We start from the raw sequence: 272,731 nt of genomic DNA on the forward strand, positions 1-272,731 counted from the left end.
TTTCTGCAAATTTCCAAATTGCATGTCTGACTCGGAGTTGCGTTGGATTGCACCAATTAGGGAGTTGGAAAATCCAACAGTCCGAGCTGAATGGAACACAGTAGGCTACTAGATTTTATGTGCCGCCTCTTTGTACCCGTTCAGAATCAGATTAGCGGGAGATAAAGATGTGATTAGCCAGCGACTGCTACTCGCTAAGCAAGCGGAGCGTCATATTCTCTCCGTCCCCCATCTGGTGAGCAGCAGAGCTCATAAATCAAGCTCAGTCCGGGCGCTGACAGAATCCTCTTCAAGGACAGCTGTGCCTTTGAGTCTCGAGCCCGATGTGGAGTCCGATCCCCTACAGGCTAATTAACCACCACTTAAGAGCACGGGGCGAAGAGGCTTTGACGTAAAGCAGCGGCGCGCGACTTAACGCGCTGCGGCCACTGCGCTGCTTTATGCAACCGTTCGCAATGACCTGCATGAGCGCTGACCGTTCAGTTTGCAATGTTAATGCTGTATATACTCTAATACGATTATGTTCTCCCTGAATATGTGCTTCATTATTGCATTCCAGCCAGCAATAACCCCGGAATAAAGCCGAAACCTATTTAAAGTCCAATTTAAAGTCTGAGGGGCCACTATGCTGTTATTAATGAATGCTGAAGACTGTGCATTTCGTACTCTGTGCACTGATGAAAGATATTGCATACTGCTTAGTATAAGTAGGCTACACAGTGGCCACAAAAAGTATTGGGATGCTTAAATGACACTTAAAAATATCTGGTTGACTTTGCATTAGAAATTATAAAACAACAGAGACAGTGTTGGAAATTAAAATTTAAAAATATTTGAACACTTTCTGGTTGTAAATTAACACTGTTATCATTGAGATATTATTAGGGGTTTTGTTAATATTTTAAGTGAGTTTTTATTTTATATTTTCTGTTGTCATTTTAAAGTTGTAGTATTTTTTGTGTTTTTGTATATATATATATATATATATATATATATATATATATATATATATATATATATATATATATATATATATATATATATATAGTTTTAGTTATTTTAGTACATCAAGTTAAAAAATGAAAACATTAATATTTTTTTATATTTTATTTCAGGTAATGATTTTTTATGGTTTTAGTTGAATATAATATGCCTGTTTAAAAAAAAATAAACTACAGATGTGGACATCATTCATCTGCTAAAAAATATTTTGACTGCAAAAATGGCTTAGAAAAGTGAGAAATCTAATACTTTGACATGACGGCATTTAAATGACTTTTAAGTGTCGAAATACTTTTTCTGTCCCTGTATGTGGTTTGATTTCAAGCACAAAAGCAGGTGATTTTTCAGATTTTTCTCGTCTCTTAAACTTTTTATCCTGCTGTCAGTCCGCTTTCGTCCGCTTCACGCTTTTCTTATCATACTCACGTTAGCATTGCCCTCGAGGTCCACCGATCATCTCTGTGTACACGTATTCTCCTCAAATATAAGTAAACAAAAGAAAAAAAAGTATGAAATGTCGTTGCAATTCTCGGTGTGGGTATAACGCATGTAAATGTCTGTTTTGAGTGGAGTTTCTATGGATGTGTGATTATCGTGATGGAGCGCTGCTGGTGTCGGGATCATTTCCCCTCGTGATTCACATTCAGAGGGGACTGAGATAGAGGTCTGGCGTGGAGGACGGGTCGGACAGGGGCTGATTGAAAGCTTTCTGTGATCTCAATGCCGGATAATAAGGAAACCTGTTTCTGCCACAAAATTAGAAAAAAAAAAGTGTAACTTTTTTTCATCTCAAAATTCTGACTTTTACTATATGTAATCTCAGAATGGTCAGACTTCTCAATATTGCTGGTTATCTCACAATTCAGTTTTTTTTTTCTCAGAATTGCAAGTATATACAGTGCCCTCCAAAATTATTGAAACAGTAAAGACAAAATTGCTCTGTTGGCTGTGGAGTCAAGACATTTACAAATATGATTAAAAGATGAATATGAGACAAAACTACAGAATGTCACCTTTTATTATTGGGTGATTCAACACATAGATGTTTTACCAGCTAAGAAGTTCAGCACTTTTAGAGTTCATCCCTCTATCTGATGTGAGCATAAGTATTGGAACAGTTGCCTCACAGGTCTTTCTAAGTGATCAGCTGTGTCCTGTTGCATTAATTCTTCAGATATTAAAAGCAGGGAATGTGTCGTATCAGTTATATCTATTACTTCTGCATTCTGAATCTTGCATTCGATGATGACACACACAAACCAGGATGAAGATGAGGGAGCTGACTTTGAGAGAAAAGCAAGCAATTTGGATGCTAAAAGAAAAGAGGAAGTCAGTTAGAGCTCTAGCAAAAACAAAGGGCATGGAGAAATCAAGAGTTTGGAAACCACCAGCGACACCAGCAACCAACAACGACCTGATCAGCTGAGAAAACAACAGTAGTTGATGACAGACAAATCATAAAAGCTGTGAAAATGAACCCTAAAAGACGTGTCTGTAAAATCCCAAAAAACTTGCAGAAAGCTGGGGTGATGCTCTGACAATCTACTGCCCTCAGGAGACTTTGACACAGAATTACAGATGCTACACAGCAAGATACAAACCTCTGATCAGCTCCAAAAATAGAAAGTCAAGATTAGAGTTTGCAGAAAAGCACAAAGGTGAGCCAGAAGAGTTTTGGGACTGTGTTTATGGACCGATGAGACAAAGATGAACCTTTATCTAAGTGATGGGAAAGCAAAAATGTGGAGATAAAAAGGGAACTGCAAATGATCCCAAGTATACAGCCTCATCTGTAAAGCATGGTGGAGGTGGTGTCATGGCATGGGCATGCATGGCTGTCTCTGGAACAGGCCCTCTCAACTTTACTGATGACTTAATCTTTTACATCTGCCTTATGTTCAACTGTCCCAATACTTATGCTCACATCAATGAGTGGGATGAACTCTAAAAGTGTAAAACATGTATGTGTTGAAACGGCTAATAATAAATTGTGACATTCTGTAGTTTTGTCTCATATTCATCTTTTAATCACATTTGCAAATGTCTTGACTCCACAGCCAACAGAGCAATTTTGTCTTTACTGTTTCAATACTTATGGAGGGGACTGTATATCAGAATTCTGTGTTTATATCTTGCAATTCTCAATTTACATCTCAAAATCTTTTTCTTTTCTTTTTTTTTTGCCACAGATTAAAAAATAAAAAGTAATTGAAATTTTAAATCCTACAATTTGGACAATCTTGTGATTCTAAAATTACACACAAGGTTTTTCTCCGCCATTAAATAAAAAAAAATAAAGGTAATTGTGTTTTTTTTTCTTAAAATTGTGAGTTTATATCTAAAAATATATATATATAAACTGTCAAAAGACACATTTACCTTTTACATTCTCTTATATTTTGTGGTGGAAACAAGACCTTGGCTGTGTCTGAAAGCTAGAAAATGCTCTACAAAAGCAAAGTAGAAAGCAATAAGGCACATAAAAACTAGGTGTTTGTCTAAGACAGAAACTAGCTGTGAAAAATATTTTAATTAAATCACAAACTTAAATAAAACTCTGCCCAACAAACCCTGCTTGTAAATGCATTTTCTGTCCAGTTCCCAAACACTGTGTTTACTAACGGCTTACTTATAGTTGTCTGTGCATATTAAACCGAGATGGAAGGAAGTAGTTTAACAGTTCACCTTCAAATATGTGCTTGATTATCTCTATAACTCCTTCAGGTTTGTTCTAGATCATTGCACAAGATGTCATAGTGCTTTTGTTTGCGGTTTACTTTGACTTTAGAGGTACTATCTTATATAACTCAGTGACTGAACAGTAAAAATCATAACGTTTTTCAAATGCTGCTCATGTCTGCCAATATAAAAGTGGATTTATTGCAGATTAGAAGTCAGTACTGCACAGTGTTGACTAACTATCATTGATCATAGTGTTAATTAACAGTAAAAGTTGAGACAGTAAAGCTGCTTTATCCAGTTGGCCACTAGATGGCAGTACTAAATCACTCTGCATGATGCTTTTAGTGGTTTTATGTACATTTATTTAATTCACATTTATTTAATTTTCTTTGTTCATATATATTTTTTATATTAAGATAGAATTTGCTTATTGGCTAGGTTGAGATATTTGTTCACTAGCATTTTCCCTGTTAAATAAGTGGTTTATACCTGGTTTATTTGGTATACCAACCTGACCAAGCTGGTTGACCTGGTGGTTTACCAACCTGAGCAGTTGATAAGTTATCTTAACCTGTCTAAAACCAGCCTGACATGAGGAAACCAGCCACTTTAGGCAAGTTTATGCAGTTGCTTTCAGTATTGCATGTGTTTTTGTTTGTTGCATTAGCCCTTAATAACTGAAATATGTACAGAGCTTTTAAAAACTGAATGTCAGTTTCTATTGATACTGTGTATCTGGAGACAACATTTTGAGACAATTTGCATGTAGAAGTAGACAGTAGAATGATATATAGTCCAATTATTAGTAGTCATATACTGTAAATTGTATGAAAAGAATATAAATTGTGAGAATATAAGCTTGTTATCGGTACTGTGTATCACTAATGTCGCAAGATTGTTCTCATTACAAATTCAGCAGAAATGTAAAACCGCTTCAGGCCAGAAACAAATGTACACAAAGACGTGCAGACATGAATGTTTGGTGTTACTGAGATACTTAGCTAAACGTCAACACTTTACTTCACTTTCTGGATAATATTGCCTCACCATTAAAGAGAAAAATAACCGCAGAGAACGTCGTGCTGTGTCTTGCACCATAGACACTGCATTTTAAAGACAGCGTATCTGTCCTCGACCGTTGTGGCATCTTGCTGTTTTTCAGCATTTAAGCAATCTTGTGCATTTTGAACTCTTGCTATTAAAATATGTAAGTTTTTAAAAAAGTGTCTTTAGAGCCCTTATAGAGAGGGTTTTGAGTCAAAGGAGCCAAAAACCGGCTAAAGATACACTCATAAAATATTTAGGCCTAAATTTCAGATTTATGTATTTGAATTGCATATAGCTGGTTTATATATTTATCAGCAATAAATCTAATGTGTTTTTTTCATACATTTGAACTAATTTAATATTGCTTGTTCCACAGCTACAGCTATATTTTAACCATGTTCATACTTTTTACCTGAATAAATTTATTTTCACAATAAACATAATTCTAAAAAACTTTGCATTTTGAAAATATGATCCTTTGAGTAAAATTAAATGTATGCAAATAATTATTAATAAATCATTAAAAAAAAATGTGTTACTTGAAATAAATGTTAACTAAACTAAAATTAGAAAATTAAAGTGAAAAAAAAATGAGTTTGTAAAAAATTTGAAAATTAAAATATAAAAAAAATTCAGCTAGTTGCCAAGACAGCATTTCTGAAAAACTGAACTAAAACGGTACCAAAAATTTGTTATATATATATATATATATATATATATATATATATATATATATATATATAAACCTACTAAATTACTAAAATGTTAAGCAAAATTAAAATGATTTTTTTTTTCAAAATATTAATAAAATCTCACATTTATATTTAAATTATACTAAAGTACCACTGGGAATAGTTTGTAATAAATTATGCCATTTTGATGCCCTTTTTAAAATAAATCTGACCTGCTTCGTTCATGTATGTTTGACAAATATGCATCACATTAAGTTAATCAGTTTGTTATGTGAAACTGCAATCCAAATGCATGGAAGTTTCATATGCAATTCAGATGCATAAATATTAAATTTAGGCCTATTTTTTGAGTGCAGTTATGATGCATGCATAACAATATTTAATGCATGTAGTATAGACAGACAGACAGACAGACAGACAGACAGACAGACAGACAGACAGACAGACAGACAGATAGATAGATAGATAGATAGATAGATAGATAGATAGATAGATAGATAGATAGATAGATAGATAGATAGATAGATAGATAGATAGATAGATAGATAGATAGATAGATAGATAGATAGATAGATAGATAGATAGATAGATATTGTTGTCCTGGTTCACAGTATATCCATCTGAGGGATTTACAAGAAACAGATGGTTTTATGTCAATCATTTGCACGTTTGAATAAGAATTCCCTAATTACTAATGTGCATAATTAGGACTAATTAAGTTGTCAGAACAGCAGAAGACATAAGAGGGCCAGTTCCTCAGAAAGCAGCAGGTGATGGAGCCACCGCGGCGCATTTCAATCGCTTTATTCCGACTCTCGGCCAATGTCAACAACACATGCTGTTTCTGCGCAGATTGGGACGTCACTTTCGGCTGCTTTCTGAAGGACTTTGTGGCCTTTCCAGCCAAAATCACCCCGATCCCAGCGTCCTCCAGACCTCCACCTCAGTATCTCTGTAATATAGCCGTTTGTTTGTGTGTGTGTGTGTGTGTGTGTGTGAATGTGTGTATGTCTGTACATTCTCCGGCCTTCTTACGGCAGGCATGATGGGTCGTGATTCTGTTTCAGACAAATGGATTTTATCCCCCTTATAACTGTCTTTGAGAAATCAATGACGCAACTGAAGAACAGCGGAAAATAACAGAACGTTGTCTTCCACAATGACGCATTCTGTGCTGTGATGTAACGTTTCTTTGAACGTCATTTGTTTTACAGTTCTCCCCGTCCTTTGTTTATAGGTGTGTGTAAATTTTTTTAATCCACAAAAAGGAGAAAAAAAGTCAAGAATTTAAATGGAAGGAGAAAAATAAAGCAAATTTTGTTTTTAACATAACGCTGCTGTGAGTTGCTGTTTTCTTTGGTGTGTTGCCGATCTGGGTTATTTTAAGGTCTCTGTTGCAGCTGTAGTTTCCTCCAACACACAAGATGCACATCACACGGAGTTTGTGCTAGTTGACCACACACATGAGTCAGAATTTACTCATGCTCACACTTTCTTCTGTGGAAGACAGCAAAGTTTAAAATAATAAATAAAATAAAAAAATTATCAACTTTTCCATTGCTTTAATCAAAATAATTTACTACTAATTTTGGTCTGCTGATTCCCAAAGTAGTGTCTGTTTTGCTCAAGCACTGCACACGTTTTTCAAAAAATAAAAAATAAACATTTGTTGCATTTTTGTTCTGGACAGCCATCGACAGACAGTGTGGTGAAGAAGTCATATAATCAGCAGAAAAACACCACAAAGACGGTTTGAATTGTGGTCAGCGGCAGAGGAAAATGCAAGCATTGCAATATTTTCTGCTACATCTGTGGGTGTTTTACTAAATTCAAACAGAATTTTTGGGAAACTGAAATTTTATAAATAATTTTGGGGAAAAAATATTTTTGACATTAAATGGTGTATTTCCCACTCCTTTGCACATTGTAAGTTTAATGATAAATTAAAACTTTTAACTTATTTTGATAAGTGCATTAAATCATTTTTCTTGATATTTTAGAACTCAGCATTAGGTTTTCTCTCTCTCTCTCAAGATGCAGGCCTGTGTGATGCTTAAACATTTAATTTTTAAGTTGAAGTTGGTGGAATTGTTTATGATAACAGTAAATCGAGACTGTCACATTCCTACAAATGCCCTAAAACCACCTTAAAGTAGTGTGCACTATATTTCAAGTCTTTTGATACGTTAGCTTTATGTTAAGGCATTATTCACAGATCAATCATCTTTTATGGTGCTTTTTTGTCATTTTTGGAGCCTCATCATCTTTTATTGTGTGCAAATGTTAGAGATTCTGCTAAACCTGTCATTCTGTAGAAGAGAGAAAGTCATACAGGTTTGGAACAGATGAAGACTATTTCTATATTGCTTTAAATATTACGTGTCATTTACACACCATAGCAGCAACAAGTTCGTCAGTGTTTTAAAAGCATCCCAAAGTTTGCATCGTCTAGCCATCAGTCTACCAATGACTGACTTAGAGCTGTGAGAAAGTGTCTTGGCATTCAATAATGACACTTCATCTATTTTTGGAATGTTATTTTAGCAAGTGATTCTTCGAAAGAGAATTTCAAATTAGTTTCACAGTCCATGCTTTTTTTTTAATCTCTTCCTCAAAGTGCAGGGTTGTGGCTTTATTTGTATTGTTCACATCCTTTGATATCATCTTTATTTGTCTTGCAAGCCGTCGCGGGGAATAGCCAATTATGTTCAAAGGCCTTGACCTTTTAATGTTCACAACATTTAATTCAGAATATTTGGTGGAATGCATTTTATCAACTTTATTCAAAAGCATGAGTAATTTAGATTTGGGTCAACAGTGTCAAATAGTCCAATAAAAATGCAGCTTTCAGTCAGACTTTATGGTTTAAAAGTCAGCTTTTATATTACAATTAACTTGAATCAAATCAAATGTTTTTTTGTACTTTGGTTAAGGTCTCTTGGCCTGAACTACATGATGGCATCATGTATATTTGAAATCCCACACACATGAAGTTTTCTCTGCAGAGACACATACAGCATGTTGATTGAACAGTGACACAATTCATCGTGCTTTTAATGATTGTGAATTCATGAAAATCCACCATGCCTCTCCAGCCTTGAGTCGTATTTACAGCCACACTTCATTTGTTAGAAGAAAAGGATGCTGGCATTTTCTAGTTGCATTCATTTGACTAAAACATCGGGGGAATGGTTCATTAGAGAAAACAGACCTGATTCTTTGACATTTTACATGTTGTGCTGTTTGTGGTTTTCTGAGGTAGGAAGCGTCAAGGCCGAACACCTGAACTTGGCTGAGCATGTGACTAGTGAAGAATTAAGACATTTTCATCAAACAAGAAAAATAATTACATAAAACTTTACGTTAAAATCCCAAACCGGGATTCACGAGTTGATTAAATATTGAAATAAAACAAATAATAACCCATTTATTATTTATATTTAAGTGAATAATTATATACACATAATAAGTATTTGAAATTGTAATAATGAACAATAATAATTTAATATAAATTAATAAATCATTTTAAAATAAAAACACTACAAATAAAACATTTTATTTAAATAGTTAATAATTAATTTAATATATATATAATTTAATAATTATATATTATTAACAATAATTTGCTAACATTAAACTATAAATAAAAAATAATACAATTAATAATAAATTATAATAAATAATTTGAAAATAAAAGCAATCCTAATAAAACACTTTATTTGGATTGTTAATAATCCATATAATAATAAACAATTCATTTAATATTCATATTTAATACTTATAATTAAAATTAATAATAAATAATCATTTTTTTTTTAAGAGAACAACAATCCAAATAAAACACCTATTTGGATTGTTAATAATCCATATAAAAATGGATTTATTACTTATAATTAATACATATAGTAATAATAATTAATAATATATAACTAATAATTATATACATATAATAATTACAATTAATAATAATTAATAAATAATTTTAATAATAAGTAATTTACAAATTAGCACAATCCAAATAAAACACTTTATTTGGATTATTAATAATCCATATATCATTTAATCATAATAATAATAATTAATTTGTTTACTGGCCCATCATGTGACAGTTGCCTAATATCAGACAACCGTGGACATGCAAATGTGTTGTTAAATTACTGAAAAATGTACTTTAAAATTCAGGGGTTATTCACATAATTATTGTAGGTCAAAGGGGTTCAGCTGACAAAACCAAGTTTGTGAATCCCTGATCTAACACCAGACATCTTCATTGGTTACTAAGAGTTAAACGCGCTGTGTATGTGCCTGGTGTAGACAGATTCTTTGTCCCAGTAGTCATAATGAATGTATTGACAGGATACCATAAATGTGTTGTGCACAAACAGGAAGGCTGAACCTCAAAGAGACCACCATCAGAAATAAAAGCCACTAATTTGCTTTTAGTTCTCTATTTTGACAGAAACTGAAACTCAGCCTGGAATAATCCAGACTGACTCAAGAAGAGAAGTGAAACGACAGATATAAAATACTGAGCTGAATCTTCCTGAATGGACGTGACGCTAATCTTATTTCTACATTCAGCTGATTTAGCAAAACCAACAGTGCTTCCGCAAGACTCATTTACCATCAGGTCAGTGGTGTTTTGTGTGTGTGTTTGACATTATCCAGCTGTAGGTGTGTGTCCTGTGTCATATCCTTCATTTGACACTTTCCACTGATCTCACTAGTGCAAAAAGCCCCTCAAACAGAAAGGATCAGTATCCATTTATTGATTCTTTTATTGTCAAAGCGCTCAATTAAAATGCTATCTGAGCATTTGAGTTTTGCTATATCCATTTTAGGAAGAATTAATTTCCATTTCTTTGATTCATTTCTTCAAAGTCAGGTTAATTCATATTGTATTACAGCGTCAAACAAATGCTTTTAGGTGTATTCTTTTAGAGGCTGTGAGGTCTGCACCTACGCTGATGTTCAGACGTTTGACTTTCAGTACGATTTTTTGCTTTTGGAAGAAGATTCTTATGTTGGCCAAAGCAGAAAATAGTCAAAATATGTGAAATATTATTACAATTAAAAAAAACTGTTCTGTTTGAATATTTTGTCAAATGTAATTTATTTTTGTGAAAAAATTCTGCATTTTCAAGAAACATTTCTAATTATTGTCAATGTCAAAAACAGTTTTGCTGCTTAAATTTAAAATAGTTAAAAATTGTGAAATATTATTACAATTTTAAATAATTGTTTTGTGTTTGAATATATGCTCAAATGTAATTTATTGCTGTGATCAAAGCTGAATTTTCAGCATCATTACTCATTCAGAAATCATTCTAATATGCTGATTTGCTGCTGTTTATTTCTATTAATTTGATGAAAGCATTCATTTAAAATAGAGAACTTTTGTAACATGATATATGTCTTTACTGCCATTTTTGATCACTTTAATGTATTCAGATTTAATGCATGCAAAATCGTAGTGATCCTAAACTTTTGAAAGATGTTAACATAAGTTTGATTCTGCATTTATTTCATATCAGAATGATTTTCATGTGAACTTATCTCATTAAAGCAATGTTGTAATTATGAGATTTTTCTTTAAACTTGCTGAGGGGGGTCTGTTAATTAGAAAATTACAGCAAATTGGTACAGACAGTGAAGGTTGTATACATTTTCTTTTGTGCAGGGTTTGTACGCTTTCCCATCATTCTCTGTGGCTGCAGGAGAATGATAAAATACCCAGATGAAGCATCAATTACAATCCTAATGCGCATCCTTTGCTCTTCATTATATCGCTCTGGTGCTAAAAGCTTCCCGTGTTTGTCAGGAAGTGAAAGAAATTGCCCAACGTGTCCATTTTATTCCAAACAAAATCACTTGAACGCACATCACGCTGTAATTACGATTTCCCAACATCCCTGGAGACTTGATTGTGAGGGAAAATCTGCAAAATCAATTTAAATATGGTACAATGGATCTAAAAGCACTGCTCTAGCTGAAAGCATCATCAAATTAGCCAACGATATTTAATCAGCAGTTACGTAAGCAGCGGAGGATGCTCAGCTTCTGCAGTTTTTCCCACTGTGAATGCGTTAGTGTTTATCTTTGGCTTGTTCCAGCTGACCCTCCAGAGCCCATCTTCTCCTACAAGTTCCCACTAATCCAAACACAGCTGAGAGGAGCCTGCTGTGTGTCATCCACCAACAAAAGACTCCACCGGACGTCTCATTGCTTACCGAGGTCTGTCAGTGGACAGGATGGCAATTCCCAGATCCACACAGAAAGAGTTTGACCCTAATTACACAACTGCATGTCACCGCCACTGTCACAGGAAATGTGTTTAAAGAAACAGCTCACCCAAAAAAGAAAATCTGCTGAAAAGCACTCACCTTGAGGCCATCTGAGATGTAGATGAGTTTGTTTCGTCATCAGATTTGGAGAGATGCAGCATTTCATCACTTGCTCACCAATGCATCCTATGCAGTGAATGGGTGCCGTCAGAATGAGAGTCCAAAAAGCTGATAAAAATATCACAATAATCCACAAGCAATCCACACAGCTCCAGTCCATCAGTGAACATCTTGAGAAGACAAAAGCTACATGTTTTGAGGAAACAAATCCATTATTAAGACATTTTTAACTTTAAACCCTTGCTTCTGGCTAAAATATGAGTCCATAACAATGCTTCCTCCAGTGAAAATTCTGTTTTCTCTCACATCAAAATCCAGCCACATATTTGTTTAGAGCTATTTTAGACTGTTTTCACTTGTAAACAGTGCATATTTCTCTCCTGAGTTAGACCAGACGACTTTTTCACTGGAGGAAGCAATATTAATGAAGTACTACTGAAGCAGAGCGGGATGTACAAGCCTGTTTCTCTCCCACTGATTGGACCGTATTTGAAGCTGCTGCCACCGATCTGGACGAGCTCACAGAGACTGTAACATCATATATCAGTTTCTGTGAGGATATGTGCATTCTTACCAAGACTCATCTAACTTACAACAACAACAAACCATGGTTCACTGCAAAACTCAGACAGCTCCGTCAGGCCAAAGAAGATGCTTACAGAAAGGGGGATAAAGTCTTGTATAAACAGGCCAAATACACACTGGAAAATGAGATCAGAGGCAAAGATGAATTGTTCTGGCAAGCTAAGGAACAAATTGTCTTCCAGTGATTCTGCTTCAGTGTGGAAAGGTATGAAAGACATCACCAGTTACAAGACACCATCCCCCAGAATCAACAACTGGCAGACGACCTGAACGAGTTCCACTGCAGGTTTGAAAAAACACCATTCACACCTCCTGCAACCCCCTCCTGCAACCCACCTCCAGCAACCCCCCTCTCCCCCACACCTGCACTGCAGATAAGTGAAGACGACGTGCGCCAGGTCTTCAGTAAGAACAAAGAAGGAAAGCACCAGGCCCAGACCGTGTGTCACTAGCCTGCCTAAAAATCTGTGCTGATCAGCTGCCCCCCCTCTTCACACAGATCTTCAACAGATCACTGGAGCTGTGCGAAGTCCCCTCCTGCTTCAAACGCTCCACCATCATCTCCGTCCCAAAAAAACCCAAGATTACTGGACTTAATGACTACAGACCTGTGGCTCTAACATCTGTGGCCATGAAAGTATTTGAAAGACTGGTTTTGGCTTATCTGAAGGCCTCCACTGGACCCCCTGCAGTTTGCCTACAGAGCAAACAGGTCTGTGGATGATGCTGTCAACATGGGACTGCACTTCATCCTGCAGCATCTGGACAGACCAGGGACTTATGTGAGGATCCTGTTTGTAGACTTCAGCTCCGCTTTTAACACCATCATCCCTTCACAAAGAGTTGGACACCCTTCAGAATAAACTGGCACAGCTCTCCGTCCCCACCTCCGTCTGTCAGTGGATCACCAGCTTCCTGACAGACAGGCAACAGCTAGTGAGGCTGGGAAATTTCTCATCCAGCACCCGCACCATCAGCACTGGAGCTCCTCAGGGCTGCGTTCTCTCTCCACTGCTCTTCTCCCTCTACACCAATGACTGCACATCTAAAGACCCCTCTGTCAAGCTCCTGAAGATTGCAGATGACACCACACTGATCGGCCTCATCTAGGACGGTGACAAGTCTGCTTGTGCTAAAACATTGGCCACATTTAAATCTATTTAGCTGTGCATTTGTTGAATGAGCACTGTGCTACGTCCAAACTGATTGCACTGTATTTTATGTAATAATTTTCTATTCTTAACTGTTTTAAATTTATTTTAAATAAATTTCTATATCATTTTAAAATTCCTTGTTTTTATTATAATTTTTTTAATGACTATTTCACTTTCTTTTATGTAAAGCACTTTGAATTACCACTGTGTATGAAATGTGCTATATAAATAAACTTGCCTTGCCTACAGACAGGAGGTTAAGGAGCTGGCTGTCTGGTGCAGTCTTAACAACCTGGAGCTTAACACGCTCAAAACTGGGGAGATGATCGTGGACTTCAGGAGACACCCCCCTGCTCTCCCCCCACTCACCATCATGAACAGCACTGTGACTGCAGTGGAGTCATTCAGATTCCTGGGGACCACAATTTCTCATTGTGAAAAAGGCCCAGCAGAGGTTGTATTTCCTTCACCAGCTGAGGAAGTTCAACCTGCCACAGGAGCTGCTGAAACAGTTCCACTCTGCCATCATTGAATCCGTCTTCTGCACATCAATAACTGTCTGGTTTAGCTCAGCTACCAAATCTGACCTCAGAAGCAGTGGCGTGCACAAGATGTGGGGGGGCTCGAGCCGGTGGGAAGCGTGCAATCTGTGATCGCGTGCAGTTGCTGACGCTGCTAAAGCGTGCAATCGCTTTCTTATGAGCGCTCTTTTATCGGTTTCACTTTTGCTTTCGAAATCGATCTCGTTCAGCAAGGAGGGGAGAGGATGGAAAGTGGGGGGCACAGTAACTTGTCCTTGGCGCTGGCCCTGACTTGCGGTCCGGTCTGTGCGATATGAACAATATCGTGGACGTTAAAATCAGTACCGAGTATGCAGTTTGTGTAGGGCACCAACTCCCGGGGGGGTGGGCACAATCCCAGAAAAACAAAACCAAAAAAAAACGTGACGCGCCATTCCCGCATCCTCGACCGCTCACACCTCATGTTTGCGGCTGAATGCAGATGATCATAATTGATGGACAACTATGCTCCGGCGCCAAGAAAAGAAAAAAAAAGATGAAAACGAAGCCCGCACGTTACTTTCAGGTAGGTGTAGGATATCGGAGACCAAATCAGACAAAGTTAAGATTCGATCAGAACATCGAAACATGAGAAGCTGAAATTCCACACAGAGGCCCAAGAAAACAGGACAACGTCGTAAATCAGATTCCTAGCTCCAACTAGTCTGAAGCAAGCAAACTAACCAGCAAGCCTCTTTCACAGAACAGCTTACAACCTTGAGACAAAAGAACACTTATTGATAATTCCAATTCAGGAAGGAGACTGTCAAATTTGGGGCAAATAATCAAGACTGATGGTCAAAGAGATGGCCATCACGTGTTCCACGATTGAATTCACGAGCTTCCTTAGACTGACTTCTCCCCCACATAGAAGACAGACCAAACAGAAATTCCTTTGTCTAAAGAACATGCCTTCATTTTTCATAGAACTACACAAAGACTTTCTTTTTCATATGCACATAAAATCATCCTAAAAGGACATTTCTATGCAGAACCCCATATTATGTTTGTAACCCACATATTAGACTATCGTGTTTTAATCAAATATTATGTATGTCTTTTTAATCATTATCGAATAGTTGAAGGATTCATATGCGTGTTTGGTATGTATGAGTTTGAAAAATCATGCTTTAAATGTTTCTTCCAATCAATTCTTTGTCAAATGCATCATAGTCTTGTTATAGAAATCATGTTCAAAAGTATACTTTGCAAGAACCTGTAAAGTTCAGACCTCTGACTGAACGGATAACATGTTGATTTATTGATTGGTTGGAGGAACAGAGCAACACCCCAAGCAAGGACAGTATCTAATTGGTCAAGACGTCCAGATGGGACGGTCTGAAAGCCGAGTTTAAAAACTCTTGGTCCTCTTAGTCTGTCTTCTCTCTCCTCTTCTTCTCTTTTGCCACCGCGTTTTGACGCTGCTCTTTGAGCGTGCTCTGGCCCACGTGCCAGCTGCTACCACAATGAGAAGAAAACCCACCTAGTCTCGTTATATCCTTTTATTATTTTACTTTAATTTCTTTTCTTTTCCGTTGTGAGTTTCGTGTACTCAGTTAAGTTTGCCACCACTCCTCGTCTCCGAGTTCAACTCGAGTTTGTGACCGCCTCAAAACTTCTACCAGCCACAACTCCATTGGCTTCCCAAGACGTCACTTCAACGACTACTGAACTCTCAACCAATCAGCCACCTCGGGGAACCTCCTTTCCTGCAACAACGACAAAAGGGATTCCCTTAGCAAAGCAAGCAAGTACCTCCAAGTTCTAACTGAATCGGTGAAGTTAATACCAATTTTAGCCTCATTGAGAAACTCAAAGCGAGGGTTAAATAAGTCATTGATGGTTGTTAAGATCTATGCAATTGCACATATTGCTGTAAACTTGGGATATCATATTTCCATTCTCTTAAACTCATCCTTTCCTCACTTTCTCTCTTTCTGCAACGTGTGAATGTGTGAATGCTTGTGTTCATGTGTTAGATTAGTTTATGTCTTAGGTTTATATAAATAAAATCTTATTTATATTGAAAAGAGAAGTATCTTGTGTTTTGTGCTTACAAGTTAATGTCTTAATCTGCCGATCTTGTTACTGTGCTATTTAATAGTGTTTTCACTATATTTTGGATTTTAATATCCAGTGCACAGTTGATGTTATATGGCTTGGTCAATGAATCGCTGCCGCCTCAGTGATCAGCCGTGAAACAGTGATTCTGTTCAAATCCCCTATAAAATCATAAATGATTCCCTTTGAGCTAAATTAAACTATTTGCTTTAAATTGCATATTAATATTACGCTTTTTATTACGTTACATAGGCTACATTCATAATCAAAGAAGTATTAAGATAATATATTTATATTTGTGTGGTTATAAACACAGACCTAAGCCAACAACAGCCTTTAAAATGACTAAAAATCCATCTCATGAACACTTGACATTAAATGTGGAACACACAAAACTGTTACATTATTTATTCACCACACATACTTATTTTTTCATTTCAAATTTGTACATATCAGACATAATTGTCTATATTATATATTGTGTTTTTGCTATTTTGTACATTGCCTATTTGTATATTCTTTTATTATCTGTGTCCTCTCCTGTCGCTTTCATTCTGTTGCACTGTGGAGCTTCTGTCACTACAAATTCCTCGAATGTGTAAACATACCTGGCCAATAAAGCTCATTCTGATTCTGATTATGGAAAATGGGCTCATTTTTTAGCTGGTAACAACATCTTAATGATGGATTTGTTTCTTACAAACATGCAGCTTTTCACTTCACAAGATGTTAACTAATGGACTGTAAAAAAAAAAAAAAAAAAAGTTGAGCCAATTTACAATTTTAAGGGAACCAGTTTGAGCAGATCTCTCAACTTATTTTTGTAGGAGATTCTCAACTTTCTGTTGTATAAACTTGTATAAAACAACAAGTTGAGAAAACTCAAAAATCTGCTGATGCTGGTTGCATTAAAATTTTAAATTGGCTCAACTTTTTTTTTACAGTGTGGAGAGGTGTGGATTACTTGTGGATGATTGTGATGTTTTTATCAGCTGTTTGGACTCTCATTCTGACGGCACCCATTCACTGCAGAGGATCAATTGATGAGCAAGTGATGTAATGCTACATTTCTACAAATCTGATGAAGAAACAAATTCATCTACATCCCAGATGATTTCAGGGTGAGTACATTTTCAACAAATTTTCATTTTTGGCCGAACTGTTCCTTTAAGGGGTTTAATCCCAGACAGCAACCAGTGTCGTTCCAGATCCGGCCCACATGGATTTCACACAGGCCAGATGTGGGCCAACACTATGTTGCTGTCTGGGATTTACATGCTGTATGGTGGATGAGCATTATGAGTTATTTCTGGTCTAACCTGAGATGACTCATAAAAACTTATTGTTCCAGGCATATGGATATTAAGTCACCTTTTACTATAATTCATCTCTTCAGCTCCTGAAAGTCCTTCACACACTCAGACCTTGAGTTTTTTTAGAAGCAAAACCCACTGAAGTGACTGGATGCTTGAGTCATTTCCAGGCTGAGTGTATTTATTACTGCAGGTGGGCAGGTAATGGTGGAGATGGTAGTTGTGAGAAATGGAATGGAAATTTATTTGATGTATAGCGGTTAGATCCTGAAATAAATTTGACAACATTATCAATCTTGTGCGGTGCAGAAACGTTAAAGAATATTAGATGTCTTAAACAGAACTGGTGTAAATGAGATCCCAGATAGGTTCGGTAAAATCAAATGCTCATATGCAGATAACATTTGATGTGTCTGTGAAATTAGACTTTTTATAATTTCACATTTTACACACTCATGCATTAATGTTCTGGAGTTGGATTCACAATTCTCATTAATAAAATTAACTGTAATACCAGATGCAGTATTTAATATTCATTAGTTAAGGCAACCCAAAAAAAATGCATAAAATATCTTTGTATACCTTTGGGGATTTATGACAAGTTTATGTTATTTATAATGATGTTTAAGATCTTTTTTTTTTCTGTTAGAAAATAATAATTAAAAAAAGTGGGATTTGATAAGAATTGTATTAAGAAAATTTTGTGAATTCAAGTCCTGATGTATAATAATAATAATAGTAAAATATTTAATAATAAAAGAAGAAATAATAATAAAAGATTTAATTAGAATTTTCTTGAGAATGATCTGTGAATACAGTATTGTACCTGGAGTAAAATAAAATAAAATAAAATAAAATAAAATAAAATAAAATAAAATAAAATAAAATAAAATAAAATAAAATAAAATAAAATAAAATAAAATAAAATAAAATAAAATAAAATAAAATAAAATAAAATTAAATAAAATTAAATTAAATTAATGAATTAACAGAAGGATTTAATAAAAAAATATTAATAATCACTGGATTTGCCAAAGTTTGTCAGGCTCAAATATATAAAATACTAGATGCTCAAAATTTGTTCTCAAACTATGAGTATATTCCACTTTGATCAGTATTTATGTCCATAATGTGATAAGTACTGATTATTCCACAGACAGATTATTCCACAGACATATTTCCATTGTTTTGTATGAATATCTGTTCATGGAGACTGACATATTCTGAATGAATTGGCCCAAATAATCTCTAATATGGGCCAGAATTTATGCCGGCAGTCAAACGTCTGGCTTTTGTGAAACTAGCTGAAGTGAAATGAGAGGAAATACACCAGGTCACTTCTGTATATGTGGCGAGTCAAACATCCTTCCACCTCGCTCTTTAATATTACAGAATTCGCCTCCAAACTGGAGCAATAACTGTTTATATCAACATGTTTCCTGAACGATGCTCTATAAGAAACTAAGCCAAACATTCGAGTGTTTTCCCGTCTCCACATGAGCTTCTGGATCTGTATGTACACTCCTGCCCAGCTGTCAAAGACAATAACCCTTTGCAAATATTTGTCACGTTTATAACAGAGACTCGAGATTAGTGGTTAATAGTTATTACGGACCTAGAGGAAATATGCCATAAACATTTTATGACAGCCTAGGATGAAGAAAAACACCACCAGATGATTTAACCATTTGGCACAGTCTTGCTGTAATATTATAATACAGTTAATATTTTATTAAATGACGCAATATGTACAATAATAACACAATCACATTTTCATTATTTACATATATAAATAATGCATTTAAAGGTGGAGTTTGTGCTACTAGTGACAAAACTGCCAAAATAAGGTTAAAGGTTTCAAACACACAGGGAAACAATGTCCTGAAAGTGCCAAAAATTCAATTGATCTATTAACATTATTTTTGCCGTTTTGATGTTAAAAAAATTAGTTTTCAAACAACTTTCACAAAACACTCAGGATGCAATGTTTTCAATATTTTTCACACACACACATACACTTAAAAATATTTCAAGTTTTTATGGTTCAATTATTTAATAATTTGTTTAATGTATTAATGTTTTATTACAATAACTACAAAAAATCTATTAAATTAATAAATTATAATATTATTTTTTAAATATGTGAATACATTTTCTTGAATTGAAATAAAATATAATTTTAAATGCTTTTGAAAAAAAAAAAATATATATATATATATATATATATATATATATATATATATATATATAAAATGTAAAATATATATATTTTTGTTTGTATTTGACATAATATTTATTTATTTATTTAGGCCACATGGGTCTTAACATTTCAGGGGAATCAATCTATATAATTGGCTTACTTATTTTAACAGTATTTTAACATCAAAATAATGGCACACTTCATCTTTAAATCAATAAGGAATTACTATACAGGGCTCATTTTCTTCATTTCTTTCACCATTAACTGCTGTGTTGCAGGTTTTGCTATTTCCTGGACACTTGAAATGAAGAAGTGTCTATCGTGCATCCTCCATCAAACACGTACACAAACCATCAGAAAACCAAACTGTCAGATTCCAGATAAGCATCAGCCTTTAGAAGTGAAAACCTTTCAAATATTTACGTGACGAGCTTGAGAGCGGCGCTTCTGTTGACCTTCATACGGCCGACGGCTGTGGCTCGTTTATCCCAGTGATAAATGTACTCATACTGCTGTCGGTTTATATTCAATAAAGTGAATGATGACAAGTTTGTTGTAAAGATGAGCTCACACTATGGATGAATAAACACACAATACAAAAGGAAGTTTATCCTCTGTTTGCCGACACTTAATTCGGTCTCTATGTACACAGGTTTGGTTGCAGTGTTTTCTTACTACAGTTGTGTTGTTTTGGCATTCTTTGTCGCCTCCGTCTTCCAAGGAAGTGGAGTAAAGTTTACCATGCTGTAATTGTGTACAGAAAATAATTGCACGGCCGTTCCCTGGCCTAAATGAAAAACCCCTGGTCAAAGTGCGTTCATGATCTCCTGTGGCTTCGGGAGACTGTTTTTCTCAGTTTCAGGAGGCTCCTTCCTGGAGCTCCATAGGATTTGTGGGCACCAACATCTACCCCACATGCCACTCATCATCGCCCCAAGTGTGTTTCTAACAGCCGCAGAGGTGAAGTAAAAAATAATCGGGTCCAAACAAGCATTGAACGTGCTGAGAAGAAGAGCTTTGTCTCTCCAAGCAGGGCTTGACTCGGTTATGAAGCCGACCACATGGGAGGCGTTGTAGGGTCCAAAACAGAGCACAAAAACCAACAACGTTCCCAAAGCCAATCCAATTGCCCTCAGCCTTCTCCTCCGGCCGATGTTTGGCAGCTTCGAAAGGATGCGGATGAAGTTTATATAGCAGAAGCAGCAAATAAGTAAGGGAACGCAGAAGAGGACAATGCATAACTCCAAGCGTACGGGCAAGAGGATCTTGAGTTGAGCATCGGTGAACCCCTCGTAGCAGATGTTCCTGGATGGCGGGATCATCCCGGATGGGTCGTAGTAGGGCACGATGTAGACGATGCTGAGATGGAGGATGGAAAGCACCCAAATGAAGATGCTGGCGAACACGGCGTAGATGGGTCTTCTCCACAGGGAGTGCTGGATTGGAAACGCCACGCCGAGATAGCGCTCCACGCTCACCGCGGTCAAGAAGAAGGTGCTGTTGTAGATGGTCATGTAGAAGACAAAACCAGACAGCGGACATAGAAAATAGTGGATATTCCATTCCATATTATTGGCCACTTCTTGCATCTTAAAGGGGAGGAAGATGAGAAAGAGCAAGTCTGAGATGATCAGGTTAAGGAGGAGGATGTCGATGGGTGCTGGCTTTCTCCAGACCTTGCGGCTGAGCGTGTAAAAGGCCAAGACGTTGGCCGGGAAGCCGGTGATGAAGGTGACGATGTAGACGGTGAGGCACAGATAATAATCACAGTCTTGCATGGTTGCTGTGTTCCATACAGGCCACAGGAGAAAGAGGCCTCAGCAGAGCTGGTCGTTTCAGTCCTGGAAATTTGATGCAGTGTTAAAACCATGAAAAAAGTCAGTAATATAGATCAAGGGTGTCCAATCCTGCTCCGAGAGGACCGGACGTTGTGCAGAGTTTGCTCCCCCAACACACTTGCCTGGAAGTTTCTAGCAATCCTAAAGATTCTTAGTCACGAATTTAAATTTAAAATCAAAACCATGTTTTCTTTTGGATTAAATGACTTCTGATTAAATTTGGAAACGGTTAAACTAACATTAGACTCTTTGATAGTTAGTTTGCTAGTTTTTACTTTAGATGGCTATTCGTATCTAGCAACCATTGACCATTTTCTCCCAAGTGTGCCCGAGCATCAGATGTTTCATCTGCGACATCTTTTCTTATTTTCATTAATACTTTTTGAGAATCCCTTACGCTTGCTTTGAAGAAAACCGACCAATATTTAAATCTCTAAATAGAACAAAACCGACTAATACTAAAGTGTCTTAAAAGAACAAGACAACCAATATTTAAATCTGTCCATAGAACAAAACTCACCAATTTTTAAATATATTAATAGAACAAAACTAACCAATGTTGAAATCTCTTAATGGAACAAAACTGACCAATATTTAAATCTCTCAATAGGACAAAAACAACCAATATTTAAAATCTCTCTATGAAAAAAGAAATCTGACCAATATTTAAATCTCTTAATGAAACAAAAACACTAATATTTAAATATCAAAAACCGACCAACCTTAAATCACTTATTTGGCTTCTTGAATGCTCAGAAGTGTTCCTGACCACTGCAGCACAGATATGTGCTAGACAACACTATAAATACAATATAGCTAGATCTAAACTCTGGAGGATCACTTAATTATTTTATACTGTCGTCATTTTATACTGTCTTATCACCCAGCCTTAAAACTTGCATTATGGTAAAGCACTAAGGAATTATAGACATCTCACTACGATTTTCTGTAAAGCTGCTTTGACACGATGCACTACAAATAAATTTGACTCGACCTTGGCTAGAAGGTTCAGGAGTGTTTATTAAGGATTACAGTGGACCTATAGGAGCAAGATCGGACACCCTTGACGTAGATCAAACAGAGCTCACTGTGATGGTATACAAACTGTAAAACAATAACTAAACTCTATAAAACTACTGTATATTATGACCAGGCCTGGAATCTGCGCCCACAGAAAACTCTGCCAAAGATCAACACATCCCCAACTCCTTGCATAAATATTTAGGCGAATATGGTGATTTAAAAGTATAAAACTCTTGGCTCCGTTCAACATGTTTTACTGTTTAAATTGCATTGCATTGTGCAGAATTCCTAAAGATTATCTTCCAAATTAAGCACAGAACAGCCTGATGATGACACATCGTGACCAGAATTAGCAGTTATTACAGGAATACGTCTAAAGGAAGAATTTAAACGCTTTATGAAGAAGGAAAAACAGAGTTACGCAAGCATCAAAAAGTGACAATAACGCAATAAGGGAACTCTTTTACAACTCTGGTACGCTTGAAACCATCCCTGCACTAATGTTGAGACAAAAAGGTGAACTCACCGCAAAGCACATGGACCTCTCGGCTGTGCTTCTGTATTGACTCTCTCTTGTTTTTCAATAGAGACTAGGGTCTATCTGCTGACAACTTCCGCACCAACTGTTTGCTTTCCATTTTCAATATTGAACAATGATAAGGGAAAATTAATAAATGTGGACTGGATCCAACCTGGCGTGCTCCTCGTGCACAGTCTCTGGCCCTGTATGTGTAAGCAAGTCTATGCCGTCTTATCGGGATTTATACTCCTTCAGAGTGTGTGGGAGATGTGTTTAAAGATGATGGGTGTGTGCTTGCATATGTGAGTGTGACTGGGAGGGCAATGAATCAGTCTGGTTTCTCCTTCACTTAAACACTCGGCATCAAGGCTATAACCTCTCAAAGTGAACCATGTGACTGCATTTACAATCCCAAAACATTGAAAGTGAATTTAAAAAGAGGATAAGACTGGGAATAATGCTGTATTTCATCCAGAATTTGATGTTTTGGATGTCCTGCTTGAAGTCTCTGACTTTAAAGTTGGAATGGCAACACTCTTAGAAATAATGGTTCCTTATTGGTTCCACAAAGAACCTTTAGAATCCTTCCTTATAGTGGAAAAAGGATTCTTTACATTCTTAAAAATAAAGGTTCTAAAAGGAGGTTGCCAAAGAAGAACCATTTTTGGATCCTCAAAGAACAATTTTTTAAGTATTCTTAATTTTTTAAGTAATTTTTTCAAAGTTTCCATGATTTTAAAGTACCTTCACGGGGCCTTCAATGCCAATAAATATCCTTTGTTTTTAAGAGTGTAGATTATTAAAATGTGAAAAAGGTTATGTTCACTGAGGTTCTTTGGGGAACCAAAAATGGATCCTCTACCCCTTTTTTGGAGCCTAAGAGTGTACCGTTAAGTCATTTTTATGTATACAGCGTGTTTCACAATACATGTTGCTTCAAATCACCAATACAAACTTTGCAGATGTCCGATTGTCAACAAAGACATTTCCTAGCAACCGAACTGTGGCGGATAAACGATGCTGTTCAATGCAAGCATTTATTCTACAGGTGTACGATTATCACCTGAGGATCATTTACAGTGTTTTTACAATCCTGCCTCTGCACACGTTTGCTAAACTGCTTTTATTATCACCAGCTTTGATGGATTGGTCTATTTTATTTGCTTGAAAGAGAACATCTATCATGCGCTATGTCAGTCTCTGTTTGCATGATGTCATGCTTTGCCATCTTGGCCAAATCAGCATTTTATGCAAGTTCAGTTGCACTTTTCCAAGTCAGAATCTGGAAATCTCGACATTCCAGGTTGAATGTAATACATTCCTTCGGGTCTATTCTTCATTCAGTAGATAAAATCACGGAAAATCCCTGACGTTCAGCAGAGAGCCCCCCAAAAAGTAGGAAATTCATCCCTTTCACAATGACGTGCAATACATTTTACTACACATGATTTGAATGCCGTTTCATAGCTAAAAGTTTGATTGTGCAATGACTGATTCATCTGTATCGGGAAAAAAAACTCACTAGTTCCTTCATTTATTATTAGCTATACTGGGACGAAATGAGCAAAACTGAGTCAGCAAACTTGTAATAGCTAATAGCTCATTCCAGCTGGTCAAATCATAGATAGAAAAGAGATGACCATGAGCATAACATCATCATCCATCCATCCCGAAAAAAGCAATAAAGTCATCAAAAGCATTTGATTAGACACATAAATGTTGTCTTTCTCATTATGTGAATTCCCCACTAAACATCCAGTAATAAAATATTAAAACCTCAAAAGCCTGAAACACATGTATTGCTAAAACAAATCAATGTCTGTATAATCTTAAATAGTCAAAAGACTTACTAAAACAGGATTTGTTCTTTTGTAAACGTACCTTTGTAAACTCCGAGGCGACACGGGCTGTTGCCTCCACAGGTCACATACGTACTCCACATTTTGGCCGGTTTCATGGGACTGTGCCTGCTCTCCGTCCACTCGGCCCTCTCACTGAAAATTAATTGTGACCAACTTTTTCCGAGCTGCTCCTTGTGCTTTACTCTGTCGCCCCCTCTCACATTGGTTCCTACGTGTCTGCACCATAGAAAAAGTGTTTCACCAATCAAATGCATGCCAAAAAACAGAGAGAGATGGATGATTATTTCACCATGCAGCACAGATCAAGTTAATCACATATTAAGAAAACTAGTGTTGTCATCATAGAGAGACGAGGAATGTTTCATAATGAAGGAGGCCCGCTAAAGCCTACTGACTGTGAATTATAGCAACGGCCCTGCACAGACCTAATATACATCTGCTGACAATGACATATACAGTGAGCCGCTGAGTGACAGTCTCTTTTGTATTTATAGATTAAGATGCATGATTTTGTAGTTCATCATTTATTTTCTAGTAAGGAAGCGGGACATAAATATTGCTGCAGGTTTAGCATGATTTAAGGTCACGCATATGCGTGTCTAACAATGCCGTGAATCATTCTGGAATGATGTAAACATAGCATGCATGGATTTCTAAAACAAAACGTTTATTTAAATGATATCAGATTTAATACATCTGCTCAGACTTTGTATGCATGTTTAAACAAAATGGCTCAACTGTTAGAAGAGTTTAACTGTTTTTAAACTTGAGGTTTTGGTTAAAGGTGCTATAAGAATTTTCTTATGGAAGAGCATCCAGAAACCAAATCGATGTCAGTGATGTAACATTAGCTGATCACAGGCCTTTGAGGTGCTTTCTGCCTGTCAGTCATGTTCAGGTTTGCTCACGTCTTTGGAGGGTAGAATTTGGATGGTTTAAGTCTGTCAGAAGTCAGAATCTGGCTAAGATTGCTTATAGCACCTTTAATATACCCACAAATACAACACAAAATGGGTTACATGAATACAGATCACTCAATACTCATGCATTATATTTGTACAATAAAAAAAAAAAAATCATATTATTTTTTGCATATTTTTATTTAGTATAAATAAAGCCGTTTTTTTAAACATGAGAAAAAGTGCTTAGACTGTGGCTCCAAATAAGCTTATCTTATCTGCTCTTGGATAAAATTAACAACAATTGAACGATTACATATTTACATCCAAAAAACTTTAATATAAATTTAGACATGAAACGTATTTAATAAAAGAACTCATTTGAATGCAAATAAAGGGTAAAAAATTAACCTTATTACATGAAAAATAATCAATCAAATTTTAAAGAATAAAAGCAATATACAAGGGCAATATATTAGCAGAAGTACTTAAATGATATAGTACGTCAGGAGAAAAGTGAATAAAATGTATTTATGCAGTGAAGTTTATGAAGTAGCAGAAGTGATTTACAAAAGAGAAATGTAAAAACATTCAGTTGGTTTGCAATCTGCTTGTTTGAGTGGCCCAAACGGGCAGGATATAACATTGGATCAACCAATGGTGTGAATTTGAGGAAGTGTGAAATGTCATTATTTTATTTGGTGCCGCTAGTGCTGCACAAATGACACCCTTCACATTGAATGCCCAGTTCAAACACAGCAAAAGCTCCCTGAAGGTGCATTTACCTGATAATGATACGGATCCTGACAGAAAACACTCAATAAACCTGCTTGAGCATTTTCCATTAGGATCAATATCAGACGTGCCCGCTTTAGGCTGCTTCACCAGGAAGACGACCAAGGTCAAATAGCTTTACCAGAAAGTCTAAGTTGAGGGCATGCAGAACCCCAATAGATGCAAAAGTAATATTATAATATAAGTTATAGCATGCATTAGTTGGGTTCCAGAAGTAAAAACTCATTCATTTTCTCCATAGAAAAACTGATTTAGAATGATAACTTATAAACCTTTCAAGACAGAACTACTGTGAGATTTAGAGGTTGTTAATCGATGCTATATGTTTTTGTTGAAGCCATCCATTTACTTAATTTTAAAATAACTGTTTAACAGCTGAATTTTGGCAAAAAACTATAGTACCCATGCATGATGCTGTACAGAAAATTCCACCAATCAGTGAGTCACAGTGAGCAAATCTCATTGAAATTTGCAGGGAACGGCAACTCCCATGAAACACTGCAAATGACGTAATGAAGACTCACTATGCTATCAAAATAATAAATAATAATTCTGCATACATATACATATATATATATATATATATATATATATATATATATATATATATATTGTAAAAAAAATTCAATATATTGTTTCAACATTAAATTAATAGTTTTATATTTCTCCATGTTAAATTCGATTATGTAATTCACAATGCTTCATGGTAGTTCTCCCTCTATAAAGTATAAATTATGTTTCAAATTAAAGTTTGTAATGCTAATTACCCTCATTGCTGGTTGGTTTCATCCACAGTTTATAGTGCCTTAACAGACTTTTTTTAAATCCCTATGGGAAAATGAATGGGAAAAATACTGGAACCACTATAATAATGGTGGTCCATCATACAGGTCCATTAAGCTGCGCATCAGAATTACGTTCATTTGCTTTGGACTGATCAGTATGTGCAGTCTGAAGAAAACACCGAAAAATACTGGCCCACACGGTGCTCTTCTCAGATTGAGTCACGTTTCGCAGGTCAATCGAATCAAACTCTACGTTGCATCTTGTGATGTTACAGAGAGCTGTCGGTCGTGCTCTGAGTTTTCTCCTCTGTATTCGAACAGTTCAAGAGAGGACAATAGAGAGCCGAGCGGCAGCAGAGCATGAGCAGCCGCCTTGACAGCTCCTGGAAGACATTCTTGAAAGTTCCTCTAAGCGCTGAAGAAGAGAAGTAGAATATGAATGGATCGAGGCACGCGTTAAACGTGCTGGTGAGCAGCGCATACACTCGCCAGTCAGGGCTGTAGTTGCCTACATATCCAACCACGTGTGAGATGTTATAAGGCATGAAGCAGATAATGAAGACCAGAAGCGTGCCCAATGCCATCCCGATGGCTCTATACCGCTTCTTGGCGTTGATGTTGGGCAGATTGGAGAGGATGTGGATGAATTTGATGTAGCAGAAGCAGCAGATGAGGAACGGCATGAAAAAGAGCACCGCGAAAAGCTCCAGGCGAACCGGAAGAAGGATCTTGAGCTGTTCGGTGCTGAATTCATCATAACAGGTGTTACGTTTGGATGGATCGGTGAAGTTGGGGTTGAAATAGTTGTGGTATTGCATGATGTAGACGATACTGCAGTGCGCCATTGAAACCACCCAGAATATGACGCTGGCTATCAATGCATTTCTGGGTTTGCGTTTGAGCTTGTATTTAATGGGGAAAGCCACACCCAGGTAGCGCTCCACGCTGATGGCCGTCAGGTGGAAGGTGCTGTTGTAGATGGTGGAGTAGAAGATGAATCCCGACAGCGGACAGATGAAGTAAGGCAGCGTCCATTTCATGTTGGCCGCCTCCACCATGCGAAACGGCAGGAAAAAGAGGAAGATCAGGTCAGAGATGGTTAAACTGAGTAACAGCACGTCTATCGGGGTGGAGCGCTGGCGGACCTTCTTCAAGAAGGTGTAGAAAGCCAAGATGTTGGCAGGAATGCCTGTGATCAGTGTGAATCCATAGACCGCTAACACCAGGTTACTCAGAGCCACCGTCCACACCATCGTCAATGTAGATGTCAATGATGCAAACCTGTAAAAGAAAAAAGGTTTAATTCAAGATAGTCAAAATAACACTATAAGAGAACCTGTGCATTTGAACTGTGTATAACTGTTATAAAGAACCTTTTAAGGTTCCATAGATGTTAAAGGTTCTTCATGGAACCATAGCTGCCACTAAAGAACCTTTATTTATGAAAGATCAAAGTAAAAAAAATAGCCATACTTATGAATGATTCTGGTGTGTGAAGCATTATATTTCCTATTAAAATTCACTGAATTGCATTCTGACACAAATTAATACATAGTTGCAATTTGAGAGCTGACTGACAAGTGACAACATAAACACCTTTCCCTCATATTGCACTTATTTTCAGGAGAAAATGTTATACGGCAAGTCTAGATTGTGGTAAAATATTGTTTTTGAAGAGGCAAGATTTTTTTGTTTACCTATCTGGTAAGTGTGAGCAACATAAGCTTTAGGGCAGTTAAAAAATTAGGTCATTTATTAATGCCAATAAAAATGCAGCACAAAATATATGAGTCTGACTAAACTACACAGAGTTGTACGTGACACATTCAGGATGCAGTATGTCTGGGTGAGGGGTCAAATTCTAACTAGGTAACGCAGCACAGGAAATGCATCAAGGAAGCTTTCGAAATAGAGATGTTTCTAATAAATGATTCTGAAAACACTCGGAGTAGTGAGGAATGAGGTTCTTATGTTATCATCTGTCAATAAATTAGCATTATAGAGTACATTTTTGGTGAGTATCTTTTTTCAAACCAGAAAAATATCAGATAAATTTCAAACAGTAATTCATTGGATATACATAATCAAACTAAAACATTTACATTAGGGCTGCATAATATGTTGGAAAAAAAAAGCCAAAATAAATCTTGTTTTAACGTCTGAATTGAGATGTAAATATTAATATTGTAATTTTACAGTTTTACTAAAAATGATACAAATAATTAGTTTATTTTAATAAAATATAACTGTTATTGAATACTGAATGTTTTATCATTTTATTTTTTTATTATTAGTATTGTTACAATATATTTCTATATTTTAATCTAATAATAATCACAATAAAATCTGATTAATCTAGGGGGAAAAAAAGATTTTTAAAGATATTAAATTTTTTTTTCAATTTTGTTCAAATTGTGTTTAATTTATAGTTGCTGAAAGAGGTCTGATTAGTGAAGAATATACTGTGAATAGAGTCGATACTATAGAATATATTGTGAATTTTCACAAGTTTTTCTGTTCAGCATTAAAGGATGGTTCGCATTCAGAAAAAGTCTTGAGTAAAAATTCTTATTTAACTTTTTTCTTATTATTTTTGAAGATGCACTCCCCAACAAAAGCATTCTAGAATGATTAATTATTTCTAAATATAGCAATTCAAGTCTTGTATATATATCCAACTGTGTTTTTGCACATGGATGCTTATTTCTAGATTTCTCTAAATCTAACCTGACCACTTTAATCTGAAGTTCATAGTGGTTTTTTATGATCTGTCAGGTACTAGGGGCCTTTTTAGGGATGTTTTCAGCTCCTTTAAGACCCCTCTGGGACCTCTTACTCTAGATATGAGTTAACAAAAATATTTCTGTTAAATAAACTTCCAAAGTATCATATACCATTTTAAAGCTGGTGAAGGAATGACACACTACAATCATGAACAAAACAAAATGAAAGAAGCAGAATGATATCATACCTTAAGCAAGTCAGTCCACTACCACAGACTCAGAAGTGACAATGTGGCTGTCTCTCACATAATGCTTCTTATAATGAGGTCATTGTGACACACAAACCTATAAAGGCACAACAGGAAAGAAGCAGTCCTTACTTCCTGTTTTACTCCAAACATGTGGGAAGTTGTGGCCTAATGGTTAGAGATTCGGACTCGTAATCCAAAGGTTGTGGGTTTGAGTCTCGGGCCGGCAGGGATTGGGGGGGTGAATGTCCAGTGCTCTCTCCACCCTCAATACCACGACTGAGGTGCCCTTGAGCAAGGCACCAAACCCCCAATGGCTGCCCACTGCTCCAGGTGTGTGTTCATGGTGTGCGTGTGTGTTCACTGCTGTGTGTGTGTGTGTGTGTGTGCACTATGGATGGGTTAAATGCAGAGCACGAATTCTGAGTATGGGTCACCATACTTGGCAGTATGTCACTTCACTTAAGATGTGTAATCATTAAATACACACATACATAATAATAATGTATTATAGTAATGTGCACACAAATTAATAATAATAAAATATATTATATATTTATACAATATAATATTATCATATTTAATTTACAAATATTTCACAGCTGAAAATGTATTCAATTTACATGTATTTATGTCATACATTTATATACATAATAATAATATTTCACTCAAAACACAGCTGAAAATTAATTCAGCTGCATTTATTTATTTCACACATTTATACACACGCACGCAATAATAATTATAATAATAATACATATTCATTTATATATATTTATTTCAGTCAAGACCAAGCTGACATTTCAAACATTATTTATGCACACAATAACAATATAATATATAAATATTACATTGATATATATATTTCACTTACTCCCTCTAGAAAATCAATTCATCTGAAATGTATTTATTTCACAAGAATCTGTTTTCTGTTGTTTTGAATGTTGTTATGCAGTTGCTAAGGTTTTTTTGGGTGGCTGTTTACTGGAAAAATAAACAAGTATCTATATTATAAATCAAAGTTTCATATTACAGAGACAGTATTACTTATTTGATAATCTATGTTAATAATGTTGTATTGTAGGCTATTATTATACACAAAATGCAGTCTCTACTGTAAGGAGAAAGCGTTTGAGACGTGACGGGACACACATTTCCTCTTTTGCTAAACTCAAGATTGGACAATAGAGGGCAACTCGGGATTCTGCAATACTGTACAATGAAACATTTCACACTTTCGATATATCTGACTCGTATTTTCACTTCTAACTGGGTGTTGTTTTAAGATAAATGTGTTTACATTCATGTTTAGAAATTTTTTTTTCAGACTTCCTAGAAATTATGGCTTAATTGTGTTTAGCCTGACAGATGAGAGAAATGACTCTAACCAAAGGCAAATTCAAGCACAAGTTCAAGAAATAGTTTGACAGGTCATCATTTACTCACCTTGATGTTGTTCCAAACCCATAAAACGTTTCTTCTTCTGTGTAAAACCAAAGTTAGGCCGAATGTTTACACTCCTCCGTACTGTGAAAGTAAATGAGGACCGAAGCTGTGGAGTATTAACACCATAAATGAACCATAAAACTAGCTCATATGACTCGTGCTCTACATTCAACTTATGAAATGAAAATGAAAATGCTGTCATCAATTACTCATCCTCATGTCGTTCCAAACCCGTAAGACCTATGTTCATTTTAGGAACACAAATTAAAATCCGAGAGCTCTCTGACCCTCCATAGACAGCAATGGTATTACCACGATCAAGGCCCAGAAACTTATTTCCCCATACAACATAACTACAAACACAGTTTGAAATAAAACTACTGAACTACCTTTAGCCATAGTCAACTAGGTTTTCATTGCACGAGAAAGAGAATGTCTTCAAAATTTCTCCTTTTGTGTTCTACAGAAGAAAAATAAATCAATCACACAGGTTTAAAATGTCAAAATTTTCATTACAGGATGAACCAACCCTGCAAAAGCCCACAGAACTACTCTAACAGTGTCTGAATTTGTGACGAGACACCCGGCAGGAGCCCTTCATGTCACGCTGACAAGCAAAAGCCACTGAGATCCTCTTCAGAAACGAAGGTGAAGGTGAGAGGAAGTTAAATGTGACAGACTCATCACGTCACAATGAATCGCTGCCTGCCGTTTAATCAGAGACTGTGGCAATCAGCACCACCTTCTCTGACATTTCAGCAGATACGGTCTGTCCCGCGTGCTGAAAGATGAATCTATGTGATAATTAGACTGCCCTGTTCTGCATCTCGCCCTGTAATTACCCAGAAATCTGCTGCGTGTGTGAGTCTGTGAACGAGCAGGACAATGTTTATCAAAACACAGATGAATGCCATTTACCTGAACATCGCGTGGACTACTGATTGATCCGATGATTGTGCATCAGCAAAATCTCATTAAGATCAGGACATCACCAATACTGAGCGACCTAGCCTATTAAAATTAGTGCTTTCCTGTAGCTCAAATAGTAGAGCATGGCGCTAGCAACGCCAAGGTCATGGGTTCAATTCCCAGGGAAAGCAAGAGCTGATCAAATGTAAAAACTGTAACTTGAATGCAATGTAAGTCGCTTTTGATAAAAGTGTCTGCTAAATGCATAAATGTAAATGTAGCCTACTGATGTAAATAAGCGCTTTGTACAACTAAAGACAGAATAAAAATCTGCTATTACTTTGCTCAAAATAAGGACCAACAAACAGTTTAGGGGACCAAACAACCGTTTGTTGAAGTGCCCTTCTGCGTCATCATCCCGTCATTATGGAAAGAATCAGAGCAAAGAATCATGGGGGCCCGAAGTGTCCATCAGCTTCGAAATCCTTCATTCCGAAGGGCCCTTTGAAGTGGCCCGTTTTTAGCACCTTGGTTTGGAACGACCCTTCAATATGGCGGCAATTATTGTTTTCCCAGTGAATCGTTCCTCTTTGAGGTTATCGTTTTATCTCTATAGCTGTAGTGTTAACTCTGCTTTTCTTTGAAATTAAATGTTAAACTATCATAACAGTTACTGACCTTGAAGTAAACGGATCTTTACAATTAAAAATGACAAAAAAAATCCATGGTGTCTGTTCACACCAAGAGCGATAATATAAAGATAATTATAAGAATAGCTACATTGCCCTCCACACCAAGGCACAATAACACTCTGTTTACTATAACAGCATTTACAATACTGCACCACCCAAAACACCCTAGCACCACTACATGTTAACAAACACTCATAACACCATAGCAACTGCTTAGCAACACCTTAGCAACCACTCAGAACGGTCCTAGCAACACAACCGCAACACCTTGTTATAAATATTTGTCTAATAAACACTTAACAGTTGTCAATCAATAAACCACCCCAGCATATTGACGGTACATTTTGCTAGGGGAAGCACCACTCTTAGAAACTTCACCTAATGTTTCCTTAGTTCTTTCCATTTACTTAAAACAAAACCGTTATTTCCTTCATCTGGTGATGAGTAGATAACACACTGAGCATTTAAACAGAGCTGAGCACATAGTGTTATCACACTTATACTGCTGCAATGAGACATGTTTGTGGTTTTAACATAAAAAAAAAATATTTTAAAATCTCTATTGGTCTGAATACAGGTTTGCAGACTTTCAAAATGTATCTGATCTGTGTGGTTAATTTAAAGTGTTTTTTTCCCCACAATGACTCATATATAGCACCATCTTATGGCCTTGTTTAATATAAAAAAGAGAAAAAAAACTGTAAATAAATAAATGATTTAAAATATGATTAAAAAATAAATAAATGCACATTTTGATTAAAATAAATAAAAAATATATTACAATAAATAAACAATTATAGAAACAATTAAAAAAATATTTCCACAATATTTTACGTTTTTAATATAAAATTTTCACAGTAATTGGGTCTTTATATTTGAAAATGTATAGCTGTGGCTGATTATAAGGACATTTTTGTTTCATTTTGAATAATTCTGTACTATATTGAGTCACCTACCAGGTAAGACCATGTACATTTGCTCTTAAAGGTATAGTTCACCTAAAAATATAAATTCTGTCAAGATTTACTCGCCTTCATGTCTTTCCAAATATATGACCTTCTATCTTCTATGGAACACAAAATATATTTTAACAACATCCAGACAACAGTTTCCAAGTATAGACTAAAACAGAGATTTTTAAATCTTTGTGTTGTACAGAACAATGAAATCAAATAAGTTTAAGTGTTAAATTTAGCATTTTATTACATCTAAAGTGAAATGCATTTAAATGAACTGCATGTCTCCAGTTTCCAGATGATGCATATGCTGGCAGAGTCACTCCTGGAATTTGATGTGTGATGTGTGTTTGAGGAAGCATTCAAGTTTAATATTGCCTTTTTATCTGTATCGTGCAGGGGAGAATTTTATCATGATCTTTATTTTTATGCCTCTGGAACATATAAAAGCCAATGAAAAATTATCAGAAAGTGTCCAACTTTACCTGAATTCCCCCTGTATCACGCAACAGGAAAGTGTGTGTTGTTTCAGACGCCTCTGCCACAGGAGAGATAGAGAAGCTCTTTATAGATGCTGTCGCAAGGCTAAAAAGAGATGCAGCTTTTGCTGAAGTAGAAGTAGGGCAGAGAAGACAAACTCACGTTTCAAGTTGACAGCATTGCTCAGAATAATACAGTAGCAGCAATAAGTAGATGGGATGTTTATGGCCGTTACCTAGTAAACTTGCAGGGTGTGATGGCAATGCACTGAAGAATGCAAACTCCCATGCAATGCAATGCACAAAAAAGCATTTAAGCAAAGCTGTACAATCTTTGAACTTGTTTATTTAAAGAATGCACATCTATTTGTTAGCATTTCCGTTCATCTTAATGGCAGTGGCTTGACTAGCAAATGCAGAGTTGTAAGAACGCAACGTGCATCCTGCCATCTTTGCTTATGGAAAAACATACCTGTTTGAGCCAATCATTTGAGCAGTAAATGCAACTGCGCCACATGCAGCTCAACCGTCCTCCTACCTGCACTAAAAAAGTAGACACAGACACAGTGTAGTTTCCAGGTGAATAACAAAACTGTGACATTCAAGTGTAATAATAGACAGAGAGATAATAAATTCTGATAACTGAGTTAGGAAACAAGATGCAACTGTTCAAAATCTGCTACAGTGACACCAAGTATTCAGATTATATGTGATAAATTAGATTAATTATTAGCCATTGTAAACAGAACTGATAAAATGGATAAAATAAATGACTCAAAATCCAACCTGTACCGCCAAATGTTGTACCAGGAACAGGAAGTGACAGCACAGGAACAGGTTTGTGTTGGTCTGTCTAAAAAGATGGCAGGTTAAGAACAAGCAGTGCATATCAAGTGCTGTGTAGAAAATAAACAGCATTCATGCATAATGGGTGAGTAGTTCAGGACGGAGGAATAAAGTGCGGATGGATAATTTGTATGAGATTTTTTATTAAAATATTAGTAGCAAAGAAAATTTGTTTTACAAAGTCGTTGTTTGATTACATGTATATTTATAGCATTGCTGTTAGTGAAAGCCGTGTATTAGTTCAAATGTTAGATGTACAGTTCAGATGCAATTGCTTTTTGCACTGTCATTTGTTCACTCAAGCTCTTCATTTCGTTTCATTTGGCTGCTGCAAAGATTGAGGTAAAATTGTCACGCAATCATGCTTGATTTTTATTCTGGAACCATTTCTATGCTGCTCTTCTTCTGTCTAGCCATAAAGCATTAGGTCATGGTGGTGCATCGGAATTATAATAATTGGCTTTGGATGGAATGATATGCATTGATGATGCAAATTCTGGCAGATCAATCGGTGCAGAGACTGGCTTGAAATGTTAGCGGATGCTGTCATCAGAGCTCTGCGTTCGTTCGTCTGGTTTCCCACAGTTAAATAAAGGGCAGCAGAGAGCTGAGCGGCAGCGAGGAAAGAGCAAATGCCTCGCCAGCCCCTGCAACACCTTCCTGAAAGTCCCTCTGAGTGCGGAAGAAGAGAAGTAGAATATGAAAGGGTCGAGACATGCATTCAACGTGCTGGTGAGTAAAGCATGTTGTCTCCATTCAGAGCTGTGGCCAGTTACGAATCCGTCCACGTGTGAGATGTTGAAGGGCATGAAACAGATAACGAAGACTAGAAGTGTGCCCAACGCCATCCCAATGGCTCTATACCGCTTCTTGACGTTGACATTGGATAGTCGGGAAAGTATGCGGATGCACTGGATGTAGCAGAAGCAGCAGATGAGGAAAGGGATGCAGAAGAAGACAACAGAAAGCTCCAGTCGAAACGGCAGGAGGATCTTGAGTTGTTCATCAGTGAATTCTTCATAACAGGTGTTACGTTTGGATGGATCAGTGATGTTGGGGTTTAAATAGTTGTGGTATTGCATGACGTAGACGATACTGCAGTGCGCCATTGAAACCACCCAGAATATGATGCTGGCTATCAATGCATTTTGGGGTTTGCGTTTGAGCTTGTATTTAATGGGGAAAGCCACACCCAGGTAGCGCTCCACGCTGATGGCCGTCAGGTGAAGGACGCTGTTGGCGATGACCGAGTAGAAGATGAATCCTGACAGCGGACAGATGAAGTAAGGCAGCGTCCATTTCATGTTGGCCGCCTCCACCATGCGAAACGGCAGGAAAAAGAGGAAGATCAGGTCAGAGATGGTTAAACTGAATAACAGCACGTCTATCGGGGTGGAGCGCTGGCGGATCTTCTGCAAGAAGGTGTAGAAAGCCAAGATGTTGGCGGGAAGGCCTGTGATCAGTGTGAATCCATAGACCGCTAACACCAGGTTACTCAGAGCCACCGTCCACGCCATCGTCACTAGATGCAGTGAACGCTCTGCAAGGAAAGAGAGAAAATGAGAAAATGCAAGTTTTTAATGTCAAATTTCATGCTGTTTACTATAGAAGTCAATTTCCTGCAAATAAAAAAAAAATGCTTTGAATATGAGATAACATAAGATTCAAAAGTCAAAAAATCTATTTGATTTGTGAAAGAGATAAAAAGTCACATTTTTGACATACTAAGTTGTAATTATGAGATAAAAGTCATTACGATAAAAGTTGAAGTTATGACCTAAAATGTCACAAGTATGAAATAAAAAGTAAATTATAATGGAAAAAGTCAAAATAATGACATACTAAGTCATGAGATATATTGACATAAGTAAATTGTAAGATAAAAAATAACAAATTTGATTGAGAGTTCAAAGAAATGTCATAAAAACATAAAAAGTCAATTATGAGATAAAAAGGTAGAATTCTGAAATACAAAATTATGAGATGTCATAATTGTGACATGTCACTTATGAGACAATCTCGAAATGATGACTTCCTACAGTAAGTCAAAATTATGAAAAAAGTCAGAATTATGAGAAGAAAAACACAAAATGGTGACATAAATTGATGTCACAATTATGAGATTAAGTCATAATTATGACAAAAGTCATGAGATAAAAAGCTGAAATTTTGTGAGTCATAATATGACAATCAAAATGTTTGATATAATGTAATTAGTCATGCTATAATAATTAATACTTAGAGGCCCAGTTTCACAGACGGGGCTTAGCTTAAACCAGGACTAGGCCACAGTTAAATTAAGATATTTAAGCAGCTTTTATAAAAAATGCCTAAGAAGAAAACGTGACGTGTGCATCTTGAGACAGAACAATGGAACTGGCATATTTTAAGATATTTTCAGTTGAGACAGCTCAGACATGCATTTTAGTCTGGGACTAGCCTTAAACCATGTCTGTGAAACCGGAGGAGAATGTCATAATTTCAATATATAACTTAGGTTAATTTAATCTTTTTATGTAATAATTATGATTTACCAAAGGATGGCCTTTTTTTTCTCTCTGGGCATCCATAGCTTACATCTTACAGGTGTGTTAACTGATTTCAGAGTATTCTTTCTTGACGTTGATGATTTCTGATCATTTTGCACTGATATCTGCCAGGTCTGGTCATTTTAAATGTGGTGGTGGCACACAAAATACTCATTGCAAACCTTACAAACAAATGTTTGGTAAAGATATGTTACTCATCTGAGCTAAATGCGAGTCAATATCTGATGGCTCTCAAGCAAGAGCAATACATGCAATACTCCAGAATTCAAAGTGTCTCATTTAGATGTGTGTTTAACTGATGCATGTTGAAGTTCTGTCAACCCTTGTCTCTTATGAAAGAAAACAAAAACATCATTTATACACAACAGGAAGTTGATAATCAACTCAATACTAAAAACTGGCAAGCAATGGTTTTACCGTCTTTAGCATCAGTGAAATATTGTTTGACGAGGAGTTATTCTCATTAATGTCATTTTCCTCTCAGGCACTGGTATCTAATCCAGTATCTTGACCACACAATGGAGCTTTAGGGTAGTAAAGAGTCATATTACTGAAAAGTAGGTCACTTATTAATGGCAATACAACAGTTCAATACAGATGGGACTGACTAAACCAAACAATTGTGTTAAATATGCATCTACTGTATCCTTGGAATAATAAAAAAAGAATGCAGTATGTCTAGAATAGGCTTAGATCAATTCTAAATATATGGTATTGAATCTCAGGAAATGCATGTAGAAACTTGTCACAGGATCAGGTGTTATTACTGAGAAAAAAAATCATTCCGCAATGCACATGCAGAGGTCAGAATGCATGATTAGGTTTTACTTTTTTCAGACCGTTAGGGTATATGCAACAACCGAGTCATCCTTTTGATAGAGTACTTACAATTACTACAAGCTACTAAAAAAATATTAATACTCAAAATAAATTTATACAATACAAATTCAGCTGTACCTATACGGTCTATGTGTGTATATATGAATGCGAGATGTGAAACTAGTTAAAGGGAAATTCCAGCAATGCAAGCGATAATGTAAAAAAAAAAAAACACTTCTCAAAACTTAAATAAATGTATGGCAGAATTATATATATATATATATATATATATATATATATGCATGCAGTGTTAACTACCAACATCTATGTTTCAGAACAATTTCATTATTAGGTATGTAAATGTACAAATATATTTAATTAATGTTTCACTCTTGCAAAAAATTCAAAATAATTTTAGCATTTCATGCTTAGTTTCTTTTTTCTGTTAATATTAAAATGCATATTATCTCGTATGAGGAACCCATATTTATATATTTGATTTTAGGAATATATAATTATTTAAATTTAAATGTTTACTCTGTTGCTTATAGATCAGAGAAAATTTTCTGATCAAAACTGAAACAGGTTTAAAGCATTAGTCTTCAAAGAAATCATCACTATCAGAAAAAATAAAAAATAGTAGTAGCAAAATATTGTATACCTTAATAAATCCGTCCGCACCACAGAATCAGAAGTGATAATGACACTCCTCGAGTCTTTTTCTCATTATGTCACTTTGACACATGCTGCACCTACGATGACAAAACAGGAAAGCAGCGAGACATTTTTCATTTACTGAAGGAAGTCAATTTATTTCCCCAACAGCAAGGAACACCTTTTTGTACAATGCATGTGTATAAACACATGCACACTGAACTGATATTAATTTAATCTGTGCTTGCAATTAAGTCAAAGAGGGAAGTTTCTTCTTCTACGAATTCAGTAGTGCTCCATTACTTCAGTTGCAAATTGGTGTCTAACTTTGAGAAATCTAGTATTAAATATGTAATGAAGAACAAAGCGATGCAAATTAGGAGAATTTATTTGTAAAAAAAACTCCAAAGTACATGACATACACCATCTGACCAAACAGTTGCTTTTCATCATATTTTTTGCTAGGCCTGTCAACAACCTATTTTACTTAAACTCATTAGCATTTTCCACATCATTAACATAAAAATTAAAGAGCTTAATTAATTACGCGTCCGTTAGGTGGGTCTCCTTCATACTCAAATGTGCAATCCATCCACAAAAGCACCGTAGCGGATCGCACTAATTGAGCGGCGCTACAAGAAGCATCTGTGAGCAGAAAGCTGAATAAATAGTTGTGAGAGGACAAACAGCGGCAGTCCATTATTTATCATTTAGTAGTTCAGCTCTGCCTGCCATCCTAATTCATTTGGATTTTGTTCAAGTCTTCCTGTCTGTGGAAAAACACTGCATTGTGTTTTATTTTCAGACACTTGAGCGCAAGAAAATCCCAGAGCAGCATTGTTCCGACGGATGAAATTCACACTGTGTCCTGTCCAACAGCCGCGGCTTTCACATGCCTACGTGACAGCTGTGCAGGAGAAACAAAAAGATCAGTCTTTTTATCAATAATGCTGTCTCTCTGACAAAATACAAAGATTTGTACGGCACAATAAGCCGAGGGCCGGAGGAATGGCTGAGCGTTTGTTTATTTCCACCAGAGAGACATTGTGCTTTGTAAGTTTTTCGCAGTGCGAATGGTGTCGAGGCCGACGAGCGCTGCACTTTCTCAACAACTGGGTCTGTCGACCTGCTGGAGAGGAGGAGGAGAAAAGAAAGAACAAACTGCTTCATTTGATATAAATCATGTTGTCTAAAGGCCCTTTCACATTACTCGAGTTGACCAATGAACTGAACTCGGCATCTGCGACAGCGCTGGCCCAGATTAAAGTTCAATTTCAACCCCTTCGCTGACATTTTTTTTTATGATTTTGAAAGCCAGTGATTATCAGACGATTTGCGTGACGTATAAAAAGTATGCATGTCCAACTCTGCATTCAAGTTAATCATTCAGAATAAAAGAAACTCAATTTTGTGCATTTATATTTACCTTATTTTCAGTTTTTTTAAATAAATATTTCTGTATTTATTTATATATTTTTAACACTCTCACATCCTTGTTTCACATCTTTGTACTGCTTGTTTGCCATTTTCCATGTATCTTGTAGCTGTAATTTTGAGAGTCAAGTCAAACTGAAAATCTGAATAGAAAATTATTTGGTAACACTTTACAATAAGGTTTCATTTATTGTACATTATACAGCTTTTACCAATCTTACTGTTATCTTAGTCAACACGTTTAAAATCAAAAGCTGTATCTGGTAACATTAGTTAATGCACTAATATGAACAAACAATTATCTATTTTTAACATAAATGCTGTAAAAACAGTCATTGTCAGCTAATGCATTAACTAATGTTATCAATTGACCTAATTTAAAACACCAAGAGCATCCAGAGACAATAAAACTTTGTGAACTGTATTTTTTTCTTTCTGCAATGAAACAATCACCACATATTATCTTCTATACGTTCAAATACTGTATGTGTTTTTTACCATATACATTGCCCATTTTCATACCTAGCAACTTTGTAAAATTGCTTTTCTGTGATGCTGTCTGCAGTGCGTGTCACATGGAAGTCTTGATGAGAGATATGAAAGAGCCTTAACATATTTGCATATCGACTGATTTGGAAATGGTGAAACACAAATAGCGTGAGTTAGTTTTACATTAGCCTGCTGCTGAGCTGACCATGCGGCATTCTAATAATCATAAATATACACTCTTAACCATAAAAGCTAAAGGGTGTTTTCACAGTAATGTGTAAAGTGTCAAACTCAGGTCCTGGAGGGCCGGAGCCCTGCAGAGTTTAGATGCAACCCTAATTAAACACACCTGATTCAGTTAATCAAGTCCTTCAGGCTTATTTGAAAACTACGTGATTTGTGTGTTGGAGCAGGGTTGGAACAAAACTCTGCAGGGCTGCGGCCCTCCAAGAACTGAGTTTGACACCCCTGCCACAGAGGAACCATTTCAGGCCAGCTATATTGAATTTTATGTGAACATCTTGGATTTGACGTCTCAAACTACTGACTAAGGAGGCAGCTCACTGGGTTTTGGAACAAAGCGTCACTAAAGCATGGATATAAATATTGCATTATAAAAAATTTCCACCCAATTCAACTACTCCCATCCATCAATTAACATCTTGTGAAGCCAAGATTTTTTTTTTTTACTTCAAACCATTGCTTCCAGCAAAAATACAAGTCCTCTATCCATAATATTGCTTTCTCCAATGAAAAAGTGGTCTGGTCTGAATCAGGAGAGAAATCTGCACAGATCAAGCACCGTTTACAAGCCAAAACAGTTTAAAACAGCTCTAAACAAATATGTTGGTGGATTCTGATGTGAGAGACAACAGGGAATTGACTTTTTGTCTGAAGGAAGCGTTATTATGGACTAATGTTTTAGCCCGGAGCAACAGTTTAAAGTTAAAACATCTTGATGGATTTGTTTCTTACAAACATGCAGCTTTTCACTTTTCAATATGTTAATTGCTGGACTGGTGTGGTGTGGATTACTTGTGGATTATTGTGATGTTTTTATCAGCTGTTTGGACTCTCATTCTGACAGCACCCATTCACTGCAGAGGATCCATTGATGAGCAAGTGATATAATACTAAGATATAATGATATAATGATTTCTCCAAATCATGAAGAAAAACTCATTTACCTTGGATAGACTGAGGGTGAGGACATTTTCATTTTTAGGTGAACTATTCTTTTCAATTCTTAAATCTAATCAAATTGGCTGCAGAAGACATTTCAACTCATTTAAAAAATCTTCTCTAGTTGAAATTTGTATAACTTAAAAATTAAGTTGAAATTTCTTCAGCAACAAAATCTGTTGTGGAGAATGCATTTCACTCCTTTAAAGTAGTGTCAGGTTACGTACCTGTCGCATTTGGGTTGGGTGTGCATGCATGGGATGCACTCCCGGCATTCGCTGAGGGCTTGTATGCAACGCTCGAATCTGCCTGTGCACGTTTGGAGATCTGTGTCTACGTGGCAGGTTCACAGGCTGGATAGTTTGTGGCTGCTTCATGCGTTCAAGTGGAAGTTTCTGGAACTCGTCCGGCCGCAGCACCGGAGGTGGAGTAGGAGGCATCTGGCCTGTTTTGTTGAGCTGCTGGACAGGTTGAGAAGGTCCAGGGTTCTGCAAGGCAGCTTGAGTCTGCTGGATCCGGTTGGTTAAAGTGTTATCGGTCTGGGTGGTGTGATGGCATAGTGCAGCCTCAGTAAGAGGAATGGATGGCTGAGGCACGGTCTGATTTGGTCTGGTACCTGTTTGTGTTTGAGGTATGGCCGTTCCCCTTGGTAGACCAATGGGGATTGGATTCTGACCTGGAGAGGTTTGGGTTTGAGGTATTGCCGTCTGGATTTGAGATTGGATTTGCGGTTGTGTGCTTAGTTCTGTTGGATCGATGGTCTTTGCACATTTGGGTGCATTTGAGAGTGATTGAGCACAGTTGGTCTCTGGAGGTCTCTTCTTTGGGGAGAAGGAGCAGCTTGGGTCAACCTTCCCAAAGGTTGAGTTTCCTGGGATCTCTGAGCAGAACGATCCCTCTGTGCATCTCGTTGTGGCCAATCTGAAGATCCACTGTTTTCTGAACTATAGACTTCAGGGTTGGGATATGCCGGCGTTCCCTGCAAACAGTCCCAAGGCATCTGTTGGAGGTGTGTTCTGGAGTCATTGAACTGGTTGTTGTTCTGAACAGGGATTGAATGTTGAGTTCGCTCTTCTGCTGATGATCTTGAGTCGGCAGTTTGACGTTTGCATTGGTTTGATTGGTAGGGTGAGAGTATCCAGTCTGAATGATGCCGTTGAGTTGGCGAGAACCATTTGTCGAAGCATTATTGAGCATTGTTTGTGTCTGATTACTCAAACTCAAAGGGTCAGAGTTCAGCAAGCCATTCTGAGATTGATTTTGATGGTTGGCGTTAGTATGTTGACTTTCTCTATGGTCTGCATGTTGCTGGACCATCTGATTTGTTTCTGGAGGGTATGTGTTCAAGTTGACATGCACCATTTGAGGTTGTGAACTATTAAACTGGTCATGGCAAGGTGTTGAGGTTTACATGAACTGTAGGCGTAAGTGCACCAGGCTGAGAATTGGCCGTTTGTATGAGAATATTGGGATTGTGTTGGACAGGATGTGGGAACGATCTCTGAGGGTCATTGTTTGGATATGAATTGTTTTGATGTCCATTGTCTGGGACCGTGCTGAAGTTGTGTTGGAATACATCAGTGTTCAATGGGCATTATTATGGAGTGGGTTGGAGTTGCTGAGCATGTTTTGTGAGATTGTGTTGATGTTCCCATTGTTGCTGGGAATGGCTGAGAAGTTTTGTGGTTGTGAGTTGTGTAATGTGGGATCAGGGTGGTTTCCATTGACAAAGGCTCTGTTTGCAATCTGCAGAGAGCATGTGAAAAGATGTGTTATTATAAACTGAAAGAGATGTTAAGGCTGGGGCATCATCATGTACTTTGCAATGATTGCAAGGCGCTTTTATGTGGCTATTACATTTTCTAAAAGCAATTAGACTGGTTTTGTAATTCTTTTCTTGCAAAAAGCGAGTATGAGAGTGTCAGTATAAAGATGTTTTAATAGCATCTTACAGTAAGTATTCACTGATGTGAATAAGTTCAGAAACTGTCCATTTTAATGAATCAATTCAGAACTTGATGATTCGTTTACGTCATCTGTAAAAATGTTCATCTTATCTCTGTGTGCCATTGTTTATTGTAAGCAAATGTTGCTAATTATTACTTTGTATTGATATATTGGTTCATCCAAAAGAAAAATGAAATGGTACTGAAAACAGTAAAATAGTACTGAAAAAATATGAATATATTCAATGTATAATGTATAAAAATTATTATTATTATTATTGCAATGAATATACATTTAATATATTATATAATGCACATGATATATTTTTCCAAACAACATTTGAATAAAAGTTTAATTTACTTCTAATCATCATCAGTACTAGTAATAAAATTTATTATATTACTTAAAATATTGTCCAGCCTTCAGAGATATTATTCTACATTACACAACATGTATAAAATCTAACTTAATTTGCTTATTTTTTCTCATTTTCTTTTTAGACTATTGTTTTACTATTTTTTTTTAAATGATACTTTTTTAAACAACAACTTTTTAATAATTTTTTACAGATAACTTTTAACAATAATAATAATAATAAATCTTTTTATTTTTACAAAAAAATAACTATTATTATCATCATTACAAATAAATAATATATTTACATACAAATAAAAAATATATATATTTAAAAAAATATTTAGATTTTTTTTTTGCTTTAATGTCCATCTCTAAGAGGCATTACTCTGTATTACACAGAATACAATAATAGAAGGTGGCGCCATCTTACTGTCATTCCTTCATTCTGGTTTGTCTTCTGAAGTCCAACAGTATCTCTGAGTCTCCGATCAACTGCAGATATGAACATATAATCATGTCAGACCTTTTACCATCATAAAACAAAACAATAAACTGAAGCATTTAGGAGGGACCTACCGTTTCTTTGCCGCAGAAGCAAAATAATTACAATGATAATTATGATGAGTGCAACAACACAGGCAACAACAATCCCTGCTACAGTGCCTCCGCTGAGACAAGTACCTGTAAACATGATTTTTATATTTTACATTTGATGAATTAGATGAACAAGCGCTACTAATATCAGCAGACAGAAATGGAGCCAGGGCATAAAGGCCAAAGAAAAAACACATCACAGAAACATCAATAATGGAGCCAGCAAACAGAAGAAAGTATCCTGCAAAGGGAAATCATTGTAGGCGGATGAAAATTATGACTTCTTCTAGAGAAGTGACACATGAATTTATCAATTCTGTGGTTGTTTACTCCCTCTCCGGTCAAGAAAATGAATGTCAGACCGAAGAATGAACTGACAGATGCATCCGTCACCCAAGTGCCACAGAGAGCCATTAACTCACCCACAACGGCCAGGTCTATCTGCTGCTTCGATGTCCCTCCTGTGATGTCATTCCGTGCAATGCAGGCATAACGGCCACTCTGATTGGTGGAGAAGATCTGTAGACTCAGCACGCCACTCCCTGATTGGCCGCCGGTCACCAGCTGGTCGTTAAGTTCCCATGAGAAGGAGGCAGGAGGTAGAGAGGCAGACGTACAGGTGAGACGAACCATCTGTCCGACCGTAGCATCTCCACCGCCAACACACTCGCTTGTGGTCTTAGTCAACTGGGGGGCATCTGGACCATCTGAGGAACCAACTAAATTATCAAATAAAAATGCTTAATGACAATTTACAGGAACCTAAAAGGCTTGTCATACTGTAAAGTTGTAATAAGTTATAATAATAATAACAATTTGTAAAAAAAAAATTATTAAATGAAATTAATTAAAAATTGTAAAAAAAAATATATATATATATATATAATAAAAATAATTATAATCATTATAATATAATACAAATACTTAAAATTATTTGTAAAAAAATAATAATAATAAAATAAAATAAAATAGCCTATTGGGATTTTTTTTTTTTTTGTTATATTGTTCAGCCATTGTCCAATCTTGTATCAAGGTATGATTAATGCATCCTTTTGGTTCATTATATTCTTTTTAATTGATTTGTTTTGGACACCAAACAAAAGATTAGATATTTACAACGCATGAATAAGTCTGATATCAATGCAAAGTTTATTTGTATAGCGTATTTTACAATAAATATTGTTTCAATGCAGCTTTACAGAAATATTAATTATTATTAACAGTAATATTAAGAATAAAATATTATTAATGATAATAATAATACTCATCATTGTTATTAATAATGACAATATTTCTACAACAAAAATGTAAAATATTTAGATATTTAGGTTACATTATACAGAACAATCTACATTCAGAACACAATAGGAGAAGGTGGTGCCATCTTACTGTCTATTTTTGACAATCCAATAATTTTAATAATTATGCTTTATTTATAGTGCAAAAAGTGCTTCACATTATGAATCACTTGAGTTCAAAACAAAACACTCAATACAATAAAACTAAATTACCAAACAGAATTGGAAAAACAGTCTTTGGTTTCCTCCATCTGCCACTGGCTGGACTATTGGTTGAGCCACTGTTGTCATGTCCCTCATACAGATTGCAATTAGTCACTCGTGGAGCGGAAATTAATCCAAAATATGTCTTGTATGTTATTGTTATGTTTGTTCAGCAAACCAGAACATTACAAGCTCTTTAGTCATTTAGTTTTTCATGTCATGTGTCTCTGAACGCATGCTGCTGTCATAAAACATGCTCTTATTCGACAAACTGCAAGAAATCTTCACACAAGGTTGACGTGCAAAGAATATAAACTTGAGGTTTTATTAATGAAATTAAACTCAGTATGTTTCCAAAGGGGCTTATTAATAACTTAAAATTACTTAAAATATGCCAAAGCAAGCAGTACAATAAGCTAAAACAGCTAAAAATAAACTTAAAAATTATTATTTAATAATAATATAATTATTATTATATTATATAATAATATTATTTTAATAATTATTATTTATTTATTTTCCACAGTCGTGAAAACCTGCTATTTTAGTATAATTGCAATATTATTATAGTGTTTATTAATATTTTATTTGCTGTTTGTATTTTTAGTTTAGTATTTTTGTCATTTTTCTTTCTTTTTTTTTAATAATATGTCTATATATTTTTTTTTTCTATAGTTTTATATCTACCTATCTATCTAATAAATATATATAGAGAGAGAGAGAGAGAGAGAGCGTTTTTATATTTGTATTTCTGTTTTTATTTAAGCAAGGAACATTATTTTTAATGATTTAACTTTAGTTTACTATAATAAACCCGACCTTGACATATAAGGGATTTTTAGTGGAATATGAGGGAATATTTTGGTGCGATTAAGAAAATAAATAAAACTAATTAAATAAATAAAAATAACATGATTTTTCAATAATTTGTGTACTTTTTTAGTTATGTCCAACTACTTTGCTGGCTAGAATTTGAAGAGAAATTGCAATTTGTGAGTGAAAAAAACTACTTTGTTGTGTAAGTCGTGTAAATTCGTTGGTCATAAAGAGTGAGAACTGTGAAAAGTATTCAGTTCTTGAAACTTCTGGAATAATGGATTTTTAATTATGATTTAATTCAGGTATTTTAATATATAATTCATGTAAACAACAATTTGAAAGCAAGAACTCAGATTAGAGAAATCTGCCAAAAGGTGACTAGTTTCTGCAAGTTTCTGCAGCAATGACTGACATGGAATGAATTGTTATTGACTCACAGTAGATGCTGAGGGTGGCCTTGGCGGTTTGCTGATGGTGCATGTGTATTCTCCTGCATCATCTCTCCTGACCTGCTTGACGAGCAGAGATCCAGCTCTGATAATAATGCGGCTGTCAGAAGACAGAGCAGCGCCTCCTTTACCCCAACCACACTGACCTCTGAACCTGCAGACCAGCTGCAACTCAGAGACACATTCCCACCTTCCAGCGGCAGAGATGGCAGAGACAAACTCACTCCGTTCACTGCATCTGAAGAAAGAGAACAAAGACAGGGTGAGCAGAATATACAAAGAATACGTTTATTATTAACCTGCTTGTTGTGTTGGGCTCAGTCAATTTTCTTACTGCTTGAAACACTTGCTAAACTTTTTTTTTTTTTGACTTTTTTTTTTTCTTCAAATTGACCCTTCTGTCTTTTCTATTTTTGCATAAATCTTTAGTGTTTTTGGCAAATTGCATAGAAACCAATGCACGTCTATTTGACCTGCAACACAAAAGCTGTCCTTCATTGTGGACATATGCAGCATCGTTTGATCGTACTAAACACCTTGAGCTGCGCTGAACGGGTGTTCACACCGAGTCCAGTGGTAGGCGAGGGTTTGACCGAGGCGCTGTAGTTTCCAGAATCACGGATCTGGCTGTTGGTGATTTTGAGCTGAGTGGCGGTGACAGAGATCCTGTACTGCGGGACAGATATTACGACAGGGCTCCCGTTCGCCCACATGGCCAGTGTAGTCGCTGCACTATCGGTCCATCCGATGAGGGACACATCAGACACCGTCTGTACTGTGAAGACGGCATCTTTCCCTGATGCCACCAACACCGGTGTCTTCTCGAACTGAACTGGAACGGGATCACAACGACCAAAGGTAAACCTATGGAGAGTCGCATGTAAAGAAAATTAAAGCTGCTTCAGTTATTTATTTAGTTACATCATATTTCAAAATGGATTTGCATTAGATAACAGCAACAAAAATATCAAAGCAAGTGCTATTTGATGCTGTTCAAATACTGCATCTTTTCTTCTTTATATTTGCTCAGTGACTTACACAGTATATTGAAACACCATTTAAAACCACACAATACAAACACAAAGAAAAAAAGTTTAAATGTGAATGCATCTGAATGAGAGAAATGAATGTTGCATTCACATGGTGTCACAATGCTCTTGGAGCAAGGAGTTGTGAAGAACATAAAATAATCCTTTTATTGAAGATCCTATGGGTACATGGAGCAGGGTGAAGACAAACAATACCGGACATAAGACACAGAGAAACACAAGGCTTAATCAAATGAGGAAGAACTGAAACAGGTGAGGAATAATCAAACATAGACGGAGACTAATGAACTAATGATGACACCAAACGAGGACAGGAACAGGAAGACCAAATAAGGTCATGCGGAACCAAGAGGGAGGAAAAACACAGGACGCAGAGACACAAGGGTGTAGCGTGAAGAGACACGCAAATGAGGCAAATAAAAGAGCTTCAAATAGCGCTTCAAACTAAACAGGAATGCTGTAAAAACGGTAGAAGTGGATGTGTCTACGCACTTAACCTTAAAATTACATCTTGCATCTATCTGGTTTATTTTTTTTATTCTTCGGCATGGGTTTTGAACACAATAAGGTGTTGGTCATTATATAACAACTTACTTGTTATATGAAAATGGCATTTGTACTAATACCTCTAGTTTACACATACAGGTCAAAATTATTATTTGTTCATTTATTTATGTTTGCATGTTATCTATAGCATGTTGCATTTGTTTAGGCTTATGTTTTATATTTAGGAAGAATGTCATGTAGACGTCTATTTGATATTTGCTTTTTCATCTTAAAGATGTATCTTTTTTAGGTTTGTAGATGTATTTTTCTTACATTTCCATTTTGAATGCACATAAAACTGCTTTTTCAAAATGTTTATCAGGTACAAAATGATTATTTAGGTAAACTTGTCATATTCAAATGTATTTTAAGTGACAAAAGTGCTCTACGAATAAAGCACTGTTGCTTTTATCTCATTTGGACATGCGACTGTAAAGTTCACCTGTGTGTGTCTTCTATCTGACGATCTTGACAGGTTGAGGAGGCAAAACTTAGTGGGAAAACCACAACAGGATGCAGCAGAATGTTCATGTCAGTCTGGAGGGCCTGAGCAAAACATTTAATTAGTTTCCAGATGTTTAATTCTATCACATATTAAAGCATATAAATCATAATAAGAGCCATTCTGTCAAATTAAAAGAGATACATCAATCACTGCCTCATATGGGGATGCATATTATCAACGAGCTGCTGTATAATTCAGCCTACGAACGTTTTAATCAAAGATTGTACTCAAATGAGAAATTGAATCTGTTATATACTAGGCAGTCTGCTTTTGGTTTTCATTTTAGCGTCTTTAAAGCAATGTTTGGTTTCGGCAGCTGGACGAACACTTCCTGATTTACTTGTCTGACGCCTCACCTCACAACAACTGAGAAAGAACCAAATGAATGCTTTTGTACAAAAGTAATGTAGAAATAAACACGATCGTTGTTTCACCTTGATGGATTTACAAAAAGTTACTTCATTAATACAGACAAATAATTACCCTTGAGTCTTATGTTTACGTCCTGCCATAGCAAACCATGCCTAATTTTAAAATATCTCTGCAGTTTGGAGCGTGTCAATTATGGTTGGTGGGCATTATTGAACATGAGTCGCATTAGAAAAGTGCATCCAGTCAGTTTCGCCTGACTGAAACTATCAGTAGATGAGTTCATCAGAAGCTGTCTAATGATGGCTAATTTATCAGGTGTCATGGGGTCGTGGATGCTGGTGAAGTATCACTCTGAGTGAGTCTGCAGTTATTAGATCAAATACTAGTTCAACTATAAAAACTGGCTTGGGCAAGCTGATATGTGACATTATTTTAAAGTCGAGTCTAAGCTCTGTTTCTATTCTTTTGCTGGCTATATGGGAATTATGTCAGTACATAAAATATAAATAAACAATGGGGAAATTTTTTTATTTAAATATTAAAAAGTATTTTCAAAAATCACTTATAAATTTACATATTGTATAAATAACTACAGTCTATACTTTTTAGGAGCCCTAATTAAAAAAAAATAAACGATGCAAAAATATCAAAATAAAAAAATTGGTAACACTTTACAATAATGTCACAATAGTTAATTAAATTGAACTAACTGAAATGAATTTGTTACAGTATTTATTCATCTTCATTAATGTTTAATACTATAAATACAACTGTTCATTGTTATTTAAAGTCATCACTGGTCCATTAAATATTATTAACAGATACAACTTTCGACTTTAATAATTAATTAGTAAATGTTGAAATGAACTAAGATTAATAAATGCTTTAGAATTATTTTCATTGCTAGTTAACTAATATATAACTAATACATATCTAATGTTAAGATAAGTCTAATCTCTGTTTCTTTTATTTTTTTATCATTTTGTCCACAAACAAATCTATTAAAATTGTTCAAATAAAATTTGGAAATTGTAGCAATACCGAAAATACATCAAAGTAAACCATGTTTAAATGCTGTTTAAATATTAAAATGCATCAGACTTACGGCTTTTGAACTTACATTAAAACAATTACCGTTTTTTTAGAAACTAATTATAAAATAAAATAATATAGAAATAAACATGATCGCTGTTTAACCCCCGATTGATTTACAAAAAGATCTTTAATTTATTATCAGTCTTGTCCACAAAACATAAATCTGTAACAAATATATATATATATATATGGAAATTATATCCGTACAGAAAGTATATTAATGTAAATAAAATGCTATTTAAATATTATGTTGCATTTACTTTTGAATAAAAATTAATTTTACCTATTACATAAAAAAAAAACTTTTAATTAGGAGCGCAACAGGAAATAAATAAGCTGTTTTCATGCTTTTAAGTTTGTTAGTAAATGTTTTACCTCTTAAAACTACTCCAAATCACATTTAAAAAATTGTATTACAATTATTGTACATGCATTTTTCATTATAAGTGGTAAAAACATAAAAGAAATAGTTACCAATCAGTTGTCAGTCAGTTTATGCCTAGTGGCAACTCACATGCCAACCCTTCATGTAAGTTAAAACAGCGGTTCCCAAACCTGGGGACCCCCAACCACTGCACATTGTCCCTCATAGGACACACTCAGTTCAAGTCTCGCAGACTCAGTCAGGTGTGTTAAATGAGAGTAGTTGGGGTACCCAGGACAAGTTTGAGAGCCACTGAGTTAAAATACTAATTACAGTCTGTATGGGACTGATTGCAGTTGGAGTTGTAACAGGAATAGCACTTGTTGCAGGGTAAGACCTCTACTCTCTTCTACTGACTCATTAAAGATCTGTTTTAGGGCAGGATTGTGTATTCACTATTGATGCATGAATATTCTAATCATTTAAATGCGCTTTTTATTTTGCTGCGAGTATGCATTTAGATTAGTTTCACGATTCTTCCTTTTCTCAGGAAGATTGTAGACTCCAGCACAAATGATAATAGAGTGAATCATTTTGAAACTCTTTTAGTGCCCCATGTGTAATCATGCACAAATGTTCCCCGTGTAGCTTTTTTAATTCATTACATTTTCTTTCTGCAAATGTATTTGCATAAATGAAAATAAATATTGAATAATCAAATATCAAATTAATTTAATCAAATAACACTGAAAGGCTGAAAAATATATTCAAGATAATCTTTTTAGCTATATAGCCCTAGTCTGTTTGTTTAAAGTCTTTTTCACATAACCTTTTTATTTCAGGCCAATTTTCCTGAAGATGTACAGAAATCACCATAGTCCTCCCTACTAAGTCTACATTGAAGATTTTATTTATTTACATGTTGATGTACCTGTAAACATTTTATTTTGATAATTTAGTGGTTATTTTACTCATATTAGATCACTGTGATTGCCCCCCCCCCCCTTCTTTTAACTGTTATTAGAAGTGCATCACATGAAAAACTGTCATACCGGCTGAGATTTGTGTTTACTGTTGCTTTACTTGAAAATTGTTCACACATGTTGTGGCTCTTGATATAAGCAGCTCTCACACAGTTTTCAGCTCCAGGTTTAAATGGAAAATGTTTACTATTTTCACGAGGTCAACTTTTTCAGTCGTTTCTCTGCAGTTTTTCTGTTCGGTCCGATTTGGTCATTCTTGTTGAGATTATTGTTTTGTTGTGTTTATTGTAAAGAATTGATTTGCTGTCTACCTCCTTTGTTCTTATTAATCTGCTGTTGGTGTTTCTGCTGTTTGCATTTGTGTTTAAGTTCATTCAGAGACTAAAAGAGTCTGAACGGGTCTTGAGTGTGTATGGAAGATCTGCTTGTTTGAACAGAGAATAGTGGCTTTACTCCACAGGAAAGGGAAAAAGGAAACGGCTCAGTTTGCAAACACGGTGACGCCTAAAGACCTTTAATTTGGTGAACTGAGCACACAAGTTCACAGAAAACACCAGTCCTGCAGAGACACTAAAGCATGTTTACTGAGGGCGCTTCGCTCTAGTGCTTTTATAGGACAGGAGTTTTGGATACAAGCATCTCTTTCGGGAATTTATTTCGAGGTGAGTTATGAAAAGCATCCAGTAATCTCACTCATAAAGGGAATGTGTCTGAACTTTGGTCGCATGTAATGCATGAAGAGCATCAGTCTTGCAGCTGTTTTTTCTAGGTGACATGGAACCACGGCTACAGCGATTGGTCAGGACTGTCCTGCTTCTGCACATCTGCTGTGAGTTATTCTGCGTGTCTTTGTATGATTATGTGGAATGTATTTCATGGCTCTCTGGAATACTTGATTCTGATTGGCCACTTGCAGTATTCTGCAGCCAAAGTGTATTTTTTGTATTATTTCTTAGTTAAATGCTGTTTTTGAACATTCTGTTCATCAAAGAATCCAGAGATATGTATCACTGTTTCCACAAAAATATTAAGCAGCACAGCTTTATTCAAAACTTATCATAATAGAAATTATTCTTGCACAGCAAATGACAAATTTGCATAGGCCTAATGCCTCTGATATTTAGATTAGCAGTCAAATTATTCTTTTTTTTTTTTTTAACATTTACATTTCTTGGCAAGAATAAACAGTCTACAGTTTAATTAACTATATTGTTTAATTAAACGTTTACTTTTTATTAAACATTGGTATTTTTTTTCTACTTCAAATAAATGCATTTAATCACTGTTTCCACAAAAATATAAATTATTGTTACTATTAATTATATTAAATTTATAAATAACTATATTTATTTATTTTTAAATGTACAATTATTGGCAGTCTAGATAGAGCCTGTTACATTAGATTAATTAATTACATTATTTAAATAATACAATATTTGTTATTTTGAACTTTCTATTCATTAAACAATCCAGAAAAAATATCAGTTTCCACAAAAAAAAAAAAAAACAAAGTCATAATAATAATAAAAATAATTATACAGTACAGCTTTATACATAATAATAATACTTAAAAAAAAAAAAAAATCTCGGCAACCATTAACAGTCTACAATTAGATTAATGAGCTATATTATTTGAATAGTTATTTATAAATGTGTAACATTTTTTTAATGTTGGTGTCTTTATTTTTTTACGGCAGGGCTCTGGAGCGGCCAGTGTTTGTCCGTCCGCTTCACAAGCCAGCAGTCGCTGTATGTAAGCAAAGGTCAGGATCTGATCCTACAGGCACAAATCGAGCTGCTGGATGGTGAACATGTTGTTAAAGTGACATGGGACCACGTTGCAATGACATCTGGGACAAGTTCAACGTTGGCTGAGTTTCCTCGTAAAGTCTCAGATGGGAGAATATCACTGGAACAACAGGGAGCCACACTGAAGATCAGAAATTATCAAGCAGCAGACGCCGGCGTCTACACGGTCACGGTTACAGACCAGTCAGGACAGAGACAATCTGCACAGCGAACCGTTCAAGAGTATCGTAAGATCAGCTAAAGCCTTGAATTCATTTCACATGCGCTGTACTGATATTCCTCAAACGTTCTGCTAAAAAATTTCTGCACTTAAAGGAATGGTTCACCCAAAAATGAACATTTCCTGAACACTGACCCACCCTCAGGCCTTCCAAGATGTAGATGAGTTTGTTTCTTCTTCTTCAGATTTGGAGAAATGTAGCATTGCATCAGTATCTCAGCAATAGATGCTCTGCAGTGAATGGGTGCCGTCAGAATGAGAGTCCAAACAACTGATAAAAACATCACAATAATCCACACCACTCCAGTCCATCAATAATTTATGAAGCAAAAAGTTGCACAAATCCATTGTTAAGATGTTTTACCTTAAAACCATTGCTTCCAGCTAAAATATGAGTCCATAATAACGCTTCCTCCAGTGAAAATGTAATGTTGTCTGAATCAGGAGAGAAATCTACACAGATCAAGCACCATTTATGAGTCAAAACAGTTCAAAATAGCTCTAAACAAATTTGTTGGTGGATATTGATGTGAGCGACAACAGGATATGGACTTTTCCACTGGAGTAAACGTTATTATGGATTATGGACTCATATCTTGACCAGAAGCCTGATTGAAGTTAAACATCTTAATGATGGATTTGTTTAAGATTTTGTCTTCTCAAGACATTAATTGCTGAACTGGATTGGTGTGGATTACTTGTGGATTATTGTGATGTTTTTATCAGTTGTTTGGACTCTCATTCTGACGGCACCCATTCACTGCAGAGGATCCATTGCTCAGCAAGTGAAGGAATGCTACATTTCTACAAATCTGATGAAGAAACAAACTCATCTATATCTACTCCATTTAAACACTCAGGTGTGCTATTTTGGTTTTTTATACCATTGTTAACCCTAGAATGGTTGAGTGATTCACATCTAACGTATAGTTAAAGAGGACCTATTATGCAAAAAGATGTAACCAACAAATTCATATAACTGTCATTTCTTAAATAAAGCAAGTCAATTAATTAGAGAGAGAGAGAGAGACAGACAGAGTGAGAGAGTATTACAGTAAAATTCAGTATGGTGAGAAAAATACACTCCATAATAGCAGTGACCCATTTCTGTCTTCATTGTGTCCTTGTGCATTTCTCCAGTAATTGGAGGTGGTCCTCACTGCAGAACACAAGATCCAGATCCAACTCCTCCCACCTTACATATACCTAAACCTACCCGTCTCCACCCCCTGATCCCTAAACCCACCCATCTCTACCCCCTGGATCTTTGTTCTGCAGTGAGGGGCTACTGAGTAATTGAGCTTTGTGTGTGTGTCAGTGGCGGTACATCACGTGGCGGTGATGGTGAATGTGTCTCACTCGGTTCTTCACTGTATGGAGGCGTGGGGAACTGAACCCAGTTTCACTTGGCTGCATGAGAACGTGGTCGTGACGGAGAAAGTGGGTCGTGTTTCGGCAGATGGGACGTCTTTGTACGTCTCTGGCACCTTCTGCGGACACTTCACCTGCGTGGTGAGCAATAAACTGGGACACAGTTCAGCCACATACACCGCAGGTACATGAAGGACAGGAACATTACTTTTCATGAGGCTTAGAGCATGAACGAGCTGAGATGTTGATGACAGTATGATGACTGTGTGTGTTTCAGAGGCATGTGAAAGCACAAACGGGAGCACGACTGCTGTCGTTGTGTGTCTGCTGCTGATACTGACGCTCGTAGCTGCATGTCTGGCCTTTATACTGTGGAGGTGCGTTTAAACAAGTCCCCATCTTTATTCATATTTTTATTTTTTCATTTTAAATTTGAATTTTTGGATTTGTTTTGTCATTTTAATTGTTTTCCCTTTTTATATGTCTATATAGTTTTTATTAATTTGGTAACACTTTACAATCAGGTTACATTTGTTAACATTAGTTAACTACATTTGTTAAACTAACAAGGAAAAATACTTCTAAAACATTTATTAATCTTAATGTTGATTCTATTAATGTTAGTTAATGAACTTGAGCTAACATGAACAGTTGTATTTTATTAACTAACATTAATAAAGAAAAATGAAAATGAGAATTTTTTCATATTTAATTGTTTTATTTCAAGTAATGGAGGTCTTTTTGTTTTAGCTAACTATTACTTTAGTTATTTTAGTGCATCATGTTAAACTAAATGAAAATGAGAAGTGTTGGCGAATACCGGAAACACGGATAACTTTTAATATTTTATTTAAATTGATGTTGTGTTTCCACTGTAAATGCTTTATTGGAACTGCAAAAATAACCTGGGCAACAAATCCAAATGTTTAAAACATACGAGCACAGTTCAGATGAATGATAAAGTTTACCCTCTTTAACTTTGTTGTTCTGCTGTTTTGTTCATCTGCTTCTCCCATTTGCTCTTTGACTATCAATGTATATAGACTACTACAATATATGCTGATAAACTGAACATTCACTTCAGAGATACAATGTGAGATGACTGGAAGCTCTGAATGATTTCCCATTGAACTGCAGCTCAAACTGCAATATAGTGAATTAAGTCACAAACTCAATCATGATGCACAATGTTTTCATCACTGGTTACCGCACCTGAATATCTTCCTAAATGTGTGTTAATGTTATCTAAACATCATACTTTTTTCACTTATTTCAGTTAATGTAAAAAAAAAACAACAACTAACAAGTTAAGCCATGTAAACATGTAAACATGACTGAAGACGCGAAAAGCGCAGAAATAGACAAACGATTCAACTGAGTGAGTCATTTACGCTCGAACCACTCTGATTGATTCACACTTGTGATCTGGATCATTCAGTTCAAGTCATTCACTACATATATTTAAAAAAAGAACAAAAAAGCTTGTAATGATTTAAAAATCCCATAGGGATGAGTGAAATGGAGCTTTTCGAAACTCTGAATCAGATAAAACATTGCGTCTCAAAATGATTCACTGTTCTGAAACCCTCCAATCGGATCACGTATCACAAATCAGATTAGGACTTTGAAGCGGGTTTGCTAATAATTTCATGAACTGAATGATTCGCAATCCCAATCTGAAATGATGGTTCGTGAATCATTATCGAATCGTGAATTAAACTACACATTTAACACAACTTGATTTTTTTGCACAAGAAAATGGATTGGTTTCTTGGTTTATTCTAGTCTATTTTCTCCTAAATTTGCCGTTTTGTCCACTGCAGGAAACACAGGCATGGATATAACAGAAGGGAGAGACTGAGAGAGCCGTATGAAGAGCCTCTGTGAGCTGATCTCAGGACAGTTTTACTGCATTACTGTGACACTGACGAGAGCTGATGGACTGCCAGGCGCTTGAAGCTTTCAGCACACATTTTTTTCCCTTTATTGATCAATATATTATAAACTTTTGGTATGGTATTAGACTTCCTGGAAAGATATTTATGCATATTTATTTAACCAAGTTAGCCTAGCATCATCTGGGGCCTGTACCATGATGGTAGATGAACAAATTCAGAGTTACAGGATTAGTTTCGAGTTGACAAAACCTTGGCTTTGTTGGTACCATGATGCTGATCATCAACTTTCTCTTTCAACTCAGGCTTTGATGCTGGGTTTGTGGAGCACGTGCACATGAATGTGTGACATCACTGGAGAACAGCCAATCACGAGCCTTGGTTAAAGGTTTTGCTAAAGGTTAAAGGATTGAAGAATGAATTTAAATGAATTTTTTCACTGTACATTTTTCATTTACAATGAAAAAAATTGTTCAATTGTTCAAGTGAAACTTGCTAAGTTTATATAGTTGGAAATATACAGCAACAGAGACTCAAATGTAAGGTCATGTAGTCATTTTTAAAGCGTTATCTATTGATTATACAGCTTATTTATATTACATACGATTTGTATTAACATTCATTTAAAAGAAATTATTTGTAATAACTGTTAAACTAAAAATGCTTGTGTGTAATGGATTAATAATAATATAAATCATATCAAATAACTCTAAGTAATTATCCTATCATTAAAGCCAGACATTTTTTAGTACTAGTGACCTTTAATTTGGAGCAAGACAAACTGGGGGAGTGACTTTTTTTGTGTCAGACATGCGTCACTTTGCTCACATCTGATTGGTCCAATTTTAGTTTGAGATCTCTAACCCAGATCATAATCTTCCCCGGAGCAGGTTAGCCGTGGAGTCCAAGTTACTATGGCAACGAACGCAGCTAAAAGCCAAGCCACTTTCATGGAACCTAAAACCCAGGATTGGTGCAAACTAAACTGAAACTTACCTGGCTAACCAGCTAAACCGGCTTCATGGAACAGGCCCCAGGAGGATTAGTTAATGCAGTCCTTTCTGAAATACTTGATTCTGATTGGTCAGTTGTGACATTCTGACTTTAATATGACAGCCACTAAACAACTAATGTTTCATTGTCCCATATCAATAAATTGACATTTGACTAATTGAGTAATTTTGTGAGGTTTCTTTTTCTTTTTTATAATCTGCTCCAATTGATAGGTCTTTAATTTATTTGGGAAGAAGCCATCATGATCAAGGACACTACACATCATCTACACTTATAACAATTTCTTAATTTTCTGCCCCAATTTTGGCCCACATTTTAGATTAATCCGCCCCTAAATGTCTCGTATAACAATGACTGGTCACTTTATGTCAATTAGACTAAGTTTCCAGTTTTGACCACATTAATACAATTAATTTTATTCCAGAATAAATGAAAACTAAACAGAAATAAAAAATAATATCCACCCTTAAACAGCTCAACAGTGACTGATCACTTTGTCAATTAGACATATATAAATTCACACATTTATTAATTCAAAAATAAGGCTAAATAAAAATATTTTAGAAAAATTAGAAAAGCATTACTTTCATAATGCATTATATAAAGGCTTTGAGTGAAATGTTAGAAATGCTCCTTTGGCATCTAACTCATAAATGGAAGTGATAAAATTACTAAAACAAAAACATTATGTATTTATATATAATTTCATCTCGGATTTCATAAATCTGAAATATAAAATAACTATTAGATTACAATTTATTTTTGAAAAATTAGAAAAGCATAAAAAAAGTTGCCAGTTTTGACCACAATAACCTGTAATGCGGACTAGACTTCATGCCACAAGTCTTTTAACCTTGCTATTTCATTACAGATGACAAGTGTGTGAGTTCTTCTGGACAGTAATCAGTCTAAACTCCATCAGCATGACATTAGCATAATGAGCTCTTTTGTATTCCATAATTACGAAGTCAACATTCGGCATGTTCACAAATGGGCAAGACGTGATTTTAGATCTGTGTTCTCTAACATACCCTCATTCCTGCTCTTTAATAATCGGCTTTCATCTCATCTCTTGTTCTGGTCCTGTATCCGCCGTGTCACTACTATACACTTTATGTTCTTCAGATGGAAAGCTGTCGTACATTCACGCTCTTTTCTCAGCGCACAATAGCTTATTGCCAACAAGAAGAGCATAAAATGTCAGAGTCCCGGAGGAGCGTTAATCTGCTTTGATATTCTTCCAGAGACGAAAGAGCAAAGTTTGCATTCAGCCAATTATCGGTATAGAATCGGATACAGAAATCACCCAAGTTCAGCCTGATGTGGCTTTCGTGATGCGCTGAGGTCAGGTGAGATGAGATGAGACGAGAGTATCACGATTCATCACAGCACACATTACAGGCCTTAAAGGGACACTGGCAAAAAATGAAGTCTCTGGGTCACTTTATCCATCAGTGACAGGACTTTAATATCGGCTGCTAAAGTTCAGACTATTACTGAGTGATTTATACAGCATCTCATATTTCATAATAGTTTGATTTGTGTGGTCTTGTCAACTTAAACTATTAAATAAAGCTGAAATCAAATAAAATATTGGAAAACCTAAATGCAAATCGAGTAACACTTACAATGCCTTTATGCAATGAAAACATCATGTGTTTTCATTATTGTAACCAAAGTTAAAATGCATTAACTATTTGCATCTGAAACTGGTTGTTTGTCATGTTTTAATGCATTGTACTTTATAAATGTGTTAATGAAAAGAGTTGCAGTTATTCATGAGATCATATTATACATTGCATACCTTATTATAAGGTGCATTACAAGACAAAATCCATGCATTTTAAATACTTTCATAATGCATTATATAGAAAGGCTTTGAGTAAATTGTTAGAAATGTTGCGTTGGCATTAACTCAATAAGTTGAAGTGATAAAATTACTAAAATAAAAACTTAAATTAATGAACTGAATGAATAAGCCATTTCTATCTCTCATCATCTATAACTGCAACAGCATTTTAATATCTGCTGCTGAAGTTCAGACTATTATCTTGTGTGATTTACTGCATGCATCATTTCATCTCAATCTTTAATAAATTAGAAATATTAGATTACAATTTGAAAACAAAGAAAAAAATTTGAAATAGCGGCTTGTCAACTAACTCAAATACAATAAGATGTAGTGCTAAAATTACTAAAAATATAAACATTTATATACTACAAATAGAGCTGCAATAAAATTTAAATATTACAAGAAAATGTGATTGTTTCTAATTAGAAAAAAAAACAATCTCAGAACAAGTTGCATAGGCAACAAACTCAAAACAAGTTAAAGTGCTAAAATGACTAAAATTAAAATAAAAACAAAGCTGAATAGAAATATGCAATTAAAAAAAATGACAAAAACAAAATTACAAAAATTTTATGAAAGAAACGAATTAAAATAAATTCAGTATATATATATATATATATATATATATATATATATATATATATATATATATATATATTTAAAAGATGTCAAATAAATAATAGTAAGAGAACACTGGTTATTATATGCACTGATTTACTAAATTCTCTGTATTCCACTGTGCAATGCCCTTGACCCTGACCTTACAGTTTTCATTTAATGTATCATTATCCATTCATTATTTGATGCAGCCGAAAGATAAAATGTCAGAACACAAAATTGGATAGAATATGAAGAAAATAATTAATTTAAAAAACTGGGCGACATTTTTTTTTTTTGTTAACTTTTGTTGCAGTTTGCGCAAAAAAGAAAAGTAGAATGTAGTGTGTACTATGCAGTATGCAGTGAGCTAGTCCTCTAATCTGAACACGGCCATTCTTTGACCAGACAGCCAAGAGTGGAGACATTTTACACTCAATAACATTAAGAAACAAATGCAAAAATGTCCTTTAAGTCTAATATTAATAGTGGACATCAAGAAATGCTTGTTAACTGTTTCTTTTGGCCCATTCTGTAGATGTAGAAGAGGTGGTACATCCACATACATTACATCCAAACCATGACACAAAATCAATGCCGTGATTCAATCGGCAGTGCAACGGACAAAACGAACAGAGCCAATAAACGCCAGGTCTGTGTTTCAAAAGCAAAGCTTTTTATTGCAAGTATTAGTGAAAGATACACTCCAAACTGAAGCAAAGCAACACTAAAAGGCCATTGATCTACAAAGAGAGTATTATTAAACAAAGAAAGACATTTCAAAGGAAAAGAAGCATCCCTTGGTACATTAGAGAGACTCTTTGCGAACACGGAGAGAGAGAGAGATGGGAGGACAGAGCCACGGAGATCGCAATGGCTCAACTTTGGCTCTTTCGTTAAGCATGGACGAGCGCGCGATGGAAGCCGCCGCACCGCCGCCGTCCTCTGGTACCAAGAGACGGCCGACGTGAGCGACGGAAACGGAGGATGGACAGACTCGCCGTACGTTTGCATCGGATGGTTCACAGTCCGTTTTTGGAATGCTGGAGCTTTGCGTTGCAGTAAACCGTTTTGTAAACATTTTTAGGAATCGACTCAAATCGGTCGGCGATTTGGGTGCAACTTCGTCCGGCGCTCGATGCCTCTGTCCTCCTGGAAAACGACAACATGACCGTTTGAAATACAGACAGCGGCCTCGTCTCCGAATCTCCAAGCGTCTCGCGACAGTTAGTGGTTTAAAAGAGAACCGAAATGCCGCACAGGGAGTTAGTTAGTATGCTTCTCTACGCACGACGAAGGCCTTTTGACAGACGTCTCAAGTCGAATCGGAAAAAAAACAAGAGTACAGTTAAGGCTGAGGCTCATATATTTTTATATATATATATTATATCTGAGTGGAATGGGACCCTCTCTGGCACGAAGACAATTGAACTCAAGCAAATGATGAAGGACAAATACCATGATCTGCTTCTCGACTCCATTTGTAAAGCACCGGACACATCCTTCCAGGGAAAAAACGTGTATGGCTAAGAGTTTAGCAGCTCTGGATGAAAACGATCAGCTTTTTATCTCTTCTTTTTGGAATAACAAAGTCAGTGTGGTTCTCCGTCCCGTAACGAGATGAGATGCGACGAGCCTCTTCGCTGGAGAGATGGACCGTCTCGACAGACAACTAGTCAAAGGTCAAGGAGGAAGTGACGTCATTGAACACTTCAGCCCACTCTGTGGTTGTGCTTGTGTGTGTGTATGCGTGTGTGTGTGTGTGAGAGAGAGAGAGGATGTCGAGGGCATCCGTTCGACACCCAACCCCCAAACTGGCCCCCCCCCGTAACTCTGCGGAGACTCCAGCCGCGTAAGCACTCCCTCAATAAATACACCATTAAATATTTCCCATATATATTTCCAATATATTAAAAGAAAAAAACAAAACAAACAAAACATTTAAATAGGACAACAAAATAAAAGTTGGCTCAATAAAAGAAGATAAAAAGATATGTGTTATGATTTAAAAACAACTTTTTTTTCTCTTACAATTAGACTTCTTAATCTAAAATTTTTAAGGATATTGTTGTCAGGCATTAGTCAAGCATTATACTGTAATCAAAGTAATATCTGGGCGAATCTCAAAAAAACATCCACCTCCAAGAACAAATAAGAAATTATATTTTGCATGAGGAAAATGAAGCCTGTTTTAACAACCAATATTTTTAGGGCATTATTTTCAAGACAATTAATCACATTTTTCCTAAAATTGAGCGTAATGTTATAATAATTTTTTGCATGAGAATTTAGAGAGGGGGAATGCATTTAATTGTCTTTATTTTCATGATACTTAAGCACAGTTTTTTTGTTTCTCAATAGTGATAGAATGATATCGACCAATAAGCATGAAGGAAAAGCAATGCAACAAATACAGTATAATTGTGATGCATAAATATATATCCATTTCAATATTAGAATAATTTTTTCACATTATAATAATGAGAATTTGGAGAGGGGGAATGTGTTAAATTGTCATAAAAATAGTCCCAAAAAGGCTTTATTTTCTTCATGCAAAATATAATAACTAATTTCTGTCGTTTTGTTGGAGTGTAGTACAACTAGAAATTATATTTTGCACAAGAAAAATGAAGCCTATTTTAACAACCAGTATTTTATTTATTTTTTCCAACAATTAACACATTTCCTCCCAGTTTTGAGCTATTTTGTACTTCCCAATGGCGATAGAATGACATTTACTGTATTATAAAAATGATCAATTGAGCATAAATGAAAAGTAACGCAACTAATATTAATACATAATATTTTTTGCATTACAATAATGAGAATTTTTTTGGGGGGTGGGGGGGGGTGCATTTCAATGTCACAATGCAAAATAAATAAAAAATAATCCAGTTCTTAACTTTCTTGCTTAATTTTCATTATGCAAAATATAACGCGTCTAGTGATGTTGGTGTGAAATGTGAACACGTTCTTTGGTGAGATTCACCCATTTGCAGTTTCTTTCACTAATAACATATGCAGCATACCAAGGTAAGTGAGGTGCAGTGTTTTGAGATCTCTCGTCGAGGTATATCCTCCTGGACCAACGGGCACCCATGTGACAAAATACAGGTCACCGGAGGGTCAAAACACATACTGTACGTGTATAGGTTTCTATGGGCCATTGCACATTGAGAGGGATCGATCAGCCAATGCAACACAAACAATAACATTTTTAAGCAGCCATAGTGAAGCCTGAAAAAGACGTCACCGGGGCCCTGTGTAAACCTTCGAAACGCGATTAACCTTCCCTCAGCAAAGATTTCAAGCACTAGAGAAATCTGGAGTACATGAAAAAAGGGGCTTATGGGCGGGGGGGGTTGGGAGCAAAGCACTGTGACTTTGTTTCCTTGTTTGGGTGGCAGTCTTTAAAGTGCTGTGCTAGGCTTTCCTGTCCAGGGTCAGGCCGTGTCATATGAGTGTCCGCTCTGCCCTATCTAAAGATAGCACTTTCACCTATATGAACGCTTCCATTGCATTGGTCCGGACTCCTAATACAGTATCTCAACCGTTTGCTCGTATACTTGGCATATATCGTCGTCATTATAATATCTGAATATACAAAGAGGCACCGTTACGAGCCTACCGATCGAGATAAAAACGTGTGTGTGTGTGTGTGTGTGTTTGCATGTGTGCAACACCTTCTTCAAGGTAAGAGTAAGACTAATATGCTCTTTGATTTCTCACTTTAGTCTCAGATTATTCAGCACCATCATGAGGAAAGGCACTTTCTATGAACTTTGAACTCGTGTTACGTTTTAGATCCTAAAAGAAGACCCTCCCAAAAGCTCTAAAATAAAAGATGAGACGAGAGGAGAGGAGAGGAGAAAATACATAGACTCTTTTGCTTCTAGCTTTCTGAATAACGGAAGCCACGTCAGGCAATGAACTCAATAAGTGTGCTACGAACCTACAACATCTGCTACCACAGTTACTGGCAAATACAAGACAAACACTCTTTGCAATCTTCGGTTAAAATGTACTGAGGCAAAACGAGTAGCAGCTTTAAAGGAATCGTTGGGCCAAAAATGAAAATTGCGTAATGGTTTTCTCACCCTCATGTTGTTTTTTGCAAAAAGCTGTTGACTTGTGCAACAAAAATGGACTGATTTTTACTACCAAGCTCCAAAATGAATCTACATCCCAAGCCATAACTTAACTTTAATATCCACAGATATCAGTTCATTTTGTTGCATGGAAAACAGCAGCTCGCATAGTTTTTTTTAAACTCACTAAAATCTCTTCAGCAGCAAAAAAAAAGTCATGCAACTTTGAGATAACTGTGGAAGTGAGTAGAAATGACAATTCATGATCATTTATAGCCAAACTATTCCTTTAAAGAGGCATTTCTTGCCAAAATAAGAGGCAAGGGTTAGTAAAATATATATATTTGAAGTTAAAACTACACAAAAATAAAATTGCATGACACCTCATCAAGATTGCTTCTGAAACTGACAGCTGTTTGGCATCCACACACAGACGGTTTTACTTCCAAGGCTCTGAAGCACTGATAAACCGTTTTATTCGGGAAGGTCAAATAAAAAAAGGTCACAATTTCAATAGCTGCTGTATCGATGCTCACTTAAACCACTTCTGATGGGCATAAAACATTCAAATTCGTTTCATTCGATTATTTGTAATTTAGAATTTATTTGATTGCATAAACTGCATTCTGGATTTTAAAGGGACTGAAATTGTAATTAAAAAAAACAAATTATGCATTAAAACCTTCCACTTTCTAGTGCTTCGTGCAATTGACCGTAATAGTTTTCGGACTGGCTACAGTGCTGTACCTTTCTATGCAATAAAATCAAATGCAAATCTATCAAACAAACAAACATACAAAACAACCAAATGTCAGTCCCGATGAGAAATTTCTCCTCAAGAGAGAAAAACATGCAACCAGCACCATTTATGCATCCCATGTTCCATCTTACACATTAAGTCTCTGACAATTGCTGATGCCGCCACGGGCCGCACCTAATAGCACCATGCATTACGCATTATTTAGTGCAGATTATCACCTTTAAACAGCGGGACATGCTTCAGATGGCACCCGACGCTCACTGCACCCTTCAAGTAAAATGCTATACTGACCCCTAGTGGCCCTCCAGTGAACGAGCACGAATCAGGTGCTGCCAGAGCTTCTCCTTGAACATGTGGCCCAGTCGGTCCCTGAAGCATGAACCCGCCGCCGGTCAGACTCGAACAAGTACAACAGCAGCGAAATCCTTTGAAACAGGCAGGGCAGTGAAAATCGAGACGTTGAAACCGTGAGATTTGTTTTTTAAGGCCGTACAGTCAAACGTGGTCGCAACTGTGCCCTTGGTTAGACTAAATGAGGTGCGCTTGTTCCGCTTCTGACCTCCCAACATCATGCATTTCTAGCAGGCACTTGTTAACACACGACAGTCAATCGTCAGGAAACGCTGCTGTACTTTCACCAAACATAAACTATAAAAGTGCCAAACATGCACACCTCCATCTTAAAAAACCAACCGCAATGTCCATCGCGCGCTTTCGGATGCCCCCCCCCCCCCCCCAATCGCACACAGAGTCTTTGCACAGGAGGTATTCTCATCCTGCTAATGGATTATTGCACTAAACTATCTATGATCGGTCACATAACACGGACTATGGTTTTTAAATGGAGACAAAGTGCAGGAGGGAAGCGAACAAGACAAATCTGCTAGGAGCTGCGTTTCATCGAGACAAATAAATATTGGAAGGAATTCGGGTGTTAAAAACAAGAAAAAGCATCAAAACATGATCACTTTGCGTTGTAGTACATGAAAGCTAGAGCGTAAATTTGCTTTAAAAAATCCAACGGTCAGCCTTCTGCCCCCCGGCGGGGTATGTCATAAAGGACTTTACGCTCGGCAATGGCACTTCTCTAACAATAAAAGCTTGTTTTTCTGTTTTAAACACTAACGCACAATTGGTTCTTCACGACTGACACTTTAACACGTAGTTAAGTCACCATTGGCTACAAAAATAATTGAGAACGGGAGGAAAGTACATTGCTAGTGTGAGCGCCTCAATCCGCAGGCGCTCCCCGAAACTTCCTTTCTTCCGGACTCAGTCTTTCCATTCGCTTCCATTCCAATCTCATTTGGGGGGGGGGGGGGGGGGGGGGCAATGAGGGGCAAAAGTGCTGTTAGACAACGTTGAGGTACAAGGCGTGACAGGCAGGGAAAGTAATTAAACGTTACGTCTACATACAGGAAGAGGAGTGGGGACATAGATGGGCTTCCCTTTTGGTTTGGGTTTTGGAGGGGATATGACAGAACGGCCTCAGTTGGCTGGTTTAATATTGCATAATAGTGCTGAGGTCCACGTGTGGAATTAAAGCAGGCCTTCCTCATCTTGCTGCACAGTGTCGGGGCGGGCCGCGCTTCCATCGCCACAGGGATCGACCCACAGGGACGCACAGGCTTCTGGGATGTGTGACGGCGTGTGTATGCGGTTGTCGGGTTTGTGTGCGTGACTAGTCGAACGTGGGATGGATGTGAGCTGGCTTAGGCAAAGTACATGGTCCTCAGGGTGTCGTGGTGAATCTGCACAGCTTTGGCCAGAGCCTGGGGATCCCGGCCGTTACTCTGTCCGGAGACGTGGCTTCCCTCAGCACTGAGAGAGACAAGAGCGAGCAGGGTTATTAGAGTTTCCTACACCCACAAAAAAACATTTTCCTTACTTAATCAAATCTATTTTTTTTTTTTTATGACATGTAAAAAAAAATAAAAAATATTTACAAATATATTTTTAGTTAGTTGCCAAGGCAACATTTCTCATTTTTATTTAGTTTTTTTTTATCATTTTTTTGTGAAAACTATAATTTTATCTCAATGATAAAATAACACTGCAAGGAGATTGCATTACAGAAACCTTAAGCGATCACAGAACACAACACAAAATGATCAAAATGTAGATTTTTTTCCGATCTGGCATAATTTGCAATTTAGGACAAAAAAAATTGCAAAATTTATAATACTGAAAAAATGGCTTTTTGATTTTACTAAATGTTTTAAGGCAAGTGGTTACATATAATTGAAGTTATCTTCATTTTAAACTAGGGTTATTAGAGTTAACTAAAATTGAAATTAAAACCATAAAAAAACTATTTCATTACTTGAAGAAAAATAAACATAAACTGAAATATAACAAAAACGTTATTTCAGCTAGTTGACCAGACCTGCAACATTTCATTTTAATTTAGTTTAGCTTAACATACTAAAATAACTAATACTGAAATACAAATTAATAAAAGCGATAGACATAAAAACACTAAACTACTAAAAATTACTAAAACTTTAGAACTGAATGAAAACAGTTGAAAATATAAAACTAACTGATTCAAAATATTTTAAAATATCTTTTTTTTTTATTAATTATTAGATTGTAGTCTTAATAATAAATGTTGTTATTTCATCAACTATATTGAGTAGATTCCAGTATATTCAATTCAATTAACAATGGTAACCACAAAACGTGAACATAACTCTTTTCAAACATAACTGAACATTAAACATTAACAGGTCTTTTCCTTCACCCAAAAAGACAAAAAATAACACTTAATTTCAACATTTACTCTCCTGATCCTGCAATATGCAAAGCATGCTGGGAGTTAACAACTTGTGGTCTAATTCACCTAACAATACCAACTTTTCTTTTTTTTTAGCTATATCCCCAGTAACAGTACCATTCTAGGACAATGCACCAGATTTGGGTCTTGGCACACACACCTGTCGTGTTCTTTGTCCACCAAGTGGTACCGCGCACGGAAGGCCACCAGGTGGGCGTAGTAGGCTGGCGCAGGGATGGAGACGGAGCGGGTACAGCGCACATACGTGTGGCACAACTGGTAAGTTAGCAGCTGGAACTCATCAGCAGTGAAGCAGTTGTCGTCCCACAGGACATGGTAGTGGGAGGGTCGGCTAGTGCCCTGAGGAGAGGAAGACAAAGAAAAGAGGAAGAGGAGTCAAACTCACACCGAATGCTCAAGGTACGCTTTCAAAAACATCTTGTACAATACTGTAGCTTGATCAGACTGACAGGGCTGTCGCATTAGGATGGTTTTTTGTGACTATCAAAAAAAGAAATTATATTTAGCAAAAACAATATATATATATTTTTTGCATTGTAACATTTTCTCTCACAATTCAGATTTGTTTTCTTGTAATTCTGAGAAAAACTGTGAGATATAAACTCACAACTCTGAAAATACAAATCCCAGTAGTGAGACATTTACAAAAAAGTCAAGTTTGTTTCTGCCACAAATACTGAGTTTGTCACAATTCTGAGAACAAAGTCTGAAATGTGAAATTAAAAAAGCTTCCATTCATTTAAACTTTTTTCTCTCTCTAAAATTCCTATTATAATGCGTCAAGAGATTTTTCTTTTGAGTTTTTTGGAGTAATTTTGTGTCATTCACCCATTATACTCAAGACTGGATGCCTGTACTGGATTACATGAATGATTCACGCTGCTAAATCCAAATCTGCGTGCAAAATCATTTGTCGAGTGAACAAGGAGGCATTTTACACACAACTCCAGACCAGCGGGCAGCTTAAAAGGCAGGAGGAAGAGACATTTCGGGCCATGAAAATGTGTTTGTCTGTACCTGTATTCCAGCATGACTGCAGAGGTAAAAGTCAAACTCGTAGGGGTGTGTGATATCCGTGTCGACTGTCGTACCAGCAGGAATGTTTCCGCTGCGACCCACCTGTGGAGGAAATAAACAGAGTCATTTAAAGAATGCAATCAATGCCAAAATGATGTTTTCAAAAAAGGTGCAACCTTTAGGTTTGCCTCATAGTCTGAAAACACTTCAACAGATGACATTCCAGAGTTTTTAATAAACTCTCCTTAATCTGACCTAGGTATTCTGTTTACTGCAATTTATAACTTACTCGGGATGGGTATTTTAGATCGAGTACCTTGAGCACTCGACAGATAAACTGCAACAGGTGTTGATAAAACCACTGTATTAACAGTGTATTAAAATTAAAGTTTTAAAATAGCTTTTTATAAAGCATTTTCAGACACTACTATATGCTCTTCTACTTGTATAAAACCAGTAGTGTCATGATTAACTAATAGTTTTTGTTAACTGAAATAGTGTTGAAATATAATAACATAAATATTAGATTGAAAATCACGCATAAAAATAACAACATTAACAACTAAAATATAAACTTCAACTTGTTTTATTTCAGCTAATTGCCAAGGCAACATTTCTCTTTTTCATTCAGTTTAAAATAAACTAAAAATGAAAAAAACTATACATATTTAAAACAAAAACACTTTAACCAAAATGAAAATTAAATAAGAACATATAAAAAACTAAAATTGATTCTAAATATTAATAAATACTATAATAGTCTCTCAATGATACTAAAAAAAAAAGCCCTGAAAAAAATTAAATAGTAAAAATGACAAAAGCACACAAAAGACTTTACCACAACTAAAGTTAATGAAAACTGAACAAATAAAAATAAATGCCAATTCAAAATATTAATAAATACTACATAAATAATACTAAAATATCACTAGTAAGTAGAAATCCTGTGTGTCAGCACTTATTGAGGTCCCTTTTTGGCACACTTGTGTATACAGCAGCTGTTAGGGGCTTTAGCATTCAGTGTCATGCATTCTTCATTGTTTTCACGACTGATACTTCCTGTCACTTCTGTGAACTCGTGTACTATGCATCTGAAGTCTCACAATCATAAGCCTTCTTTCATCATAATTTTAGATTAATCTGACTCCCCAGAGGCCCTTGAACAGGCCGCAGGAGCGTCAGGTGGCACACTCACCCTCTCGTTGCGATCGGCACAGAAGAGGCGCGTGTGGTGGCGTTTCTGCACCACTATGTATGTGATGCCGGGCTGGTAATCCTTCTCCAGACTGATACAGGCCTCTCGAATGGCCAGCAGCTCATAATACAACACCTATGAGCAGAAACAGGATCAAGTTTTATTTTTAAGTTAACCGGAAATGATTCTCTTTGTGATAAACCACTATATACCTGTCTAAACTGGCCCTCAGACACACCGTCCCTGTAGAAGATGATTCTGGTGGGTTTGTAGCGAGTGGACTTGTAGAACTGAATGAGTAACTCTCGCACCATAGAGGCCAAGTCCTGAATCACTTCCTGTCTGGGCCGCTGGACGCGCACAGTAGCGCAGTACCTGCTGGGATGAGCGTCCATACTGCCCACCACCTATACACACATGCAGGAAGGTACATTTTATAGTCATGATGTTAGTTAATGTTATAATATATAGTCAAACCAAAAAATTTTCAGACACCAGATATAATTCTGGTTCAATAATGCTGCAGCTAGATTTCTAACTGGAGTCTGCAAACATCAACATGTTACTCCTATTTTAATAGCACTAAATCTGTTGCCAGTATGTCATACATTTGATTTCAAAATATTGATGTTTGTTTTTAAATCTTTAAATGGTCTTGCAGCCTCCTACCAATCTGAACACATCAGGCAGGTGACTACGGTCCACAAACAGTTACTCTCTAGCTCAGCCTCGAAGAGGGCATCGTGCGTTTGCTGTTTGTTGAACCTAGGCTCTGGAATAGCCTTCCCTTTTATGGGAGATCCCTGTCCTCTGTACATGAGTTTAAATCGAAGTTAAAGTCTCATCTTCTGGCCTGAGCAACTCTTAATTATGTTTTATTCTCATTATGTCTCATTGCTTGCTTTCTTTATTATCTTGTATGTTAGTTTTATACTCTGTGAAGCACAGTGGTCAACTCCTGTTGTGTTTATTTGTGTTATATAAATAACTGAAATTAACTTTTTTTTTTTTTTACTAGTGGGTGCAGGACACTATAGTTCATTTATGCAAGTAAGGATAGCAAAATAAAGTAAACTGTGATATATTATACCCAAAAAAATCTTAATACAATGGACTACCAGTAAAATTGAGAAAAAAAAATTGGGACCAAAATTATGTTTTGCTAAAGTGTTTTTTCTTTAATTGCTAATGCAAACTTTTTCCACCACAGACAGAACATAATTAAGCATTGCTTGCTAATTGGGTGAGCTATATTGGTATCATCTAATTGTGTTCTTAAATTTACCAGCTGACAGCTATTCAACCGAACTCATTACATACCTTTCTATCAAAGTTATCTGACATTATCAAGATCAATTTGTTCTGAGGTCTTGTCATATTTAATGACCATTTTCCAAACTATAGCAAATAAACTGTGATAATGTGAGAAATGTTGAAGGTGTTGAAATTTTGGTTTGACTGTACATAATGTATCTGTTATATCATTCAGCTCTAAGCGACACTGACCGCTGCAATGGAGGGTTTCTTCCCGTCTCCTGCAGGTGGATGCGTCACATCTGCCCCCAGAAAGATGACTGGCTGCTGAAACACTGACGGCCTGAGAAACAGCACACACACAAACACACTACATTAGTTAAGAGTTCATGAGCCATATTTAACAACATCACAAACCGGCTATAAGCAATGTTGTATAATACTGTGTAGGATAGTGTCTACAAATCAGCTTTGTCTGTAAATAATATAGTCAATAAATCAGGGTTTCCCAAAAGGAGGGTTTATGAATGAACTGCAGGGATTTATCAAATAGAAAGTAAAATGAAACCAGTGCTACACCAAAATAAAAGCTAGAAGATTTGAATTGTTAAAATATTGAGGGTTTGAATATTTGAAAGTTTTAACTTGTAGTCTAAAATTAAATTATAAACATTTTCAACTAATATGCTACATTCTTTATTTTTAAAGAGTTAAAGTTAGTACTATACTATCTAATAATAATAACAACAACCAGTATTTTGCTAAAATAAAAGCTAAATGATTTGTAATGTTAGGATTGAGGGGTTTAATATTTGAAAGTTAAGTATTTAAGACAAATAGTAGCATTGTAACTTGTCAAATAAAATGATCATCATCAAATATTCATTTTGTTTTTTTAACAGTAACAGCTTACATTCCTTTACCGAGATAAAGCTACAACAACAATAATAATTCCACGATAGATAGATAGATAGATAGATAGATAGATAGATAGATAGATAGATAGATAGATAGATAGATAGATAGATAGATAGATAGATAGATAGATAGATAGATAGATAGATAGATAGATAGATAGAGAGAGAGAGAGAGGATTTGAAATGTTAAAAGCTTAAGAGTTTTAACATTTCAAATAATTTAAGACATAAATACTAGTATTTTACCTTGTATTAAAATACCAATAGCAAAATAGAATTCTCAGATTTTTTACTTTATTAGCCTATATTTCTGTCTTCGTTTTTTTAATTAAAGATACTATATAACAACAACTAGTATTTCACCAAAATAAAGGTTAGAGGATTTGAAAGGTGTAGTCTAAAATATTGTAATTATCAAATATTCTTTTTTTATTTTACAATACAAACTGTAATTTCCAACAGTAATCACTTATATTTTTGTCTTCATTTTTATAGTTAAAACTACCATTTAATAATAATAATAATAATAATAATAATAAACAACTTCTTCTGGCCAAGTCATTCATCTCTATATAATATTAAAACAAAAACGTAAATGCAATACTTATCTGTTTACTTGTATGTCTTTTAATCAATAAATGACATCAGAGAACTGTCATGCAAATGTGATAAATTATTGAAATATTAAACTTCAATCAAATATTTGCTTGAAGTCCCACTGAGGTTTTATGTCAAAAAAGTTTGAGAATGCATGCAATAAATGATAATGATTATTGTTATCAGCTGCCTGTTTAAAAACGAACAGAAGAGCAGATCCGTTTATGTTCTGTCAAAGTAAGGCTGAAAATGCAGTTACAAACCGTTGATGCGGCACCAGGATGTTGTTGATGCCGCCGAGTTTGACGTTGATTTTGAGGCAGAGGTTGGAGAGCGTCTGCGGCGAGGTTTTCACCACGTTCTTCACCTGAACACACTGAGTGGCCATTCCTAGAAGAGTGTCTCCCACACGCTTCACCTCCGCTGCACAGATCAAACATGTGTTCATTAGTCTGAGGGTGTTTGCAGGAGGCCGGCTCTGTGTGGGCCGTTCTTACCGTAGACGGGTGTTTTTCCAGGCAGGATGACGATGATGAGCTGCAGTCCGGAGTAGGTGTTCTTCAGGTGTCTGAACATGGGCTCCACGCTGTCAGCTCCCTGTGCGTACTTACAGAAACACGGCTGACCCTGGATCGGCATCCCAGCGTCCTTTGAGATCTTACGCAGCTGGTCCGTGAAACCCCTGTGAGGAGAAACATCTAAGTTAGAGGTGTGCGATATGACTATTTTTGATCGTGGACGATAAAAACGTCTCCACGATCTGCTTTTGAAGAAATATCGTAGTATCGTGCTACAGCGCAAATACAGTTCTGGCGCCTCCGTCTCTATATACTGTACAACACGACATACAGCAGTAGAGTTACTCTGACAGGACACTGCACTTATTCGCGATCGCAAAAGTACATTATTTGCACACAAGCCTTGCTGGTTAAATGTTTGATTCGTGCGCTGGTCTGACGTGCTCTTTTTCTGAGCGCATATACACCTGAAGCACGCACTAAAAAGCCTGTCTAACAGCGCCTGATTACTCAACTAACTTATTTTTTATGCTAATACTGTCAAAACACACACGGTTTACATACAGACTCAGTTGGTTATCTCTAAAATGAAAGTAAATAGTTAAGAGAGAAACGGATGCATGCCTGTATATTAGATGCGTGCAGGTCTTAAAGGGACAGGACACTAAACATGCTGTCGACTGTCATTAAAGGGATAGTTCACCCTAAAATGTAATTTCTGTCATTATTTACTCACTCACATGTTGTCCCAAACCTCTATTAATTTCTTGTGCTGAACCCAAAAGAAGATATTTTGAAGAATGAGGGTAACCAAACAGTTGCTGGTCTACATTGACTTTGATAGCAGGAAAGAAAATCCTATGGAAGTCACTGAGGACCAGCAACTGTTTGGTTTTCCACCTTCTTCAAAATAGCATTTATGTTCAGCAGCAGAAAGAAACTCATTCAGGTTTAAAACAACTTTTGAGTAAATGATGGTATAAAAATAAAACATTATGACAGAATTGACAGACAGATGACAGAATATTTATTTGTGGGGGAACTATTAATTTAACGTTAATAAAACAACAAACGCAAAGAGAAAAATCACTCACTATTCTTGACTGAAAAACGTTAATACAGTTGCTTTAGGAATCAGTCTATCTAGTGTTTTATTTTTATACTTGTTCATTCAATTTCTTTGAATGCTCTGCTAAATACACCTATTGTACCTGAAAATAAAGCACTGTTTGTTTTATTTGTATATTATGTGTATTTGTAATGTGTATCTTTGTTCTTATTTATTAATAAGAAAGATAAAATAATGACAAAGATTTTTATCTTCGCCCACTTTGGCCTAAATATCTGCCATGTCTTTTTTGTTTGTTTTTTGTTACCTTAAAAGGCTTTGTATTTCTAGTTTGGCTGTAATGCTCAGACAACTTGTAAAACCAAAATAGTAAAACCAACATGACAAAGAATCGTGATAAAAGCGTGATAATTCAAGAAAAAAGAAATTGTGATATTATATTTTTTCCATATCGCCCACCCCTAATCTAAGTGTTGAATGTACTGCACTGATGATAAACCCAAAACCACAATACTGCTTAGTGCAATTATCAAATCATCAAGACTGCGATTTAATTCATAAGTATATGCACTGCGTGTTTTAGAGTGAAGCACTGCTTTGTGTTCATACCTCCTTGTGGTTTTGCATCAAAATATAAAAGAATTTAATTAAAATAAAATTACAATATAAAAATTATATAATTTTTCTGAATGCTCCTTTTTTATTTTACAGTTAAGTATTGTAATTTATTTATTTCGTATTTTTACTTATTTAGTGTATCTTTGAAATAGTTTTTTTCTTAAATGTATTTTATTATTATTATTATTTATTGTGACGAGTGGGGCAGGGCCGGTGCGGTTTAATGATAATGAGCGACACCTGCGCCACTCACCGTCTCGAGTCCCACGGAGGAGCTCCGGGAGGATAAGAGGAGGAGTGACCACAGCGCACCAGGCCTAGACTTTATTTTGTGTTTTGTGTGCGGCGAGGGACTGCCACTTTACTTTTGTTTTGTGTTTGTCTATTTTGATTATTCAATTATTTGAATGTTCACCGGTTCCCACCTCCTACTTCCCATATCTACGAACTGTGTTACATTTATAATATCATTATATTAGTTTTCTTATACACTCAACTTATTTATTGTACAGTGAAATATTACAATAGTAACATTTTTTTTAGTAATTTAATATATATATTTAGTATTTTTACTTTTTTTTTTTTACTAATTTTAAATACATGTTCATATTGTCTTATTTATATTATTATATATAGCATTATTGTTATTATTATTCTATTAAAACATATTATCCTTATTTTAATTCTTGATTTATTTTACAGTGAAATACAGTATTACAATAGCAACATTTCTTATTTTTATTTAGTAATTTCTAATTATTCAGTATATTTCAAAAAATTATTATTATTATATTTTCTTAAGTAAATTTTTTATTTTACAGTGAACTATTACAATAGTAACATTTCCTATTTTGTTTTAAATTTCATTAAGTAATTTTATTACAAAAGTAATGCGTTTTAATTTTTTTTATTATTTTGCTATTAATACTACTACTACTACTGATAATAATAATAATAATAATAATATAAGTATTATTTTATAGCCATGCTGATATTTATATATTTATTTTATGAAATTTTGGCCAAATTATGCAGCCCTGCAAACAAACAAACAGTAACAAACCTGGAACCGCATTTTAAAATCACAATCGCAATTTATTAGAAAAATTGCAATCAGATTTTCCCTTTTATCCAGGAAGCAAGCCAGCATTGACAGTCAGTATGCTGTGGCGTCTTACTTGAGGATCTCTTCTCTGCACTGTCTCTGTGTGGCGAAGCAGGCGATGGCCCACATCTTGATCTCCACGCCGGTGTGGAACTGTTTCCCTCTCATGTCCCAAACTCCATGGCTGGGTGTGGCTACAGTGCGGTTCTGTAACGACAGCTCACGGTTGATCTGCTGCACAGGACGTGTGAGAGCACAAACACAACAGCATACATCTAAAACTGCCTCTGACACTGAACATGAGAGGAACTCATGAAACTGCCTAGTGACTGAACTCAAAGAACATTTCACAAAACAAGCCTGCATATAGGGAAGATCTGAGACAATTATAACACACATAAACATCATGATCATAAGCTAGCATGATAGCTAGATTTCAAATTATTATTTTTTTTTATTAAATACTTGTGCTCACAATTACGTAAACATCAATTTTATATATTATATGCACCACATATTTATATCATTATACATGAACACTTATAACAATATTTATAACAATTTTGTGAAGATCACTCATATACTGCACCTAAAGATTTGTAGACGGTTATTAAAATAACAAAATTGTAAATTCTAATAAATTACATTTATAGCTCAGGAAAGGTTCACTGAAACAGTAAAAACTGCAAAAACAAAAACACACACACACACACACACACACACATACATATATATATATATATATATATATAACAAAAAAAATCAAAATGTTACAAAAAAACTATAATATATGTTTTTATTATAATATAAATATATTTATAAATATAATAACTAAAATAACACTGATGTCTATAATATAGAATAAATAAAAGAATTATAATAACATACTTTCATATAAAAATAGAGTAAAAAACAGATACATAATAAAAGAAATGACGTTGTATTGATATGCCTTTATCTGACAGAGTAGTTGGTGCTTGCAACACCAAGATCATGGGTTTGATTCCAATGATCTCGGTTTTTATGGGTAAGCAGCATAAACCTATAAAACGTATACCTTTGATGCAATACTTTGGATGCTCAATGCATCACTTTAAATACAACCTGAAAGTGTTACAACTGCCTCTACCCACTGTTACAGCATGGGTTACCATAGCCTCCCATATCCTGTCATTTAAAAGCATGTAAATATAAAAAACTAAAAATCACACAAAACCACAATTCAATCTCAGACTATACAGAAAGCCTTAAGGTCTCTGCACACTGAGTCCGAAAGTTTCGCATGCGTTTTTTCGCATTCGCAATCTTAAAAATTCGTCACGCACAGAGACCTTGCACACTGAGTCCGATGCGTTTTAATTAATCCGTTGAGAAAAAATTCGCAAAACTATACAAAATGTCTTTAAGTAGTGAGGATGATTTTGTTGTCCTCTCTCTTTTTAAAAAAAGAAAAAGGAAATATTGGGTCCATCCAATCCTTAGATTGCGCAGAGAGGAAGGAGAGTTCCACCTCCTTATCAAAGAGCTGCGGGATTATCCCGAGAGATTCAAAGTTTATTTCCGGATGTCAGTGCCTCTGTTTGATACTTTGCAAGCGATACTGAATCCACATAATAAAAAGACCATCAATTTCCGTGAACCAATTTATCCTGAACAGAGACTGTCTGAGGTATGGATACACCAACAGACACACACACACACACACACACAGAACTGCGGCATCGGAAAGGTGCGCGCCAGGCATAAAAAAATAGGCTACAGCAGTTCTTTATATTCTGTATCTTTGTATTCCGCAATTTGTTTGTCATAAAGTGCGCTGTGCTGCAAGACGAAGTGTATTAATTTGTCTGACAGTATTTTGGATTTTGGCTTTCGCTTGTATGGTGGCTCTGAATGGTCAAAACACCTTCTCAAAGCATCTCAAAATGCTTTATACGGATGCGAAAAACGCAAAAAATCGAACCCGATCCGAATTTTTTTTTGACGGACGAAAATTTCGGAGGCAGTGTGCAAACGTGATTGACAAAACGTGAGGTCGTATTTATTTTTCAACGTGCGAAAATTTCGGACGAAAAATTCGGACTCAGTGTGCAATGGCCTTTACTCTAAGAAAATATACATTCTTTCATTTTTAAATGGTGCATATAAGTAACTAGAGAAAAATCGCTGCAAGCTGGTTTATTTAGGGGGTTATTTCACACACAGCAGCGGTTAGGAGCTGTTAGTTCCTCCTGGAGAGGGCTGTTCATTCATTCAGACAGACAGACACAGAGAGATGTGGGTGATTGAAAGGAAGGGTACCATAAAGTGCTCTGTGCTCACCCTGCCCCCGTACTGCAGCATGGGCGCAGGCAACACGCGCCCCGTCACGTGGGCCATCTCGTCTCGCACCTTAAACTGGAACTCCTGCACAAACGGGTCTGCTTCATAGTTAGCACTGCGCACCTGCAAACACACACACAAACACCTGCTGACACATTCTGCAAGAACAGGAGACAGTGGTCAAGCTGACAATCAATGAAAATGAGATTTCTCTAGCTAACATGATTTCATTTGCTCTAAATATTTAGTTTTAATACACAGTGCACTCTTTTTTTAATGCATCTAAATAAAACAAAACAGATGCAACTTCTTTTGAACTTCATCATTCACTGTTAACAGTAATTAGTTCAAATTCCTAAACCAATTTCTAAAGTAGTAACAACAGTAAAACACATGCTTACCTTTCCAGGTACCAATAAATAGGCTTATAATTAGCTAAAGAGTTAACTAAAACTAATAAAATCAACTAATACAAGTTTTTGTTTGATTTAAATGAAGCTGAAATTGAATAAAATATTATTTAAATGTTATTATTAAATTATTAAAAAAATAATTAAATTAAATATTAGATTAAAAGCTTAAAATAAATGTTATCTTGGCAACTAAAACAAAAGTTAAGTACTAAAACTGAAATAAATTGTAAATATAAATTATAATAAAATGACAAAAGGAAATATACATATAGTATTAATAGTACTACATATTAGTAAAAAAAAAAAATACAACAAAAAAAAAACTTACTAAAACTGAAATGAAAACAGAAAAAATAAAGGCTGATTAAAAAATATTAATACATACTATAACCTATAATGTTACACTACTAATATTGAAATAATTCTAATAGTCCTAAAATTAATCAGTTTTAACTTACAAATATTTAAAATCAATAAAACTACTGATATGTTAACACTTTAACTTTGCACTGCAGTCCTAATAACAGGTAAAACTGTGGGTTTTATTAGCCAGAATTCAGATGATATGAGACTGAAATGAAAAAGCTCTCCTGAGACTGACTGAAGACGCAGGATGTTTCATGCTACAAGCTGAAGATATCCCAGCTCAGATCCTGCTGTACTTCACAGTGTAAAAATACTCTCATTGTGGTATTTTTAGCTCCGTCTCAAAGCGAGACTTTTTTGTTTTGGTACATTTCATTGGCCTCGTCAGATGCTTTCCACCCACGCTGCCTCTCCACTCCTGTTTGGAGATTCTACATCTAAACGAAAAACCAGCCATAGCAACACTGATTGAGCGCCTGATTGGCTGTCATTTTAATAAGGTATAAAAGCAGCAGGGCTTCAGTCACAAGTTATCAGCTCAGAGCTGACGGCTGGAAGAGTGTAAATCTGCAGGGAATGGAGTAAAGAGTTCACAAAGTGCCCTTATGGAGAGATTGCAGCTAATCAGCTCACAATAAAGTCACGGCTGACCTCCATTAACACAAAGAGCAACCTCAACTCATTCAGATGGACAGCAGGACCATGAGAGGAGAGGTTTAAACATAGATTGTGTGGATATGAATTATTATGCAACTGAATTACGTGCGTATGACTATAGATATGAATGCCACTCACCAGTCTGCTGATCTCCTCCTGTCTGTCTGGTGCTGATCGCGCTGTGGCTTTGATCATGGTGGAGGTTTGATTATCTGTCAGTTTCTTGATGCACCGCTGCCCTGCTACAATATTGCACACCTACGAGAACAGCAGCAAGTAAATTAGGTTTAATATAGTTAACTAATAATATTCAAATAAAACTTCATTTATTTCAGCTAGTGTGCCAAGGCAACATTTATAAAAATAAAAAAAAATTATATTAAAATAACAAAAACTAAATAAACTAAAGCTAATTAAAAACAACAAATAGAAATGCATACAACTAAATTACTAAAACTTCTACTAAAATTAAAAACTGAAAATATACAGACAAAATCTAATTCAACATTAACTAGATCTATTGACATTAGCTAAAACTAAGGCCATAAAAATATTACTTGAAATATTTTTACATTTATTTTATTTCAGCTAGTTGCAAGGCAACATTCTCATTTTCATTTAGTTTAACTTGAAGTACTAAAATAACTAAAACTAATAAAAAAATACAAATGACAAAAACAAACACTACTAAAAACTAAACTAAAAATATAAAAATAAAACCTAATTCAAAACATTAACAAAAATGACAAATGTTGTTTTGTAAACTTCTTATTTCCATTTACAATAACTTTAAATACTAAAATAAAGTAAATAAGCTAAAACTAATAAATAAAAATAAACCTATAAAAATGACAAACAGAAATACACACAAAAATGACTAACAAAAAAAAAAAAAAAAACATTAACTAAAATAAAAAATAAAAACGGTAAATATATATTAAAAAAATATAATTCAAAATATTAACAAAAACAATAACAGTCGTTAACTTAATTCCTAAAAAAACATTAACCAAAATAAAGCAAAAAAAAAAAAGAAAAAGAAACATTATATTTCAGCTTGTTGCAAAGGTAACGCTTCTCATTTTGATGCGTGGATTGCAGGACTGACCTCCAGGGGCAGGTAGGTGTGTTTCTGCTCCTGGCCCACCTGTAGGCAGGGCAGGTGGGGGTATTTGAGCTGCAGACTGTACTTCTCTCTGAAATACTGAGCTACTGTTCGTTCTACAGTTTGGCCGTTCTCCAACTGCAATGGGAACCTGGAAGGAATCATGAAACATGACTGAACTACAAACCACCACTAGAGGCCATCAAAGAGCAGAGCTAAACCGCTTCCTTCTGTTTTGAATGCATGCTAGTATACTACTCTCACCATTTCTGCAGTATGTAGTATGCATACTGGGTAAAGTATGTAAATATCCTGCATGCAACACAACGAGGTCATGTGACAATGCAACATACTACAGCTACAGTACATAATGCATTGTTTCACATACTACATTTTGTATAGTTATGAAAAAATTATTGTACAACAGTACTAAGCAGTTTTATTGTAAAGAAGAGTAAAAATTTAATTTTAAATAAAACAGATTTAATTTTAATTTATTTAAATAAATAAATAATATTCTGAATATATAAGTAGTTAGTATACAATTCAGAACATATTCTTATTATTTACTAACAAAAATGACTAAAATGAAATTAAAAAATAAGATAATTCAAAATACATATAAATACTATATATACTATTATAGATTATAAACTATAATTGTATATAAATAACACTAAAAAAAGCATAGTCTATTAGTCCCCAAATGAATTCATTTTAAATCAATAAAACGTTTCATATGTTAAGACTTTAACATTTGCAGTTTTAATAATTAGTAAAAACTGTGGCTAATTGGCCAGAATTCAGATTATGAGACTTTTAAAACCCTGAAATGAAGAAACATACAGGATGTTTGTCAGAATGAACGAATAAATTAATAAAATGAACGGATATAAAATATGAAATAAATACATAGTATTCGGAATATACCATTCAGAATGTATATAGTACACTATTCAGAACATTGTTTTATAGGTGCACTTTAATTATTAACCCAAACACAAAAGTTTCAGGTTAAAATCATTGCAGAAACTAGATAGATAACTTTTTAATCTGAAAACAAATCAAGCCAAAAATCATATTCAAGCAATGTGACTTTGCCCTCTGCAATCAATACGATGTATCATCATAACACGCTTCACTTCCTCTGATGGTTTGACTCACGTTTGGTGGCTGGCGGGGCGGCGGGTCACATTGCAGACCCGGTACTTCCTCCGCATGGTTCCGCAGTGTGTCACCTCCACCTTCAGACCTGCACACAAAACAGCCAATGAGAACGAGCCAAACACGCGTGCATAAACACAGATGAACACACAAGCACACATACCTTTGATTTCTTTGGTGAATTTGACTCGGTGGGAGTCTGTGAGGGGGCGAGGCTGCTCATCGATGTTGTGGATGTCCAGTACCTCACACATGAACTGAATAACTGGCTGTGCTTTGTAGAAAGCCGTGGCTGACACTGCAAGACAGAAGAGATGAAAACTGATTAAAACAGTCAAAATTATCATTGAAAATATACTATGACTTTTAATACCTCCTCTGCAATAAGAAAAAAAAACATTTATTAGTGGTGTAGCATCGTGATTTTGCACAGGCAAGAACTACACACATTTTCTTTCAGGATATCTGCAGAGCTTTGAAAATGTAAGACGTTTTAAGACCTTTTTTTAGGAATTCAAAACTGTTTAAATTATAAATAAATAGTGTTCTGAATATACCATTCAGAAAGTAGTTCAAATTTTCAAAAAGGTTTTTAAAGCTTTTCAATTGGTTTATGTGCCGATATATATATATAGAAATTACAGGTTGACCGATATTGGATATTGCTGATATTGTGATAATATGTTTAAAGAAAGACAATGAAAAGATTGTGCTGATATTAATAAACTCATTGAACTTTTTAATAAAACGTTAAATAATGTTTTTAGTCTTTCTTTCCTGTGATGGGCAGCACAGAGAAAAGCTACACGATTTTATGTTAAATTCGATGCCTGACCCAGTATATTGTGTAAACAAAATACCAAATATTTCTCCCCAAAAATAAAATAAATAAAGTATTTATGCATGATGCAGGACTTTTAATTATAAACAAGCCTAAAATGACTGGGACTCATTCCAAAAAAAATCAGGGAGATAAAATATCTTCAACATTACAATATAAAAACCATAAAGTAAACATTGTCATAATCTTCCCCCATTTAAAAAGTTGCATAGAAAAACTTTAGGGGCGCAATGAAAACTCAAAATTATTTTAATAGACTGCAAAAAGTATACTAGGTTTTTAAATATTTATACTTCAAACTGCAAGTAAAAAAATAATGTAATTATTTATAAGCCTAAATTAAACTGTATAAATTACATAGACTTTTTGTTGTAAGACTTATGACCTTACATTTTATTGAAAATGATATTTCAAGATTTTAATGATATTTTCAAGACTGTACCTGTAATGTAAAATATAAAAATCAACATAAAACAAAGATGCAAAGCGGATCAACACATGACTGCCCACTTTTACAAGTTAATGTTGCTTGCTGGGTGTTATACAGCTGTAGGTTATATTTATCTTTTACTCCCCTTTTCTAATTGGACTTTACAAAACTTTTATCATGCTGAAATATCTGGAGCAATCTAGATGTCGCTCTTTATTAGTCCTGTGAGAAAACATCTACACAAATGTTGACGTGAACTCAAAGCCAATGTGTTCGCGCTCTTTCTGAGCCCATTCACTCCATTATAAGTGTTACAATGAGCCAGTGAAAGGAGAGGCGATTTCAGACGGTTGGACTCTTCCCTGCCCTTTAGTGGGGAGGGGAAGGAGCAGCCGATGCAACCAATTGAATTGTGGGAGTCTGAGAGAGCGGGAAAACACACAGACAGAGGGACACTGGTGAACTTGGTCAGAGAGAGAGAGAGAGACTCATTTAACGCCCCCCTTCAATCAAACAAACCCCCACCCGCCACCTTTCAGCCCTTCATCTCCCCAGCAACAGCGTGAGCGGTTCCCACACTCTGTGCTAACACGCATGCTAAACTCAAACAGTGCACACCATCAATGTTGAGCATCATCTTCCACATGGCCGGCCGAACAGACTGGTGGAAGCCGAACCAGACCTCTCTGCCTCCACCCAGAGGATGGTCGTAGCCCTCCGGGGCAGAGAAGAACGAGCGGCCCACGGGTGTGTACCTGGGAGAAACAACACAGACAGCAAAATGGGGTTTAAAATGCTGTATTTTATCAGGGATTCAGTATCACCCAAGTATCACTCAAGTATGCAGGTTTTTGTTGCAGTGAAGCTGTTTCACTTAGAAATACACTACTTCAAAAGAAAGCTATATTGCTGCCCCAGGCTGCATTTATTTGATCAAAAATACAATGACGTCAAGCAACCACTAAAACCACCAATCGAAAAGCTATGTCTGAGAAAACTCAACAGTTGGCATTAAATCAAAACTGAAAACTAAAAAAAAATTACTGAAAAAACAAAAAACATGAAAACTAAATCTAAAATAAAAGAAAAACACTTATTTTCTTAATGCATATTACTATGAAAGGATTACTGGTGCATTTATTTATTACATATTTTGCATTGTAATCTTTAATCAAAATTTCAAAACTTGCTCTTCTTGTGATTTGTTCACTCGACGTCTATGCAGTATGCAGGTTTTTGCTGTAGTGAAGCCAATAGACAACAGACAGCTGTTTCACTCAGAAAAACACTACTTCAAAAGAAGGCTCTTATGCGGCCTAAAACTGCATTTATTTGATCAAAAATTTTTAAATATTATCAGTTTAAAACAACTGTTTTCTATGTGAATATATAGTAAGATGTAATTTATATCTGTGATGCAAAGCTGAATTTTCAGCATCATTACTCCAGTCTTCTGGTGACAGAAATCATTCTAATATGCTGATTTGCTACTAAAGAAACATTTCTGATTACTAATAATATTGAAAACAGTTGTGCTGCTTCATATTTTTGTGGAAACTGTGATACATTTCATTTTTTAGGATTATTTGATGAATAGAAAGTTTAAAAGAACAGCATTTATCTGAAGTAGAACCTTTCGTGACATTATAAATGTCACTACTGACCAGTTTTATGCTGAAAATAACTATTAGGCTAATCTCATAAAAAAATAATAAAAATCATACTGAACTTTCCTCCACTTCATGCCGACTTTAAGCATGATTTGTTTCAACAAGCCACTTGCTTGCATATTTCGATATGCAATGCTCTAGTCTAAAATGTGTGCTTAAATAGTTCTGGGGTCCCTGTATATATATATATATATATATATATATATATATATATATATATATAATCCCATGTCAGCAACTTAGGCTATTTTCATGGCAAAAACTATTCAAAAGATACAAGTGTAACAAATGCAATAAAACCAGCAAACAAACAAACAAAAGTTAGGTGTTCCTGTATAACTATAAAAATATATTATCTGAGCTATAAATGCAGGAGAGTCAGGGTCACCAGCTGATGTTTATCTGGGACTCACTTCATGGAGGGTAGATGGCGTAGCACCACGTCCACAGCGTGAACTGGGTTGGTGCTGATTGGCTTGTCCAGCTCCAGCGGCTCTGGCATACTGCGACCGGTTAGTACCTCGTGCAACAGGTGCCAGCTCACCAGGGACACAAATTTAATACTGACTTTAAAGGGTCGGTCTTTACCCCCCTCCCCTGGCAGCGTAACGTCCAGATCCACCTGTGGACACACAACAAGAAGTAGTTCAACAATACACCAAATCGGGCCTGATATTACCTAATTTGATGATGCAGAGTTCAATTATATATTATATACATGTATCAGTTTTAATACCCTTCTTAAAATATCTAAGCAGTCAAATCAAAAGTTTCAGCAAAGGAGAGGAAAAAAGGTGAAAATCAGGATTTGGCATAGAATAATGCCTTCAGAATCATTCACAAGACTTCTACACTTCACAAATGGCTGTTGAAAGCAAAAATAATATGAAATGCACCATATTTTGGGCGAAAGTGTGACATGCTCAAGCAAAACACACTATTTTTGGAATAAGCAGCACAAAATAAGAACAAGTATTGGACTTCATTCAGCAAATATTCAACAAGGCGGTGTTATTATTAACTAAAACTAAAGTTATATAAAAAAGTTTTTATTGATTAAAATTAACAGTAAGAAAGTTCTCATTTTCATTTAGTTTAACTTTAGTTCAATATCTAACATAACTAAAAATGTATCAAAACTACAGGCATTAAAAAAGTAATAAAATGTAATAAAAGTGACAACAAAACACATCAAAATTACCAAAACATTAAAATGGAAACCATAATATAAAAACAAAATCTAATCCAAAATGTTAATAAAAAAATAAATACTATAGCAGTATATTAATAATGCTAAATCTCATCCAAGGAAACTACAAATGTCAATCATTTTAACAACAAAGAAAAAAAAAATTATATATATATATATATATACACATAGTTTATACATTACATACAGTAATGGTTGCGTCAACAGGAAATATCAATCATTTTAACTAATATATATGCAATTTTGGTGACAATATGCAATTGAGGAACTTTGTGAATATGTTTTATTTGTGCAATTTTTCTACAGAATGTGTCACTGGATGACAATTTGTGCACCTACAATGTATCCTAGGTGGGTGTCTCACTATTGTTTGAGTTCGCTTACCCCCGCAGGCGCCACAGGCAATGGGTTGGCGGTGTAGAGGCTTTTCTTCCCATCATAAACTGGCCTTCGATCCCCAAAGATGGTGACTTTAAAGTGCTGCACCATGGAGTCCACAACCTCCCTGAAGAGACAGCACTCATCAGGAGGAGTCTAAAGAAGTCGGTCATAAGCTTTGAACAATTCTCCCACACAGCCTACCTGTTCACGCGGCGTGGACACTTCTCAGGCTTGATGTCCACCTCATACAGGTAGACGTCCATCTTGGGGATCTCCACCTGGAAGCAGTTGGCCAGCAGCTTGATGGGTTTCCCCACGGTGCCATAGCCGGGCCTCCGTGGCACGGAGAACAGGGCCTGGGCCCCAACGGCTCCTGAGAGGGACAGAGCAACAAAATGTTACATACTCTTGCATTTGCACCAAACAGTAACATCACTGGCGAGGCGAGGTTCAAAACAACAACAGCGCAAAATGAAACTAGATGGTTCAAAGCCAAATCACTCCCACTACATAATGAATGAGTGCCTGATGCAACACACATTCAGCTGACGGACATCCCGTTTCTATTTTTGTTGCACTGCTACTTCAACCTGCCTTTTATTTATAAATATCAATGGTGTGAATTGACTAATGCTATTTTTTATATTAAATATTTAAATATTAAAATAATTGTATTTCTTACATATTTAAAGAAAAATACATTTAATAATATTAATAATTTAAATAATAATAAAAAATATTAATAATAAAATTAAATATTCTGAAATTACATTTAATTTTAAAGTAAAGGTCATTGCACACTGAGTCCCAAATTATTCCCCAGTCTTTCCCTGTCGCGTGTCACGTAACTGTGTAATCGCAGCCTGGACCGTTTTCACATATCGAGATATCATCGCAAATGCAATTAATCGCTCAGCCCTACACTGTAAAAAAAAAAAAGTTGAGCCAACTTAAAATATTAAGGCAACCAGCTTCAGCAGATTTTGGAGTACTCTCAACTTCTTGTTTTAAGTTTATACAACAAAAAGTTGAGAATCTCCTACAAAAAATAAGTTGTGAGAACTCAAAAATCTGCAAAAAGCTGGTTGCCTTAACATTTTAAGTTGGCTCAACATTTTTTTTTTTTTTTTTTTTTTACAGTGTAGTGAGCCTTAACTTCTCAAAACAATGAATAAGACCTGTAAAAAAAAAGGCAGTGTCAGTTCTCAAGTCAGTGCCAGTTGGCTAGGTCTGAAGAGGCTGTGTGCATATGGCAAAGACAAAGCCATTGCTCTGAACAGACGGCTGGTGCCTACAGAGAGATGCTGAAAATTTAATACCAACTTCATGACCGAGTTTGACAGTGATTGCAGTTAATGATTCCCTGACTGTGAGACGCCCAGGGCACACTAGCAGATTCATGGCAGACAACTTCCACTCGTGGGCCTTGTGAGAAGAAAAACATTAGCGTTCAGCAACTTTGTGGAGGAGGACGAGGACAGAAAACACAATAAACTGAAGTGATGGTGATGCTCAATGAATCAAATGTTGCCACCCTCAGAAATGGGATTTCTTGCCCATAAGTCACTTCAGTCCATGTACAAGAGTTGCATTAAAGTAAACCTCATGTCCCACACAGTTACATCTGGCCACACATGCTTCTGTTTTTAGTGGACATGTCTCATCGCTCACATTCAGTAATGGGCAGAGGCTAGATTGGCCTGGGATTTCAATACTAAATCAATACCTTGATACAAACAGACATATATCATCGCTTATGGTGTTAAATGTAGCATTCAATCTCTTGCTCAGCAATGGATGCTCTGCAGTGAATGGGTGCCGTCAGAATGAGTCCAAACAGCTGATAAAAACATCACAATAATCCACACCACTCCAGTCCATCAGTTAACATCTTGTGAAGCCAAAAGCTGTACGTTTGTAAGAAAGAAATCCATCAATAATTAATTTTAAACCATCACTTCTGGACAAAAATATAGTCCATAACCCACAATATTTCTTTATGATGTAAAGCTAAATTTCTCCAAATCTGACTCATCTACATCTTGGATGGGCAAGTAAATTTTCAGAAAATTTTCATTTCTGGGTGAATTATTCCTTTAGTTAGAATGCATTTCCAACTATATTCTCAAAATTACAGAACATAAACATAATATATTGTAAGGCAAGAGAATAATGATGATTCATATTAGATAGATAGATGGATAGGGTGCAAAGCTTCTCAGTTTAAAAAAAAAAAAAAAAAAAAAAAAAAAAAAAAAAAAAAAATCGAACCGTAGAGTTCTCCACACACAAGGACAGCGGTTCAGCTTAAATCTGTCAATGCATCAGTGATATGGTTAACATGTAAACAAACAGGGTTCACACAAAAATGATGTCAAAATGCCCGTCTTGGTAAGTATCCTAAAAGACATAGCCAGCTGAACGTACTGTATCAGTGCACCGCAGGGCTCGAAATTGTGACCATCTTGGTCTCATATGCTCCCAAAATGTAATCTGTGCAACAACAAAATATATTTGGGAGCATTTGTGCAAGTGCAAATAATTGTTGTGGTGCGACCAGAGCCGGCGCCAGGTCACCTCCGTCGGGGGGGCATTTAAATTTCTAGGGGGGGCACAAATCACGCAGTCACGATGTCTGCGATTTACTGCACAGTATGTGCCTGCTGTGAGCTGAAACAATGACCGGTCCACCATTCTATCTAATGCGTATTTTAGATTGGTTATATTAGCCAATCACTCCCTTCACTACCGGTTTTGTTTTATTCAGCCGATGTCTCTTCTGGACTTGCACAAACTGCATTGAAACCATTTTCCAAAATGTCATTTGTGAGGAAATATTACCAAGTCTGTAAACGGCCATCAACAGAAGCCAGAGACACTGAAGACACAAATAGAAGAAAATACTGCAGCAGTCAGAACAAGCTCACTGTTCACTATGCATGAAATATAGAAAGGAAAACCTAAATATTGAATTGGGAGTGGGGGTCTATATGAATGTATTTCTGAGGGGAACTGACTGTCTTGAGAAAAGTTTCAATGACCTTCTTCTCATCTTGCCTCTGTATATTGCATGTATAAAAGACAAAGCTCTACAGCGCTGCTTTGTTTACAGCGGTAACCAAGAAAACACCAAAAGGTTGTTCCATAAGCGCCACCTGCTGTCAGAGAGTGAATTTGCATTTTCATTCAGCCCAAACGCTGTTTGTTTCCTGCAGATGATTTAGCATAAATTCACAAAGCTAAAGTCAGGCGATTCGGTTTTTGCTTCAGATTTTGAAATAATACATTATAATTTTCATCTGAAACGGCTCATGTATGCAGCATCTTTGTTTGGATCATGATTAAAATGTTGTGGTTGTCTCCAATTTTAAATGGCTACAGATAAAGCATGTAATAGAGCAAATAAGCATCTTGTTCACGTACTCATATTTTCATTTTTTCTTGTCTCTTGCTTAAAAAAAAAAAAAAAGAAAAAAAAAAAATGAAAACTTTTTTTTTTTTTCTCGCTTCTAAAACATCAAATCAGAATTGGCCATGAAAGATCAATGCATCACTAACAAGAAATGCCGGGCCAAGTGTGTGGCAAAGAATTCAGGATCAGGTTCAGTTGTTGAAGCTTTTAATCATCAGGATGTTGCCAGCCCTTCAACTCAGTTGGCAGTTGTGATGCTCCTTAATATTCAGTGGGTGCTCCTAACTTCTTGAAGTTGGGAGCTCCAGTGCTACCAAGTAAAAAAGTTCATTTCGAGCCCTGCACTGGATCAGTGCTAGGGCTGGGTATCGATTCAGATGTCCCGACTCGATTTTGATTCACAAGCTCTCGATTCGATTCTCGGTCATTTGATTACATTCAGTGAATATAGTTTTAATACAAATGCTATTGATATTTCTAAAAAATTAACAGTAAACATCCGTTTACAAATGGTGAACTAATAAAAAAAGAAATTAAGAGCCACAGGCTTGTATTTTAAACCTATTCTTTTTTTTTTTAATAGGGTCCTATTTTTAAATAATAATAGGGTCCAATAAATATTTTTCTGGTAATCAGATGAAGGCATAAAAACATTAATTCAATTTATCCTAATCAAATGAAAATTAAACCCTTTTATTTTTTGGCAAACAAAGTGCTGCACAACATAGGTTTACTGTTAAAATTAAAAAAAGAAAACAAATGCGATTATTCCTTTAAAAAAAAAAAAATTATGAATATTTATTATTAGTAGCAGCACTCGTTACATTGAGTCTAAATAGTAATATATTTCTGACACCGTTTCTTCACGTTAAAAAGCTCAATTTTATTTTGACGGGTTGCCGTGAAGAACTTGCAGCTGCTGTGTATGTGATATGATAGTAGTTTTCTCAAATTAAACTGTAAAATGCTAATGAAATGACTCTCAGAGCAGCTGGAGATTATATTCGTATGTTAATATCATCATATATATGCGTGATGTCAAATGCTTCCACAGATTTGTAGTATTACTATAGAATTTTACCACATATTGCTTTGTTCTTGGTTCTTTTCAACACCTTCTCCCTAAAAAAAAAACCACTCTTTATTTTATTTGTATCTTCACTCTATTGTATTTATTTGTGCTGTTGCTTGTAGTTAGATAGCTTATTCTTATTTTCTTTATTTTATTTGACAGTATAGTTTTTTCCCTAAACATAGCACATACCGAACCGTACCGAAACGTGACTCTAAAACCCTGATACAAACCGAACCGTAAGTTGGACTGTTCCACCCATAATAAATGGATAGATAGAAAAGATTTTCATTAACTGATAGAAAAATAATTCATATATAAATTAATATAAACATTTACAATTGAAAAAATATATATATAAAACTTCAAAAGTAAACTTTGTTTTTTATATGTACAGAATATTATGAAATTAAAAAGAAAAAAAAATTAGAGTAATAAAGGCTACAAAATAAAAATAACAATAAAAAATAAGCAATAAAACTTAATGAGTAAGAGGGAATAAAAAAAAACAGCAATAAAAACTCAAAATTCAAAGTTATAATAAGCATATATTTACACTGTGTTTGCTTAAACGGTCCAACATGTTCTGGTTCAACCACTGGTGTAAGTTTGGAGCAGAACCACCTTTTTGTCCAAACAATGGCAGTTTTTGGTAAACCATCATTAATTTTGCAATTGCATTTGATACTAGCAGAAATGAAATGCTTCACCTTTAAGATGACAACCCGATGTGTCAAAACACAAGCTGTCTGGCTTCTACAGCACCGGCTAACAAGATTCTCATAACGAGATGACAGAAGTTTACTGAAGGTTCAGTCCAGCGTTACCCAAACAGCCAGAGACCTGTCTGAGCTAAACGAATGTCAGGCTGAGAGTGATTCATCCCGTTTGAATTGAAGTGATTCATAACCGCTGCTGAAGAGGCCAGTCTTCAAAGCCGAAGAGCACAGAGTCACGGTTAAAAAAAAAGCAAGAAAAACAAGAATCATTCAGAGAACCTGGCGAGGGTCAGACTGAATCATTAGCTGCTGTGTTTAATAGAGCGCAACCGCCGGCTTCCAGGAGTTAAAACCTAATAGAGAAATAGATTTTTAGCGAAAACTTATAAACCCTTCAAGACAAACCTAACGTGAAGAGGCTGTGCGACAAAATAATCATTATTCATCTGGCTTTATGGGATCTGTCATTTTTATTTTCATCAAAACTAAATATATATTATACAGAACAGTTTTTCTTTTTTAGAAATTAAATGTTTATTCAGCAAGGACATATTATATTGATCAAAATTGACAGTAAAGACATTTACAACGTTAAAAAAATATTTAGTTTCAAATATTGCTGTTCTTTTGAACTTTTTATTCATAAGAAAGAATCCTGAAAAAGGTATCATGGTCTCCACAAAAATATGAAGCAGTAATTCTATTTACTTAAAAAAAAAAAAAAAAAAAAGAGTTAAAAACAAAGAATAAGAATAAAAACGGATTTAAAATGTTAAAAAGAATAAGAGAGGAAGATTGAGTGCAAATTAAATATTTTAATGATTTCTCAAGGATCATAAATGTAATTACAAATAATCATACATTACAACCAGAATAAATATAAATATAAATATAAATATATATATATATATATATATATATATATATATATATATATATATATATATATATATATCTATCTATCTATCTATCTATCTATCTATCTATCTATCTATCTATCTATCTATCTATCTATCTATCTATCTATCTATCTATCTATCTATCTATCTATCTATATAAAATAAATCTTGGCGAGAAGAAGGGACTTCTTTCAATTTTTGTTTTAAATCTTACCCAAAGTTCAATAAGCCAACACAATAATTAATAACTAACTAAAAAAAAATGATGTATTCCAAAAACATTTTATTTGAAAAGTAATCATATTGTGAAGGTTTATATTGCACCTTTGCTTATGATTAAATTTCATAATTGTCTAACAAACCTGAATGGTGTATTACAACTATTGTTGGTTCTTTGATAAATTGCTTTGTTCCTTTTTTATAAGTTGCTTTGGATCGTTCTAAATACTAAAACATAAATAACTGAAAAAGCTTTGATTTAGGCTATGAAAGAAAAAATAACTTTTTAGCTTTGAATCAAAAGTGATTCGTCTCAGACCTGGTTGGTACGAGTGCCCATAAAAAACAAATAGGAAAAATACTTCCAGAAGCAAGTCAGCTACAAAAGTGAGCGCTTGCTGTTGCATGGCTGCTCTGTCAGGAAGTTGAATCTCTTTTTTACCTGGTGGGCCTCTTACAGCAGACACAGGCCAGTCTGAGAGACCCCAGCCTTTCACACGCAGCCAGATGAACAGGGGGGTCTGAAACTCCAGACGACTGCGTCTTTGTCATGGAAATCTCCCTGCCTCACGCAGACCGATAACGATTGGATTTTATGCCGAACACAGACCCGTGGATGTCTGCGCACACTCTGCCGGACACATTTGGATTCAGACCCAGGCTTGAGGGAGTGATGGGGATCTTGGGAAATTTGTGAGTCGTGCTCGGAGGGGGTGGAAGAGGAGGCAGCGAGGCCAGAGGACACCTCTTTTCATCCTCCGCACATGCAACCACACACTGTACTCTACGAATGAGTCATTACACCACACTTCCTTGACTCTGGTCTCAGGGCAGAGCTTACTTTCCCACCGCCGCCCACTCGCAAGCAAACGTGCAGCGTGCACTCGCTCACTCACTACAGCGTCATCTCTGTTGAGAGGGAAACGTAGCCAAGCGCCAAGGCCACGCAGATAAAGGAGGGAGAGAAAGCAAGAATGAAATGCGCAGAGATCAGAACAGGCCTGTTGTAAGAAATCATCACTCATATCAGCTTTTGTGCACACTGGACGTCAAACGCAGCAGTATTCTGATACGAACACACCAGTCTAGAACCGACTCAAGAAATCAATGTTCCTTGTGAACTATTAACTTCATAATAATAAATCCTAAATATTTTACACTTTCCATAATAACAAAAGATCAACATTTAATACAATATTTATATTACAAAATTTATATGACAATAAAATTCTCATTTTTTATTTCAATGCAAGGGTATTATAGTACACTACATATAGTATATCTATTCTGCCATGTGCCTTATGCCACTTTATCTATCTCTTTTTTATTTTTCTACAATGTCCTCAGACTGATAAGCTCCTCTTGCACATATACATATATATACACACACACACTCTATACACCTATATCTGCACAGTTTTGGTTTATTTAACTGGTTTGCACTGCCATGTGCCTTATGCCACTTTATCCATCCCTCTCTTTATTTTTCTACAATGTCCTCATTTGTATATCTGCACATCAACACACGCTAAGTTTTTTTTCGCACTACCCCATCTCCACCCCAATTATTTGTGCCGTTTCGTTCTGTGACAGCACATATAGGACAATTTTGAATGTAATATGACTGTTTATTTGTTGTAATATTGACATATTAATTGACTGTAATATGTCTTTGTGTTGGCGTTCTGACAGGCACATATCGTTGTTTCAATGTTTCTGTCTCCCTGCAGCATGGTTACAATTATTCTTTAATTTAATATTCATCAACCCTACTTTGTAACTGTTACCTTCATGTTACTGTTATTTTTGGCCAGAGATTTGGCTGAATTTTGAATGTGCTTTATTAACAGTTTAAATAAAAAAGCTGAATTGTGAGTTTGTGTAACTGAATTTTTAAAGGTCAATACTGCTTAGAAGTGAAAAGAAAACAAACAAATCCGAAAAATCCGAAAGGGCTAAAAAAAAAAAAAAACGGAATTTGAAAAAAAAATTAAACGGAATTTGAGAAAAAATAAAATGGATTTCATAGGGCCCTATGAGAGTAACGCAATTTCAATTCTCTGTATGTATGTGCCGTACATGTAGAAGAATTGACAATAAAGCAGACTTGACTAGTAGTAATATTTCTTCATGTTAACAACAATAATAATAAATACACTTGCACTGTAAAATAAGTTAATCTCATAATTATATAAGTTAATTTTAATATGAATATTACATTAATTCTAATAATTGTTAAATATACTTAGCAACACAGATTTTTAAAATTAACAATAATAATCATCATCATCAATTTGTTGATAAGACCACCAATTTGAATAATTAATTAATTATTTTTACTATTATTATTATTATCATCATCATTATTATTATTGCATTCAAATAGTTTGGCTTGGTCACTGAAATGGGGTTGAAGCTCTTGCTTTTTCTCTGAAAGTGCACCTGATTGAAGCATTTAACTTTAAAATGTACAAAATGTTAAACATTTTTAATGTTACATTTGTTTTTATTTACAATTCTGCATGTTTAGCTTTCCTGTAGCTCAAATAGTAGAGCATGGCGCTAGCAACGCCAAGATCATGGGTTCGATTCCCAGGGAAAGCAAGAGCTGATAAAATGTAGAAACTGTAACTTGAATTGTAAGTCGCTTTGGATAAAAGCGTCTGCTAAATGCATAAATGTAAATGTTTACTTGAGCACTTGATACATACTCAGATCTCCAATAACACAATATCAGCCTAACCTACGTATTTGCCTACATATCACTAGTCACGGTTAGAGGTCACTATGTTCTGAAAACATCAGTACGTCGGAAATTGCTCAGTAATTTCAACATCCTGTCATCAAAATGCCTGTAAAAATTGGGCAGACAGTCTTCTTTTGGCATGCTACGAACCCACAACGCTTGATTTATTTGTATGCCTACAAAGAAGACAAAAACACCTGATAAAAAAAAAGCCCACAACATCATAAGTGTGGAGAAAGCTGCCTGGGAGAGGTGGGCCGTGGAATGATTAGATTACTCCAATCTCTGCTCCTTACTGCTGCCAAAAGCATCGCCGTCCTCAGGTGACCCATAAACAGGGACTAAAGTGGGCAAGAAGCGAGCACGTGGTGACCATGGAGACAGTCATTATGGCATCAGATGCAGCCTGTAATTTTAGGAGGACAACGATAAACCAAGAAATAAACGAAAAATATATTAATATCCCCAAAAGGTGAGTGTGATTAAGAGCAATTCATCATTCAGCTGAGCTGCTCTGGTGCAGGCGGTTCCTCTGAATCATTAATGCAAGAGCTCATTCACACTGAGCTGCAAGCTCCTACAGCAACATCAGCGGCTGGCTGTTTGCACAGTAACACCGCGTCTACGCTAGAAACGACCGGCGGCACTGGAAGCACATCATATCTACAACAAATAACCAGATGAATCAGCTGTGAGCTCAGGGCTAAAATTCAGCATCAGTAAAATCCAAAAAAAATTAAATAAACTGACAAGGCTTTCTGCACAAATATTCAATGGCACTACTACTAAATCTCTAGCTTTTAATCGAGGCTAATTTTAAAATAAATATTAATATTAAATTAGTGGTGTCAAAATTTACGTGTTAACGCCGGAGATTATTTCAGATTAAGGCGTTAAAAATATTTAATGCATTTCATTCACAACTGCTGCCTCTGTCACTTTTTTCTTGAAAAGGATTGCGCTTATTTACATGCAGAACGTCTTTATGACCGCATCAAACGGGAGACGTTTGAGACGCACGCTCTAACGTCGCCTCTGCACCAGGCACGAGTCAAACGAGCGTGGAAAAGATACTGTGCTCGTAGCGCGCTCTCTTCAAATACACACACACAAAGGTGCCGGAGCGCACTGTAGCCTGTATCATTTCATATGAAACAGCAAAAGAAACTACGTGCATGCAATATCACAGTTATGCCATCAGTTAAGGCATGAAGTTACCAAAAAGATGATTAAAGTTGCCTTAAAACTGTGTGCATGCATGCAATATGTTATATATGCGTCACATTTAAGAACTTCTCTGAAATAGTTTTAAAAACTGTCCTGAGGCACCCCAGCACTGTCTCCCTCATCTAAAACACCTGATTCAATTCGTCCGCTCATTAGTAGAGACTTTAAGACCTGAAGTGGATCAGAAAAGGTAAAGAGATATGTGAGACCATAAGATGCGTGTCAGATCCGCGTCACGCTCAGCAGCAGCAGCTTTTAAAGCAATAACAGGCAAATAAGCTAATAACCAGCTGCTGTGATGTTCTTTGATGAAAGAAAACTATAACTTTTATAGCTTTAAGGGGTTCATCTATATTTAATTTAGAATTTAGTGTTTGGTAACTATTCATTTTCTGTATGTTTCTGCTGAAGGGCACAGGTAGGTAAATTTGTAATTTATTATAAAGGGTTTGTGTGAAGATTGTTTTAAGTCCACTTAAATTAGAAGTTAAGTCTAATAAATGTTAAAATTGATAGCCCTAAATTATACTGTAATGCTGTATTACTGTATTCAGGGGAAAAAAATATTTTATAGAGACATCAGTAGTATTGATATCAGTAATGCTGGCCTTCAATCATAAAAAAAATGGCATTAAAGAAATATTAAAAATATACTGTCTGTTTGTACATTTGAAGATTGAATGTGAAATTATTGCAATATAACAGTATATTTAAAAACTTTAATGCTAGATGGGATTAATCGCGATTAATTTTAGAAAAATGTGCGATTAAAAACCCCCAGAATTAATCGATTGACAGCACTATATTAAATATTATATTAATTAAATAAATATTACAAATCTGACTGATATTGGCTGATCACGGTGTTAAAACATTGTGACAAAAGAGCAGTTAACTACAACTATAAAAGATTTAAATACTATGAAATAAATATATTAAATATTAAAAAAGCCACAATAAAAATAAAGCTATATAGAAATATTTTAAAAACTACAGGGAAAAAAGCCACAAAACTATTACTAAAACTAAAATTAAAACCGAAAATATAAAAAAAAATTAAAACTAAAGTAAGTTTGAAGTACTAAAGTTACTAAAAGCTAATATATTAAAGAATATATTAAGAAAATATTAAAGAAAGAAATAAAGAGAGCAACTACATGAAATAAGTTTAAGTACTAAAATTACTAAAAGTAGAAGTGAAATGAAAATAAATGAACACTGAAAAATCACAAAAATAAAATAAAATAAAAATCACAGCACATAAAATTTGTAAAACTTAAATCAAAATACAAATCTGAAAATATATTTAAAAAACAAATGAAAATTAAATGTTGCCTATAACTAACTGAACTAAACTAACTTTAGTGCTAAAATTACTAAAAGTAAAACTTAAAGAATGAGCTTTAAACGAAATCATTATAGAAATACAGGTATATCTAAAAAAATTAGAATATCATGAAAAACATTTTTTTTTGTAACACAAAAAGTGAAACTTCCATATATATTTTACATTCATAACATGTAAAGTAAGACATTTCAAAAGTTTTGTTTTAATTTTGATGATTAGAGCTTACATCATGAAAGTCAAAATCCAGTATCTCAATATATTAGAATATTTATATTTGAGATTCATTAAAAAAACAACTCTACAGTATCTCTTGTTCTTTGAAACCACAATAATGGAGAAGACTGCTGACTAGGCAATGATCCAGAAGACGAACATTGACGCCCTCCACAAAGAGGGTAAGTCCCAGAGGGTCATTACTGAAAGCTGTGGCTGTTTACAGAGTGCTGTATCAAAGCATATTAAATGCAAAGTTGACTGGAAGGAAGAATTTGGGTAGGAAAAGGTGCACAAGCAACAGGGATGACTGCAAGCTTGAGAATACTGTCAAGCAAAGCTGATTCAAACACTTGTGAGAGCTTCACAAGGAGTGGACTGAAGCTGGAGTCAGTGCATCAAGAGTCTCCACGCTCAGACGTCTTCAGGAAAAGGACTACCAAGCCACTTCTGAACCAGAGACAACGTCAGAAGCATCTTACCTGGGCTGTGGAGAAAAAGAACTGGACTGTTGCTCAGTGTGGTCCAAAGTCCTCTTTTCAGATTAAAGTAAATTTTGCATTTCATTTGGAAATCAATGTCTGGAGTCTGGAGGAAGAGTGGAGAGACACAGAATCCAAGCTGTGCCCCAAACAAAAAAAACTTTTGAAATGTCTTACTTTTACATGTAATGAATTAAAATATGAAAGTTTCACTTTTTGAAATAAGTTACCAAAAAAAAATGCAGTTTTTCACGATATTCAATTTTTTTTAGATGTACCTGTATATTAAGAAACTATAAAAAAATAATACTAAAACAGCACACCCTAAGCATGAGAAATTTGAACTGTTTTGCTTTGATAAAAAAAAAAAAAAAAAAAAAAAAAACACGTTGAAAAGGTTGCCAGGAGAAATTCACAACTATCTACACTAACTGCTGACCAGCCAATCTGGTCAGTTTCCAGACATCCAGGGATAAATGCAGTACTGTATTCTGAGCTCTCTACCTCTCTAGCAAACTACAGCAAACACACACACACACACACACACACACACAATACAGCTGTTGTGAGTCTAATCCACAGAGGCTTGGGTTGTGGGAACGGGCCGAGAGCTCAGCAGTACGACACAATGGCGTCAGTCACGGCACCGGGGTCAGATGCACTGAGTGACAGAACAGCATGGGAAGTTGGAGCGTGTGTGTACAGTTGGCAAACCAGCCGACACAGTAACTCAGGTTGCAGGCATCAAACAGCTCCTGCTAAGGTAAAGATGTAACCTTTAAACGATACAGTAATCCGGAGATTAGGACATGGAGATAAGAGCGAAAGCAATGGCCAGTTTTCTGTCTGAACTGCACAGCTGTAGGGCTAGGCCCTACCACTAAAACAATTATTAAATATTATTCTCATTATCTGCTCTGAAAAGGCTTGAATGTTGATTTATGTGATTGTTTTCAATCAACATTTTGGCCAATTCTAGTTCTAGAAAGAAATAAGGTTAATTCAGATTCTGATCTCTCTTTTTAAGATGCCAGATTCTTTTAGTAAAGTTGGAAAAAATGCTATGCTTACTGCATTAACAAATAATGAGATCATTTAAGATTTCAAGAAACAGATACAACAAATCAGAAATAAATGCAATACAATCCCTCCAATTCAAAAAGACTTTCACTGTCTCTTATAGATGGCATAAAAGTCTAAGACAGTCGTGGCCTAATGGATAGAGGGTTGGACTTTTAACCTGAAGGTCGTGGGTTCGAGTCTCAGGTCCGGCAGGGATTGTAGGTGGAGGGAGTGAATAACCAACACTCTCTCCACCCTCAATGCCACGACTGAGGTGAGACCCTTGAGCAAGGCACTGAGCCCCCGGGCGCCGCAGCATTGGCTGCCCACTGCTCCGGGTGTATGTTCACTACTGTGAGTACACTTGGATGGGTTAAATGCAGAGCACAAATTCAGAGTATGGGTCACCATACTTGGCCACACACCACTTCCCTTTCCCTAAAAACACCAAGTTAAATGTGTTATATATTTCAATCAGTTGTATAAAATACCTCAGATTACTCAAAATGTGCATCTTTAACTACACATGGTTATGGACCTATGGTTTCTGTGAGGTAGAAAATGCAGACACAGTCCTGTCATAAAAAATAGATTTTACAGTGAAATGTTACAGAATTTGGCAAATCTTGGAATAAAAAAGGATTCATTTTGTTGTTAAGAAATGTTTATTTTCATATCATTATTACAAAATATTGATTAAACTGGTAAAGTTATATTAATTAATTTGAATTCTAGCACCATTATTGATGATAAATTTTAATTAAATCATAAAATGCAGAATTCAGAAAAATGACAGCAAACACAGAATTTCAGGGGGAAAATTATTTAATAAACCCTAATATTATTGTTAGAATTTGTAAGTTATTGAAGTTTGATCAATTCTACCAACTGAAGTTTGAAAAAGATAAAGATTCTTTTTTACAATTTTGACAATAAATTATTCTCATGTAAATAGATATTAAACTTTTTTGGGAGAGAATAAAATACAATAAACAAACAATAAAGATATAAACTCACAATTGCAAGAAAGTAAGTCAGATTCTGAGTTCATATCTCTCAATTCAGGAAAAAAACGAATCGTGCCATATAAACTTATAAGTTAATAACCTATAGAGTTATAAGAGTTAAAAAGTGACAATTTTTAACCCTTCAAACAAGCTTCAATAGATTGTGTTTTTTTTTAATTATTCAAATTAATTCAATTCCAAATTTTATTTAATGTGGAAAACAGAATTTGTTATGAAATAAAACTTCATAAAAACATTGTAATACAAAATATCAGTTAAAAAAAAAAAACACTGAGCATTAAGTAATATAAAGCAGTAACAGCAAATCATTTTAAAAACAAATATGATGAAAGCAATAACCTGCAGTTTAGTAAGACAGTCAAATTAATTCAGTAACCACTCCAACTATTTTAAAATTGTTTTTGATTCACTTAAAATAACTAACTCAATAGAATGAGCAGCTACAATAAGACCACTGTGGATGCTGGCAAAGCAGGGGTGTTGGGGTTCTGAAGGGACAGACGCTGGCCAATATTTGCCAAGGGACACGGCAGAGGAAAACAGCCTGAACCCTGACCACACCAAGAGTGCTTCTGATGAAATCCATTCTGGGTTGTGATTCCACCACAGCGAGGTGAAAGGCACTCTGTGTAGTTAACAGGCTTAATTTGCTACAAGCACAGCGAGAAACAGACACATTTTCAAGCAGAAAAGCAGCAATTAAGCAAAGGTATCTGAGACTCAGAGGTCTAGCCTAGGTCAAGCTTCGTCCCTTTCTCTCCTCTTATGGTATAAACTCCCTCCTCAGAGCCTCTTTGCCTTCCCCCAGCTAACCTTCAAAGAAAAAAAAGGCCCTAAAGGCCATAGAGGGCCCCATGCACACAGAGAGATCGCTACGCCTCCATACGTAACTGCCATGAAAACATTCCCCAGGCCGACAACCCACTCCAGAGGGCCCTAAAACCTCTTCTTCACCCATCTTTTTCTACTTAATTTATTGCCTGCACACTTTCAAGCTGCATATCCACCCGTGATGCTGAACACAATGCATCACAGTGTCTCAGCAGTGAAAATGAAAGGGATCACATTCTTGGGCTATGATGGGTCATAGTGACTGTGCAGTGCACGTGGTGATGAACAGGTCTGGCCAATATAAAACAATGCAATATCATGACATGAGCATTCAATGATTGCTTTTTAATTGGCTATAGGTCTCTTAAAAATTAGAGATGCACGGATTATTTTAAGGGCACACTAATATGCAGCAATATTTAAAAGCATAAGCAGAATAATAAATACATTTTGGTAATTCACTGTTCTATTTATGCTTTTTGACACAATAACAAAATCATTAATCAGTTCTGAAGATAAACAGCTTGCTTAACGAGACTAAAACTGCACTGAATAACAAAAGTCAAATTTTTATTGCAAGAAACCCATTTGAATAAGTTACTTTTAAAAACTGATAACCAGTGTTAATTTAAGGGAAAACTGTTCAAAATGATTTTTTTTATAGTTTTTATAGACTTTATACTGTGTTTTTAAATAACTGCAATAAGCACTTGCAATTTGGTTGAAATTATGCTTCAAAAATCACCCTTTTAAGCCATTTAAGAGCAAATACATATTGACGTTGACAGACAGTGCTGGTGGCCCCAAAACTATTTCACCGTCACACTGGGCCCCCCAAAAAACCTTCACTATTGGCTATCCACAATGCCAGTTTAAGGCAAACTGCACTCACCATAGAAACCACACATAGCATGTCATTAACTTATGGGCGATAGGAGGAGATCGAGGGGCTTTGGATGTGAAACAAAGGATGTAACTCATCCTCTGCTTTGGCACTGCCATCAAACAAACAGCGGCAATCACAAGTCAATGCAGCACGCTGTGGCACAACAGCACAACTACTGGGAAAAGCTGGGCACTTTGATCATTAAGTGACTTCATGCTCTCTCGAAAGGTTCGAAAAACAGTTTATGCAATCTGCGCGGGAAAACGACATCATTTTGGCCTATACCCACCCACCTGTAGCATTACCTCGAAATGAGACACGATGGGGGCTTCCCCTCAACAGGGGCCCTTCTTAGATTAGTGACAGGAAACATTTGTTGTTAAACTCCTCGAGCCATGCCATATTTAGCATCTTCCCTAATAAAACCGCACAGGTTAGGTCTCTTCAAGGTCACTGATTCACAGACTCACAGGGACAGAGTCACAGAAGCCAGTGAATCCAAGAATCCAGTCATAAAAAGGGAAATTTACAATATAACGCAGAATGTCACGTAATTTGGCAGATTTTGGATGGATAAATGTCTTAAACTGTCAGAAATAAAAGTTTGGTTTAACTTGATGAAACTGAAAACAGAAATATATTATTGCAAAGTAGAATGTACTTCGCAAAGTAATGATAAACAAACAAACAAACATGGAATTTGGGAAAAAAATCAATTAGATTTCAAAGGGCCCTAAAAATGCAACTGTTGTTAAACTTTTAATAAATTGTATAGTTTCAAGATTTTTATTAATTAGACATGCTTTTTTCATCAATAAACTTAAATTAATCATTAAAACAGAATCCAGACTATTTTAAGCAGAAGAAAATTGAATCCAAAATGGAAAAAAAGAAATACCACCTTAATAAATTGTATCATTTTTGTGATTTCAATTCATTAGACATGCTTTGAGTGATACAAATTAATTAAATCATTAAAACAGAATCCAGAAAAATCCAAATGAAAAAAAAAAAAAAAAAAAAAAAAAAGAATAGAGAGAATTTAGAGAAAAAAAAAATCCATGGAATTTGGGGGGGGAAGATTTTTTACAAATTTCATAGGGCTCTAAAAGTAATATTTTGTTACTTTTATTAAATTGTATACGTTTCATGGTTTTTTTTTGGGGGTTTTTTTTTTATCAATAATAATTTTATTCTGGTCCTCACAAACAACTTTTCACAAAATGAATAAAATTAAATTCATTAGACATGCTTTTTGATTAATAATATGTAATTTAACTATTAAAATGAATTCAGAAAATGAAAAAACAATTTGGGAAGACTAAATCAGATTTAGCCCTTTAGGCTGCCAATTACATTGCAAACTACTCAGGGGCAAAAACAACAACAGCAAAAAAACATGCCAATCAACCACTGTACAGCAAAGGCACATTATTTTATACAATCTTGAAAAAGCCTTATTTCTCAGCAACAGCACAGAACCACTGAACATGTTCTAAGGGAAAATCCAATGCGCAAGATAGCCTCTCTTCACAAAGCCCCTTCAGGTGGGGGTATTCCATAGGTGACACACAATGCAGACCCCTGAAATATCACCTTATTAGTCAACACAGAACAAGTATCATTCAAGAAAACAGCCACAAGCAAAAAGGATTACACGATTTTAGGGAAGCGCACTTAAAAATGGGAAATTTGCCAGAGATTAACTTCTGCCCTTCATGTCAGTGAGGCTATGAGAGGTCACTCATCTGACCTGATTCTAACCCACTTACTGCTGGTTACATGAGGCAAACCACCCTCATCGTGTCTGACCAGTGCTTCATTACATCACAAAATGACTCACAGTCAGCCTTTAAAATGCCCACGATGAGGCACAATGAGATAATTGCTCTGATCTAAACCACACTCCAAGACATGTACTAAGAACATTACAAACATGAACTCGGTATTTCACAGAAACGCTTGACTATGGTACAGTCATGCAGTCCTAATAAGAATTCTAATGGAAAAGATTTTGAGATGCTTAAAAGCAGAAATGGACCCATCATGGCTTTTCATGACCAACAGGATTACATTAGTGACTGATGGCCTTATTACCTTAAAACCAATTACTTCAGTTTTTGACTACATAATTGTTAGGACATAATTAAAACATCTAAAAATGTAAATTACAATTAAAACAAAATATGAATTCTTATTTTATAAAAGGTGAAATTATTATCCAAATAATACTAAATAAATGTATGAAAAATAGTTTTAAGTTAAAGGTAAAAATACTGGTCAAACGTGTTCTACCCCCTCCACATTTTAAACAATGAGTCGAATTCACACTGACTTACCAATGAACCATTCAGACTCATTTGTGAATCGTTTTGACAAAACAAGAGACACAAAATAGCATAATTAGACCTCACTATGGCTTGCCATTTATTCAAGACCAATACTGAGACATTAAATAATTTAAAGTTGATAATAAATAGAAAACATATTCACAAAAAGTCCAAGATTTGATCCATTTTCATGATATTTCCAGGCGTGTAAAACACAGTTTTAAATTCCCAGATCTCTCTAGGTTTTCCATGAGGACTCAATAATACTTCAAACATAAAAAAAGTGTCAAAAATAAGGTTTTATATAAACATGATGTTCACAACGAAGACAAAGTTGTGAGAGTTTGTGGTTGTCATTTATAGAGGTCAAATACAGATGCTGGTTTATTAGTTATTAGGTTAACACCTGCTCAACCATAACGATGCTCAGCAGCATACATACATGTTTTAAAATTATATGCATGTATATAATATTATATATATTGTAACATACATGTCAAATACAAATGTGGCCCTGAACCACAAAGCCAGTCATAAGTACAGTAGCACAGGTGTATTTGTAGCAATAGCAAACAATATTTTTTCAAAATGTTTTTTTCTGTCAAAAATTATTAGGATATTAAGATCATGTTCTATGAAGATAATTTGAAAATTTCCTACCATAAATATATTAAAACGTAATTTTTGATTAGTAATATGCATGGCTAAGAACTTAATTTGGACAACTTTAAAGGTGATTTTCTCAATATTTAGATTTTTTTGCACCATCAGATTCCTGATTTTCAAATAGTTGCATCTCGATCAAATATTGTTCTATACTAACAAACCACACATCAATGGAAAGAGTATATTTATTCAGCTTTCAGATGATGTATAAATCTCAATTTCGAATAAATTGACCCTTATGACTGGTTTTGTGGTCCAGGGTCACAATTATGCATCCGTTCAATCCCTCGTCATAACTTTGCAAACAGCCAGATGTGCTCAAAAGACCCAAAACCACACACACACACACCTGTAGTTCCGATTTCCATTCATGAGGTCTCTGTCCGGTTCCGTCCCCGGCTCGCAGTACACGAACTTCAGAAACTCTACGGTTCCGTTAACCCAATGCGAGCGTCTCCTCCCGGTTTTAGGGCTCCTAATCCAGCGTCCCAGCAGCTCGTATATCAGAGGAGAGGGAGGTTCGGTGGCTCCAACTATCCGGTCTGGATTTTCTGGTTCGGTTGACAGATTGACGTGACGGCCAGCTAGCCAGCCAGCTAAGACGAGAAGTTCCCCTGAATACAGTCCCGAATCGTTGTTTCTGTGACGGCGACGCCTTCAGAAACGCGTCTTTGGAAAGACCGAGGCGGTTTATTGAGGTGTTATGACGTTATAGCGAGTAAAAGTCAACTTATGTCGCCTCCGCTCTTCGACACAGCTAGCCTGCTACTGCTAGTGGCCAGGCTAACCAGCTAAGCTACATTCCCATCTGTGAGGGAAAAAATCCGCGAAAGTCCCCGATCCTCCATGAATACCGTCCTCGGAGCTCGAGGCTTTTTGATGGCGTGTACTCCTTTCGTTTTACGCCGGCGGTGACACGAAATAAGTTGGGAGTTGAACTCTCTCGCAGGGTTTCTCTGACACTCGGAGCCTCTGAGAGACTCGCTTCAGCTAAATATGGAGCGTCTGATCCTCCGCGAGCGCGACGCACTGACCTGCCGCGAGAGCCGCGCGCTGATTGGCTGCGAGAGGAAGCGCGAGCTCGCGAGGGAAGGGACGGAGTTTGAGGCAGCCTCATCACCATCATCATCATCAACTTATTAGGCCTCATTCATCTTCGTAAAATCCTTCGCAAAACCATTAAATTCTATCTATCTATCCATCCATCCATCTATCTATCTATCCATCCATCCATCCATCTCTATCCATCCATCCATCCATCAATCCATCCATTAATCCATCTATCTATCTATCTATCTATCTATCTGCTAACAAAATTTTGTTCTAACAACGTTTTGTTTACGTTCATATTAAGTTATGAAAACATTATTTCTGAACGTTCTAAACGTCCAGTTTTTAAATGTTTCTTGGTTATACAAATGTTCATGGAACATTCTATTTTATCATTTTGCAAACATGTTACTTTTGAAATGTCTCTGAACATTCTGAAACATTTCAAAAATGTCAGACAAACGTTCAACTAAAATGTTCCATGAACAGTGTATGAATAGTTTCGAGAACATTATTAAAGACTAACTTTAACAATAAACATTCTATTAATGTTACTGTTTGTTCATAACTTTGAGAGAACTTTGCCAAAATGTTATCTAAAGTTCTTAAGATTTTACTTGTTAGCTGGGTATCTATCTATCTATAAAAAAATTCTCAGAACGTTTTGCTAATGTTCCCATTAAAGTCATAAAAACGTTATTTCGAAATGTTCTCGGTTTTGTTAAAATGCTTTAAAAAGGTTTTTTCTTGGTTATACAAACATTAAAGGATCTCTCAATCATTTCATTCCCATCTGTTCGTAAAACCGATAACATGAATTATAATCTTAACCCATTCAATAAACCAGAAAAGATGATAAGAATGATTTCACTTATTAGGCCTCATTCATCTTCATAAAATCCTTTGTAAAACCATTCTTAAATAAACTGTAGCATTCAATTCAGTGCAATAACTCGCGCAAGAATGAATACCGATATGGTATGGTATGAATTATGGTATCCATTTAATAAAACAGAATAGATGATAAGAGTGATTTTTGCAAAGGATGCATGAAAACGCCATTGATTAAAGTCAACATGAAATCAAAATTAACCACAATCACTTTCCTGGTCTAATGAAGCATGCATTAATCGGTGCATGTTATTCCAAAGAAAAATATGGTCATCATTTATCAACATTTAAAAATGTGCTTTTTCAATTGAAATCTGGTTTCTGTTCGAAATGTTGTATTTTGGAAGTAAATGGGTTGTAAATGCATGCTACATCAATAGAATTAGATGTATGAATAACATGATGCCCAGGGTTCATCCAGTGATGGACAAAAGACTGTCACTGCAAAAAGCAGTAAATAATGAAATACAGTTGTATATTTTAACCCCAGACCCCCTCACATCTGAAACCAGGACTCAACACAGTATTTAATAAAAAAACACTTTTATTTTCTTTAAAAAATAATCGTCCCGAACAAAGTCCTCTCACTATTACATACAGAGCCAAAATGACTTGCTTATGTGTTCATTCATTGAATCTACTGGGAAGTGCTATGATACAGACTGTTCTTTATCAGTGGCTTAATATTGCTTAAACATTGAGGTCGGGTGAAGTTCACTCTCCAATTACGCCATCACGCACCTCCATCTTCTTCATCACCCATGAGGTGCTGTGGCTTCTGAGAGTCAAGTACTGCATCAGAATATTTAGTCTAGGACAGACCGGATCAATATTGTACAGCGGGCATCAATAAAAATCACCTTGTTGGCTTGGTAAAACTTAATATATAAAGGCATGTCTTTGTATACATTTCATAAATGCGAGTTAAAATAACACATGGTCAACCGTTACATTAAAATCCCTTTGAATTTCAACAAACCGTTTTAGGTGCTTTGAGGAGAGTCTTTCAACAACACCACCTTGTGGAGCCTCTTAGCCACTTTTTATAGCATTAAAAGGTTTCCTTAAAGGGTAAGTTCACCAAAAAATGAAAACTCTGTCATTATTTGTTCACCCTATGAAGTGTTATTTGTATGCAGCTGTGGAAACAAAAACAAAAAAATCCAGATTCGTAATGACAGCTTTTTCATTTTAAGGCAAACGGGTGAGAAAGTATGGCATCAAATGTTAGTACGGTCTTAATATGATTACTAAGAGGCTCCAGTTACAACACCAACTCAGTTTAAACATGCATTTCATACATCGACCATATAACATGACTGCATGGCATAATGCTCCCCTAACCTGCGGAATAGGCGTTTTCCGGCATGCCCACATGCTCGCTGCACCGACGGGCGTCAGGCGAGGGTAAAAGGTGCAATGATACTGGCAAGTGTTAAATGTGCTTGTTGTTGGGAAGGGAATGTGGCAGTGTTACCAACGGCACGTTTGCAAACAATGCAGAACCACTATGACGTGTGGTGATGCGACCCAACGGCCTTCGGGAGCCTGTGTGGGAGAGAGGACAGGCTCACTATATACAAACAGCTATTCCTGCATTGTTCGAGCTCCCGGCATCACATTCTCTTTCATCATCTTAAACATGACGTACGGTGTTCTTAACGACTGCTCTCAGTGACCTTGTTTTGCTTCGTGTACAGAGGCCAGTGGAAGAAACAGTTTAAAGGAAAAGTCCACCCAAAAAAAAAAAAAAAAAGTATATATATATTCTGTTTTCTGTGCAACAAAAGGTGGATGGTAATTTATACTGCCATAAAAATACTGTATTGCAAGTCTTCGGATTTCACATGATAAATTCATGTAAGAAACCGACCAAAAATGAAATGATTATTAACTGATTCTGGTCTCCATTGCAGCTCTCAATCTCATTTACAATCTTATTTAAAACACAAAAAGTAAAGGTTTTTTGTGAATAATAACTTAAATTTGGGTCTCTTTCTTACACAAATCTAAAATATGACTTCCAAAATTATGCGGACTAGTTTTATGACACTTACATGGAGCTTCACGGTATAAATCACCATCTATTTAGTGCTGCATTGAAAACAGCTCATTCTGTTTCATGGGAGAAAACAAAATCTAGGGTTTGCAATGACACAAGAGTGAATAAAATTTATAAAATCATCATTCTTGGGTGAACTATTCCTGCAAGTTCAGGAAGATTTATGTGCACTGGAAGTTAAAAAAAAGTGAGCAAAATCACCCTTTTCAAGTACAGTAAACTGCACGTATCACAGACGAGGGCCCTTTTTCAGCGGTTGGCATGGCGTTTGGCTGGTGCATAATGCTGGTTTCGGTGTTATGCTGATGTGAGAGTGCAAATGCAGCGATGCACTCAGTGGTCCATCTATTGTTACGCTAATTCGGCCACTCTCTTAACTAACAGCGAGTCTAAAATCGATCCGAGACACCTGCGTCTGCGGCTTCTGCTACAGTCGATCACTGCCTGCGCTTCTTCTGGGCTCGCGGTGCCTTTCGACTAAAACTAAGTGCTAATGTACCATGTCATTCACAAAAATAAAAAATTTAAAAAGAAACTTTCACAACAATAAAAAAAATGCCAAAGGAAGTAACAACGATTCCTCCACTTCGGGCGTTTGAACTCTGGCGTCAGGTTAAGAGGCAGCTTTGTGGTGGCATACAAAACGACAGGTTCGTCTGCGTTCCTTCCCTCCGTATTGCATACATACGTACATGTGGGAGTGCGAAAGTAGCATACAATAATACACAATTAAATAATAAAAAAAAGCCAGATTCAGTGAAACTCAAAGTGTGAGACTCCATGTTGGGTTCTGTGGGACTGGTAGCACCCGGTGAACTGGCTCGAGGGGTGTGTGGCAAAGGTTTGCTTAGGCAAAGTACATGGTCCTCAGGGTGTCGTGGTGAATCTGCACCGCTTTGGCCAGAGCCTGAGGATCCCGACCGTTACTCTGTCCGGAGACGTGACTGCCCTCCCCGCTATAAACACAGAGACCAGATAAAGAATGACTTCAAAACTGATATTGCATGCATTAGAGTATCAAAAATGGCAGTAGAGTCACTTATAATGTCAAATATTTCAAATAAATGCTGTTCTTTTGAACTTTCTATTAAAATGCATCACGGTTTCCACAAAAATATTGAGCAGCACAACTGTTTTCAACATTGACAATAATCTGAAATGTTTCTTGAGCAGTAAATCAGTATATTAGAATGATTTCTGAAGGATCATGTGACACTGAAGACTGGAGTAATGATGCTGAAAATACAGCTTTGATCACAGAAATAAATTACATTTTACTATATATTCAAATAGAAAACAGTAAATTTAAATTGTAATAATATTTCACAATTTTACTGTATTTTTGATCAAATAAATACAAAGCAGAAAAGATAAAGAAAGATTTAAAGCTCTGTTCTAAAACCTAGTAAGCTGACTACCTAAACAGCATTTTTTCTTATTTATGCATTCTTGTCTTTTCTTCTTTTTTGTTTTTAGCACATTTTAAATCTATTTTATATTTTTTATTTCTTTCTTATTATTGTTCTTTTTTTACATTCCCATGCATCTTTTATGTTTGCTATTTTTTTTTAAATCCCTTTTATGTAAAGCACTTTGAATTACCATGGTTTATTAAATGTACTATATTAATACATTTGTAAGTGTGTACTCTTGCCTTGCTTAGGCTTTGTAGCCATGTTCTAGATACAAGAGATATTTTTTTTTAATCTCAATGAAAACTATAAGAATTGCATTTATCCTTCCAGAAAAGCCAATCCCAGAATTCACTGCAAAAAGCTCGATAAATAAATAAAAATGACATGTAAAGTGAAAGAAATGTTGATTATAAACAATTAATATTTATATTAATACTGAAAGTGTCCACAACAAAAAGTCCCAATATATCAATATCTCTCAATCAGTATTATAATATTAGTATTGCAAATTGCAGTGTAAAACAAAATATTTATTAGGCCTATTTAATTAAAGGACAATTGTAATTTACAATTTATAAAAGTTGGAATTTAAACAACAACAATAAATAATATATAATAATAATAATAATAATAAGCCCTATATATGTGCATACCTATATATAAATAACAATAAAATAAAAAAAAAAACTCTTAATAAAAATTCATTTGAATAATTTGTTCATTTGCATGTCATGTGACCATTAACCAAAATCAGAGAAGAATAAACATGCAACAGTGTCGTTAAATTATTGAAATATCAACCTACAATTTTAGAGGATACTTCAGATAAATATTTTATGTCTAAGGGGTTTGGCTGGCAAAAATGTTGGGAACCCCTGATGCAGTAGATATGGAGAAGCAGGTCAGTGGAAAGGAACAGCCCTTTAGAATGTAGTTTTCTATGTAGGGAGCAAGGCAACTTGCTAGGTTTTGGAACAGAGCTACAGTATTCTGTTATATATCTAATACATTTTAGTCACATTTAAACTACAGATGCTCGTGATCTTGGCCTCACCTGTCATGCTCTTTATCCACCAGATGGTATCGGGCACGGAAAGCCACGAGTCTGGCGTAGTACGCAGGCGCTGGGATGGAGACGGAGCGGGTGCAGCGCACATATGTGTGGCACAGCTGGTAGGTGAGAATCTGCAGCTCGTCAGCCGTAAAGCGATTGTCGTCCCACAGGACGTAGTAGTGTGAGGGTCGGCTGGTGCCCTGAGACGAGGACCACAGAACGTCACACCACAATTACAGGCACACGGCCATGAATGAATGTTTGCACCGAGTCTGGGAGCTCACCTGAATACCTGCGTGACTGCACAGGTAGAAATCAAACTCGAATGGATGCGTGATGCTGGTGTCGACCGTAGTTCCTGCTGGAATGTTCCCACTCTTCCCGATCTGAGCAAAACCACACGGATTAGAATCAAGATTGCTAAATTAACCTGAACATATATATACAGTTGCATGCGAAAGTTTGGGAAGCCCTTGCAGAATTTGTGAAAATGAAAATAATTTTAACAAAATAAGAGAGATCATATAAAAATGCATGTTAAAACTTTATGAATTTGAAGATCAAGGTAAATTGTACTTCATTTGTCTTCCAGGAAACATGCAAGTAGCTTCTGTTGCTTCCGAAGAAAAATTTAGACATCTTCATCCTGTTCAAAAGTTTTCACCCCCGGCTCTTAATGCATCGTGTTTCCTTCTGGAGCATCAGTGGATGTTTGAACCTTTTTTAATTGTTGTGTTTGAGTCCCTCAATCATCCTCAGCGTGAAAAGGTGGATCTCAAAATCATACAGTCACTGCTGGAAAGGGTTCAAATATGCAAAAGATGCTGGAAAACTGAAGATTCTGCAGGACCTGGAGGATTTTTCTGAAGAACAGTGCTCAGTTGAACTGTTCAGAACAAACAAGGGACTCATGAACAACCATCACAAAACATCGTAGATCATCCAGGTAACCACACACAGTATTAAGAACCAAGGGTTCCCAAACTTTTGAATGGGGTTATTTTAATAATTTCAGCAATTTTTTTGTCGTGTGGACTATATGTAAATATATTTTATTGAAAATATCTTACTCAGGACAGCACTAAATAAAAAATAACATGCATTTTGTATGATCTCTCTTATTTTGTTAAAATTATTCACATTTTCACAGATTCTGCAAGGGGTTCCCAAACTTTCGCATGCAACTGTATATAAAAACTCATCTTTACTTGAAAAAAAACAAAAAAAAACTATAAATAAATAAATATATAAGTTTTATTTCAGCTAATTGCCAAGGCAATATTTCTAATTTTCATCTAAAGATGAAGTACTAAAATAACAAACTAAATGAACAAAAACTAAAACCTTGAAATAAAATAAATTACCTACAATAAAATAAAACATGAAAAATCCAGACATTTATTTCAGCTATTGAATTACATATGCATTTTTTGTTTAAATATTAATTTCATTTTATTAATATTTTTATTGAATATTAAGTATTAATTTAAATTATTTTTACTTTTTAATTTATTTTAAATTTAGCATTTATTTAAGCTATTTTAACTTAACATTTCTCACTTTGTTTACAATAAGCTGAAGTATTATAATACCTCAAACAAACTAAAACCATAAAAAACATTATAAAATAAAATAGCATATTTTTCTTAAATATATACATGCATGTTTTTGTATTTATACATACATAATAAATATACACAGTACAAAAACATTTTATCTAAACAAAAACTTTTATTTTGGATGTGATTAATCATGATTAATCCTTTAAAAGCACTTAGTAATATATCAATGATACTAAAATAACTGCTACAAAAATAACACTTCTAGGAATGTCAGCTTTAAAACGCTGTTTTGCAGAAGCTCACTCTTTCAGATTTATCAGCGCAGAAAAGGCGGGTGTGATGGCGCTTCTGCACTACTACGTAGGTGATGCCCGGCTGGTAGTCCTTCTCCAGCTTGATGCAGGCGTCTCTGATGGCCAACAGCTCGTAGTGCAGGATCTACACAAGGACGCCACATTTATGATGCTACAAAACATTTCTATTTCAAATAAATGCTGTTCTTTTCAACTTTATATTCATCAAAGAATCATGAAAAACTAAATTAATCAAACTGTTTTCAACATTGATAATAATCAGAAATGTTTCTTTAGCAGCAAATCATTATATTAGAATGATTTCTGAAGGATCATGTGACACTGAAGACTGGAGTAATGATGCTGAAAATACAGCTTTGATCACAGGAATAAATTACATTTTAAAATATATTCAAATAGAAAACAGTTATTTTAAATTGCAATAATATTTCATAATTTTACAGTATTTTTGATCAATTAAATGCAGCCTAGATGAGCAGAAGAGACTTCTGAATGAACCATAATAGTGCTTACTTGTGGTAACTGTCCTTCTGGTACGCCGTCCCTGTAGAAGATGATTCTGGTGGGTTTGAAGCGGGTTGACTTGTAGAACTGGATGAGTAACTCTCGCACCATGTACGACAGGTCTTCAATAATCTCCTGTCTGGGTCGCTGTACTCGTACTGTAGCGCAGTACCTGCTGGGATGAGCGTCCATACTGCCCACCACCTGCACAGATGAGTCATGTCAGAGCACGTTACATCACAATAGCATTAAAAATTAGGTTTAATAAAAATCCAAATTAATTTAAAAATTAGATATGACTATTTAGATGATGATCAGATATAATGCATTGCTACCACTCAAATGTTTGGGATCATTAAGATTTTTTTTTTTTTTTGAAAAATTCTCAAGCATTATTTGATCAGAAATACAGTAAAATTGTGTAATATTATTACAATTTAAAATAACGAATAATGAATAAAAATCTTACTGACCCCAAACTTTTGAATGGCAGTGTATGTATCAGACTAAAAATTAAATCTTAATTATAAATCAATAAAAGTGGCACAAATCAGACACCAAAAAAGTGTTTTTGCAGTTCACACACAAGCAACAAGATCCGACCCATGAGAAAAACAAACAAAGGGTTGCCAAATGTGTGATTTTTACCTAGCAACCAACCAGAATACTTAAAATGACAAAAAATAAGCTACAAAACAATAACCAGGAAGAACATGACACAGCTGTTTTGAATGTAAACTAAGTAAAAACATGAGAGCGATGCATGTTAGAATCAGTGATAAATCGAAACAATTCAAAACAAATGTGAACGGCTGCAGAGAACAGTACAGAAATCTGCTGCCCCCTAGTTGCAGAAAAGAGAACGATCATCATCCGGCTGTCGTCAGCTGTTCACCTCACATTCCCTGCGGAAACCGGCCCATCGCCGCTCCCTCTGCATCATCCAGCCTCTGTAAATGTTCTCGCCGTCCGCCTGCGTGACTCAGCCCTTTGTCACCGTCGCTTGGCAACCAGCGAAAGAGTACAAGCTTACAAGTGGTTGCATGTGCAGGGCGGGAGGTGACATCATTTCCTTTGCGTCTGTGAGTCACCGGCGAGCCATTTTCCCTTTTCATAGCTCCCATCCTGTCCTGCCCACCTCCGGCTTGTCCTCCCTTTCACTCCGCCCGTGCTCCGAGCCACTTCTGGAGCCGTCAGCGGTGTTAAGCACAGCAAACTGGGCGGCCCTCGGCCACAAAGAGCAGCAGGCTGGTAATTACAGCCTTCGGTTTGAGACTCAAATGAAGTGGCTTTCGGCTCAGGTTGGGGTTACAGAGAGCTGTGTTACATTTATATAACTTCATTATGTCCTGGATCAATAATAGCTGCTCTTGTTATATAACACATCTGATGACTGGTCCATTCAAGAAAGCTGCTTGAGTACATTATCATGCAGTTTTGTATGTCTAGCTTTAAAAAGAATGTAAATTGAATTAAGCAGTGTATAATCATAAATATGCCATGAATTAAAATTAAGTATGTAAAAATAGACCCATTGCTGGTAAAGGAACAACTTAGCTCCATCAACAACAGCTACAGCAGGACTAATGACTTTCCATGTTTTAGTCGTTTGCAATTTATGATTATTTATAAAAATTTTGCCCACAAAAAGTGATTTCTAGCTGATAATATATATATATATATATATATATATATATATATATATATATATATATATATATATATATATATAGAAAATGTAAAAAAAAAAAAAATAATTAACTTTTAAGATTTAATTATTAAATTTTTAAGTTATTTAGACTTTGAAATCACAATTTTAAAAATCCCTGATATCTCTCTAAATCTCCAAGTTTGTCCGCATAAACTGCTGTTCAAAATTGTGGGGTCAGTAAGATTTTTTTATTGTTTTGGATGACAGTCTCTTCCCAAGGCTGCATTTATCTGATAGAAAATGTCACATGATGCTTCAGAAATCATTCTGATTTCCTGCTCAAGAAACATTTCTGATTATTACTAATGTTGAAAACAGTTGTGCTGCCGAATATCTTTGTGAAAACTGTGATATTTTTGTATTTTTAAGGATACTTTAATAGAAATTTCTAAATAACAGCATTTATAAAACAAATATAAATCTTTTGTAAAATTATAAATGTCTTTACTGTCATCCTTGCCAAATAAAAGTATTTTATAATTTCTTTCAAAGAAAATCTTACTGACCCCAATTTTTTTTTTCTTTTTCTTATATTTATTTGCTATTATCTGCATTCTTTCTTTTTGATGCCACACTATTATTGTTGTTTAAACTGGATATTTTTTAAAATATTTTTTCTCTACAGAAACAGTAAAGTTGCTCAGTAATGAGATACTATACTATATTGTAAATATGAAAGTATTTAAAGAAAATACTAAAATAAGTGATTTTACATATCACATATTTATTTTTTTAAAAATCCATATAAAACTGCACAAATTGTGTGCTATTCAGAACTGAATTTAGATTTCAACTGAACTGAATTTTAATTAAGGTAGCAAACCGGATTTCTGCCTCTAAACAGCACTTAAAAATAGCCTTCCAGCCTCCTGCCTACATGACTATGGTTTCAAGACAGTGCGATAGTTGCTTATAATGTTCCAGTTATTCATGTGCGGTCCGCTGATTTTAGGGTAAACCGCTTCTCAGCCCAACTTGAATTTAATAATGTCATTCAAAATGCACACGTGAGTTCATGAGAACAGCTGAAAGTGTTCAAATGCAGTGCATGTGTGTGTGAGTGACGTGCTCACAGCAGTAATAGATGGCTTCTTCCCATCACCAGCCGGCGGGTGAGTGACATCTGCTCCGAGGAAGATCACCGGCTGCTGGAACACTGCCGACCTGCGAAGAGGTTCAAATAAAGTGTTAACGCTCAAGCTACACTATCAGTGTAGTTCTTTTGAACAGTAAGATTTTTAATGTCTTTAATAGAATTCTCCTCTGCTCACCAAGACTGCATTTATTTGATCCAACATATAGCAAAAGCAGTAATATTGCGAAATATTTTTACTATTAAAAATACCTGCTATATATATTTGAATATATTTTAAAATGTAATTTATTTCTGTGATCAAAGCTGAATTTTCAGCATTATTACTCCAGTCTTCAGTGTCACATGATCCTTCAGAAATCATTCTAACATGCTGCTCAAGAAACATTTAATATCATTATTATTATTATCAATATTTAAAACAGTTGAGTACATTTTTTTCAGAATTTGTTGACGAATAGAAATATCCAAAGATCAGCATTTATCCAAAATAACAACATTATACACTAGACCATTCAAAAGCTTGGAGCCAGTATCTTTTTATTTATTTTTTATTTTTGTTGGGGGGGGGTTATAGAAATTAATACATTTAACAAATTGATCAAAAGTGATGATAAAGACATCCATAATGCTGTTCTTCTGAACTTTCCATTCATCAAAGAAACCTGAAAAAATCTACTCAGCTGTTTTCTAAACAATAATAATAATAAATGTTTTTTGAGCAGCAAATCAGAATATTACAATGATTTCTGAACGATCATGTGACCGGAGTAATGATGCTAAAAATTCAGCAATTCAAATATAAAAAAAGTTTTTTAAATAGTAAAAATATTTTACAATGTTACTGTTTTTGCTGTACCTTGGATCAAATAAATGCATTAAAAATTAAAACCTTACGGTTCAAAAACTTTTGACTGGTAGTGAAAATCTAAACACATTCAGGGAGACTTCAGTCACGCTCTCACCGTTGATGCGGCACCAGGATGTTGTTGATGCCGCCGAGTTTGACGTTGATTTTGAGGCAGAGGTTGGAGAGCGTCTGCGGCGAGGTTTTCACCACGTTCTTCACCTGAACACACTGAGTGGCCATTCCTAGAAGAGTGTCTCCCACACGCTTCACCTCCGCTGCACAGATCAAACATGTGTTCATTAGTCTGAGGGCGTTTGACTTTGCAGGAGGCCGGCTCTGTGTGGGCCGTTCTTACCGTAGACGGGTGTTTTTCCAGGCAGGATGACGATGATGAGCTGCAGTCCGGTGTAGGTGTTCTTCAGGTGTCTGAACATGGGCTCCACGCTGTCAGCTCCCTGTGCGTACTTACAGAAACACGGCTGACCCTGGATCGGCATCCCAGCGTCCTTTGAGATCTTACGCAGCTGGTCCGTGAAGTTCCTGAGGAAGAGATCGTCACATTAACACCAAAGTATTCGTAGCTGATTTATTATATCTTATAAATATCAAGGTTGAAAACAGCTGTGATGCTTAGTTTTTTTTAACATGTTTTTTTTTTTTAGAATTTCTTTTAGAATAATTTGAACAGAAATTTCAAAAGAACAGCATTTGAATTAATTAGAAAATTTATTTTCAGAGGTTTATTTATTTATTTCAGAGTTTTAAAAAAAATCTCATTCCACTATTTCATGACATTCCCACGATTTTGACCGATTCAATATTACAATAAAATAATAATTGCCATGATTTTATTGTGATTATTGTATTGAGATTATGGTCATATTGTGAAATACAAATATCAAACAAAATAAGAAACAGGGTTTAGGATAGTTAACTAAAACTAAAACTGAAATCATAAAAAGCATTTTTGTTGCTTGAAATTCAGCTAGTAAAAGCTTTTAATAATATTTTTTTTTTAAATGAAGATTTTTTTTTTTACTACACAGACATAAACAAAAACTACAAAAAACAACAATTTAAAAAAAAAACTTATAAATAATAAAAAAAACTTAATTAAAAAACGGAACATAAAAATAAAACAGATTCAAAATAATTTTTATTCAAATTATTAATATTATGAAAAACTATAACAATATCTCAATGATACTAAAATAACACTAACAAGAAACTGATTGTAAGTATACTGTAAAATAAATACATAAAAAAACAATAAAAATAATTAGAATTTACTGTAAAATTACAATATAAGTATGTATGTCTTAATGTCATCATTTGTAAACAGTAACCCACTGAGCTTTTATTTTGATAAAAATATGTGCTGCAAGTTTCAGAGTGAGTCTTGGCTCAATGTATTCATTACATGCATGCAGCTACGCATATCTATCATCAACTATACATGTGTCAATGCTTCTCTTGAAACCACTAAAGTATATATATATTTAAATATCATTCAAATATTAAAAATCTTTCTGACCCCAAACTTTTGAATGGTAGTGTATGTATTAGATTAAAAACTACATTTCAAAGTGGCATAAACCAAATAAGTGCTTTTGCCATTTATACACGTGCAACAAGCTCCGACATATGGGGAAAAAATTTGCCAAAAATGCAAATGTGGACTTTTAGGATGGCTTGTGTCATCTATCACCTAACAACCAACCAGAATGCTAAAAGAGAAAATCTATAAAACACTAACAAGGAACATAAACAGTAGCTTTGAATGAAAACAAAGTGAAAACACCAAAACAATGAAGTCAGCATCAGTGAAAAATGCAAATAAACCAAAACAGAAGAGAGTGCCTGTAGAAAACCTGTTTTATTGTGTACTATACGTGGGTTTCCTTACTTGAGCACCTCTTCCCGACACTGTTTCTGCGGGGCGAAGCAAGCGATGGCCCAGACTTTGATCTCAATGCCGTTGTAGAACTGCTTTCCCCTCATATCCCACACACCCTGGTTGGGAGTCGCAATGGCACGATTCTGTTCAGCGGCAGAAAGAGAGAGGATTTAGAAATCTCACACTGGAGGTGATGATGACGAGGCGCTGCATGTGTCAAAGCGGCACGTCAACATTTATGCAATTATTAGACACTTTTATCTAAAGTAATATACTACCAGTCAAAGGTTCGGAGTAAGAAATATCTTTTTATGTTTTTGAAAGGATTCTCTCTTCTGCTCATCAAGGCTACATTTATTTGATTAACAGTAATATTGTGAAATATTATTACAATTTCGAATGACTGTTTTCTATTGTAATATTGTAAAATGTATTTTTTCACTCCAATGTAATTAAGTATCACTCAGAAATCATACTAATATGCTGATTTGCTGCTCAAGAAACATTTCTGATTATTATCAATGTTGAAAACAGCTTTTGCCGTTTAATATTTTTGTGGAAATAATTTATTTTTTTTTAATTTTAAACTCTTTTCAAAACAACAGCATTTACTTGAAATATTTATTTGAAATACAATCTTTACACTATAATGTTATCCAAGATGTCTTTACCATCACTTTGATCAATTTAATGTGTCTCTGTTAAATAAAAGTGTTTTTTTTCTGTTTTTTTTTTTTACTTACCCTAAACAAAATATAATAATAAATGTTTCTTGAGCAGCAAATCAGTATATTATAATGATTTCTGAAGATCATGTGACACTGAAGACTGGAGTAATGATGCTGGAAATACAGCTTTGATCACAGTTCTTTGAAACTGCAATATTTCACAATATTACTGTATTTTTGACCAGTAGTGCATTCCCTGGGAGTTGAACCCATTACCTTGGCGTTACAATAGGGCTGCATGATAAATCGCATCTCGTCAGTAAATTAAAATTATTACTAATCTGTGATTAGTAGTAAATCTCCATCACGTGCTTTCAGATGGAGCAGCATTTACATTTACATTTACATTTATTCATTTAGCTGACACTTTTATCCAAAGCGACTTACAATTGCTATATATGTCAGAGGTCGCACGCCTCTGGAGCAACTAGGGGTTAAGTGTCTTGCTCAGGGACACATTGGTGTCTCACAGTGGATTCGAACCCGGGTCTCTCACACCAAAGGCATGTGTCTTATCCACTGCGCCATCACCACCACCATTTAATACACAGAGCCGTAGTTCACTGACGATATCACGTTCATAATCGAAGGCGATTCATCTGCGATTATGAACGTGATATCGTGTAGCTTGTCAATGATCTACGGCTCTGTTTGTTAAATGCCGCTCCATCTGAAAGCACGTGATGGAGATTTACTACTAATCACAGAGCCGGCTTTACTGACGAGATGAGATTTATCATGCAGCCCTACATTACAAGAATTATGATCTACTTTTTGAGCGACAAGAACAGGAAGTAGAACAGGACCCGTTTGAGCTTCAGATTCAGTAAAACAGATCTTACCCGACCGCCGTACTGCAGGATGGGAGCGGGAAGGACTCTTCCTGTCACCTCGGCCATGTCGTCCTTCACTTTGATTCCAAACTCTTGAATGTAGGGATCCAGATTAAAGTTAGCGTTCTTCATCTGAACAGAAAAAAAATGAAAGATTATGAAAATGCCCTTCAAACATGAAACTGCATTCCCAACCCATTTGACTTCCACAACGTGCATCTTTACTGATTGAAACAGGATAGTTGAGAATTTGAAAAAATTATCTTCATTTTATAGGAACTGATTTGAAAATTGGACATTATAGGGCCCTTTGAATTCCATTTTAGTTTTTTCCAAATTACATTTTAATTTGTGTGGATTCTTTTTTTTTTTCTAGACTCTGTTTTAATGGTTAAATTTAATGTTATTAATTAAAAAAGCATGTCTAATTAATTAAAATCATGAAACTTGCTAAATATAATGAAAGTTTAACAAAAATTACATTTAAGGCCCTATGCAATACTTTTTTTTCTCTCATATTCAGTTGTATTTTTTACCAAATTCTGTTTTCCATTCATTTTCTGAATTCCATTTTAAAAGTTTAATTAGATTTTAATAAAAGCATTTCTAATTAATTGATTTTATTATGTATTTTTTTTCTTTTTTTTATCAGAAATACTGTGTTGTGTATTTTAGTTTTTCTAGTAATTTTTTTTCTGGTAAATATTCCTTGGAAATGAATGTCTCAATAATAGTTTTATTGTTAGTAGGACTATCAATACAGTAATAGTTTTATTATTAGTAGCAGTAATATCATTACATTAAGTAATATATTTTTGTCACAGTTTCTTCAAGTTAAACCTTTAAGACCTTTAAGTTCCTGTTGTATATGATATGCAGGGTTCCCACTCTTTTTCAGCGTTCATATTCCAGGACATTTCAAATTTCATTACGATGGGAATAAAAGACATGGATAACATATTCATGGCCTAAAGTAATATATTCTTCATACACATGCACATTATGGCTATGACTTAACTATAAAAGCAGAACTGCACTGAATGCACACACACTGAGCTGAGCACATTGCCTCTTCATTTGTATTTGATGACTTGACTGACTGGCACTTTCTACATCTACAGTGGTTGCTTGTAGGTCTTTGTTAGTTTGTCCGCAAATGTCCTGTCCCTTGTTTTCAGAAGCCCCTTCCCTGAGTGTGTCTTTTTTCATTTGTGCAGCAACTTTTATATGGCCTTGCCCTCGTTCGTGACTCTTTAGTGCTGACAGACCCATGTTACCGACATCAAAGGATTTCCTGCAAAACTTGCAATATGCCCTTTGCACATCTCCTGATACTTCTCCTAGCCAGTCCCTGAACTGGGGATCATTCCTTCTTAAACTTGCACTGTCTCCCTGACATTTGTGTTGCTTATTTCTGTAATTCAAGATCAGAAATGTTACAGATGCCATTACATGCTCTAGTATCTCTTTTTACATCCCTCCTTGTTCTTAATTTACTGTATATGTTATTGACAGCATTCAGTCATTAGGGGTTAAATGGATCGTAGTTGATCAATAATCCATATTTATCATGAATTTAATGTTTTAAAATAAAATAAAATTGAATAGTAAGAGAAAAGAACACTTTAAAAACTACACTAAAATCACCAGTAGGTGGCAGCAAATAACAGTCTTAATGAGTGAGTCACCAGAGTAATTCTTATTAAACGATTCATTCAAAATGCGTATTCCTTTAAGAATGAAGCAAATCACGGTCTTTATGAATGGTTCATTGAATCGCTTTCGCAACAAAACACTAAGTAAGCGGTTTTCATTCACATAAGAAATAAATAAACGATGTGAATGAAGGAGTTTGTTCTTCGCGCGCTGCCTGAAATGCATCTCTCTGTGTGTGTGTCCAAAGAAAACATTGAGCAAGTAATGTTACCGAATTATTTCACCACTTCTCGCGATGGAATCGTTTGAAATTGCTTGAGCGTGTAAAGTTAGCAAGACAAAACATGTACAACTGATAAACTTTTACTCTGTGATGGTTAAATTGTATAACTAATCCGCAAACCGGTGCGGACTGTTTCCGTATGGATCACGGAACTACGATCCATTTAACCCCTGTTAACAAGATTAGTTTACGTGCTTACCAGACAACATTTGCTGAAAACGTCCGAGCACTTAATTTCTAGCAAGCACCTGCAACCGCCAACACAAGACAGCGTCACTACGTCACAGCTAGATTACTCACGTGTCAAAACTCTGCGTCCCTGAACAGAGCAAGAGGTCCTCGCTGCAGCTGCAGCCTGTAGCACGATGACGTACTGGATCAGATCCAATACGTAGTGGATGTTTTACGCGCATGCGCTGTATAGGTCACGAATAAATTCATATTTACACCGCCACACTCCAGTCCGCTCACATACTCTGATCGGACACCGCCACACTCCACTCCGCTCACATAATTTATGTTTTCTCTCATTTTCCATGTGTTTTCCAGGACTGGAAAATTGGTCATTCATTTTCCAGGATTTCCAGGTTTTCCAGGACGCGTGGAATGGCAGTAGATTTTCTCAAATGAAATGGTCAAATGCTCATGAAGTGACTCGCATAGCAGTTTTAGAAAAGATGTTTGTACTCATATATTGAGATGGCAGAGGCTAAAAAACCACAAGCGTTATGTAGTATGCCATTTACTCAGCGACACAGGATTCATATTCATAAAGTATTTTTGCGGATTAATATTCACAGACCCTAGTCCATTTCGCAATTTGATTTAAGTATACAGACCTACTTTTGATTTAAATGTCCAAAATTTGGCAAAATCCGTGACAATCTGCACTATACAGTAAATTCCATTTTTATGACTGGATTCTGTGATTCTCCACAATGCGGTGCCAACATTACATATCAGAGTGGTTGAGAAGACAGACAGCTTGATTATGTTTGAAAAGGAGAGCAATTTATTACATTTTAACAAAAGATTACAACTTTTTTATCTGGAATTACCTACACTGATGAACTGTATACAGCAAGACCAAAAACAACACGTGCATTAAAAATAAACGATTTATTAATTTATTTGCTACGTTTTAAAGTATATCTTGCAATATATCATAAAATACAAAGTAAATGTTTTTCAATGGGCAATGCAGATAGTATGTAGAGAGCTGATATAATGCAAATATACAATAAAAACGTTTTAATTAAATGAACAAAACTCAAAAAAATACAAATAAAATAACATGCTACAGAACTACCTTTGGTCAATTATCTTTTGCTTTTAGAGGAGCACATGAGTGGAATAGACTCCCAGTAGAGCTGAAAGAATTAAAACATTTAACAGGACACTGTGGTGGTTTCTCGAAAAAGTTGAAAATATGGTTATTGACCCATCAAAATTGTGATCATTTATAGTGATTTATGGATATGGTATGGTAGTCTGTAATTTTGTTTCAATATTCTTGGTTTATTTTATTTATTTATTTTTTCTTCTGCTCTCATATATATATATATATTTTTGTTCTTAATTTGGTATTTTAATATTTTTTTGTTTATATTTTCTTCCTGTCCTTAACATCAACCTGCCAAAAGGGACTATGGATAAAAATTAGCCAGTGCTGGCTAAATCTGGTGCATTTTATATATTGTATGTATTATTAATGTGCATTGTCCCTGATTAAATAAAATGAAAATGGCATAAAATGAAAAAGAAATGGAGCATTGACAGATCTGTCTGTTAAATTTGGAAATACACTGTTTATCAAACAGGTGTGGGTTTAGTTTAACAGCTAATTATCTCAAAATGGTAAAAAAAAAAATGTGTTCATTGATCTGGACGATATAGTGTAACCCTCAACTAAAGTTTTTGGTGACCTTTTTGGAAATTGTTCAAAGACATGGTGAACTTTATTGATCTGAGTGATAAACCGGTTTGTTTATATGAGCATGTGCCCCAATGACAATGAGTGACATTCATTTATTTCTCCTATTCTGTAAGGAATCACTTCATATTCATGTTAACAAAATTCAAGAAAGCTGTGATGTCATCTGCAGATATTCTCTCAAAAAAGGACAGGCAAATGGCCAAAATGGCCACAAACCTTTATATTAGGATAATTCTGGATTTAATGCAAGTTATCACAGAAAATGTTATCTTCTTTGTAAAAACAAACCAAAAATGTGGAAAACTTTCATCAAAAGTGCATTTCTGTCAGCAGAGGTTTTATTTTATATTTACTAGAGATGAGAAAAAGAAGGAATTTAGTGCATTTGGTTCTGGTTTGATACTTTTTACGCTTCATTTAGGAATTCGGGAGAATCATTTGGTTCTGAAATTGTTTTAAGAAGTGAAATCATTCTGAATAGGAACCCGTTTTCAAATCCCAGGTCTAGTTTTTACTGAGGTACAGATCAAATGAATGTCTGTGAATTCGACAGCCTACCACAGACGCTAAGCTGCACTTATTAGATTGAAGTAATTTTGTATATATTAACACCATTTCAGTTAATCAATTACACGTTTTCTTACTATACATTTAAGTTCAATCTGTAAACTTAAAATGCTGCTACCATGTTTTTATGGTAAAGTTCTGGCATCTACAGTTGCAGGTTTGTTTTTTTCCCTTTTAACTCTTTACCTGCCAGCGTTTTGGAAAAAAGTTGCCAGCCACCGCCAGCGTTTTTCTGATTTTCTCTCAAATTTCCTGGCCCCCAGAATATTTTGTTGCATTAATATCTGAACATGCAATACATCAAAATAAAGATCAGACCCTCTACTTTCAAACAAAATTCTAGCTTATTTATTCTAGCTTCAAGCATTGTTTTTTTTATTCAACACTTGAATGTAGGTATGTTTCATAAAATAAAAACATTTTGAGCAAAAAGCTAAAGAAAATCGCATTTTTATCAAATACTACATCTGGATCATATTCAGTAATATTATCAAAGCAAAGATGCAGTAGATGGCTTCCATCAGTACTCCAAAAACTTGCACAGGCCTTTACCACTTTCTGGATCGAGATTTCACTCTGTAACATTAGGCAGTTTTCATTTATAGGCAGTTAGTGTCGATGATCGCCGTCTTCCTCTGAGTCCGCACTTTCGTGACGTAAAGCCGCATTGACTGTCGGGTAGAAGTCTGTCGTGGAGCGACAAGTGTGGATCGAGGGCGCATAACGGCCGCAAAGGGGGTGCTCGTGAGCACCCTTCTGAATGCTAAAATGAGGAATGGACACCCTACAGCAGGGGTCGCAAGTAAGTTTGGCATCGGGCCAAAAATGAATTTCACCACTAGATGGCAGGCCAGAGCATAGTCAAAGGATAATTTAAGATATCAATTGATGAAAAATGCAACCAGAATTGCCTGTGACAGACTGTTACAGTGTATTTTGTAACTGGTAGTGAGCTGTTACTCTGTGTAAAATCCTGCGACAGTCATTAACAAAAAGCCACATTTGTGTGGGGGTGTCCGATCAGAGTATGTGAGTGGAGTGGAGTGTGGCAGTGTCCGATCAGAGTATGTGAGTGGAGTGGAGTGTGGCAGTGTCCGATCAGAGTATGTGAGTGGAGTGGAGTGTGGCAGTGTCCGATCAGAGTATGTGAGCAGAGTGGAGTGTGGCGGTGTCCGATCAGAGTATGTGAGCAGAGTGGAGTGTGGCGGTGTCCGATCAGAGTATGTGAGCAGAGTGGAGTGTGGCGGTGTCCGATCAGAGTATGTGAGCGGAGTGGAGTGTGGCGGTGTCCGATCAGAGTATGTGAGCGGAGTGGAGTGTGGCGGTGTCCGATCAGAGTATGTGAGCGGAGTGGAGTGTGGCGGTGTCCGATCAGAGTATTTGAGCGGAGTGGAGTGTGGCAGTGTCCGATCAGAGTATGTGAGCGGAGTGGAGTGTGGCGGTGTCCGATCAGAGTATGTGAGCAGAGTGGAGTGTGGCGGTGTCCGATCAGAGTATGTGAGCAGAGTGGAGTGTGGCGGTGTCCGATCAGAGTATGTGAGCAGAGTGGAGTGTGGCGGTGTCCGATCAGAGTATGTGAGCAGAGTGGAGTGTGGCGGTGTCCGATCAGAGTATGTGAGCGGAGTGGAGTGTGGCGGTGTCCGATCAGAGTATGTGAGCGGAGTGGAGTGTGGCGGTGTCCGATCAGAGTATGTGAGCGGAGTGGAGTGTGGCGGTGTCCGATCAGAGTATGTGAGCGGAGTGGAGTGTGGCGGTGTCCGATCAGAGTATGTGAGCGGAGTGGAGTGTGGCGGTGTCCGATCAGAGTATGTGAGCGGAGTGGAGTGTGGCGGTGTCCGATCAGAGTATGTGAGCGGAGTGGAGTGTGGCGGTGTCCGATCAGAGTATGTGAGCGGAGTGGAGTGTGGCGGTGTCCGATCAGAGTATGTGAGCAGAGTGGAGTGTGGCGGTGTCCGATCAGAGTATGAGAGCAGAGAGGAGTTTGGCGGTGTCCAATCAGAATCAGAATCAGAATGAGCTTTATTGGCCAAGTATGTTTACACATACAAGGAATTTGTTGTAGTGACAGAAGCTCCACAGTGCAACAGAAAGACGGTAACAGGACAGGACACAGGTAATAAAACAAAATAACAAGAAATAGCCAATAACCAATGTAAAAAGCAGCAAAAAAAAAAAAAAATACACAATATATAATATAGGCGACTATGTATGTACAGGTCAAGTATGTGCAAATTAGAAATGAGAAAAATAAAATAAGTGAGTGTGGTGAATGGATAATGAATTAGTTGTGTGTTCCACGTTTATTTATTGAGTGTTCATGAGAAGTATTGACTGAGGGAAGAAACTGTTCCTGTGTCTGGTCGTTCTGGTGCTCAGAGCTCTGTAGCGTCGACCAGACGGTAACAGTTCAAAGAGGTTGTGTGCTGGATGTGAGGGGTCCAGAGTGATTTTACCAGCCCTTTTGCTCACTCTGGATAAGTACAGTTCTTGGAGAGTGGGGAGGGTTGTACCAATGATTCGCTCAGCAGTCCGGACTACCCTCCATAGTCTTTTGAGGTCAGATTTGGTAGCTGAGCTGAACCAGACAGTTATTGAGGTGCAGAGGATGGATTCAATGATGGCAGAGTAGAACTGTTTCAGTAAGTCCTGTGGCAGGTTGAACTTCCTCAGCTGGCGAAGAAAGTACAACCTCTGCTGGGCCTTCCTGACAATGGAGTCAATGTGAATATCCCACTTCAGGTCCTGAGAGATGGTGGTGCCCAGGAATCTGAATGACTCCACTGCAGTCACAGTGCTGTTCATGATGGTGAGTGGGGGGAGAGCAAGGGGGGTTTCTCCTGAAGTCCACGATCATCTCCACGGTTTTGAGTGTGTTAAGCTCCAGGTTGTTGAGACTGTACCAGACAGCCAGCTCCTTAACCTCCTGTCTGTAAGCAGACTCGTCACCGTCCTGGATGAGGCCGATCAGTGTGGTGTTGTCTGCAAACTTCAGGAGCTTGACAGAGGGGTCTTTAGAGGTGCAGTCGTTGGTGTAGAGGGAGAAGAGCAGTGGGGAGAGAACGCAGCCCTGAGGAGCTCCAGTGCTGATGGTTCGGGTGCTGGATGTGAATTTGCCAAGCTTTACTAACTGCTGTCTGTCTGTCAGGAAGCTGTTGATCCACTGGCAGACGGAGGTGGGGACGGAGAGCTGAGTTAGTTTATTTTGAAGGGTTTCCGGGATAATGGTGTTAAAAGCAAAGCTGAAATCCACAAACAGGATTCTCACATAAGTCCCTGGTCTATCCAGATGCTGCAGGATGAAGTGTAGTCCCATGTTGACTGCATCATCCACAGACCTGTTTGCTCTGTAGGCAAACTGCAGGGAGTCCAGTAAGGGTCCAGTGATGTCCTTCAGATAAGCCAGAACCAGTCTTTCGAATGATTTCATGGCTACAGACGTTAGGGCCACAGGTCTGTAGTCATTAAGTCCAGTAATTTTGTGTTTCTTTGGGACGGGGATGATGGTGGAGCGTTTGAAGCATGAGGGGACTTCACACAGCTCCAGTGATCTATTGAAGATCTGTGTGAAGATGGGGGCCAGCTGATCAGCACAGATTTTTAGGCAGGCTGGTGACACACCATCTGGACCAGGTGCTTTCCTTCTTTTGTTCTTCCTGAAGATCTGGCACACATCATCTTCGCTGATTTGAATTGTAGGTGTGGGGGAGAGAGGGGTTGCTGGAGGTGTGAATGGTTGTGTGGAGGGGTGTTCTGGGCGGGTGTCATCGTTCAAAACGACAAAAGAACTCGTTTAAGTCGTCTGCCAGGTGTTGATTCTCCAGAGTGCTGGGGGGTGGTGTTTTGTAGCTGGTGATGTCCTTCAATCCTAACCACACTGAAGCAGGATCACTGGAAGAGAATTTGTTCCTGAGCTTGTAAGAATAATTCCTCTTTGCCACTCTGATCTCCTTTTCCAGTGTGTATTTGGCCTGTTTGTACAAGACTTTATCCCCCTTTCTGTGAGCATCTTCTTTGGCCTGACGGAGCTGTCTGAGTTTGGCAGTGAATGTGAGTGGTAGTGTGGTGGTGTCCGATCAGAGTATGTGAGTGGAGTGTGGCGGTGTCCGATCAGAGTATGTGAGTGGAGTGTGGCGGTGTCCGATCAGAGTATGTGAGTGGAGTGTGGCGGTGTCCGATCAGAGTATGGGAGCGGAGTGGAGTGTGGCCGTGTCCGATCAGAGTATGTGAGCGGAGTGGAGTGTGGCCGTGTCCGATCAGAGTATGTGAGCGGAGTGGAGGATCAACAATTTCCCCTCCGCACTCCGAGCATTTAATAATCACTCCGCGCTCACTGATATCAGAAACACCGCTCCGCGTCTAAAGTATTTCAGTAGGCTATGTTTGAAATATTACAGTTCTATGGAAGCCCGTTTCCGCCACTGAATAAAAAATAAAAAAAGGTTATTCTTATCCTACGGTCTCGTGGACTTAACGGAGACGCGCACGCGGCGGCCATTGTAAGTCCGTAAGACCGCAAGTGCACATGAAGTGTTCCATTTGGGACAGGGCCTGAGATCACTTATCTCTGCGTCTTCCTCGTCTGTGGTTTTGATCGGCACTTTCTAGACTTATTCAGGAGATGCGAAATAGCACCCCCTAGCGGATAATACTGAAAACACGGAAACCCAGAAAATTCCGAAGTGTTGTCTCATCATTAATAATGAAAAAATTCTGTGTTTGGCGGGGAAAGAGTTAACCATAAATTTTACTGAATCATTCTGCGTGCAAACAGCAATAAAAGTATAAATATATATGTATATATAAAAGTATTATATAATTTAGATAAATTAATCTAGAATATTCTTTTAAACGACGCAGTTTTCTATCATTTACAAATACTTAGATTTTTCAAATGTTGTGAATATGTATCTTGTTGATCTTATTTAGTTATAGTTATGGTTCCTTTGAAAAATTGAATAGCAAGCCATTTAATAGCAAATGCTGATGTTTTTTTTAATACATGCACAAGTTTTTGCTAGATTTTCCAGAATATTCTTTTAAAGGATGCTGTTTTCTGTAATTTACAAATGTTGCGATTTTTCAAATGTAACAAATTACTAATATTGTGAATATATACACTCACCTAAAGGATTATTAGGAACACCATACTAATACTGTGTTTGACCCCCTTTCGCCTTCAGAACTGCCTTAATTCTACGTGGCATTGATTCAACAAGGTGCTGAAAGCATTCTTTAGAAATGTTGGCCCATATTGATAGGATAGCATCTTGCAGTTGATGGAGATTTGTGGGATGCACATCCAGGGGACGAAGCTCCCGTTCCACCACATCCCAAAGATGCTCTATTGGGTTGAGATCTGGTGACTGTGGGAGCCATTTTAGTACAGTGAACTCATTGTCATGTTCAAGAAACCAATTTGAAATGATTTGAGCTTTGTGACATGGTGCATTATCCTGCTGGAAGTAGCCATCAGAGGATGGGTACATGGTGGTCATAAAGGGATGGACATGGTCAGAAACAATGCTCAGGTAGGCCGTGGCATTTAAACGATGCCCAATTGGCACTAAGGGGCCTAAAGTGTGCCAAGAAAACATCCCCCACACCATTACACTACCACCACCAGCCTGCACAGTGGTAACAAGGCATGATGGATCCATGTTCTCATTCTGTTTACGCCAAATTCAAATTTACGCCATACCATCTGAATGTCTCAACAGAAATCGAGACTCATCAGACCAGGCAACATTTTTCCAGTCTTCAACGGTCGAATTTTGGTGAGCTCGTGCAAATTGTAGCCTCTTTTTCCTATTTGTAGTGGAGATGAGTGGTACCCGGTGGGGTCTTCTGCTGTTGTAGCCCATCCGCCTCAAGGTTGTGCGTGTTGTGGCTTCACAAATGCTTTGCTGCATACCTCGGTTGTAACGAGTGGTTATTTCAGTCAAAGTTGCTCTTCTATCAGCTTGAATCAGTCGGCCCATTCTCCTCTGACCTCTAGCATCAACAAGGCATTTTCGCCCACAGGACTGCCGCATACTGGATGTTTTTCCCTTTTCACACCATTCTTTATAAACCCTAGAAATGGTTGTGCGTGAAAATCCCAGTAACTGAGCAGATTGTGAAATACTCAGACCGGCCCGTCTGGCACCAACAACCATGCCACGCTCAAAATTGCTTAAATCACCTTTCTTTCCCATTCTGACATTCAGTTTGGAGTTCAGGAGATTGTCTTGACCAGGACCACACCCCTAAAAGCATTGAAGCAACTGCCATGTGATTGGTTGATTAGATAATTGCATTAATGAGAAATTGAACAGGTGTTCCTAATAATCCTTTAGGTGAGTGTATGTTGTTGATCTATTTGGCAACAATGGTTAAAATAAGGTTTTCTTTGATTGCAAAACTTTATGCGTAACTGTTAAGATGCATACCACTTATCAAAAGGCTGAAAAACATGCATTTCTTTCTTTTTGCTGTATTTTTTCAGCTCTATTTTATCCTATGGGTAAAAATACTCTGGCTATGTAACCATGACAACAATACACTAGCCAGTGCTCACTGTAAGTAAAGCTGGGGCGTCTCCCGCGTGCACACTAGAGGTCAGCACTCACCAGTCTGCTGATCTCCTCCTGTCTGTCTGGTGCTGATCGAGCTGTGGCTTTGATCATGGTGGAGGTTTGATTATCTGTCAGTTTCTTGATGCACCGCTGCCCTGGTACAATATTGCACACCTACGAGAACAGCAAACCACATCAGAAAAGAGAAGGTCGTCTATGGCCGTTCTAACCATACGGATGACAGGACTGACCTCCAGGGGCAGGTAGGTGTGTTTCTGCTCCTGCCCCACCTGTAGGCAGGGCAGATGGGGGTATTTGAGCTGCAGGTTGTACTTCTGTTTGAAGTATTGAGCCACGGTACACTCCACCGTCTGTCCGCTCTCAAGCTGCAGGGGAAACCTGGAGAATGGAGACACGAGCGACAAGATCTTCATTCGCTGATCGCATTTCAAGATTTAAATCAGAGTTTAGACATATTAGCAGTTATTAGACAAATTATTTGACTGCAGAAAACAAAGATGCATTTCACACAGACACAGAAGTAACTGTGAAGCAACAGGGTTAACTAAAACTAAAATCATAAAAAAAAACATTTTTGTTACCTGAATTAAAATAAATAATAAAATAATAAAATAATAATAAAAAAAAAAAAAAAAAATATATATATATATATATATATATATATATATATATATATATATATATATATATATATATATATATATATATATATATATATATATATATATTTTTTTTTTTATTATTTATTATTATTATTTTAAAAAATTATTATTTGCTAAATGTATCAAATTTACATATTTATTATATTTTTACGTATTGGGTTGTTATCGTTATTTAATGCTTGTTTGAATAAATCTCTCAGGACAAAATTATTATTACAGGCACCATTTAAATGTTTATATTTCAACTACGAATTCAAATATTAAAATAATGGTATCATTATATAATAAATTATATAATAAAATTAATAAATTTTTAAAAACTTTATAAAAACTGTATATATATATATAAGTAAGTAAAGTAAGTAAGTAAATTTTATTTATATAGCACATTTAAACATAGCAAAGCTATCCAAAGTGCTTAACAATGTAACAGAAATTAAAATGAAAAAAGAAAACAAAAAAGGAGCAAACAAGACAACCAATAAAACATCAATAAAATTGAAATTAAAATGCTAAAGAAAAAAAGATATGTTTTCAATCTTGATTTAAAACTGGTAATGGAAGGTGCAAGGCGGCATTCTAGAGGTAACTGGTTCCATAGACGAGGGGCATTAACTGAAAAGGCTCTGTCACCCTTGGTTTTCAAACGGGAGCGAGGGACAGATAAAAGAGCCCTGTCAGTGGATCTTAAACGTCTGGTAGTTGACAAAGGGATAAGAAGAACTTTAAGATAAGACGGAGCTTGATTGTTAAGAGCTTTAAAAACAAACAGCAGAATCTTAAACTGAACTCTAAAATGGACAGGAAGCCAGTGTAGTGAAGCCAAAATTGGAGTGATGTGGTCATATTTCTTTGCCCCAGTCAGCAGCCTTGCAGCTGCATTTTGTACCAACTGGAGGCGTGAAAGCGATGACTGAGGAAGACCTGAGTACAGAGAATTACAGTAATCTAGACGTGAGGTAATAAAAGCATGAATAACCTTCTCCAAATCTTGAAAAGACAAAAATGATTTAAGTTTGGAAATGACCCGTAATTGATAAAAACTGCTCCTAACGACCGAATTAATTTGTTTGGATAAACATAATTCTGAGTCTATAATAACACCCAGGTTTCTAACTTGTGAGGAAATGGAGGGGAAATGGTTGCCCAGCTCCTCAATGATACTCATTCTCGTTTTTTGGGGACCAAAAACAATAATTTCTGTTTTATTCTCATTTAGTTGGAGAAAGTTATTTGACAACCATAATTTAATATCTGAGATACATTCCAGCAGTGGTTGAATGGACTCACCAACTTTTAGTGGGAGGTACAACTGTGTATCATCAGCATACAGATGAAAAGAAACATTGTGCTTTCTGATAATATCCCCCAGAGGGCGCATATATAGGTTAAAAACAAGTGGTCCCAAAATAGAGCCCTGGGGTACTCCAGTAATAATTGGGGCAGATGATGAGGAGAATTTGCCTAGCTCTACAGAAAAAGACCTGTCTTTAAGATAAGAGTTGAACCATTGTAAAGCTGTACCCCTGATACCGATCAGATGTTCTAACCGCCCAATAAGAACATTATGATCCACGGTATCAAAGGCAGCTGTAAGATCGAGTAGAATCAGTACTGCATTTTTACCAGCATCAACTGCAACCAAAATATCATTGAACACTTTAAGCAAAGCAGACTCTGTACTGTGATAAGCAGTGAAACCAGATTGAAAAGGTTCAAATAAATTAGCAGTATTTAAGAATGTGATCAACTGTGATTGGACAACTTTTTCTAAAAGTTTTGACAAAAAGGATAATTTCGAAACAGGCCGAAAATTATTAAAACAACCTTCATCCAAACCTTGCCTCTTAAGCAACGGCTGAACAACCGCATGCTTAAAACAATTAGGAACCACACCAGTATCCAAAGATGAGTTAACCAACGCTTGGATACTGGGTCCAATTACTGGAAAGGCTGCTTTTATGATCTCAGGAGGAACAACATCTAGTGAAGAGTTAGTAGTCTTCATTTTGTTAACGAGATCAGAGAGTTCAGTTAAAGAGACATGTTGAAAATTACAAAATAAAAATGGACTAGCAGGCAAATTTAAAGACAGGTCTGAGAGCTGTGAAATAAAAGATAAGCGAATGTTACTCACTTTATCAACAAAAAATGTCAGAAATTTCTCACAGAGCCCTGCTGACAGTTCCCTAGAATACTGGGAATTTGGATTAATAACTGAATTTATCGTGGAGAATAAAATCTTAGGTCTATGACAGTGTGCCGAAATCAGCTCCGAAAAATATTTTGATCTGGCTGATTTAGCAGCGCTCTGAAACTTAACCAGACACTCTTTAAAAATCTCAAGAGACACAGTCAGCCGATCATGCTTCCATCTCCTCTCTGCTTTACGGCACGCCTGTCTAAGAGAGCGAGCGTTGTCATCCAACCAGTAATACGATTTTATCTTAGGTTGTTTCAATTTAAAAGGAGCAATCGAATCTAAAATATTAGTACAATCTGTGTAAAAGAGAGAAATCAAATCGTTAGGCCCATAGGATGTCATTGCAGAATGCAAGATAGATTCTTCAACAGCATTGGCTAGATAATGTTCACTGAACTGAGAAACAGTCAGTGAGTTTATAAAACGAGAATAAGAACCAACAGGCTTATTCACAGTAGCAGAGCTCACAACAGGAACCTTAAAAACAATGGGTTTATGATCGGAGAAGGAAGCATCATCAATAAAAACATCAACTACAGAGGAACCATATGACATAATAAGGTCAAGTGTGTGACCAAGGATATGAGTTGCTTGATTTATATGCTGAGAAAAACCAAACGAGTCCAATATATTACTAAACTCAGCAACCAAAGGACGCCCCGGGCAGCAAAGATGTATGTTAAAATCACCCAGTAGCAACATACGATCATACAACGGAGCAACAGAAGTTAAAAATTCTGAAAACTCACTTATAAAACTTCTATCAAAATTAGGAGGCCTATAGATGAGAGCACAAAACAGCGCGGATGAAGTAGACTGCAATGCCACACACTGTGCTTCAAAAGATGAAAAAGTCCGAGCAGAAACTGATTGAATTTTAAGTGATTGCTTAAAAACCATTGCAACCCCACCACCCCTACCAGCAGATCTTGGGGTACTTATAAAACGACAGTTCGATGGACAAAGTTCTTCAAAAACTGACAACTCACCAGCACCGGCCCAAGTCTCAGTCAAAAACAAAATGTCCAGATCCAAACGGGTGCAAAAGTCATGTAGAATGAAAGTTTTGTTGCATACAGACCTAGCGTTCACTAAGGCCATATTCAAAGGAGGCTGTGATGACAAGTCCAAATCCAGATGTTGATCAAAGTCCAGTTGGTGAAGATTTGAACAGTTCACTCCTCTTTGACGAATCCGTAAACGCGGAGGAGCAGAAAAAATAGATGAGTGACAATCCGGAAAAACCGGGAGATGAAAAACATATCTGTAATCCCATGAACGTCGCGATAATTGCAGACCCTCCAAGCACTTACTATCCAGAGGAAATTCAATCGAAGGCTGTATGGAAGAGGAAGCAATTGCCCTTCTGATTCTCACACGAACACCACCACGATTTCCTCTCTTCCTGCGTCGTTTCCTAGGAACACAGCACGGTAACCTGCGAGCGCATTCCAGCGCGGGTTGGTTGAACGAGGATTGAGAATGAGAGTGCAGAAACGGGCACCATCCACAATAAAGTCCCATACCACTTTTGATATTCAGTAAAGCTTGGCGATCGTAGGTGAGCACTGAAACTGCATAGAACCAGTGCACAATAATGCAATAAACGAACAGCACAGATGACAGACGAACAGGTACCACAGGTACACCAAACTGAGACAGACGAGAGACAGAGAGACGGCAAGCCGGGTACACTGGCGCCATCTTGGGAGAGAGAGAGTCCATATGTGTATATACACATATGTATATATATATATATATATATATACACATATGTATATATGTGTGTATATATATATATATATATATATATATATATATATATATATATGTATATATATACAGTTTTTATAAAGTTTTTAAAAATTTATTAATTTTATTATATAATTTATTATATAATGATACTATTATTTTACTATTTGAATTCGTAGTTGAAATATAAACATTTAAATGGTGCCTGTAATAATAATTTTTTCCTGAGAGATTTATTGCACCAAAAGGCACCATCGTAGAAGTGCTAATTAAATGTCATCGTTTTCAATCCTCCAAAACAGTTTCAGATGAAACTGAAAATTCATTAAATAATTTCAGCTTCTGTTAAATTGAAATGAAAAATGAAAATGATAGTATGAATGCTGAAGGCTTCAGAGAAAGTTTTGCAGCACAATACTCACGTTTGGTGACTAGCAGGGCGACGTGTGACGTTACAGACGCGGTACTTTCTTTTCATTTGACCACAGTGCGTAACCTCCACCTTCAGACCTGCCACCGACAAAACACGCAAAAACAACGAGTTAAGCAGCGTTATGAAAGCTTGTTATGGTCATTTTTTGAGGTTTTCAAAACAACAATTCAAACCACAAAAAATAAATAAATCGAATGCATTATAAATTAACTGTATATATTTCCAGTGTCCGATTTAATTGATAGACAATACATCTGTGTTATGTTTTTTCATGCAGGCACTTTAATTAGCAGTTTCCTGCAACAGACCCAGCACCATTTTAGCAGCGTTAAGTAAATAAACTGGGTGCCACTTCCAGCCACAGCAGTAATTACAGTCTTCAGCGTAAGAATAAAATGAACGGCCGGGTCCACAATAATTCCTCTTGGAATGCATGAAGATGGTTAGAATTCAGGATTGCATCATTAGATTTATAAATCGATGTCTGTGTAAAAGCATGATATCAAAATGACTCATCCATTCCACTTCAGCGAATAAATGACAAGACAAAGCCATGCCAGGACGCTGAGATCATCCAATGACTTCACCTGATACCTCATCTCAAACTATTAGGGGTGTAATGGAACACATATTCCTAATGAAATTTTCAGTACAGGTCTTTCTGTTCGCTACGCATGTGTAGTGAGCGAATGCAGTGTTGTTTTAACCACTGCATGTGTGTGGAAAGTAATATGAAATGTACACATCCAAATAGGGCTGAGTGATATCAGCAAAAATATGATCATGATATTCCATATCGATATTTATCACAATTTTCATGTATTGATTGTGACGTGATTTCCACATGTGAAGTGAAGTGACATACTGCCAAGTATGGTGACCCATACTCGGAATTCGTGCTCTGCATTTAACCCATCCAACGTGCACACACACACACACACACACAGCAGTGAACACACACACACAGCAGTGAACACACACACACACAGCAGTGAACACACACACACCGTGAACACACACCCGGAGCAGTGGAACACACTCATTTATGCTGCAGCGCCCGGGGAGCAGTTGGGGGTTCGGTGCCTTGCTCAATGGCACCTCAGTCGTGGTATTGAGGGTGGAGAGTCGAATCCCTGCCGGCCCGAGACTCGAACCCACAACCTTTGGATTACGAGTCCGACTCTCTAACCATTAGGCCACGACTTCCCCAAGACACGGCATGTCTTGTAGAATGAACGTAAACATGACTTAATTGTTCACAATTAAAAAGTAGCTATAAAACCCCACAAAACTTGTTTTATTTTTCCCCTAAATTCTGTTTAGCGTTTTTTTTTTTTCTGGATTCAGTTTTTGATATATTAGACATTTAATCAACAAAAATGGTGTCTAACGAATTAATAAAACTTGAATTTGTATTATTTTATTATTTAATCAATCTTAAAATGTATTCCAATTTAAAAATAACAATAAATCTACAACACAACTTTGCATTTTTATTTTTGTCAAATAAGATGCTGCACAACAGAACTAAAAATTACAACATGAAAGAAAAAATATTATAAAAATATATTTTGCTAAAATATTTGGCATCCAAAGGTGGCAGAATTTCAAATCTATTGCCCTATTTACAACAGAACCATAAACTGCAGTAAAATAAGTGTGCTTGTCCAGTAAACCACTATTTAATAAAAGAAGCAATTTTATGTTTTGTTTTCCTCTGCTGTGCCGAAATCATACCAAAGCATGACTGCAAAACTTGGTTTGAAATGTTTGTGTAATGATTAACCCCTATAAAACACTTTACACTTTCTAACGGTTGTCAGCTGTTACTATGCAGTTCCTATAGGTGTTCTTAGTAGTGGTTACCAGGGTATTTTGTTTTGATTGTTAGAATGTTGCTAAGGCATTCGGAAACCCACCTTTGATCTCCTTGGTGAAACGGACCCTTTGCGAGTCGGTAAGCGTCTTCGGCTGCTCGTCGATGTTGCGGATGTCCAGAACTTCACACATGAACTCAATGACAGGCTGAGCTTTATAAAAGGCTGTTGCAGATACTGAGAACAGCGGAAATGGACAGTTTCAATGTATACAGCATGCATTTAAGCACAATGAGCAATTAAGAGATAAAAGACGTCTGTCGTACCATCAATGTTGAGCATCATCTTCCACATGGCCGGCCGGACAGACTGATGGAAGCCGAACCACACCTCTCTGCCTCCACCCAGAGGATGATAGTAGCCTTCAGGAGGGGAAAAGAAGGAGCGTCCCACTGGGGTGTACCTGCAGACGGGACGGTCACAATAGTTAAGACAGTAAAGCATAAAAGCCAGGGGGAAAAAAAAAATGTTTAGACAAAAGTTCCAATTGGACTGAGTCCAGTAAACCAATGCATGCTTAAAAGGAGTTGAATTTGCTCAGCTTCAGCAACAATTTTTGCAAACCGAGCATGATATGATTAGATCCCATTCAATTTCAAATAATTATGTTGTTGTGTATTTTTAAGGGCATTTTATTATGTGAATGGTTACTCATTTTCATTATATTAAAATAAACTAAAACAATTTATTAGTAGTTTTAAAACTAAAATGACATACTTTACATTACATCACATACTACAATTCAAGATTGACACAAACTGTATGCATCGGCAGAATTGCTGGCACTGAGAAAACAAGTGAATCGATAAAGCCCTAATGTTTGTCTGTGACCTGTCAGTCCGTGACCGGCGTACCTCATGGAGGCCAGGTGTCTCATGGCCACATCGAGGGCTTGGACAGAGTCCAGCGGGACCTGCAGACGTCCGCTGACCAGCGTCTCCTGCAGCAGCCGCCACGACACCTTGGCCAGCCAGTGAATGGACACTTTAAAGATGCGATCCTTCCCCTCGCCGGGGATGGTCACCTCAAAATCAACCTACATCAGACGAGAGGCCCAGAATGAGAACAGCATGAAACTGGATTAATTACATAACATAAATTACAATCAAGGCTAGGGACGGAAATTATAGAAAAAAAAAAAATCATGTTGCTCTGAAACTAATTATTAAAGAGTTTTAGAACTGAATCACTGAAACTGACTGATTCACAAAAATCAATCAAAACTAACTGAAATGGAACTTTAACGACAGGAATGTATAGGAAATTTAATAGCCAAACAATATCCAGGGATGCAAACACATCATGGGTGAAAAAGGTGACACATGCACCCCCATATCCATTCCCAGGTTTTGACTTCTTGCTTTTGGATTTCTTATAAAATGACTATTATAACACATTTTAGTACTGTACTTAAGTACTATAGCAAGTATAATTAAATAATGCATTAAATATTTTGAAATATTGTTAGATTTAATTTAAAATCTTAACTTTTTAAACATTGCCTCAAAAAGGACACATCAAAAAGAGTGTTTTAAGTTATCTTTAACTATCCTTAATATATGGATAGCAACAATTTAGTGGATTCGCACTCATAATTTTTTACACTCACTTTTGTCACTCCTGAGACAGTATATGTGGATGCTCAGTCCTATTAGACAAACAAAACTTTTCTTTAAATTATCAATGGATTATGTAGAGAAACCGAGCAAAGGGCTCCTCTTATAGCGCAACTGACTCAGCTTTATCATGCAAAAACATATAAATCAACGACTAACTACACAATCAATCTCTTATTTACACTGTGTGTATGAGTTCTCTCTCTCCCGTTCTAATAGTTAGATTTGCGAGGTGTTAGAGGTAACACCTCTGACTGGTCATTGCTTTCAACAGAGATGCCTGTGATTGGCTACAATACTCAACAGCATGTTGTAAATAAACGTGTGCTTCTGTAATTTGAAACCAAAGCATCACACAAAAACACACAGGAGCGTTTAAAAGCGGTTGAGTATAAACGGGTATAGAATTGAATTGGTACTAATGGTACTGTTAAGTAAAAGGGCATCATATTTCATACACGCTATTATGGCTCATATAATCTGATATAGTGTGATTGTGGAGGAAAAAGAGCTCAATTTTATTCAGAGACCCAAACTGAGTAAATATTTGCAATTTGTTGCAGATGCTGATATTTATGTGAACAAAACATGATGAAATTCTGATGCTTACAATGTAAATCAATGAGATCTTTATCACAGTATAGCAGATACTTTGAATATCAAAGTATCAGTCCTGCTTTATAAGGTTAAAATGATCTCCCCAGTAATCACTAGGAATATATTGTGAATCTTTTAATACTAAATGTTATTTGCTGTGAATATGGCAAACCAATATCTTATCAAGCAGCTCTTTTACGTACCTTTTCGGTGCCTATAGGTAACGCTAAAACGGTGTAGATATTCTTCTTCCCATCATACACTGGTTTTCGGTCACCAAAGAGCTGCGGTTTGAAATGTTGGACCATGTACTCCACAACCTCCCTGTGAAAAGTCACATTTAGGAGATGTGACTGACATATTCAGCAAACCTCATCTGAACATTATTTTGTGATGATGATTATTATGTGACCCTGTATGTATGTGATGATGATCTGACTATACATAATTCCACACCAAGGCTGCAATTATTTAATGAAAAATACAGTAAAAACAGAAATATTGCGAGATATTATTACAATTTAAAATAACTCTTTACTATTTTAATATAATTTAAAATGTAATTTATTTCTGTGATCAAAGCTGTATTTTCAGCATCATTACTCCAGTCTTCAGTGTCACATGATCCTTCAGAAATCATTCTAATATACTGATTTACTGCTCAATAAACATTTCTGATTATTATCAATGTTGAAAATGGTTGTGCTGCTGAATATTTTTGTTGAAAGTTCAAAAGAACAGCATTTATTTGAGAGCGATATCTTTTATAAATTATTATAAATGTATTTACTGTCACTTTTGAACAATTCAATGGGTCAATCCTGAATAAAAGTATTAATTTAAAAAAAATCTAAAAATTAATAAATAAAAATCTACCTGACTGCAAAATTGACTGTTTATGTAAAATACTGATTTGAATAATAATAATAATAAATTATATAGTTTTTATTATTATTTTTAATGAATTTGTTAAACCTACATTTTAAACCTGCCTTGAATTACTGGTGAAAGAAAATATGTGAACAAAAGTCAATGATAAAAGTATATGTATTTTCATAAACTGAATATATACTGTACTTATTTCTATGTATATATGTATGTATATATATATATATACACACACACATAGACACACACACACAGGTGCATCTCAAATTAGAATATCGTGAAAAAGTTAATTTTTTCTTGTAACTTATTTCAAAAAGTGAAACTTTCATATATTTTAGATTCATTACATGTAAAGTAAAACATTTCAAAAGTTTTTGTTTTAATTTTGATGATTAGAGCTTACAGCTCATGAAAGTCAAAAATCAGTATCTCAAAATATTAGAATATTTACATTTGAGTTTCAATTAATGACCATCACTACAGTATAAATTCAGAGTATCTCTTGTTCTTTGAAACCACAATAATGGGGAATACTGCTGACTTGGCAATGATCCAGAAGATGAACATTGATGCCCTCCACAAAGAGGGTAAGTCCCAGAGGGTCATTACTGAAAGCTGTGGCTGTTTACAGAGTGCTGTATCAAAGCATATTAAATGCAAAGTTGACTGGAAGGAAGAATTTGGGGAGGAAAAGATGCACAAGCAACAGGGATGACCGCAAGCTTGAGAATACTGTCAAGCAAAGCTGATTGAAACACTTGTGAGAGCTTCACAAGGAGTGGACTGAAGCTGGAGTCAGTGCATCAAGAGTCTCCACGCTCAGACGTCTTCAGGAAAAGGGCTACCAAGCCACTTCTGAACCAGAGACAGCATCAGAAGCATCTTACCTGGGCTGTGGAGAAAAAGAACTGGACTGTTGCTCAGTGGTCCAAAGTCCTCTTTTCAGATGAAAATAAATTTTGCATTTAATTTGGAAATCAAGGTCTCAGAGTCTGGAGGAAGAGTGGAGAGGCACAGAATCCATGTTGCTTGAAGTCCAGTGTGAAGTTTCCACAGTCAGTGATGATTTGGGCTGCCATGTCATCTGCTGGTGTTGGCCCACTGTGTTTTCTGAAGTCCACAGTCAACGCAGCCATCTACCAGGACATTTTAGAGCACTTCATGCTTCCTTCTGCTGACAAGCTTTATGGAAATGCTGATTTCATTTTCCAGCAGGACTTGGCACCTGCCCACACTGCCAAAGGTACCAAAAGCTGGTTCAATGAGCATGGTGTTACTGTGCTTGATTGGCCAGCAAACTCGCCTGACCTGAACCCTATAGAGAATCTATGGGATATTGTCAAGAGGAAGATGGGAGACACCAGACCCAACAATGCAGATGACCTGAAGGCTGCTATCAAAGCAACCTGGGCTTCCATTACACCTGAGTAGTGCCACAAACTAATCACCTCCATGCCACGCTGCACTGAGGCAGTAATTAAAGCAAAAGGAGCTCCTACCAAGTATTGAGTACATATACAGTAAATGAACATACTTTCCAGAAGGCCAACAATTCACTAAAAAAAAATTTTTTATTGGTCTTATGAAGTATTCTAATTTGTTGAGATTGAATTGGTGGGTTTTTGTTAAATGTGAGCCTAAATCATCACCATTAAAAGAACCAAAGATTTAAACTACTTCAGTCTGTGTGCACTGAATTTATTTAATACACGAGTTTCACAATTTGAGTTGAATTACTGAAATAAATGAACTTTTCCACGACATTCTAATTTATTGAGATGCACCTGTATGTATGTATGTATGTGTGTATGTGTATAATATATAAGAACAACTGATGAGCTGTAACAGATAACTTACATTATTAGCATCCTTTTCTGCATCAGAAAGTGTTTGATATTTAAGTGTCTGATGGGATTGTGGTGCACAGAATTTGTCTCAAACTCGCCCATGCACTGGTGACGGCACAATGACGTCACTTTCACACTCATCCTCACACTTGTGCAGACGTGTCCAGAATAAACCAGGCTTAAGTTGTATTTAACTCAGAAGGCAGACAGCTTAGTTGAACTGAAAATACAGTTACAGGATGAACAGAATTCAAGCGTTGCCTGTGCACGTCTACAGGAACATTTTCTCCTAAAACCTTTTCAGGGAAGAACAGCATGAGGAGGTTTCTTTCTAGGTCATGCTTTATGTAATTGAGGTAACTGAAATATTTTGACCTTTGTCACCGAGCCATGCAAATCTGCAGTTCTACTGACCCCAGTGATTTAGAGAAATAACTAATAGGGGAAACTTTATCTCAATTCATACTGAGGAAAGACTAATCCTAGGACTAAGCCTGTCAAGATTATTACATAATCAAAAGCTAAACCTGATGTTTATTCATCTTCTGAAAATATTTTCATGGTTAAAAATAACTGGCCAAATTCAGTCTGAATTTCAAGTTACTCAATATTAACATTTTGTTTTGTTGACAGAGTGAATGCAAAGTAGACTAACAGTAAAGTGGAACAAACGTAATATTTTTCATATGATTCCAAATTCAGTGTGATAAAATGAATAAGCTTTTAGTTTTATATTTTTAGTTTTCATTTTAATTTGACTAATTTTGCTTCAGTTTTCATTTCTATTATTTTCAGTTTTAGAAATCTTTCAAATTATTTTTTTTATTTCACTTAGTTGCGAAAGTATTATTTCAAACTTTTGTGTGTTTTAAACATACATTTTAATCTAATATTTGTATTTTTTCAGACAGACAGACAATCATAACAGAATACAAAATAAATATAATTTTTAATGTAATTCTACCTGTAATTATGTGATTCCAAATACAATGTGGGGATAAATGAATTTGCTTTTTATATTTTCATATTTTAAAATTTTTGTAGTTTTGTAATGTGCTTTTGTAATTTAAAATATTTTTATTTAGCTTATTTTTATATTTATATTTATTTCAGTTAGTAGTTTTAGTAGTTAAAGTTTAGTACTTCAACATGTTTATTTCACATTTCTAATTTGTTGAATTTTTTTCCATTATTTATATTCTATTTCAGCTTTATTTCAATAAACAAAAACTTTATTCTATTCCAATCTGATAAGAAATGACAGACAATTATAACAGTCTATAGACTAAACTGGAACAAGATAATCATTTTAAATGTGATTCTACCTCTGATTCCAAATTTAATGTGAAAAAAATGGCTTTACATGACAAATAATTAGTATGACAATTAATTTTAAGCATTTATGTATATGTATCAGAATGAGCTTTAGAATCAGAATCAGAATTAACTTTATTGGAAGGTTAGATTTTTGCTTTTTATATTTTCATATTTTAAAATGTTTAAGTTTTAGTAGTTTTGTAATGTGCTTTTGTAATTTTAAAATATTTTTATTTAGTATTTTATTTAAATATTTTTATTATATTTTTATGCGTGTATTTACGTGACAAATAATTTGTATGACAATTAATTTTAAGCATTTATGTATATATACACACACATACACATACATACATACATACATACATACATACATATATACAGTCATGGCCAAAAATATGGGCACCCTTGGTAAATATGATCAAAGAAGGCTGTGAAAATAAATCTGCATTATTAGGGCCCAAGCCAGTAAGGCGCAGGGCCCTATTGTTCTTCTAAGGATTATTATTAGGGCCCAAGCCAGTAAGGCGCAGGGCCCTATTGTTCTTCTAAGGATTATTATTTTTAGGGCCCAAGCCAGTAAGGCGCAGGGCCCTATTGTTCCCCTAAGGATTATTATTTTTTTTTTTTTTTTTTTTTTTTTTATTATTTTTTATTTCGACTATCCGGGTACTTTTGGGGGCGTTAACGTGCCCGAAAACTCTCGAAAATTGGCACGCACATTGGAACCTGCGGCCATTAGGACGCCGCTGAGGCTGGGACCCGGGCGTGGCACAGGGGCTCTACGGCGCCCCCTGGAAAATTGTCAGAAAACTTGATGTATAGCTCACACATACTTGCACGTATTCATATGAAACTCGGTACACATATAGAACTCATTGAGCTGAACAACTTTCACGCTGCATGTCTTAGGCTCCGCCCAACAGGAAGTCGGCTATTCAGGGCTGTTTAAAAAGCGCATGCTCTGGAATTTGATATACTCCTCTGAGGATTTCCATACGATTGCCACCAAACTAGGTGAACATGATCTCAAGACATTGGGGACGCTAAATTGCGAAGATATTTTTGATATGTCGAACGGTTTGCCCGTGGCGAGGCGATGAAGTTATGGCGAAAAATGAGACCCAGGAAATGCCTAATAACGTCCACATACATTGTATGATGTAGATCAAACTTCAGTGATTTGTTCGTTGTATGATGCCGATCGGATAGATGTGACTATTATGACTGAAAGTTATAGCGCCACCAACTGGCTGCAGGAAGTGTGTCGTTTTCAAAATGCTTTGAATTCAGCATCTTCTTTTACCTCGATTTGCTTCAAACTTCACCAGAATAATGTCAAAACACGGCCGATGTAAAACTGTGAAGGGAATATTGATATCTAAAATTATGTTGCCATGGCAACGTGTCAAAGTTGAAAATTCGTTTCTGGTGATTTTGAGGCAGATAACATGTTTAGAATGTCATGAAACTCAACACACATATCAGTATTAATGATAGTTAGACACTGGAAAAAGCTCATAAACGGGCGTGGAAGAGACACTCTATAGCGCCACCTTTTGTCAAAAATGAGGGGGTTAGTTTTAGCTACAGACACCAAACTCGGTATATAAATTGTTCTAATTAATCCGGACAACTTTCTAATTTACAGTCATTAGCTACGACCAACAGGAAGTCGGCTATATTTATTTTAATGTGGGTTTTTTTTAAAAACGGGCTGTAAACAAATTAATACTCCTCCAAGCAGAAACACGGAAATCACACCAAACATTTTTTATCATGATGCCAAAATACTGAAGATGCTAAATTGCGGACGGATTTAGGATATCTTGAACGATGATTTAATGGCAATTTATTAAAGTTACAGTAAAAAAGATAATTTTTTTTTTTTTTTATCTTTTAAGAGCAGCTTCCAAACACTTCATAAAAAATTACATACACAGAACAATACAGTCTGAGGATATGTGATTAATTTCATGAATTTACAATACACTATGCTTAGGAGAAAATTTAAAAACTATCAGAGAGCTCTTAGACTGCTGAGTGAGAGCTCCCTGCCAGCCTGCAGCTGAGTGAGGGGTGGGGGTGGGGTGGGGTGTGAGTGACTGTGTGAGTGACTGTGTGGATTGAGGAGCTGGGTGAGAGAGAGAAAGAGAGAGAGGGTCTGTTTTTTAAAATCTTTAAAAAATGCTTATAAATCATTAAATAAGGTCTCAATTCTTAACATTAGGAAATGCATTAATTAACGTGAACTAACAATGAAAAATATATTTTTACAGCATGTTAATTCTTCCATGATAGTATGAACTAACAAAGAACAATTTTTTTAAAGCATTTATTAATCTTTTTAATGTTAGAAAAATAGTCATGTTCAAAAGATAAACTTTAAAATGTAATAATATATTAACACATTTTGGAATTAATATTGATCAACATTAAATGGTATATAATTATTAATGTTTATATATATATAATGATAGCTACAGACACCAAACTCAGTACATAAATTGTTCTTATTAATCCGGACAACTTTCTAATTTACAGTCATTAGCTACGACCAACAGGAAGTCGGCTATATTTATTTTAATGTGGGTTTTGTTTTTAAACAGGCTGTAAACAAATTCATGCTCCTCCAAACAGAAACACGTAAATCACACCAAACATTTTTTCTTATGATGCCAAAATACTGAAGATGCTAAATTGCGGACGGATTTAGGATATCTTGAACGATGATTTAATGGCAATTTATTAAAGTTACAGTAAAAAAGAGAAAACTTTTCTTTTCTTTTTTTCTTTTAAGAGCAGCTTCCAAACACTTCATAAAAAATTACATACACAGAACAATACAGTCTGAGGATATGTGATTAATTTCATGAATTTACAATACACTATGCTTAGGAGAAAATTTAAAAACTATCAGAGTTCTCCTGTCTCTGTGCTTCTAATGTTTGCGGTAGGTGACTGGGTGAGTGACTGACTGTGTGAGTTCAGTGAGTGTGGAGGGGGAGAGAGAGAGAGACAGGGTCTGTTTAAACATCTCAATAAAATCCTTAAAAAATGCTTATAAAGCATTAAAGGTTTTGATAACACTTTATAATGAAGTCTCATTTGTTAACAGTAGGGAATGCATTAATTAACATGAACTAACAATGAAATATATATTTTACAGTATGTTAATTCTTCATTGATAGTATGAACTTACAATGAACTAACAATGAACAAAATATTTTTTATATTAGAAAAATAGTCATGTTCAAAAGATAAAACTTTAAAATTTAATAATATATTAACACATTTTGGAATTGATTTTGATCAACATTAAATGGTATATATTTATTAATGATGTAAATTAACAACAGTTAAATAATGTTGTTTTTTAACATTGGTTAATTCACAAATAACATTAAATATTAACAATATATTTTTTACTTTATTAATTTGTGTTAGAAAAAATTATTCATGTTAGTTAATGGAAAAATAAATAATTAAAAAATGCTTATAAATCATTAAAAGCTTTGGTAACTATAATAATTTCTCATTTGTTAGCATTAGTAAATGCATTAACTAACATCAACTACCAATGAAAAATAAATTTTCACAGAATTTAAAGTTTTATATGTTCTGTGTGTGTGTGTGTTTCACAGAGTTGATGGTTTGGATTAACCCTTTAATTGCCGTATCCCTTAAAACCAAACTGCCAGAGGGTTACTGTGATGCTTGTGCTCGCTGGGCACCGTTTTATCGATGCCACCGGGGTGGCGTATGCTGACGGCTTGGGCCCGTCATCGCTGCTCGCAGCTATATTTTTTTTTTTTTTTTTTTTTTTTTTTTTTTTTTTTATTTCAATCATCCGGGCACTTTTGGGGGCCTTAACGTGCCCGAAAACTCTCGAAAATTGGCACGCACGTTGGAACCTGCGGCCATTAGGACGCCGCTGAGGCTGGGACCCGGGCGTGGCACAGGGGCTCTACGGCGCCCCCTGGAAAATTGTCAGAAAGCTTGATGTATAGCTCACACATACTTGCACGTATTCATATGAAACTCGGTACACATATAGAACTCATTGAGCCGAACAACTTCCGCGCAGCATGTCATAGGCTCCGCCCAACAGGAAGTCGGCTATTCAGGGCTGTTTAAAAAGCGCATGCTCTGGAATTTGATATACTCCTCTGAGGATTTCCATACGATTGCCACCAAACTCGGTGAACATGATCTCAAGACATTGGGGACGCTAAATTGCGAAGATATTTTTGATATGTCGAACGGTTTGCCCGTGGCGAGGCGATGAAGTTATGGCGAAAAATGAGACCCAGGAAATGCCTAATAACGTCCACATACATTGTATGATGTTGATCAAACTTCAGTGATTTGTTCGTTGTATGATGCCGATCGGATAGATGTGACTATAATGACTGAAAGTTATAGCGCCACCAACTGGCTGCAGGAAGTGTGTCGTTTTCAAAATGCTTTGAATTCAGCATCTTATTTTTACTCGATTTGCTTCAAACTTCACCAGAATAATGTCAAAACACGGCCGATGTAAAACTGTGAAGGCAATATTGATATCTAAACTTATGTTGCCATGGCAACGTGTCAAAGTTGAAAATTCGTTTCTGGTGATTTTGAGGCAGATAACATGTTTAGAATGTCATGAAACTCAACACACATATGAGTATTAATGATAGTTAGACACTGGAAAAAGCTCATAAACGGGCGTGGAAGAGGCACTCTATAGCGCCACCTTTTGTCAAAAATGGGGGGGTTAGTTTTAGCTACAGACACCAAACTCGGTACATAAATTGTTTTTATTAATCCGGACAACTTTCTAATTTACAGTCATTAGCTACGACCAACAGGACGTCGGCTATATTTATTTTAATGTGGGTTTTTTTTTAAAACGGGCTGTAAACAAATTCATACTCCTCAAAGCAGAAACACGTAAATCACACCAAACATTTTTTCTCATGATGCCAAAATACTGAAGATGCTAAATTGCGGACGGATTTAGGATATCTTGAACGATGATTTAATGGCAATTTATTAAAGTTACAGTAAAAAAGAGATTTTTTTTTTTTTTTTATCTTTTAAGAGCAGCTTCCAAACACTTCATAAAAAATTACATACACAGAACAATACAGTCTGAGGATATGTGATTAATTTCATGAATTTACAATACACTATGCAGAGGAGAAAATTTAAAAACTATCAGACAGTTGTTACAATGCTTCTATGAGTGAGAGTTCCCTGTCAGCCTGCAGCTGAGTGAGGGGGTGGGGGTGGGGTGGGGTGTGAGTGACTGTGTGGATTGAGGAGCTGGGTGAGAGAGAGAAAGAGAGAGAGGGTCTGTTTTTTTTAAATCTTTAAAAAATGCTTATAAAGCATTAAAGGTTTTCATAACACTTTATAATTAAGTCTCAATTGTTAACAGTAGGGAATGCATTAATTAACATGAACTAACAATGAAAAATATAATTTTTTACAGCATGTTAATTCTTCATTGATAGTATGAACTTACAATGAACTAACAATGAACAAAATATTTTTAATGTTAGAAAAATAGTCATGTTCAAAAGAGAAACTTTAAAATTTAATAATATATTAACACATTTTGGAATTAATATTGATCAACATTAAATGGAATATAATTATTAATGATTATATATATATAATGATAGCTACAGACACCAAACTTGGTACATAAATTGTTCACATTAAGCCGGACAACTTTCTAATTTACAGACATTAGCTACGACCAACAGGAAGTCGGCTTTTTTTTTTTTATGTGTTTTTTTTTTTCAAAACGGGCTGTAAACAAATTCATACACCTCCAAGCAGAAACCACAAATTCACACCAAACACAGAACAAGACAGTCTGAGGATATGTGATTAATTCCATGAATTTACAGTACACTATGGCGAGAAGAAAATTTTAAAACTTATCAGAGATATCCTGTCACTGTGCTTCTAATGTTTGCGGTAGGTGACTGGGTGAGTGACTGACTGTGTGAGTTCAGTGAGTGTGGAGGGGGAGAGAGAGAGAGAGAGAGAGAGAGAGAGTCTGTTTAAACTTCTCAATAAAATCCTTAAAAAATGCTTAAAGCATTAAAGGTTTTGATAACACTTTATAATTGAGTCTCATTTGTTAACAGTAGGGAATGCATTAATTAACATGAACTAACAATGAAAAATATATTTTTTAAAGCATGTTAATTCTTCATTGATAGTATGAACTTACAATGAGCTAACAATGAACATAATATTTTTAATATTAGAAAAATAGTCATGTTCAAAAGATAAAACTTTAAAATTTAATATATTAACACATTTTGGAATTGATTTTAAACATTAAAACATTGATTTCAACATTAAATGGTATATATTTATTAATGATGTAAATTAACAACAGTTAAATAATGTTGTTTTTTAACATTGGTTAATTCACAAATAACATTAAATATTAACAATATATTTTTTACTTTATTCATTTGTGTTAGAAAAAATTATTAATTTTAGTTAATGGAAAAATAAATCATCAAAAAATGCTTATAAATCATTAAAACCTTTGGTAACTATAATAATTTCTCATTTGTTAGCATTAGTAAATGCATTAACTAACATCAACTACCAATGAAAAATATATTTTCATAGAATTTAAAGTTTTATATGTTGTTCTGTGTGTGTGTGTTTCACAGAGTTGATGGTTTGGATTAACCCTTTAATTGCCGTATCCCTTAAAACCAAACTGCCAGAGGGTTACTGTGATGCTTGTGCTCGCTGGGCACCGTTTTATCGATGCCACCGGGGTGGCGTATGCTGACGGCTTGGGCCCGTCATCGCTGCTCGCAGCTATATTTTTTTTTTTTTTTTTTTTTTTTTATTTCAATCATCCGGGCACTTTTGGGGGCCTTAACGTGCCCGAAAACTCTCGAAAATTGGCACACACATTGGAACCTGCGGCCATTAGGACGCCGCTGAGGCTGGGACCCGGGCGTGGCACAGGGGCTCTACGGCGCCCCCTGGAAAATTGTCAGAAAGCTTGATGTATAGCTCACACATACTTGCACGTATTCATATGAAACTCGGTACACATATAGAACTCATTGAGCCGAACAACTTTCACGCTGCATGTCTTAGGCTCCGCCCAACAGGAAGTCGGCTATTCAGGGCTGTTTAAAAAGCGCATGCTCTGGAATTTGATATACTCCTCTGAGGATTTCCATACGATTGCCACCAAACTAGGTGAACATGATCTCAAGACATTGGGGACGCTAAATTGCGAAGATATTTTTGATATGTCGAACGGTTTGCCCGTGGCGAGGCGATGAAGTTATGGCGAAAAATGAGACCCAGGAAATGCCTAATAACGTCCACATACATTGTATGATGTAGATCAAACTTCAGTGATTTGTTCGTTGTATGATGCCGATCGGATAGATGTGACTATTATGACTGAAAGTTATAGCGCCACCAACTGGCTGCAGGAAGTGTGTCGTTTTCAAAATGCTTTGAATTCAGCATCTTATTTTTACTCGATTTGCTTCAAACTTCACCAGAATAATGTCAAAACACGGCCGATGTAAAACTGTGAAGGGAATATTGATATCTAAAATTATGTTGCCATGGCAACGTGTCAAAGTTGAAAATTCGTTTCTGGTGATTTTGAGGCAGATAACATGTTTAGAATGTCATGAAACTCAACACACATATGAGTATTAATGATAGTTAGACACTGGAAAAAGCTCATAAACGGGCGTGGAAGAGGCACTCTATAGCGCCACCTTTTGTCAAAAATGAGGGGGTTAGTTTTAGCTACAGACCCCAAACTCGGTACATAAATTGTTCTAATTAATCCGGACAACTTTCTAATTTACAGTCATTAGCTACGACCAACAGGAAGTCGGCTATATTTATTTTAATGTGGGTTTTTTTTAAAAACGGGCTGTAAACAAATTAATACTCCTCCAAGCAGAAACACGGAAATCACACCAAACATTTTTTATCATGATGCCAAAATACTGAAGATGCTAAATTGCGGACGGATTTAGGATATCTTGAACGATGATTTAATGGCAATTTATTAAAGTTACAGTAAAAAAGATAATTTTTTTTTTTTTTTATCTTTTAAGAGCAGCTTCCAAACACTTCATAAAAAATTACATACACAGAACAATACAGTCTGAGGATATGTGATTAATTTCATGAATTTACAATACACTATGCAGAGGAGAAAATTAAAAAACTATCAGAGCTGCTTTTGAGTTAGAGCTCCCTGCCAGCCTGCCTCTGAGTGAGAGGTCCTGTCAGCCTGCAGCTGAGTGAGGGGTGGGGGTGGGGTGTGAGTGACTGTGTGAGTGACTGTGTGGATTGAGGCAGTGGGTGAGAGAGAGAAAGAGAGAGAGGGTCTGTTTTTTAAAATCTTTAAAAAATGCTTATAAATCATTAAAGATTTTGATAACACTTTATAATAAGGTCTCAATTCTTAACATTAGGAAATGCATTAATTAACGTGAACTAACAATGAAAAATATATTTTTACAGCATGTTAATTCTTCCATGATAGTATGAACTAACAAAGAACAATTTTTTTAAAGCATTTATTAATCTTTTTAATGTTAGAAAAATAGTCATGTTCAAAAGATAAACTTTAAAATTTAATAATATATAAACACATTTTGGATTAATATTGATCAACATTAAATGGTATATAATTATTAATGATTATATATATATAATGATAGCTACAGACACCAAACTCGGTACATAAATTGTTCTTATTAATCCGGACAACTTTCTAATTTACAGTCATTAGCTACGACCAACAGGAAATCGGCTATTTTTTTTTTTATGTGTTTTTTTTTTTTTAAAACGGGCTGTAAACAAATTCATACTCCTTCAAGCAGAAACCAAAAATTCACACCAAACATTTTTTCACATGATTCCAAGATACTGAAGATGCTTCATTGCGGACCGATTTAGGATATCTTGAACGGTGATTTAATGGCAATTTATTAAAGTTACAGTAAAAAAGAACACTTTTTTTTTTTTTTATCTTTAAAGAGCAGCTTCCAAACACTTCATAAAAAATTACATACACAGAACAAGACCGTCTGAGGATATGTGATTAATTTCATGAATTTACAATACACTATGCAGAGGAGAAAATTAAAACTATCAGAGATCTCCTGTCACTGCGCTCCTAATGTGTGCGGTGGGTGACTGACTGTGTGAGTTCAGTGAGTGTGGAGGGGGAGAGAGAGAGAGAGGGTCTGTTTAAACTTCTCAATAAAATCCTTAAAAAATGCTTATAAAGCATTAAAGGTTTTGATAACACTTTATAATTAAGTCTCATTTGTTAACAGTAGGGAATGCATTAATTAACATGAACTAACAATGAAAAATATATTTTTTACAGCATGTTAATTCTTCATTGATAGTATGAACTTACAATGAACTAACAATGAACAAAATATTTTTAATATTAGAAAAATAGTCATGTTCAAAAGATAAAACTTTAAAATGTAATAATATATTAACACATTTTGGAATTGATTTTGATCAACATTAAATGGTATATATTTATTAATGATGTTAACTAACAACAGTTAAATAATGTTGTTTTTTAACATTGGTTAATGCACAAATAACATTAAATATTAACAATATATTTTTTACTTTATTCATTTGTGTTAGAAAAAATTATTCATGTTAGTTAATGGAAAAATAAATCATTAAAACCTTTGGTAACTAAAATAATTTCTAATTTGTTAGCATTAGTAAATGCATTAACTAACATCAACTACCAATGAAAAATATATTTTCACAGAATTTAAAGTTTTATATGTTGTTCTGTGTGTGTGTGTTTCACAGAGTTGATGGTTTGGATTAACCCTTTAATTGCCGTATCCCTTAAAATCAAACTGCCAGAGGGTTACTGTGATGCTTGTGCTCGCTGGGCACCGTTTTATCGATGCCACCGGGGTGGCGTATGCTGACGGCTTGGGCCCGTCATCGCTGCTCGCAGCTATATTTTTTTTTTTTTTTTTTTTTTTATTTCAATCATCCGGGCACTTTTGGGGGCCTTAACGTGCCCGAAAACTCTCGAAAATTGGCACGCACGTTGGAACCTGCGGCCATTAGGACGCCGCTGAGGCTGGGACCCGGGCGTGGCACAGGGGCTCTACGGCGCCCCCTGGAAAATTGTCAGAAAGCTTGATGTATAGCTCACACATACTTGCACGTATTCATATGAAACTCGGTACACATATAGAACTCATTGAGCCGAACAACTTCCGCGCAGCATGTCATAGGCTCCGCCCAACAGGAAGTCGGCTATTCAGGGCTGTTTAAAAAGCGCATGCTCTGGAATTTGATATACTCCTCTGAGGATTTCCATACGATTGCCACCAAACTAGGTGAACATGATCTCAAGACATTGGGGACGCTAAATTGCGAAGATATTTTTGATATGTCGAACGGTTTGCCCGTGGCGAGGCGATGAAGTTATGGCGAAAAATGAGACCCAGGAAATGCCTAATAACGTCCACATACATTGTATGATGTATATCAAACTTCAGTGATTTGTTCGTTGTATGATGCCGATCGGATAGATGTGACTATTATGACTGAAAGTTATAGCGCCACCAACTGGCTGCAGGAAGTGTGTCGTTTTCAAAATGCTTTGAATTCAGCATCTTCTTTTACCTCGATTTGCTTCAAACTTCACCAGAATAATGTCAAAACACGGCCGATGTAAAACTGTGAAGGGAATATTGATATCTAAAATTATGTTGCCATGGCAACGTGTCAAAGTTGAAAATTCGTTTCTGGTGATTTTGAGGCAGATAACATGTTTAGAATGTCATGAAACTCAACACACATATCAGTATTAATGATAGTTAGACACTGGAAAAAGCTCATAAACGGGCGTGGAAGAGACACTCTATAGCGCCACCTTTTGTCAAAAATGAGGGGGTTAGTTTTAGCTACAGACACCAAACTCGGTACATAAATTGTTCTTATTAATCCGGACAATTTTCTAATTTACAGTCATTAGCTACGACCAACAGGAAGTCGGCTATATTTATTTTAATGTGGGTTTTTTTTAAAAACGGGCTGTAAACAAATTAATACTCCTCCAAGCAGAAACACGGAAATCACACCAAACATTTTTTATCATGATGCCAAAATACTGAAGATGCTAAATTGCGGACGGATTTAGGATATCTTGAACGATGATTTAATGGCAATTTATTAAAGTTACAGTAAAAAAGATAATTTTTTTTTTTTTTTATCTTTTAAGAGCAGCTTCCAAACACTTCATAAAAAATTACATACACAGAACAATACAGTCTGAGGATATGTGATTAATTTCATGAATTTACAATACACTATGCTTAGGAGAAAATTTAAAAACTATCAGAGAGCTCTTAGACTGCTGAGTGAGAGCTCCCTGCCAGCCTGCAGCTGAGTGAGGGGTGGGGGTGGGGTGGGGTGTGAGTGACTGTGTGAGTGACTGTGTGGATTGAGGAGCTGGGTGAGAGAGAGAAAGAGAGAGAGGGTCTGTTTTTTAAAATCTTTAAAAAATGCTTATAAATCATTAAATAAGGTCTCAATTCTTAACATTAGGAAATGCATTAATTAACGTGAACTAACAATGAAAAATATATTTTTACATCATGTTAATTCTTCCATGATAGTATGAACTAACAAAGAACAATTTTTTTAAAGCATTTATTAATCTTTTTAATGTTAGAAAAATAGTCATGTTCAAAAGATAAACTTTCAAATGTAATAATATATTAACACATTTTGGAATTAATATTGATCAACATTAAATGGTATATAATTATTAATGTTTATATATATATAATGATAGCTACAGACACCAAACTCGGTACATAAATTGTTCTTATTAATCCGGACAACTTTCTAATTTACAGTCATTAGCTACGACCAACAGGAAGTCGGCTATATTTATTTTAATGTGGGTTTTGTTTTTAAACAGGCTGTAAACAAATTCATGCTCCTCCAAACAGAAACACGGAAATCACACCAAACATTTTTTCTTATGATGCCAAAATACTGAAGATGCTAAATTGCGGACGGATTTAGGATATCTTGAACGATGATTTAATGGCAATTTATTAAAGTTACAGTAAAAAAGAGAAAACTTTTCTTTTCTTTTTTTCTTTTAAGAGCAGCTTCCAAACACTTCATAAAAAATTACATACACAGAACAATACAGTCTGAGGATATGTGATTAATTTCATGAATTTACAATACACTATGCGGAGGAGAAAATTTAAAAACTATCAGAGTTCTCCTGTCTCTGTGCTTCTAATGTTTGCGGTAGGTGACTGGGTGGGTGACTGACTGTGTGAGTTCAGTGAGTGTGGAGGGGGAGAGAGAGAGGGAGAGAGAGAGAGGGTCTGTTTAAACATCTCAATAAAATCCTTAAAAAATGCTTATAAAGCATTAAAGGTTTTGATAACACTTTATAATTAAGTCTCATTTGTTAACAGTAGGGAATGCATTAATTAACATGAACTAACAATGAAATATATATTTTACAGTATGTTAATTCTTCATTGATAGTATGAACTTACAATGAACTAACAATGAACAAAATATTTTTTATATTAGAAAAATAGTCATGTTCAAAAGATAAAACTTTAAAATTTAATAATATATTAACACATTTTGGAATTGATTTTGATCAACATTAAATGGTATATATTTATTAATGATGTAAATTAACAACAGTTAAATAATGTTGTTTTTTAACATTGGTTAATTCACAAATAACATTAAATATTAACAATATATTTTTTACTTTATTAATTTGTGTTAGAAAAAATTATTCATGTTAGTTAATGGAAAAATAAATCATTAAAAAATGCTTATAAATCATTAAAAGCTTTGGTAACTATAATAATTTCTCATTTGTTAGCATTAGTAAATGCATTAACTAACATCAACTACCAATGAAAAATAAATTTTCACAGAATTTAAAGTTTTATATGTTCTGTGTGTGTGTGTGTTTCACAGAGTTGATGGTTTGGATTAACCCTTTAATTGCCGTATCCCTTAAAACCAAACTGCCAGAGGGTTACTGTGATGCTTGTGCTCGCTGGGCACCGTTTTATCGATGCCACCGGGGTGGCGTATGCTGACGGCTTGGGCCCGTCATCGCTGCTCGCAGCTATATTTATTTTTTTTTTTTTTTTTTTATTATTTTTTATTTCGACTATCCGGGTACTTTTGGGGGCCTTAACGTGCCCGAAAACTCTTGAAAATTGGCACGCACGTTGGAACCTGCGGCCATTAGGACGCCGCTGAGGCTGGGACCCGGGCGTGGCACAGGGGCTCTACGGCGCCCCCTGCAAAATTGTCAGAAAGCTTGATGTATAGCTCACACATACTTGCACGTATTCATATGAAACTTGGTACACATATAGAACTCATTGAGCTGAACAACTTTCACGCTGCATGTTTTAGGCTCCGCCCAACAGGAAGTCGGCTATTCAGGGCTGTTTAAAAAGCGCATGCTCTGGAATTTGATATACTCCTCTGAGGATTTCCATACGATTGCCACCAAACTCGGTGAACATGATCTCAAGATATTGGGGACGCTAAATTGCGAAGATATTTTTGATATGTCGAACGGTTTGCCCGTGGCGAGGCGATGAAGTTATGGCGAAAAATGAGACCCAGGAAATGCCTAATAACGTCCACATACATTGTATGATGTAGATCAAACTTCAGTGATTTGTTCGTTGTATGATGCCGATCGGATAGATGTGACTATTATGACTGAAAGTTATAGCGCCACCAACTGGCTGCAGGAAGTGTGTCGTTTTCAAAATGCTTTGAATTCAGCATCTTATTTTTACTCGATTTGCTTCAAACTTCACCAGAATAATGTCAAAACACGGCCGATGTAAAACTGTGAAAGGAATATTGATATCTAAAATTATGTTACCATGGCAACGTGTCAAAGTTGAAAATTCGTTTCTGGTGATTTTGAGGCAGATAACATGTTTAGAATGTCATGAAACTCAACACACATATCAGTATTAATGATAGTTAGACACTGGAAAAAGCTCATAAACGGGCGTGGAAGAGGCACTCTATAGCGCCACCTTTTGTCAAAAATGGGGGGGTTAGTTTTAGCTACAGACACCAAACTCGGTACATAAATTGTTCTTATTAATCCGGACAACTTTCTAATTTACAGTCATTAGCTACGACCAACAGGAAGTCGGCTATATTTATTTTAATGTGGGTTTTTAAAAAAAACGGGCTGTAAACAAATTAATACTCTTCCAAGCAGAAACACGGAAATCACACCAAACATTTTTTATCATGATGCCAAAATACTGAAGATGCTAAATTGCGGACGGATTTAGGATATCTTGAACGATGATTTAATGGCAATTTATTAAAGTTACAGTAAAAAATAGATTTTTTTTTTTCTTTTAAGAGCAGCTTCCAAACACTTCATAAAAAATTACATACACAGAACAATACAGTGTGAGGATATGTGATTAATTTCATGAATTTACAATACACTATGCAGAGGAGAAAATTAAAAAACTATCAGAGAGTTGTTAGACTGCTTCTGAGTGAGAGCTCCTGTCACTGCAGCTGAGTGAGGGGTGGGGGTGGGGTGGGGTGTGAGTGACTGTGTGAGTGACTGTGTGGATTGAGCCAGTGGGTGAGAGAGAGAAAGAGAGAGAGAGGGTCTGTTTTTTTAAATCTTTAAAAAATGCTTATAAATCATTAAAGATTTTGATAACACTTTATAATAAGGTCTCAATTCTTAACATTAGGAAATGCATTAATTAACGTGAACTAACAATGAAAAATATATTTTTACAGCATGTTAATTCTTCCATGATAGTATGAACTAACAAAGAACAATTTTTTTAAAAGCATTTATTAATCTTTTTAATGTTAGAAAAATAATCATGTTCAAAAGATAAACTTTAAAATTTAATAATATATTAACACATTTTGGAATTAATATTGATCAACATTAAATGGTATATAATTATTAATGTTTATATATATATAATGATAGCTACAGACACCAAACTCGGTACATAAATTGTTCATATTAAGCCGGACAACTTTCTAATTTACAGTCATTAGCTACGACCAACAGGAAATCGGCTATTTTTTTTTTAATGTGTTTTTTTTTTTTTTTTTTTTTTTAAAGGGCTGTAAACAAATTCATACTCCTCAAAGCAAAAACACGGAAATCACACCAAACATTTTTTCTCATGATGACAAAATACTGAAGATGCTAAATTGCGGACGGATTTAGGATATCTTGAACGATGATTTAATGGCAATTTATTAAAGTTACAGTAAAAAAGAGAAAACTTTTTTTTTTTTTTTTATCTTTTAAGAACAGCTTCCAACCACTTCATAAAAAATTACATACACAGAACAATACAGTCTGAGGATATGTGATTAATTTCATGAATTTACAATACACTATGCAGAGGAGAAAATTTAAAAACTATCAGAGAGCTGTTTCAATGCTTCTGAGTGAGAGCTCCTGTCACTGCATCTGAGTGAGGGGTGGGGGTGGGGTGGGCTGTGAGTGACTGTGTGAGTGACTGTGTGGATTGAGGAGCTGGGTGAGAGAGAGAAAGAGAGAGAGAGGGTCTGTTTTTTAAAATCTTAAAAAAATGCTTATAAATCATTAAAGATTTTGATAACACTTTATAATAAGGTCTCATTTCTTAACATTAGGAAATGCATTAATTAACGTGAACTAACAATGAAAAATATATTTTTTACAGCATGTTAATTCTTCATTGATAGTATGAACTTACAATGAACTAGCAATGAACAAAATATTTTTAATATTAGAAAAATAGTCATGTTCAAAAAATAAAACTTTAAAATTTAAAAATATATTAACACATTTTGGAATTGATTTTGATCAACATTAAATGGTATATATTTATTAATGATGTTAACTAACAACAGTTAAATAATGTTTTTTAACATTGGTTAATTCACAAATAACATTAAATATTAACAATATATTTTTTACTTTATTCATTTGTGTTAGAAAAAATTATTCATGTTAGTTAATGGAAAAATAAATCATTAAAAAATGCTTATAAATCATTAAAACCTTTTGGTAACTATAATAATTTCTCATTTGTTAGCATTAGTAAATGCATTAACTAACATCAACTACCAATGAAAAATATATTTTCACAGAATTTAAAGTTTTATATGTTGTTCTGTGTGTGTGTGTGTTTCACAGAGTTGATGGTTTGGATTAACTCTTTAATTTCCGTATCCCTTAAAACCAAACTGCCAGAGGGTTACTGTGATGTGTGTGCTCGCTGGGCACCGTTTTATCGATGCCACCGGGGTGGCGTATGCTGACGGCTTGGGCCCGTCATCGCTGCTTGCAGCTATATTTAATCCTTTGATCTTTTTATTTATTTTTTTTATTACAAAAATCTAACCTTTCATTGGATAACAAGAATTTAAAATGAGGAAAATATCATCATGAAAAAAAAAGTTTTTTCTCAAATACACGTTGGACACAATTATTGGCACTCCTAGAAATTCTTATGTGTAAAATATCTCTGAAGTATATTCCCATACATATTCACAATTTTGAGCACTCCAGGGTGATTATGAACATGAAATTATCCAGCCATGGCTTCCTGTTTCACAAAATATAAATAGGAGGGAAAACAAAGCACAAATTCCCTTAATCATCCATCACAATGAGAAAAACCAAAGAATATATTTCTGATGTGCAGCAAAAGATAATAGAGAACCACTTCACTAATAGGCAAATTAGTGAAGTGGCTTTAAGAAAAGAGCTAAAGCAGTTAAAATCAGGGCAATAATTAAGAATTTCCAATCAACATAAAATGTTACAAAACTGCCTGGAAGAGGACGTGTGTCTATATCGTCCTAATGCACGGTGAGAAGGAGAGTTTGAGTGGCTAAAGACTCTCCAAGGACCACAGCTGGAGAACTGCAGAAAATAGTTGAGTCTCGGGGTCAGAAAAGTGAAGTGAAGTGAAGTGACATACGGCCAAGTATGGTGACCCATACTCGGAATTTGTGCTCTGCATTTAACCCATCCAACGTGAACACACACACAGCAGTGAACACACACACACCGTGAACACACACACACTGTGAACACACACCCGGAGCAGTGGGCAGCCATGCTGCGGCGCCCGGGGAGCAGTTGGGGGTTCGGTGCCTTGCTCAAGGGCACCTCAGTCGTGGTATTGAGGGTGGAGAGAGCGCTGGACATTCACTCCCCCCACCTACAATTCCTGCCGGCCGGGGACTTGAACCCGCAACCTTTGGATTACGAGTCCGACTCTCTAACCATTAGGCCACGACTTCCCCTTTAAACCTTAAAACTTTTTTTTTTTTAAATTGTCAAACAGCACCTACATCAGCACATGTTGTTTGGGAGGGTTTCAAGAAAAATTCTCCTAGCTCATCCAATAACAAACTCCAGCATATTCAGTTATCAGACACGACTGGAACTTCAAATGGGACTGGCTTCTATGGTCAGATGAAACTAAAAAATGAGCTTTTTAGCAGCAAACACTCCAGATGGGTTTGGTGAACACAGGGATAAAAAGTACCCATGTGTACAATGAAATATACTGCTGTATTTGTGATGTTGTGGGCCTATATTTCTGCTGGAGGTCCTGGACATCTTGTTCAGACACATGGCATCATGGATTCTATCAAATACCAACAGATAAAAAATCAATAAGTGACTGACTCTGTTAGAAATCTTATAATGGGCCATGTTTGGATCTTCCAACCGGACAATAATCCAAACACAAACCTCAAAAACAACACAAAAATGGGTCACTGAGCACAAAACCAAGCTTCTGCTGGCCATTCCAGTCCTCTGACCTGAACCCTGTAGAAAATGAGTGAGGTGAACTGAAGAGAAACAACATGGAGCTGTGAATCTAAAGGGTCTGGAGTGATTCTGGATGAAGGAATGGTCTCTGATCTCTTGTCAGGTGTTCTCTAACCTCATCAGGCATTATAGAAGAACATTTAGAGCTGTTAAACTGGCAAATGGAGGTTTCAAAAAGTATTGAATAAAAGGGTGCCGTTAATTATGGCCAATGTGTATCAGAGAAAAACATTGATTTCATAATGATATTTCCCCCCATTTTAAATTCTTATTATCCAATGAAAGGTTAGATTTTTGTGAATTTTTTAAATAGTCAGCTGCAAATATGGCTTGACCCCAAAAAAATTCTAACAAAAGGTTTCTCAGTGGTTTACAGTAGTATCAGATGTACTTAAAAACATACTAAAAGTTTACCAAAGTTTGACTCCAAGAAAGGCCCCATTTTCAAAATGGCGGCTGTCAGGTCCTTAAAATGACCATTACTCCTTTGTATTCCTCCTAGACCAGGAATACTGGTGCCTGATACATGTTTTGGCCATGTAATATTCTAATTAGCATATTTGCATTATAGATAAGTGATTACAAGTACAATTATATATTAAATCAATTGGTTACAAGCATATTTATGCGAAAAATAAGTACAATTCCCCTTAAGTAATTGCATATTTCTCCTTTCTCATATTGTTTTGCCTAGTGTTGGTGGTTTCTGTGGTTCATAACTCATAATTCATAATAATTGTTTAGATTCCAATAAAGAATAAATTCATTAAAACTGTGTGGTACTGTAAAATTAGTAAAAAAAAACTGTAAAACTGTAAAAAACTTTTCCACCAAAGCAGTTCCAGGTGCTAGTTCAGAGCCAGTGCTATTGCCGGTTCTTAGTTGGTTCGACTGGCGAACCCTTTAAGAACCGGTTGCTTTTCCACAGGCTAGAGAGCAATACAGAGCCAGGTCTTACGTCACAATACGTTTCATGTTTCGGTTCACTAGCGCGGCACAACAGGCTTGTTCAAGGTGCATCAGCGCCATGCAGATCGATCGATCGCTCGGCATACAACACACTTAAGCACCGCGAGAGCGATCCAAAAGCATAAAGAGCCGTCTGCTTTCCAGTCGCTCCCGCAGCACCCCGATATGCCTCGCACCGAATGGCTTTGCGAACCTACATCAGCATCCAAACACGGCGAATCAAACGTGTTAGCGTATAGCTGCTATTTCAAATATGGCGGTCCAAGTTTCTGTTCGTCTTGTTGGTCACAGTAACCCCGCCCCCAGCCCCTGACGCAAGCGGTTCTTCCTTCTAGCCCAGCAATGTTTAGGTGCTACTTACGAACCGCTTTTACTGGTTCGGAGCTGGTGCTTTGGGTGTCGAAAAAACTAAGAACCGGTTCGAAACTAGGCTCTGGCTCCGAACCAGCACTGGAACTGCTTTGGTGGAAAAGGGGTAAAGCATGCAGGCATGCACGGTAGTCCATATGCCCTGCAACTGCACCGTTGTGTTCGGCAGGCAGTTGTGCAATTACAGTGGATCATCTGCAGGAGGCTTTCTGGGGCAGCAGTCTTACTGGTCATAACTGGCAGGAACCGGTTGTTCACCAACACAATCCACTGTGTTCATGTCTTCCTTTCCAATCCAGTGAAAGCCCATTGATCTGCACGATTGTCACAACACTCAAGAATGGACTCTTAACACTACTTGTGTCTTTACTTCCATGTGTTATCGTAGTCCCACAGAAAAGACAATCAGTTTGGCTGTTGAAAGGACCAGTTGCTTCTCTGGTACTTCTTTTTGGTGGCTCAGATTTATTATCTTGTTGGATTTTAATGTCTTTTTTATTTATGTACTTCTGTCAACATTTTGAGTGTATTATTTCACCAGCGGAAATGTGTACGTTGTCGTCTCTTTGTACACTTGCATTGTTGATTCCATCAGCTCCCTTCTGATGAACCTCAACCACATCAGAGCCATCTCTTAAGTTTTTACAGCAAATGGGGCAAGTTTCTTGGTTTACAACAACATGACTCATGGTCAAAATTGCATTTGGAGTGTACTTTTTTCTCAAGCTAATTCAACAATGTCATCCTCTCTTAACACACTCACACATTGTTGGCCTTTTTCATGTGTTAGAAATCTTGGTGGAGGGGTGGGTGGTTTAAGTAGTCAAGGATGAATTTTGTTTGAGCAAAATGGTATACACTGTGCTGCCAACAACATTTCAATGAGACAAGAAATATCAAATGTCAGTATTCTCTTCCACCATCTTCTGAATTCCTGAAAATTGTGAATTTAGTTTTGTTGGGATAAGTATAATGCCACCTTTATACTCAAAACATCTATAGAGGATGCATTACATATGTATTACCTTATTCAAATTGAAATGAGTGACCATTTTAGAGGGTTCACACACAGGCCTCTGTTCGGGCTAATTCAGAGTTATTTATGATCAAAGTTATACAACTCCAATTTAAGTTACTTTTGGGCGCAATAACTTTTACATTGAATGTCAAGTCTGTGTTTTAGCAAAAAAAAGGGTGTGTGTCCAAAACCACTTACTGAGTAGGAGTTACATGACATAGGCTAAATCGTTTACATCTCTGGTTCACCCCAAACAATGATAAAACCTTACAGTAATCTCACAAAATCATGTATTCCATAAGTATGTAATCATGTCAGTGCAATTTAGACAAGTCCAATGGATTCATAGACCAAGAAAACATGGGGTTAGACACCAAGATTACTTGGCTAGGTCAAATAATGAAGGAGTTAGGATATTTTAAGGGCTTCCTGCCCATCTTGGACACCATCTTGAAAATTACACCTTTCTAGTGGTCAAACTTTGGTAAACTTTTAGAATGTTGTTAAGGACACCTAATACTACAAAAAACAACTGAGAAACCTTTTGTTAGAATTTTTTAGGGTCAGGTGGGTTTTTTTCATATATGCAGCCGCCTAAAATAAAAGATCAAAAGGATTAACAATGCAGATAAATTTCACAGCCTTCTTTGATCATATTTACCAAGGGTGCCGATATTTTTGGCCATGACTGCACATACATACGTATATACATCCACATATACATGACAGCTGTAGGAATGATTGTGGACGTTTGAGATGAAGGGGCATTTACCTGTTGACCCGTCGAGGACACTTATCAGGTTTGATGTCCACTTCATAGTGGTACACATCCATTTTTGGGATTTCCACCTCAAAGTAGTTGGCAAGCAGCTTGATGGGTTTGCCGACGGTGCCCATGCCCGGCCTGCGGGGTGCCTGGAACACCTGCTGCAGGGGTGGGGGGTACGGCCCGATGGGCACTGTGGACGAGAGACAGACAGACAGACAGAGAGAAAGGTCATTAAGCAGACAGGAGGTTATAAGAGCGAGACACGGTGAAAAGAGGAGTTCAGGGGGAGTTTGGGGGATTATGGGACTAGAGATATGGTGACAGGAGTGTGTATGGAAACGGGACAAAAGCAGGGGAAAGAAACAAAGAGGATGGTGACTAAAATGGGAAGGGGGTGGGAAGGCAAAAACTGAAAAAAGGGGGGGGGGTCACATGACCCTTTCATGAGGCAAGTCGCACATTAGCTGAGCTCTGTATATATTACCGTCTTTTACTGTTGTTCGTCGCCTTTTTTTACATTTGGGGTAGTTTTTAACATTTGTTGTTGGTCTGGAGATGTCACACAGTCAGAAACTCGCTTATCTTTCACCATCATCCTCACCAATTAAGAAGAAAACAAAACCAGCAGACATAGAAGACAATATGGCGATCACTATAAAATGATTTGGGTACATTTTGAAGGCTGAATTAGCAGCAATGCACACCGAATTCGCCTCTCACATGACTACACACCGGCCGTCTGGATGCCCTCGAGCAGCAGGTGACTGATCTACAGGACCGCAGCAAACACAGTAATCTCCGCCTGCTGGGACTACCTGAAGGGGCCGAAAAGGATGACCCGATCGGCTTTCTGAAACGGTCAGCCGATCTGGATCTCATCACTTGAGGGCAGAGATATCGAGATCGAACGCTCGCATCGAGTTTACTCCAGAGCGTCAAGGGATCACTCCAAACCGCGAGTGTTTCTCTTCAAACTGTTACGCTACAACGACAGGAATTTGATTCTAAATGAAGCAAGACGCCGCGGTCCTGTGAAAGTGGGTGACGGTGCGATGTTGAGCTTCTTCCCCGACTTCTCTCCCGCGACGGCAAAGAAGCGGAGCTCCTTCAGAGCAATACGGAAGGAACTGTAATAGGCAGATCTGCAGATCATTCTTCAGTATCCAGCTACTCTGAAGATCGTCATGAAACACGGTGAGACCAAACTAATGCACTCACCGGACGAAGCGCGTCAACTCCTGAGCTCCATTCCCGCTCCTCATTCTCCTGGGATGGACGTGGCATAAGGGTTTGATGATACTGAGTGACTCAAATTCTGATTTACTGATCTAGATCTTCATGTGACAGACGTCTACTGGCAGTTATTCATGTAAGCTAGGAAACTTGGTATCACTAATGTACAGTTTTCAATGCAATTATGTTTGTTTCCTCGTTATGGAAAGTATACATAATTTATTTTATTTTTTTTAACCCCACTTTATCACTCGTGTGAATTCGAAGTTATTCTGTTCTCTTATAATAGGGCTAATGGTGGTGTTCTAAAGAACCAAACGGTGCTACATAAATACAGACATACAACAATGAAGTAAAAAAACACTATAAACCTATACACCACTAACAACCAGACTTTCACCCCAGTCTGTAAAAGTTTTATGGGGTGGGTTTTCTTTATGTTAGTGGGTTTTTAAAGGCAGACTTGATTTAATTAATTTGCGGTGGTATAACTTTCTCTCATTTGTTCAGTTCACTTATTTGTTTGCTAGTAATAACTGAAATTAATATAATAAGTTGTAATGTCAATGGTTTAAACGGCCCCCATAAACTTACAAGTTTTTTTTACAACTACTGCAACGAAAAAAGACATTGCAACGACATTGCTTTGATCCAGGAAGCTCATTTGTGGATGGATGATGTTCATGGCTGCGGCTGAAAATGGAACTAAAGGTGTTTTCATAACTGTTTGAAGAAATTTTCCATTTTCGACAGAAATGGTGATAATGCTGACAGAATTGCCTGTACATCCCTTTATGGAAAGTAATTCTCCCTGATCCTAACAGATCATTCTGTTGTTTGTGGTTCAGTTGTTTGCTCTTTTCTCCTCGTACAATCATGCAGTCCATTGTTGTTTTTGTATTCATGTATGTTTTTTTTGTTTGTTTCTTTTACTGTACCGTTTGCCTTTTAAATAATTTTTTTTTTTAAATGTCACAAAAAAATAAATAAAGGAGGATGAGGGTAAAAGTATACTTAAGAGTGAACTCAAATCTAGTGTGCAATCGACAGCCATTCTGACCATCATTCAATAATCAGAGCAAGCAGCACAGATGATTTCCAAAACTTTTCACACTTTTCTAGTGTTTTTGCCATATTTAAACAAGATGTGGAAGATGCTGACTTCTACACAAACACAAAAAAATAAATATAGTGTAGTAATAATATAATGTGCATTGATATCATATCAGAATTGGTATGTCAACCTGATGTTTTAAAACAGACTCTAAATTCTGACTGGGTGACATTAATGAACTTCAGATTAATACTATATTAATGTAGTAGGTTGTTATTGGCAACCATAAACTCTTAATAAAAAAGCTTCGGCTTTAGTTTAAAGCCCCAAAGTTCTGCATTGTCTTGCATTGTTTGGGACACGTCCTGCTCTGTATTCTCACATCACTGCATGTGTCTTTGACTCCAGGAGTGATGTTGTGTAATAAACAATAACATATGAATAACCATATAATCACGTACAGATAGGATAGCAAAATAAACAGACTTATCAACATTTAAAATGGAGGTGAAAACACCTTCCATGTGTGTTGTTGTTGTTGTTAAAGGTCATGTGTCCAATCAAACTCTACTTTGTTTTGCCGGAAATTAATTTGTCACTTTGCTAGTCAAATTAGACAGATGTCAACGGCTGTGTGACAGGCCCTCACCCTCAAAACTAATACTAATACACAGAAATACACTAGCAATGAAGCAAAATATGGTTTGAGCAGACAGTCAATCACCAACTGCAAGAAATCATAAACATTATGAAGATGTTTAGAAAGCAAAACTGTCAAGCCTGTACCATGGTAATCATTTTTAATATTCTTGTGTCTAGTGTATATGAAATTGAATCATACTAAACAAAATGTTTGGTATTTTTGTGCATTTTATTCTCTCTCTTTTTTCTCATTCTCGTTTCAATTATAGTTAGCTAAAACTAAATCCATAACAAACTTTCGTTACTTTAAATAAAATAAACTTTAAGTAGATTCATATATTTAAAAAAGCTTAAATCATCTCATTTTCATTTAGTTTAGGTCAAATTTAATAAAAACCATTATAAATTTTTTCTTTAATGCCACAAATCATTAGGATATTAAGTAAAGATCATGTTCCATGAAGATATTTAGAAAATTTTCTACTGTAAATATATCTAAACTTAATTTTTGATTACTAATATGCATTGCTAAGAACTTCATTTGGACAACTTTAAAGGCGATTTTCTCAATATTTAGATTTTTTTTGCACCCTCAGATTCCAGATTTTCAAATAGTTGTATCTCGGCCAAATATTGTCATATCCTAACAACATTCAGATGATGCATAAATCTCAATATATTGACCCTTATGACTGGTTTTGTGGTCCAGGGTCACAAGTTTGAAAACAGTCATTTTGCAATTCATGTCGGTGACGCTAGTGGCACAGAAATTACACACGTTAACATTATGATAACCAGTTTTGTTGCCCAAAGTAAAATCTCCATCTCGAAGTGTTGATGCCTTTAACCTCTCTGCCCATGAAGAACACTCCCTCTGTCATAAAGACCCCAGCTGCCCTCCTTCCTGAACAGGGGGAGCCAGATCAGAGGAGCCCCCCTCGCCTCCACATCAGCACACACAAACACAGGGGCCCCAAAACATTCCCAGCCTCTCCATAGCAACCGCACAGCAACACACATTGTCATGGAGATCAGGAGACCAGGGATACGTGGGGGTTTTGGGAGAGCTGGACCTTGGCCTTATTCATCGTATAGTGTCAACGAGCACCTCGACATTACGCAGAGACAAGGTCATCAATCTTATCCTTCCCGGCCCGCTTTATAGCTCGCCTATGATTTAAGAGGCGCTTCGGAGAACTCTCGTACGCTTTTTTCTGCAGGATATATACTCTGCTAAGTCTTGATCAATGGCAAACTCTATGTTCCTACAGCAGAGCGAATGCAGGCAGCGGCAGATGGCTAGAAATGGAGCCAGATCTCAAGAAACCAGTAAACAATGGCGGCTCTCTGTTAGGGCTGGCTGATAGATATACATACATATAGATAGATAGCTATATATAGATGTGTACATAACATATTTGCTGCTGATATAAGGCTAAGCATCATTGGGAATATTGAGCGCTTTTCCCATTATATTAACGAAATGCTGTAGTCCAGCTCTATATCAGCTTCTTCAGCCAAATAAATTCAACATTTACAATATATTTATCAATATAATATCATATATTAAATTAATGTAAACATGACAACTATTTTAATGCAATTTAAACTTGTTAGAACTTGATTCATTTCGTTGCATCAGTTCAAACTGTTCATTTCAATGAATCAATTCAAAACTCTTTCATGGAAGTTTCTGCATTTTAACACTTTACAATAAAGTTAACTAAACATCTACAGCATTAATTAATCTTAATTTTCAAAAGCGATCGGACATGAACATTTTTATTTATTAATCATTTATTAATCTAGTTAACCTTAGTAACATTTTTAAGATCAAAGTTATATCAGTTAACATTCATAATGCGATGTGAACTGACAAGTATTTTTATACATATTTTGTATATTACATATATAATGTTCAATGTAATGTTATATTAACATTTAACAAGGTTAATATAAATTCAGTAAAATATATTGCTCATTGTTAGTTTATGCATTAACTAATGTTAACAAATAAGACCTTATTGTAAAGTGTTACCGAAAAAATTTACAAAATGATTTATTATTTAATATCAAATGATTCAATATCTACTGAAAAGCAGAGGAAACATTGATTTTTAACAAAATTCCAATTCTTCTCGCCTCTCTTTAAGCCATTTCAGAACAAATGCATAAATATAAGGATATATTAAATATCATCAAAAGGCTGCAAAACCCATTTTGTTATATATCAGCCCTGCTGTCCATAGTAAGGAAAGCAGGAGTGGGCAGAACTGTGACAGAGGAACAGAACCAATATTTTGGTCTGGAGTCCCAGATGTCCTGCTATTGAGGGCTCAAGAGCATAACGCACTGAAGTGTGCAAGATCCACAGAGACGCCACCTGGCCGGTGCACAGCCCCCGTGACCCTTCCCTTGCCACTCATTAATAAAGGCCACCCTCAGAGTCACACAAACAACTACATCAACACGTTTTGCTCGAGCAATGTGGGCTTTTCATGACCAGGGTGTCTGAGATACATACTGTACGCAACCAAAACTACTGACAGTAAGTAACTAAAAGAGAGCTATCACAATGACAAAAGTGCCTCAGAAAAGTGAAAGTCTGCAAAAATAATAATGGTTTCAAACAGGTTTCTCAAACAATCCTGCCCATCTGCCATTGGTCAGAGCAACAGATAGTCCCGCCCCAAACTCACAGCACTGGTTGAGTCAATGCTTCGGTTGTGATGCTCAAATAATTCAATGAAAGAAGTTTAGTTGTAAATGTTGTCGGCTCAGATTTAAATCTGAAAGTCTGATCTCCAAGTAAACACTTTAACATAAAAAACTTGTGAAGTGGAACACAAATATTTGTATTTATTTTATTGTTTTACTAGAATTTGACATGGTTTGTTTCTTATTTTCCATGATCAGAAATCATTTTAACCATTTCACACAGCTTTACACATCCAGTGCAACTTTAGGTCAAACTGACACTTTTCTTTATCTGCTTTATAGGCATCCTTTGAAACAGTTCATAATTTATCCATTAAATGTTTGTAAAATTAAATAAAATCATATTCCCAAAACCCACAGCAGCAGCCAGGCAGCTTTTATCCCTCCTAATATAAATCATTTATCTGGTCGTATGCCGCAGAGTCTCGTGCATTTATACTGTTAATGGAAGTGAAATTGGTAACATTGGACTGAGCCACATTTTAGCAGGATCAATAAAGACCCCTGGGGGTCACTTTCCCCTGCTGCATCTGCTGAAGGCGGGCTTCAACCTCATGTCTTCCCACGACCCCTGACCTGTGACAATCTCCCTGATTCCCTGCATTATTTTCCCCTTAAGCACATATGAACTATCGTACACCTTTACATTAACTTCCAGGTCTCACCTAGTAGTGAACATTCTAAAAGACTGTTACAATGTGTCATTACGGAATGTTACAATGTATCCTTATGAAATGATACAATGTGTAGCAATAACATCCCGCGGAAACATTCGAACATTCGAAACAACTTATAAGATCCCGAACCCACCAGCGCCAGATGGTCCCGGCTCCATCCCATCCACTGAGCCACAAAGGGTTCACCAAATTCCGGATGCTCAATCGCCACGGCGCCCGGCCCTGCAGGCTGGAAGCGTCCCCGACTTCCAGCCTCCTTCCCTGGGCGAGCGGGATCGTCTCCGCCGCCGCTGCTGGAGCCCCCCAAACCCGCAGGAGCTGAGAGAGAAACAAAAGCGCCTTAGTTCCGATCCGTAACGACCCGCTCCTCCAGGCTCTATCCGGGTCGGGCTGCTCTGGTTTGGGTTGTTGTGCCTCCTGCTCACCGTTTAAGCAGGACCCACCAGCGGAACAAAAACGCTCGACCCCTCCGTCACCCCCCACAGACCGAGAGCGCTTCTGCTTCTTCTTCTTCTTCTTCTTCTCCTCCCACTGCTGAGATTCTTGACTGTAGATGGTCTGTTTTGTGCTCGCCCTCTAGTGTGCGCTTGAAAATCCCAATTCATTCATTCATTCACAGAATGACAGCATACTGCATACTACGCACTATAGACTAGGCTACATGCTGACCCCTTTCAGTGTAGCGGTTTGCGAAACAGCTTCCTAAACTTAAGTGCACTACATGGATTATTAAAAAAAAAAAAAAAAAAAAACTTATACTTTAAATATTTGCAAACATATTAAATGTATAGTTATTATATGTGTGATTATAAATAAATTATAAATAAAATTGTAAGCTTAAAACAAACAACTAGGCTGTTTATTCTGTGCAATGCTCATATGTTTACACTTTAATATTATACACAAGTAAAATATTAAGACCTATAACATTTATTTATTTATTGTATGTGATGTGAAGTGACCAGCAGATGTTGCTAGCATGCCTAGCAAGTCATTATTTCGAGAAAGTTTCTCATTATTACGAGAAAATAATAGAAACAATACAGCAAGGGCAGCTTCATACATCAGGCTGTCAGGAAACTGAACTCCCTCCCGTCCAATCTGTCTTTGAAGTACAAAGACAGATTGAACCAAATTCAGTACATAACTTAATGATCATGCATACTGTATAGAGGCATTCAGGTGGACCCAAAATATGAATGCAACGCAAAACAGCAACTCTTATTCAGCATTTTCTATAACTGTTTTCTATAGGAAAGCGCTTAGCATGCAACTTTGGGTGTTGTGTTCAAATTCTGGGTTCTTATGCTTGCCTGTATGCATGATCAATAATACTGTATCCTGAATTAGTCATTGTACTTTAAGCCACATTAAGCATTTTTCACATTCACATGTCCTGCAAGAAGCGGTGTGGGATGCTGAAGATCAAGCGATTGCTGTGGTAACGAAGAACTACGCTTTGAGCTAGCGAGAGGAGATTGGGCTACTGTATAAACATTGTGGGCTTATGCATGTGATGCATGAAAGTGACAGCTAATAAAAACTAACAAATCATCAAAATCAACATCTGTTCGTTAAGTTTATATGTGTAATGGCTTTCATTTCTTCATAAAATGTGTGTGATTTTTGTTGGAATATATTCCTCTATATCTGAAGCCATGAACTTCATTGTCTGGCAGAGTAACAAAAGACTACATGCAGATCATTTATCTGAAATCGTTATTTAATGATTATACAGCTTTAGATTACAGAACAAGCAATGTTTGCGGTGTTCCTGCATGGCTTTGACCAGCAGATGTTGCTAGCATGCCTAGCAAGTCATTATTTCGAGAAAGTTTATCATTATTACGAGAAAATAATAGAAACAATACAGCAAGGGCAGCTTCATACATCAGGCTGTCAGGAAGCTGAACTCCCTCCCGTCCTTGTCCACACATCGACACAATTCTAACATTTTTGGCTCTATACACCACCACAATGGATTTCAAATGAATCAAACAAGATGTGCTTTAACTGCAGACTGTCAGCTTTAATTTGAGGGTATTTACATCCAAATCAGGTGAACGGTATAGGAATTACAACAGTTTGCATATGTGCCTCCCACTTGTTAAGGGACCAAAAGTAATGGGACAATTGGCTTCTCAGCTGTTCCATGGCCAGGTGTGTGTTATTCCTTCATTATCCCAATTACAATGAGCAGATAAAAGGTCCAGAGTTAATTTCAAGTGTGCTATTTGCATTTGGAATCTGTTGCTGTCAACTGTCAAGATGAGATCCAAAGAGCTGTCACTATCAGTGAAGCAAGCCATCATTAGGCTGAAAAAACCAAACAAACCCATCAGAGAGATAGCAAAAAGGCGTGGCCAAAACAACTGTTTGGAACATTCTTAAAAAGAAGGAACGCACCGGTGAGCTCAGCAACACCAAAAGACCCGGAAGACCACAGAAAACAACTGTGGTGGATGACCGAAGAATTCTTTCCCTGGTGAAGAAAACACCCTTCACAACAGTTGGCCAGATCAAGAACACTCTCCAGGAGGTAGGTGTATGTGTGTCAAAGTCAACAATCAAGAGAAGACTTCACCAGAGTGATTACAGAGGGTTCACCACAAGATGTAAACCATTGGTGAGCCTCAAAAACAGGAAGGCCAGATTAGAGTTTGCCAAACGACATCTAAAAAAGCCTTCACAGTTCTGGAACAACATCCTATGGACAGATGAGACCAAGATCAACTTGTACCAGAGTGATGAGAAGAGTATGGAGAAGGAAAGGAACTGCTCATGATCCTAAGCATACCACCTCATCAGTGAAGCATGGTGGTGGTAGTGTCATGGCGTGGGCATGTATGGCTGCCAGTGGAACTGGTTCTCTTGTATTTATTGATGATGTGACTGCTGACAAAAGCAGCAGGATGAATTCTGAAGTGTTTCGGGCAATATTATCTGCTCATATTCAGCCAAATGCTTCAGAACTCACTGGACGGCGCTTCACAGTGCAGATGGACAATGACCCAAAGCATACTGCAAAAGCAACCAAAGAGTTTTTGAAGGGAAAGAAGTGGACTGTTATGCAATGGCCAAGTCAATCACCTGACCTGAATCCGATTGAGCATGCATTTCACTTGCTGAAGACAAAACTGAAGGGAAAATGCCCCAAGAACAAGCAGGAACTGAAGATGGTTGCAGTAGAGGCCTGGCAGAGCATCACCAGGGATGAAACCCAGCGTATGCGTTCCAGACTTCAGGCTGTAATTGACTGCAAAGGATTTGCAACCAAGTATTAAAAAGTGAAAGTTTGATTTATGATTATTATTCTGTCCCATTACTTTTGGTCCCTTAACAAGTGGGAGGCACATATGCAAACTGTTGTAATTCCTACGCCGTTCACCTGATTTGGATGTAAATACCCTCAAATTAAAGCTGACAGTCTGCAGTTAAAGCACATCTTGTTTGTTTCATTTGAAATCCATTGTGGTGGTGTATAGAGCCAAAAATGTTAGAATTGTGTCGATGTCCCAATATTTATGGACCTGACTGTATATCTGCACAGTTTTGTTTATTTATCTGGTTTGCACTCTATCTATTCTGCCATGTGTCTTATGCCCCTTCATCTATCTCTTTTTATTTATATTTTTAATTTTTCTACAATGTCCTCAGTCTGATAAGCTCCTCTTGCACTATATATATATATATACATACATACATACATACACTCTATACATATACACATATATCTGCACAGTTTAGTTTTATTTACCTGGTTTGCACTCTATCTGCCATGTGCCTTATGCCACTTTATCCATCTCTCTCTTTATTTTTCTCCAATGTCCTCATTTGTATATCTGTATAGTTGTATGTACATATGTTTAAACTGTATTTATCTGTATTTGAACGTCTCTGTCAGTGTTTAATGTTAACTGTATGCACCAAGGGTCTGAGAGTAACGCAATTTCAATTCTCTGTATGTATGTGCTGTACATGTGGAAGAATTGACAATAAAGCTGACTTGACTTGACTTGAAAAATTATTATGAGAGAGAGAGAAAAAAAGCTAGTTTAGTGTCCCTACTAAAAGTTAGGGAATTATTTTAAACAAACGAAGAAATAAAAATAAATAAACTTGTTTAATGTTTAGCCCTTTTTTGTTTTAGGACTTTTATACATATTATATTTTTTTTATGAGGGGTATGATTTCTTTCTACACCCCTCACAGTTTTTTGGGTTTTTCTTTTTTTTTTTGCATTACAAAAAATGTATGAAAAAAAAACACAACAGAAATGCCGAACGTTACGTATTTTTTATTCATATTACTCGTTTAAACATGGTTTAAATTTCAGGGAAGTTTTGCATTGGTCGAATAACTATTTTATTTTGGCGTTTACCGTCGCGTTTCTGTGTCGTCATTTCCTGTCAGAGGAAGAAGGCGTCATCCTACAGAGAGGCAGTGAGTTGGAGCTTTATTATGATTTATTAAAAAGCAGCGTATTAACGCTTTAAATCAAACTTTGAATGAAAGCCTCCTTTTAATGAACGAGATTACAGTGACAGTCTATTTTAAGATCGTAATGATGTGATATTTAGGATAGTATGCGCGCTCTCGTGCCTTCCAATCATGTCTTTATTAAAATATTCAGATTTAATATGAATTTAATATGTTTATTTACTGATGTGGTTACAGCTGTCTGTGTTTTTAGGTCGGTAAGGTTTAATATATTAATAATAATTAATATTAATATATTTTTTCCTATTCATGTTGTCAAAAGAGATTGAGATTTATGATATTTTAATACATAATTAATCTCACGAGGACCATTTCAGGTAAACTGTCATTATACATTGTTTCTGTCAGTTATTAAAAAATTATTAACAGTTTACATTGAAATAGACTTAATAGGGTAATTTAAACTGAGGAAATATGTATATATTTGTAAGTGTTCATTTAGATCCAGCAATTCTACTTTTATTTAATTTTATTATATTTATATTTAATTAGCCGTCTACCACCCTGCTCTATAGACATCGTTTAATCATTACTGTAATTATATTTAATTCTATTCAATGATATAAATGGTTGAAGATATAGTTAGATTACTACAAAGGCAAAATTGCAATGAATAAATAATTGATTAAAATAAGTGCCTCTTTATGGTTCAAGATGCGTTTTAACCATTTCTCAAAAATCCTTGCCATTACTATGCATTTTGTAGCAGTAACTCTTTTTTAAATGATTTTATTTTTTACAGAAAGTACTGTCATGTCGTGGATTCGAGAGCGCCAACTATCCTTTTTAGAAAGGCTCACTGCCAACATCCTAAAGGTGCTTTTCAGAGGATCTGTAAATTGAACCGAAACAATGATCTAACACCTTAATGACTTTCTTAAACTCTTTTTATATCTCAGGCAGGGCCTATGCCCAAACATGTGGCCTTTATCATGGATGGTAACAGGCGTTTCGCCCAAAAGGCACATGTGGAGAGGCAGGAGGGTCACTCGCAGGGTTTTGAGAAACTGGCAGAGGTGAGTATGCAGATAATAACAGACTGATATACCAGCCAGATGGATTAAATGACCAATATTTTGCCAATTTGACTGCTTGACCGATTAACAGAAGTGTTAAATGTTCCCTTTTCTGTCAGTTATATCAATGGATAAACTATTTTTTCAAATATTTGAATGAATTTTTTTGAATGTTAATTTTATTTCAGTAATTTGTGTTTTCTCATTGGTCTTTAAATTGTATTGCATTACTATTCAAAGGTTTGGGGTCTGTAAAATGATTTAAATGTTTTTTTGAAACAAGTCTCTTCTGCTCACCAAGGCTGTGTTGTTTTGATCAAAAATACAGTAAAGACAGTAATATTGTAAAAAATTATTGCAATTAAAAAAAATAAAAAAACTGTTTTAATATATTGTAAAATGTAATTTATTCCTGTGACCAACCTTCAGTCTTCAGTGTCACATGATCTTCAGAAATCATTCTAATATGCTGCTCAAGAAACATTTCTGATTATTATCAATCAGAAATGTTGATACACCATGATACATTTTATTTTTCAGGATTCTTTGATGAAAAGTTCAAAAGAACAGCATTTATTTGAAATAGAAGTCTTTTGTAACCATATAAATGTCTGGACTGACACTTTTGATCAAATTGATGCATACTCGCTGAATTAAATTTTTTCCCTCCAAAAAATCTTACTGACTCCAAACAGTGTATATATGTATGCTCAATCTCTTAATATATAATGTTGAAACTCCCATAGACGCTCCGCTGGTGCCTAAACCTGGGCATTCACGAGGTGACCGTATATGCATTCAGCATTGAGAACTTCAAGCGCTCCAAGGAAGAGGTGGATGGTCTGATGGAGCTGGCCAAACAGAAGTTCAGCCGCCTCCTTACAGAGCAGTAAGTGGCTCCTGCACAAGATCTCTTCACCTTATTTGATGGCTAAATGTCTATGCAATCTATATGTGAATTTGTCCTAATTCCTAGGGAGAATCTGGAGAAGCATGGTGTGTGTGTTCGTGTGCTGGGAGATCTGACTCTTCTGCCTACAGATCTGCAGCAGCTTATTGCCAAATCTGTGATGGCAACTAAAGCACACAACAAGTAAGCACTGCATGATGCTGTTTCATTAGTTTGACCTTCTATTGTATAGAAATTCAAAATTAATATAATTTTTTGTAACATTGCCTAGGCCAGGGCTGTCCAAACTCCTGGAGGGCCGGTGTCCTGTAGAGTTTAGCTCCAACCCTAATTAAACACACCTGAAGCAGCTAATCAAGCTCTTACTAGGCATACTAGAAACTTCCATGTAGGTGTGTTGAGGCAAGTTGGAGCTAAACTGCAGGACACCGGCCCTCCAGGACCAAGTTTGGACAGCCCTGGCCTAGCCCTACTCAATAAACAAGTACACTTTGCACTCTATTTTGTAAAACACTGTTCAAAAGTTTGAGGTCTAAGATTTTTTTTGTTGATGTTTTTGAAATAAGTCTCTTCTGCTCACCAAGGCTGCATTTATTTGATCAAAACTACAGTAAAAACAGTAATATATTACAATTTAAAATATATTTTTTCGATTTGAATATGTTGTAAAATGTAATTTATTTCTGAGGTGCAAAGCTGAATTTTCAGCATCATTACTCCTGTCTGCAGTGTCACATGATCCTTCAGAAAAGAACAGCATTTATTTGAATTAGAAAACTTTTGTAACATTATAAATGTCTTCACTGTTACTTTTGGTTAATTTAATGCATCCTTACAGAATAAAACTATGAATAGTTTATGATTAAAAAAACATTATTTCTGTTTTAGAGCATGATGTATATCCGATGCATTTGCTGAAGTTCATCCTTCTCTTATGTTGTTGACCGGTTCTCTGTTTGTTTATGCAGGTGTTTTCTGAATGTGTGCTTTGCATATACCTCAAGATATGAAATTGCAAATGCAGTGAAGGAAATGGCATGGGGAGTAGAGCAGGGCCTGATAAAATCCAGGTAAACTATGTACTTTTGACATAGTGTGAGAAACATATTTTAACCAGCTTTTAATGCATGTAGAAAAGTCTTTAATGAAGTGAACTCACTTAAAGAGTTTAGTATAATTTTGCCAGAAAAAGTTTTAGAATTTTTATCATATGTTAATATAAAAAATCTTGTGTAATGTAACTTGTGTTTGTTTGTTTGCTGGTTTTTATTGTATTTGTTATACTTGTATTTGTTTTTATTGTTTTTGCCATGAAAATAGCCTAAGATGCTGACATGGCATTAAATAAAAACACACTACTACTATACATGGTGTGAGAAAACAAGATTTGCTCCTAATTACAGCTGTTTTATTATCTGTAATGTATTCTTCTCTGTGTGATGTGTCAGTGATGTGTCTGAAGTGCTCCTCGGTGAGTGTCTCTATAGCAGTAATTCTCCAAACCCCGATCTGCTCATCCGTACGTCTGGAGAAGTACGTCTCAGTGATTTCCTACTGTGGCAGGTAATGGAGACTTTCTTTAGTCAGTATCTTGCCACACAAATACAGCACTTACACAAACATACAGGATTTTAGTTTAGATGGCATTCTTAGTTTGATTCACTCTGGAACAATCTGTAATTGTATATAATTACAATTAGTCTTTCTTGATGAATATGATAAAGTCAGGTCAATAAAGGAATGGTTCACCCAAAAATGAAAAGTGCAGAAAATGTACTCTCAGGTCATCCAAGATGTAGATGAGTTTGTTTCTTCATCAGATTTGGAGAAATGTAGCATTACATCACTTTCTCAGCAATGTATGCTCTGCAGTGAATGGGTGCCGTCAGAATGAGAGTCAGCTGATAAAAACATCACAATAATCCACACCACTCCAGTCCATCAGTTAACATCATTTGAAGAGAAAAACTGCATGTTTGTAATAATTCCATCAAGACGTTTTTAACTTTAAACTTCCAGTATCCAGCTATTATACAGCTATTATAATCATTATTATTCCTCTATCCATAATAACGCTTCCTCCAGAGAAAAAGTCCTTTAGTCTGAATCAGAAGAGAAATCTGCACAGCTCAAGCACCGTTTAGAAGCCAAAACGGCTCTAAACAAACATTTGTATGGATTTTGACGTGAGAGACAACAGGAGATGCCGGAAGCGTTATTATGTCTTATGGACTCATAGTTTGGCTAGAAACAATGTTTTAAACACCTTAACGAGGGATTGTTTCTGATAAACACGTAGCTTTTCACTTTTCAGTATGTTAACTGATGGACTGGAGTGGTGTGGATTATTGTGATGTTTTTATCAGTTGTTTGGACTCTCATTCTGACGGCACCCATTCACTGCAGTGGATCCATTGATGAACAAGTGAAGGAATGCTACATTTCTCCAAATCTAACTCCTCTACATCTGTGATGGCCTGAGAGGGAGTACATTTTTCAGCAAATTTTCATTTTTGGGTGAACTATTGCTTTAAGAGCTGTAATAATTCCCATCACTAATGGCAGCTGAAAGTCTGGCAGCGGTCCTATAGATATCTATCTGCCTTGTCCATTGTGCATTAAGCTTGTATTGCTCTTAATGTTTATGTTCCCCTGCAGCTTTGAGATGATGAATGTTTTTCATATACCTTCATTATCTTATACTCCACAGACCTCATATTCCTGTCTAGTGTTCCAGTCGGTCCTGTGGCCGGAATATTCATTCTGGAATCTATGTGAAGCTGTTTTGCAGTACCAGCTGAGTTATCGATCTCTCCAAGTATGCCATAACTCTTTTGTCATCCTGTTTTATGGTGATTTACAACTTATTTAGGTAACCGCTACATTGTTACCTGGAAACACTGGGTCTCAACTAAATCTTACCATTTATTTTTTTTTGCTCATTTAGTTGCTGCATTCATTTAATCAAAGATACAGTAAATTAGTAATATATTGAAATATTATTATAATTTAAAATAACCTTTTTTATGTGAATATATTTTAAAATTACATTTAGAAATAACTGTTTTAATATATTGTAAAATATAATTTATACCTGTGATGCAAAGCTGTATTTTCAGCATCATTACTCCAGACTTCAGTGTCACATGATCCTTCAGAAATCATTCTAATATACTGACGAAACATTTCTTATTAGTATCAATTTTAAAATCACTGATAATCATTTACAATATGGCAAATTTATTAATATAAAAACAAGGTTAATGAAAAATATGGAGACTTTTTTTTCCTTGAAGTTTTTCTGTTCATATAAATACGAAATATACCATGCGATTATTGGTGAATGAGACCCATTGACTTTGTAATATTTTTTTGGACCATTCATGGTCATGTAGGCTTCTTAGATTAGTATGACCTTATTATAAAAAAAATGCAACAAGCATGAACGCACAGGATATTGGATTACAGCATGTACCGTTGTTGCTTAATGCACGTTTTTGTAAATGTTACTACTATTGTTTCCTTAAATGATTTCCTGAAAACAACTTTTAGGAAGTTCCAAACTTTATTTAAAGTTTAGTAAAGATGCAAAAGCACAAACATGAATTTTATTCCGTTCACAAGTGCCGTTTCATTCATATTTCCATAAACGCACATGTTGGGTGTTGCAGAAAGCTCGAGATCTGCACAGAGAAGGCCAAGCGCTGCAGCAGATGGAAGCGGATCGCACCTCTGTGGCTGAGCTCCTGCAGTATCGTGGGAATGGAAAGCCCATGGATGCCCAGAGTCGACAGAAAGAACTGCTGAACTACACCGCCAGCCGAGAGGAGAGGGTTCGCTGCTTTCTCAACGCCCTTCAGCACAAGAGAGACACTTTCTTCAGTGATTTAAGCAGCCAGGCTGTTGTGGCTTAGCAGTGAACTTTTTTTATGTACTGATCTGTAAATACTTTAAATCTGGAAGGATGTTTTACCCCGTTTTATGGGGCACTGGATATGTATGCTTGATATTGAAATAGAAATGATCTTATCTTCAAATAAATTCAGTTTGATTGATTGATCCCATGGGCTCTTTTTTGGACTAGAAATGCTGTGAAATACAATAGGTTGAATCTGATTGATCTCATTTGAATTTTTCAGGTTAAAAATAAAATAATTAAAAAGATTTGTGGACTGATTTGACCAATTCATTGAAGCCTCACAAACGGTTAATTCACAAATAAAAAATTACTGTGCAAGAGCATCTAGACAAGGGGGGAAAAAAGCATATTCAATCTAGATTTTTTTTAACTGACTACTTTCATGTTGTAAAGGTAAATTGCAGTAACAGTAACATTGTTACAAAAAAAATTATATATGCACACACACACATATATACTGTATATATATATATAATACATAGAGGGTTTCTGCGGCTCTTGAAAGGATATTAATTCAGCCTTTCACAAATTAAGGCCTAAAAAGGTCTTATATCAGAGCAGAATGTCTTTAATTAAAAAAAAAACTTCCTGTTTTTTTGCTTTATTTTCCTATACAAATATCTAAACATTGTTAAATTCAGTTGCATTAACTTGAGATGAAGAATGAAAATGTGTCTTCCTGTTTGCAGATACTTCATTTTGATCTATTCCTCATAAAACAAGACTTACCTATCATTTTCTTATCATCTTTAGACATTTGCACTAGAAAACAAGACAAGACTTTTTTTTGCAGTGTGATCACAGGGTGCAGTAAAATGTGTTTCCATATTATAGTGTTTGGGAGCAGCAATGCATTAACCAGTAATGGAGATCTGTTGAAAGTATTTTCAAACTTTGATGCATTGTGAATACAAGATATTTACATTTGGAGACGCTATTGTGTTCTATTCAATTTATTCCGTAATGTACTTTAGGCTACTTGTTTTTTTTAAAGGTGTATACACACACACACACACCTGTAAAGCTATGTAAATAATGCGTATGTGTGTCTTAACCGATGTCTACCACGTTTTGTCTGTAATCGTTTTTTATTAGTATTAAATTGCCGGTGTGATTGCACTGTGTCCAGCAGAGGCGCCGTTCTTACCAAGACAAGCAGCAGCTTCTGTCTGAGCTCTGAAAGCTGAGCGGGGAATTCGGTCACTGTTGCTTTAAGCGATAAGCGACGCCCAGCGATACGTCACCACCCTCGCAGCCAATCGCTGCACGGAATATGCTAAATCTGGTTTAAACCGGTTTCTATCTTAAATTTCAATATAAAAACTTATTAAAACATATACAGCCGTTATTGTATTTTACGCGAGACGCTGTGAGGCGTGCAGGTTGTCGTTGCTCAGGAGCACAATATTTACACAAATATTCAGATTTTTTGACATTTTTCGGGTTTTTCTGCAGTCAAGATGCCCAAAAGAAAGGTAAGGATGCACTGCGATTTTTTATATTTCTGAAATTAATAATTTATTTAGGTATCTGCACATATGTGTTTGTATTTTTGACATGTTTCGTTGCTGTGGTCGTCTGGTTGTTTTATATAATGGCGGACAGTCGATTTTTACACATTCACCGCGCTGTGACGGAAACAGCAGCAAAAAACACGACTTTTAACCGAAAATAAAATCACACGGGCGTTTTAAAACCGACAAATACTGTAAGCTATAAATGTGCATTAATATTTCTATAATTACTCGCGCAAAACACATCCTGTAAGACCCTCTGAACACTAGATAATGTAAAAGGAGGGAACTTACGATGCGAGTTCAGCTCTTGCGGTTAACTATCGCTAATATAAACATAAGCCTTCAAATCTAATGAGATATGATCATTTAACACCGCAGATGAGAAGCTCGCTGTTAATCATTTAGCTTGATATGCGTGTGTATTATCGGTTTGATGAAGTATAATTTGTGTTATATTGTTTTAGCTGCTCTTGTTGATGTGCGTTACTCCACACTGCCATCTTTACAGCACCTGTGTCTTATAAAGACGGTGCTTTCCTACTTATTCGCGTTTGGACTGTGTGTAAATGTTATTTTTTACATCTTGTGTCAACGTTCAAACGTGCTTTTGTGCGATTTACAGTGGTTTCGTGGGGAAAACAAAGGGAGTATACACTGAGAATCGCCCCTCAGTCGTTTAAAAGGCGCGTAGTGTGATGCTGGCAAACAAAAGGAAGCCGTCTTGCCCGCGCGCACTGACAGCCCGGATTTGAATTTGAATATGCGCGGGAAGACTGCAGAAATAAAGTCATCCGTTATGAAAACTGCGGCTTGTCGTCTATGACGTAACGCGCGCAAATGTTACAGAGAACGTTCTATTTTTTTATTTAAATTTTTTATTTTCGACGAATGTGTTATGTTTGCTTTATATATAGCACTATATATTTGCGATTTCCAATACGCTTACGGGTTTTGATTTGTTTTGTTTTTTTTACAGATTGATGGTGAGAAGGCCGCCAAAGGCAAGGAGGAGGTTTGTCCATTTATGTATTTTTAATTTTTTTTATATTATTGTATGCATGTATATATATTTTATTGTCTTCTATAGTATTTTTGGCTTATATCAGGCTGCAAGCCTTATAAAAACTAAAGCAGAGCGTATTTCTGTGTAAATCAAGTTAAATTGACATTTCTTATTTTATTCTTAATGTAACTTACCCTGCTTGATGAATAATGACCAGACCTTTTTTATGCATACATTAATTTACATCGGCCATTGTAGACATATTCACTTCAATAGCCAATTAACTTTTGTTTTCAGTGAAATATAATAAAATTATTTGGGTACATCATATTTTTTTTTTGCAGCCAACAAGACGCTCCGCAAGGTTGTCTGCTGTAAGTATCATCTTTAGGATCTATTTAATAAATAAATAATTTATGCTAAAGTTTTCTTTGTCTAACTCATCTCTGAATTGATTTACAGAAACCAGCTCCTCCTAAAGCAGAACCAAAGGCCAAAAAAGCCGCCCCCAAGGTAAAGATGTACTTATAATAGTAATTTAGTTCCACTGATGACAGATGCCTTGTTAAGCATCAAACCGCTAAGGTTGGTGTCTGTTATTATTTCTGCAATCATATTTATTGTCGTTGGCTACACAGAAGCCAGCCAAGGGGAAGAAGGGCAGCAACCCTGCTGAAAACGGAGATGCCAAGGCAGACCAGGTCGGTCTGAAAAGCGCTTTAAAGAGATATAAATACATACTTCTGCTTTTTGTTCACTATATCTGTTCTAGCCCAGCAACTAATTAGTGATGCGTGTAAAGCTTGATGATCACTTTGGAACTGACTTTTAATTTCTTTTTAATCTCTTTCTTCTAGGCACAGAAGGTTGACGCTGCTGGCGATGCCAAATGAGAAGCTAATGGGTGTCTGATCCTTCTATGTACTTGGTGACTGTACAGTTTGAAATAACTATTTTTTACCAAGTTTTATATTAAGAATAACATTTGTAGTTGACTTGCTTTTTATGTGCTGATTGAGTTACTATATTTCATTCATATCCATTTCTATCCCATTTTTTAATCAAGCTGTCTATATCTTGCCAAAACAGTAAATCTGTTGGCAAAAAGCAAGAATACTGTCCTAAACTTTTTTTTTTTTTTTTTTTTTTTTTTTTTATCTATCTATCTTTCTTTCTTTCTTGGATTATCTTTGGATTTTATGCACCAAACATTCTCAAAAGGCAGCTTAAGAGTGTTTGTAAAATGTTTCAGAAGGGTTTTCACCATGTTCTTAGCATTTAAATGTACAAATACTGTGTTTTTATTTTTTTTAAGGACGTTACAATTAAATTGTCACTAGAAAAAAAAAAAGTAAATAAGGCAACAATGTTGAATAAATTTACAATGTGAACCTTCGATTTCTTTAGAGCTGTGTTCTGAGCTTGTCTTGTTTTTTAAGTTATGTTCTGCAAGCGTGGAAGGATATTGATTGACTCTTAAAATGCTTTGTTTTAAATGGTTTTGAATAAAAAAATAAATAAACTGTCCAGAAAAAAATAAATCGTTGTTTGTGTGTATATTTATAGATCTTATATATGTATAGTATTGATAATTTTGTAATATACTCGCAATATTTGAACATATATCATCCGATGGTCATCTCATAGCAGTTTACAGATGCTCTCTAATATAAGCAAATTGCTCTTCCATAGCAATTACCATAATAGTAAATAAAAATGCATGTTTATTTTCTGGAAACCTGTTTAAAATAGTGTTTAAAAGCTACTAAGCATGCAGGTTGTTGTAGTTACATTTGTTTCTCGCTAGATGTCGCTGCAGTGTAAATATTGAGCGAAATGTATTCAAGCTGTAATTCGCTGTTTGTCCAGCAGGTGGCTCTTTGTTCACTAAAATCGTCCGCATGGTTTTTCAGCAACAGTGTAGGATCAGAGAAACATTTCAATCTCAGCAACACCTGAATTCGGTCTAAATCTCGTTTTATATCCTTTGTGATGATATTTTCCATGAGAGTGGTAAAGACCTACAGATACCTTGAGCTCATTAAAAATATGCTTTCAAAGTTTTATAAATGTTCAGGTGATAAGGTGCCTTTTCAGTTATGTATGCACTAACCTAAAAGTATATAAATAGAGATGACCCTTCTAAATATCATCTTTAAAAGTTGCAAGACTAGTATTTCTGGTTAAGACTGGAAAGCACAAAGACCCTGTAGAGAATCACAGTGATTCTAGCTGTTTGTATCCTTGATATTGCAAACATCGTTTATGAATATGGATTTTTCAACAGAACATGCATTTCTCATCTTAAACTGTTTTGAAACATTGTATCTCGTTTCTAGATGAATATTTAGCCGACTGACTCACTAATTTGTTACAAATAAAAAGCTTAGAGTTGGCAAACAATCTGGAAACTAAAGTCAAATGTGCACTAGGAGTAAATCATGGTTTATTGACAAAACAGTTCTTTTCCAACATAGCTGTTAATTATTGAAAGGAAATCAAACTGGACTGGTCAACAATGTCCCAAACGCGTCTGAAAAGTAAAAACACAACTCTTGAGACGAGGGACACGTGCAGGTTGTGTTCTAATAAACAGAAAATCATCACTCAACAGTGAAGGTCTGCACATGGTGTTCAGTCTGAGCCCCACCCCCTGTTCAATCTACATATATAACACAGAGGAACATTGTGGGCTTTCAGGTTTCTGGCACTTTCACCTCACACCGGCCCGAGTCATCAGGTGAGTAACACAGACATAAACACAAGAAGAAGAGCGGTTCATGATTGCCATGACTGCATCAACGCAAACTGGGATTTATATAGCTACAAAACTACTGATTCAATCACAGCATTTTGGAGATCAGCTGATGATATTAATATATGGTGCTACTGGTTGGAAATATAACCAAATGCAACCATAAAGTAGGCTAGGTGAGTGAGTGAATTAATCAAATTTCACATCATATTTTGCCTAAACTTACAACCAGTGTTGGGGAAAGTTACATTTAAAAATAATGCATTACAATATTGCGTTACATCCTAAAAAAGTAACTAACTAGGTTACTTAGTTACTTTTTATGGGAAGTAATGCGCTACGTTACTTTTGCATTACTTTTTAAATATGAGCAGGGCTTGATTGTTTGTTTTTAATATTAAAAAGTTCTATTTATAGCAAATGTAAAAACCCTTTCACACCAAAAACTGTAATAATAAGCCTCAGGCTGAAGGAAGAGTACATTCACGTCTGTACAGGAGAAGATGTTTCAACACACTGAAGCACAACTGTTAGTTTATCTAAAATCAGTTTTGCTTATTATTATGGTCAGCAGCAAACACATCGGTTAATAAAATGGGATTAGATGCATTTGTGTTGTTTAACATATTTAATTATTGCAGGTTTGCGTCATATTCTGAGTTTGCATTTCACTGTTTTAATTCATTCTGATGTATACTGAATCTGTTTTTAATTTAAGATTAATTTAATGCATGTTCACATATAGTCTAGAACTCTAGTAAAATCATGTTCACAGCACACACAACGCCTCTTTGAAAAAGTAACTCAGATATCTTCTTTAAATTAAAGGTATGCATTACTTTACTAAAAAATAATCTTGGAAAAAAGTAATCTGATTACGTAATGCGTTACCCCCGACACTGCTTACAACCTACTTTATAAGTCTGTTTATTACACATAGCATTGCTTATTTATTCTTAAAATAGTTTTATGCACTTATATGAAAAGGTTAGTCAAACCCTATGAGGTTGATCATTATGGATCTTCTTCATTCAATACTGTTAGTCCTAGTTCCTTCAGGTTTTGCCTAAATAAGAAACACTGACTACAGTGTGCATCTGAGTAATGTCAAATTAAAAATGAAAAAGGAAAATTGATATGAAGACCTTGTATTGAATGTAGATTTGAATAACTGAAATCTAGGAAAATAAGAAAGTGATTACTGTAATATTTTCTGTTGGTTTACTATTGTAAAGCTACATAATAACGTTGGAAATTAAGCTTTGATGGACTTTTTAAGCACATTTTTTAATTAGGTCTTATAGACAAAATAAGTGGAGATGTCTTGCATTGAAAGATGTTTCGGATTAATGTTGCCGTATGAAACTGACTTACAACATTTGTATGAAAGCAGATTTTTGCAACACGTTTTACCTTAATAGTCGGTCTGAACGTGGATTTTGTGTTTCATTGCTTAAGCAGAAATTCTTACATGACATGAGCCACTGATCAGATTAATACAACACAGGGTGGGACGTTGTGTTCTCAAACGAGGGCCATTTCAATAGATCGAGTGTCAGCTTATAGATCAAATGTCTCCTGTATATTTAACAATATCTTCATTCCTCTCTTGTCATTAATGTAGATGTGTGAATGTTAGCAGTTTGGTCAAGACTATTGATATTCATGTGTGATCTGATCACAGTTGGTCAGCAAAAACCATCTTTACACCTTGTATTTAAATAAATGCTGGATGTAAATCTATCTCTTTTGACAGCTTATGATGTCTAGTTGAGAGTTTCTGATTTTATAATTGAAACTTATACTTAGTTCTTTTGCGGTTTATCAACATGCAGCAAATGTCAAAGTTTTCTGTGATAAATGTAATGTTTCAAGTTATTTTTGTAGGGTTTAACATAAATAAGGGTGTGCTTCACTTGATCTTGTCTGTTCATATCATGCATATCGAAGGTGTTTATGTGTATGTTTTCTGCTTTCATACGGTTATATTTGCATTTTGTCATGTTAAACTCTTGCCTTTGCACAGTGGATGATTGATGGGTAAACAAACTCTTGAACCTGTATGTGTCACAAGATCATGAGCATGTTAGGTGATGCCAAATGTTTTAATGTCGCTGTCGAGAGCTGCTGCAGCCATGTGCATTGTTAAAGAAACTAGAAACTGTGCACATGCCACAAACATGAGTGGTTGGGATATAGGCGGAGCTTAAGCTTTAGGAGGAGTGGGAATGATGCTTATGGCCAGGAGTTATCTGATTGGGCCGTGATGTAATTGATGTGCAGCATCCCTGATACTCAAGTCTGCTTTGGTGCCATTGTCTGAGAACGGAGGGAAGCCCCCAGACTCCTTTCAGATGTGAGGGCGGAGTTAAAGATGGGGGGGGGGGGGGGGGGGGGGTTCCAATGAGGGGCTTTGTTGAAGACTGAAAGAGGGGGATGTGCTACGATTGCTCTCCAAAATCAAGGTCAATCCAGGAATCCAATGGGTTTTACTCAGAGATTTGTAGTTCTGGATTTGTAATAGTCATGTATCACTTTTGTAGTCATTATGTTTTGTGGAGGATTTGTCTTTTTCTGATCCACTTATCACCGAGCAGATCTGGCACACACAAGAAGCGTGATGAGTTTTCATTTACTTTCATTCATTCTTTTTTTTTTATTATTCGTGGTATTTTCAATGATGATTTTCTTAATACTCTCATAATACACATGATTCATGAAAATATCTGGGTGCAAAATATCTTATTAGCCCTAAAATATGATTTCTTGTTTTTTTCTCTTTGGTTTTGTGATCAAATGTTCTGGATGAGATTTACCCCTGTACTTAAAGTAATCAAGATCAAAAGTTACAAGATCTTGTTAGATAAGAGTTAAAAGAGCATTGTTTTACCACATTTTATAGGTTCTAATGTTTTTCTCTTTTTGCTGTAGGTAGATGTAGGTATGGCTGGATTTTTATGGCAAGTGTCAACAAGACCGGCCTCAGGGATTCAGATCATTTTAACTGAGCATTTATAAACTGGATTTAAAATCACTTGGAAAAATAATCTGGGAAAATGTTCAAGGATGACTCTGGAAGTTTGATCATTTAAAAAGGCTAATCTAAAGTGAGTGATGGTAATTGATGTTCCTTGAGGCTGTTTAAACAGTCTTTATGGTCTAGATTATTATGTTTTTAATAGATTTTCATCCCATTCTGATTTGTTTGATTAAGTAAGTTATAATGTTTTGCAATGCTTTTCACATTTTTAATCCCATCAACGATGAAAATTTAGACTAGAAACCATGAGAAATTAAGTTTTTCTCACTGAAAAGAAACATTTGTTCCCTTCACCAAACCATGCTTCAAAAAAAAAAAAAAAAAGAAGAAAAAAAAAACAATTACAGAAATTCTGAACCGGGTCAGTGATTCTCAACTTTGTAACTACAAGGTCCCCCATTGTCAATAATTGAAGGCTCCCCTACACAGGCTCTGGTATTTCCTATTTCCGCTGACTGAAATCATGAAAGTGCTTGTTTTCAAGCTTATTTTTAATTGTGAGAAACTAGGGCTCTCAAGTTTTACATGCATTGTTCTTTTGTTGCATATTTTATCTTTCCCTAACACTGTTTTCTTGGCTCTTAGATTTTTATTTTTTTCAAATGAACACAATTGGACATTTACTGAAGACCCCTACCAAATTAGGTCATCCCTATGTAATGCAATGATATTTGTTACATCACTCTTTGGAAAATCTGCAGTGATGCATTCGGTGATTCAGACCAGTGAAGTGGAATAGCCTTACATAACGAAAACACGGTGCACGGCCGTGTGGTTTGAGATAAAGAAGCATAATGCTGGGTGAACGCGATCACTCCGTCTTCATTTGGAAGCAGGATAATGGAGAACAAGCTTGAAAACATGTTGCATCTTTTTGGAAGTATACGTTTTTATAAAATGCAAATTGTATGCTTTTTTTCACATGCACACTCACTTCATTCTTGTTTCTCCAGATTTTTGTGGTTAAGTAAGTGAGAAAATTATATCTGACAAGTTCATGGTGTTTCAATACCATAATATTGTGGTGGTTGGCCAAGTGGGTGTGTATGTGTGCAAGCCAGAGAGTGCATGATGCATTCTGACAGCTGTGCATGGAGAGAGAGAGAGAGAGCAAGACAATCCGCCAATCTGATCGCGAGAGGTCAGGTTGTATAAAAGGGCGGAGCTCCAGAGAAAACTTCCTCTTCGAGCTGCTTCTTCATTCGCTGAGCGCTCATGCTGTTCGCAGTCTGGCTGGCAGTCAGTCCTCTGCATTTAAAGACCAACTTTGGCTGCTAGAAATGCCACATTTTCTCTTCATACCTAACCTTTGAAGGCCCCGCTGGTTTTTCCATTCCAGCTGTTTTTGGACTTTGCCTTGGAGCAACTTTGACGGAGTCGTCTTTCCTTTTTCCGAATAAGCGTGCAATTTGCAACAAGGTTGGTAGATGCATCCCAAACATGTGTCTACCATTGCCTTCTTACTGCTTACCAAATTCCAAGTGGTTAGGGTAGATTTAGTTCCTTTTATTTGATCAATTCTACTTTTAAATGACCAAATTTGCAGTTATTAGTCTACAGCGTCATCAGAATTGTTGAAGAGTCCGATGAGTTTGGATCATTGTTTAATGGATCTGTTCTGAGTAATGGTGCCTTGCAGGCTTTGGATGATTTCACTTATGTTTCTTATTTGGGGCTGAGTAGGTCCGGTTTAAACTAGCACAGTATGTGTTTTCAGACAACAGATTACTGTCACACAGATGTGATTCCCTGAAACCAAAGTCAAATGGACTTGCATTTGTTTAGGATTTGCCTACGGCTAGAAGTGTTCCCATTCTCTTGCATCAGCCATATTTTGGTTCGTGGCAAAACAAACTCTTATTTGGTTGAACATTGCGAAGGCTATTTCAAGGGGAAGTTGAATCATTCATTTAATGCACAATTTTAAGTCAGAATGACAGAATAAGTCCTACGTTGGTGCACTGATTATGTTCACAATAATTTGCATTCTGGATGGTTATTTAATGGACTTTTCCTCTCTGGTCTGCAGGTTTACTCTTTGGCATTTCACAACCCTTGGTAGGTTCATTTCAGCCTCGTTGTGCACAAAGACAGCAGCGATGATCATCAGGCTCGGCAGACTGACTCCTGGATACTTCCGTCTCCTGCAGGTGTGTATTTGTTCAAACTTTGTTCAGTCTGTGAATGTGTAAGGTTTCAGATTGCTTATTTAAATGACTCAAATTGTGAGGAACAGAAATTTCCTCAGTCGTTTGCAATAAAAGACTTTTTTGTGCTATGAAAACATACTGTAGCTTTCAAAACTCAACTTCCTTCCAAGTGGAAAACGCCATTTGTTCAAAATAATCTGCGAAAATGGCTTGTTCGAACATCAGAGACCCAACATTAATATGACTGCTCACATTTACACATCAGCGACACCACCTATTCGTCATTAAAATAAAATTACAAAGTGCAACTCCTTTAAAATGCATGCATATTTGACGCTTGCATAATGGCTTTTGCCAGGAGAAAGTAATGTTAGTTTGGGACGTGTATATCTGTCCATTGGAAAGATCAGACTGGTGCCGGTCTGGCTTTTACCCAAAGCCAGATCTCGGCTGCCCACTGCATTCCTCCTGGCTAAAAGCAACTGAACTCTAATTATATGAACAATGACCGTGAAGGGCTGAATGAAGGCTGCGTACACATGAGAAATACCAGTTTAGATTCATCCCTCAGGAGCTGGATGTAATTCTCACGACTTGGAATATAAAAATAGCATGAAAGCAGCAGGGGGGAATGGTTGTAAACAAGCAAGTGTCTTGATTGATTTGTTCTGACTGACATTTGTTTCAAAGTTTTAACATTTAAAACATCCAAAATCGTCTGTCTTGAATCACAGATTTAGTACTTGTACATTGGGGTGCATCAACGCTACTGTAATAAAGCGATCATGTGAGCATGTTTTACAAGAAAATACTTTTCAGTCCTCAATTTCACATTTATTTCAATGTGTTACTTTGCAATTTCTTTATGAAACTTACTAGCAATTTTTGAGTTTTACTTTTTTTTTTTTTATTCGGTATATTATACACAATTTTTTATAGCATCACAACAACTCAAAATACTGCATTATTTTATCAGTATATACAGAGTATCTACATCATTCTTTGTGTAGAACACGGTAAATCATTCTTGCAGTTTCAACAAGTCATGAACACCCTTTGCTTAGTTTCAAAATCGACAACAATTTTCATAGAAATCTAAATCTTTAAGTTTGCTCTGCGTAAAAATGTGTACATTAACATTTCTGTGAACCCGTCCCAAAACAAACATCAGGCATCCTTCTTGTTAAGCCTTGCCTAATGATTGTATACTTAATCTTTTTAATCTTAAGAAGATTTATCATCTTACTATTCTTAGACCCGTCTAAACCTACTTGCTTTAATTGCAGAGTGACTTGTTAAACCGTCTTAATGTCACCTTTTTGAGATTGCCTTAAACCTGAGTGTGGCGTCACTCGTTTGACTCTTTTATCCACTTATCCTAACAAATGCTGTCATAATCTGGTTCTGATTTAAAAAAAAAAAAAAAGTAATGTTGGAATTGACTCCCTTTTTGCTTTTGTATGCTTTTGATTACAAACAGTTCCTCTCCTGCTGTCTGAACGTGACGTTATTGGCAGTAAATATTTCATGATTTCATTCCACCCTCGTGACTGAGCAGAACATTGGTCCTCATGAGGAAGTCTGATGAGCGTACAAAATTTCAGTGCATGTGCAAGAGGCTGGCCTTGTTAACCATAATTTTTTCCATAATTTTTGCAGAGGCAAGTAGCAGGTGAGGTTCAAGCCCCGACTCGCGACCGCTTCGTCAACCAGATCGCCATGATGCTGGCCATCATGGGCCTCAGCCTGTCGTATTACAGTGCCAAACAGATGACAGAGAAGGTTCGCCACGAACCCGCCCCGTGAAGATGTGCAAATGTGCGTGGCGTCCGGAAAAGACAAAGCCATGAAGATGTTCAGATGTCGAAGATTCAGACTCTACCCTTCTATAACCTCTAGGAATCACACACCTCTTTGGTTGTTCTCTAGCTTTAGTTTATCTCTCAATGGATCTGGAAGGGGTTGTGGCCTGAGTTTTATTAGTTGACTTGATACATGCATCAGAGAGTCAGTTCTGCTGTAGGTTCAAAACCTGAGCTCCACTCAGAGCCATAATGTGTATTAAAAAGGGAAGGACCTCTGTGTTTGAGATGTACCAAGCAACTATTGAAAGCAGGTCCAATGCACAAGAGTGAAATGCTCAGATTTTCCCCCAAAAGATGCTATTGAAGAACATCAGAGCCTTGAGGACTTATAGTGGAGGTGCTGCTCTATAATACAACACTTGGTGTTAGACACTTTAGGAAATGTACTACACAAAGAGCGTTTGAGGACCTTATGTTAAAGTGACTTGTTCTTTTCATTATAACTTAAGAAAATATATTTTCATTTGTCTCCAACACTTTAGATGTTACTGCCGACTGTGTGCAACTGCATGAGTTTGAAGCAGTTTTTTAGTGAAACCTATCTGTAATGTTGTTTCTAATGCTTTTTATGATAATGTGATTAAGATGAATGTACTCTGTTATATTTTTAAGACCCAACGATCAAATAAATCTGTGAATATTTTGAACACGATCAAGTATTGGAAAGCAAGTCGTGACTCAAGATTTAGAAGAACGTTATGAAATTTGCCCAACTCATCGCTGTTGATCAAATGTCATTCCTGCTGAGTCGAGTTTTACACGAAACCATATGAAAGGTTTTCCTGTCGGCAGAAGCGTGCCGTTGAACAGGAAGTGGGCACAGCAACAGCTTTCTCTATCTGCACGCAATATTTGTCTACCAGTGTTCTGCAGCTGGCTTGATGTTTGACCCACTTACCAAATTCAATAGACATCAATTAAACATTTGCACACCTAGTAACTTGAGGTGTGTCTGCTGTGTCGCTCCCCTGATATGCTAAGCAATTTAGGTAAGTTTACTCTTACAAGTACAAGAACGCAAATGCTTCAAGCTATCAAGCTTTTTTTTTTATTTGTATGTCATTGTGCTTTAAATTGTGATTGAGTGCAATTTATATTTCGTTGCATTCTCAGCATTTCCAAAAGGGTGCTATGGGGGTGTTAATATTTCCTTTTTGAAGAGAAAGTTGCTAGATAAGTTTAATTAACCCTCATGTTCATTCCGGCCAAGTTTTCTTTTTCCTGAAAATGTTAGGTAATGTTATCACACAGGACTAAAATTTACTGACTTCCCAAAACAACTCAAAAAAAAAAATTTCTGCCATCTCTTTGATCTATGATCTTTTTGACCGGTTTTCAGCACAGGGGATAATGTGGTGGTTTAATGACGCAGACATTTAAAAAAAATATTTCACCACACGAGTGTTGAGTTTCATTACCACCACAGTGATGCAAAAAATGGGATGGTGTGCTAAAAATGTGTTAGCCAAGCATTTGTGTACTTGCAAAAAGTATGTTTCCGGCCTTTCATTCCACTAATAATCTGCGTATTATCATTGTGAGCTATCATTTTTATCAGACAGACTTAGTAGCAATGCAACGTGTTTGAGCACCTTTTAATTGAAGTGAGATACTTACAATTTGGTGTTCTGTGAATCAAAACCTTATTATAGTCTTCCTTAAACTCAAAAAAACTCAAATCTTGAGCCTGTTGAGCGTGTGAAGGACATGAGGAAGTTGGAAATGTCATGCAGTTTGCTTGCTTGCATGCTGTATACTGCTGATTAGTTCAGGAAGATGTTGTTGATTGCCTTTTTGAAAGTCAAAGACTGAACGAAGCGTGCAATTGTTTTGTTAAAATACTTTTGTTGTATCTCAGCTAAATAATTTTCTTCCACAAAAATTGTGGTACTTTCAATATATTGCTCTGTTTGAGCACTACAACTTACCTGTTCGGAAACATTTGCATTTCCGTTTGGTTGAGCAGAGTTTACTTCAACTTGCCTGCTTTATTTGAGTTAAAACCCAATGGTGAAATGCATTTTAACTGCCACCAAACGAGTCTGTATTGTCTTCGTTTCCTTCGACTGCTATGATTTCCCATTTACAAAGCAGTTAATGCGGCATTGCAGTCTGTATGTGTTCATAAGTGTTCGCATGGATGCTCGGGGCAGATGTGATGTCCTGTGACAGGCCGAGGCCGCATTGCGTGACACGTGTTATTCTGCACCTTTAGCTCCTCCCTTTCCCGCTCTGCTGTCTGATCACTGGGCAAATTTGCCTCAAAAATACTGCTGGGACAGTTTTAACATGCTAGTTTAGGACATGAGCCGCAACACGCTCGTCCCATTGGCTGTCTGGTGATGCATCATGGTGTCGTTGCAGTTGCAAGCTGCAGAAACAAAGCGAGGGGATCACGTTGGCGACAGAGTATTGCACATGGTTGCTTTATAAAAACAGAGAAGGGATGAATAAAGAAATAAACCTTTTCTGTTTGTTTTGATGGTGGTTCATGGATGTAAAATTGAAAGGGAACTCTTTCGAATAATGTGTGACTGATATTGTACGTATATATGAATGTTTTGTATTAACAACTGAGATTTTAAAATATGAATGACTGAAATGTTTTGACGCTCATGTTTCATTAAATTAATTTCAATCAGGTCTCATTTCCATTGTTGTTTTCATTACCTCACACATTTGTCCTAAAGCACTGCTGAATGTAAATAGTACAATGCAACTATGCAACTTATTTATTTGTGCATCTAGATAGCAAAATAAATAGACAAGTTAATGCTTTTATTCAGTAATGATGCATTAAATTGCTTGAAAATGACTTTAAAAACATAATATTTCAAAAGCAAGAAATAAAGTATATAATAATAAATATTCAGCAGGACAATGCAAAACCACATACTGCAGCTATTACAACCGCATGGCTTCGTAGTAGAAGAGTCTGGGTGCTGAATTGCCTGCCTGCAGTCCAGATCCTTCACCTACAGAGAACATTTGATGCATCATTAAAAGAAAAATAAGTCAAAGACGACCACAAACTCTTCAGCAGTTGGAAACCTATATCAGGCATGAATGAGACTAAATTCCAACACCAAACCTCCAGAAACTCATAGGACCACTGAGGACCAGTGATCCTTTAAAAATGGACATAAACCGTGTATATCTAGACAGAAATGAGCTTTTACCTCTGATTTTATTTCACAAGCACACACACACATTCAGAGGGGTTTCACATGAAGCTGAGTCATCTATGGGCTTGATTCACGTGCCGGTCTGCCGCGTGCCAGTCGCTGATGCCCGTGGGTGGCAGTGTTGTTACTGCAGTCTGATGCTCTGTCTGGACCATCACAAAGCTCGCTGTGTGTCCGCAGCATCCCTGCGCTCTCAGGATCTGCCCTGTCAGCCACTCAGTGCAAGTAGGCCATCATGTTCCTCTCTAATCTGCTATACATGAGTTTCTTCTTCTCTCTTATTCATCAGGGTTTGTAGGCGCTTTATCACTGCGGCAATGCTGTAGATTTCTGCCTATAAAACTTCACTTGAGGTCACTTCCTATGGCCTTGATTTGACATATTTGACAAAAAAGCAGAAGACTGAAAGCTTCATTCACAGTGCACATTAATAGAAGCATAAGACTAGGGGCATATCCACAACATAAATAAAAAATCATGCTATAGCAAAATCTGAATTATGAGATTTAAAAAAACAACAATTCACAATCATGACATATTAAGTTTACAACTGACTTTATATCTCATAACTATGACTTAATATCTCAATTTCTTATCTTAATAAGAGATATTATTATGACTTAGTATGTTGCCTTTATCTCATAATTGTTTCTTGTCATAATTTTGAGTTTTTATCTCATAATTCTGCCTTTTTGTCAAAAATCAAAATTATGATAGAAAAGTCAAAATTACAAAATACCAAATCATAATTATAACACACTAAGTCATAAGTATGAAATAAAAATTCAGAATCAGGTTGAAAATGTAAACATTCAATGCATAATTTACTTTTTATCTCATAATTTTAGCTTTTGTCATAATTGAGTTTTTCCCCCAGTTTCACATGGTTTATGCCTAATCTTAGACTAAAATGTAAGTCTGAGCTGTTTCAACTGAAATAAACTTGCACTGACTGGTCTTAAAATATATTAGTGCCTTTGTTTTGTCTCAAGATGCACACCAGTAATGTTTTTTCTTTTTTTTTCTAAGCATGTTTATAATAATACTTAAATGTCTTAATTGAACTATGGCCTAATCCTGGCTTAGTCTAAGACCTGTCTGTGAAACCAGGCCTTTATGTCATAAATTCAATTTATCTCATAATTATGACTTTGTACGTTAAGTTGGCCCCTTTTCTTATAATTGTTACCTTTTAATTCTCATTATCTTGATTTATGTCATTAGTCAACTTATTGACTTTGACTTTTTATTAATAACAACTTTTTTTCCCTTGTTTGGTAAAAAATAGACTTTTAGTGTTATATGAGGAAATTAAAAATGAAATTGTAGTCTTGGTTTTCAGATGTTTCTCCACAGATGAGATTAGATGTTATCAGATCTGGAATCAAAAATCACTGAACTTTTCTCATTCATTTTATAAGTCTGCATTTTATATTGTGAGAAGTAAACAAGTTCATGCTTAATTAAAACAGTGAATCACATGTGTATTAATCAGTGTTGGTGTGTTTGGTGCAGTAAAACTGTCTCGCTCTGTGTGTTTGCAGTAGTTGCTATCAACATTGTGTATTTCAGTCAAATACCCTTGAAAGGCAAGTCTTTCCTCTCTGATGTGCAGCCAGACGTGGCCATTTTGGGGAATGCAGCTTTGTAAAGATTATGTATAGCATTAGAGAAATTGAAATGATGAGTAAGGAAAATAAGAATGAAAACCATAACATAATCTTATCATTATGCGTTCATTTTCTTCATCTTAATTTAATCTGAAGATATAACTGTAAATTACACTCTGCCATCTGTTAGCACACTCTGTTGTACTCTGCAAACATGCTGATTGGATTTTAACCTAATGCAATGAGAAGGAGATGAAAATATGTAATTGGTTTTCAACCATTAAACATTTGATTTGAGAAATCTTCAATAAAATAAAATTGCATTGTTTTTCCCCCCTCAAAAATATTACATTAGGTCCACACTATAGTATATATGAAGTAAAGTATGTCTTTTAAGTGACATTTAAGTGCACTTTTTTTCAAGAGCTTGATTAATTTTTAAATGAGAGCATCTTTGCCCTGGAGCAACATGAGATCAGCGTGTGTTTAACCACACAAAGCATGTTTGAGCAAAACACTGAAAGCTTCAAGTGCAAATTCATAAACACTTGGTACAGCATCATTATCTCATAATTATGGCTCAATGTCATAATTTCAACTTTTCATCTCATAATTATTACACAGCATGTAGTTGTTTATACGTTTTATCTCATAATTGTGACTTATTTTGACTTTTTATTGAATAATAATGATATAAAAAGTTTTTGATATAAAAGGTCAGAATTATGTTAAATATTTTGACATGAAATATATATATTTAACATGAATATTAAATTCGACTTCTCATAATTATGACTTTATATGTTAAGTTTGACCCTTTTCTCATATTTGTAACCTTTTATTCTCATAATTATTTAATTCTCACAGCTTTTTTCTGAAATTTTATATAACTTTTTTTTTTTCAAATCTCATAATTATGATTTACCAAAGCATAATTTGTTTCTTATTTGGTGGAAATGGGCTTCCATATGGTCCTGAGTGTTATATGAGGAAATTAAGATAAAAAGGTAATTAAGTGTCAACATATTTTTCATTACTATCATGATCTAGAAATAGTACACAACATTTTATTACATTGTTTAGCAGATTTGATTCTGAATGTGGCATTACGCAGCCAGATATTTGTATGATGCTAAACTGAATAATTGACTGTGATTTCTGTTGAAAGATTTTCTTTGTCTTTTATCTCATACTTTCTTTGTTCTCACATAATAAAATAATTCCAGCTCAGTGGAAACAATTGTGCTCAAGTGAAAGCGCAAGAAGAGCGTCCAGATCCCTGCATTGAACCTTGCATGCAGTTGTTGTATAGAGAGTGTTTTGCTCAAAGGCAGTTGCTGACAGCCTCATAATTATTGCAACGATCAAACTATTGCGCTATTGAAAGACATGCGAAGACAACACCCAGATCAACCCATCAAAACACTGACTGACGTGAGCACCGGATCATTTCAGGGAACAGGTGCTGGGAGACATTCGAGTTGTTCAGGTGGAAACATACAGGCCTGGCATGTGGAGAGACAGCCAGAGTGTGTTTGACACGGGAGGACGGCCAAATCTCACACAGATTTCCAAAAATGACCTCTCTGCAGTCAGCTGCCATTTTCCCCTGTCGGTCAGCAGATGTGTCCGTCACAAATGCTGCTCTGAATAGGATGGGAAGAGGATTTTGTGTGAGATTCATCATAGTGACGACAGCTGAATGTGGCAAGGGCCGTGTGATTGGCTGAGTCACGTCACATGACTGAGTTACATGTACATGAATCTGCCCTACATTCTGATGTAAACAAACTTCTTCTCTCTCATATAGATTTATGCATTTAGCAGATGATTTTCATGCAAAACTACTTACAATGCATTCATACGGTTTACATTCATACATTTTTTTTATAGAAATCCAAGACAAAAAGCACCAACACTAAAAATACGAATAATACTAATAATAATACTCAAATTAAAATGATCAATATCGGTATAAAGAAAAAATATAAAAAATTGTATTAACATTTTTAGTATGTTTTAGTATTTTATAGTTTTTTTTTGGTCAAATTAATATCAATATCTTTATTAATATCAATATTATAATACATTTTAAATATCAATATTATAATAAATATAAAATGTAAAAGTTTTAGTGTTTATTATGCAAAGTTTCTCAATTCATACCAGCTGACACAAATAATACTAAAATTAATATCAGTATCAGTATTCATATAATATCAATATTATAATAAAATATCATTAAATATTTATTAAAAAAGTTTTAGCATGCTTACTTTGAAAAGTTAAATAAATAATAACAATAAATAAATAAATAAGTAAAATTAATATCAATATTAATATGAATTTCAGCATCAATATCAATGTTATTTTAAAATTTGTTTAATTTGCTAAATTCATCCTATTGCTGTCACAAAAATACTACAATGAAAATTACTATTAATATTAATATCACTTCAATATTATTCTAAAATTAAAATGATTATTAGTTAAATTCATCCCTGCTACCACCAATAAATAAATAAATGAATTAAAAATTTATTATAAAATTTATTATTTATAATAAACAAAACTTTTATTAGAAAAAAAGTTTAGTGTGTTAACTTTGAGAAGTCGTTACATTCATACCTGCCGAAAAAAATTTATATTAATATTTAATTTGTGTAGCATGACACTTAAGAGGGTGAATTTGGCTAATTACATTTAAAAAGTTTCAGTTTTGTTTGTTTTATTGGCAGATACAGACCTCAGTAAATGCTTTCTTTGATATTTATTTTCTCTCCGCCATTGTTTCTGTGTAGGAAAGGGAACATTTTAGCATGTTGTCATCAGGATCTGATATGTAATGTGTGTTTGGTGTCACATTCTTCCAACACAACTCTATGAAACTAAAGGGGCCCGTTTTAGTTGCAGTTCGGTGCCACATGATATTTTGGTAACGTATTCTGTGCACATGTGCCCCAGGGTCCCGTTGCAACAGGATACAGCTATAGTTATGCCAGATATGTAAAAATGAATATGTGTTTGTGTTCCTCAGGACACACGGAGCTGCCAGCTCATCTCACTGGAGGCCTTCGAGTAAGAAGTGAGCTCAAACATGCAGGAAAACCTGCCGAGTTACTGCGCCGCAGCCAGTTTAAACCAGTTACCATGAGCGGCACAGACGGGTGGAGGGAATGCAAACACATCTCAAACGGAGAAACGCAATCCTGGAAGTTCAGAAATGACTATTCGGGAAGGTTTAACAGCAGTACTCAGTGTCAAAATGAGTCGAGCTCATGTGCTTTAACTGGTGCTAACAACTGTAAGGTCATGGGTGTGATGGCCAGGTAATAAAATATACACATCAAACGCATACCTTGAATGTATTGTGGATAAACACATATGCCAACAATGTAAATGTAAAATGCACTTAAGATTTTTTTCTTCAGCAAGGATGCATTAAATTAAAAGTGAGAGTAAATAAATTTCTGATGTTACAAAAGATTCTGTTTCAAATACATTTTTTATTCATCAAAGAATCCTGAAAAATACAATGCATCACGGTTTCCATTAAAATATTGGACAGCACAACTGTTTTCAACATTATAATAATCAGAAATGTTTCTTGAGCTGCAAATTTGCACGTTAGAAGGATTTCTGAAGGATCATGTGATACTGAAGACTGGAATTGTTGGAAATTCAGCTTTGATCGCAGCAATCAATTACATTTTAGAATATATTAAAATAGAAAGCAGTTATTTCACATGGTAAAAATATTTCAGAATTTGACTGTTTTACTGTATTTTTATTCAAATAAATGCAGGCTTGGTGAGCAGAAGAGACTAAATAAGAACCAAAATAAGTAGAACTAAAATATATGGCAGTGCATTCAGGATATAATATACATATTAGTGTATATTATAAGTTGCACACATTCAAAGTACATTTTATCACTAGCATTTTTCTTCATTGTCATTGCTCTAAAAATACATTGATCTTGCTTAAAGAAAAGTACGATTTTCTTAAAGTTCTGTAAAATTCCTTAAGGAGGAACTGGGATCACGGTGTTCTTCAAGCAGGACAAAGACGGCTCAAAGTTCTTGTATAGGTTGATGGGGAGGGGGGTTATTTAGGGTATGTTGGTACATGCCTCAATCAGGACGACCACCGAGCTTCAGATAACCATACATTGCATAAAGGTAAGAGGTCAACTGGCACTTATGTAACAGAGGAGCTCTGATTTATGGAATCTCTGTCTAGTAAACAGCAGGTTTGGTTACGCAGATTCAGAAAGTCACTCTGTCCTGGACTATAGCTACGCTCTTTTGTTTTTCAGAGCCATGAGTGCTGTATTTTTAAGTTAAAAATATGCATTCTGTTCTGTCCAGATGTTTCTGAATGCATGCACAGCACTATATAAACACCACCTAAAAACCATGCCTGACTGAGGATATTTGAACCCCAAACCACATCCCTAATGTTCTGCTTCAGGTTTGGGCTGATTACTGATTAGTGTAGGTAGTTTGTCCCTGCTGGCCAATGCGGTCATTGCACTGTTCTGGGGACAAAAAGCATGTTTCTCCACCGACAGCCATTCAAAAGATATGGAAGCTTGTTTCCACCACAGGATAAAAAAATAGTCATGGTAATTATGAATCTATCTATCTATCTATCTATCTATCTATCTATCTATCTATCTATCTATCTATCTATCTATCTATCTATCTATCTATCTATCTATCTATCTATCTATCTATCTATCTATCTATCTATCTATCTATCTATCTAATGGGCTTCCATGAAAAGATGACAGGCACAATAGATTTTTTTCTGAATGCATAAACAGCAGCAGAAATATGATTCATCAGTCACTGCACACACAGCCTTTGACATCAACAACAAAAGAGTGTTTTCTCCTCCCGTTTTAAAAATCGACACACCTGTTTTTTTCCTATCCTAAAAATTAAATGCTTATCAAGAATAGATTTTTCCCTGCTGCCAGAACACAGACATATTTGCCAGTTGACCACTCTATTAAAAATGATGTATTTTTAACAGTAAAAACTGTAAGAATGCTATGATAAGTTGACTTAATACGGTGAATAACTGTAATAGATCTAATGTGACATTTCATGTAAAATACTGTTAAAAACTACTTGTGATGAACTTGATCATGTGACTTTGTTTTCATAGTTATTGTCAGTATATTCTTAAGGTAAGAAACTCATTTTAGTGAATTGGTGTGTTAGCATTACAGTTAATGAAATACACAGTTTTTACTGTAAATATAAAGTCATTCTGTAAATTTTTAAAATGTTGCTACCATATTTTTATGTCAGAAAGTTCTGGCAACCGCAGCATTACAGAGCAGCTGCCAGCTGGACACTTTTGGATGGAGGTGAGAGAGCCTGAGGTTAAAGATCACATTTGCAGTACATGTATGCTGGTGTGTGTCATGCTCATGTCTATATACACACACACACACACACACACACACACACACACACACACGCTTATGAGGCTTAATAACACACAGATCTTCATGTCTCATCTGTGTTTGACAACAAACTGCAGAAGACTTTTCTTTCCAGCTGCTGAGTAACAATGTTAATGAACAGACATCCCGGTGTGAAATCAATCTGGTACAGTGATTTCATGATGGGTGGAACACAAAGTAGGACATATATGTTCTTCATATAATTATAATTGAAAAAACATCACATTTCAAAAACTGTCAACATATATTGGTTAAAACAGCCTAATCTTTACTCATATTTAGGCATGCAAACATTTTCAACTCAGTTGTGATGGGCTTTGAATAAATCCAATTGGCAAAAAGTTGCCGTTCTGGTTAAACGTGTGATTTTAATTATACCTGATTCCTTAAGGGAACCGTTCACCTAAAAATGAACATTTTCTGAAAATGTACACAGCATCCAACATGTGGATGACCTGAGGGTGAAGGCATTTTCAGGAAATGTTCCAGTGTAAAAATAGTAGTCATTTTGAAGCTCATGCTAATGTCTTGTGGGTCTTTCTACACATTCTTTTATTTATAAGTTTAAATTGATATATTATTTAATTAATACTTCTTAATTTTTAAAATTTGAGTGTCTCTGTAATGCAACTGAAAAAATACATATTGCAGTTGTCACTCATAATGTCAGTTGTGTTTGAACAACATAAAAATACCAAAGGGACTTTTATGACAAAGAAGTTCTTCTTCAGGTTAAAGTTCATGCAGGGAGAGAGTTACCTTTACCTAGAGAGTTTCTTTACATTTACATTCATGCGACTTATTGCATTCAAAGTGTATGCTCATATTGTACATTTGCTGGGAATAGAACCCATGTGCTTGCTGGTGCTTTTTTTTTTTAATTGACACACCTACGTTTTTGTTATTTGTTTGTTTTTGCATGCATGATTGCATAATTATTTCATTTGTTGCATTGAATTACTTGCTGTATGCGCTTGTGTTTAAGTTTGAGTTCAGCTGTAGTTTGTCTATTAACTGCTTTTGTGAAAAATATCAGAATTACTGAAGGCATTTTTTAATTAGTTATGATGGATTGATCAATGGAAGCATTTTGCAATACTTTTTATCTTGACAATCAACCGTGCAGTTCATCAGCCGTGTTATTCACTCACATTTACTTGTGCTGGGCTTGACATCCTTTACCGATTTTGCTGTTATGGTCTTTTAAAAAAAATTGTTTGCAAATCCCTCATTATGCCATATCATCACCAAATCTGGGATTCAATAGTTTTCTTAACTTTTTTTATTTCAATTAGCACAGGTTTTGTATTTCTTTTTGGAACAGATTGTGGTAGGCCTCATTGATTGAGCGAAAGTGAAAAAAGGTTAATTTGTTCATAAAATGTAATTTTTTTTGTTCACTCAAATGCTGATTATTAAATTATTTTAAAGGGAAATACATTTAAATGTGTAATTTTGAGGGTCAAAGATGAGTTTTAAGGGACAAAATTAGTGACTGCAAAGTGACTTTAACTTTTTTTTGCGGGGGGGGGGGGGGGTGTTAGACTTATCTGTCTATTTGGGGGGGGGGGGTAGACTTATAAAGGTATTTTTATCTGTCTTTACACATTCTGAAATTTTGAATTTTGAAAATGCTGAAATCAAGTCAAATTAAGTGATATTAAATTCACTGGAAGTATGTTGCTTTTGCAATGCCATTTATTGTGAAAATTAACCATGTATGATTTTAATGATGAGTTGCATTGCTGAATATTGTTCAGATATGAATGCCGCTGCATTTATAGAGATGCATGTATGGCCGTTCAATCGGATTCATTTCATCTCAGGGAGGGTCAGAGTGTTTGAATTCTCTTAGGGTCATATTGTTTTTGCAAAGTGCTATTTTGAGTGGGAACATGCTGTACCGCCGACACACCGATGCACATGACATGTGTATACGTATATACATATATACACATATATATCAAGCTCACGAACAGTATACACCAACTCAGTTCTGGGCACTCGGCCTTATCACAGCGGGATGCATGCGGTGTCAGATAGACATTAGGGATGGATAGAGAGGATGGGTTTGTTAAATATGCCAGTAGAGCCATGATATATGACATAACACTCAGCAAATACAGTATAGGCCATGAGAAATGATACTGAGACCATAAAAAAGTCATAAACAACATCTGTTGCATCTTAACACTGCGCTTTCTGCTAAATGCATTCTGGGTGAGCATCTGTGTTGCCGATCAAGATGCTTAAAACATAGACATGTGTTGATGGGCATGTTTAACCTTGAGGAAGAGCTCTTGTTCTAGAGATCATTAAGTTGCAAAATGGATATTGCAAGAGGAGACGTTATAATATTTATATCAGTAGTCAACATTTAGGAGTTCGCTAGTATATGGGCCATTCTACAGAATTGGTGCAAAATGCTGTCCCACAACCAAAAAACACATTTAAAAAGCATTTAAGTAGTCAAATCTTAGATGTTTTTATCTATTGAAACCCACAATAATATTTAAAATATTAGTAAGTTTAATATATATAAAATCATAATTTATTGGGTAGCTTACTTTCAATTGGGAGGTGGCTGTCCCTAACCCCTAAATTTCAACTTATGTAAATTATATTGAAATAATTTTTGTATTTTTTTATATATATATTCTTTGTAAATTATTAAACTTTATGTAAAAAAAAAAAAAAGTGTCCCGCATTTTTCATGTCACTACCGAAACAGTGAATGTTTTAGTCTATTGGCCAAGAATAATTTTAACTAAACCCATAAAATTATGATCAGGAAATATTCCTGTGTCCCCCTCTCTCATAGCTACAAGGTGTGAGTAGATAGGTCTCATTATTTTGAGGTTAATGTGTTCAAAAGTCTGAAAAATCTGTGTGTGACTTTAAGGACGTCACTACCCAACACCTTCTTTTCTGCAATTAAGCGCACTTTTTTGGGAGTTATTCCATAACATTTAGTTTTTATATGGATACCACTGTTCAGAACTGTGCTAGCATGCTAACCATGTGCTGATTAGCATTTTTGAGCTACCGAAACAGTCCCTACCGAAACATTTGGTGGAGTTTCGTGCCATCATTGTTTCGGTAGTGACAAAAGAAAACACATAATCCTCATGTTTGGGGGAAATAAACAAAATGTGTTTTTTTTTTTTGTCTGTTTTAGTATGTGAGTTAAAATTCTATAATGCGATATGGTCTGTAATGTGATTGTGTATATATATATACACACACAATCTAGATGCAAGCAAAATCTTAATAGGTCAATATGACCCTTCTAATTAAATTATATTACGGTGTTTCGGTAGTGACAAATTTGGTGGAGAGGACAAATATTCCAAAACTTTCTGAAAATACAATATGAGAATTAACTGCACATTTATTAGAAATGTGTTCCTTGGATATTATACAATTTGCATACATACATTTTTTCAAGATGTTTCCAACTCTGACTTTGGACCAGTTCTGTAGAATGGCCCGTATATGATTGGGTGCAACCGGGGCAAGTGTTCACATGCATTTCAGTAGCTTTAAGGCCAAATGTGCAGTTTCACAAATGCTTGTTTTGCTGCAGTGATTTTGTATGTTGGTCCAATTCAAAACACTCTTAAATCCATTTGGGGTAGGTTATATATATATATATATATAAACATCTTATCTATGTGCATACATGTACTGTATGTACGCACAAGCATGAGTTAAAAAAGCAGTTAATGAAATTATTTTAAAAATAAATAATACTATAAAATACACTGGTTTGACTTGACATCCATTTAGAGTTTAATAGAGAGAAAGTCAGGCAATAATAGGCGATTATTTAGAATGATCAATAATGTAAATTATTAATAATGGCCTAATGGTTAGAGAATTGGACTCGTAATCGAAAGGTTGTGGGTTTGAGTCTCGGGCCGGCAGGGATTGTAGGTGGGGGGAGTGAATGTCCAGCGCTCTCTCCACCCTCAATACCACGACTGAGGTGCCCTTGAGCAAGACACCAAACCCCCAACTGCTCCCTGGGCGCCACAGCACTGGCTGCCCACGGTGTGTGTGTGTGTGTGTGTGTGTGTGGATTTGTTCACTACTCACTGCTGTGTGTGTGTGCACTTGGATGGGTTAAACGCAGAGCACCAATTTCGAGTATGGGTCACCATACTTGACAATACGTCACGACTTTAAACGACTTTTTTTTTTTTTTTTTTTTAAGATGAAGACATGATACTGAAATGCAATTTCATGCAATTTATTTCTCCAATTTCAATTTCTGTTAGACAGAATAATTGTTTGATATTTCTGCAGGTTACCTTATTGATTTACTGTTTAAATTTTGCTGAAAAGATAAATGTTAATGTTCAGTACTGACAAATGTGACAACATGCCCCTGTCTTTTTTACAATAAATTCAGACAATAAACTAAATATTGTAAGGGGGATTACAAGAAAATATTAATAAACACCATAATAGCATTTCAATAACACTATTTAAAAAAAAAAAAAATTGTTACTTAAAATATATGTTAACTGAATTAAAAAACAAAAGCCTTTATTTTTTTTTTTTTAGCTCAGCTAGTTATGAAAGCATAATTTCTTATTTTTAATTATGGCTAAGTACTAAAAATCTATAGACAAATGCAAAATGCATGGGAAATAGTAATGAAATGGTATCTGCGTCTCTGGCTCTGTAGTGTTTACACATTACACAAGACAGGAGTTCTTGTTGTACAACTGCATATAGGGTGTGTAGCCTATACATTAACAAGAATTCATTAGCCGTGCTTTAATAATTAATAACCCTTCATCAATGATCTCTGACCTACTGTCTGTCACCCATCACTGCTGGATATAAAAGCCCAGCAGAATCAGAATGGCACTTTCTCAACAGAAATACTAAAACGCACATACAAGCAGACAAAGGCTCATTATGTGGGACGTAGGTCCTTCACAAGAACACTGTGTTCTGTACATTATGTTCTACATGTCACGTTGCGAGAAGCGCGGACCTCAGCGGACGTGCGCGTTCACGAAGCGCTCTGACGCCATCTGGTGCTGAAGACGCGTCATTGAACGCAACAGCATACGAGCATCCCAAACAACATCTGCGATGCATTTTATCTGCCTTGTACGTGTTGTCCTGTACTTATGAAATGGAACTAAAAACAAACAAACAAAAAAAAAAAACGCTGAAGCCTCGTTTTATGTCTAAATGCCATGATGAAATGTCCAAATAAATTATTTTAAAAGAACAATAAAACAAGCATTTATTTTATTTTAATGCAATGTTTAATTGAAATGTTCAAAATAAAGGTAAAAATATTTGACCATTTTGTGGTCATTCGTATTTTCTTATCTTATGTCACATGTTTTAATAAATAAACAATCATTTCCGTTTAGAGACTATTTAGAGTTGTCACATGTTTTAATATAAAGTTCTGCAGGTGTTGTTATTGTTAACTAAATCTAAAAATTAAATTTATATGGTAAATAAAGCTGAAATAAAATATAAATATTAGATGAAAAACAAACTAAAATGAGAAATGTTGCCAATGCAACTCACTGAAATAAATATGAAAATCAGTTGAAGTACTAAAATTACAAAAAGTGTAATAAAAATAGACATGACAAATGCACATAACAGTTAAAGTTACTAAAGCTAATTCAAATTATAACACTATAACTAAATTAAAAACAGATACATTTCAATAAATAAACACTGACCTTCTGTGACAACATGCCCCTACTGTATTCCCCATATTATCACACTATATGAACTAAGTAGGATTTTGTTATAAGGTTGTCAATCCAGACTGAGAGACAAATGTCTTAAATCACATACATCTCTAAGTTTCAAGTTGATCTTTGAGTTTATTGTTTCAGCAAAACATGACAACAATTAAAATCAAAGCAACACATAAATTATAGTAATTAATTAATCGATTGTATTAAGTTTGATTGTAAATGTGACAACTGGCCCAACCCTTTTTTTCCTAAAATTCCTAAATTAAGCTGCCTATTAGGGTTTTCAGCAACATTTATTTAGTAATGTTACGAAAAACAAGCAATTCTTGAAATGGTACAAATGTAAAAGATAACATTAACTTTAGCCAATAAAAGGTTTAATAGAAACATACATTGAAACAATTGAACAACATTTGAAACACATCCCAACATGCACTAATGTGACATTTATATATATATATTTGGTCTAACTACAGTGGTAATTTATTTATAAAATAGAAACCAGTTTTATTTGAGTTTCTTACACCATGCCTAAATGACCAGAGCTAAGTTGTAACGCCGGTTTCTATACAAATAAAAAATAAACAAACTGATTTTGGATATACTATTACAGTGATAATCTGACTTTAATAGAGCCTCATTTAGTGCAGGAAACCACACAAGTGCTTGATATTTATATAAACTGATGCATTTGATTACATACAGTATATGTGACATACAGAGACCCGTGCAAAACCACAACATCTGAATTATCATCAGTAGGTGAGACCAGGACAACTGTAATGCATTTAATATCTTCAATTAAAAATACATCGAGTCATAATATTTATGATGTGCATGTAAGTCTTCTCTCAAGCTGAGAAAAACATCCATACCCTGAATCGTTTGTTTTATTATTTCTAAGCTAAATGTTTAGGTTTGGGGTGATTACAGCAATAGTTGTAAAGGAAATTATAATGCTTCATTGAAAGTTGAAATCTTTATAATGTCTAATGAACATTATTTCATTAAAGCATCTAGTTTAAGACTGAAGTAGAGCTAATTTAGTATAATTTGAGTTTAATTTGAATTACATTTTTATATAATCTTAGTTAACGTTTTAGTAATTTAGTTTTTTTTTAAATGTCTGGATAGATTTTATTTTTATTTATTAGTTTTAGTTATTTTAGGGCTTCAGCTTAAACTAAGTTAACTAAACAAAATTGACAGTTTATTACTATTAATGTAAGTCTTTCTCGTGTAAATTGCAGTAGGTTCTGATACAGTTGGCACATATAAATGTTTATTATACCAAAAGATGACAATTAGTAGTAGTTGTCCAGAGTCTCCTCTACTCATTCTCACCAGATCACCAACTAAACTAGCTGGAAGGGTCTCAAAGCACAGGACTTGCTCACGGAGAACAGAAGCGTCCGTAAAACAGAATGCTTTTGGTTGGATTGTGTCGGATGAAGAAGAGGAACGGACGGTCTGCGTTAAAGACCTGCGGGATCCTCATACATCTTGTCATCATGACAACACCGGTGGCTCCAGCAGCTTCGGTTCCTTCCTCGTTTACTTCAACAAAGGCTTTATGAATCACCTTCGTCACCACCAGATCATTGTTGGGCGACATGCCTGAAAGATTCACCTTCTGCCCATCAAACACATCCTCCATTCCCATGCTGATCAGAAGACTCTTCATGTCATAGGTTTCCTCCATCTTGAATTTGGGCAGAGATACTTGAACTTCTTGTTGATGCATGACTTCAGGTTTCGTCCACTCCATGAGCTTCTCGTAGGTCAGTGCCTTCTCAAGCTGGATAAGAAAGTCATTTTTATTGTTTTAAAAAAAAAAACATATGAAACATATATACTAAGAACTTGGCACATGTATTTGCCATGAAGAAATAATGAAACAATAATCCATATACAATACAGGTTCTTTATTGGCATCTATGTTTTCATGAAGAACCTTTAACATCTTTGAAACCTTTCCATTCTACAAAAGGTTCTTTACTGTGGAAAATTGTTCTTTAGGTGTTCTTTACATTAAGAAAAAATGGTTCTTTTAAGATCTGTTCACTGAAAGGTTATTTGGGAAACCAAAAATAGTTCTTCTAAGGCTTCACTGCGAAAACCCCCTTTTGGGACCTTCATATTTAATAAAGTCAGTATATGCTGAGTGAAGTATAATCTCTGCTGTCTCACCTTCTGAAGGCCAGTGGTTTCATCTTGAATCTCATTAGGAAGGATGATCAACATACTGAGATTCTTCCCGACATACGGCAGCTCCAGAACCTGACTGTTCATCTCCGGGATGAAGGTCAGAGGAAACTCTGCCTTTTTACTCATCATCTTCACTGGTTTAGTTTGATTCTGCCAAGCATCAATGGAAAGATGTCAAAACTCCTCCGATTTCATTTCAAATATTTTAATTCAACAAGATCATGAAATCTCACCTTGTTCAGTTTAAACTGTTCATCTCTGGTGGCTTCCTTTGGGAATTTCTTCTCCCAGTTCCCCTTGAAGTAGATGGCGTTCACCAAGACCAGTCTCGTCATCGCATCGATGGATCCCTGTGGAAGCAAGTCCTTGATCTTTCCTGAAAAGAAAATACTATAATAGTATCTCAAAGATTCTAAAAAAAACCACTGTTCCAAACAACCCAGAAGGGCTTCATGTTTCTGAATTTGACAAAAAGTCATAGATAAACTCAAAATCTACGTACAAAAAAATTGCGATACCTAATGCTCTACAAATAAATGTATGCAAAAATCTTAGTTTTTAACAGCGTAGAGTCACTTTGATTTATAATAAGTTGCTGGTCTTCACCTTGAGTGTTTTTCTCCACCCATTTGTTGATGTCGACACGAGCAGCCTCTGATTTCTTCTTGAAGTCCACCTCCTCCAGTCCGGCTTCATAGTATCTTTTTGCATCATTAAGGAATTTCTGTTAACACAACAAATCAATTGAATTAGCGATCATTTCCAGAACCTTATTCTTTAATACCATAAGCAAACCTTGAATTATTTGCTTTGATTCTTACCTCAACAAACTGGTAGGATTGCTCTCCGTAGAGGCGGTTGGCGAGACTCAGCACATACGGGGATCCTGGTTTCTTCAGTTCACTCATGAGTTTATTGAAGCTGGAATGAATTTGGTCCTCAGTTTTTTGTCCAGGTGCTGGCTGAGCAGGAGACTTCTGTTTGCATCAACAATATCTAATTTAATCAGACGAACCCAAAGGCTACATGCATGACTACTGCAAATACAGTTGTTATTGCAAGTCATGAGGTTAGTGTTTCATGTAAATACTCATACTAAACCTTGAGTTGTGGAGGTAACTCAAACTTCTGGGTTTGTTGCATCATTGATGGTCCATGTTGATCCTTGACGCCGCAGGTAATCTGGGGCTTCCGGGCTTGTTGATGAGATGCTGGAGTCGCTGCGTCAGGTTTGGGAGGATTGGTAAAACTCAGGACCTACACAGTATTATTATGGTAGAATTAAATTCCCAGTCAAAAATGGCTGGTCCTTTAAAAATTGTTTGTAAATCTCACATTGGATTAAGTCTTTTTTTTGTGAAAAAGAAATCCCCTTTTGGACAAAATGGCTATGAGAGTTAATAAACTTCAATATCTATTGTGAATCCGTTTCTTAAATACTCTTTAGAAAGTTTAAAACGCACTACAAATATTAACATTTCAAGGAACGGATGATGTCAGAAAAATTCTTTGTTGATTTGTGATCTCAGGCCATTGATTACCTATAAATAAGTGGAAATATCTGGCAGATTTTTTGTTTATGCAATGCCTAGAACTCAAACATTGATAAACAAGCAGAATTAAGTTCTTGTTTATGAAATCATGTTTACATACAGTATGTTCTGCTTACAAGTCAACGTTTAACAAATAATGCCCACTGAACATTAAACCATAACTGCAGCTTGGAAATATAGAGCATATTTGGAATATAAAGCACAAGCTGCAACAGTGTAGTGAGGACGAGTAAATAATAACCAGTGTTCATTTCTGGGTGTGCTGTTCCTTTAAAAATCATTTGTGCAAAAGGCTTGCGTCGCTTCCTGGTCTTCTCCCTCTGTCTCTATTCACTTTCTCTTCACTCTCTCTCAGTTGAAGTAGGTGCAGAAATTCAGATTGTGTGAGATCACCTTAAACATCTGCGCCGCTGTGTTTCCTTTTGCTCCGAGAGACACCATGGCCAGAGCAGAGGAGATGCTGATCGGAGAGTAGAACACATTTCCTGATTTGTTTCCTTCACTGATCTTCTTGAACAGGTTTAGAGAGAACTGTGTGTTTGCTGCAGACAAAGGCTCCATTTTCAACAAGCTGAGCAAGAAAGAAGAGAGATGCATAATCAGTATAACAAATAAAGTGATAATTCCAAACACAAGTTTTCATTTCCTATGTGAACAATATCACATGTTTGTCAAAGAAACATGGATGCTTTGTCTCATTTGGCATCAGATTTCTGTTATCAGAACAGTGGGCTACTTCAGTAGTCTGTAGTTGGACCATTTACACATACAGATATCAAATTTACAAATTTGTTAGTTCTATTAGACTATAACCTTTATAAAAGTACTTCAAACAAACAGAGAAGTGAATTAAAAGCTTTACCTGGAGTATTCAGCTGAAGTGAAGTGGTTTCTCATGTGTTGGAGATGAATGAATTCTCTTCTGAGTGTCATCCTAATAAATGTTGCCTCGCCCCAAAACCCAGCCTCTAAACTAAATCCAGCCTTCCTGTCAAACTAAAGGTTTGTTAGAGCTGAATGTGGAGGGGAATGTGGGCTGGAGTTGAAGGGAGGGGTGGAAAAGTGTTGTTAGGGTGGATGTTTCAACATCTCACAGAAGATCAGCGATCTGCGTAAACAAAGACAAACACTCACTGTCCTTCTCAGCTAATAGAGAATGTTCTCAGAACATTTCACCAAGGTTCTCTCAAAGTTATTGAACAAATGTTTTTTGAGTAACGTCAATAGAATCTTCAATCAAAGTTATCTGGTCTTTAATACTGATTTATCACACTTCAAAAAACACGTTCAAAGCACAGCTGATGACGAGAAATCGGACTAAAATCAAGCTGAAAAAGAACAACTATAAAATGCATGACAGCAAGTTTAGTGTTGGATGTAATTCAATGAGTGTTAAACTGTGACGTCATCATGTCATTTCCCATCATGCTCAGGGGAGAGCAAGTCAGACAGCATTTTTATCTGGAGTGCACCATTTGAACTGGAATATTATTGTTCCTGAAATTGTTAAACAATCATTCATAATAAAAATAAAATAAACCATGACATGCACAGTTATCATTTCTGCACATTATCACACAACATCGGTCAGGCTGATGTTATTCATGTGAATGACTGTGAGGTAACTTACTTGCTTTAAAATGAAGGTTATTAAGTCAGAACTGTGAGTTATTCTGGGTGTGACTGCATGAAGACACTAGTGTGCAAACACGCTTTCACAATCATACAGTAGGACTGCTGTGTCCTTGGTTTTGTGCCAAGTAGATTGTTTTCATTGAAAAGATTCCAGTTATTAGTCTGCAAACCACAAGATGTTCATATATATATATAACTTTGGGTTAAAAAATTGTTCCAGAAACATGTTAATCACTGCAACAATAATTCAATCCTAAATCTTAAGTGTTTGCTCACTGAAATTCCTTCCTGTTTTACTTCGACAAAGGCTTTATGAATCACCTTTGACAGCACCAAGTCTTTGTTGGATGACATGCCTGAAAGATTCACCTTCTGCAGGTCAAAGGCAACTTCTATTCCCATGCTGATCAGAAACTGTGCCATGCCATAGTTTTCACAGTTCAGCTGAATGATAGAGTTTGATGAATATAGAGATGCAGTTTTACTGCTTTAGGATTAACAGAACTTTGGATAGTTTCCATGTCTTCATCTAGATCAACTTTAAAAGAAGAAAAGAGAGGTTTGGAGACAGATTTTTGGTCATGTATGTGAAATTTAGCTAGGAGGAAACAAATTAATTTAGTTATATTGACCTATATTCTTTTCTGACAATCCAAAGAAAACATCTTAATTCACTTACAGAATGAGATCGAATGAACATTAAAAAATGTGACCTGTGTAACCCCACAGCTACTGAATTATCAACAATAGGTGAGACCAGGACAACTGTAATGCATTTAATATCTTCAATTAAAAACACATCAAGAGTCATAACATTTATAATGTGCATTGTAAAGTCTTCTCTCAAGCTGTTATAACTATTAAAATTTCAATCAGTAGTAGTTGTCCAGAGTCTCCTCTACTCATTCTAACCAGATCACCAACTAAACTAGCTGCAAGGGTCTCAAAGCACAGGATTCGCTCACGGAGAACAGAAGCGTCCGTAAAACAGAATGCTCTTGGTTGGATTGTGTCAGATGAAGAAGAGGAACGGACGGTCTGCGTTAAAGACCTGCGGGATCCTCAGACACATTACCATCACGACAACACCGGTGGCTGCAGCTGCTTCGGTTCCTTCCTCGTTTACTTCAACAAAGGCTTTATGAATCACCTTCGAAACCACCAGATCATTGTTGGTCGACATGCCTGAAAGATTCACCTTCTGCCCATCAAACACATCCTCCATTCCCATGCTGATCAGAAGACTCTTCATGTCATAGGTTTCCTCCATCTTAAATCTGGGGAGAGATACTTCAACTTCTTGTTGATGCATCATGCTGGGTTTGGTCCACTCCATGAGCTTCTCGTAGGTCAGTGCCTTTTCAAGCTGGATAAGAAAGTCATGTTAATGTTTTTTGTTTTAAACCATATGAAACCAACATATATACTAAGAACTTGGCACATGTATTTACCATTAAGAAATAATAAAACAATCTATATACAATGAAGGTTCTTTATTGGCATCTATGTTTGAAGAACCTTAACATCCATAGAAACTTTCCATTCTACAAAAGGTTATTTACTGAGGAAAAATGGTTATTTAGGTGTTCTTCACATTAGAAAAAAATTATTCTTTTAAGATCTGTTCACTGAAAGGTTCTTTGGGAAACCAAAAATAGTTCTTCTAAGGCTTCTGTTACGGGGTTGACGAGACGTGAGACGTGTGGATCCATTCGCAAGGCTTTATTAGAAAACATGGTCAAATTCAGGCAGGGTCAGTACACAGCAAACAGGTATGGCAAGGGCGAAACACAAGAGCAATCCTAGAGCAAGCGTGGGTCGACGATCGGCAAACAGTATCTAAACAGGGCAAGACAGAGAGAATAATCCAGGAACACGGGCAGGAATCAAAACACAGGAAAACTAGGTAAACTGGGAATGCTTTGAAAGATAGCTGGGCTAATCAATACTCGGCGATGAGCCAGAGGAAGTCCCAAGCTTAAATAGTGTGTGTGTGTGTGATTGTGAGATGGTACTCGGGTGTGGGCGTGATCAGTGTGAACAGCTGTGAGTGATTAGTGAGTACAATGGATGGTGGGAAATGGAGTCCAATGTGCTGTAGTGTGAAAGTCCATGTGGTGAGCGGGTGACCTCTGGTGGTGAGTAAACAGAAGTGCATGGCCAGGATTCGTAACAGCTTCACTGCGAAAACCCCCTTTTGGGACCTTCATTTTTAATAGTCAATATATGCTGAATGTAGTATAATCTCTGCTGTCTCACCTTCTGAAGGCCAGTGGTTTCATCTTGAAACCTTGAATTATTTAAATTTGTGTCTTACCTCAACAAACTGGTAGGATTGGTCTCCGTAGAGGCGTAGAGACTACTACTACTACTACTACTACTATAATCACCAAATCTTTGGCTCAATCTTTTTATCAACTTTTTTTCTTTCAATTAGAACGGGGTTTTTATTTATTTTTGAAACTAATTGTTTATAGGCCTCACTGATCTGAGCTCATGCACCTCAGTTTCTGAGTGGGGAAAAAAACATTTGTGAATAATTTTGACATGTTCTCTCTAAACCTGAGGTAAGCACAAAAAAAATATAAAAAATAAAGAAAACAAGCTGATAAAAAGGTTGAATCCAAGCTTTGGTATAGCATAATGAGAAATATAAAACCAATTTTTGTAGGTCAGTTATTTGTGACTGGGAAGTTAATAAATATATTCACGTTTTTTTGATAACTTCAACATCTATTGTGAATCCATTTGTTAAATACCGTTTATTTTACATTTAACTCTTTTAAATGCACTACAAATAATGACATTTCAAGGAACGGATGATGTCAAATAAATTCTTTGTTGATTTGCATCCTCAGGCCATTGCTTAACTATAAATAGGTCAATATCTGGCATCTTTTCTGGTTATGCAATGCCTGGAACTCAAATGACACAGATCGAGTTACAAGCAGAATCAATCTCCTGTTTGTGAAACCACTTACATATATATTGCAGTTATTAATGTTCTGAACATCAGTCTATAACTGCAGCTAGGAAATATAGTGCACATTTGGAATATAAAGGGAAGTTGTGGCCTAATGGTTAGAGAGTTGGACTCGTGATCCAAAGGTTGCGGGTTCGAGTCTCCGGCCGGCAGGGATTGTAGGTGGGGGGAGTGAATGTACAGCGCTCTCTCCACCCTCAATACCACGACTGAGGTGCCCTTGAGCAAGGCACCGAACCCCCAACTGCTCCCCGGGCGCCGCAGCATAAATGGCTGCCCACTGCTCCGGGTGTGTGTTCACGGTGTGTGTGTTCACTGCTGTGTGTGTGTGTGTGTTCACTGCTGTGTGTGTGTGTGTGTTCACGGTGTGTGTGTGTTCACTGCTGTGTATGTGCACGTTTTTTAAGCCTTTTGAATTACGGGGACATAGGCATAAACCTCATAAACCACCTTCATATTGTAATACCTCTGTCATACCCATGTCATTATACAAATTTGTGTCCTCATAAACCACATAAACATGCACACACACACACACACACGCACACACACACACACACACACACACACACACACACTTGCAGGGGATACATACAACAGAAATATTGTTTAAAAGAACAATATGACTAAGGTTGATGCAAAGCAATAAAATACATGCACAACCATAATTCAAAACACAGTAAATACCTAAATAATAAATAAATAAAAAGATATGTGAACAGAAAAACAAGTAGATTAAAACTTAACATAAACATCTAAAAAAAATTTTTTTTACCAAAATAAATAATTACACAGGAAAATGTCAACTTCAAAGAATAATCAGGAGGTAACCCTTACATCGAATTCATTATTTTTTTCCCCATCAAAACAGTTGTTTTAGCAGCTTTCTTATTAAGTGATGAGCAGTGAGATTTATAAAATAGTTTCAGTTCAATACAAAAAATCCGAAAATTGAGAATCAGTAACTTTACATTTGTGAAGATGATGCCACAGAGAGATAGCAGCTTTAACATATCATCCAGCTCCTTTGATCCTGATTCCCAAATCAAAAATAGTACATTATTTCAAAACCCCACTCTTATTCTCCCTCTTCACTTTCCCGTCAGTCCACAGTCAAAATAGCATTATGTCATGAAAGTTTGCAGAAGGGTGTGATCTGGGAGGGGACCAGAAAGTAGATGCAGAAATTCAGATTGTGTGAGATCACCTTAAACATCTGCTCCGCTGTGTTTCCTTTTGCTCCGAGAGACACCATGGCCAGAGCCGAGGAGATGCTGATCGGAGAGTAGAACACATTTCCTGATGCATCTCCTTCACTGATCTTCTTGAACAGGTTTAGAGAGAACTGTGTGTTTGCTGCAGACAAAGGCTCCATTTTCAACAACCTGAGCAAGAAAGAAGAGAGATGCATCATCAGTATAACAAATAAAGTGATAATTCCAAAAAGTAGTTGTCATTTCCTGTGTGAAGAACATCACGTTTGTCAAAGAAACATGGATGCTTTATGTCTCATTTGGCATCAGATTTCTAACATCAGAACAGTAGTTTGAGGGTCACATATAGATCTGAAATGTACTAATTTGTTAGTTAAACTATATAAAAGTACAGGTGCATCTCAATAAATTAGAATGTTCATGGAAAAGTTAATTTTTTCTTGTAGCTTATTTCAAAAAGTGAAACTTACTTATATTTTAGATTCATTACATGTAAAGTAAAATATTTCCAAAGTTTTCTTGTTTTAATTTTGATGATTAGAGCTTACAGCTCATGAAAGTCAAAAATCAGTATCTCAAAATATTAGAATATTTACATTTGAGTTTCAATTAATGACCATCTCTACAGTATAAATTCAGGGTATCTCTTGTTCTTTGAAACCACAATAATGGAGAAGACTGCTGACTTGGCAATGATCCAGAAGACGAACATTGATGCCCTCCACAAAGAGGGTAAGTCACAGAGGGTCATTACTGAAAGCTGTGGCTGTTTACAGAGTGCTGTATCAAAGCATATTAAATGCAAAGTTGACTGGAAGGAAGAATTTGGGTAGGAAAAGGTACACAAGCAACAGGGATGACCGCAAGCTTGAGAATACTGTCCAGCAAAGCTGATTCAAACACCTGTGAGAGCTTCACAAGGAGTGGACTGAAGCTGGAGTCAGTGCATCAAGAGTCTCCACGCTCAGACGTCTTCAGGAAAAGGGCTCCAAAGTCCTCTTTTCAGATGAAAGTAAATTTTGCATTTCATTTGGAAATCAAGGTCCCAGAGTCTGGAGGAAGAGTGGAGAGGCACAGAATCCATGTTGCTTGAAGTCCAGTGTGAAGTTTCCACAGTCAGTGATGATGTGGGCTGCCCCTACCAAGTATTGAGTACATATACAGTAAATGAACATACTTTCCAGAAGGCCAACAATTCACTAAAACAGTTTTTTTTATTGGTCTTATGAAGTATTCTAATTTGTTGAGATAGTGAATTGGTGTTTTTTTGTTAAATGTGAATTAAAAGAACCAAAGACTTAAACTACTTCAGTCTGTGTGCATTGAATTTATTTAATACACGAGTTTCACAATTTGAGTTGAATTACTGAAATAAATGAACTTTTCCATGACATTCTAATTTATTGAGATGCACCTGTCATTATCACACAACATCGGTCAGGCTGATGTTATTCATGTGAATGACTGTGAGGTAAGTTACTTGCTTTAAAATGAAGGTTATTAAGTCAGAACTGTGAGTTATTCTGGGTGTGACTGCATGAAGACACTAGTGTGCAAACACGCTTTCACAATCATACAGTAGGACTGCTGTGTCCTTGGTTTTGTGCCAAGTAGATTGTTTTCATTGAAAAAATTCCAGTTATTAGTCTGCAAACCACAAGATGTTCTTGCAAAAGATTTCAGGTTCAGTTTCTTCCCACACATTTCGAATAATTGTGGAGTTGCTTGTGGATATGTGTGTGTGTCTATAAATATATATATGACAAAAAACTTAAATAGATGGTAACTATTAACAGTGTTTAATATCAGGTTGATCCAGTTGCGTTATTATTGTAAATCACTGTGGATAACAGCATCTGACAAATGACAGCATGCTTTTTACTTTACTTATATTTAATTACTAATTATTTTATACACACATATGCACATATATGTAAAAGGAATGCAGGATTGCATCAAGTAATGTGTGTGTCTGACCATGTGCACTGATTATTGTTATTAATTATTTAGATTTTTTAAAATCTTATTACTTCGAGTTACAAAATTTGGTAACACTTTAAATAAATTAAAGTAATCTTGTGTGTGTTCTCTATGGAACATTTTCCTGTTAGATTGTGTCATAAAGTTTAGTTCATATTTGTTCATATTCATTTACAGTCAGGCTGACGCTGTTGTGAAATCACTTACCTGCTAAAAGGTAAAGTAACTCAGAATTGTGAGTAGTCTGCAGTGACGCTATGAGGTTTGTGAATACATGATCTCACCCTCAAGCGCTGGTGAAATCAGACTGCTGCAATTCCAAATATTGTTTTAATTTGAAGCCAATTTGCTCTTGTAAAATATTTCAGATTTTGTTTCCAACACATTTGACTAATGATTTTACAGTTGTTTTGCAATTGTCCATTAAAAAAAGTTTCTATACTAGATTGTACCCACATGTAGCCAATGGAATACACTGCCTGGTCAAAAAAGTCGCTGATTTAAATAAGCAAACACTTAAGAAATGACTGAAATGCAAGGTCGGGATGCAGTGTCACAGCATTTATTTCCATCAAGAGTTACATTAATTTTTGGCTGAGATTGGCTTGAATCCTCATGCTCCCTGAACCATATTTGAGTCTGCTGAATCTTGACATTGTCATTCTGGAGTATGAACATGGGTACATCTTCCAATTTAGTTATTTTTAGAATTGAAAAGCTCCTCACTGCATAACTTGGGGTTAAAAGATTATTCCAGAAACATGTTAATCACTGCAACAATGATTAAATCCTAAATCTTAAGTGTTTGCTCACTGAAATTCCTTCCTCGTTTACTTCAACAAAGGCTTTATGAATCACCTTTGACAGCACCAAGTCTTTGTTGGATGATATGCCTGAAAGATTCACCTTCTGAGGGTAAAAGGCAACTTCTATTCCCATGCTGATCAGAAACTGTGCCATGCCATAATTTTCTGACATCTTAAATTTGGGCAGAGCGCAGGTGCCTTATGCGCACACACAGTTCTAGCATTGCTAACCTGAAATCACAGCCTGTTCATTATCAAAAGGGCATAGAATTTAGTACGGATGCTATGACATGTCCCTACCAATATTCAGCGACTAAATGGTCCCAAGCAATAATTTTGATTAAACAATTAAAATGATGTTTATGTAACTGCTGTTGTTGTGATTTCGGCCGGATCTGAAATAGGTCATACCATGGATATTACATGAGAAGTTAAAGAAATTTTGCGCTTTCAAGGACACACATGTAATACATGTGTGGAGTAAGAACATATAAGGATCCAAAGCGTTTAAAACCTACGAGCACAATTCAGCTGAATGATAGAGTTTGATGAATATAGAGATGCAGTTTTACTGCTTTAGGATTAACAGAACTTTGGATAGTTTCCATGTCTTCATCTAGATCAACTTTAAAAGAAGAAAAGAGAGGTTTGGAGACAGATTTTTGTTCATGCATGTGAAATTTAGCTAGAAGGAAACAAACTAATTTAGTTATATTGACCTATATTCTTTTCTGACAATCCAAAGAAAACATCTTAAGTCACTTACAGAATGAGATCGAATGAACATTAAAAAATGTGACCTGTGTAACCCCACAGCTACTGAATTATCAACAATAGGTGAGACCAGGACAACTGTAATGCATTTAATATCTTCAATTAAAAACACATCCAGAGTCATGACATTTATAATGTGCATTGTAAAGTGTTCTCTCAAGCTGTTATAACTATTAAAATTTCAATCAGTAGTAGTTGTCCAGAGTCTCCTCTACTCATTCTAACCAGATCACCAACTAAACCACCCTTACCAAAAAGTAGTTTTTAAACACTTGAATATGGGTAAGTTTCCTAAATAAAGCTGAAAAAAAGACTATGAATTGGATTCAGAATGATAATCCAAACGTAGATGGAGTCGATCAACACCCCAAAGTTTGACAGTCATCATTACCTCTTCATTGGTCGACATTTTATTCCATAACGTTACACAGTTTTGATGCTGTTTTATGTCAGATGATCATGTTAGATTACATGTGGAAGCATCTGTTGTTTCAGTTTCTTCTTCACTTGTGTTTTTTTGGAAATTCTGTACAGAAGATGTGTACTAGCGCACCCTACCATATAACAATGAAAACACTGATTCTAGGAGCACAGTATAGCTCAAATATATTTTTCAAAGTATAAGTCAAGAATACTTAAATGTCATTTTAAGTATATTTCTGAGAAGTACATAAAAAGTAGACAAAGTATACTTTCTTATTTTTAGTTTAAAAGTATACTAATAGCACACTTGCATAAACTTCTTTTTCGTAAGGGCAGCTGGAAGGGTCTCAAAGCACAGGACTTGCTCACGGAGAACAGAAGCGTCCATAAAACAGAATGCTTTTGGTTGGATTGTGTCGGATGAAGAAGAGGAACGGACGGTCTGCGTTAAAGACCTGCGGGATCCTCAGACACATTACCATCACGACAACACCGGTGGCAGCAGCTGCTTCGGTTCCTTCCTCATTTACTTCAACAAAGGCTTTATGAATCACCTTCGAAACCACCAGATCATTGTTGGGTGACATGCCTGAAAGATTCACCTTCTGCCCATCAAACACATCCTCCATTCCCATGCTGATCAGAAGACTCTTCATGTCATAGGTTTCCTCCATCTTGAATTTGGGCAGACATACTTGAACTTCTTGTTGACGCATCATGCTGGGTTTGGTCCACTCCATGAGCTTCTCGTAGGTCAGTGCCTTTTCAAGCTGGATAAGATATAAAAATGGTATGAATGAAACAAACATGAATACTAAGAACACTGCACATGTATGCTTGCAGTCAACATACAATGACACAACAAACCAAATACACTCTGGATATTTTCATTGATGGTTCAGTGAAGAACCTTTAACATCCATGGAATCTTTTCATTCCAAGTTTCCTTTTTTCTTGTTTCCTTGTTTCTTTTAAGAACAGTTCTCTGATACCCCCTTTCCACCAGCTGGAACCAGGTGCTAGTTCAGAGCCAGTGCTATTGCCGGTTCTTAGTTGGTTCGACTGGCGAGCCTTTTAAGAACTGGTTGCTTTTCCACAGGCTAGAGAGCTAATACAGAGCCAGGTCTTACGTCACAATACGTTTCATGTTTCGGTTCACTAGCGCGGCACAACAGTCTTGTTCGAGGTGCATCAGCGCCACGCAGACCGATTGATCAATCGGCACACAACACACTAAAGCACCGCGAGAGCGATCCAAAAGCATAAAGAGTCGTCTGCTTTCCAGTCACTACCGCAGCACCCCGATGCCTCACACCGACCGGTCCGCGCAGCGCCGATCCATCCCCAACAAGCCTAAACAAACTATCAACAACGGCGGACATTGCGTTGCTATTGATGTTCATGGCTTTGCGAACCTACATCGGCATCCAAACACGGCGAATCAAACGTGTTAGCGTTTAGCTGCTATTTCAAATATGGCGGTCCAAAGTTTCTATTCGTCTTGTTGGTCACGGTAACCCCGCCCCCAGCCATTGACGCAAGCGGTACTTCCTTCTAGCCCAGCAATGTTTTGGTGCTACTTACGAACCGCTTTTCCTGGTTCGGAGCTGGTGCTTTGGGTGTCGAAAAACAAAGAACCGGTTTGAAACTAGGCTCTGGCTCCGAACCAGCACTGGAACTGCTTTGGTGGAAAAGGGGTATGAAAGGTCCTTTAGGGAACCCAAGATGAATTTCCTTTGGCTTCGCTGCAAAATACCACTTTTGGGAGCAGAACCTGTGGTGTCTCACCTTCTGAAGGCCAGTGGTTTGGTCTTGAATCTCATTAGGAAGGATGATTAACATGCTGAGATTTCTCCCGACATACGGTAGCTCTAGAACCTGACTGTCCAACTCTGGGATGAAGGCCAGAGGAAACTCTGCTGTTTGATGCATCATCTTCACTGGTTTAGTTTGAGTCTGCCAAGCATACAAACACATCGATGAGGAAAGCCGTTGCCTTAAAATTAAGTAAATAATAATTAAAAAAAATAAGTTAAGTGAATTGTAAATTTGAAAAGTAAAGTTTTTTTAAGTTAAGTCAGCTTATCACTTTTTACAGTGATTTAATTTCATTACGTTAAATTAACAAAAGCATGAAATCTCACCTTGTTCAGCTTAAACTGTCCATCTCTGGTGGCTTCCTTTGGGAATTTCTCTTCCCAGTTCCCCTTGAAGTAGATGGCGTTCACCAAGACCAGTTTCGTCATCAAATCAATGGATCCCTGTGGAAGCAAGTCCTTGATCTTCCCTAAATTATGAATTCACATTAAATTCAATACATGGCACTGTACAAGACATCAAGAATTTTTATTATTCTCTAAAGAGAATAGAGCAACTCAAGATCTACATATAATCAAAATCTTAAATCTTTACAAATAACCATCAATTTTAATTAATTAGTGTTTAATTTGATCATAATTAACTAAAAGCAAAACCAGTAAATGTCACGGTTTGGTTTCTGCTTCTGTTCAGTTTTGCCCTTATTTGGTATTTCCTGTCCCAGTTTAGTTAATCAATCATTATCATCACCTGTGTTGTATTAATTATCTTGTTTCCTGGTTTGATCGCTCCCTTTATAAGTCTTCAGTTCTGCCGGTATTGTTGTCCGATCTTGAGTATATTAATGTCTAATGTGTGTTGATGCTGCTTATTAAAGATTACTCTTTTTGTTTATGCATTCGTCGTGCGCCTTTATGTCTACAACCACAGACGCGTTACAGAAGATCGGACCGCAACCGAAGATGGGCGAACTCGCACAGTTTTTTGATTTAGCCCACGCCATCCAGGATCCAGTGAGTTTTTTGTTGGCTTTTGCGCCTCTCGCCCTCGCCAGCACTCTGGAAGACGGAACCCTCAAGATGCTGCTCCGGCTCGGGCTCACGCTCCACCAGCAGCGAGAGCTCCCAGACACCTCCGACCTCACTTGGAGAGAAGCCATCATCCGGTGTCTGGAGAGTCTCCGACCCCGAGCCGGAGCCTTATCCCCGGCGAAGAATGTTCCGCCCGCGGCGATGTGGAAACCGCCGCAACAGGCGATGAACGTTACGCCGTTCACGGCGATGATGGTCCCGTCCAGCCGTCCTGAGTTCCCGCTGGTCCCGTCCAGTCCACCTGAGTTCCCGCTGGTCCCGTCCAGCCCACCTGAGTTCCTGCTGGTCCCGTCCAGCCCACCTGAGTTCCCGCTGGTCCCGTCCAGCCCACCTGAGTTCCCGCTGGTCCCGTCCAGCCCACCTGAGTTCCCGCTGGTCCCGTCCAGCCCACCTGAGTTCCCGCTGGTCCCGTCCAGCCCACCTGAGTTCCCGCTGGTCCCGTCCAGCCCACCTGAGTTCCCGCTGGTCCCGTCCAGCCCACCTGAGTTCCCGCTGGCCCCGTCCAGCCCACCTGAGTTCCCGCTGGTCCTGTCCAGCCCACCTGAGTTCCCGCTGGTCCCGTCCAGCCCACCTGATTTCCCGCTGGTCCCGTCCAGCCCCGCACCTCCCGTGCGCCCTCTAATGTCCGCGCTGCAAGAGCGCCCTCTAATGTCCGCGCGGCAAGCGCGCCCTCTAATGTCCGCGCTGCAAGAGCGCCCTCTGACGTCCGCGCTGCAAGAGCGCCCTCTGACGTCCGCGCTGCAAGAGCGCCCTCTAATGTCCGCGCTGCAAGAGCGCCCTCTAATGTCCGCGCTACAAGAGCGCCCCTTTGAATCCGCGCTGCAAGAGCGCCCTCAAGTATCCGCGCTGCAAGAGCGCCCTCAAGTATCCGCGCTGCAAGAGCGCCCTCAAATGTCTGCGCTGCAAGAGCGCCCTCCTGCGTCTCCGCTGGTCCCATCCAGCCCTCCTTCGTCTCCGCTGGTTCTATCCAGCTTCGCGCCTCCCGTGCGCCCTCAAGTGTCCGCGCTGCAAGAGCGCCCTCCTGCGTCTCCGCTGGTCCCATCCAGCCCTCCTTCGTCTCCGCTGGTACTATCCAGCTTCGTGCCTCCCGTGCACCCTCAAGTGTCCGCGCTGCAAGAGCGCCCTCAAATGTCTGCGCTGCAAGAGCGCCCTCCTGCGTCTCCGCTGGTCCCATCCAGCCCTCCTTCGTCTCCGCTGGTTCTATCCAGCTTCGCGCCTCCCGTGCGCCCTCAAGTGTCCGCGCTGCAAGAGCGCCCTCAAGTGTCCGCGCTGCAAGAGCGCCCTCCTGCATCTACGCTGGTCCCGTCCAGCTCTCCTTCGTCTCCGCTGGTTCCGTCCAGCTCCGCGCCTCCAGAGCGCCCTCAAGTGCCCGCTCCTCCAGAGCGCCCTCAAGTGCCCGCTCCTTCAGAGCGCCCCCAAGAGTCCGCTCCTCCAGAGCGCCCCCAAGAGTCCGCTCCTCCAGAGCGCCCCCAAGCGTCCGCTCCTCCAGAGCAACCCCAAGCGCCCGCTCCTCCAGAGCGCCCCCAAGAGTCCGCTCCTCCAGAGCGCCCCCAAGAGTCCGCTCCTCCAATGTGGCCCCCAGAGGGGAACTTTCCCAAAGAAATTTTGGGGGGGGGCCATATAGTCTCAGTCTGTGTGGCCAGGCCAAGGGCCAAGGAGCACCCCGATCCGCCAAGGCCGCCCAAGGACCCCGATCCGCCAAGGCCGCCCGAGGACCCCGATCCGCCAAGGCCGCCCGAGGACCCCGATCCGCCAAGGCCGCCCGAGGACCCCGATCCGCCAAGGCCGCCCGAGGACCCCGATCCGCCATGGTCGCCCGAGGACCCTGATCCGCCATGGTCGCCCGAGGACCCAGATCCGCCATGGCCTCCCAAGTCTTCCGGTCCGCCATGGCCTCCCGAATCTCCAGTCCTGCCATGGCCTCCCGAGTCTCCAGATCCGCCATGGCCTCCCGAGTCTCCAGATCCGCCATGGCCTCCCGAGTCTCCAGATCCGCCATGGCCTCCCGAGTCTTCTGGTCCGCCCTGGAGGCTTCCCTTGTCTCCTCCCTGTCCGGGTCCAGCTCCAGCCTCCAGGGCGCCCGCCCTCCCTCCCCGATGTTACTGTTACGGTGCGGGACGCACCTTCCGGGAGGGGGGCGATATCTGTCACGGTTTGGTTTCTGCTTCTGTTCAGTTTTGCCCTTATTTGGTATTTCCTGTCCCAGTTTAGTTAATCAATCATTATCATCACCTGTGTTGTATTAATTATCTTGTTTCCTGGTTTGATCGCTCCCTTTATAAGTCTTCAGTTCTGCCGGTATTGTTGTCCGATCTTGAGTATATTAATGTCTAATGTGTGTTGATGCTGCTTATTAAAGATTACTCTTTTTGTTTATGCATTCGTCGTGCGCCTTTATGTCTACAACCACAGACGCGTTACAGTAAAAAGGTCATTACTTAAAAAGTTTTAATAAAATATTAAAAATCCCTTAAACATTTTATTTCAGCTAGTTGTTAAAAATACAACAAAATAACTAAAACTTTATCAAAATTTTATATTAATTCAAAATATTAATAAGAACTATAATAGGACCTCAAAGATGCAAAAATAACACTGTTCCAAACAACTATGAAGAGCTTCACATTTCCACATTTTTATCCTCCAAAGAGCCAATCTAAAGCAACTAAACCTTAAGCTCTATAAATAACCATTAATTTATTTAAAATATTTGTTTGTAAGAGTGTAGACTAGAGTAACTTTTAAATTCAGATTACGACAATGCTGGTTTTCACCTTGAGTGTTTTTCTCCACCCATTTGTTGATGTCGACCCGTGCAGCCTCTGATTTCATCTTGAAGTCCACCTCCTCCAGTCCGGCTTCATAGTATGTTTTTGCATCATTAAGGAATTTCTGTAACAGAGCAAACCGATTGAATTAGAGAGCATTTCCAGAACCCTGTCCTTTAATACCACGAACAAACCTTTTTTTTAATTCAAAAAATTCAAAAAATTATTTGCTTTGATTCTTACCTCCACAAACTGGTAGGATTGGTCTCCGTAGAGGCGGTTGGCGAGACTCAACACATACGGGGCTCCTGGTTTGTTCAGTTCACTCATGAGCTTGTTGAAGCTGGAATGAATTTGGTCCTCTGTTTTTTCAGCAGGATTGGTAAAACCCAGGACCTACACATAGATATTATGGTAGAATTAAATCCCTTTGGTGTTCACAGTCAGAAATGACTGGCTTTGTAAAATTGCTTGTAAATCTTTCATTATGCTGTATTATCACCGAATCTTGGATTCAATCTTTTTGTCAACTTGTCTTTTAATTAGCACAGGTTTTGTTTTTGGAACTGATTGATCAGTCGCCTTGTTGATCTGAGCTCATGCACATCAGGTTTAAAATTTTTTTTTTTTTTTTAAGAAATACAAAACCTGTGCTAATTGAAACAAAACAAGTCGATAAACATATTGAATATTCCAATATTTGGTAATAATATAACATGATGTGAAATATAAAAGGAGTTTTTGTCTGTCATTTTTTATTGGGAAGTGTAACAAGGTAGGGTAAAAATCACCAAAAAAACTGCAAAAATTATCAAAACATTTATTTGTGCAATTTGTGGAATGCGCGATTCTGATTGGTCAGTCACCACATTCCAAAGGTGCCTTCAGGCCATATTATAATTACCGTAATTACAAGATACCAACTAAATTAATTAAAAGCGTTCAGGTCTTCGTAGAACTCGTTATTACAACTTGTGAACGGGGAGTTTTCTGAGAGCTATGACCACCTGACCACATTAGGCGCTATGTTTATGCATGGATAGTGCCATAGGTCCATGTCTGAGTCCAAGAGTGTGAACAGAACCAAGTAGAACATCACGTGTTGTCATCTCAGAATTACAGTAATTATGATATGGCGTGAATGCAGCATTAAGTTCCTGATAACTACCGGTAAAAACTAATAACACACGCTGATTCAGGTAACTGCATTTGGCGCTATTCGCTTGCTGGGAACATTTTTTCTTCCTCGAAGCTTTGCGTTTGGTCGGCTAATAAAATATTCGGTAACACTTTCTATGAAGCCCATATTATAAAGGCATTATAATGAATGCATAATGCATTATAAAAAACCTTATAATATGTAATATAATCTGATGAAAATTCATAAGAACAGTTTTAATGTATTATAATATTTACTTATTTGTGGTTATAGCTTTTAGGAGTACGATGACAGCTGTTGTTAAGTAACTCTGCAAATACATGTCAACTAGCAGTCACTGGAGCATTATTAGTATATCTGCTAAATATATGCTAACACTTTATTTCGATGGTTCCCTAACAGAAAAACTGACTATAAGTAACTTTGCAAGTACGTCAACATTCCACCCTAACCTTAACCTAAGCCTACTAATTCTCAAATGAGTGTTAGTTGACATGCATTGCAAAGTTGCTCACATTCAATAGACTAAGGGGACCATCAAAATAAAATATAACCTAACATAAACATTGCATTTCTTTATTCAGTTGAAATTAACTATCTCACATCAAAATTAATATTAGCCTCACAGGGAACAATCAAATAATACTCCACACCTAACCACTTACAAGATGTAGTAAGATACAATGCAGATCTTAAATAATGTCAAGATATATAGTGCATTATAAATGTAAAAGTAGATTTAATATGGTGTTCATTGTCTTATAAATAATCATAATCTTAAAAGTTATAACCTCAAATGTGTAAGCATTATAATTGTTGTTATGCTTATTTATAAGCATAATAATTGTTTTATATAATGCATTATGCATTCATTATAATACCTTAAAAATACCCTTATAATGTATTATAAATATGGGCTTCATAGAAAGTGTTACCAAATATTTAAATGCAAATCAATTTGAATAATTGTCTTGTAACAAATTGGTAAGATTTTAAAATAGTTTCATCTTAAATCAATATCGTTTATGGCCATAATTATCTGCATGGTGAAATGCCGTGTAATAAGTAGCATGACTGTACCATATCTCTAATGTCCGTCTGCTTTGAAGTTGCTGCTAGAACTGCTTTTGCTGCTGCTGAATTTTTTTTAAACTCAAATCAGTATTTCACATCAAATGATTTAGTTTTGTGACAAGTAGCCATGTAATGGATAATGTATATCCAGGTTGTTATCGCAAAATAAAGCCCTTCAGTCTAACAACTGACAGTTAAGCCTGTCGGGCTTTATTCTGCAATAACCGGCCCGTGAGAGCAAAGTCAGTACATTTTAGTCCGATGTGATAATAACTAGCATTTTTGGAGAAAATAAAATCCTCTCCATGTCAATATGACTATGAGGGTTAATAAAGATAATCTTACTTTTCTGATAACATCTATTGTGAATCAGTTTCTTAGGCTTACACTTTAGAAAGTTTAAAATGCACTACAAGAAACGGATGATGTTCCCTCAGGCCACTGATTAAATATATAAAGGTGGAAATATCTGTCATCTTTTCTTTGTAGGCTATAATGCCTGAATTTCCTGTTTGGAAACCATTATACATAGATGTTCTTCAGTAATAGATTAATATTCTGAACAATAATCTATAACTGCATATATAGAGCATATTTGGAATATAAAGCACAAGCTGCAACAGTGTAGTGAGGACGAGTAAATAATAACCAGTGTTCATTTCTGGGTGAGCTGTTCCTTTAAAAATCTTTTGTGCAAAAGGCTTCCTGGTCTTCTCCCTCTGTCTCTATTCACTTTCTCTTCACTCTCTCTCAGTTGAAGTAGATGCAGAAATTCAGATTGTGTGAGATCACCTTAAACATCTGCGCCGCTGTGTTTTCTTTTGCTCCGAGAGACACCATGGCCAGAGCCGAGGAGATGCTGATCGGAGAGTAGAACACATTTCCTGATTGGTTTCCTTCACTGATCTTCTTGAACAGGTTTAGAGAGAACTGTGTGTTTGCTGCAGACAAAGGCTCCATTTTTAACAACCTGAGCAAGAAAGAAGAGAGATGCATAATCAGTATAACAAATAAAGTAACAATAATTCCAAACAGTAGTTGTCATTTCCTGTGTAAACCTCACGTTTATCAACAAACATGGATGCTTTATGGCTCATATGTCATCAGATTTCTAACATCAGAACAGTAGTTTGAGGGTCACATACAGATCTGAAAAATACTAATTTGTTGGTTCTATTAGATTATAAACTATATAAAAGTACTTCAAACAAACAGAGAAGTGCATTAAAAGCTTTACCTGGAGTATTCAGCTGAAGTGAAGAGGTTTCCCGTTTGTTGGAGATGAATGAATTCTCTTCTGTCTGGCCCTGAAGAAAACCAGTCTCTAAACTAAACCCAACCTTCCTGTAAAACTGAGTGTTTGTCACTGCGTCTGCTTTCTCTCAGAAGGCTCTCTTTGAGGAGTGAGCTTTCACTAGTGTTTCTCGCGGCGCCGGTCCTGCTTCTGCGGAAGAACGAGAAAAAAAGGCGGAGCGGCGGCTGTGGGAATCGCACATGGATCAGGTGGAGGGATCTTCCTCCTCTCCCATCAGATCCAGCGCCCGCCCCGCCATTTCTTCCCCCAGAGAGAGGGCTCGATGCTCCGCTTGTCTTCCTCCGAGGAGGTGGACGTGAAGGATGTCGATGAGCTTTGTAAAGCTGCAGTGTTTAACCGTGGTGCGGTTCTTCCCCTTTGAGTGAGAGCTCTGTTGCGTCATTCTTATTATGAATCCTTTTCATATCAGACCGTGTTTCCTCGTCTGGTTGTCTTTCTGAATTTAATTTTGAGGAATTAAATGATGTATTTCATCTAACTAGGAGAAGTTAGATGTGTATGTACCCAGATAGCAAAATTTGTCTGGCCCACATATGGGCCACAACCTTGCGTCACTTCTGGCCCAATTCTGGCTGGGTCCCCGGCCCAAAACTGGCCCACACACTAAAAACCGACTCAAACTATTTCCTCTGGCCCAGATGCGGCCCACACCCTGTAAAATGACTCCTATTTATTGACGTGGCCCAGATCTGGCCCACATACTTTAGAGTGACTTCTCTAAAGCCAGATCTGGCTGAGACTCGGCTTGGTCCCCGGGCCAAATGTGGCCCAGAACCTGCTAAATGTAATTCAGCAGTGAAACACAAAAACAACCATTTAAAAACATTAAAAAGGCTTTAATTATAAAATTACCAAATACTTTAATATAAATATATATTAACAATGAACAAATGCACTACAGTATAAACATTAACACACTTTTTAAACCACAAAGTAACAAGTAGGCCTAAATTATATTTACTGTATATTATATATATATATATATATATATGAAATGCTTACCTTTTCAAAGTTTTGAGTTTGAATGAAGCTCAGCTGTGATTGGACGGGTGACGTCACAGCCGCGGGTTTTGAATCTTTTTAGGAAACACTAAAAATATATATTTTGCCATAGCCCAAGTAAAAGTTATTTCATTAAAAAGGCGTAATGTAGGCGTAATATGAAAAATGTATGTACAATGAAAAAATTATATTTCTTAAGATAAGTGGTTGCAATCCATTTATTTTAGCTACATTTAAATAAAAATGTTGAAAGTTAGTCAACTAAATTCGTTTATTTCAATGTAGCTAAAATAAATGGATTGCAACCACTTTCTTTAAACAAATGTTTTCTCTCCAGTGAAATAGTAAATATTAAATATATTTACTAGTGTTTATGTATTTATTTGTTTAGCTTTTAATTAGTTATAATAACCTACAGCCCTATAAACATATTTTCTCCAAAACATCATTTAATAAGTAAGTAAAAGAAAACGGTTGTTTCAAGTCTGTTCAATGCAGTCATGTTTGAACAGGAAACCTGATATATGATGATAAATCAAAAGGAATTGTTTAAATAAAGTGAACAGCATCAAAAATCTTTTCTTCAGTGAGCAGTGTTCTTTATCATTCTTGTAATAACATGACTCTTAAAAGGAGATGAGTGATGGAAATGAATTAATAAGTGATGGAAATTATGACCCTGATGGCTTTCAAGTGTGAGGATGGGCATCTTCTGCTTCCACGAAAGAGAGTGTGTGTAAGAGATTCTTTTTAGAGATGTTCAGCTAAATATATCCTGAACATTTACATATTGTCTCATAATGTATTTGCTGTCCATCCACAATCACTCAAATGGAAATGTGTAATTATTAGGTCTAAGGACAAACTGTATGTCATTCCACTTCCAAACAATATTGAAAGAGACAAAAAACTAACTCCTGGGGAACTACTTCTGCAGCTTTATACAGATATCAATGCTAATTGTTGTTTTGCAGCTTTATTTCTCCATACAATTTATAAGGATGTTATAATAATACAGTGATATAATATTAATGCAGAGTGCATGAACTTCAGTTTTTGGCCTTGCAATATAGACAGTGTTTACTTGACTGTACACTTTATAATGCATTCACTTTATTTGTTTATTTTTTTCTTTACTTTCTGAAAGCAATGTATGCCCAAGTAATTAAGTAAATTCCAAGCATGAAGAAGTAAACTTAAAAATGACTCAAAAATGTACATACTACAGGTTATTTAATAATGTACTCTGAAAGTACACTTTCAATGCATTGTTACAAAGATCATTTTCAGCACACAGTTAAAAAATATTCATAAAATATATTTAAGTAAAATGCAAATAAATATACTTATAAAAAATGTACAGAAATTTAAATTCAAGCATATTTTTGTAAAATATGTTTTTTAGAAAATATACTAAATTACAATTATTTTAAAGTGTGTTAAAAGTTGTATTTTGAAAATAGTCAAAAGTATGCTACTAATATACTTTATGTATATTTAAAAATAGTACATTTTTTGTTATTATATTTGCAATGTACTATTAAAGCAGGGAATCTATTACAAATACAATAAAGTATAGTTTTTTTCACTAGGGCAGCCTTAGAGAGATCTCCTGCAGCATAAGAATATGTGGGCATGGAGAGAGCCGCAACAGAGGGCTTTTGAGAACATTAAACAAGATTTAAGTACACCGCTAGCTCTGTATGACCTGAAAGCACCCACAGTTGTCTCAGCAGATGCATCATCATATGGTCTGGGAGCTGTGTTGCTACAAATTCAAGGTGACAAACAGCTTAAACCCATAGCTTATGCATCAAGAGCACTCACAAACACAGAACGGAAATATGTGCAAATCGAAAAGGAGGCTCTAGCTGTCACCTGGGCTTGTGAGTGCTTCTCAGACTTTCTGGACTTTCATCCTTTAGAAGGATGTAGTAGCACTTGAGTCATACTATCCAAAACCAAAACCTTATATAAGCGTCAAAACTTAGATATTATTAATCACTCAAACCTCTTTATCTAAACCGCTCTAGGTCTTAAAGCCAGTTTTGCACATCCGCCATGTTGTTTGTAGTTTTTAACCCTTTTTGTTCATGTTTGTAGTTCATGGGTTGTGAAATGAAATATTAGTCAACAGAGGGTGAATTCCATTTAACTTTTAGATACACACTCACGAACTTGGGAATATAAACAATATAAACAAGGGATGTTTATACTGACAGACCATCATCCCCTTAATTATGACAGAGCGAGCGAGTCTACTGAGTGCCATATACCCTAATGCAACACAACTGTGATGTCATAGCACATCAAGTTTCATTTACCCCCACACAGCTCTGTTTGACATTAATTATTTTGAGATTTAACTGCATAGCTTAATACTTTTTGCTCCTTAAGATAACTGTTTGTTGCACAGTTTATTATATTGATATTTTATTGGTTTGTGTAATTTTATAGGCCTATATTTTCTCTAACATGTCAAGCACGGATCTACAAACTGGGATGCAGCATATGTTTATATTTTCTGTTTCTTCTCTGCATTTGTCCTCTTCTAGCTTGCTTCTTAATCTAATTGTCTGATTAACCTGCTATTGTATATTATGAATATTGTTGGCTCTTTGAAAAATTGCTTTTGCTCCATAAATGCACAAATGTTTTAAATTCGCCACACAAATTTGTAGAAGAATGGTTTGGGATTTGTACATTTTGCTTATGTAAAGTAGAACCTACTAGTGTAATTGAAAAAAGAATATGTTGAAAAGTTTTATAAAAAAATATATAGATATTTTCCAATTTTGTTTAAAATTTTCTGTTTTGTAATGAAACTCAAGAATCAGTGCTGTGAAAGTATGCCGAAATAACACTCAATTATTTACTAGAGCCTTTATTTATTAGAGGAACATGTGGAACTAGAATTTTCACTCCATTAATCACTCCATCATTACCATATTTAAGGAGAACAGAAGCGTCCAAAAAACAGAATGCTGTTGGAAGGATTATGACGGATGAAGAAAAGGAACGGATGGTCTGCAATAAAGGTTTCTTGCATTGAGGCTGTAAAACCGACAGTGGCGGTGGCTGCAGCCGCTTCGGTTCCTTCCTCGTTTACTTCAACAAAGGCTTTATGAATCACCCCCGACAGCATCAGGTCGTTGTTGGGCGACATGCCTGAAAGATTCACCTTCTGCCCATCAAACACATCCTCCATTCCCATGCTGATCAGAAGACTCTTCATGTCATAGGTTTGCTCCATCTTAAATCTGGGCAGAGATACTTGAACTTCTTGTTGACGCATCATGCTGGGTTTGGTCCACTCCATGAGCTTCTCGTAGGTCAGTGCCTTTTCAAGCTGGATAATAAGAGAGTTGTGTTAATGTGTGTCTATTTGTTTTTCATTTAAAAATACTTTAATAATGCATACAGCCATACCGACTTTTCAAAGACACATATTTAATGCCTCATTAACCAGCCATAAATCTCTGCTGTCTCACCTTCTGAAGGCCAGTGGTTTGGTCTTGAATCTCATTAGGAAGGATGATCAACATACTGAGATTCTTCCCGACATACGGCAGCTCCAGAACCTGACTGTCCAACTCTGGGATGAAGGTCAGAGGAAACTTTGACTTCTGTTGCATCATCTTCACTGGTTTAGTTTGAGTCTGCAAAGCATTAAGAGATTAATAGAAAGATGTCACAAATCCTCATATTTCATGACTGTTAGGAATATAAAAAAAAAAAAAAAAGAGCTTGAAATCTCACCTTGTTCAGTTTAAACTGTTCATCTCTGGTGGCTTGCTTTGGGAATTTCTTCTCCCAGTTCCCCTTGAAGTAGATGGCGTTCACCAAGACCAGTTTTGTTGAGTCACTGACACTTGACGGTTTCAACAAGTCCTTGATCTTCTCTAAAATTCAAATAGCAACATTGTAAATTAAACAGTGACTTTAATGCACTTTTTGTTTAGCCATTACATTTATTTTTTTATTAGAACTGTGTCGTGAGACAGATTCTTTAATAGCTGAACTCAAGAAACATATCAAGCCAAACATTTTCTTTGGAAAAACATGTTGCTGTACCTAAGATGCAGCAAAAAACATAAAATAATAATTATTTGGTGAATAAGTTTAAAATTCAGATAAAGTTCATGCTGTTTTTTTTACCTTGGGTGTTTTTCTCCACCCATTTGTTGATGTTGAGACGTGCAGCCTCTGATTTCTTCTTGAAGTCCACCTCCTCCAGTCCGGCTTCATAGTATCTTTGTGCATCATTAAGGAATTTCTGTAACATAGGGTGAATATTTCCTAAACCTTGTCGTTTAATACCATGAGCAAACCTTGAATTATTTCATTTGAGTCTTACCTCAACAAACTGGTAGGATTGCTCTCCGTAGAGCCGGTTAGCAAGACTCAATGCGTACGGGACTCCTGGTTTCTTCAGTTCACTCATGAGCTTGTTGAAGCTGGAATGAATTTGGTCGGCTGAAACATTAGGAGCTGGAGTCGCGGCGCCAGGTTTTGGAGGATTGTTAAAGCTCAAGACCTACACAGTGTTGTTGAGGTAGAATTGATAAAGACAACTATTCTGATAATTTCAACATCTATTGTAAATTCACTGCTCAGATAAACAAATAAATTAATGTACTGCCAAATCTTTCTCAGTTCATTAAGATGAGATGCACTGTAGTATTAAAGCAGCCAGTGGACACACCACATACTGACTGACTGCTACTTTTGATATTGACCATCGCTCTAGAACGCATTATTCCATTTTTGTTCACCAAATGTCTGTGAAATTTGTTCCATTTATGTCTCAATTGTTGAATCTTTCTATGTTCATACAAATATTTACACATAAGTAATTTGATGGAAAAAGCATTAGAATATTTGATGATATTACATTTTTGCTGAGTTATATATTTTATATATTATATAATTATATATATTCTGAACAACTGAACAGAAATTCAGATTGTGTGAGATCACCTTAAACATCTGCGCCGCTGTGTTTCCTTTTGCTCCGAGAGACACCATGGCCAGAGCCGAGGAGATGCTGATCGGAGAGTAGAACACATTTCCTGATTTGTTTCCTTCACTGATCTTCTTGAACAGGTTTAGAGAGAACTGTGTGTTTGCTGCAGACAAAGGCTCCATTTTTAACAACCTGAGCAAGAAAGAAGAGAGATGCATAATCAGTATAACATATAAAGTTATAATTCCAAACACAAGTTTTCATTTCCTATGTGAACAATATCACATGTTTGTCAAAGAAACATGGATGCTTTATGTCTCATTTGGCATCAGATTTCTGTTATCAGAACAGTGGGCTACTTCAGTAGTCTGTAGTTGGACCATTTACACATACAGATATCAAATTTACTAATTTGTTAGTTCTATTAGACTATAACCTTTATAAAAGTACTTCAAACAAACAGAGAAGTGAATTAAAAGCTTTACCTGGAGTATTCAGCTGAAGTGAAGTGGTTTCCCATGTGTTGGAGATGAATGAATTATCTTCTGAGTGTCATCCTAATAAATGTTGCCTCGCCCCAAAACCCAGCCTCTAAACTAAATCCAGCCTTCCTGTCAAACTAAAGGTTTGTTAGAGCTGAATGTGGGGGGTGGGATGTGAGCGGCTGGAGTTGAAGGGAGGGGTGGAAAAGTGTTGTTAGGGTGGATGTTTCAACATCTCACAGAAGATCAGCGATCTGCGTAAACAAAGACAAACACTGACTGTCCTTCTCAGCTAATAGAGAATGTTCTCAGAACATTTCACCAAGGTTCTCTCAAAGTTATTGAACAAATGTTTTTTGAGTAACGTCAATAGAATGTTCAATCAAAGTTATCTGGTCTTTACTGATTTATCACACTTCAAACAGCAAACAAATGCTTATAATTTCCTCCATATTTGCATTTATAGCCTATATTTAGCTAATAGAATTAGCAGATTAAATAAATAACATTACTTAAGGCATGTTATAGGTAAATAGTATTCAAAGCACAGCTGATGAAAAGAAATCTGACTAAAATCAAGCTGAAAAAGGACAACTATAAAATGCATGACAGCAAGTTTAGTGTTGGATGTAATTCAATGAGTGTTAAACTGTGATGTCATCATGTCATTTCCCATCATGCTCAGGGGAGAGCAAGTCTGACAGCATTTTTATCTGGAGTGCACCATTTGAACTGGAATATTACTGTTACAATCATTCATTAAAAATGTTTTTATAAAATAAACCATGATATGCACAGTTATCATTTCTGCACATTATCACACAACATCGTTCAGGCTGATGTCACTCATGTGAATGACTGTGAGGTAAGTTACTTGCTTTAAAATGAAGGTTATTAAGTCAGAACTGTGAGTTATTCTGGGTGTGACTGCATGAAGACACTAGTGTGCACACGCTTTCACAATCATACAGTAGGGCTGCTGTAATCGGTGTGTCCTTGGTTTTGTGCCAAGTAGATTGTATTCATTGAAAAAATTCCAGTTAGTCTGCAAACCACAAGATGTTCTTGCAAAAGATTTCAGGTTCAGTTTCTTCCCACACATTTGATTAACACATTTCGAATAATTGTGGAGTTGCTTGTGGATATGTGTGTGTGTATATAAATATATATATGACAAAAAACTTAAATAGATGGTAACTATGAACAGTGTTTAATATCAGGTTGATCCAGTTGCGTTATTATTGTAAATCACTGTGGATAACAGCATCTGACAAATGACAAAAAAATGCATAATCGCTATAAAATGGGTAGGTTTGGGGGTAGGTTAGGGATCTAAAAATCTGAATCGCTAAAAATCTGAATCGCTTACATATAAAAGATACTTAAATATTTTTGCGTTTTTAAGCTAAAAATACGTATCGATTTGTAATACGTCTAAATGGTACGTTTTAGCATCAATAAAAACGTACAAAAATGTACTTTTTGTGCTGTAAATGTTACGTATTATTAGGCCTACCTACGTATAAATATGAGACCAGGCTGAATAAAGTAACAATAATTCCAAACACAAGCTTTCATTTCCTATGTGAACAACATCACATGTATATTATTATTATATTATTATATTAGGAATAGCAGGGCTATTCAACTGGCGGCCCGCCAATCATCTTCCTCTGGCCCGGGGCATACACTCCGGAGCCGCTTCAGCAGACAAAAACGCACACAATTATGTTAAAATGTGCAGTTATGGCGAGTTACCTCGTAAACAGGGTCTTAAATGAGTCCTAAATGATGGGAGAAAAGTGAAAGTGTGTCAGATCCGTGTCATGTGCATCAGGTTTTAAAGAGAGCGCTGCTTTTAAAGTGAAACCTGGTGAAAAAGGAGAAATCACTCTGCTTTTGTCATTTGAATAAAGATTAATTTATATTCATTTCATAGTTTATACATATACAATTGATAGTTTATGTGAAGACTGTTTTAAGTTAACTTAAGTCATATTTTTTCAGAGCCTATAAAGTAATAATGGCTTTCAATTATACAATGTTGAATGGCTATAATTAATGGCTAAAATTGAGGGAAAATTAATTTAGAGATACCAGTAAAATTATTTGTATCAATGATACTGGCCTTCATTATTGTCACGGTCGGTGGTTGTAGAAAGGCGCTCACAACGACAAATAAAGAAAACGTATATTTATTGGCATCAACCACTAATAGCCATTTACAACATTAAGATCCGACAAACACAGAGGGAGAACTGAGGACTTATAAAGGGAGTGGAACAAACGAGGAAACAAGGTAATTAAAAGAACACAGGTGATGAATATAACTAATTAACAAAACTGGGTCATGAACTAAAACAGGAAGAACCAAATATGGGCAGAAAGGAAACTAAACAGAAACAGATATATTACAGTATCTCCCCCTCCCGGAAGGTGCGTCCCGCACCGTAACAGTAACATCGGGGAGGGGGGGCGGGCGTCCTGGAGGCTGGAGCAGGACCAGGATAGGACAGGGGAGCCTCCAGGACGGATCAGGAGCCTTGGGAGACCATGGCAGGACTGGAGATTCGGGAGGCCATGGCGGATCTGGAGCCTTGGGAGGCCATGGCAGGACTGGGGATTCGGGAGACCATGGCGGATCCGGAGCCTTGGGAGGCCATGGCAGGACTGGAGATTCGGGAGACCATGACGGATCCGGAGCCTTGGGAGGCCATGGCAGGACTGGAGATTCGGGAGGCCATGGCGGATCTGGAGACTCAGGAGTCCATGGTGGATCAGAGTCCATTGTGGCCTTGGCCTTTGGCCTGGCCACACAGACTGGGACTATATGGCCCCCCCCCCCCAAAATTTCTTTGGGAAAGTTCCCCTCTGGGGGCCACATTGGAGGAGCGGGCACTGGAGGGCGCTCTGGAGGAGCGGGCACTGGAGGGCGCTCTGGAGGAGCGGGCACTGGAGGGCGCACGGGAGGCGCGGGCACTTGGGGGCGCACGGGAGGCGCGGAGCTGGACGGAACCAGCGGAGACGAAGGAGAGCTGGACGGGACCAGCGTAGATGCAGGAGGGCGCTCTTGCAGCGCGGACACTTGAGGGCGCTCTTGCAGCGCGGATTCAAAGGTGCGCTCTTGTAGCGCGGACATTAGAGGGCGCACGGGAGGCGCGGGGCTGGACGGGACCAGCGGGAACTCAGGTGGGCTGGACGGGACCAGCGGGAACTCAGGTGGGCTGGACGGGACCAGCGGGAACTCAGGTGGGCTGGACGGGACCAGCGGGAACTCAGGTGGGCTGGACGGGACCAGCGGGAACTCAGGTGGGCTGGACGGGACCAGCGGGAACTCAGGTGGGCTGGACGGGACCATCTTGCGAGGTGCGGGGATAGGCGGACACAAACGAGGAGCAGGCACAGGATGGCACTGGCGAGGAGCAGGCACTGGATGGTACTGGTGAGGAGTAATTTCTGGCGTGAGCATGGGAGCCGAGAATTCCGGGGGAAGAGCCTCATCCAATAGCCCCCTGTCCTTAACCTGAGGCGTAGGCGGCGGGGTCCTCTTCGCCGCGGACGGCGCAACGTTCATCGCCCCTTGCGGCGGAATCCTCCTCGCCGCGGGCGGAACATTCATCGCCGAGTACGGCGGGATCCTCTTCGCCACGGATGGCGAAACTATAGGGTTGGGCAGGCGGGAAGAGCCGTTGGCGAGGTATGTGGAGGACCCCGGCGAGGAATGAGCTGGGGAGACGCTGTGCGTTCCTGCTGGAGCAGAATGACGAGTTTGGGGAATCTCCTCGACTTCTTCGTCGAGTCCATTGAGGAAGAAGATTAAGTTAATGAGCTCGATCAGGGAAAAATCACCTCTTGGAAGATCGCAACGTATTACCTCGTCATCCAACCCCAGCAGGAAACGCGCACCCAGAGCTGCGTCGTGCCAGCTCACCTGGTTGGCGAGCTCGAGGAAAACCTCCACATATCGCGCCAACCTCAGGCCGCCCTGCCGTAACCTGCACAGCGCGACTTCAGCCGGAGTCATAATTTCGGTGGTCACCGGCGTTCGTCTGGTTTTCTGTCTGGGTCGGATCTTCTGTCACGGTCGGTGGTTGTAGAAAGGCGCTCACAACGACGAATAATGAAAACGTATATTTATTGGCATCAACCACTAATAGCCATTTACAACATTAAGATCCGACAAACACAGAGGGAGAACTGAGGACTTATAAAGGGAGTGGAACAAACGAGGAAACAAGGTAATTAAAAGAACACAGGTGATGAATATAACTAATTAACAAAACTGGGTCATGAACTAAAACAGGAAGAACCAAATATGGGCAGAAAGGAAACTAAACAGAAACAGATATATTAAAATTATAGGCTACCTAGTAAAAAAGTGCTATTAAACCGTATTTAAAATATGCCATCTTTGTTGTTTCTACATTAATTTGGAGGTTCACTGTGAAATTATGATAACATAAATATATTAATATGCAATTGATCACAAAAAAAATGCGCAATTAATTAAAACGTGAAAGTGATGTGACATACAATCAAGTATGATGTGAGCGGCTGGAGTTGAAGGGAGGGGTGGAAAAGTGTTGTTAGGGTGGATGTTTCAACATCTCACAGTAGATCAGCGATCTGCGTAAACAAAGACAAACACTGACTGTCCTTCTCAGCTAATAGAGAATGTTCTCAGAACATTTCACCAAGGTTCTCTCAAAGTTATTGAACAAATGTTTTTTGAGTAACGTCAATAGAATCTTCAATCAAATACCGATTTTTCACACTTCAAACAGCAAACAAATGCTTATAATTTCCCCCATATTTGCATTTAGCCTATATTTAGCTAATAGAATTAGCAGGTTAAATAAATAACATTACTTAAGGCATGTTATAGGTAAAAAAAAAAAAAAAAAAACACGTTCAAAGCACAGCTGATGAAAAGAAATCTGACTAAAATCAAGCTGAAAAAGGACAACTATAAAATGCATGACAGCAAGTTTAGTGTTGGATGTAATTCAATGAGTGTTAAACTGTGATGTCATCATGTCATTTCCCATCATGCTCAGGGGAGAGCAAGTCTGACAGCATTTTTATCTGGAGTGCACCATTTGAACTGGAATATTACTGTTCCTGAAATTGTTATACAATCATTCATTAAATTTTTTTTTATAAAATAAACCATGACATGCACCGTTATCATTTCTGCACATTATCACACAACATCGTTCAGGCTGATGTTATTCATGTGAATGACTGTGAGGTAAGTTACTTGCTTTAAAATGAAGGTTATTAAGTCAGAACTGTGAGTTATTCTGGGTGTGACTGCATGAAGACACTAGTGTGCAAACACGCTTTCACAATCATACAGTAGGACTGCTGTGTCCTTGGTTTTGTGCCAAGTAGATTGTTTTCATTGAAAAAATTCCAGTTATTAGTCTGCAAACCACAAGATGTTCTTGCAAAAGATTTCAGGTTCAGTTTCTTCCCACACATTTGATTAACACATTTCGAATAATTGTGGAGTTGCTTGTGGATATGTGTGTGTGTATATAAATATATATATGACAAAAAACTTAAATAGATGGTAACTATTAACAGTGTTTAATATCAGGTTGATCCAGTTGCGTTATTATTGTAAATCACTGTGGATAACAGCATCTGACAAATGACAGCATGCTTTTTACTTTACTTATATTTAATTACTAATTACTTTATACACACATATGTATGTAAAAGGAATGCAGGATTGCATCAAGTAATGTGTGTGTCTGACCATGTGCACTGATTATTGTTATTAATTATTTAGATTTTTTAAAATCTTATTACTTCGAGTTACAAAATTTGGTAACACTTTAAATAAATTAAAGTAATCTTGTGTGTGTTCTCTATGGAACATTTTCCTGTTAGATTGTGTCATAAAGTTTAGTTCATATTTGTTCATATTCATTTACAGTCAGGCTGACGCTGTTGTGAAATCACTTACCTGCTAAAAGGTAAAGTAACTCAGAATTGTGAGTAGTCTGCAGTGACGCTATGAGGTTTGTGAATACATGATCTCACCCTCAAGCGCTGGTGAAATCAGACTGCTGCAATTCCAAATATTGTTTTAATTTGAAGCCAATTTGCTCTTGTAAAATATTTCAGATTTTGTTTCCAACACATTTGACTAATGATTTTACAGTTGTTTTGCAATTGTCCATTAAAAAAAGTTTCTATACTAGATTGTACCCACATGTAGCCAATGGAATACACTGCCTGGTCAAAAAAGTCGCTGATTTAAATAAGCAAACACTTAAGAAATGACTGAAATGCAAGGTCGGGATGCAGTGTCACAGCATTTATTTCCATCAAGAGTTACATTAATTTTTGGCTGAGATTGGCTTGAATCCTCATGCTCCCTGAACCATATTTGAGTCTGCTGAATCTTGACATTGTCATTCTGGAGTATGAACATGGGTACATCTTCCAATTTAGTTATTTTTAGAATTGAAAAGCTCCTCACTGCATAACTTGGGGTTAAAAGATTATTCCAGAAACATGTTAATCACTGCAACAATGATTAAATCCTAAATCTTAAGTGTTTGCTCACTGAAATTCCTTCCTCGTTTACTTCAACAAAGGCTTTATGAATCACCTTTGACAGCACCAAGTCTTTGTTGGATGATATGCCTGAAAGATTCACCTTCTGAGGGTAAAAGGCAACTTCTATTCCCATGCTGATCAGAAACTGTGCCATGCCATAATTTTCTGACATCTTAAATTTGGGCAGAGCGCAGGTGCCTTATGCGCACACACAGTTCTAGCATTGCTAACCTGAAATCACAGCCTGTTCATTATCAAAAGGGCATAGAATTTAGTACGGATGCTATGACATGTCCCTACCAATATTCAGCGACTAAATGGTCCCAAGCAATAATTTTGATTAAACAATTAAAATGATGTTTATGTAACTGCTGTTGTTGTGATTTCGGCCGGATCTGAAATAGGTCATACCATGGATATTACATGAGAAGTTAAAGAAATTTTGCGCTTTCAAGGACACATATAATACATGTGTGGAGTAAGAACATATAAGGATCCAAAGCGTTTAAAACCTACGAGCACAGTTCAGCTGAATGATAGAGTTTGATGAATATAGAGATGCAGTTTTACTGCTTTAGGATTAACAGAACTTTGGATAGTTTCCATGTATTCATCTAGATCAACTTTAAAAGAAGAATAGAGAGGTTTGGAGACAGATTTTTGTTCATGCATGTGAAATTTAGCTAGAAGGAAACAAACTAATTTAGTTATATTGACCTATATTCTTTTCTGACAATCCAAAGAAAACATCTTAAGTCACTTACAGAATGAGTTTGAATGAACATTAAAAAATGTGACCTGTGTAACCCCACAGCTACTGAATTATCAACAATAGGTGAGACCAGGACAACTGTAATGCATTTAATATCTTCAATTACAAACACATCAAGAGTCATAACATTTATAATGTGCATTGTAAAGTCTTCTCTCAAGCTGTTATAACTATAAAAATTTCAATTAGTAGTAGTTGTCCAGAGTCTCCTCTACTCATTCTAACCAGATCACCAACTAAACCACCCTTACCAAAAAGTAGTTTTTAAACACTTAAATATGGGTAAGTTTCCTAAATAAAGCTGAAATAAAAGACTATGAATTGGATTCAGAATGATAATCCAAACGTAGATGGAGTCGATCAACACCCCAAAGTTTGACAGTCATTATTACCTCTTCATTGGTCGACATTTTATTCCATAACGTTACACAGTTTTGATGCTGTTTTATGTCAGATGATCATGTTAGATTACATGTGGAAGCATCTGTTGTTTCAGTTTCTTCTTCACTTGTGTTTTTTTGGAAATTCTGTACAGAAGATGTGTACTAGTGCACCCTACCATATAACAATGAAAACACTGATTCTAGGAGCACAGTATAGCTCAAATATATTTTTCAAAGTATAAGTCAAGAGTACTTAAATGTCATTTTAAGTATATTTCTGAGAAGTACATAAAAAGTAGACAAAGTATACTTTCTTATTTTTAGTTTAAAAGTATACTAATAGCACACTTGCATAAACTTCTTTTTCGTAAGGGCAGCTGGAAGGGTCTCAAAGCACAGGACTTGCTCACGGAGAACAGAAGCGTCCATAAAACAGAATGCTTTTGGTTGGATTGTGTCGGATGAAGAAGAGGAACGGACGGTCTGCGTTAAAGACCTGCGGGATCCTCAGACACATTACCATCACGACAACACCGGTGGCAGCAGCTGCTTCGGTTCCTTCCTCGTTTACTTCAACAAAGGCTTTATGAATCACCTTCGAAACCACCAGATCATTGTTGGGCGACATGCCTGAAAGATTCACCTTCTGCCCATCAAACACATCCTCCATTCCCATGCTGATCAGAAGACTCTTCATGTCATAGGTTTCCTCCATCTTGAATTTGGGCAGAGATACTTGAACTTCTTGTTGACGCATCATGCTGGGTTTGGTCCACTCCATGAGCTTCTCGTAGGTCAGTGCCTTTTCAAGCTGGATAAGATATAAAAATGGTATGAATGAAACCAACATGAATACTAAGAACACTGCACATGTATGCTTGCAGTCAACATACAATGACACAACAAACCAAATACACTCTGGATATTTTCATTGATGGTTCAGTGAAGAACCTTTAACATCCATGGAATCTTTTCATTCCAAGTTTCCTTTTTTCTTGTTTCCTTGTTTCTTTTAAGAACAGTTCTCTGATACCCCCTTTCCACCAGCTGGAACCAGGTGCTAGTTCAGAGCCAGTGCTATTGCCGGTTCTTAGTTGGTTCGACTGGCGAGCCTTTTAAGAACTGGTTGCTTTTCCACAGGCTAGAGAGCTAATACAGAGCCAGGTCTTACGTCACAATACGTTTCATGTTTCGGTTCACTAGCGCGGCACAACAGGCTTGTTCGAGGTGCATCAGCGCCACGCAGACCGATTGATCAATCGGCACACAACACACTAAAGCACCGCGAGAGCGATCCAAAAGCATAAAGAGTCGTCTGCTTTCCAGTCACTACCGCAGCACCCCGATGCCTCACACCGACCGGTCCGCGCAGCGCCGATCCATCCCCAACAAGCCTAAACAAACTATCAACAACGGCGGACATTGCGTTGCTATTGATGTTCATGGCTTTGCGAACCTACATCGGCATCCAAACACGGCGAATCAAACGTGTTAGCGTTTAGCTGCTATTTCAAATATGGCGGTCCAAAGTTTCTGTTCGTTTTGTTGGTCACGGTAACCCCGCCCCCAGCCATTGACGCAAGCGGTACTTCCTTCTAGCCCAGCAATGTTTTGGTGCTACTTATGAACCGGTTTTCCTGGTTCGGAGCTGGTGCTTTGGGTGTCGAAAAACAAAGAACCGGTTTGAAACTAGGCTCTGGCTCCGAACCAGCACTGGAACTGCCTTGGTGGAAAAGGGGTATGAAAGGTCCTTTAGGGAACCCAAGATGAATTTCCTTTGGCTTTGCTGCAAAATACCACTTTTGGGAGCAGAAACTGTGGTGTCTCACCTTCTGAAGGCCAGTGGTTTGGTCTTGAATCTCATTAGGAAGGATGATTAACATGCTGAGATTTCTCCCGACATACGGCAGCTCTAGAACCTGACTGTCCAACTCTGGGATGAAGGCCAGAGGAAACTCTGCTGTTTGATGCATCATCTTCACTGGTTTAGTTTGAGTCTGCCAAGCATACAAACACATCGATGAGGAAAGCCATTGCCTTAAAATTAAGTAAATAATAATTAAAAAAAATAAGTTAAGTGAATTGTAAAGTTGAAAAGTAAAGTTTTTTTAAGTTAAGTCAGCTTATCACTTTTTACAGTGATTTAATTTCATTACGTTAAATTAACAAAAGCATGAAATCTCACCTTGTTCAGCTTAAACTGTCCATCTCTGGTGGCTTCCTTTGGGAATTTCTCTTCCCAGTTCCCCTTGAAGTAGATGGCGTTCACCAAGACCAGTTTCGTCATCAAATCAATGGATCCCTGTGGAAGCAAGTCCTTGATCTTCCCTAAATTATGAATTCACATTAAATTCAATACATGGCACTGTACAAGACATCAATAATTTTTATTAAAGAGAATAGAGCAACTCAAGATCTACATATAATACAAATCTTAAAATCTTACAAATAACCATCAATTTTAATTAATTAGTGTTTAATTTGATCATCATTAACTAAAAGCAAAACCAGTAAAAAGGTCATTACTTAAAATGTTTTAATAAAATATTAAAAAACATTTTATTTCAGCTAGTTGTTAAAAATACAACAAAATAACTAAAACTTTATCAAAATTTTATATTAATTCAAAATATTAATAAGAACTATAATAGGATCTCAAAGATGCAAAAATAACACTGTTCCAAACAACTATGAAGAGCTTCACATTTCCACATTTTTATCCTCCAAAGAGCCAATCTAAAGCAACTAAACCTTAAGCTCTATAAATAACCATTAATTTATTAAAAATATTTGTTTGTAAGAGTGTAGACTAGAGTAACTTTTAAATTCAGATTACGACAATGCTGGTTTTCACCTTGAGTGTTTTTCTCCACCCATTTGTTGATGTCGACCCGTGCAGCCTCTGATTTCATCTTGAAGTCCACCTCCTCCAGTCCGGCTTCATAGTATGTTTTTGCATCATTAAGGAATTTCTGTAACAGAGCAAACCGATTGAATTAGAGAGCATTTCCAGAACCATGTCCTTTAATACCACGAACAAACCTGGAATTATTTGCTTTGATTCTTACCTCCACAAACTGGTAGGATTGGTCTCCGTAGAGGCGGTTGGCGAGACTCAACACATACGGGGCTCCTGGTTTGTTCAGTTCACTCATGAGCTTATTGAAGCTGGAATGGATTTGGTCCTCTGTTTTTTCAGCAGGATTGGTAAAACCCAGGACCTACACATAGATATTATGGTAGAATTAAATCCCTTTGGTGTTCACAGTCAGAAATGACTGGCTTTGTAAAATTGCTTATAAATCTTTCATTATGCTGTATTATCACCGAATCTTGGATTCAATCTTTTTGTCAACTTGTCTTTTAATTAGCACAGGTTTTGTTTTTGGAACTGATTGATCAGTCGCCTTGTTGATCTGAGCTCATGCACATCAGGTTTAAAAATTTTTTTTTTTTAAGAAATACAAACCCTGTGCTAATTGAAACAAAACAAGTCGATAAACATATTGAATATTCCAATATTTGGTAATAATATAACATGATGTGAAATATAAAAGGAGTTTTTGTCTGTCATTTTTTATTGGGAAGTGTAACAAGGTAGGGTAAAAATCACCAAAAAACCGGCAAAAATTATCAAAACATTTATTTGTGCAATTTGTGGAATGCACGATTCTGATTGGTCAGTTACCATATTCCGAAGGTGCCTTCAGGCCATATTATAATTACCGTAATTACAAGATACCAACTAAATTAATTAAAAGCGTTCAGGTCTTCGTAGAACTCGTTATTACAACTTGTGAACGGGGAGTTTTCTGAGAGCTATGACCACCTGACCACATTAGGCGCTATGTTTATGCATGGATAGTGCGATAGTTCCATGTCTGAGTCCAAGAGTGTGAACAGAACCAAGTAGAACATCACGTGTTGTCATCTCAGAATTACAGTAATTATGATATGGCATGAATGCAGCATTAATTTCCTGATAACTACCGGTAAAAACTAATAACACACGCTGATTCAGGTAACTGCATTTGGCGCTATTCGCTTGCTGGGAACATTTTTTCTTCCTCGAAGCTTTGCGTTTGGTTGGCTAATAAAATATTCTGTAACACTTTCTATGAAGCCCATATTATGAAGGCATTATAATGAATGCATAATGCATTATAAAAAAACTTATAATATGTTATATAATCTGATGAATATTCATAAGAACAGTTTTAACGTATTATAATATTTAATTATTTGTGGTTATAGCTTTTAGGAGTACGATGACAGCTGTTGTTAAGTAACTCTGCAAATACATGTCAACTAGCAGTCACTGGAGCATTAGTAGTATATCTGCTAAATATATGCTAACTCTTTATTTCGATGGTTCCCTAACAGAAAAACTGACTATAAGTTACTTTGCAAGTACCCTAACCTTAACCTAAGCCTACTAATTCTCAAATGAGTGTTAGTTGACATGCATTGCAAAGTTGCTCACATTCAATAGACTAAGGGGACCATCAAAATAAAATATAACCTAACATAAACATTGCATTTCTTTATTCAGTTGAAATTAACTAGCTCACATCAAAATTAATATTAGCCTCACAGGGAACAATCAAATAATACTCCACACCTAACCACTTACAAGATGTAGTAAGATACAATGCAGATCTTAAATAATGTCAAGATATATAGTGCATTATAAATGTAAAAGTAGATTTAATATGGTGTTCATTGTCTTATAAATAATCATAATCTTAAAAGTTATAACCTCAAATGTGTAAGCATTATATTGTTGTTATGCTTATTTATAAGCATAATAATTGTTTTATATAATGCATTATGCATTCATTATAATACCTTAAAAATACCCTTATAATGTATTATAAATATGGGCTTCATAGAAAGTGTTACCAAATATTTAAATGCAAATCAATTTGAATAATTGTCTTGTAACAAACTGGTAAGATTTTAAAATAGTTTCATCTTAAATCAATATCGTTTATGGCCATAATTATCTGCATGGTGAAATGCCGTGTAATAAGTAGCATGACTGTACCATATCTCTAATGTCCGTCTGCTTTGAAGTTGCTGCTAGAACTGCTTTTGCTGCTGCTGAATTTGTTTTTAAACTCAAATCAGTATTTCACATCAAATGATTTAGTTTTGTGACAAGTAGCCATGTAATGGATAATGTATATCCAGGTTGTTATCGCAAAATAAAGCCCTTCAGTCTAACAACTGACAGTTAAGCCTGTCGGGCTTTATTCTGCAATAACCGGCCCGTGAGAGCAAAGTCAGTACATTTTAGTCCGATGTGATAATAACTAGCATTTTTGGAGAAAATAAAATCCTCTCCATGTCAATATGACTATGAGGGTTAATAAAGATAATCTTACTTTTCTGATAACATCTATTGTGAATCAGTTTCTTAGGCCTACACTTTAGAAAGTTTAAAATGCACTACAAGAAACGGATGATGTTCCCTCAGGCCACTGATTAAATATATAAAGGTGGAAATATCTGTCATCTTTTCTTTGTAGGCTATAATGCCTGAATTTCCTGTTTGGAAACCATTATACATAGATGTTCTTCAGTAATAGATTAATGTTCTGAACAATAATCTATAACTGCATATATAGAGCATATTTGGAATATAAAGCACAAGCTGCAACAGTGTAGTGAGGACGAGTAAATAATAACCAGTGTTAATTTCTGGGTGAGCTGTTCCTTTAAAAATCTTTTGTGCAAAAGGCTTCCTGGTCTTCTCCCTCTGTCTCTATTCACTTTCTCTTCACTCTCTCTCAGTTGAAGTAGATGCAGAAATTCAGATTGTGTGAGATCACCTTAAACATCTGCGCTGCTGTGTTTCCTTTTGCTCCGAGAGACACCATGGCCAGAGCCGAGGAGATGCTGATCGGAGAGTAGAACACATTTCCTGATTGGTTTCCTTCACTGATCTTCTTGAACAGGTTTAGAGAGAACTGTGTGTTTGCTGCAGACAAAGGCTCCATTTTCAACAACCTGAACAAGAAAGAAGAGAGATGCATAATCAGTATAACAAATAAAGTGATAATTATTCCAAACAGTAGTTGTCATTTCCTGTGTAAACTTCACGTTTGTCAACAAACATGGATGCTTTATGTCTCATATGTCATCAGATTTCTAACATCAGAACAGTAGTTTGAGGGTCACATACAGATCTGAAATATACTAATTTGTTGGTTCTATTAGATTATAAACTATATAAAAGTACTTCAAACAAACAGAGAAGTGCATTAAAAGCTTTACCTGGAGTTTCAGCTGAAGTGAAGAGGTGAAGTCTCTTCTGTCTGGCCCTGAAGAAAACCAGTCTCTAAACTAAACCCAACCTTCCTGTAAAACTACAGCCCCCTTCAGGAACTCGAGCTGCGTCGAAACGCCTCCAGCGTGACCGCGCTCTGAATCACGTGTGTAATCTGTCCAATGGAAGGGCGTGACGTCATGGGGGGTGACGTAATCGACCAGGAATCATAAAAGCACGTGCGGCGGAGCAAGCATCAGCTTTTTGTCATTCAGCATCCGCTACACTGTGTCTGTCGATCTGTGTTGTGAGTCTTATTTAGTGTTGTTTGTTCCTAAGCACAATCACTTGAAATAAGCTCCACAATGTGTGCAAGAAGCACTTGTGCGAGAGCAGCTCGCATTACAGGCTGTATGTGTTTCTCCCTGCACACTTTATATCTCTGCTGGGGATACACACAGTCCGTGTGTGGTCTGCTTGAGAGTCAGTTCTCGAGGGAGCTTAGTGAGTGTTTGTCACTGCGTCTGCTTTCTCTCAGAAGGCTCTCTTTGAGGAGTGAGCTTTCACTAGTGTTTCTCGCGGCGCCGGTCCTGCTTCTGCCGAAAAACGAGAAAAAAAGGCGGAGCGGCGGCTGTGGGAATCGCACATGGATCAGGTGGAGGGATCTTCCTCCTCTCCCATCAGATCCAGCGCCCGCCCCGCGATTTCTTCCCCCAGAGAGAGGGCTCGATGCTCCGCTTGTCTTCCTCTGAGGAGGTGGACGTGAAGGATGTCGATGAGCTTTGTAAAGCTGCAGTGTTTAACCGTGGTGCGGTTCTTCCCCTTTGAGTGAGAGCTCTGTTGCAGAGCGTGTTGCGTCATTCTTATTATGAATCCTTTTCATATCAGACCGTGTTTCCTCGTCCGGTTGTCTTTCTGAATTTAATTTTGAGGAATTAAATGATGTATTTCATCTAACTAGGAGAAGTTAGATGTGTATATACCCAGATAGCAAAATTTGGCCCACATATGGGCCACAACCTTGCGTCACTTCTGGCCCAATTCTGGCTGGGTCCCCGGCCCAAAACTGGCCCACACACTAAAAACCGACTCAAACTATTTCCTCTGGCCCAGATGCGGCCCACACCCTGTAAAATGACTCCTATTTATTGACGTGGCCCAGATCTGGCCCGCATACTTTAGAGTGACTTCTCTAAAGCCAGATCTGGCTGAGACTCGGCTTGGTCCCCGGGCCAAATGTGGCCCAGAACCTGCTAAATGTAATTCAGCAGTGAAACACAAAAACAACCATTTAAAAACATTAAAAAGGCTTTAATTATAAAATTACCAAATACTTTAATATAAATATATATTAACAATGAACAAATGCACTACAGTATAAACATTAACACACTTTTTAAACCACAAAGTAACAAGTAGGCCTAAATTATATTTACTGTATATTTTATATATATATATATATGAAATGCTTACCTTTTCAAAGTTTTGAGTTTGAATGAAGCTCAGCTGTGATTGGACGGGTGACGTCACAGCCGCGGGTTTTGAATCTTTTTAGGAAACACTAAAAATATATATTTTGCCATAGCCCAAGTAAAAGTTATTACATTAAAAAGGCGTAATGTAGGCGTAATATGAAAAATGTATGTACAATGAAAAAATTATATTTCTTAAGATAAGTGGTTGCAATCCATTTATTTTAGCTACATTTAAATAAAAATGTTGAAAGTTAGTCAACTAAATTCGTTTATTTCAATGTAGCTAAAATAAATGGATTGCAACCACTTTCTTTAAACAAATGTAGCAAATTCAATGAATTTTTTTTCTCTCCAGTGAAATAGTAAATATTAAATATATTTACTAGTGTTTATGTATTTATTTGTTTAGCTTTTAATTAGTTATAATAACCTACAGCCCTATAAACATATTTTCTCCAAAAACATCATTTAATAAGTAAGTAAAAGAAAACGCTTGTTTCAAGTCTGTTCAATGCAGTCATGTTTGAACAGGAAACCTGATATATGATGATAAATCAAAAGGAATTGTTTAAATAAAGTGAACAGCATCAAAAATCTTTTCTTCAGTGAGCAGTGTTCTTTATCATTCTTGTAATAACATGACTCTTAAAAGGAGATGAGTGATGGAAATGAATTAATAAGTGATGGAAATTATGACCCTGATGGCTTTCAAGTGTGAGGATGGGCATCTTCTGCTTCCACTAAAGAGTGTGTGTGTAAGAGATTCTTTTTAGAGATGTTCAGCTAAATATATCCTGAACATTTACATATTGTCTCATAATGTATTTGCTGTCCATCCACAATCACTCAAATGGAAATGTGTCATTATTAGGTCTAAGGACAAACTGTATGTCATTCCACTTCCAAACAATATTGAAAGAGACAAAAAACTAACTCCTGGGGAACTACTTCTGCAGCTTTATACAGATATCAATGCTAATGGTTGTTTTTCAGCTTTATTTCTCCATACAATTTATAATGATGTTAATAATACAGTGATATAATATTAATGCAGAGTGCATGAACTTCAGTTTTTGGCCTTGCAATATAGACAGTGTTTACTTGACTGTACACTTTATAATGCATTCACTTTATTTGTTTATTTTTTTCTTTACTTTCTGAAAGCAATGTATGCCCAAGTAATTAAGTAAATTCCAAGCATGAAGAAGTCAACTTAAAAATGACTCAAAAATGTACAACTACAGGTTATTTAATAATGTACTCTGAAAGTACACTTTCAATGCATTGTTACAAAGATCATTTTCAGCACACAGTTAAAAAATATTCATAAAATATATTTAAGTAAAATGCAAATAAATATACTTATAAAAAATGTACAGAAATTTAAATTCAAGCATATTTTTGTAAAATATGTTTTTTTAGAAAATATACTAAATTACAATTATTTTAAAGTGTGTTAAAAGTTGTATTTTGAAAATAGTCAAAAGTATGCTGCTAATATACTTTATGTATATTTAAAAATAGTACATTTTTTGTTATTATATTTGCAATGTACTATTAAAGCAGGGAATCTATTACAAATACAATAAAGTATACTTTTTTTCACTAGGGCAGCCTTAGAGAGATCTCCTGCAGCATAAGAATATGTGGGCATGGAGAGAGCCGCAACAGAGGGCTTTTGAGAACATTAAACAAGATTTAAGTACACCGCTAGCTCTGTATGACCTGAAAGCACCCACAGTTGTCTCAGCAGATGCATCATCATATGGTCTGGGAGCTGTGTTGCTACAAATTCAAGGTGACAAACAGCTTAAACCCATAGCTTATGCATCAAGAGCACTCACAAACACAGAACGGAAATATGTGCAAATCGAAAAGGAGGCTCTAGCTGTCACCTGGGCTTGTGAGTGCTTCTCAGACTTTCTGGACTTTCATCCTTTAGAAGGATGTAGTAGCACTTGAGTCATACTATCCAAAACCTTATATAACCGTCAAAAGTTCACCATGATTTCAGTCACTGCTAGAATTTTATCATCTTATTCACTGGAATACTGATCCAAACAATTAGTAATGTCTTCTGAAGGATTTATTAATACTTGAGTCAATACTGGTGGGTTACAATGATCTTCATTTTGGAATTATTTATACATTTTGCATCATTCCCATTAATTAGGAACATGTATATAGTTGTTCTTCTTTGGGAGAAATGAAAAAAATAGTTTCTGATTAGCTTATAATAGTGAACTACCGCTTAGAACTGAGCACTAATGCTTACTAATTCGTTAATCAGAATGACTTTAATAGTAGTTACTAGAATTGGTGCATTTTTGTTCTTGTGTAGTCAGTAATGATGGAACGGTATTACCAAACACTGTTACCAAACTCACCTTGTGTGTTTGCATAATGATGCATTTAAAATTTTATGACCATATGTATCTTTATAAAACTTAACAATATCCTTTCAATATTCTCGAAATATATAATGTGGATAACATTAAATAGTATTTTAAAATCAGGTTAGATATTATTAATCACTCAAACCTCTTTATCTAAACCGCTCTAGGTCTTAAAGCCAGTTTCGCACATCCGCCATGTTGTTTGTAGTTTTTAACCCTTTTTATTCATGTTTGTAGTTCATGGGTTGTGAAATGAAATATTAGTCAACAGAGGGTGAATTCCATTTAACTTTTAGATATACAAACTCACGAACTTGGGAATATAAACAATATAAACAAGGGATGTTTATACTGACAGACCATCATCCCCTTAATTATGACAGAGCGAGCGAGTCTACTGAGTGCCATATACCATAATGCAACACAACTGTGATGTCATAGCACATCAAGTTTAATTTACCCCCACACAGCTCTGTTTGACATTAATTATTTTGAGATTTAACTGCATAGCTTAATACTTTTTGCTCCTTAAGATAACTGTTTGTTGCACAGTTTATTATATTGATATTTTATTGGTTTGTGTAATTTTATAGGCCTATATTTTCTCTAACATGTCAAGCACAGATCTACAAACTGTGATGCAGCATATGTTTATATTTTCTGTTTCTTCTCTACATTTCTCCTCTTCTCTAGCTTGCTTCTTAATCTAATTGTCTGATTAACCTGCTATTGTATATTATGAATATTGTTGGCTCTTTGAAAAATTGCTTTTGCTCCATAAATGCACAAATGTAAATGTTTTAAATTCGTCACACAAATTTGTAGAAGAATGGTTTGTAAATTTTGCTTATGTAAAGTAGAACCTACTAGTGTAATTGAAAAAAGAATATGTTGAAAAGTTTTATCAAAAAATATGTAGATATTTTCCAATTTTGTTTTCAATTTTCTGTTTTGTAATGAAACTCAAGAATCAGTGCTGTGAAAGTATGACGAAATAACACTCAATTATTTACTAGAGCCTTTATTTATTAGATTAGATTTATATAACTAGAATTTTCACTCCATTAATCACTCCATCATTACCATATTTAAGGAGAACAGAAGCGTCCAAAAAACAGAATGCTGTTGGAAGGATTATGACGGATGAAGAAAAGGAACGGATGGTCTGCAATAAAGGTTTCTTGCATTGAGGCTGTAAAACCGACAGTGGCGGTGGCTGCAGCCGCTTCGGTTCCTTCCTCGTTTACTTCAACAAAGGCTTTATGAATCACCCCCGACAGCATCAGGTCGTTGTTGGGCGACATGCCTGAAAGATTCACCTTCTGCCCATCAAACACATCCTCCATTCCCATGCTGATCAGAAGACTCTTCATGTCATAGGTTTGCTCCATCTTAAATCTGGGCAGAGATACTTGAACTTCTTGTTGACGCATCATGCTGGGTTTGGTCCACTCCATGAGCTTCTCGTAGGTCAGTGCCTTTTCAAGCTGGATAATAAGAGAGTTGTGTTAATGTGTGTCTATTTGTTTTTCATTTAAAAATACATTAATAATGCATACAGCCATACCGAATTTTCAAAGACACATATTTAATGCCTCATTAACCAGCCATAAATCTCTGCTGTCTCACCTTCTGAAGGCCAGTGGTTTGGTCTTGAATCTCATTAGGAAGGATGATCAACATACTGAGATTCTTCCCGACATACGGCAGCTCCAGAACCTGACTGTCCAACTCTGGGATGAAGGTCAGAGGAAACTTTGACTTCTGTTGCATCATCTTCACTGGTTTAGTTTGAGTCTGCAAAGCATTAAGAGATTAATAGAAATATGTCACAAATCCTCATATTTCATGACTGTTAGGAATATAAAAAAAAAAAAAAAAGAGCTTGAAATCTCACCTTGTTCAGTTTAAACTGTTCATCTCTGGTGGCTTGCTTTGGGAATTTCTTCTCCCAGTTCCCCTTGAAGTAGATGGCGTTCACCAAGACCAGTTTTGTTGAGTCACTGACACTTGACGGTTTCAACAAGTCCTTGATCTTCTCTAAAATTCAAATAGCAACATTGTAAATTAAACAGTGACTTTAATGCACTTTTTGTTTAGCCATTACATTTATTTTTTTATTAGAACTGTGTCGTGAGACAGATTCTTTAATAGCTGAACTCAAGAAACATATCAAGCCAAACATTTTCTTTGGAAAAACATGCTGCTGTACCTAAGATGCAGCAAAAAACATAAAATAATAATTATTTGGTGAATAAGTTTAAAATTCAGATAAAATTCATGCTGTTTTTTTTACCTTGAGTGTTTTTCTCCACCCATTTGTTGATGTTGAGACGTGCAGCCTCTGATTTCTTCTTGAAGTCCACCTCCTCCAGTCCGGCTTCATAGTATCTTTGTGCATCATTAAGGAATTTCTGTAACATAGGGTGAATATTTCCTAAACCTTGTCGTTTAATACCATGAGCAAACCTTGAATTATTTCATTTGAGTCTTACCTCAACAAACTGGTAGGATTGCTCTCCGTAGAGCCGGTTAGCAAGACTCAATGCGTACGGGACTCCTGGTTTCTTCAGTTCATTCATGAGCTTGTTGAAGCTGGAATGAATTTGGTCGGCTGAAACATTAGGAGCTGGAGTCGCGGCGCCAGGTTTTGGAGGATTGTTAAAGCTCAAGACCTACACAGTGTTGTTGAGGTAGAATTGATAAAGACAACTATTCTGATAATTTCAACATCTATTGTAAATTCACTGCTCAGATAAACAAATAAATTAATGTACTGCCAAATCTTTCTCAGTTCATTAAGATGAGATGCACTGTAGTGTTAAAGCAGCCAGTGGACACACCACATACTGACTGACTGCTACTTTTGATATTGACCATCGCTCTAGAACTCATTATTCCATTTTTGTTCACCAAATGTCTGTGAAATTTGTTCCATTTATGTCTCAATTGTTGAATCTTTCTATGTTCATACAAATATTTACACATAAGTAATTTGATGGAAAAAGCATTCGAATATTTGATGATATTACATTTTTGCTGAGTTATATATTTTATATATTATATAATTATATATATTCTGAACAACTGAACAGAAATTCAGATTGTGTGAGATCACCTTAAACATCTGTGCTGCTGTGTTTCCTTTTGCTCCGAGAGACACCATGGCCAGAGCCGAGGAGATGCTGATCGGAGAGTAGAACACATTTCCTGATTTGTTTCCTTCACTGATCTTCTTGAACAGGTTTAGAGAGAACTGTGTGTTTGCTGCAGACAAAGGCTCCATTTTTAACAACCTGAGCAAGAAAGAAGAGAGATGCATAATCAGTATAACATATAAAGTGATAATTCCAAACACAAGTTTTCATTTCCTATGTGAACAATATCACATGTTTGTCAAAGAAACATGGATGCTTTATGTCTCATTTGGCATCAGATTTCTGTTATCAGAACAGTGGGCTACTTCAGTAGTCTGTAGTTGGACCATTTACACATACAGATATCAAATTTACTAATTTGTTAGTTCTATTAGACTATAACCTTTATAAAAGTACTTCAAACAAACAGAGAAGTGAATTAAAAGCTTTACCTGGAGTATTCAGCTGAAGTGAAGTGGTTTCCCATGTGTTGGAGATGAATGAATTATCTTCTGAGTGTCATCCTAATAAATGTTGCCTCGCCCCAAAACCCAGCCTCTAAACTAAATCCAGCCTTCCTGTCAAACTAAAGGTTTGTTAGAGCTGAATGTGGGGGGTGGGATGTGAGCGGCTGGAGTTGAAGGGAGGGGTGGAAAAGTGTTGTTAGGGTGGATGTTTCAACATCTCACAGAAGATCAGCGATCTGCGTAAACAAAGACAAACACTCACTGTCCTTCTCAGCTAATAGAGAATGTTCTCAGAACATTTCACCAAGGTTCTCTCAAAGTTATTGAACAAATGTTTTTTGAGTAACGTCAATAGAATGTTCAATCAAAGTTATCTGGTCTTTACTGATTTATCACACTTCAAACAGCAAACAAATGCTTATAATTTCCTCCATATTTGCATTTATAGCCTATATTTAGCTAATAGAATTAGCAGATTAAATAAATAACATTACTTAAGGCATGTTATAGGTAAATAGTATTCAAAGCACAGCTGATGAAAAGAAATCTGACTAAAATCAAGCTGAAAAAGGACAACTATAAAATGCATGACAGCAAGTTTAGTGTTGGATGTAATTCAATGAGTGTTAAACTGTGATGTCATCATGTCATTTCCCATCATGCTCAGGGGAGAGCAAGTCTGACAGCATTTTTATCTGGAGTGCACCATTTGAACTGGAATATTACTGTTACAATCATTCATTAAAAATGTTTTTATAAAATAAACCATGATATGCACAGTTATCATTTCTGCACATTATCACACAACATCGTTCAGGCTGATGTCACTCATGTGAATGACTGTGAGGTAAGTTACTTGCTTTAAAATGAAGGTTATTAAGTCAGAACTGTGAGTTATTCTGGGTGTGACTGCATGAAGACACTAGTGTGCACACGCTTTCACAATCATACAGTAGGGCTGCTGTAATCGGTGTGTCCTTGGTTTTGTGCCAAGTAGATTGTATTCATTGAAAAAATTCCAGTTAGTCTGCAAACCACAAGATGTTCTTGCAAAAGATTTCAGGTTCAGTTTCTTCCCACACATTTGATTAACACATTTCGAATAATTGTGGAGTTGCTTGTGGATATGTGTGTGTGTATATAAATATATATATGACAAAAAACTTAAATAGATGGTAACTATGAACAGTGTTTAATATCAGGTTGATCCAGTTGCGTTATTATTGTAAATCACTGTGGATAACAGCATCTGACAAATGACAAAAAAATGCATAATCGCTATAAAATGGGTAGGTTTGGGGGTAGGTTAGGGATCTAAAAATCTGAATCGCTAAAAATCTGAATCGCTTACATATAAAAGATACTTAAATATTTTTGCGTTTTTAAGCTAAAAATACGTATCGATTTGTAATACGTCTAAATGGTACGTTTTAGCATCAATAAAAACGTACAAAAATGTACTTTTTGTGCTGTAAATGTTACGTATTATTAGGCCTACCTACGTATAAATATGAGACCAGGCTGAATAAAGTAACAATAATTCCAAACACAAGCTTTCATTTCCTATGTGAACAACATCACATGTATATTATTATTATATTATTATATTAGGAATAGCAGGGCTATTCAACTGGCGGCCCGCCAATCATCTTCCTCTGGCCCGGGGCATACACTCCGGAGCCGCTTCAGCAGACAAAAACGCACACAATTATGTTAAAATGTGCAGTTATGGCGAGTTACCTCGTAAACAGGGTCTTAAATGAGTCCTAAATGATGGGAGAAAAGTGAAAGTGTGTCAGATCCGTGTCATGTGCATCAGGTTTTAAAGAGAGCGCTGCTTTTAAAGTGAAACCTGGTGAAAAAGGAGAAATCACTCTGCTTTTGTCATTTGAATAAAGATTAATTTATATTCATTTCATAGTTTATACATATACAATTGATAGTTTATGTGAAGACTGTTTTAAGTTAACTTAAGTCATATTTTTTCAGAGCCTATAAAGTAATAATGGCTTTCAATTATACAATGTTGAATGGCTATAATTAATGGCTAAAATTGAGGGAAAATTAATTTAGAGATACCAGTAAAATTATTTGTATCAATGATACTGGCCTTCATTATTGTCACGGTCGGTGGTTGTAGAAAGGCGCTCACAACGACAAATAATGAAAACGTATATTTATTGGCATCAACCACTAATAGCCATTTACAACATTAAGATCCGACAAACACAGAGGGAGAACTGAGGACTTATAAAGGGAGTGGAACAAACGAGGAAACAAGGTAATTAAAAGAACACAGGTGATGAATATAACTAATTAACAAAACTGGGTCATGAACTAAAACAGGAAGAACCAAATATGGGCAGAAAGGAAACTAAACAGAAACAGATATATTACAGTATCTCCCCCTCCCGGAAGGTGCGTCCCGCACCGTAACAGTAACATCGGGGAGGGGGGGCGGGCGTCCTGGAGGCTGGAGCAGGACCAGGATAGGACAGGGGAGCCTCCAGGACGGATCAGGAGCCTTGGGAGACCATGGCAGGACTGGAGATTCGGGAGGCCATGGCGGATCTGGAGCCTTGGGAGGCCATGGCAGGACTGGGGATTCGGGAGACCATGGCGGATCCGGAGCCTTGGGAGGCCATGGCAGGACTGGAGATTCGGGAGACCATGACGGATCCGGAGCCTTGGGAGGCCATGGCAGGACTGGAGATTCGGGAGGCCATGGCGGATCTGGAGACTCAGGAGTCCATGGTGGATCAGAGTCCATTGTGGCCTTGGCCTTTGGCCTGGCCACACAGACTGGGACTATATGGCCCCCCCCCCCCAAAATTTCTTTGGGAAAGTTCCCCTCTGGGGGCCACATTGGAGGAGCGGGCACTGGAGGGCGCTCTGGAGGAGCGGGCACTGGAGGGCGCTCTGGAGGAGCGGGCACTGGAGGGCGCACGGGAGGCGCGGGCACTGGAGGGCGCACGGGAGGCGCGGAGCTGGACGGAACCAGCGGAGACGAAGGAGAGCTGGACGGGACCAGCGTAGATGCAGGAGGGCGCTCTTGCAGCGCGGACACTTGAGGGCGCTCTTGCAGCGCGGATTCAAAGGTGCGCTCTTGTAGCGCGGACATTAGAGGGCGCACGGGAGGCGCGGGGCTGGACGGGACCAGCGGGAACTCAGGTGGGCTGGACGGGACCAGCGGGAACTCAGGTGGGCTGGACGGGACCAGCGGGAACTCAGGTGGGCTGGACGGGACCAGCGGGAACTCAGGTGGGCTGGACGGGACCAGCGGGAACTCAGGTGGGCTGGACGGGACCAGCGGGAACTCAGGTGGGCTGGACGGGACCAGCGGGAACTCAGGTGGGCTGGACGGGACCATCTTGCGAGGTGCGGGGATAGGCGGACACAAACGAGGAGCAGGCACAGGATGGCACTGGCGAGGAGCAGGCACTGGATGGTACTGGTGAGGAGTAATTTCTGGCGTGAGCATGGGAGCCGAGAATTCCGGGGGAAGAGCCTCATCCAATAGCCCCCTGTCCTTAACCTGAGGCGTAGGCGGCGGGGTCCTCTTCGCCGCGGACGGCGCAACGTTCATCGCCCCTTGCGGCGGAATCCTCCTCGCCGCGGGCGGAACATTCATCGCCGAGTACGGCGGGATCCTCTTCGCCACGGATGGCGAAACTATAGGGTTGGGCAGGCGGGAAGAGCCGTTGGCGAGGTATGTGGAGGACCCCGGCGAGGAATGAGCTGGGGAGACGCTGTGCGTTCCTGCTGGAGCAGAATGACGAGTTTGGGGAATCTCCTCGACTTCTTCGTCGAGTCCATTGAGGAAGAAGATTAAGTTAATGAGCTCGATCAGGGAAAAATCACCTCTTGGAAGATCGCAACGTATTACCTCGTCATCCAACCCCAGCAGGAAACGCGCACCCAGAGCTGCGTCGTGCCAGCTCACCTGGTTGGCGAGCTCGAGGAAAACCTCCACATATCGCGCCAACCTCAGGCCGCCCTGCCGTAACCTGCACAGCGCGACTTCAGCCGGAGTCATAATTTCGGTGGTCACCGGCGTTCGTCTGGTTTTCTGTCTGGGTCGGATCTTCTGTCACGGTCGGTGGTTGTAGAAAGGCGCTCACAACGACGAATAATGAAAACGTATATTTATTGGCATCAACCACTAATAGCCATTTACAACATTAAGATCCGACAAACACAGAGGGAGAACTGAGGACTTATAAAGGGAGTGGAACAAACGAGGAAACAAGGTAATTAAAAGAACACAGGTGATGAATATAACTAATTAACAAAACTGGGTCATGAACTAAAACAGGAAGAACCAAATATGGGCAGAAAGGAAACTAAACAGAAACAGATATATTAAAATTATAGGCTACCTAGTAAAAAAGTGCTATTAAACCGTATTTAAAATATGCCATCTTTGTTGTTTCTACATTAATTTGGAGGTTCACTGTGAAATTATGATAACATAAATATATTAATATGCAATTGATCACAAAAAAAATGCGCAATTAATTAAAACGTGAAAGTGATGTGACATACAATCAAGTATGATGTGAGCGGCTGGAGTTGAAGGGAGGGGTGGAAAAGTGTTGTTAGGGTGGATGTTTCAACATCTCACAGTAGATCAGCGATCTGCGTAAACAAAGACAAACACTGACTGTCCTTCTCAGCTAATAGAGAATGTTCTCAGAACATTTCACCAAGGTTCTCTCAAAGTTATTGAACAAATGTTTTTTGAGTAACGTCAATAGAATCTTCAATCAAATACCGATTTTTCACACTTCAAACAGCAAACAAATGCTTATAATTTCCCCCATATTTGCATTTAGCCTATATTTAGCTAATAGAATTAGCAGGTTAAATAAATAACATTACTTAAGGCATGTTATAGGTAAAAAAAAAAAAAAAAAAACACGTTCAAAGCACAGCTGATGAAAAGAAATCTGACTAAAATCAAGCTGAAAAAGGACAACTATAAAATGCATGACAGCAAGTTTAGTGTTGGATGTAATTCAATGAGTGTTAAACTGTGATGTCATCATGTCATTTCCCATCATGCTCAGGGGAGAGCAAGTCTGACAGCATTTTTATCTGGAGTGCACCATTTGAACTGGAATATTACTGTTCCTGAAATTGTTATACAATCATTCATTAAATTTTTTTTTATAAAATAAACCATGACATGCACCGTTATCATTTCTGCACATTATCACACAACATCGTTCAGGCTGATGTTATTCATGTGAATGACTGTGAGGTAAGTTACTTGCTTTAAAATGAAGGTTATTAAGTCAGAACTGTGAGTTATTCTGGGTGTGACTGCATGAAGACACTAGTGTGCAAACACGCTTTCACAATCATACAGTAGGACTGCTGTGTCCTTGGTTTTGTGCCAAGTAGATTGTTTTCATTGAAAAAATTCCAGTTATTAGTCTGCAAACCACAAGATGTTCTTGCAAAAGATTTCAGGTTCAGTTTCTTCCCACACATTTGATTAACACATTTCGAATAATTGTGGAGTTGCTTGTGGATATGTGTGTGTGTATATAAATATATATATGACAAAAAACTTAAATAGATGGTAACTATTAACAGTGTTTAATATCAGGTTGATCCAGTTGCGTTATTATTGTAAATCACTGTGGATAACAGCATCTGACAAATGACAGCATGCTTTTTACTTTACTTATATTTAATTACTAATTACTTTATACACACATATGTATGTAAAAGGAATGCAGGATTGCATCAAGTAATGTGTGTGTCTGACCATGTGCACTGATTATTGTTATTAATTATTTAGATTTTTTAAAATCTTATTACTTCGAGTTACAAAATTTGGTAACACTTTAAATAAATTAAAGTAATCTTGTGTGTGTTCTCTATGGAACATTTTCCTGTTAGATTGTGTCATAAAGTTTAGTTCATATTTGTTCATATTCATTTACAGTCAGGCTGACGCTGTTGTGAAATCACTTACCTGCTAAAAGGTAAAGTAACTCAGAATTGTGAGTAGTCTGCAGTGACGCTATGAGGTTTGTGAATACATGATCTCACCCTCAAGCGCTGGTGAAATCAGACTGCTGCAATTCCAAATATTGTTTTAATTTGAAGCCAATTTGCTCTTGTAAAATATTTCAGATTTTGTTTCCAACACATTTGACTAATGATTTTACAGTTGTTTTGCAATTGTCCATTAAAAAAAGTTTCTATACTAGATTGTACCCACATGTAGCCAATGGAATACACTGCCTGGTCAAAAAAGTCGCTGATTTAAATAAGCAAACACTTAAGAAATGACTGAAATGCAAGGTCGGGATGCAGTGTCACAGCATTTATTTCCATCAAGAGTTACATTAATTTTTGGCTGAGATTGGCTTGAATCCTCATGCTCCCTGAACCATATTTGAGTCTGCTGAATCTTGACATTGTCATTCTGGAGTATGAACATGGGTACATCTTCCAATTTAGTTATTTTTAGAATTGAAAAGCTCCTCACTGCATAACTTGGGGTTAAAAGATTATTCCAGAAACATGTTAATCACTGCAACAATGATTAAATCCTAAATCTTAAGTGTTTGCTCACTGAAATTCCTTCCTCGTTTACTTCAACAAAGGCTTTATGAATCACCTTTGACAGCACCAAGTCTTTGTTGGATGATATGCCTGAAAGATTCACCTTCTGAGGGTAAAAGGCAACTTCTATTCCCATGCTGATCAGAAACTGTGCCATGCCATAATTTTCTGACATCTTAAATTTGGGCAGAGCGCAGGTGCCTTATGCGCACACACAGTTCTAGCATTGCTAACCTGAAATCACAGCCTGTTCATTATCAAAAGGGCATAGAATTTAGTACGGATGCTATGACATGTCCCTACCAATATTCAGCGACTAAATGGTCCCAAGCAATAATTTTGATTAAACAATTAAAATGATGTTTATGTAACTGCTGTTGTTGTGATTTCGGCCGGATCTGAAATAGGTCATACCATGGATATTACATGAGAAGTTAAAGAAATTTTGCGCTTTCAAGGACACACATGTAATACATGTGTGGAGTAAGAACATATAAGGATCCAAAGCGTTTAAAACCTACGATCACAGTTCAGCTGAATGATAGAATTTGATAAATATAGAGATGCAGTTTTACTGCTTTAGGATTAACAGAACTTTGGATAGTTTCCATGTATTCATCTAGATCAACTTTAAAAGAAGAAAAGAGAGGTTTGGAGACAGATTTTTGTTCATGCATGTGAAATTTAGCTAGAAGGAAACAAACTAATTTAGTTATATTGACCTATATTCTTTTCTGAGTAGTCAAACAATCCAAAGAAAACATCTTAAGTCACTCACAGAATGAGATCGAATGAACATTAAAAAATGTGACCTGTGTAACCCCACAGCTACTGAATTATCAACAATAGGTGAGACCAGGACAACTGTAATGCATTTAATATCTTCAATTAAAAACACATCCAGAGTCATAACATTTATAATGTGCATTGTAAAGTCTTCTCTCAAGCTGTTATAACTATTCAAATTTCAATTAGTAGTAGTTGTCCAGAGTCTCCCCTACTCATTCTAACCAGATCACCAACTAAACCACCCTTACCAAAAAGTAGTTTTTAAACACTTGAATATGGGTAAGTTTCCTAAATAAAGCTGAAAAAAAGACTATGAATTGGATTCAGAATGATAATCCAAACGTAGATGGAGTCGATCAACACCCCAAAGTTTGACAGTCATTATTACCTCTTCATTGGTCGACATTTTATTCCATAACGTTACACAGTTTTGATGCTGTTTTATGTCAGATGATCATGTTAGATTACATGTGGAAGCATCTGTTGTTTCAGTTTCTTCTTCACTTGTGTTTTTTTGGAAATTCTGTACAGAAGTGTACTAGCGCACCCTACCATAT

The 272,731-nt window shown here is 36.5% G+C and overlaps 14 protein-coding genes across 20 annotated transcripts; 4 read left to right on the forward strand and 10 right to left on the reverse strand.

Moving 5' to 3' along the window:
- Positions 1-20,506: 20,506 nt before the first annotated feature.
- On the reverse strand, positions 20,507-21,478 carry LOC306877793 (free fatty acid receptor 3-like; the record flags this gene model as incomplete). Its single annotated transcript, XM_079429769.1, has 1 exon — positions 20,507-21,478. One exon carries the CDS (start codon positions 21,476-21,478, stop codon positions 20,507-20,509), a length of 972 nt encoding a protein of 323 aa, XP_079285895.1.
- A 6,213-nt stretch (positions 21,479-27,691) lies between these two features.
- On the reverse strand, positions 27,692-28,675 carry LOC306877792 (free fatty acid receptor 2-like; the record flags this gene model as incomplete). The annotated part of the gene is made up of 1 exon (XM_079429768.1): positions 27,692-28,675. One exon carries the CDS (start codon positions 28,673-28,675, stop codon positions 27,692-27,694), a length of 984 nt encoding a protein of 327 aa, XP_079285894.1.
- Positions 28,676-35,852: 7,177 nt separating this feature from the next.
- On the reverse strand, positions 35,853-39,801 carry LOC306877871 (free fatty acid receptor 3-like). Its single transcript, XM_079429883.1, has 2 exons — positions 39,751-39,801; positions 35,853-37,261 (listed from the first exon to the last, which is right to left on the reverse strand). The coding sequence occupies exon 2, from the start codon at positions 37,236-37,238 to the stop codon at positions 36,255-36,257; it is 984 nt and encodes a 327-aa protein (XP_079286009.1). The 5' UTR covers positions 37,239-37,261; positions 39,751-39,801; the 3' UTR covers positions 35,853-36,254.
- A 14,138-nt stretch (positions 39,802-53,939) lies between these two features.
- Positions 53,940-59,896, forward strand: LOC306877873 (uncharacterized protein). 2 transcript variants are annotated; one of them, XM_079429885.1, is made up of 6 exons: positions 53,940-54,092; positions 54,200-54,259; positions 55,128-55,466; positions 56,778-57,014; positions 57,108-57,207; positions 58,654-59,896. In XM_079429885.1, the coding sequence occupies exons 2-6, from the start codon at positions 54,205-54,207 to the stop codon at positions 58,715-58,717; spliced, it is 795 nt and encodes a 264-aa protein (XP_079286011.1). In that variant the 5' UTR covers positions 53,940-54,092; positions 54,200-54,204; the 3' UTR covers positions 58,718-59,896. The 2 variants fall into 2 exon arrangements, with proteins under 2 accessions (XP_079286011.1, XP_079286012.1); XM_079429886.1 differs by having other exon boundaries at positions 53,979-54,092; positions 54,187-54,259.
- Positions 59,897-66,718: 6,822 nt separating this feature from the next.
- Positions 66,719-108,829, reverse strand: LOC306877901 (protein argonaute-3). 4 transcript variants are annotated; one of them, XM_079429934.1, is made up of 19 exons: positions 108,172-108,829; positions 88,884-89,055; positions 88,686-88,806; positions 87,505-87,713; positions 86,040-86,176; positions 84,314-84,448; positions 84,151-84,238; positions 82,990-83,137; positions 82,020-82,139; positions 80,425-80,568; positions 78,197-78,330; positions 75,311-75,495; positions 75,077-75,236; positions 73,552-73,642; positions 72,258-72,452; positions 72,046-72,180; positions 70,851-70,952; positions 69,973-70,172; positions 66,719-68,857 (listed from the first exon to the last, which is right to left on the reverse strand). In XM_079429934.1, the coding sequence occupies exons 1-19, from the start codon at positions 108,188-108,190 to the stop codon at positions 68,749-68,751; spliced, it is 2,604 nt and encodes an 867-aa protein (XP_079286060.1). In that variant the 5' UTR covers positions 108,191-108,829; the 3' UTR covers positions 66,719-68,748. The 4 variants fall into 4 exon arrangements, with proteins under 4 accessions (XP_079286060.1, XP_079286061.1, XP_079286059.1 ...); XM_079429935.1 differs by having other exon boundaries at positions 68,635-68,857; positions 80,446-80,568; XM_079429933.1 differs by having other exon boundaries at positions 68,635-68,857; positions 80,446-80,568; positions 84,151-84,448.
- A 1,457-nt stretch (positions 108,830-110,286) lies between these two features.
- On the reverse strand, positions 110,287-175,926 carry LOC306877752 (protein argonaute-1-like). Of its 2 annotated transcripts, XM_079429697.1 has the most exons (21): positions 175,811-175,918; positions 175,519-175,703; positions 169,065-169,251; positions 146,689-146,898; positions 144,147-144,267; positions 142,585-142,766; positions 141,997-142,133; positions 141,773-141,907; positions 139,843-139,930; positions 135,034-135,181; positions 134,837-134,956; positions 123,796-123,918; positions 122,235-122,368; positions 120,684-120,868; positions 120,444-120,603; positions 119,459-119,549; positions 116,684-116,878; positions 116,160-116,294; positions 114,579-114,680; positions 114,295-114,494; positions 110,293-112,781 (listed from the first exon to the last, which is right to left on the reverse strand). In XM_079429697.1, exons 4-21 carry the CDS (start codon positions 146,817-146,819, stop codon positions 112,673-112,675), a joined length of 2,496 nt encoding a protein of 831 aa, XP_079285823.1. In that variant the 5' UTR covers positions 146,820-146,898; positions 169,065-169,251; positions 175,519-175,703; positions 175,811-175,918; the 3' UTR covers positions 110,293-112,672. The 2 variants fall into 2 exon arrangements, with proteins under 2 accessions (XP_079285822.1, XP_079285823.1); XM_079429696.1 differs by lacking the exon at positions 146,689-146,898 and having other exon boundaries at positions 110,287-112,781; positions 175,811-175,926.
- A 3,870-nt stretch (positions 175,927-179,796) lies between these two features.
- LOC306878046 (dehydrodolichyl diphosphate synthase complex subunit DHDDS-like) lies at positions 179,797-185,953 on the forward strand. 2 transcript variants are annotated; one of them, XM_079430140.1, is made up of 9 exons: positions 179,803-179,828; positions 180,628-180,701; positions 180,785-180,901; positions 181,648-181,790; positions 181,878-181,994; positions 182,780-182,881; positions 183,260-183,374; positions 184,522-184,629; positions 185,483-185,953. In XM_079430140.1, the coding sequence occupies exons 2-9, from the start codon at positions 180,639-180,641 to the stop codon at positions 185,723-185,725; spliced, it is 1,008 nt and encodes a 335-aa protein (XP_079286266.1). In that variant the 5' UTR covers positions 179,803-179,828; positions 180,628-180,638; the 3' UTR covers positions 185,726-185,953. The 2 variants fall into 2 exon arrangements, with proteins under 2 accessions (XP_079286267.1, XP_079286266.1); XM_079430141.1 differs by lacking the exon at positions 180,628-180,701 and having other exon boundaries at positions 179,797-179,828; positions 185,483-185,870.
- Positions 185,954-186,880: 927 nt separating this feature from the next.
- LOC306877804 (non-histone chromosomal protein HMG-17-like) lies at positions 186,881-189,780 on the forward strand. Its single transcript, XM_079429779.1, has 6 exons — positions 186,881-187,205; positions 188,224-188,259; positions 188,595-188,624; positions 188,713-188,763; positions 188,889-188,951; positions 189,108-189,780. The coding sequence occupies exons 1-6, from the start codon at positions 187,191-187,193 to the stop codon at positions 189,141-189,143; spliced, it is 231 nt and encodes a 76-aa protein (XP_079285905.1). The 5' UTR covers positions 186,881-187,190; the 3' UTR covers positions 189,144-189,780.
- Positions 189,781-190,817: 1,037 nt separating this feature from the next.
- LOC306877809 (putative transmembrane protein ZNF593OS) lies at positions 190,818-200,699 on the forward strand. Its single transcript, XM_079429786.1, has 3 exons — positions 190,818-190,990; positions 196,075-196,195; positions 197,855-200,699. The coding sequence occupies exons 1-3, from the start codon at positions 190,878-190,880 to the stop codon at positions 197,999-198,001; spliced, it is 381 nt and encodes a 126-aa protein (XP_079285912.1). The 5' UTR covers positions 190,818-190,877; the 3' UTR covers positions 198,002-200,699.
- Positions 200,700-214,181: 13,482 nt separating this feature from the next.
- Positions 214,182-219,246, reverse strand: LOC306878206 (leukocyte elastase inhibitor-like). The gene is made up of 8 exons (XM_079430403.1): positions 218,702-219,246; positions 218,233-218,410; positions 217,388-217,543; positions 217,108-217,263; positions 216,893-217,010; positions 216,520-216,662; positions 216,269-216,436; positions 214,182-215,876 (listed from the first exon to the last, which is right to left on the reverse strand). Exons 1-8 carry the CDS (start codon positions 218,770-218,772, stop codon positions 215,472-215,474), a joined length of 1,395 nt encoding a protein of 464 aa, XP_079286529.1. The 5' UTR covers positions 218,773-219,246; the 3' UTR covers positions 214,182-215,471.
- Positions 219,247-226,198: 6,952 nt separating this feature from the next.
- On the reverse strand, positions 226,199-236,910 carry LOC306878210 (leukocyte elastase inhibitor-like). The gene is made up of 7 exons (XM_079430408.1): positions 236,802-236,910; positions 236,357-236,534; positions 233,575-233,727; positions 233,338-233,455; positions 229,799-229,941; positions 229,443-229,610; positions 226,199-228,424 (listed from the first exon to the last, which is right to left on the reverse strand). Exons 2-7 carry the CDS (start codon positions 236,522-236,524, stop codon positions 228,020-228,022), a joined length of 1,155 nt encoding a protein of 384 aa, XP_079286534.1. The 5' UTR covers positions 236,525-236,534; positions 236,802-236,910; the 3' UTR covers positions 226,199-228,019.
- A 3,921-nt stretch (positions 236,911-240,831) lies between these two features.
- Positions 240,832-243,029, reverse strand: LOC306878213 (leukocyte elastase inhibitor-like; the record flags this gene model as incomplete). Its single annotated transcript, XM_079430411.1, has 6 exons — positions 240,832-241,230; positions 241,373-241,540; positions 241,641-241,783; positions 242,040-242,157; positions 242,239-242,418; positions 242,862-243,029. The coding sequence occupies 6 exons, from the start codon at positions 243,027-243,029 to the stop codon at positions 240,832-240,834; spliced, it is 1,176 nt and encodes a 391-aa protein (XP_079286537.1).
- Positions 243,030-249,631: 6,602 nt separating this feature from the next.
- On the reverse strand, positions 249,632-257,446 carry LOC306878209 (leukocyte elastase inhibitor-like). The gene is made up of 7 exons (XM_079430407.1): positions 257,337-257,446; positions 256,892-257,069; positions 254,126-254,278; positions 253,912-254,029; positions 253,243-253,385; positions 252,887-253,054; positions 249,632-251,868 (listed from the first exon to the last, which is right to left on the reverse strand). Exons 2-7 carry the CDS (start codon positions 257,057-257,059, stop codon positions 251,464-251,466), a joined length of 1,155 nt encoding a protein of 384 aa, XP_079286533.1. The 5' UTR covers positions 257,060-257,069; positions 257,337-257,446; the 3' UTR covers positions 249,632-251,463.
- A 4,764-nt stretch (positions 257,447-262,210) lies between these two features.
- Positions 262,211-264,813, reverse strand: LOC306878208 (leukocyte elastase inhibitor-like). Its single transcript, XM_079430406.1, has 6 exons — positions 264,318-264,813; positions 263,695-263,874; positions 263,496-263,613; positions 263,097-263,239; positions 262,829-262,996; positions 262,211-262,686 (listed from the first exon to the last, which is right to left on the reverse strand). The coding sequence occupies exons 1-6, from the start codon at positions 264,519-264,521 to the stop codon at positions 262,288-262,290; spliced, it is 1,212 nt and encodes a 403-aa protein (XP_079286532.1). The 5' UTR covers positions 264,522-264,813; the 3' UTR covers positions 262,211-262,287.
- Positions 264,814-272,731: the final 7,918 nt, after the last annotated feature.

The sequence above is a fragment of the Barbus barbus genome, assembly GCF_936440315.1.
Source record: "Barbus barbus genome assembly, chromosome: 12".
Classification (NCBI taxonomy): Eukaryota; Metazoa; Chordata; class Actinopteri; order Cypriniformes; family Cyprinidae; genus Barbus; species Barbus barbus.

Bases quoted from the DNA above. Each gene is read 5' to 3' on its own strand.
- LOC306877871 (XM_079429883.1), bottom strand. From the start codon at position 37,238: ATGGCGTGGACGGTGGCTCTGAGTAACCTGGTGTTAGCGGTCTATGGA.
- LOC306877873 (XM_079429885.1), top strand. From the start codon at position 54,205: ATGGAACCACGGCTACAGCGATTGGTCAGGACTGTCCTGCTTCTGCAC. The intron at 54,260-55,127 runs GTGAGTTATTCT...TTTTTACGGCAG, and splicing joins CCTGCTTCTGCACATCTGCT to GGCTCTGGAGCGGCCAGTGT. The intron at 57,015-57,107 runs GTACATGAAGGA...TGTGTGTTTCAG, and splicing joins TTCAGCCACATACACCGCAG to AGGCATGTGAAAGCACAAAC.
- LOC306877901 (XM_079429932.1), bottom strand. The intron at 88,807-88,883 runs GTAGGCTGTGTG...CTGTCTCTTCAG, and splicing joins TGTCCACGCCGCGTGAACAG to GGAGGTTGTGGACTCCATGG. The intron at 78,331-80,424 runs GTACCCTTCCTT...CTGTCGTTACAG, and splicing joins TGAGCACAGAGCACTTTATG to AACCGCACTGTAGCCACACC.
- LOC306877752 (XM_079429696.1), bottom strand. From the start codon at position 175,543: ATGGAGCCGGGACCATCTGGCGCTG. The intron at 139,931-141,772 runs GTGGGTTTCCGA...TGTCGGTGGCAG, and splicing joins TTTCACCAAGGAGATCAAAG to GTCTGAAGGTGGAGGTTACG. The intron at 114,681-116,159 runs GTGAGCTTCTGC...GGTTTTGCTCAG, and splicing joins GCGCTGATAAATCTGAAAGA to ATCGGGAAGAGTGGGAACAT.
- LOC306878046 (XM_079430140.1), top strand. From the start codon at position 180,639: ATGTCGTGGATTCGAGAGCGCCAACTATCCTTTTTAGAAAGGCTCACT. The intron at 180,702-180,784 runs GTGCTTTTCAGA...TTTATATCTCAG, and splicing joins TCACTGCCAACATCCTAAAG to GCAGGGCCTATGCCCAAACA. The intron at 181,791-181,877 runs GTAAGTGGCTCC...CCTAATTCCTAG, and splicing joins AGCCGCCTCCTTACAGAGCA to GGAGAATCTGGAGAAGCATG.
- LOC306877804 (XM_079429779.1), top strand. The intron at 188,764-188,888 runs GTAAAGATGTAC...TTGGCTACACAG, and splicing joins CCAAAAAAGCCGCCCCCAAG to AAGCCAGCCAAGGGGAAGAA. The intron at 188,952-189,107 runs GTCGGTCTGAAA...TCTTTCTTCTAG, and splicing joins GAGATGCCAAGGCAGACCAG to GCACAGAAGGTTGACGCTGC.
- LOC306877809 (XM_079429786.1), top strand. From the start codon at position 190,878: ATGGTGTTCAGTCTGAGCCCCACCCCCTGTTCAATCTACATATATAAC. The intron at 190,991-196,074 runs GTGAGTAACACA...TCTGGTCTGCAG, and splicing joins ACACCGGCCCGAGTCATCAG to GTTTACTCTTTGGCATTTCA. The intron at 196,196-197,854 runs GTGTGTATTTGT...TAATTTTTGCAG, and splicing joins GATACTTCCGTCTCCTGCAG to AGGCAAGTAGCAGGTGAGGT.
- LOC306878206 (XM_079430403.1), bottom strand. From the start codon at position 218,772: ATGACACTCAGAAGAGAATTCATTCATCTCCAACACATGAGAAACCAC. The intron at 218,411-218,701 runs GTAAAGCTTTTA...TTTCTTGCTCAG, and splicing joins ACTTCAGCTGAATACTCCAG to CTTGTTGAAAATGGAGCCTT. The intron at 217,264-217,387 runs GTTTAGTATGAG...TGATGCAAACAG, and splicing joins AGTTACCTCCACAACTCAAG to AAGTCTCCTGCTCAGCCAGC.
- LOC306878210 (XM_079430408.1), bottom strand. From the start codon at position 236,524: ATGGAGCCTTTGTCTGCAGCAAACACACAGTTCTCTCTAAACCTGTTC. The intron at 233,728-236,356 runs GTGATCTCACAC...ATCTATGTGTAG, and splicing joins CAGCGGCGCAGATGTTTAAG to GTCCTGGGTTTTACCAATCC. The intron at 228,425-229,442 runs GTGAGACACCAC...TATCTTATCCAG, and splicing joins AAACCACTGGCCTTCAGAAG to CTTGAAAAGGCACTGACCTA.
- LOC306878209 (XM_079430407.1), bottom strand. From the start codon at position 257,059: ATGGAGCCTTTGTCTGCAGCAAACACACAGTTCTCTCTAAACCTGTTC. The intron at 253,055-253,242 runs GTGAGATTTCAT...TATGCTTGGCAG, and splicing joins GACAGTTTAAGCTGAACAAG to ACTCAAACTAAACCAGTGAA. The intron at 251,869-252,886 runs GTGAGACACCAC...TATCTTATCCAG, and splicing joins AAACCACTGGCCTTCAGAAG to CTTGAAAAGGCACTGACCTA.
- LOC306878208 (XM_079430406.1), bottom strand. From the start codon at position 264,521: ATGCATCTCTCTTCTTTCTTGCTCAGGTTGTTAAAAATGGAGCCTTTG. The intron at 263,875-264,317 runs GTGATCTCACAC...AACACTGTGTAG, and splicing joins CAGCAGCACAGATGTTTAAG to GTCTTGAGCTTTAACAATCC. The intron at 262,997-263,096 runs GTGAGATTTCAA...AATGCTTTGCAG, and splicing joins AACAGTTTAAACTGAACAAG to ACTCAAACTAAACCAGTGAA.